The sequence below is a fragment of the Capricornis sumatraensis genome, chromosome 5 (genome assembly GCF_032405125.1).
Source record: "Capricornis sumatraensis isolate serow.1 chromosome 5, serow.2, whole genome shotgun sequence".
In the NCBI taxonomy this organism is placed as follows: Eukaryota; Metazoa; Chordata; class Mammalia; order Artiodactyla; family Bovidae; genus Capricornis; species Capricornis sumatraensis.
In genome coordinates, this window is record NC_091073.1 from 37,280,673 (window position 1) to 37,509,242 (window position 228,570).

Genomic DNA, 228,570 nt, shown 5'->3' on the forward strand with positions numbered 1-228,570 from the left:
CAAAGTCACTCCAAACCCACTGACATCTCACAACTCATTACTGGACACTTTACTGCACTCCAGAGAGAAGAAATCCAGCTCCACCCACCAGAACACTGACACAAGCTTCTCTAACCAGGAAGCCTTGACAAGCCACCCATCCAAACCCATCCACAGTGAGGAACCTCCACAATAAAGAGGAGCCACAAACTGCCAGAATACAGAAAGGCCACCCCAAACACAGCAATATAAACAAGATGAAAAGGCAAAGAAATACTCAGCAGGTAAAGGAACAAGATAAATGCCCACCAAACCAAACAAAAGAGGAAGAGATAGGGAATCTACCTGATAAAGAATTCAGAATGATAGTGAAAATGATCCAAAATCTTGAAAACAAAGTGGAGTCACAGATAAACAGCCTGGAGACAAGGATTGAGAAGATGCAAGAAAGGTTTAATAAGGACCTAGAAGAAATAAAAAAGAGTCAGTATTCAATAAATAATTCAATAAATGAGATAAAAAACACTCTGCAGGGAACCAACAATAGAATAACGGAGGCAGAAGATAGGATAAGTGAGGCAGAAGATAGGATGGTAGAAATAAATGAAACAGAACGGAAAAAAGAAAAAAAAGAATTAAACGAGGAGAACCTCAGAGACCTCTGGGACAATTTTAAATGCCCCAACTTTCGAATCATAGGAGTCCCAGAAGAAGAAGACAAAAACAAAGACCATGAGAAAATACTTGAGGAGATAACAGTTGAGAACTTCCTAAAACGAGGAAGGAAATAATCACCCAAGTCCAAGAAACCCAGAGAGTCCCAAATAGGATAAACCCAAGGCAAAACACCCAAGACACATATTAATCAAATTAACAAAGATCAAACACAAAGAACATTAAAAGGAGCAAGGGAAAAACAACAAATAACACACAAGGGGATCCCCATAAGGATAACAGCTGATCTTTCAATAGAAACTCTTGGCAGGACATAAAGTGATGAAAGAAAAAAACCTACAGCCTGGATTACTGTACCCAGCAAGGGTCTCATTCAAATATGAAGGAGAAATCAAAAGCTTTACAAGGAAGCAAAAGCTGAGAGAATTCAGCACCACCAAACCAGCTCTCCAACAAATGCTAAAGGATCTTCTCTAGACCGGAAACACAAAAAGGGTGTGTAAACTCGAACCCCAAAAAACAAAGTAAATGGCAACAGGATCATACTTATCAGTAATTAACTTACATGGAAATGAGTTCAATGCTCCAACCAAAAAACAAAGACTGGCTGAATGGATACAAAAACAAGACCCCTATACATGTTGTCTACAAGAGACCCACCTCGAAACAAGGGACACATACAGACTGAAAGTGAAGAGCTGGAAAAAGATATTCCATGCAAATAGAGACCAAAAGAAAGCAGGAGAAGCAATACTCATATCAGATAAAATAGACTTTAAAACAAAGGCTGTGAAAAGAGACAAAGAAGGACACTACATAATGATCAAAGGATCAATCCAAGAAGAAGATATAACAATTATAAATATATATGCACCCAACATAGGAGCACCACAATATGTAAGACAAATGCTAACAAGTATGAAAGGAAAAATTAACAATAACACAATAATAGTGGGAGACTTTAATACCCCACTCACACCTATGGATAGATCAACTAAACAGGAAATTAACAGAGAAATACAAACTTTAAATGATACAATAGACCAGTTAGACCTAATTGATATCTATAGGACATTTCACCACAAAACAATGAATTTCACCTTTTTCTCAACTGCACATGGAACCTTCTCCAGGATAGATCACATCCTGGGCCATAAATTTAGCCTTGGTAAATTAAAAAAACTGAAATCATTCCAAGCATCTTTTCAGACCACAATGAGTAAGATGAGAAAAACTATTAAAAATTCCAACATATGGAGGCTGAACAACACGCTGCTGAATAACCAACAAATCACAGAAGAAATCATAATATGCATAGAAGCAAATTAAAATGAAAACACAAACAAACCAAAACCTATGGGACACTGTAAAAGCAGTGCTAAGGGGAAGGTTCATAGCAATACAGGCTTACCTCAAGAAAAAAGAAAAAAGTCAAATAAATAACCTAACTCTGCACCTAAAGCACTAGAAAAGGAAGAAATGGAGAACCCCAGGGTTAGTAGAAGGAAAGAAATCTTAACAATTAGGGCAGAAATAAATGCAAAAGAAAGAAAAGAGACCATAGCAAAAATCAACAAAGCCAAAAGCTGGTTCTTTGAGAAGATAAATAAAATTGACAAACCATTAGCCGGACTCATCAAGAAACAAGGGGAGAAAAATCAAATCAACAAAATTAGAAATGGGAAATACAAAGGATCATAAGAGACTACTATAACCAACTATTGTTGTTGTTTAGTCGCTTCAGTCGTGTCTGACTCTTTGCGAGCCCATGAACAGTAGCCCATCAGGCTTCTCTGTCCATTGGATCTTCAGGCAAGAATGCTGGAGTGGGTTGCCATTTCTTTCTCCAGGGGATCTTCCTGTCCCAGGGATCGAACCCGTGTCTCCTGCATTAGCAGGCAGATTCTTCACCACTGAGCCACCTGGGAAGCCCTCAGCAACTATACGCAAATAAAATGGACAACTTGGAAGAAATAGATAAATTCTTAGAAAAGTACAACTTTCCAAAACAGAACTGGGAAGAAATAGAAAATCTTAACAGACCCAACACAAGCACGGAAATTGAAACTGTAATCAGAAATCTTCCAGCAAACAAAAGCCCAGGTCCAGACGGCTTCACAGCTGAATTCTACCAAAAATTTAGAGAAGAGCTAACACCTATCCTACTCAAACTCTTCCAGAAAATTGCAGAGGAAGGGAAACTTCCAAACTCATTCTATGAGGCTACCATCACCCTAGTACCAAAACCTGACAAAGATGTCATTAAAAAAGAAAACTACAGGCCAATATCACTGATGAACATAGATGCAAAAATCCTTAACAAAATTCTAGCAATCAGAATCCAACAACACTTTAAAAAGATCATACACCATGACCAAGTGGGCTTTATCCTAGGGATGCACGGATTCTTAAATATCTGCAAATCAATCAGTGTAATACACCATATTAACAAATTGAAAAATAAAAGCCATATGATTATCTCAATAGATGCAGAGAAAGCCTTTGACAAAATTCAACATCCATTTATGATTAAAAAAAACTCTCCAGAAAGCAGGAATAGAAGGAACCCACCTCAACATAATAAAAGCTATATATGACAAACCCACAGCAAACATTATCCTCAATGGTGAAAAATTGAAAGCATTTGCCCTAAAGTCAGGAACAAGACAAGGGTGCCCACTCTCACCACTACTATTCAACATAGTTTTGGAAGTTTTGGCCACAGCAATCAGAGCAGAAAAAGAAATAAAAGGAATCCAGACTGGAAAACAAGAAGTAAAACTCTCACTGTTTGCAGATGACATGATCCTCTACATACAAAACCCTAAAGACGCCACCAGAAAATTACTAGAGCTAATCAATGAATATAGTAAAGTTGCAGGATGTAAAATCAACATACAGAAATCCCTTGCATTCCTATACACTAACAATGAGAAAACAGAGAAATTAAGGAAACATTTCCATTCACCATTGCAACGAAAAGAATAAAATACTTAGGAATATATCTACCTAAAGAAACAAAAGACCTATATGTAGAAAACTATAAGACACTGGTGAAAGAAATCAGTTCAGTTCAGTCGCTCATTCGTGTCCGACTCTTTGAGACCCCATGAATCGCAGCACGTCAGGCCTCCCTGTCCATCACCAACTCCCAGAGTTCACTCAGACTCACGTCCATCGAGTCGGTGATACCATCCAGCCATCTCATCCTCTGTCGTCCCCTTCTCCTTCTGCCCCCAATCCCTCCGAGCATCGGAGTCTTTTCCAATGAGTCAACTCTTCGCATGAGGTGGCCAAAGTACTGGAGTTTCAGCTTTAGCATCGGTCCTTCCAATGAACACCCAGGACTGATCTCCTTTAGGATGGCCTGGTTGGACCTCCTTGCAGTCCAAGGGACTCTCAAGAGTCTTCTCCAATGCCACAGTTCAAAAGCATCAATTCTTCAGCGCTCAGCTTTCTTCACAGTCCAACTCTCACACCCATACATGACCACTGGAAAAACCATAGCCTTGACTAGGCGGACCTTTGTTGGCAAAGTAATGTCTCTGCTTTTTAATTTGCTATCTAGGTTGGTCATAACTTTCCTTCCAAGGAGTAAGTGTCTTTTAATTTCATGGCTGCAATCACCATCTGCAGTGATTTTGGAGTCTGACACTGTTTCCACTGTTTCCCCATCTATTTCCCATGAAGTGATGGGACCAGATGCCATGATCTTAGTTTTCTGAATGTTGAACTTTAAGCCAACTTTTTCACTCTCCTCTTTCACTTTCATCAAGAGGCTTTTTATTTCCTCTTCACTTTCTGCCATAAATCAAAGAGGACACAAATAGATGGAGAAACATACGGTATTCATGGATCAGAAGAATCAATGTAGTGAAAATGAGTATACTACCCAAAGCAATCTACAGATTCAATGCAATCCCTATCAAGCTACCAACGGTATTTTTCACAGAGCTAGAACAAATAATTTCACAATTTGTATGGAAATACAAAAATCCTCGAATAGCCAAAGCAATCTTGAGAAAGACGAATGGAACTGGAGGAATCAACCTGCCTGACTTCAGGCTCTACTACAAAGCCACAGTCATCAAGACAGTATGGTACTGGCACAAAGACAGAAATATAGATCAGTTGAACAAAATAGAAAGCCCAGAGATAAATCCATGCACCTATGGACATCTTATCTTCAACAAAGGAGGCAAGAATATACAATGGAGAAAAGACAATCTCTTTAACAAGTGGTGCTGGGAAAACTGGTCAACCACTTGTAAAAGAATGAAACTAGAACACTTTCTAACACCATTCACAAAAATAAACTCAAAGTGGATTAAAGAGCTAAATGTAAGACCAGAAACTATAAAACTTCTAGAGGAAAACATAGGAAAAACACTCTCTGACATACATCACAGCAGGATCCTCTACGACCCACCTTCCAGAATATTGGAAATAAAGCAAAAATAAACAAATGGGACCTAATTAAACTCAAAAGCTTTTGCACAACAAAGGAAACTATAAGCAAAGTGAAAAGACAGCCTTCAGAATGGAAGTAAATAATGGCAAATGAAGCAATGGACAAAGAACTAATCTCAAAAATATACAAGCAACTCCTGAAGCTCAATACCAGAAAAATAAATGACCCAATCAAATAATGGGCCAAAGAACTAAACAGACATTTCTCCAAAGAAGACATACAGATGGCTAATAAACACATGAAAAGATGCTCAACATCACTCATTATCAGAGAGATGCAAATCAAAACCACAATGAGGTATCATTTCCCGCCAGTCAGAATGGCTACGATCCAAAAGTGTACAAGCAATAAATGCTGGAGAGGGTGTGGAGAAAAGGGAACCCTCTTACACTGTTGGTGGGAATGCAAACTAGTACAGCCACGATGGAGAACAGTGTGGAGATTCCTTTAAAAATTGGAAATAGAACTGCCTTATGACCCAGCTATCCCACTTTTGGGCATAAACACCAAGGAAACCAGAATTGAAAGAGACATATGTACCCAATGTTCATTGCAGCAGTGTTTACAATAGCCAGGACATGGAAGCAACCTAGATGTCCATCAGCAGATGAATGGATAAGAAAGCTGTAGTACATATACACAATGGAGTATTACTCAGCTATTAAAAAGAATACATTTGAATCAGTTCTAATGAGGTGGATGAAACTGGAGCCTATTATACAGAGTGAAGCCAGAAAGAAAAACACCAGTACAGTATATTAATGGATATATATGGAATTTAGAAAGATGGTAACAATAACCCTGTATGTGAGACAGCAAAAGAGACATAGATGTATAGAACAGCCTTTTGGACTCTGTGGGAAAGGGTGAGGGTGGGATGCTTTGGACGAATGGCACTGAAACCTATATATTATCATATGTGAAATGAATCGCCAGTCCAGGTTTGATGCATGAGACCCTGTGCTCGGGGCTGGTGCACTGGGATGACCCAGAGGGATGGGATGGGGAGGGAGGTGGAAGGGGGGTTCAGAATGGGGAACACCTGTACACCCATGGTAGATTCATGTCAATATATGGCAAAACCACTACAATATTGTAATTAGCCTCCAATTAAAATAAATAAATAAATAAATATATATATACGAAATTACAAAAGATAGAAATATTCTGGTCTCAAAATGACAGAATTGGAAATTAAATCTGGGGAATAAACCCTATTTTAACAGCAAAACTTCTTTTAATAAAAGAATATAAAATGAAATATAAAACAAAAACTGTCACTTGGTTATTTCTGAGAATAACCCGAGTACACAGTCTCATTTCCCCAAAATTCCAAAGAGGGTAAAGACAGACTCAAAGGTGGACTTTTATCAAGAGCAACTGGAGTGCAAGAAGATGAAGTTCATATAAGATCACTGGAATATAAAAGGCAGCTCTTTTTTATGCCTGTAACCGTACTTATTATTCACTTTTACTAATATTCATTTTATAAGATAGCCTACCCCTCCCATACACACACTACTTTTACAAGTGTCTGGTGTGTTATGTCTGAATTACAAAGTGTGTACTATAAGACTTAATTGGTTTAGTAAGTCTTCCAGGTTCTGATTGCACAGTTCCCTAAATCTGCATTCTCAGGAGGAAAAACAAAAATGGATACAGGTAGAGAGGGCTAATCAACCAGCCTGTCTATTCCAAATCTGATTAAAGAAAAGCTTCTAAGTAGCCACCAGGAAACCAGAAAATAAGACAAAGAAGTATATTAAGGTTTTCAAATTCCAGATTTCAAGTTATTCAGCACAGAAGCACAGTGACAGGTACTAAGCCATAGTAATTAATAACCCATTGCTAACTTCTATCATGAGTGCCTGGGACTTTGACCTCAAACCTTCCAGGATTAGAGCCCTTGGTGACAGGGTACCCCAGGTTTTGTTTGAACCACACTCCATGTGGCTGGTTTCCTCTGTCTAGGACTGAGACCACCAATGGGAACAGGCCAGGACAGGGGACTCTGCAGGCTCTTTGCACACAACTAGTTTGTGTACAATGCTCATCATTCCCTGAAAACAAGCTAAATTAAATGAGTTCATTTTACCTGTTCATTAACATACTCCCCAAGAAAATATTATACCAGATGAAACCTCTTTTTTAGATCAAGAGAAGGCACAGCACTTTTTCTTTTGTTTTGCTTTATTTTCATTGGAGTGAGATTGGTTTACAACCTTGTGTTGGTTTCTGCTATGCAAAGTGAATCAGCTGTGTGTGTGTGTATATATATAGAATAGTGAACATATTCAAACTCACCATTGCTAAAGTACTGACAGTTGGTTTCTTTTCCTTCTTCTCATCATTTTTACTGAAGAATCTAGCAACAGAATGACATAAAACTTTAAAAACTATGTAAATCTATATGTAATCAACATAGAACTTATATTTAGAAACAACCAGGACAAAGAAACATGTCTACAGTGTCATTAAAAAAACAGCTTATAATATGATCCCATTTATAAAGTTTAAGTACGTTTACATATACCTAGAAATCTATACACGGGGTTATCACTGGGTGTTGAGATTTCTGTTGAGATTTTAAATTATTTTCTTCCTTGTGCCTTTGGTATTTCCTAATTTTCTATGATGAATACACAGAGACACACAAATTTGGAATTATAAAACTAACACTAAAAAAAGAGAGCTTCCTGTCTTTCTTCTACTTAGAACTCACTCATGCTCCCCAGAGTTAATCCCTTTAATTATCATCTCAGTGATTTTAGCAACAGATAGTCTATCCTTCTACCTAGATATTATTCCTTTACCTCAGGGAGAGTAGTGGCAAACATGCATGGCAGAAATTATCCTAAGAAAGAAACATAATTCAATCACTCTCCATGAGCAAATCTAATTCTGAAAAGATGTCTGGAGCCCTAAATGGGCCATGGTGGCAATACACACAACCTAGAAAAAGCACCATCAAAAAGGATGGTTTGTAAACTGAAAAAAAAAAAAAAAAAGCTGTCCTCAGGCAGAGAAAGGTCAATTATTTCGAGCACAGATTCAAAACTCTCTAACTAATGTTCTACTCTAACTGCCATCCAGCATATGAGAGCAACCTCCGCATCTGTATTTTCCTATTTCTAAAAAGAAAGACTATCTCAGGGAAGAAGTACATTCTTTTTACACAGCTTTTCAAGTTCAAAAAGTAAATTTATCTGTGTCTTTGTTCTTTAAGCTAAGCAAGGTCAAAGAGTCAAAGAAACTTCTAAAGAAAAAAAATCCAGAGTCTACTCCATATTTGACTTTGGAGTGAAGTTCCACTACTGAGAAACACACAAAATATACAAACCTAACTCTTCAGATTCGGTTCCACCCTATTCCCAGTAAAGGCACGGTTTCAGTACCCCTGGAATCAGGATGAGAGGAGAAAAATAGCCATACAAAATTGAGTTTTAGCTCTAAGCTTTTTATTTATTTTTTCATTCTCCAAAACTGTGGCTACTCTGAAGAATTTATAATGTTTCAGACGCTGGCTAAGTAAACACGTCCCATACAAGACCTCATTTCATCTTAATCTCTGTGAGGCAGGCACATTTTTATCCTTCCTTTACAGACGAGAAGAGTTAACTCACTTGTCCAAGGTCACACATAATGAAGCCAAGCTTTCCACGGAGAAGTCTAACTCCCAGACACCAGGCTATCTGGTGCAGTGTCAGACTTCTAAGACACTGCCCTGCCAGGAACACTGACTGTCACCCCTCTTAGAAGATTCATTTATCCCCATTTGCTCCAACACAGTGCTGACAAATACGAAGTTGCTTATCAAATTGCATCTTAATAAAGAATCTTTACAAATACAAATATACCAAAGGGTACTATTACCCAAACATTAAACCTATTCCCATTATCAGCAAGTCACATGCTTCTTTATGATTCTGAATTAGAATATACAGTTTAAAAAACAAACTCATAGAAAAAAAGATTAGTGTTTTCTAGAGGGGGGAGACAGGATGAGAGAAAGCTGCTCCAAAGGTACCAACTTTCAGTTATAAAAGAGTGCTAGCGACATAATGTGCCACAAGATGCCTACAGTTAACACTGCTATATGATACAGATGAATCAGCTGTTAAGAAGGTGGATCCTAAAAGTTCTTATCACAATAAGAAATCTTTCTTTTTATCTGTATAAGATGAAGGATATTAGCTAAACTTGTTGTGGTAGTGTATCACAATATTTGTAATTCAAACCATTATGCTATACACTTTAAATTTACAAGGTATTGAGAGAGTCAATTCCTAGGCAGATTGATAAGAAGTTCAGGGTCCCCAAGGAGGAGAAAGGGATGTAGGGCTCTTGAAGGGGAGATAGGGGTCTGTAATTCTCAAGGAGGAGAAAATGACAAACTTTTTTTTCCCTCTACATTCCTTAGTTTAGTCAATTACACAACTCAGTTTAAACTTGAAATGGCAACCCACTCCAGTGTTCTTGCCTGGAGAATCCCAGGGACAGAGGAGCCAGGTGGGCTTCCGTCTATGGGGTCGCACAGAGTCGGACACGACTGACACGACTTAGCAGCAGCAGGGATTATACCGGAGAAGGCAATGGCACCCCACTCCAGTACTCTTGTCTGGAAAATCCCATGGACGGAGGAGCCTGGAAGGCTGCAGTCCATGGGGTCGCTAAGAGTCGGACTCGACTGAACGACTTCACTTTCACTTTTCACTTTCATGCATTGGAGAAGGAAATGGCAACCCACTCCAGTGTTCTTGCCTGGAGAATCCCAGGGACGGTGGAGCCCAATGGGCTGCTGTCTATGGGGTGCACAGAGTCCGACATGACTGAAGCGATTTAGCAGCAGCAGCAGGGATTATACAACAATAATGTATCTGGCTGGAGGACTGTTTCTCCTTCTGGAAAACCTGACTAATCCTGATTTCTTAGAATGTATTATGGGAGTGGGTCTGGTAGGATCTACTGTTAAATTCTAATCTTGTTATCCTAAAATGTAAATTGTGGGAGTGGGTCTGGTAAAATTTTCACAAACTTGAGACATTCTTTTGATTCATTGTAATAACTAATTAAAAGGTATATAACTCCATTGCTAACACTAGCAAGGGGGTGCTCTTTCTGCCCCCTTCTGTTGTCTATGTCAGAAGCTTTCTCTCTTTCATATTTTAATACAACTTTGTTACACAAAAGCTCTGAGCATCTGGCCCCGGACTGAATTCTCCTCCAGAGGCCAAGAATCCCAGCATCTTTTCGTGGTTCAGCAACAACCTTTCAGTATCATAGGTCAATTATAACTCAATAAAACTGGAAAAATATATAGCTTTATAAAAAACAGATTCACATCAATAATGGTGAGCACAGTTTAATAAGAGTTTCTTAACTAAAAAAAAAATTTCTAGTTTGAAAAAAAATTTGTAGCCCAATCAACAATAAAATGAAGGTATGTGCAAGCTCAAAAGAAATACTGTTTTCAAAATATGGGCTCTTAAAGAAGAATAAATAAGTAAATATCCCACAAATATTTACTGAACACCTTTTTCAAAAAGGTTCAAGAGGGAGGGGACATATGTATACCTATGGGTGAATCATGGTGATGTTTGGCAGAAACCAACACAATACTGTAAAGTAATTATCCTTCAATTAAATTTTTAAAAACTGAGGTATAACTGATAAACACTGTATTACTTTCAGGTGTACAAGAGAATGATTTGATATTTGTATATATTGGGAAATCATCATGAGTCTAGTTAACATTTGTCATTGTACACAGTCACAGAATTTTCTTCCTTTTGATGAGAACTTTCACGCTTTACTCTTAGCAACTTTCAAATATGCAATACAGTGTTAACTGGAGTCACACTGCTGTACATTACACCTCCATGACTTATTCTATAACTGGCACTTTGGACATTTTGACTCCCTTCATTCGTTTTGTCCCCCTTTCCTCCACCTCTGGAAACCACCAATATGTCAAACAAATTTCTTTCCTTCCACAAAGCCTTATTTCAATGTCCCTAAGTGTTTGCATCAAAAAATACATATTTAAAGTACCAAGTTTAAAAACTTAAAAACAAAAAGGGATGTATCTACCTTCCACTCTATATAACCTATTTTATGAGAATTTATTATGAAAACCTTCAAACAAAAAAAAGAATACTAATAATGACTACCCATTAAAAATTCACCTAGATTCAACAGCTGTGAACATTTTGACCATATTTTCTTTAATGCATAAGGAAGTTTATAACTGTTAATCATCAAACTATTTGAAAATAAGCTGCAAAGATCATGGCACTTCACATTTTTCCCTACCATCATCAAATACAATAAAATTAACAGCAATTTTTATATCAATCCACATTCAAAATTTCCAAGAATGGTTTCTATAGGTTTTTCCTTTTTAGAACTCTGATGTAATTAAGGCTCATGTATTATATGTGGTGGTTTTGTTTCTTTGTTGTTGTTTAATCAGTAAGCTGTGTCTGACTCTTTTGCCACCCCATGGACTGTAGCCTGCCAGGCTCCTCTGTCCAAGGGATTTCCTAGGCAAGAATACTGGAGTGGGCAGGCTGCCACTTCCTTCTCCACTTGTCTCTTTACTCTCTTTCAAATCTAGAAATTCTTCTTCTCACCTACCTCTCACCAAACGTTGACTTTTTATAGGAACAAAAACGGATGTCTTATAGAATATCCCACATCTTGGATATGTCTGTTTCAAACTTTGTCCAAATTGTGCAGGAAGAATGAAATACAGATTTGAGAATGCACTGTAAAAAAAGAATGCAAACTATCTCATTAATAATCCTCATTACATGTAGAAATGATAATAGGTTGAATATACTTGGATCCTTAAAATGTATTTCCAACATTAATTTCACCTGTTTCTTTTTACTTTTTAAAAGTTGCTATTAGAAAATTAATAATTACAAATGTGGTTCACATTATATTTCTATTGGACAGCATTAGTCTGAAAGCTTGATAAGTTAGATTCACTAAATGATTTTGCAAACATACTTCCTAGGTGGTGTCATGTCACTAACGCAGTCTATTCCACCAGGAGCCAGGCCAGGTATGATCACTTGGATAAGGTGGAGAACTGCGGTATCTTTCCACTGGAAAAATCACATTTTCCTTTTTCCAGTTAAGAATTGTGGCTAATTCATAGATTCAAACTTTCTCTGAATGGTTTAGGATCCATTAACAACCCTTGCCCGAACCAATTACAACAATGCAGGTTTCAACATTTTTCTGTGAAGAAGGTTCTCCCTCTCTCCCCCTTAGTTTTCCTCCTCCTCTCAGAATTTTATTAAAAATTAATTTATTCAGTATTTCACAATCAAGTACAGTCATTATTCTTGTTGATGCTCAAACTGTCCCAGATTTGGGCTAGTGAAAGCCCCTTCAAGCCAGCTCCTGTGTCCTTTTTTGATAATCGTCCTCCACCTCTTGTTTTCAGGTACCACAAGATACTTCAAGCTCAGGCTCATCTGGCATTAACCCTTTCTCTATGGGGTGCAGATTCCTTTTTTGTAAGGAAGGATACTGAGAAACCAAGATTGACATTGAGTGTGCTCTTTGCCACTCACTATCCATTTCAATGGACAGAAACTAACCTATTAAAAAAAATCATGAAATCACATTCAAATTCAACATTGTTTTTAAAAAGTCTACTTAATGTCCACACTTGTATTTCTTTTCTCTTACACTGAAAAGCTTGGTTTCTAATAATATTAATATTTTTACTAATTTTACCATTTATTACTAACAAAGAGCTTACTGAATGAAATTTAAAATTTCCTGTACAGATACTGCACTGTGATCAAAGTTTACTAAAGATAATTATTTTTCCTATGTGATTACAGAACCAATTCTATATACAGTCAGGATAACTTTACACCATTCTAATAATTCTTTGGTAGTACATTCGTCTCACAATTACTTCTACCAGAGTCAGATACTCATTGCCTTAAAAAGAAAAAAGAATACTTAAAAGTAGTCGTGGCCTTCTGCCTCAACTGCTGCGTGCCACAAACATGCAATGTTTATGTGACTGTTTTACCAGAAGGAACAGACTGGACCACAAAGCAGAGGACAAGCAGCGCACGGTTCAGGCTCACGCACGATCAACATCACACGTAAAGCAGAAGGTTATAAAACACAGGAAAGGAAATGAGCCTTGGTCTGTGTGGGACCAGAAAGCTGAGGAACAAGCTCACCGTGCAAATGCTGGGCTCAACTCAAACAAGCGAACCTCCGCAATTGCCTGCATTTAAGATAAAAACAAAACAAAACAAAACCCATCACCACCACCATCATCAGCTCATTTATTTAAGAGTTGGAGGCCAGAAACAAATCTCCCAAGTTTCTCAAGCCATGTAAAGTATGAAAGTGAAACAAACTACCTTTTTTGTCCCTTTTCAAGAAGTTCTTCCCCCCTGCTCTTCCATTGCGGCCGTCAAGATCCATCGCGACCTGAGGAGCAACCCCAGCCAATCAGTCAAAGGTAAGATCCTCAGAAGGCTAAGGTGAAACTGAACTTTACTACAGCGCGCCGGGCAGAAGGGCGGAGCGCTCGCTCTGATGCTTCAGCGGCTCGTGGCCGCGAGTGTCGCCGCAGGGACATGCCTCAGCGCCAGGCATCCACGCGAGTACAGGGGCAGGGCGCTGGCCCGGCCCAAACTCTGCCCGCCTCCAGCGCGGCTTCTGCCTCCCGGTTTCCCACGCTATCCATCTGCCCGCGGGCTCAGAGCCCGGCTGCCCGCACAGCGCTGGCTCTGTGGGATCGGGGCAGCAGACTCCAGGACGCATAACTAGCGCAAAAAGACCCAAAAAACAAAAAACCAAACACTAGAGACTGGGGTGCCTCAAGAGCTCCCCGACTGAGAATAAGTCTCACCCTTTTTGGTCTCCTTGGACTTGCCAATTGGAATCTCCCCTGCCCTCTCCTCCGAAACCCAACTTAGGAAATTAGCCCACCCATCCTCCCCCCCCAACCTTCTCCGTCTAGTCCCCAGCTTCTCGCGCCCTACCTCGGGCTTTCCCTCGGAATGTTCACTAAGGCGTGAATCTTGGAAGTAGATTTCATACTCCCGCGGAAAGGCGCGGCGGATGCGAAGAGCGGTCTCGGCTCCTCTGAGCCTTGAAGAGAGCCGCTGGTCCAACATGCCCTGGCTTCCCCTGGGAGCTGGGAGTACGAGCGGAGAACTTGCGCAAAGCCCACGCCCGGTGCTCTGCGCTCGGCCAATCAGCCGCAGGCTCGGGACAGCTCCCGGCCGGTTCTATTGAATCTTGATTGCGCAAAGTTACGAAACAGGTTTGAATTATGGGAGGAATGTCCACGCTTCTGTTGCCCCTCAGCAAAAGGGCGAGCAGGGGAACGCTTATCAGCTGAATCACCGAGAACTTTTATGTTTATAGAGCCCTTGTCTGTACAAGTCCACGAAATTATGAGTATATAGATACTCCAATACTTTGGCCACTTGATGCGAAGAGTTGACTCATTGGAAAAGACTCTGATGCTGGGAGGGATTGGGGACAGGAGAAGAAGTGGACGACAGAGGATGAGATGGCTGGATGGCATCGCCAACTCGATCGACATGAGTTTGAGTAAACTCCGGGAGTTGGTGATGGACAGGGAGGCCTGGCGTGCTGCGATTCATGGGGTCGCAAAGAGTCGGACACGACTGAGTGACTGAACTGAACTGAACTGAGATATAAATGTCACTATACAATTCGCTTCTTGTGACTCGAGTAGATAAGGGAAATTTTCTTTGATATCGCATCCAATATATTCTAATAAAACAATCTCCAGCCTTGCCCATTCTGTAGTTAAAATTCCCTTCCGCTCTTATATTTTTTCATTAGAGTATCCACCGTTTCGTACTTGTTTTAAGTCATATATTTTTTTCTTTATAACAACAAATTAAAGATATGGTGAAAAGATAAAATTCCCTTCCAAGGAGCATTATTTAAAAGGTCAGGTGAAATTTTTCTGCAAGTGCTTTTTTCAGTATGTTAGACAGTTTCTAAGGTGTATATGTTTATCCTTTATTTGAAGGGACATACAAATAAATGGTCTTCCCTGGTGGCTCAGATGGGAAAGAACCTACCTGCAATGCGGGAGATGGGATTCGAACCCTGGATGGGGAAGATCCCCTGGAGAAGAGAATGGCAACCCACTCCAGTATTCTTGCCTAGAGAATTCCATGGACAGAGGAGCCTGGTTGACTGCACCCCATGGGTTGCAGAGTCAGACATGACTGAGCGACTAACACTTTCTGTTTCAAGACATATATGGGAAGATTTTTTCTTGAACATATAAATCGAAATGGACATTTCAAGGTAGAAATGTATGTAAAAGAGTGTAATATTCTTGGGTTTTAGCCATCAGATGAATGCCCTGTTTTTCTCAAGGCATTTTGAAACTTATATTTTTATTTGGCTTCTAAAAGTATCGTGCATTTTAACATGTTGCTTTAGTTGTAATTTAGTGCCGCGTCTACTGTTACCATTTGCAGGTTTTTCTGGTCCTCTCTTTTCCTCAAATTGATGAAAAGTAAGTGCAATTGTGAAGACAATTCAAATTCATAAAGCAGCGTTAACTCACATCAGAGCTTTTCATGCTTGTCAACCCAGGGGAAATGGATGTTTTTGTAACCTTTTGTCTGCTCTCTCTGACTTAGAGGAGTTACCTCTCAGCTCACTGCAAAAGTTTAAAAGAAGAAAATCTTTTTAGTTTTTACAGCATAGTGTATTTTCTGTACTTTAAGTAACATATTTCAAAGCCATAATTTTCTATCTTTTATTCCAGATTTTCTTTGCCTTGATTTTTTTTTTTTTCACTTAACTATACAATCAGGTTTCTTTCCTTACAAACTGTTAATTAGCCTCTCTAACAGACCACTCATATTCTCTGTGTTCTAATTGGAAATGTGTGGGTACAGCATCAGCCCAACCATTTAAAGGCTTAACACCAACCCTTTGTTCCACCTGGGGCAAATGTATAAGGCTTTCCCCTTTCTCCCATGTGTTTTTCATCTGATTCATGCTTCTGCTCTTTTTTTCCACTTTTGTTTTACCCTGTCCCTCATTTAGTTAAGAGGAGAGCGAAAAAGTTGGCTTAAATCTCAACATTCAGAAAACGAAGATCATGGCATCTGGTCCCATCATTTCATGGGAAATAGATGGGGAAACAGTAGAAACAGTGTCAGACTTTATTTTTTTGGGCTCCAAAATCACTGCAGATGGTGACTGCAGCCATGAAATTAAAAGACGCTTACTCCTTGGAAGAAAAGTTATGACCAACCTAGATAGTATATTCAAAAGCAGAGACTACTTTTCCGACTAAGGTCCGTCTAGTCAAGGCTATGGTTTTTCCTGTGGTCATGTATGGATGTGAGAGTTGGACTGTGAAGAAGGCTGAGCACTGAAGAATTGATGCTTTTGAACTGTGGTGTTGGAGAAGACTCTTGAGAGTCCCTTGGACTGCTAGGAGATCCAACTAATCCATTCTTAAGATCAGCCCTGGGATTTCTTTGGAAGGAATGATGCTAAAGCTGAAGCTCCAGTACTTTGGCCACCTCATGCGAAGAGTTGACTCATTGGAAAAGACTCTGATGCTGAGAGGGATTGGGGGCAGGAGGAGAAGGGGACGACAGAGGATGAGATGGCTGGATGGCATCATGGACTTGATGGACGTGAGTCTGAGTGAACTCCGGGAGGTGGTGACGGACAGGAAGGCCTGACGTGCTGCGATTCATGGGGTCTCAAAGAGTCGGACATGACTGAGCGACTGAACTGAACTGATCTTATCATATATTCAATATTTTACATATCCTTGAAAAATGCCCTATATCCTCCCTAAAACAATGCAGGATTTTTTTTTAATTCAAGTATAGTTGATGGTCAATGTTGTGTTAGTTTCAGGTATGCAGCAAAGTAATTCAGTTTTATATATATATATTTTTTCTTTTTTAGATTCTTTTTCATTATGGATTATTACAAGATATAGAACATAGTTTCCTGTGCTATACAGTAATTTCTCATTATTTATTTTATATATAGTACTGTGTATATGTGATTCCCAAACTCCTAATTATCTCCCGCTCCTTTTCCTCTTTGGAACTAAAAGTTTGTTTTCTATGTCTACAACTCTATTTCTGTTTTGTAAATAAGTTCCCTTTTATCAGTTTTTTAGATTCCACATAATATTGATGTCATATGATATTTGTCTTTCTCCCTCTGACTTAGTATGATCATCTCTAGGTCCATCCATGCTGCTGCAAATGGCATTATTTCATTCTTTTTTATGGCTGAGTAATAGGATTTTTTTAAAGTAGAACATACATTATGTTGACTGCACTATTTCTACAGGCTTGAGCTTCAAGTGATAATCTCTATCTAGGAGTACATTGTTCAAGGATCAGAATAGCCCACAGAATTTTCAATAAAGTTCTTATACATATATATATATATTAGTTGTTTTGCTCCACTGGCATGAAGATATGGATATAAAATACAATGGACCTAAAATAATGGATGATTCTAGCTACTCCCAAGCCATAACCATTGGTTTTAAAGACTCTGACTCCTGTCTCACATTACTGTCAGCCACTCCTGGTAATATGGAACAGCTGGACTAGGCACTTCCACTATGAGCCTCATTAACTTCCGGTGAAACCCTTTGGAAAGCAACCCCTTTGCAAGTCTTGACTCATACAACTTCATTCAAGCAGACATTTTTCCTTTTTAACGTGTGCTTCCCCATAATCTGTACATTCCTGTCTTCCACTGGCATGTAGTCCTTTCACAGGCTTTAATGTACTTTCCCAACATTCAAGATTAGAGTCCCTGCCACAGTTTATTACATACCTGCAGGAATAATAATACATGCTGCTGCTGCTGCTAAGTCACTTCAGTCATGTCCGACTCTGTGCGACCCCAGCGACGGCAGCCCACCAGGCTCCCCCGTCACTGGGATTCTCCAGGCAAGAGTACTGGAGTGGGTTGCCATTTCCTTCTCCAATGCATGAAAGTGAAAAGTGAAAGTGAAAGTGAAGTCACTCAGTCGTGTCCGACTCTTAGCGACCCCATGGACTGCAGCCTACCAGGCTCCTCCGTCCATGAGATTTTCCAGGCAAGAGTACTGGAGTGGGGTGCCATTAATAATACATACCTATGGGAATAATAATAACTAGCATTGACTAAGCACTGGCTGTGTGCCAGGAATTATCCCAAGTATTTGAAAGAGATTAAATCATTTAATCCTCACAATTACCCTCTGACATGTGTACTTTTATTGTTACTCCCATTTTACAGTCATAGAAACTGAGGTTTGACATCACGTGCCCAAAGTCACACAACTGGTACACAGCTGACCCAGGACTTGAAAGCAATCCAGCTCCCAGCCCTCATAACTACACTCTTAACCACTTGCCTACAAGGGTACGCTATTATAGTACACTGTCCTACACTGCCTTTTCAAGCCCCATGAAACATTTTCATCTCATGACTCTATCTTAGAAATCACGCAGTGGCTCCTTACCACCAGCTGTATTGTATCTGAGAGTTTCCACTTGACTTTTAAGGGCTGTAACACATAATGTCTCTCTGACTGTCTTCATCCACCTCACTTCCTTACACTCTCTCCCTCAACCCCAACACATACATGAATGTTCACTCCATTTTGGCCCAACTCACCTCTCAGATGATTTGCTTTTTTTCCCCTCTGTGCCTTTCTACATGTAAATCTTTAATTTAGCCAGCAATTTTCTTTTATGGTACCAAATTCCACAAACAACTTGAACTTAGATTCAACTATTGCATGCATGCTAAGTTGCTTCAGTCTCACGTTACTCTTAAGCGACCAAATGGACTGTTGCCTGCCAGACTCCTCAGTCCATGGGATTTCTCAGGCAAGAATACTGGAGTGGGTTGCCATGCAACCACAGGGGATCTTCACAACCCGATAGAACCTACATCTTGAGTCTCCTGCATTGGCAGGTGGGTTCTTTACCACTAGTACCAGCTGGGAAGCCCTTTCGCTGTATAAGTTTGAACAATTCGTAATTTACTTAACTTTTCAATCCTTGAGTTGTCCCTTTGGTAAAAGGAGATAATAATGGTACCTTATAAAGTTATTGCAAGATTAAGTGATTTGTGTATTGAAAAAGCTTGTACAGTGCCTGAAACATATTAAGCACTCAGTAATTGTTATATATTAGTAATAAAACCCCCTTCTCAGTCTACTTTTGCCCTTCCTTGCTATTCTTCACCACTCATGTATGTAGCTACAGGTATGTATTCTCTGTTACTTTCAACAAGCTTTCCAGATGACTCAGTGGTAAAAACCTGCCTGCCAATGCAGGAGACACGGGTTTGATCCCTGGGTTGAGAAGATCCCTTGGAGAAGGAAATGGTAACCCACTCTAGTACTGTTGCCTGAGAAATCCCATGGACAGAGGAGCCTAGTGGGCTACATTTCCCGGGGTCACAAAAGAGTAGGACACGACCCAGCCACTAAACAATAACAAGACTTTCAAGTCATAGAGGAGCTAAATGATAGTAATAGACGGTATAAACATTAAATTCTGCCTTCAGGGAGATTGCAGGTTCCTTTATTCATAGAAGTTCTTCTGGCCCAAATAGACTGGGATTGTGTGTTTTATTATTTGGTTGTGTTGCAATTCATAGAGTGCTGAAAAGTACAGTTCATGTAGTACTGTACTCTGTGGTAGAGATACCATAAATGCCGTTGTCAGGAGAGTTTCTCTATTTTCTTTGAAACTGTTTGCCATTTAAAATAACATTAACCTCTTCTGAAACACACCTTTCTACCCAATGTCAAGCAAAATTAGTGTGTGAAGCTCTACCAAAAACTCTTTTTATTGAGATATATTTAATATACACTATAGTATTAGTTTTGGGCTCCCCTGGTGACTCAAACGATAAAGAATCTGCTGGCAATGTGGTAGACCTAGGTTCGATCCCTGGGTTGGGAAGATCCCCTGGAGGAAGAAATGGCAACCACTCCAATATTCTTGCTTGAGAAATCCCATGGACAGAGGAATCTGATGGGCTACAGTCCATGGGGTCACAAAGAGTCAGACACGACTGAGCAACTAAGCAGCAATGTTCATTCTAGGTGTACAACATAATGATTCAATATTTGTGTATACTGTGAAATAATCACCACAATAAGTCTAGTTAACATCCGTCACTATGTCTAGTTATGGAGTTTATTTTCCTTGTAATAAGCACCTTTAGATTTCACTCTCTTAGCAACTTTCAAATATGTTATTCAGTATTGTTAACTTCATGCTGTCTGTACATTACATCTTCTTGACATTTATTTTATAACTGAAAAGTTGCACCTTTGACTCTCTTCAGCCATTTGTCCCACTCCCACTTCCCACCTCTGGCTACCACCAGTCTATTCTCTGGATCTATGAGCTTGTTTTGTTTTTGTTTTTAAGATTCCACATATAAGTGAGATCAGATTGTATTTATCTTTCTCTGTCTGACTCAGTTCACTTAGCATAACACCCTCAATAACACCCTTAGCATAACATCCATCTATGTTGTTGAAAATAGTAAGAGACATTCTTTTTATGGCTAAACAATATTCATTTTATGTATACATGCCACATTTTCTTTATTCATCTGTCAGTGGACACTTCTGTTGTTTCCATGTCTTTGCTATTTTAAATAATGTTTCAATGAACATGAGCAAGCGTATGTCTTTTGGTATTTTTGTTTTCTTCAGGTGAATACCCAGAAATGGAATTGCTGAACCATATAGTGGTTCTGTTTTTAATTTTTTGAGGAAGCCTCCATACTATTTTCCATAATGATAGTACCAATTTACATTCCAGCAAGTAGTGCACAATAGTTCCCTTTTCTCCATATCCTCACCTATATGTTCAGACGACTCAATCTTAAATGCAAAGCGTATTTGCCATGTAAGTCCCATAAGTGATGAGTTTCACTCAGTGCATTGAAAAATTAAGATATTAGATGTGGAACTACCAGCATTTTAGCTACTTTGATTTAGTGGGCTTTATCTTACAGCCTATTAAACTATTCACAAATGAATCTTAATTCCAATTCCTTGCATTTTAATTTCTGTAAATGTGTTGTTAATAAATGTTTTTATTTCTTTAATGTGGAATTTTCAGAAGTTTTAAAATTCTGCCATTAATAGAAAATCCATTACATGTGTTTTTATCAACCAACAAGCACTGACTAAAAATGAATTCTGAGGAATGTCCAGGCTCTCTGGCTATGTATTTAGATGGCTATTTATATCCTAGCTCCCTCAACCCTTCATTTCCTTTTCAAGCCACTATTATAATTTATTTTTTATGCTCTCACCTACTTTCCTTCTTCTCTTAAGAAGAGAAATTTTTATTCTTCAGGAGGTTCTTCTTCCTATGACTCTTTTATGGTAAATCCTGGAAGGAGACTGTGCCAGTCAGGAAAAGACTGCAGTTTTAAGTAGGATGACCCCATGTGACTGAGACAGGATGGAGGAAGGTTATCATGATGCAGTTAAGATCTTGGGAATCCTAGATTCTGTCGAGGTCACTTGAGGTCTGAGATAGGATGGAGGTGAGGAAGGTTATCAGCGATGGAGTTAAGATCTTGGGAATCTGAGATCCTGTCTGGGTCACATGAGGTCATCCTACTCAAATCTGAATAATGATGCTTTTAAAATTATTTCTGTAAAATGGTTTCTGCTGTAGGGTAATTCTCACGCTCCAGTGTTTCCTTCTAGATTCATGGATGTTTACACTTGTGTGAGAATTTAGAGGTCAATGTATGCAGTTCTTTTATTACACCAAGTCTCTGAAATGCTAAGTCACTTGACTGAAGGCCGTATATCAGCAAGGGTCGAGTTAACAACATAGATTTTCTGACACTGAGTTTGCTGTTCTTTCTATCATGTTGAGAGGGACCCTAATGGTGAAGATTTCAGATTGGCTACTGTAGGGTGCGCGTTAGGGGCACAGGTGCGATCAGACTCTCTAGCTGTTTTACTTCACCTTTGTGGCAAGTTTCTCTCACTTGATTTTGTTTTTGCCCTTGATCAGTTACATTACTGACTAGGGTTCTCAGCCTCCTTAATCAATCAAAATTGATGAGAGGCCAGTCAAGAAATTTAGACAAGGTGTTATTACTGGGGCTCATGCTGCAGCAAAGAGGAGGGAAAACAAATAACAGGTTCCCTTGCTTGCTCGATTGCTCCCCGAGGTGGGGCAAGTTGGTTCCTTATATGGGGTGACAGTAGGGGTGTCAGGAAGGTCTCCTGGAGAAGGAAATGTCAATCCACTCCAGTATTTGTTGCCTGGGAAATTCCATGGACAGAGGAGCCTCGTGGGGTGGGCTATTGTCTATTGGGTCGCAGAGAGTCAGACAGGACTTAAAGGACTTGTTGTTGTGACTAAACAACAACAAGGGGTGGGTCCAGGGCTCAGGCTGGAGGGGTGGCTTAGGTAGTTTGCCCACTTCTTTGGTGATATTGTGTGCAGAGGGCTTGCACAGTACCTTGGTTTTGCCTCCCACTCTTCAAAAGTGGCAGTTAGGTTTTGGTCTCTTCATATCATGTTGTCCATAATTTGCCCCAATCGCACATGCACATGATTATTTTTAGTTTCTTATACTTTGTTTTCATTTTGTTACTCGAGGGGATATTTGTCCAGATGCAAGCACTGCAGCAAATGGTCCCAGTTGTAGGTCTTAGCCTGCCTCATTGAGACTTGCCTGTTTTAATAACCATTTTTCAGGACCCAGGAGAAGGGCTATAGTTCAAGGGTACACTCTACCTTAGTAGTGTCTGAAGTCCAATTATCTGGGATTCTAAAGCTGGCCAACTGAGACCTGGGGTTTATTTTGTTGCACATACTTGAAAATGCATGAAAGAAATATATTGCTCATTAAAAGTTGCATTTTTGTTGTAGCTCAAAATTAAATTATGTATTAAAATACCTTTAATGATATTAACATTTCTCATATTATTAGAAAATGAGGACATACTGCTAACCCCAGTAGTGTAAAAGAAATTGCGAAATTTGTCATTTATCGCGTGACCTTTTCTTGAGACACTGATGAATTCTGCTTCTTATCTTTTAGTTGGTTTCCCTTGTGTTAGTCCTTCCCAGTGAGGAATTCTGTAGTTCAACTGAATTTTTGACTACATTGTCTCTGTTACTTGACATAACCTGTCATGTCCTTGTAGCTATTGTGTTGCTTCTAATCACTGTTGTATTGCATGTTATTTTCCAGGAACTGGAAATTTAGTTTGCAATTAACAGTCTGCCCTCACTTCTAATTTTATTCCTTTTATTTTGCTGATTATTATGCATTACAGTCAAATAGTCCTCCCACAAGCCAAGTGTATTGGGGCTTCCTAGGTGGTGCTAGTGGTAAAGAACCTGCCTATCAGTTCAGGAGATGCTAAGGGATGTGGATTTGACCCCTAGGTCAGGAAGATCCCCTGGAGGAGGGCATGGCAACCCACTCCAGTATTTTTGCCTGGAGAATGCCATGGACAGAGGATTCTGGAGGGCTACAGTCCATGGGGTCACAAAGAGTTGGACACAACTAAAGCGACTATAAGCCAATTATATTATCTTATTACCATTTTATCACATGACAAAGATGAACCTTCTTGCTATTCTACAGTCTAGTTTTTCTCACTCTGTTATCTTTGTTACTCTAAATGCAGTAAATTCCAAAAATCATGTTTTAAAATTGCCACCTGGGTGGCTCAAAACATCTCATATTGAGTATTGGACTTGTTTTTGCTTTCTTTCTTTTTATTACTTATTTATTTATTAATCTGACTGTGCTGGCTCTTAGTTATGGCATGTGGGATCTTTAGCTGGGCGTGTGAACTCTTAGTTGCCATATGTGGGATCTAGTACCCTGACCAGGGTTCGAACCTGGGCCCTCTGCATTGGGAGTGTGGAGTCTTAGCCACTGGACCACCAGGGAAGTCCCCAACCTCTGAACTTCTGATCCTGTCACCAGATTGGCTTCTCGTTCACTTGCATATCTGAGTCAGCAGCATCATTTACTTCATATCAGAAACCTGGGGAAAGGGGCAGTCAACCTCGGCACCTGCTTCTCCCCTACTTTCTGTGTCAGACTTGAATCCATTTTCTCCTCAACAGTGATAATAGCCTTGTAATCCCTGGAGAAGGGAAGGTCAACCCACTCCAGTATCCTTGCCTGGAGGATCTCATGGACAGAGGGTCAGACATGACTGAAGCGACTTAGCACACGCAATTTTGTCAAACCATAATAACTACTATCCTCTCTTACCTGAGTTACTATCAGAGGTTCCTACCTGGCTTCTCCATATCCATTCTAGAATGCTTATAATGCACTCTCCACAGCAGGGAAAGTAACTTGTAAAAATGCACATATGGCCATGTCACACACCCATGTAAAGACTTGCAATGCCTTTCCGTTGCTCTCAGGTTCAATTCCCCATTCATCTCTGTAGCTACAGGCTGCTTCTCTCTTTGCTCCTTCGTGATCCAGGTGCGCTGGCTCTGTCAGCTCCTTGGAGCTTTACTGTGCACGGTGTTCCTCTTGCCCACCCTCCTGGAGTGATCTTTCTCTACCCCTCTACCCTCTCCTACCCCTTACAACTGGCCAACATGTATTTACGTAGAAACACACACACACACCAGCAGGTGGCTAATTGATTCATTCTTCTGCTTCAAACATCAGTTCCTCAGAGAAATATTCCCTGTTCTTCTGGGTTAGATTTTGTCATCTTGATAGCAGTTCACAGAGTATATTGCACTTCTCCTTCCTATTAAACATTACAATTGCAATTTTTGCTCATTACAAAATGTGTTTTTCCCATTGAGATATAAACTCTGGAAAGGCAGCCCATTTCTGCTTTGTTCTTCTGTTTCCCAACAAAGGAAGGATAGTGAACATGGTAAATATTTAGTGAATAAAGGAATGGCTAAATTAATACTGTTGTTCATCCCCTGGCTTTTTCTCTCTTTATACTGGGCCTTCCTCATTTTGAATCATCATTCCACATTTGTAGAACAAATTTGAAAGATCTTAGCTGATTAACATCTCTACATTCATTTAACATTCTTAGAAGGATTCCTTTTAAGATGAGGAAACTAAGCTCAGTGAAGCTGAAAGATTCCCATCTTTCTGAGACCATGAAGAAAAAGACATGTGTGCTAGTGTGCTCAGTCGTGTCTGACTCTTTGCGACCCCATGAAATGTAACCCACCAAGCTTCCCTGTCCATGGGATTTCCCAGGCAAGAGTACTGGAGTGGGCTGCCATTTCCTCCTCCAAGGGATCTTTCCGACCCAGGGATCAAACTCGAGTCTCTTGTGTCTCCTACATTGCAGACAGACTTTTTCCCAACCAAGTCATCAGAGAAGACTTTATGAAGAGAATAGGGCATTAACATATTTTTTAAAATGCTTAGGGCATGTCTGAAATTCTTTAAACTATGTATCAAAATCAATAGATTTGATTTTCAGTTTTGTGTACATATTGCAAATAAAAATCAGGACATGTTATATTCATTTACCTATAAATAAATAAAATAATTATTCACAAAAGAATAATTTTTTATTTACAGATTTTTGTATATAAAAAATGTTATAAAACAGGAATTCCCTGATGGTCCAGTGCTTATGACTCAGCACTTTCACTGTTGTGGCCTGAGTTCATTCCCTGGTTGGGGAATTAAGATCCCACGAGCCATGTGGTGTGGCCAAAAAAAAAAGAAGTTTAGTTACGCATAAAGCAAAGCACCTTTACTGAAGAGAAAGACGGAAATTTCTGGAGACTGTTAAATGTTCGAGATTTGTGACTAGCATTGGAAAGAATTTTCTGCTCTTTGTCACTACATGCTTTACCCTGGTAATCTGGTGCCACAAGAAATACATTATTTACAAAATTTTTTATAGCAGTGCTCCAGATGGTTCTATCAGACCTAAGAATCCCATAACAACAAAACTTAACAAATATTTATTGAGTGATTGCACTGAACACTCTAGGTGTAAAGAGAAATGAGTTAACCCTTGCCCTCAATACAGTTCCTACTGTATCAGAGAAAAGAAGGTAAAAATAATGACTAATATTTATTAAGCTGTAAATCAGATGTTTTAACCAGAGAAGGCGATGGCACCCCACTCCAGTACTCTTGCCTGGAAAATCCCATGGACTGAGGAGCCTGGTTGGCTGCAGTCCATGGGGTCGCTAGGAGTCAGACATGACTGAGCGACTTCACTTTCACTTTTCACTTTCATGCATTGGGGAAGGAAATGGCAACCTACTTCAGTGTTCTTGCCTGGAGAATCTCAGGGACAGGGGACTGCCATCTATGGGGTTGCACAGAGTCGGACATGACTGAAGTGACTTAACAGTAGCAGCAGAGGTTTTTACACAAAGCTGACACAATTAGGGCTATCATTATATTTATTTTAAAGAAAACTAAAACTCAGTGATATTTAAAAAAGCTGTAAAATAACACCCAGTCAGTGACCAATAAATTTGCATTCAAGACCCCATACAGCAATTTGAACTTTGGAACCCACATCTTTAACCACTTCTCTATGTTTCCTCAGGTTCAAAATGACAGAGTGTTTAGAAAGAAGAACTGAGATCTTTTCTCAGGCCTCTATTGTGCTACTGAAGGACATCCTTTTTTTTTTTTAAGAGCCTATATATCCACATTTGACATTCCCCCCCCGCCAAAAAAAAAATCACATAGATGAATGCTAAATGCAGCTCTATTAGAGAGGATGGATATTTGAGGTGCATGTTTTGTTGTTGAAATACTTAAAATAGTCTCCATCCATGTGCCAAGGAAACCAATTCAAACTTTTGAAAATGTAAAACCAACCTGCATCAACAATTGTTATATATTTTCAACTGTTTCTTAGAAGTAAATTCAGGCTTGTTAAAACTACTGAGCTGGAGTATGTTTGAACGATTTAATAGGCAGTTTTCAGAGCTAGTTTCTGAATGAGATAGCTCTCAGAGTAGCCTTGAGACATGGGGAGATTGGTAATTAAATCCAGAAAGGTGTTGTCATGGGCTCTCTGGGTGGAATGTGTGAGAAGAGTTTTTTAGTATTCATAACTGCTATTTGCTTGGGCGTGACAGCAGGAAGCCTAGTTTACGTGTCTGGATGGTATAATTCCATGTGTTCCTTGATTTTTCCTCTTCCATTATGGTTTAAAGGATATTGAATACAGTTCCCTATGCTAGACAGTAGAACCTTGTTGTTTACCTGTTTTTTTTTCCATTGGAGGATAATTGCTTTATAATGTTGTATTGGTTTCTGCCAAAAATAACGTGAATCAGCCAGAAGTATACATCTGTCCCCTCCCTCCTAAGCCTCCCTCCAATGACCCCCCCTCTCCTATCCCACCCCTCTATGTTGTCAGAGCACCAGGTCTGAGCTCCATGCGTCATACAGTAACTTCCCACTAGCTATATGTTTTAATATGGTAATGTATATGTTCCAAAGCTACTCTCTGTTCATCCCACCCTCTCCTTCCCTTGCTGTGCCCACAAATCTGTTCTCTGTCTGCGTCTCTATTCCTGCCCTGCAAATGGGTTCATCAGTACCATTTCCCTTGCTGTTGTCATTTAGTTGCTAAGTCATGGCCGACTTTTTGTGACTCCATGGACTATATAGCCTGCCAGGTTCATCTGTCCATGGAATTTCACAGGCAAGAAGACTGGAATGGGGTGCTATTTCCATCTCCAGGGGATCCTCCTAACCCAGGGATTGAACCCATATCTTCTGCATTGGCAGGTGGATTCTTTATCACTGAGCCACCTGGGAAGCCCACCATTTTTCTAGATTCCATATGTACGTGTTAATGTATGATATTTGTTTTCCTCTTTCTGACTTACTTCACTCTGTGTGACAGGTTTTAGGTTCATCTACCTCGCTAGAACTGACTCAAATGCTCCTTTTTATGGCTGAGTAATATTCCATTTGTGTATGTACCACAACTTCCTTGTCTATTCATCTGTTGATGGACATCTAGGTTGGTCACATGTCCTCGCTATTGTAAATAGTGCTGCAATGAACACTGGGGTCTTTTTCAATGATTATTTTCTCAGGGCATATCCCCAGTAGTGGGACTGCTGGGGCATGTGGTAGTTTTATTCCTAGTTTTTTAAAGAATCTCCATACCACTCTCCATAATGGCTGTATGAATTTACATTCCCACCAACAGTGCAAGAGGGTTCCCTTTTCTTCACCCCTCTCCAGCATTTATTATTTGTAATTTTTTTGATGATGGCCATTCTGACCGGTATGAGTATAGTAGTTTGTATCTGTTAATCCCATTTCAGAATTTCAGAATTTATGTAGTTATTTCCTTTAAAGGAAGCAAAGGAAGTATCTGAGGAAATGGGGATAATTGGAAGAATGAATAAAATTATGGAATGGGAAAGCATGGCTGCATAATATTAAGATCTTTTCTTTTTTTTTCCCCCCTCAACATTCACACATTCCTTAAGCCCACAATTTTCACTTATAAATTGGTGGAAGACAATGTTTTTACATAACACAGTGAAGATTATTACTGTCCTAAGCACATTGTATAGTAAGAAGGAAAATTCCAGCCAAAAGTATAGATCTTTTCTCAAGATATGTGTACACACAGACACACACACACACACACACACACACACACACACACACTCATGTATGTGAGCTTCCCAGGTGGCACTAGTGGTACAGAACCCTCCTGCCAATGTGGGAGATGTAAAAGATGTGGGTTTGATCCCTGGGTCAGGAAGATAACCTGAGGGAGGGCATAGCAATCCATTCCAGTATTCTTGCCTGGAGAATCCCGTTGACAAGAGGACCCTGGTGGGCTACAGTCCATATGGTCACAAGGAGTTGGACACAACTGAAGGAACTTAACACACGCACACACACACACATATATATGACTTCTCTGAGAGCTCAGTGATAAAGAATCTGCCTGCCAATGCAGGAGATGTGGGTTAAATCTCTGGTCTGGGAAGATCCCCTGGACAAGGAAATGGCAATCCACTCCAGTATTCTCCAGAATCCCATGAACAGAGGAGCCTGGCGTGCTACGGTTCATGGGGTTGCAAAGAGTCAGGCACAACTCAGCAACTGAACAATAACAACGTATACTCCTGAAAACTGGTCTTAGAAAAATAATTCTAAATACTAAAAGCTTTATGACAGATTGATTATTACAATATTGTTTGAAATACAAATGATACACTGGAAAATAATTATCCAACAGTATAGGAACAAAAGTAAAATTGATTTGTGACTACTTTCATATGTAAGAGGACAGTGGAGTAACATAGCAAGAGTTTATCATGTAAATAAGTAAAAACACAGGATACAAGATTGTTTTTACCATACAATTACAATTGTATAATACTGCTTGCACATAATGAAAAGCCCTGAATATTTGGGTGAAGAAAATGTGAATTATTATTTCCAGAATTTACAAATATATATGTTCTTTTATTGTATAAGTAGCATGATGTATTTCTGTAAGTGTGACACTTTTTTGTCTTACAAACTTTATTGAAGACAAAACTTGTGCTTTTAGTTTTTGACTTCTATAGAGTTTTATCAGATTACAAGGAATTGTCATTTAGAATGAAGAATTTATATGATAATGTCATTTTCTGTTTAAATATTTGATTGTATGCTATGTGCAAGGCATTGTGCAATGTGGCACAGCTTCTGTGGCAGATAACAAGGAATAAAAATTTGTCCTTGGTGTGAAGAAATTCACGATAAGTGAAGAAATTCACGGTAATTTAATAAATATAGTCTTGCCATACAATAACATTTTTATAGTTAAATTTAGCACAGATTGTTATATTATGGACACTGCCGATAATGAATTTGTCTGATAAAGAAAGATAGATGTTCTGTTCAATATGGAACTGGTTAATTCTGTGTTGATAAAAAAATCAGTGTGAAAGTCAAATATAAAACTCTTGCCAAACCATGTAATAGAATTTTGGAGAAACTGGCTGAATCTAGATTTGATGTTCTGGTACCTACTCTAGGAAGAACCATTAAAAATAATAGCTTACACTTGTTGAACAATTGCTATACACCACACCCTGTTTTAAGAGCTTCTCTTGTTTTCCATTTAATCTTCCCCCAAATCCTATGAAAAAAGTGCTGTCATCATCATCCCATGTTTAGAAGTCAGAGAATAGAAGTATTTAGAAATTATGTAATTTTCACAAGTCACATAGTATTAATACATTAAGGACCATGCCGAGAGCTATCACATAACTTGAGGGTAAAGTCAAATTGTCTGAGGAAGGTTCCGTGGGCCATATTCACTGTATTCTTCAATCAAAAGGTAACAAAAAACATGGCACAGATGAGACTGAGCACTTTCAGGGTGGTATAGTCAAGGACTACAGGTGGACAGTAAGCACATGAAAAGATGCTCAGCATTGCCGTTATTAGAGAAATGTGAATCAAAACTATAATAAAGTAGCATCGATCAGTATGACCATCATCAAAAAGTCTACAAATAGTAAATGCTGGAGAAGGCATGGAGGAAAGGGAACCCTGCTACCTACATAGTTTGATGTGAACATAAATTGGTGCAGCCATTATGGAAAATAGTATGGAGGTTCCTTCAAAAACTATAACTAGAGCTACCTTGTGATCCAGCAATCCCACTTCTGGGCATATACCTGGAAAAGATGAAAGCTCTGATTCAAAAAAATATGTGAACGCCAATGTTCATAACAGGACTGTTTACAATAGCCACATGTAGGCAACCTAAATATCCATCAACAGGTGAATTGATGAAGAATATGTGGTGTGCGTGTGTGTATATATATATATGTATATATATATATATTATATATATGGCATATTAGTCATAAGAAAGAATGAAATAATGCCATTTGTGGCAACATGGATGGACCTAGAAATTATTGCACTAAGTGAAGTGTCAAAGACAAATATGATATTGCTTATATATGAAATCTAAAAAATAGTATAAATGACCTAATTTATAAAGCAGAAACAGACTCAGATATGGAAAAAAAAAAAACTTGCAATTACCAAATGGGAAGGCAGGGTAGAGGATAAATTGGGAGTATGGGATTGACAGATACACACTAACAGATATACACTATGTATAACGTAGATAAACAAGGATTTACTGTATAGCACAGGGAACTATATTCAGTATCTTGTAAGAAGCTATAATAAGAAAGAATATAAAAACAAAATCACTTTGCTCTACACCTGAAACTAACATAATGTTGTAAATCAACTATACTTCAATTAAAAAGAAAGAAAACCAAAACATATTGTGAGAGAAATGAGTGATGTAATGGTTAATTTTGTATGTCCACTTGACTGACTGTAGGGTTCCCAGAGTAAACATTATTTCTGGGTCTGCCTGTGCAGTCTTTTGGATGGGATTAGCATTTGAATTGGTAGATTCAGCCAAGTAGATTGCCATCCCCAATGTGGGTGGACACCATCCAATCCATTGAGGGCTTGAACAAAACAAAAGATGGACAAAGGAGGAAGTCACTTCTTGTTTTTCCTGCCTCAGAGATGAGCAGGGACTTCTCATCTCACCTTCTCCTGTCCTCGGACTGAGATTTACATTATTGTCTCCCCTGGTTCTCAGGCCTTTGGATGCAGAATGAATCATGTCACTTGCTTTCCTGGGTCTCCAGCTTGCATAGATTGTGAGACTTCTCAACCTTTGTGTTTATGTGAGTGTGTTCCTCATAATTAATTTCTACACACACACACACACACACACACACACACTATCATTTCTGATTCTCCCAAGAATCCTGCCTAATACAGGAAGGAGGTATATGGGTGGCAAAGCAGAGCAGAGGAGAAGCCCATGGGAACAGGATATGGGCTGATTTGGGTTATATGTTCTATTTAATCCATTCCATCAGTTACAGTTCTGCTTGACGCTGCAAACAGGGAATCAAAAAATTAGATTATCTAGCTCTTCTGGCCTGGGGTTCTGTTAAATGGATTTAGACACTGGTCTGATGGCTAAATTTCACTTAAGTGGGGAGGGAGCTTGGCCATAACCAGGACAATCCTGCATTCAGGCATTTGCCTTAAAAATTATTTATCCATTCCCAAGAGTGTGGGAAATTCCCAAGAGTTCCCACACTCTTGTCTATTCTCTATTTTTCCTTTTAGATAGAAAATTATAACAACACAATCAACCAAAATTAAATGAGGACTGTATGTCAAGTAGGGATTCCTATATATCATAAAGGAGAGCGTTTGTAACAACAATCTCATTTACTGTGTTGATGGTTAGAAAACACTGAAGATAGACAAGGTGTAGTTTTCTCATATGAAGCAAAGCCACAGCAACATAATCCACCCCCGCCCCCCCGCCACCCCTCCCCCCCCCGCCCCCGCAAATGAAATGTTTTTGTTTTTCTTCTACAAACTACAAGTTGTTTCAGGACATGAAAGTACACAGTACTGGCACCTATTATCAGGAACCTACTAAAGCATGAAAGAAAGAACTAGAGTTTTCAATCAGAAAGTGTATGAAACCCTAAGTCTTTAGGGAAACTAATGAAACATTGCTGCTAGTGCTAAGTCGCTTCAGTCGTGTCCCACTCTGTGCGACCCCAAAGACCGCAGCCCACCAGGCTCCCCCGTCCCTGGATTTTCCAGGCAAGAACACTGGAGTGGGTTGCCATTTCCTTCTCCAGTGCATGAAAGTGAAAAGTGAAAGTCAAGTCGCTCAGTCATATCTGACTCTTAGCAACCCCATGGACTGCAGCCTACCAGGCTCCTCTGCCCATGGGGTTTTCCAGGTAAGAGTACTGGAGTGGGGTTAAGTGCTACCAAATCATAATGTGGCAGCACTTCTTACTTGCTGTTTCAACTGTTCTACACAAGGCAGCCAGGGTGTCTTTTCAAAATACAAATCTGCTCTGGTCAGCCTTTTGCTACATACAGTTCCAAGGGCTTCTCATGATTCTTAGGATAAAGATCAAAATGCTTCCTGAGGTCAAGTAGTTTGTGTAAAGCAAATGTTGTCTTCCTTTCTGGTCTTCTGTCCAAAAATACTCTCTACTTCCCTTTATTCTAAGAGCTCCAGCCACGCTGACCTCAGGGAGAATGCATTTCCTCCAGCCCTGGGACATTTGTATATGCTCTTCCTTCAGCCTACGTTCCTTCTCTCATCTTAAGCTCCTTTAACTAGTTAATTCCTAATTCTTCCTTTATGTGTGTTCATGCTAAGTGGCTTCAGTTGTGTCCAAACTCTTTGCAACCCCATGGACTGCAACCTGCCAGGCTTCTCTGTCCATGGGATTCTCCAGGCAAGAATACTGGAGTGGGTTGCCATGCCATCCTCCAGGGGATCTTCCTGACCCAGGGATCAAGACTGTGTCTCCCGCAGCTCCTGCACTGCAGGCAGATTCTTTATCACTGAGTCGCTGGGGAAGCCCAATTCTTCCTTCACACCTCAGCTCAATCATTACTTCCTTCCCTGACATCCCTATAGGGACACAGTGTTGTTCAACTCCAGAGGCGCTGCTCACATTATATTCTACGGTAATAGTACTTTCTGGAGTCCTGTTCCTGCAACCAAATACAGTTGAGCATCCTTAGAGAAAGAGGATCAGACATGGCTTTCTTGACATAAGAGAAGCCATTTTGGGCCTAAATTATTTTGTGATCTAAGCCTGGTCACAATGCTTGGCCTTGAACTGTTCTCAGTAATTAATGATCTTAAGAAAAAAAAAGAATATAGAAACAGGGCTTCCCTGATGGCTCAGTGGTAAAGAATCTGCCTGCTAATGCAAGAGGCACAGGTTTGATCCCTGATCCGGGAAGATCCCACATGCCATGGACCAACTAAGCCCGTGTGCCATGACTGTTGAGCGTGTGCTCTAGTTCTAGCCCGTGAGCTGCAACCACTGAGCCCGTGTGCTGTGACTACTGAAGCCTGTGAGCCTAGCGCCCGTGCTCAGCAGCAAGAAAAGCCACCACAATGAGAAGCCCATGCACTGCAGTTAGAGAGTAGCCCCCTCTTGCTGCAACTGTTAGGAGAAGCATACTGACTGAAACCGCCCACCCTGGACAGGCACCATAGTAGCTATTTGCATGAGTTGTTTCATGACAGGAAGTCCTAGTAAGAAACATGGAACTAATAAGCCACCATCAATCAGAAGAGTTCGGGAAAGATCGAAAGGAGACACCATGTTTCTGACCACCTCCTGGAATCCTCTCTGGCATCCATCTTGGCTGAGACAATGCGTGTGCCACCAGGAAGGACTGAGTCAGAATGATTGGCCAAAGACAACCCAGAAACTAATCCCATTACCGTAAAACCCAAGACTGTGAGCATGTGGCAGAGCAGTTCTCCTGGGTTCCCTACCCTACTGCTCTCCACCCAGGTGCTTCTTCCCAATAAAGTCTCTTGCTTTGTCTTCATTTCCAAGTGTTAGACAAGAGCCCACTCTTGGGCTCTGGAAGGGGTCGTTCTTCCTGCAACAAATGGCAACTCTGGTGGGCTTCTTCACTGTGACTGACATCCTAATCACTTGGGGTACTCAGGGACCAGTTTGCCTGCCGATGGAATAGACCCAGCAGCCACAATCAGGACCCTTTAGTCCCTGGTCTCCTCCAAACACAGACAACTGGCCACAGTGCCCTGACTGGGTAAGGAACCAGAGACTTTATGGACCTCTCTCCTCTTCCCTCTTTCTTTTCCCTCTTTAACCCTTCTTATCTTACCCTTTTTTTTCTAGTCCCCCAGTCCTGGGCACAAGAGTCTAGTTGAAGGGCTTCAGCCTGAGCTGAGAGTTGGAGGAATATCACCTCAGCTTGGCCAAGAATTTGAATTCTGTTTCTGTTTTTGTCTGTTTTCTGATTTGGACTCGGTTAGGTTCTGGTCTGGTCTGTTTCTGGTAGGGCCAAGTTCCAGTCCTCCCTTCCTTGGAGGCCCAGGGTAAAGTCCCGTAATGCCTGGAAATCTGCAGATGGCAAGAGAAGTCTGTAAGGCCACCTTTTTCCCCCCTCTCTCCCGCCTCCTTACCCCTCTTCTTTCAACCTGGTCTCTTTTCTCCCCTTTGAAATCTTTGAAGACCTGAGATATTTTCATTTATTCTGTTAGTACTTGGATCTGAACTTCTGCGTCTTGGTAGGTGGCTTTCTGAAAGACTGTAATCTTTTATTTAAGGGAGTGTCTGATTAGGACGTCTGGGTCTATGTATGTGTTTCATGCTCTGTGATTTGTGTTGTGATTTGTGATGGCCATTTTGCTTTGTGTGGTCACCATTTTGTTTAGACCTCAGAGAAAGTTGGTTTAGGTAAAAGTCTTAAAATTCAGTTTCAAAACTGGTTCTTTTTGCATATATAGTTAGTAAAAGCAAACTTGATCAAACGACTTTTTAGAATTCTGATGCTGTGCTTTGAAACCACGGCTCTCAGGAACACTTATCTAGACCATCTCTAACTCCTGAGATGGAGGGAAAAGCAGGAAGATGCCTTAAAAGTTTTTATTTATTCCAACTTTTCTTTATAAACTAGTGAGTTTTATATTGTAATATCTGATTAATGACTAAGTTTAGGAAATGAAGCTAGATCTCATGTTGTATCTGTCTGTATATGTCTATGTCTCAGTATGTGTCTTTGTCTCTAGATAATACTGTTGAAATTAATTTGTAAATGAGCTCTATTTAATTGGCTTAAGAAAAAGTAAGTGCTTACAAAGGAAACAATTCCAGATTAAGCTAAAAAAATTTCAGGTTAACTTGAACTGGGAAATATTCAGTATTAAATTAGTATCTGGTAATATAGACATGCCTTTAGAACCATCAATAAGTATAATACTTCTGTTGTACCTAGGATTACTAGAGGTCAAATGAGACTGTATTCTATCTGTTACAAATCTGTCAACAAGAAAAGGAATTCAATGGGAAAAAAGTTTTAAGGGAAGTGTTTTCAGTAAAAGAAGGTGTAAGAAATGAAAAAGTACTGAAATGAGTGAGTTATGCATGATCAGGATTTTCTAAAATTAGATTATAATTAATTGGATAAATAGACTTTGTTAGAAATGACTCAGCCATAGGAAAACTGGTTAGAACCAACTAGGTCCAAGATGGTAAAATCAACTTTCATTAGACTTTGAGCTTTGGTATGTACACCCATTATAAAATATCAACAAGTTAAGTGATACACCCACTAGTATTGGCTAAATCTAACTAAGTGTTCTTGACCCTTTTGATTTTTTGGGAAAAATTTCCTAAATAAAATTCTATTAAAGTTCTTTTGACTTCAGCTAACTTTGGGATGTTACAAAGGGCCCCTGAAACATCTGAAAGAAAGATACTAAGCTAAGTAGGTTCATTTGGTATATAAAATTACCTGGGAAATATTATATTATCAATGAGTAATACATCATTTTAGGTTATATTTTATGGTAAATGTTACTAATATAGATATCCTAGAAATTACATGGAGTTCCTGAAATTCTGATATGTCCTGGCATTCTAATGGGAAAACTGATGACTTCACAAAGGTTAACAAAAGGGCTGAATAAACTAGTGAATATGCTTATAACTTCTATGGTTTCTATCTGAAAAAATTACTAGTTTGAATGTGTTTTCCAGAAGTATGGAAAACCTTCCCCTCAAACTAATTATGACAGTAGTATGGTAAAATTATACTGTATAGACAAATTGGAATAATTATCTTTTCTCTCTATCTGACCTCTCCCAAAATTGGAAACTCTTAGGTTTCCAATAACTTCGTCAGATAATTTAGGAAGATTATCTCATTAACAGATACAGAAATCTCAAGGAATTTTTGAGACCTTGAAAAGGGAGGAAATTCACCTAGATTTATTAGGCAAAATCTATGATAAGCATTTTGCATGATTTTCTTAGCTGTGAAATGTTTTATTTTAAAAGTTCAGTCTGGAGAATGGATAAGGAAGTTGTGGTACATATACATAATGGAACATTACTAAGATATAAAAAAGAATGCATTTAAGTCAGTTCTAATGAGGTGGATGAAACCGGAGCCTATTACACAGGGTGAAGTAAATCAGAAAGAGAAACACCAACACAGTATATTAATGCATACATATGGAGTTTAGAAAGACGGTAACGATGACCCTATACACAAGACAGCAAAAGAAACATAGATGTAAAGAACAGACTTTTGGACTATGGGAGAAGGCGAGGGTGGGATGATTTGACACAATAGCTTTGAAACATGTATATTACCATATGTAAAATTGATGTCCAGTGTAAGTTCAATGCGTGAAGTAGGGCACTCAAAGCCGATGCTCTGGGACAACCAAGAGGGATGGGATGGGGAAGGAGGTAGTAGGAGGATTCAGGATGGGGGGATAAATGTACACCTATGGCTGATTTATGTTGAATAAACTGTGGAAAATTCTGAAAGAGGTGGGAATACCAGACCTCTTGAGAAACCTATATGCAGGTCAGGAAGCAACAGTTAGAACTGGACATGGAACAACAGACTGGTTTCAAATAGGAAAAGGAGTACATCAAGGCTGTATATTGTCACTCTCCTATTTAACTTATATGCAGAGTACATCATGAGAAACCCCGGACTGGAAGAAGCACAAGCTGGAATCAAGATTGCTGGGAGAAATATCAATAACCTCACATATGCAGATGACACCACCCTTATGGCAGAAAGTGAAGAGGAACTAAAGAGCCTCCTGATAAAAGTGAAAGAGGAGAGTGAAAAAGTTGTCTTAAAGTTCAACATTCAGAAAACGAAGATCATGGCATCTGGTCCCATCACTTCATGGGAAATAGATGGGGAAACAGTGGAAACAGTGTCGGACTTTATTTTTTGGGGCTCAAAAATCACTGCAGATGGTGATTGCAGTCATGAAATTAAAAGACACTTACTCCTTGGAAGGAAAGTTATGACCACCCTAGATAGCATATTCAAAAGCAGAGACATTACTTTTCCATCAAAGGTCCATCTAGTCAAGGCTATGGTTTTTCCAGTGGTCATGTATGGATGTGAGAGTTGGACTGTGAAGAAAGCTGAGTGCCAAAGAATTGATGCTTTTGAACTGTGGTGTTGGAGAAGACTCTTGAGAGTCCCTTGGACTGCAGGGAGGTCCAATCAGTCCATCCTAAAGGAGATCAGTCCTGGATGTTCATTGGAAAGACTGATGTTAAAGCTGAAACTCCAATACTTTGGCTACCTCATTAGAAGAGTTGACTCATTGGAAAAGATTCTGATGCTGGGAGGGATTGAGGGCAGGAGGAAAAGGGGACGACAAAGGATGAAATGGCTGGATGGCATCACCAACTCGATGGACATGAGTTTAAGTAAACTCCGGGAGTTGGTGATGGACAGGGATGCCTGGTGTGCTGTGATTCATGGGTTGGCAAAAAGTCGGACACGACTGAGCGACTGAACTGAACTGAACTGATGTCCAAAACCAGCACAATATTGTAAAGTAATTAGCCTCCAAGTAAAATAAATGAATTTTAAAAAAAATTCTGTTTGAGACTCTATAAAAGTTTCAGCAAAGGGAAAAGTCTGTGATCAATTATGGTTATATAAATCATCAGGCCAAGTTTATTGAGACCAGACCTATTTCATAAACAAAATAGTCTTAATTTGGTTATATTTGGTAAAAATGAGGGTGATTTTAGGGAGAAAATGATGTTTCAATGAACACTAAATTCCAGTTTGTTAATGAAGGTCTGTATTTACTAAGACTCATTTCCTGGATAGTTCTTTGCTGTTAGGGTGTAGTAATGTAGAATTTAATTAGATTATTAGAAGACACCCTGAGATCGTTTCTGAAGCTTATTTCAGTAATCTATCTTTGAACGAAGATCGGGTGCCTCACGACCTGCAACCAGAACTGGAAAAAGACATAAGGGACTGTCTGCAACATGGATGGAAGAATCTTTTTATCAGGTACTCTTAGCTAGCTTATGCACAGTGAAATTCAAGGGGAAATTGCTCTTAGATTAATTCCCACTTCCAAAGGCCCCTTCACTGGACTAGTCTATAGAGAGGACTGCTGACCTGAATTTACCTTAAAACGGCGCTCAGAGGAAACTGCACTATACCAGGACAGGAGGCAATGGCACCCCACTCCAGTACTTGTGCCTGGAAAATCCCATGGATGGAGGAGCCTGGAAGGCTGCAGTCCATGGGGTTGCTGAGGGTCAGACACGACTGAGCGACTTCACTTTCACTTTTCACTTTCATGCATTGGAGAAGGAAATGGCAACCCACTCCAGTGTTCTTGCCTGGAGAATCCCAGGGATGGGGGAGCCTGGTCAGCTGCCGTCCATGGGGTTGCACAGAGTTGGACACGACTGAAGCAACTTAGCAGGACAAGAGGAAGATGACATCAGAAGTAGACAACTTGCCCAAGATGCTGGACCTGATTCATATGATCATTTATAATGCTTTCTTAACTTCTTGGACCTATTATAGACATGATCCTATGCTAGTTTTATTTTTTATTTTTTATTTTTTTCCTATGCTAGTTTTAGAAATCAATCCAGTTGTTGGGTTTGTGGCCAATTACCTGTCTCAAGCTCTGGGTTACCTTGGTGAATTTCTCTACTCCAAGGCTCTAACTGGTTGGATGTGAACAAATTTACTTTAAAAGGAAAATTATAGTCATGTTCAGGTCACTGTTGATATTACTAGATGGAATCACCTCACCTGACCAATTAATAATGCCTGCTCTGACTCTGGCCATAGATTTAAATTTTTTTTCAGGGTCACTCAAATTCAATCAGAATAATGAGCTAAGTCTCAACCAAATCCTCTAGTCTATTAAAAGGAAATCTCCCACAAGTATGGGATGGATTTATATAGATAACACCAGGCTATAATAATTTATGGAGAAGGCAATGGCAACCCACTCCAGTACTCTTGCCTGGAAAATCCCATGGACGGAGGAGCCTGGTAGGCTGCAGTCCATGGGGTCGCTAAGAGTTGGGCACGACTGAGTGACTTCACTTTCACTTTTCACTTTCCTGCATTGGAGAAGGAAATGGCAACCCACTCCATTATTCTTGCCTGGAGGAGCCTAGTGGGCTGCCGTCTATGGGGTCGCACAGAGTCGGACACAACTGAAGCGACTTAGCAGCAGCAGCAGCATGATAATTTAAGTTTAAAATATCTTCTACATGGTCATGAAATGCCCCCCATAACAGTCAAGTTTATCTCAAGCTTACTGAGATAAGCTTCAGAAACAAACTTAGGGTGTCTTCTAATAATCTAATTAAATTCTACATTACTATACCCTAACAGCAAAGAACTATCCAGGAAATGAGTCTTAGTAAATACAGACCTTCATTAACAAACTGGGTTTAGTGTTCATTGAAACATCATTTTCTTCTCATGAGGGGACTCTGCCAACTAGAAACTGGCACTTGCCACTTACCTCTACAAAGATTAAATCATGACCACTGCAGCTGTTGACCTTCAACACCCCTAGAAGGAGTACAGGGTGGAGATCAGGAGCGAGGCACTCTGTGCTTTGGGGAAAACTGGCAGAACAGGCCTTCAGAGAGTTAGATATTTTCAGGAGGAGATTTTATGAGTCCCAACTCTTGCATCTTCTCATACCTAGAGAAAAACTAACATCATTATTAACAGTGACATCTACTTTGGCTATTAAGAAGATTATTACAATTAAAAGTAAAAAAAAAAGATTGAATAGCTATGGTTCAGACATCCAAGGAAATCACTAGGTGACACTATGGGTATAATTTCAGACTAGTCCTTGAGCTTTCTGAGTTGGGTCAGACTTGGATACCACTGAGGTGCGGTGAGGTGAAGTCGCTCAGTCATGTCCGACTCTTTGTGACCCCATAGATTGTAGCCTACCAGGCTCCTCCATCCATGGGATTTTCCAGGCAAGAGTACTGGTGTGGGTTGCCATTTCCTTCTCCAGAGGATCTTCCCAACCCAGGGATCAAACCCAGGTCTCCCACGTTGTAGGCAGACGCTTTACCATCTCAGCCACCAGGGAAGCCTAAACATTGTCTAAAAACAATGTCTGCAGGCAGCTAGTAACTGCAAACTTTTGATAAAACTAAACAACTGGCTACCAGGCTACAAGTCTCCTCAAAGTGCCAGGTCCAGATTGGGTTTCAGGCCTATTCTTCTGAAAAGAAATGAGATTTATTTTGTCTATTAAAATTCCAGTTATCACTCCTCCAACTACTTCTAACTGGGTCTGTTACATCAAAATGACAGACCAAGGGATTTAGATTTTAATCATACAAGACTCAGATCTAGGACTTGGAACTCAGAAATGCTTCCAGTTCAGTGTCTATTCTCCAAACTGAGGCGGCCCTATGCCCTATTTTGACAGGCATCAACTATCAGAGCCATAGTTGCCCAGTTCCCTGAATTAAAATTGAGTGGGAGTCTGGGGTCTTGGGGTCTTTCTGTGCCTCCTGCTTCCTGTTTGTAGGATATAGGCTTTATTCAGCCTCCTTGAACTTCCCCGAGTTTCAAAGGGCAGAGTCAAATAGTTGATAATAGGGGAAGTGAGGGAATGGTGGTTTGGTGAGTGGTAAAGAATCTGCCCAAGTAAGCAGAAGACTCAGGTTCATTACTGGGTCAGGAAGATCCCTGGAGAAGGAGATGGCGACCCACTTCAATATTCTTGCCTGAAGAATCCCATGGACAGAGCAGTCTGGCAGGCTACAGTTTATGGGGTCGCATAGCGTTGGACGCGACTTGGTGACTACATAGCAGCAGCAGGGAAGGCAGAAACAAAGGCGGAACACTCCAGAAACAATAGTACAGCAATAAAGCAGGGTCCTGGTTCCTCCTCAAAGGACATTAACAATACCTTTGAGTTTTTCTGCAGGAACTAAGGCCTCCACTCAAGTGGAGGATGATGACTTCATGCTAAGCATAAGATTCTTAGAACTTCACCCTGTTACTTTACCACCAACCAATCAGAAGAAAGTCTGCATAGAGTGGAGAATAATGAAGACCCCCTCCCCAGATGATTCTCTTTTAAAAAAACTTTTATTGTTGAGCTGGATCTTCAGTGTTGGTTTTTGGACACAAGTCTACCTTCTCTCCAGGTTGCCAGGGTATAAAGCAAATTTCTTTTCTAACCAAGATTTGTCTCCTCAGTATTGGCTTTTGAGTGGTAAGCAGCCAAACCTGAGTTTCTTAACAATATGATTAATTTGACCCTGATAATTCAAGGATGCAATCATTATTATCATGGTCTTTTTGATATATTTTAAACATGTATATGCAAAATTCAACTATGGGCACAGTCAAGTGATACTAAATGTATTTTAATTCTCTTGACTTAAAGAATCTCTCTAGGAGAATTCTCTTGAAAATTGTTTTAAGCTTAAGAAGTCTCATTTAGTCTATCTGCAGAAAGAATTAAAGCAATATATATATATATATATATATATATATATATATATATATATATATATATATATATATCTTTGACATCATAGCTTAAAATCCTTTTTGGAAGTTTGTGAGTAACCCATTTCTCACTGATATTTAACTTTTGCCAAATATCCCCAAGATGATTATTTTGAAAAGCTTTACATTTGTATAAGTTGACTAAGATAACTTACAGAAAATCGCTTTGGCAGTCACCCAGTTATAGCTACAATGTCGTAGCCACGTGTTCCGGGAAACAAACTCACTCAGAAGGACAATGCAGATAGTGGAGTGCAGTTTATTACACTGGCGGGCCCAAGGCAGAATCTCCTCTTAGCCAAGGACCCTGATCAGTTTTAGTGGAAATTTTATATGCCCTGAGTGTACATCCTCAAACCCACCTCCCCAGATTCCTTGAAACTAGTCTGGACAAGGTAAAAGAGAGATACGATCAAAGTTTACCGATGACTCATGTGTCATAAGCCTAGATGGTTAAACAGTGGACATTTATCAATAGGCCTATGGTCATACCCCAATAAGCACAATGGGATTTAGAACTTTGCTCCGTTACAGAGATAATTAGCATATTCTTTTAGGCAACGGAAAGTCTAGGTACAAGTTCTGAGGCTCATTTATCCGGGGGTCTGGTTTTCCATTGGTATGCCGTCTCTATAGACACCGGGCACAATGTTCAGAGTCTACTGGGAGGGTGACCATGCGTATAGCCTAATGTTCACAGCTGGCCTAAGATGGAGTCCAGCTCTGTCTGTTTCCTCCTTCATTCCCCCCTCCTGATGCTCTTGTCAGGTGAGTGTATTCTTGGTTCTGTCTCATCTCAACAAAAATTTGAAGCAATGGTTAGAGCCCTCGGAGTATCATAGCTCTCAGACAGACTGTGTTATAGCTCTTGGGTCTCAAACAGACCATGTTATAGCTCTTAGACAGATCAATGTTACAGCTCAATTTTATTTAGAAAATAGCAGGAAAATACATCCTCGAGGCGTGAGGACATGCCAACCCAAAGACACGAAGGGAAGAGAGGGGAACCCTGGCCCTTTGGCTCCTCTTTTTATGTGTTTTTTCCCTTGCCCCCCTGGGCCTGCCCTGTGTGAATTGGGCTAGCCAGGAGTGCTGTTTGTTCTACCCAAGGGCCTCACTTCGGTCCTCTGACCTTCCTTTGTTCTATTTTCACGGGCTTTTCCCTTCCTTGTCTTTTAGCCACCGCCATTCTGGACTCCTGTTTCCTGTTCTAACTACCTAACACTTTTAACTCATATTATGAGCATCATTCATAGGGATATATTGCACCCTGGCTCTCTGACTGCCAATTTGGGAGAATGACATCAACCTTCGGGTTACAAAGTTCATAATACATTGTAAAATGCAGGGTCCACAAAGCAGAACTATCAAGGCAACTGTGCCAATGGTAAATACAGTTTTCCACCAATAGCCCTTCACCCAAGATAGGACTCCTTCTGAGTAAGTTTGTTTCCCCGAATGTGCAGCTACAATAAAAATGAATTCTTGATGTTAGAGAGATTTGTGTGTTACTTTACTAACTTCATTATTAATCTTCATGCTTCTGAGCTAGTATCTTACTTTCTATAGTATGTTTTTGTATACTTTACAATAGATTTAATTATCTGATAAAGCAAGTCTTCCCTTGTTACTCTTGCTTTACCTGGTGATCTAGGCTATATTTGCATGTTTATATGACTTACAGATGAAATTTAGAATAATTTTGCCAAGACCCCCAAATATAAACCTACTTACTTCATCATGGACAATTTAATCATTCTAATAACCAATGTAAATAATAATAATCATAATAATTATATCTAATGCTCGTTGCATACTTACCAAGTGTCTGTCAATATTATAAGTGCTATAGCAGTAAACTCAAGTGATATAATTGTTTACTTGAAATCTAAGAAAATTGACTGAAAATATATTAATAACAATGTGTGTGTGTGTGCTAAGTCATTTCAGTCGTGTCCGACTCTTTGCGACTGCATGTACTGTAGCCCTCTAGGCTCCTCTGTCCATGGGATACTCTAGGCAAGAATACTGGAGTAGGTTGCCATGCCCTCCTTCAGGAGATCTTCCTGACCCAGGGATCAGACCCACATCTCTTATGTCTCCTGCTTTGGCAAGCGGCTTCTTTACCACTACCACCACCTGGGAAGCCCGTTAATAACAATAAGCACACTCAAAAAGATAACTGTGCAAAAGGAAGTATATTTCCTACAAAAAATTATAACCATTAATAGTTAGACATGTAATGAAAGTAAAAAGCCTAGTCATACTATCACTGGAACTTTATAACAAAAACTCCACTGAGTGAAATAAAAGAATATTCAAGGAATTGAAGACATATACCTTGGTCTTAGAACATTGCAAATATTGCAGAGATGTTTATATTTTTAACTTAATCTATTAATGCAGTGCATTTTCAGCAGAATCCCCATAGTTTCTTTGGGGGAAGAATGTGTCAAAATTATTCTAATGTGAAGAATAGACACTGTAAAGTTACTTAAGAACTTTCTGAAAGAGTTTAATTAGGAAATAAGCCCTACTTCCCTGGTGGCTCAGAAGGTAAAGAACCCACCTGCAATGTGGGAGACCTGGGTTTGATCCCTGGGTCAGGAAGATGCCCTGGAGAAGGAAATGGCAACCCACACCAGTATTCTTGCCTAGAGAATTCCATGGACAGAGGAGCCTGGCAGGCTATAGTTCATGGGGTCGCAAAGGGAGACACAACTGAGTGACTAACACACAAGCCCTACTGGATAGTTAAAAAAAAAATTAGAAGGCTTCATTCAATGGTTATCAGACTTTGGTACCAGTAGCTTACAAATGATAAATCACTGGATCAGAATAGAAAATCCAGCAATAGACTCAAATATATGTAAATATTTAGAGCCTAATAAAGGTAGCATTTCATGTCCATGGGAAGGAATGCATTACTTAATACCAATGTTAAAGCATCAGTCACTTGGAAAAGTTAGGCTTTTTCATCAATTGTTTCTTACAGCAAGATAAGATCTATAAGTATCAAATATACAAATGCAAAAAACAAAAAGGAAAAACATATTACAAAATGTTAATCATTTTTATAATCTAAGCATAAATAAGTTTTTCTAAGCATAAGAACAGAAAAAACATAAAAATAAAAACATAAATTTGACTGCATAAAAACACAAAACTTTTGGAAGGCAGAAAATGTTATAAACAAACACAAATAGTGACAGGTAGTGAAAATACATATTGACTGTGTATAGCATGAGACCATCTGGATAAAATTAAGTACATATATCTTTATTTTGTGTCTGGAGAGATACCTTGAAAAAAGTTGCTGTGAAACATTTATGTGCATTGTCTCTGTGGATTTATTATCATGAGCACATACATTTATTGCAAATGTAAAATTACTATTAAAATTATTCAGTTCAGTTCAATGGCTAAGTCATGTTCAACTCTTTGTGCCTCTATGGACTGAAGCATGCCAGGCTTCCCTGTCCATCACCAACTCCTGGAGTTTACTCAAACTCATGTCCATTGAGTCGGTGATGCCATACAACCGTCTCATCCTGTCGTCCCCTTCTCCTCCCTCCTTCAGTCTTTCCTAGCATCAGGGTCTTTTCAAATGAATCAGTTCTCCACATCAGGTGGCCAAAGTATTGGAGTTTCAGCTTCAACATCAGTCCTTCCAATGAATATTCAGGACTGATTTCCTTTAGGATGGACTGGTTGCATCTTCTTGGTGTCCAAGGGACTCTCAAGAGACTTCTGCAACACTAAAGTTCAAAAGCATCAATTCTTCGGTGCTCAGCTTTCTTTAAAGTCCAACTCTCACATCCATACATGATCCCTGGAAAAACCATAGCTTTGACTAGATGTAACTTTATTGGCAAAATAATGTCTCTGCTTTTTAATATGCTGTCTAGGTTGGTCATACGGAGAAGGCAATGGCACCCCACTCCAGTACTCTTGCCTGGAAAATCCCATGGACGGAGGAGCCTGGTAGGCTGCAGTCCATGGGGTCGCTGAGGGTTGGATGTGACTGAATGACTTCACTTTCACTTTTCATTTTCATGCATTGGAGAAGGAAATGGCGACCCACTCCAGTACTCTTGCCTGGAGAATCCGTGACGGGGGAGCCTGGTTGGCTGCCGTCTATGGGGTCACACAGAGTTGGACACAACTGAAGTGACTTAGCAGCTTAGCAGCTGGTTGTTCATAGCTCTTCTTCCAAGGAGTAAATGTCTTTTAATTTCATGGCTGCAGTCACCATTTGCAGTGATTTTGGAGCTCCCCAAAATAAAGTCTCTCACTGTTTCCAGTGTTTCTCCATCTACTTGCCATGAAGTGATAGGACCAGATGCCATGATCTTAGTTTTCTGAATGTTGAGTTTTAAGCCAACTTTTTCACTTTCCTCTTTTGCTTTCATCAAGAGGCTCTTTAGCTCCTCTTCAATATCTGCCACAAGGATGGTATCATCTGAGTATCTGAGGTTATTGATACTTCTCCCAGAAATCTTGATTTCAGCTTGTGCTTCATCCAGCCCAGCATTTCTCATGATGGGGAACAACAGGCCGGTTCCAAATAGGAAAAGGAGTACTATAAATACCCTGCTTATTTAACTTATATGCAGAGTACATCATGAGAAACGCTGGGCTGGAAGAAGCACGAGCTGGAATCAAGATTGGCAGGAGAAATATCAATAACCTCAGATATGCAGATGACACCACCTTTATGGCAGAAAGTGAAGAGGAACTAAAAAGCCTCTTGATGAAAGTGAAAGAGGAGAGAGAAAAGTTGGCTTAAAGTTCAACATTCAGGAAACGAAAATCATGGCATCTAGTCCCATCACTTCATGGGAAATAGATGGGGAAACAGTGGAAACAGTGTCAGACTTTATTTTTTGGGGCTCCAAAATCACTGCAGATGGTGATTGCAGCCATGAAATTAAAAGACACTTACTCCTTGGAAGGAAATTTATGCCCAACCTAGATAACATATTAAAAAGCAGAGACATTACTTTTCCAACAAAGGTCCATCTAGTCAAGGCTATGGTTTTTCTGGTGGTCATGTATAGATGTGAGAACTGGACTGTGAAGAAAGCTGAGCGCTGAAGAATTGATGCTTTTGAACTGTGGTGTTGGAGAAGATTCTTGAGAGTCCCTTGGACTGCAAGGAGGTCCAACCAGGCCATCCTAAAGGAGATCAGTCCTGGGTGTTCACTGGAAGAACTGATGCTAAAGCTGAAACTTCAATACTTTGGCCACGTCATGCGAAGAATTGACTCTTTGGAAAAGACCCTGATGCTGGGAGGGATTGGGGGCAGGAGGAGAAGGGGACGACAGAGGATGAAATGGCTGGATGGCATCATCGACTCGATGGACATGAGTTTGAATAAACTCCAGGAGTTGGTGATGGACAGGGAGGCCTGGCGTGCTGCGATTCATGGGGTCGCAAAGAGTCGGACACGACTGAGTGACTGAACTTAACTGAACTCTGCATAGAAATTAAATAAGCAGGGTGACAATATACAGCCTTTACATACTCCATTCCCTATTTGGATCCAGTCTTTTGTTCCATGTCCAGTTCTAACTGTTGCTTCTTGACCTGCATACAGGAGGCAGGTCAGGTTGTCTGGTATTCCCATCTTTTGAAGAATTTTCCACAGTTTGTTGTGATCCACACAGTCAAAGCTTTGGTATAATCAATAAAGCAGAAGTAGATGTTGGCAAATTTAACATTTCAAATTGGTAGGGAAAAGATTAATCATTTAATAAGTAAACTTAGACAAATAGCTAACCATTTGGAAAAATAAACATATATCCTAATTTCACACATTCATACATTCCACATAGATGAACTTTTTATTAAAAAATGTTTTATGATATTAAAAACAATGTGCTAGATGTTAAATGTAATGAAAGTGATATCTGTCTTCCTGGAGCCACAGCACCTATAAATTTTTACAGAAATAAGTTTTTAAATAAAAAAAATAGATGGACTGTTTTTTATATAAAAGAGAAAACACAACATTTCTGAATATTCTTGGGAGTGGCAAAGACCTTTCTAAAACGACCCAGGGAAAGACCAATAAGGGAAAATAATGATGAATATAATTTGAATAAAACATACTCAACATCTCTTTATGCCATAACTCTATAGGCACTATAAACAGGGCAAGAACAAGTAAAAAAATAACCAGTCCTTTGATCTTTCTTTTCTACCCCAGCCCATCATTTCTCTCTTTTCATCTTTCCCTCTGTGTCCGGTGTAAAATGCGTTAAGCATCTCTTTAGAATCATACTCTTAATATCCCAAATTTCCTTGTATTTCTGTCTTTCCTCCTACGCTCTCATAAAAATCTCATTCCTGAATAAAATCAACATTTCCCTTATTACTTCCATGCCAGCAGCCTAATCATCTGGGCTGAATGTTGTGTTCCTCAAGACTCATACACTGAGGCCCTACCCTCCCAGTGTGACAGTATTTGGAGACAGAGCCTCTAGGAAGTTATTAGGGTTGGATGAGGTCATGAGGATGGGCCCTAATGGTGGATTAGTGCCCTTCTCTGGAGAAGGAAATGGCAACCCACTCCAGTATTCTTGCCTGGAAAATCCCATGGATGGAAGAGACTGATAGGCCACAGTCCACGGGGTCGCAATGGACACGACTGAGGGACTTCACTTTCACTTTAGAGAAATGAAGTGCAGTGAAGAGAAGTCGCTCAGTTGTGTCCGACTCTTTGCGATCCCATGGACTGTAGTCCACCAGGCTCCTCGGTCCATGGGATTTTCCAGGTATGAATACTGGAGTGGGTTGCCATTTCCTTCTCCAGGGGACCTTCCCGACACAGAGATCGAACCCGGGTCTCCCGCATTGTAGGCAGACGCTTTATGGTCCAAGCTACGAGGGAAGCCAGAAGACACCAGCAAAGAATTTGCTCTCCCTCTCATTCGCTACCCCGCCTTCAGGACACAATGAGGTCTTGTGAGCACACAGGGAGATGGCGCCATCTACAGCCAAAAAGAGTTTTCACCAGGCACCAAACTGACTGGTACTTTGACCTTGGACTTCTCAGCCTCTGTAACTTTGAGAAAATAGATCTGCATCATTTAAGCCTTCCAGACTATGGTGTTTGTTATGGCAGCCTCAGATGATTACGACACTAACAATATCAAGGAAAATCACGCAATAGGATAGATCGGGCTCACTATAAATTCATCATCATGAACCTTAAAAGAAAATATATTAGTCATTCAGTTGTGCCCGGTTTTGCATCCCCATGGACTATGTAGCCCGCCAAGCTCCTCTATCCATGGAATTCTCCAGGCAAGAATAGTGGAGTGGGTTGCCATTCCCTTCTCCAGGGGATTTTCTCAACCCAGGAATCCAATTGGGTCTCCTGCACTGCTGGAGATTCATTACCATCTGAGGCACCAGGGAAGCCCTCATCAATCTTAAATTGGTCCCCAGACCTTGACGAGGAGTCCTAAATTTCATTAGTCAACTTATTTCACCATTCGGTGTAAGATGGACTGTTTGAATTTTTCAACAAGTGGCTTTGTCTTCTATTTTGAAGTTAAAACAGAAGTTACCAGATAGGGACTTCCTCATCTTTCTAATAATAAAAGCTTGAAATTATTTATGTTCGCACCTGGGCTCCCACATTTCTCTATGGTTACAACTGAGAATTAGTATCTTTAGCCAAAGCTCAATCCATCTACCTATGCGTTGAATCCCATTGCTTTTCCAAATTCTCACTTCTCATCATTTTTTCTTTCTTGCATTACTAACACTTCCTTACCAGTGGATTCATTCCATCAGCTTTAAAATGTGCTCACGTCATTTCCATGAAAACAAACAACACAACAGTAGAGATAGAATACCAACATCCCTTTACTCAACATTTCCATAGGTCACTCCCCTCTTTTCTCCCCCTTTATAATAACCTTTAAAAAGAATTGTGTGATTCTCAGTTCCCACTCTTTTAGTCTCCCACTTGGCTTCCACCTTCGTTATTCTACTGAAACAGTGCTTATGGATCTACAGAAAAATTGTGTATAAAAGGAAATTGCCTGGAAAATCCCATGGACAGAGGAGCCTGGTAGGCTGCAGTCCATGGGGTCGCTAAGAGTCAGAAACGACTGAGCGAGTTCCCTATCACTTTTCACTTTCATGCATTGGAAAGGGAAATGGAAACCCACTCCAGTGTTCTTGCCTGGAGAATCCCAGGGATGGGGGAGCCTGGTGGGCTGCCGTCTATGGGGTCACACAGAGTCAGACAAGACTGAAGTGACTTAGCAGCAGCAGCAGCAGCAGCAGCTTTTTGTCCATGATGTGAATTTCAAATATGTTTTCTCAGTCTGTTACTTTTCCTTTGTGTTTATGATGAAACTTGCTTCATAGATTAAAAAATGTTGTGTCTTCAGTTTTATCAATCTTTTCTGTATGTGCTGGGCTTGGATATACATAGAAAGTCGACTTCTTTGAGATTATAAATGATTTGGTAATCTCTCTGGCTTATAATATTTTAGATTTGAGGACATTTTATGTCTTACAATTGGAATTTTGTCTTTCTAAATTTTTTTTTGTCTTTTTTTGATGGGGAAAACAAGGAGCTTGGGGAAACGATGAGTGAGTATAATCTACCCACTGAATTCTATGGCGTCCTTGTAGGTTAAATTCGGCATTTACTGTTCTCATTATTTTTACTGTGTCTTTTTACATCTCTGAATAACCTTTGTGCCAATTCTTGGATCAATAAAGAATTGCAGTAGGTGCCAAAATAGTTCAAAACATAATGTGAAAACTCATGTGCTTCTATAGCAGTATTGTACTTTGCACAGGAATATAATTTATTCATTATTTCCCAGGTTAGTGATCTGAAGAAAGAATGAGACCCACAACATATAGTTCAAGGTAATTAAGAAAAAAGCTTTATCAAATAAGGCCCCCATGTGGCAGTTTAATGACACTCTGTGCATAGGAAAGAAGGTTTAAGTGAAATCTTGTGCAGCAAGTGCTGTCAACTGAATCCCAGTAAAGATAGCTTTTGGAAAATAACATTATTACCTAATCATGTAAGATGGACTTTTACTAAGTCTTCAGTCATAACTGTAAATTCGTAGTACAAGTAACATGAAAATGTACTCGAAAGGCTAGGAAGCCAGTTTTAAGAATAACGACATCTCACTTTTCTCTATTTGACGTAACCATTCAGTTTTGTCTTCCTGATAAGGGTTTCAGACATGTGTGTTCTCTCCCTCCGGCAGGACAAACCAGCATGGAATTTTCTTGATAACTGCTAACTTCCCATTCTTTTCTCTATGAAGTTTTCATCTGTATTTAAATAACAATTTTGATTTGAGTAGGATAAACTTCCTTACAAACCTCTATGTCATTCATTACAGAGCAGACAAGAAATGTTTGGCAACCAGTGCACTGCCCTGGAAAAACCTCCTACTTTTATGTGAAAGATCATGTTTAAAGTCTACATTGTTTATTATAATTTTAATATCTGAATATTTACTGTAATAAATTAGTTGTGACAGTTTTTTTCTACATGGTCTTTTCATTCTATTAATACTGTGATTCGGCTGAGAGGATGAAAGGGCTCAGTCTTTGCCCTGATGATCTCAAATAGAGATTTCAAATTTTTTACAACCTTGGAAATTAGTAATTGACAGCTTTAACATACAAAGCTCTGTTTTAAAAGCATTCAACATACAGTAACAGAACCTCCTGTAGTATTTTGTATAATATACAAGAAGTACAGAGATACCTACACTATATCTATGTATCTATTCTATAATATTCTTTGCCAGAAATGTCAACACCAGAGCTGAAAGTTTAATGGATTTTGGAGCCACCAAAACTGTAAAATTAGAGTAAAATAATGTCAAATGCGACCTCAAGTTACATTTAACCAACATTTATTGAAAACCAGTTTTCTGCACAGCACCGAGCTAGGTTTCACAGGGACACTGTGAGTAGGGACTTCACTCTAAAATCTGGGCATACTGATGCAAAGAGAGATGGATGGCCAACTTAGATGAGCGCCTGAGAACTCAGGGTCAAAGCCAGGACCTCCCTGTTGGTAAGGTCACGGGTGGAGAACCTCTGGAAAGTGGGCGCTATGTTCCCAACGGTCGCGCTGTGGATAGCACTCCTTGCCTCATCTCACGGAGCAGCCCAGCCGAGCCGAGGCCGATCTGCCCGGAGGCTCGCCGCCCCCACGCTCCTAATTCCGGGGTCCCTGCCCAGGACTGGAGAAGGGCGAAACGTGCAGTGTCCACTTGCGGGGCACTTCTTCTGTGGGCGGTCACTCCGGGCTGCAGGCCATGCTGAGGGCTAGGACAGGAGCGAAGTGGCGTCAAAATCTCAAGAGCAGACGCCCCAGGAGGAATGTTCTGCGGGCAATTTCCCTCGCTGGGCTATTTGTAGTTGTCTATCAGGCCAGGGGAGGGCGTTAGCGCGCGCGCACGCACACACGCACACAGACACAGACACACATACACACACACACACCACCGCGCACACACAGACACCCCACCACCACCACCAAAACCCCCGCGCGCACACGTGCACACCACCACCACCAAAATCCGCTCCCTTCCTGGAAGTCAGGCCCTGGGTCAGGTGCCGGAGCGGGAGCTAGTGCAGGCTCGGCGTTGTAGCTACGGATGCCACTAAGCTGGGGCGTCGGATTCCGGCAATAGGGTCAGCCGTTAGAGCTAGCGATCCCAGCCATTAGCTGGGCTCCGGGAAAGGGTCGGCAGTGTTCCCGGGGCACTCATGAGCACCGCATCCCACAAACCCCAGGCCAGCTGCGGCGCTGCTCCCGTGTGCAGACTGACTGCAGCACCAGGGTGGCGAGCGCGAGCTCGGCCTCTTGACAGCTGCCCACGCGCCGGGGCGGGCTCTAGCGGGTAGCTTTAAAGGTCCGCGGGGCAGCCCCGCCCCTCGCGCGCGGCGATTGGCTCCAGCTGGGGCGGCATTGGCTCGATAGGTGCAGAGAGGGCGGGGCTGCGCGCGCGAGGTCCGTGGCTCCCTGTGGCTCCGCTGCTGGGGCGCGAGTGGCGCCTGAGTGCGGGTGGTTGGGCGTGCGGGGCCAGCGGGCACGCGCGTGCGCGGCGCCGAGATCCCTGGGGAAGTAGGGGAGCGGCCGACGCCGAACCGCACGCACAGATCGGCGGCTGGCGGCGCGCGCGAGAGCGGGGGTGGTGCGTTCGTGTGTGCGCGTGAGTGTGTGTATGTGTGTAGAGCTCTGGTGCGGTGCGCCAGCCGCCAGTGCCCGGGTGCGAGTCCCCCATCGTTTTCCACACCCTCCCTCCGTCCCTGTTCCTTCCCTGTCACCCTCCCGCGTCCCCACGGCCGCAAGCGGAGCAAAAGCCCAGGGAAGCAGGTGGAGGGGAGGGGGGTGGCGGGCGGTGTCGCACGAGACAAAGGGGCCCGGGGGTCAGCCCGCCATGGCCTCCCGGAGCCTGGGGGGCCTAGGAGGGGGCCGCGGCGGGGGCGGCGGCGTCAAGAAGAGCCTGAGCGCCCGCAACGCCGCCGTGGAGAGGAGGAACCTGATCACGGTGTGCAGGTACGGCGCGGCCCGCCGCTCGGGGACAGAGGAGGGGGCCGCCGGCGCCGCGGGCTGGGGAGAGCGCTAGCCGCTGGGGGTCCCGGAGACAGCCGGCTGGAGCCCGGGCCGCCGCCGCCGCGCCGGGCGTGTCCCCGGCCAGAGCGTCCTGAGTGTGGCGGGTCTGGGCGCCGCCAAGGCCCCGGACTTTCCGTCAGTTTCAGTGCTGGGAGCCGCTGAGGGTAGGGCTTGGGGCGGGGCTGGGGGAGGATTTGTTTTCAATGTACAATCTAGCGTCTGAGTGAAAGACGAGGGCAGGCAGGAAGAGCTACTTCCTTTCAGTGCGCGTTAAGCCGTCCGGCAGCTTTTCGTCAAGTAATTGTTGCTCTAATTGTTGACTGTGTTGCCTCAAAATCGGAGTGCGTTTTGTTTTCTGTTTTTGATTGTTTGCACATGTATCGTCGTTTCGTGCCACAGATGGTGAGTGCCTGCTACATGCTGGCCGCGTGTGTGTGATTCCTTGTCCTCTGCGCTCGAAATTGCAGTGTTACTGATATTTCTGCAGCTGATACCAAGAGTGGGACTGTGGAGGATACCTAGTCGGTGATTTATTTCAAGTTTTGCCTTTCTTTGTTTTGTAACTATAATCGTAGTATTCCCTTACTTAAAAAAATGTATTTAGAAATTACTTTCAACCAGCCTTGTATTCAGAAATGACTGACTTTTAGCATGCTGACATTTTGTTTAAGTCTTGTTTCTGGGTATTAAATCCATGGTAGTCCTAAACATTCATTTCTTAGGAACGTCATTGAGCCATCAAGTTGTTGTAAAAGTACTTTGTTCCATGAAACGCTTCCTCAGACATCAAAAATCCTGTAAGAATAAGAGAATGAGGAGACCTTTCCCTCCTTTACAATTTACATTTTTTTTTCTTTTCCTTATGTAAAGATATGTCTAGCATCTTAAGCAGAATATAGATATTTATACTCGGACTTATATTCAGTAACTTTGGGCAGTTTTTTTTTTTTTTTTAATTGCTTTTGACTTAAGAGCTGTTCACCCCTCTGGTAGGAAGACTTGCCTCACTGACTTTTATGGCACTTGGAGTTATAACAAAATATTAGTACGGAATCTTTTGAATTGACATTTGTGCTGTTTAGGATGCAACCTTTTGAGGAAGATAGATTGTATGAAATTTTTTTTTACATCTAGGCAGTGTTTTTAAGTTAGGTAAATAGAACAGTAAGCAAGGCTAACTTTCTTACAAACAGTTTTTGTCTGGGAGAGTTTTGTTACCTACTCGTGGCAGCTGAAGTGATTTTGAGTGTTTGTAGGATGATGTTAATTACCCATATATTTCAACCTGGAACATCAAACACCTGGGCTGACATAAATTGCTCTCAATCATTGTGGTAGTCTTCAGAACGGTGGGTGTTGAAGATTTGGGGTAAAACACTGCAAGAGGTTTTATACTCAACCAATTTTTAAAGACAATAAAAACCGAGGAATAAAAAATCAGTGGAGGATACTGTTTTGTGTTTCCATTTTTGTCATGGTAGCAGAGGCAGTTCAGGAAAAGAAAGGGACATATCTAATCCTTGTTTAAGTTACATGTTTAAGAAATTTCAGTCACTGATTTGTGTGGACAGTTGTCTAGGTTAGCAGAATTTTTGTTGTGTTTGTCTAGTTATTCTTTTCTACTCTGGAATGTGCATACATGCTGACTTTAGTTACAGTTTATGATAAATTTAGTATTGTAGCTAAAATAAATTTCATTATTGTAGCTATAATAAATTTCAGTTTCTGGCTTAGATTTCAACTTGTATATTTATTTATGTGGATAATGTTACTAATACTGTTCTTCATGTCCAAATAGTTGGTGCATATCAATTATCCTTTTCTAATAATGAAACCTATTTGATAGATTTTGTCTAAAGGCTTTTAGTTTTTGGGGAAAAGTCATTGTAGGCCATTTGGGTGTTTTAAGTATCCGCACCTTGAATTCTGCAAAAAAAAACAAGCCAGTATTTGTGAATTTCTGTTGCTTTTCTCTCTTTCAGAATTACAGGAACTGGGGTATCTCACCCACATCTATTAATTTATTTTAAAATTTTTATGTAGCAGATCAGACATGATTTCGTATTTAAGTTGGGGAGAAGCTGGTTTAGTGAAAATATAATTGAGTTCTAAGTTTACTTTGTCATTAATTAATTGTGTCCTTTAACAAGTCTGTTTTTCAATTTTCTCATTTGTAAAATAATTTTGGACAGAGTCATTGGTAATTTTCGCTGAGAGCCCTAAAACTAGTAAAAAAAAAAAAAGCTAGAACTCTTTCAGGCAGAATGGGTTGGTTCATACTTAGTTATGAATTTCTCCATACATGAGCAGGGTAATAGTAGATATATGCTGAATGGTAGCTAGATGAGGGGAGAAGGCAATGGCACCCGACTCCAGTACTCTTGCCTGAAAAATCCATGGACAGAGGAGCCTGGTAGGCTGCAGTCCATGGGGTCGCTAAGAGTCGGGCATGACTGAGTTGGGCATCACTTTCACTTTTCACTTTCATGGATTGGAGAAGGAAATGGCAACCCACTCCAGTGTTCGTGCCTGGAGAATCCCAGGGATGGGGGAACCCTGTGGGCTGCCGTCTATGGGGTTGCACAGAGTCAGACACGACTGAAGTGACTTAGTAGCAGCAGCAGCAGCTAGATGAGGTATGTGCTTTTTTTTCTGTAAACAAGAACATTTTGATTTGTGCCATCTATATTGTGATACCTTGATTTTGTACTGGTATTCTGGAAAAATGGAAAGAAAGCCAAACCAAAGCAAGACAAACTCCCCCCACCCCTGACTAGCATTCTGGTATATGTGTTAGTTGAGGTTGGGAAGATATTTTAACCTGTTTAAGTTCTTTGCAGGTTAATCAGTACAGGTGATATGCATCAATACTTATACAGTAATGCTTTTCATTACCCCTTAAACAGTTTAGGCATACTCTCAGTTTAGGTTAACAGCCTTATTGCATAACTACACAATTCTTTTGGTTTAGAAACACCTCATATTAAGAATAATGTTACAGTTCGAACTTTGGAAATGAGTTATTTGGTTAGGTAGGATAGTCAGGAATTGAATTTTGGTTCATTGTGATTGTGTGTGTAATTATTTCATTAGTTTTTTCATGAACACATATATTGTACACTGAAAACAGTACTTATCTCAGCAAATAAGTAGTCTTTAATCCTTTTTTTTTTACAGATTGTGATAGAAAATAGATCATTCAGTGACTCTAAATGTTTCACATTCAACTCTAAAATATTCATAAACTGACTTATTTCTATGTACAAATTAGTATTTTCTCTGCATATTCTCTACCATTTATAAAAATTGTTAAAATCCTTGAGGATTTTTTAACCTGCATTTTTCATCCCAGAAAATCAGGTACTAGTTACTTTTTTAAGCTTCATAAGTTATAGAAAAACTTGCATATTCTTTTGATTTTAGTTCTGGTGAGAAGGAGAATTAAAATATAAGTTCTCTTTCCGTGGGTCAATAATAGTTTATGAAAAATTATTAAGATATACATTTAAATATAGATGCATAAATATTTTAAAATAACATTTGGCAAACTTCTAAACCAGTACATTAAGAGAAACTTCCCACATAAAGCCGTAACTTCCCTGTCTTGTGTATGGAAAAGACTAATGAAAGATTGAAGGAGATAGTGTGATGAAATAAGCATAGTAAAGACAAATGATGATTTTCAAAATTAAAGTACTTTCAATAACGTGTACATAGTTCTCAGTTTTCTATAGATCAAGATACTACTTCATAACTTGAATGTTAATTCAGATAACATCATTTGAATAGCACCTCATTTTCTCAATGTGTTTGGGAAATAAGATGTTCCTATTTTTCTTGTAACTTGTGTTTGAGTTAAAATTCTCCAGTCAGCTGCAGCAATTTTTGTGGAGTACAGTCTTCTGTTTAACTGAAGCTTACAATCTTAAGTGCACAGATTTATATAATAATAAAGAATACTATTTTAAGCATTGTGGATAAACTGCTTTTTAAAAAGCATTATACATTTCCCTACCTTATTTAAAAGGACTCTGCATAGAATCCTTAAAAGTGACTTTACTCTGGATCTGTTTCTGTGAATATACCCTGTGCAGTGGTTGCCCTTGGAGACTCCTGAGGTACACAGAGCTGTTTGCTACATGGCCCCATGGTGTGTTTGGTGTTCTTGGTCTGCTTTTGCATTTGCTGGCCCTTCCTGCCAAGTTAGCAGTTATTTCCTGCACCCCTGCCTGTTTCTACCAGCTCTTTCCTCTGTGCCTCCCATCCTGACATGCTCATTATAGTTGGTTGTGAACTAGGAAAGCAGATAAGTAAATTTATCCAGTGTGTTTTTTTAAAAAAAAGCACTGAGACACCTAAGTTCAGTGAGTGAGCTTTAGCATTCTGAACCTCTTAACGTCTGGTGCTGAATAATCAGGGGAAAGAAAGATATATTCCTGTACTTGAACAAGGTGGTTAAAATGCAGATATGTGAAATGTTACCGAATATCATTGTTGATATAATCATCTAAATAAGTGCAGTGACTTACTTTCCTTGTTACTATTTGCTCGAGAATGCTTTAGCAAACTGTTCATACCTTGCCTATTGTGATTATATTTTTGGCTGAAGCTGTTTTAATCAGTGCTATACATAGTAGACTCTGTGGATCAAAATAAACTGTGGAAAATTCTGAAAGAGATGGGAATACCAGACACCTGACCTGCCTCTTGAGAAACCTGTATGCAGGTCAGGAAGCAACAGTTAGAACTGGACATGGAACAACAGACTGGTTCCAAATAGGAAAAGGCTGTATATTGTCACCCTGCTTATTTAACTTATATGCAGAGTACATCATGAGAAATGCTGGACTGGAGGAAGCACAGGCTGGAATCAAGATTGCCGGGAGAAATATCAATCACCTCAGATATGCAGATGACACCACCCTTATGGCAGAAAGTGAAGAGGAACTAAAAAACCTCTTGATGAAAGTGCAAGTGGAGAGTGAAAAAATTGGCTTAAAGCTAAACATTCAGAAAACGAAGATCATGGCATCTGGTCCCATCACTTCATGGCAAATAGATGGGGAAACAGTGGAAACAGTGTCAGACTTTACTTTTTGGGCTCCAAAATCACTGCAGATGGTGACTGCAGCCATGAAATTAAAAGATGCTTATTCCTTGGAAGGAAAGTTATGACCACCCTAGATAGCATATTCAAAAGCAGAGACATTACTTTTCCATCAAAGGTCCATCTAGTCAAGGCTATGGTTTTTCCAGTGATCATGTATGGATGTGAGAGCTGGACTGTGAAGAAAGCTGAGCGCTGAAGAATTGATGCTTTTGAACTGTGGTATTGGAGAAGACTCTTGAGAGTCCCTTGGACTGCAAGGAGGTCCAATCAGTCCATCCTAAAGGAGATCAGCCCTGGGATTTCTTTGGAAGGAATGATGCTAAAGCTGAAACTCCAATACTTTGGCGACCTCATGCGAAGACTTGACTCTTTGGAAAAGACCCTGATGCTGGGAGGGATTGGGGGCAGGAGGAGAAGGGGATGACAGAGGATGAAATGGCTGGATGGCATCACTGACTTGATGGACAAGTTTGGGTAAACTCTGGGAGTTTGTGATGGACAGGGATGCCTGGCGTGCTGCGATTCACGGGGTCGCAAATAGTTGGACATGACTGAGCGACTGAACTGAGCTGATACTTAGTAGAACTTTGGGTTGGGACTTTGATCAATGTTACTTGTTACTGTATGGCTTTGGAGAAGATTCACTTTCATTTCTAAAGAGTCTTAGAGCCCTATTCATAGGTGATCCCAGTGGAGGTAGGATGATCATCTTACTAGTCAGAGGTCGGCTTCTCAGCATTCACAGAATATCCTTATCCCTTCCCCTAGCTTAACTGGCTTCATATTCAACTGGAAACGGAGAATTGCTGTCCGCTACACATTTATTAGAGGGTATTGTGTTAACCTCTCTGCTGATTGATAAATGTCAGAACTTGGTTGAGATGCGATATTTAGGGGGAAACATGTGAAGCTTATCCACTATTGTATTAGTGTTAGAGGTTTATAAACTATATCCCTGGGTCCGTCCAGAGAGCAGCTGAGTGTGTAGGTTGCATCGCTTTGCCCTGTCCTGTCTCCAGTTGCTTTTGCCCCTGTCTTGCTTTGGTAAGATTCCAGCAGCCTACATTGAGTGTCAGCAGAGGAAGCCTTCACAGAGGATCTTCTTGAAATTGTTGTCAAGAACATTGTTTATTATGTCAAAAAATGTCTTCTTTTTGTGAAGATTTCTATGAGAAATATCTTTTTTATTTTTTTAGTGCCAAGAGTTGTATCTTTAGGCAGTTGATTTACTTATATCTACTGGGCATAAATGTGTAGGTGGCAACTTCTCTTTTTCTCATACAGCTATTAGAAATCTTAGTGTTAAATCGGGAGAAGGAAATGGCAGCCCACTCCAGTATTCTTACCTGGAGAATCCTGTGGACAGAGGAGCCTCGAGGGCTGCTGCCCATACGGTTGCACAGAGTCGGATACGACTGAAGCGACTTAGCAGCAGCAGCAGCATGCATTGGAGAAGGAAATGGCAGCCCACTCCAGTATTCTTGCCTGGAGAATCCCAGGGACAGAGGAGCCTGGTGGGCTGCTGTCTATGGGTTCACACAGAGTTGGACATGACTGAAGCATCTTAGCAGCAGCAACAGCAGTGTTAAATCTGTGGCCAATCTCTAAAACATATGTAGAATACCATACTGATGTATTTAGCCTTGTTTGTAGCTACACTTTGCTTCCATTTTTTAAGTATAGATTTTTATTGATTTATCATATGCTTATAGAAAAGTACACACAGCATAGGTGTACAGTGATTTTTTTGCAAAGAGAACAGAGCTTTCTATCCAGTACCCAGTTCAATAAAAAAGCGCATTACCCGAAGGAGACAAGATCATTGTTTCAGAAAGGTACCTGCACTTGCATGATGATCGCAGCATTGCTTGGAATAGGCAAGACATGGAAAGAAACTAAGTGCCCATCAGATGGTGAATGCATAAAGAAAATATGATGTGTATACACAATTGAAAATTATCCAGCCATAAAAAAGAGGGAATCGTGCCATTTGCCACAACATGGATATACCTTGGGGGCATTATGCTAAGTGAAGTAAGTCAGGGAAAGACAAGTACTATGTGATCCCACTTATATGTGGAATCTTAAAGAAACCATACCCACGAATACAGAGAACAGGTTGGTGGGAGGTTAGCAAAAAGGTGAAGGTGACAAAAGGTGCAAACTTCCAGTTTGAAGATAATTGAGTTCTGGGAATCCAATATTACTAACAAAAGGGAACACTACCCAAAGTCCCAGAAATCTCTTCCTTCCCCTCTTTCTGTTACTACATACTCCTAGGTTTCAGCACCATTAGTTTTGCCTCTTTGAATTTGATACAGCATTGAACATTAAATTACAGCTATGTGCAACAAAAAGGATGAATCTCACAAACATAACGTTGAGCAAAATAAACTAAATAGGAAAAGGTATGTATTATTCCATTCATTTCAAATTCACAATGAGGCAACACTCAACAAATCCAGTCTGTGAGGTGAATATACCACAGTGTATCCATTCTGCTTAAATAGGACACTTGCCTTGTTTTCACTCTTTGACCATTACTAATTGAATGTTCATGAATATGTATTTTGGTGAATATATGTGCCAACTTCGGTCAGATATATACCTAGGAGTGGAGTTCCTGGGTGATATGGTGTGTAGATGCTTGGCTTCAGTGGATACAACAGTTTTCCAAAGGCATTGTACCAGGCTGCATAGTAGTGAGCAGTGCACAGTTGACTCTTTAACAATGGAGTAGTAGGGTTATGGACGCTGACTCTGAACATGGCCTAAAATCTGTATGTAACTTCACAGTGGGCTGTATCAGCAGTTCTACATTCTCAGATTCTACCAACCGCTGACTGTGTAGTATTGTATTCAGTGAAAAAAGCCTACATTAAGTGGACCCATGCAGTTCAAACTCATGTTGCTCAAGAGTCTACTGTATGAGAATTCCAATTTCTCTATTCCTCACTAACCCTTGAAATTTTTCTGTCTTCACTTTAGCAATTCTGGTGTGTTTGATGGGATGTCCCATGGGGATTTATGTAATTTGTATTTCCCTGATCTCTGTTGAAGTTAAGCACCTTTCCATAAGTCTGTTGGCCATCTGGAGAGTCTCTTTTGTGACATGCCAGTTCAGGTGGTTTATCATTTGCAATGTCTGATGTTTTGTTTGTGTAATTCTTTGTACATTCTATGTGGATCTTTGCTGGTCTATGTGATGTAAGTATCTTTCCCCATTTGGTGGCTTGATTTTTCATTCTCTTCATGTTGTGATAAATAGAAACTCATAATTGTGAAGTAGTCCATCATAAATTTCCTTCTTGGTTCATGCTTATTGTGGCCTGCTTAAGAAATTGGTCTAGTACTCCAAGGTAATGAAAATATTCTTCTGTTTTCTTCTAAAAGATTTAGTTTTGTCTTTTACATTTATATCAACAGTCCATCTGTACTTTATTTTTTGTTTATGCTGTGAAGTATAGGAGTCAAGATTAAATATTTTCCTTAGGAAACTCAGTTTGACGTGTGCTAAATAGCTTCAGTCCTGTCCGACTCTTTGCTACCCTGTGGACAGAAGCGCTTCAGGCCCCTCTGTCCGTGGGATTCTCCAGGCAAGAATACTGGAGTGGGTTGCCATGGCCTCCTCCAGGGGATCTTCCCTAGAACCGTTTATTTAAAGAGACCATGCTTTCCTCACTACACTCAAGTGTCACATCTACCATAAGTCAGGTGACTGAGCAACTGGACAACAGCAAGGTGATGGCATCATTAGTGTGTGTGCTTCCAGACTCCCTCTTCTGTTCCATTAGTCTCTTTGTCCTTGAGCTAATACCATATTGGTTTAATAACTATTTCTTGGTGTTTGGAAATAAAAGTTCTCCAGCTTTGTGTTCAAGACTGTCTTGGCTATTCTTGGGCTTTGCAAACTAGATATTGTTATGCTCCGAGCCCGTATCTCTGAACCGACCGAGAGAGAGAGCAAGTCCACCACGGTACTGCAAGGGCAAGAAGGGAGTTTATCTCTAGTGCGCTAGGGCCCAAGTCTCATCCCACACAAGGGAATCCGACAAGAGCCCCGAACAAAGGAGTATGGCGGCTTATATACAGGCAGTTCTTTGTCTCAGTTACAGGAGTAGCTGGGGTTACATGATTGGCCAGGCAGGATGAGCGCATATCCTGTCTCTTTCTGGTAAACATGACTCAGGTCCTAGAGACCGTCGTTTGGTCCCTAACGGATATTAGGATCAACTTGTCAATTTCCATTTAAAAAATCTGCTGGAATTTTTTTTAAGATTGCATTTAATCTATACATCATGTGGCATCTTGACAAGACTTAAATGCAATCCGTGAGTAAAAAATCTCCATCCTTTCGTGTATTTGTAATTATTCTGAAATTTTTCTCGAAAATGTTTCATAGCTTTGAATATATAGATTTTATCTTTTTAGGTTTGTTCGTCCATATTTAATATCTATTATAATAATTTTAAAACTTTTTTCTTTTTTGTTGAAATATAGACATTAAATTGACTTTTAAAAATATTGTTCTTGTAATTAGCAATTTTACCAGCTGTGCTTATTAATTCTAATAGATTTTCTGCAGTTTTGTGTGTGTGTGTTTAGCATTCTGAAAACATTGTCATTTTTTCTACCTATTTTACTTCTTCCTTTTTTAAACTTTATGGCCTTTCTTTTTTGTCTTAAACTGCACTGAGTAGGACCACAGTGTTATAGAAAGCATTAACAGTTTTACCACTAAGTATGATGTTTGCAGTAGGTTTTTCTTAGTTCTTTTTTACTAAAAAATTGCTGAGAATTTTTATTGTAAGTGGATGCTGAATGAGTTTGAGCAAACTCTGGGAGATAGTGAAGGATAGGGAAGCTGGTGAGCTACAATTCATGGGGTCGCAGAGTCAGACACGACTTAGCAAATGAACAACAACAAATGTTATCAAATACGTTTTCTTTCAAGAACAACATATAATTTCTCTCCTTTTTTCTCTTTATGTAGTTAATCACATTGATTGACTTTTTGATGCTAACCCTGGAATAAACAAACTGGGTTGTGCTGTATTATCTTTTTTATGTATCTTTACATTAAGTGATGGAGAAGGCAATGGCTCCCCACTCCAGTACTCTTGCCTGGAAAATCCTATGGATGGAGGAGCCTGGTGGGCTGCAGTCCATGGGGTCGCTAAGAGTCGGATACGACTGAGCGACTTCACTTTCACTTTTCACTTTCATGCATTGGAGAAGGAAAGGGTAACCCACTCCAGGGTTCTTGCCTGGAGAACCCCAGGGATGGGGGAGCCTGGTGGGCTGCTGTCTGTGGGGTCGCACAGAGTCGGACATGACTGAAGTGACTTAGTAGTAGTAGTACATTAAGTGAGGTGATATTTTATTTGGTATTTTTGCACATTCATGAAAGTGGTCTGTGATTGTTCTTTGTTATAGTGTCCTTGTCTAGATTTGTCATTAAGATTATCTGACTTTACAAGTTGGGAAATGTTCTTTTATTCTGTTTTGTAGAAGAATTGTGTACAGTTAATATTATTTCTTTCTTAAACTTTTGGAAGAATTCACCAGGGAAGAAATCTGAGCCACAAATTGTCTTTGTGGGAAGTCTTTTAGTAATAGACTCAATTTATTTAATAGATACTGAACAATTCAGATTTCCTGTTTATTCTTTTATCAGTTTCAGCGAGTTTTTCAAGGAATATACCCATTCATGTATGTTACCAAATTTAAAGCTTCTCTCAATATCCTCTGAATATCTTTTTATCATTTAAAAGTCTGGTCATTTCCCATTTTTCTCTCCTGATTTTGGTAATTTCTGTTTTTCCCATTGTTTTCTTGCTGGGAGTATATAAAGTTTATTAATACCTTCAGAGAACCAGCCTTTAGCTTTGTTAATTTCCTCTCTGTATATTTCTTCATTTGTTGCTTTCTTTTTATCATATTTAGTATTTCCTTCCTTCCGTTTTTTTTAAGTTCCTGTTCTTTTTCTAATTCTTGAGATGGAAGTTTAGATCATTGTTTTTCAGCCTTTCTTCTTTCCAGTCTTTGCATTTTCAGACCACAGATTGCCTTGTTTGACATTGCTTTGGGATAGCAAACAAGGGGGCTTCCCTGGTGGCTCAGACAGTAAAGAATCTGCCTGCAATGCAGGAGGCCCCAGGTTTGATCTCTGGGTTGAGAAGATCCCCTGGAGAAGGGAATGGCAATCCACTCCAGTAGTCTTGCCTGGAGAATTCTATGATCAGAGGACCCAGGTGGGCTACAGTCCATGGGGTCGCAGAGTCAGACACAGATTTAAAATTTGTATCTTCATTATTAATTAGTTTAAAATGTTTTCTACTTTCTGTTGGGGTTTCTTCTTTGACTCATTGTTTATTTTAAAAGGTACTGTTTAGCTTTCAGACAGTTGAAGATTTTCTATTTTTAGTTATTGATTTCTAACAGTTTCACTGTGCAGAGAGTATTCAAAAAGATTTTAAAGTTTTGAATTTTTATCTACGCTCGCTTTACAATGCAACATTTGATCAATTTTAGTAACTCTTTGATATGCATTTGAAAAGAAGATAAACAGTCCTCTGTATTCACCAGTTCCACATCCAGCAGTGGGGAGGGCCAACTCTAAGGAACTTGAGCATCTGTGGATTTTGGTTTCTTTAGGGTTCCTGGAAGCAATTCCCTGCAGATATCAAGGGAGGACTGTATTCTCTCATTGTTGATTGCATGTTTTATAGATGCCATTGTGTTCCTAATTTCACTGTCCTCCTAGTTTTCTGTGTGCTCAGCCTGATGCTGAGAGAGGTGTGTTAGATCTGTCAGATCTGAGTGTAGATTTGTCTATTCCTCTGTTTAGCTCTCTCATTGATTTGCTAAAATGTTTTGTTGTTTGATTACCAGGTGGGTACGGATTGAGAATTGTGATCTCTTCCTAGTGATTTCATTCCTTTTTAATCATGAAATGGCCTTCTTTATCTCTAATAGTGTTCCTACCTTAAAGTCTAGTTTTCCTGCTATTAGCATAGTTAAAATAGCTTTCTTTTAGTTAATGTTTATATGATATACTTTTTATTCTTAACTTTCAGTATTTCTGGGTCCTTAAAAGTGTCTCTTTGTAGGCAGGATAGAATTTAATTTTACATTTTATCTAGTTTTTTATTTAGAGAATTTAGCCCATTTATATTTAATGTTATTACCTTTGGGTTTATGACTCCTATTTTGCTATTTATGTTCACTTTTTCTCTTTTCTCATCTTACGTATCATTATTTTTTGTTATTTCATTTATTCCTTATAGTTTTATCCATATGAACTTGTTGGTTATATATTCTTTTTCATTTTCTATATAGTTTACCCTTGAATAGTATGAGGCTTAGGGGTGCTTACCTTCCCCAAGTCAGAAATCCACGTTTAACAGTCATGTGTATGCAGTTAGCCCTCCAGACTGTGACTGCATTTACAGATTCAACCAACCGTAATAATATACCACTGTAGTATAAATGGGAAATAAATGGTCCATGTATAAGTGGACTTAATGCACTTCAAACTTGTGTTGTTCAAGGGTCAACTCTTTATATTTTGATTTCTATCCTTTTGACCCTCGATTTATTACAGTAAATCAAAATTTAAGTTTTACTGCTTCTCCAGTAATGTTAGAACCATTTATCCCCCCTTATCCCAAAATACTTTCTAATAAATATGGTGCTCATTATGCTGTAATCTAATTATCTTTTTGTCTTCTATTGGAATGTGCATTTCTCAAGTCCAAGTCATAATTTATTGAGCATCTATTTTATTCCCAGCATCTAGTACATAGTAGGGATGTTTGTCAAATGAGGTTATTATGTCCAACTAGTGAAGAATAGTAGCAGTGGATAGTTCTAAAACAAGATTGAAGGTAAACTAAAGAACCATTCTCACTCACTTCTTAAAAAAAAGTCACCCTTATGAATAATCTCTAATGAGGGGGTTTTAAACATCAGATAGCTTTAGATTCACAGATACAGAAAGCAAACCAGTGGTTACCAGTGGGGGGATGACTGGGGGAGGGGTAGTGTAAGGGTAGGAGATTAGGAGGTACATGCTTTAAAAATTTTTTTAAAATACATTTTATACTAGGTATAAAGTAAGCTACAGGGATATATTATACAGTATGAGGAATATAGCAAATATTTTCTGGTAATTATCAGTGGATATAACCTTTAAAAACTGTGAAAAAAATAAGCATTGAAATTAAAACATCTAATAGCTTCAGTAGTAGAACTGTCTATCTAGATTACTAGATAGCTTGTCATTGTTATTGTTTAGTTGCAAAATAGTGTCCCAATCTTTTTGTGACCCTGTGGGCTGTAGCCTTCCAGGCACCTCTCTCCACAGAATTTCCTAGGCAAGGATACTGGAGTGAGTTGCCATTGCCTTCTCCAGGGGATCTTCCCAATCCAGGGATCAAACCCTGTCTCCTGTGTTGGCAGGCAGATTCTTTACCACTGAGCCACCTGGGAAGCCTCGATAGCTTACTTATGTTAAAATACATTACTTGAGTATTTTCATTTGTCTTTGGACAAAGAAGAATTGAATTCCAAAGTGATATGTGATACAGGTGTCCAGTGAAAGTATTCTTTATTAAGCTGACTTTAATAGGAAATTATTTCATATAAGAAATCAAATGAATTAATTTAAGATGGGAAATTTTTTTTGTTTGAATACTTTCTAATTTTAAACAAGTTGTAAAAAAATTGTTTTGTCGTACACATACTAATGAAACGAACAAAGACTAAACACAAAGAATATTAAAAGCAGCAAGGGAGAAGCAACAAGTAACATACAAAGGAAACTCCATATGCTTAACAGCTGATTTTTCAGCAGAAACTCTGCAGGTCAGAAGGGAATGGCAGAATATATTTAAAGTACTGGAAGGGAAAACCCAACAACCAAGATTACTGTACCTGGCAAGGATCTCATTCAAAACTGATGGAGAAATAAAAAGCTTTTCAGACAAGCAAAAGTTAAGAGAATTCAGTACCACCAAACCAGCTTTACAACAAATGTTAAAGGGACTTATATAGTCAAGAAATATAACAGAAGAAAAAAGATCTATAAAATCAACCCCAAACAATTGAGAAAATTGCATTAGGAACATATATATCAATAATTACTTTAAATGTAAATAGATTAAATGCTCCAACCAAAAGAAACAGATTAGCTGAATGGATAGAAAAGCAAGACCCCGTATATATGCTGTCTACAAGAAACCCACTTCAGACCTAAAGACACATATGGACTGAAAGTGAGAGGATGGAAAACTATATTCCATGCAAATGGGAAGCAAAGTATTTTTTACTTTCAAAAGAAAGTTCTGTTTTTTTTTTTTTTTTTTTTACTGGAGTATCAATCCTCATATCAGACAAAGTGGACCTTAAACTAAAGAAGTTTACAAGAGATAAGGAAGGACACTACATATTGGCCAAGGAATCAATCCAAGAGAAAGACATAACAATTGTAAATATCTATGCATCCAACATAGGAGCACCTCAATACATAAGACAAACACTAACAGACATAAAAGGAGAAATTGACAATAACACAATAATAGTAGACTTTGACACCCCACTCACACCAATGGACAGATCATCAAAACAGAAAATTAATAAGGAAACACGAGTCTTAAATGATATATTACATGAAATGGATTTCATTGATATGTTCAGGACATTCCATCCAAATGCAGAAAAATACCCCTTCTTCTCATATGCACATGGAACATTCTCCAGGATTGACCACATCTTGGGTCACAAATCAAACCTCAGTAAATTTAAGAAAATAAAAATCATATCAAGCATATTCTCCAACCACGGTGCTATGTGACTGGATATCATTTGCAAGAAAAAATCGAAAAAATACAAACACAAGGAGATTGAACAACACGTTTCTAAATAACCAACAGGTTTCTGAAGAAATCAAAAGGGAAGTCAGAAAATTTCTAGAAACAAATGACAATGAAAACATGACAACTCAAAACCTATGGGATGCAGCAAAAGCAGTCCTAAGAGGTAAATTTATAGCAATGCAATCCTACCTCAAGAAACAAGGGAAACGCCAAATAGACAACCTAACTTTACACCTAAAGCAACCAGAAAAAGAACAAAAACCCCTCAAAATCAGTAGAAGGACACATCAAGATCTGAGCAGAAATAAATGAAAAATGAAAGAAACAATAGTAAAGATTAATAAAACTAAAAGCTGGTTCTTTCAGAAGATGAACAAAATTGACAAACCTTTAGCCAGACTCATCAAGAAAAAGAGAAGAATCAAATCAACAAAATTAGAAATGAAAAAGGAGAGGTTACAACAGACAGTGCAGAAGTACAGAGGATTATAAGAGACTATTATGAACAACCATATGGCAATAAAATGGATAACCTGGAAGAAATGGGCAGATCTTAGAAAAGTTCAGTCTTCTAAGACTGAACCAGGAAGAAATAGAAATTATGAACAACCCAATTACAAGTGCTGAAATTGAAACTGTGATCAAAAATCTCCCCCAAAACAAAAGCCTAGAATATAAAAGCAGCTCATGCAACTCAATACCAGAAAAGCAAACAACCCAATCAAAAAGTGGGAAAAGGGCCTAAGCAGACATTTCTCCAAAGAAGACATACAGATGGCTAACAAACACATGAAAAGATGCTCAACATCGCTCATTATTAGAGAAATACAAATCAAAACCACAATGAGATACCACCTCATGCTGCTCAGAATGGCCATCGTCAAAAAGTCTACAAACAGTAAATACTGGAGAGAGTGTGGAGAAAAGGGAATACTGTTGCGCTGTTGGTGGGAATGTAAATTGATACAGCCACTCTGAAAGATGCTATGGAGATTCCTTAAAAAAACTAAGATTAAAACCACCATATGACCCAGCAATCCCACTCCTAGGCATATACTTGAGGAAACCAAAATTGAAAAAGACACATGTATCCCATTCATTGCAGCACTGTTTACAATGGCTAGAACATGGAAGCCACCTAGATGTTCATCGACAGATGAATGGATACAGAAGTTGTGGTACATATACACAATGGAATATTACTCAGCCATAAAAAGGAATGCATTTGAGTCAGTTCTGATGAGGTGGATGAACCTAGAACCTATTATAGAGAGTAAAGTGAGTCAAAAAGAGATAAATATTGTATTTTAATGCATATACACGGAATCTAGAAAAATGGTACTGAGGAATTAATTTACAGGGCTGCAGTGGAGAAACAGACATAGAGAATAGACTTATGGACATGGGGAGAGGGGAAGAGGGGGTGAGAGGTATGGAAAGAGTAACATGGAAACTTACATTACCAAATGTAAAATAGATAGCCAACAGGAATTTGCTGTATGGCTCAGGAAGCTCAAAAAGGGGCTCTTTATCAACCTAGAGGGGTGGGAGGGAGCTTCTACAGGGAGGGTATATATGTATACCTATGGCTGATTCATGTTGAGGTTTGACAGAAAACAAGATTCTATAAAGCAGTTATCCTTCAATAACAATAAAATTTAAAGATGTTAAAAAAAGTTGTCTTGTCCTTTTGTTGAAATATAGTGCTTCAGGTTATTTTTCATGTGGTGCTGTCTGCTGTTGTCAGTCTGCTTATGCAGCAATACAAGATATTAATATGCTATCTCAGTTTTAGGTGTTTAGATTAACAATTCTGTTTTACAAGCAATTTTGATAGTACACATGGGGAAAATATTTTAAAATATACCTCTCTCTCTCTGTCTCTCATTTTTTTTACACTAAGCAAAATTTATAAAGAAAAAAATAGTAAACTCTGTCAAAAGAGACTTTTGAGTTAGAGGGTGTATATTTCAGAGAAGAGGGTTGGAATTTTTTTCTCCTGTGTTTCAATAAAACTTTATAGAAACAGACACCTGGCTGGTTTTTGCCTGTGGATGATAGTCTGAGACTCCTGCTAAATGGGTATGTGAGAAGTTTTCTTCTACTTATAAAGGATATTTAAATTTTAGGAAAGATAAAAGGGGGAAAACACATGATTGTTAGAAATTCTTAACTCTCATAAGACTTTAAAAGAAAATAAGGCAAATTGCTGATTGAGAAAGATTTGGGAGGGGTTTCTGGTATAAAATAAAAGAAGTAGGCTTTCCCATGAACAGATACCTGGATACGGTGCCCATTATCATCCACAGTCACTGTTTTACATTTGGGGTGGAGTGTATCATATCTCTTGGCAGCCATCTCCTTGCAGATTATAGGTAATAGATACAGCAATGGCAAAGGATAGTTACCCCACCCTTTGGTAAAGACTACTTGCAATAATAATATATTATAAGGAATCCTGTAAATTTGGTGTGATAGTAGTGGAAAGAATTCTCTTACAATTCGGATACTTCTGTGACTTTTTAAAATATCACTCATAAATGATTATAGCTATTCTGCACCCCTTTTGGTTTTGAAATGTAATGATTCTATATGCTTTTATATACTTTGTTTATTTCAGGTATAATTCCATATAAAGGAATATAAAAATACAGATAAGAAAATCTGATTTTGTGAAATTGATATTTTTCTGATACATGTTTGACAAATAGTTAAGATTATATAAGCTTGTTTTAAAGAGATGGAAATATATTTCTTTCCTACTTGATTCTTCTCTGTGTATGTGAATACATCTTTGTATCTTACTAATACAGGGCCTTTAAATATTAAAGATGAATTTCTACTTTTAAATAGTTTCTTTTCTAATAAAGAGTGAGATGTTTCATGAAGTCATTTTGGGGGGACCTGCAACGAGATTCTTTTTTTTTTATTGAATATAGTTGATTTATAATATCCTGTTAGTTTCAGATATATGGATGTAGATATTCCTTTTCAGATTCTTTTCCCTTATAGATTATTGCAAAATATTGAGTATAGTTCCCTGTGCTGTATGTAGGTCCTGTTGGTAATCTGTTTTATATACAGTAGTATGTATCTATTAATCCCGAACTCTTAATTTATCACTTCCCCATCTTTCCCCTTTAGTAACTTGTTTGTTTTCTATGTCTGAGTCTCTTTCTATTTTGCAAATAAGTTCATTTGTATCATTCTTTTAAAAATTTCACGTATGAATGGTATCATGTGATACTTGTCTTTCTGTCTGGCTTACTTCACTGAGTATGATAATCTCTAGATCCATCCATATTACTGCGGATAGCATTATTTCATTCTTTTCTATGGCTGAGTAATATTCCATTGTATATATGTACCACATTTTCTTTATCCATTCATCTGTTGATGGACATTTACTTACTTCCACATCTTGGCTATTGTAAATAGTGCTGCTGTGAACATTAGGATGCATGTATCTTTTCAAATTATGTTTTCTGAGGGTATATGCTCAGGGGTGGGATTGCTGGATCATATAGTAACTCTGTTTTTAGTTTTTTCAGGAAAAGCTCTTTTATTTTTGACTTTGTTGTCACATTTTTTGCCTTTAATTATTTGTTGTTACTGTTAGTTTAGAACCTTGTTTACTGTGGAAGGAATTCATTTAAATGGGTGTAGTGAAGATTGTTTTTAAAATGTGGTTTTGGTAAACATCTTTCTTGATATGTTTCCAAAGGGGAAAAGGTAGTTCCTGCTTTCTTAAATTTGATGGTTTTAGTCACAATCATTTTTTAAATTTCTGAACTAACAAAATTTTCTTTGAACATTGGAGGTAGGAAAGAGAATCTTTTAAGACAGACACATTTCAAAAAACAGCATTTAATTAAAAGACCCTTTTATGTAAATTTTTTTACTTTTTAGTTCTTATGTGAAAGCTGTTACTTAGACTTGATTTGGTATTTTTAGGCATTCATCAAATTGTCATTTCATTATTTTAAAATCAGTACTCTTTGGGAAATAGATGACTAATATTAATGTCATCATTATCAGGAAATAGCTCAGCATCTGTGTGATATTTTTTAGATGTACTGAAATTCTTTTTACAGGTTTGGTTTTTATAACATGTCTTAGTTACTGGATTATGGAGGAAAAGATTCTCGCTATTCTGGCATAATGGAGCTAGCCACATAATTCTACAGAAGTAAATGCTGAATGGGAAGTCTTGGCTAGCTAGAAGTAAAAGCATGGACTCTAAAGAACTAATTTGCCTTCTGAAGTTTTGATTTGTGTTGACAGGAGGAGAGCAGGCTATAAATGATGAAGCAATGCTGGGAAACAGTAATTTCTTCATTATTAACCTTGTTATAATAGAAATTATTTGAAATGCATTCTCAGCCTTAAAATATCTTCGTGCTTGAAAATAACAGAAAATGTGTCTAATGATATGCTTTAGGGTGTTTACACTTTGCTTTGGTTTTAGTTTTTAGTTGCATATTGACTTACAGGTAATTTGATGCTCCGAGATTCACCATTTTAGATTTTTGTCATGCATATAAATGTCTTCTATAGGCGATAATCTACTACAACAACATGATAGATTCATATTTTATTGACTATTGATTGATCTGTACAGGGCTCTTGATGCTACAAAAATATATATGTTACTCTCCATGACTTCTCCTTCCTACCACTTTTACAAAGAACATTTGTTAGGTAATTTTATTCATGGAGGACAGTAGTGGCTGAAATCTTACAAGGCTGTTACAGGTGGAAATTGAGTTGTAGCTCTTTTTGGTGAAATAAGCACTCTGTTATCTTTAAATATCATTTGCAGTTCATTTCACCTGTGTGCTTACTATCTTAAATGCTATATATTTTTTAAATTGAGGTAGATTACTGCTACCTTGAATGTGATTACAGAGTTAGATATTCCATTCTGTTCTATTAAAGATTAGAGAGAAACATTCAGAAATTTCCTTCTTTTTAGGTCAAAGATGGAGGTAGAGACTATATGGCTTTTGTTTATTCATTTTAGGGACACTTAGCATTTCTTTCTCTTATGAAATAAGAACATTAAACTTTTTTGTTACTGTTAAAACTTTGGTGAAGATTGACGGCACTTTTCTAGTGTATTGTCAGTGAAAAGGGCAGAGTAAACAAAAGTGGATTTCAGGTCCCTGCCATAATTTGATTTTGGTTTACTTTGTTTTTATTTCTATTGATACTCATGCATTACACGTAGTGTCCATCTAACTTGTCTATTAGATACAAGAGACAAACTTCCATCAATTACTTCATAGTTATTTGTTTTTTGTCTGTGTCTTTTACATAGTGGCTCCTCCATGGAGCTCTAGTTGCTGTAAATAGTACTGTGCTGCTGCTGCTGCTACTGCTGCTAAGTAGTTTCAGTCGTGTCCGACTCTGTGCAACCCCATAGACAGCAGCCCACCAGGCTCCGCCGTCCCAGGGATTCTCCAGGCAAGAACACTGGAGTGGGTTGCCATTTCCTTCTCCAATGCAGGAAAGTGAAAAGTGAAAGTGAGTTGCTTAGCCATGTCCAACTCTTTGAGACCCCATGGGCTGCAGCCTACCAGGCTCCTCCGTCCATGGGATTCTCCAGGCAAGAGTACTGGAGTGGGTTGCCATTGCCTTCTCCGCTGAATATTAATCTGTCTCAGCCTTTTTTGGTTAGAGTTATTTGTCTGAACCAAAGAAGACTGAAAATTGAGTGACTAGTTTCTCAAGGATGTGTAATTACTACCATTCTAGTTGCGTTGTTATTTCATTCCATGCAAAGAATATCGTGGGCTAGTGGTTCTCCAAGTGTGCTCCTGAACTCATACCCTTTCAGAGGTCTGAAACATCAGTAACATTTTCTTAACATGTCTGGGATATTACATGCTTTTTAGTTCCTGTTTTTAAACAAGTGTAAGTTGCCGGGAGCCAGTGTGAGATATCCCGCCCGTGACAAGGTCATGAGGAAGGAAGCTGACATACGGAAGGCGTGCCCAATTCCTAAGCATGTACCCCAACAAAAATCTGCTGGCTTTTGTGCTCTGCTTTTCCACTCTTCTGACATTTTCTGGAAAAAGTCAATTTAGGGCTTTAGTCTTCTGCATTTGAAAGAGTGTTTCAATCCAAAAAACCCCTCTGATGGCTTTCTAGCCTGCCTTCGGGACTTGTACAGCTGCGCATGTGATTGTTTGAGGCCTCCTGACCGCAGGAGGCACAGGAAGCCTAAAACATCCTAGGAATGTAGGGGCTTCCGAAGAGTCAAAATCTTTAGAATAGGACTGGTTAAAAGTTTCATTTGTTGAGTCAATGCTTGCTGCCAAATTTTCATATCCTTTATTTTTAGATATAGTTGGTATATAGAAAAACAAGTAGTAGACCTGGTATTAGCAACATTAGATCTTTGAGTTGTGTACCTTCTTTGTTATAACCCACTGCACCTTTGTTCTATAGAGATGTAACTTTAGCGCTTTAAGGAGATGTAGATTAAAGAAAAACACTTCAGGGGAAACAAAATTAACATTCATTAAGGAAGAGCCAAAAAGTGTTAACAAGCCTCTTGGCCAGAAGATAATGGAAATCACCTGAGACCTTTTGTATACAAAATGATATACAGAGTCTGGGTTGCGAACGCTACATAATTTTGTGTTACCCATTGATCTCCATGTTTTATCAAAAGTATAAAAGGCCTTCTGAACAATAAAGGATGGGACCAGCTTCTCGGACCAGTTTCTCAAACTAGTCTCTCGGCCTGGTTTCTGGGGAATCTGGCTCCCCCCCGTGTCTCTCTCTCTCTCATTTTCTCTCCCTTTCGCTCTCTCTGCTCTTTACTTTAATTTCAGGCTGAATTTCCATCTGGGGCGCGGAGGCTCGCCAGGTCTACTTATTTGCCCTGGCTGTAAAGACCCACGCGAAAGGGAGCTTAAGGCGAGGCACCCTTAGATATTCAAGCGGGCGCCGGTGGCCCAACGTAGATGGTGGAAATTCCTTGTCTGGAATTTTATTGGTCTTCCGCGTAAACCAAGCTATTCAGCCCTCTTACTCCACTTAATCTTCCTACTACACTATAGTTTCTTAATCTAATCTTATATTAATAAATAAACAAGTCTTTCCATGCCAACGCCGTCCACCCTTCGAATTCCCTGGATCCACCGGGGCTGGACCCCGGCAGTAAGTGGAGTTTTCCAGAAACTACATGGTGTATGATATTAGAATAGCTTGAATGCAGAAACAGATGTGAGATGTCTAGTTATTAAGTACAACACTAAAGATATTTGCAAAGATTTAAATAATACTGTTACCACTTTTAGTTTTGAAAAAAATAGTTTTAATAAAAATATTTATGCTAACATGTAATGGATTTATTTGGTTTGAAGACTGTAAGGCAGTCTTCACTTTGCATGGTTCCTGTTTGCACTGATTTTGGTTACTAGAATTTAATTTAATAATACCAATCCCTATAACAGCAACTCCCTGGTGGCTCAGGCAGTAAAGAAAGAAAGTGAAAGTGAAAGTCACTCAGTTGTGTCCAACTCTTTGCGACTCCATGGACTATGCAGTCCGTGGAATTCTCCAGGCCAGGATACTGGAGTGGGTATCTGTTCCCTTCTCCAGGGGATCTTCCCAATCCAGGGATCAAATCCAGGTCTCCCTGTATTCCATTGCAGATGGATTCTTTACCAGCTGAGCACAAGAGAAGCCTGCCTGCAATGCAGGAGACCTGGATTCAATCCATGGGTTGGGAAGATCCCCTGCAGAAGGGAATGGATACCCACTCCAGTGTTATTGCTTGGGAAATCCCATGGAAAAGGAGCCTGGCGGGTTACAGTCCATGGGGTCATAAAGAGTCAGACATGATTAAGTGGCTAACACTTTGACTTCTATATTAATTGTGAGTAGTTGCATAAAATAAAATTTTGCTGGTAGCTCTTTAGTTCACAGATCATTGTGTAAATAACAAATGCACATCATGGTTAGTGACCAGTCACATCATTGCTTCAGAGTCTGTCTAGAATTGGTCACTATGCATCTGTTACTCGTTCATACACAGAAATCAAAACCTGCAGGTATGTTGTTTTTTTGTCTCCTTTTTGTAAACCCACATGCCATTGTGTGGAAATGCACAATTAAGAGTAAATTGGCCAACAATGATGACACTGGGGCAAAGAAACAGAAAGTGATAATGCTGGAAGTAAAACTTGAATGGAAATTAAATGGAACCATAGAAGAAACAGTTGATCATTGGAATGTTGATTGAAAGTGATACTGTTAGTTGCTCAGTTGTGTCCAACTCTTGGTGATCCTATGGACTATAGCCCATCAGGTTCCTCTGTCCATGGGATTCTCCAGGCAAAAGTACTGGAGTGGGTTGCCAATCCGTTCTCTAGGGGATCTTCCTGACCCAAGGATTGAACCTCGGTCTCCTGCATTGCAGGCAGATTCTTTACCATCTGAGCCACCAGGGAAGCCCAAACTGTTGCCATTCAAGGGAATTTAGATAATCAGCCAGAGGAAATTATTGAAGGAAACATTGATATAAATGAACAACGTGGTTATGACAAAAAGATGTAATAATACTAGTATAGGGCCTCTCAGAGATTCTCACCGCTTTGAAAATTCACAGGGTAAAATGTTGGAACTGATTCAAACTTAGAAAAGCATATGACAGTTTTCCCAGGCTTAGACAACATCAGTTCAGTTCAGTCACTCAGTCGTGTTCGACTGCGACCCCATGAATTGCAGCACGCCAGGCCTCCCTGTCCACCACCAGTTCCCAGAGTTTACCCAAACTCATGTCCATCGAGTCGGTGATGCCATCCAGCCATCTCATCCTCTGTCGTCTCCTTCCCCTCCTGCCCCCAATCCCTCCCAGCATCAGGGTCTTTTCCAATGAGTCAGCTCTTCGCATCAGGTGGCCAAAGTATTGGAGTTTCAGCTTCAGCATCAGTTCTTCCAATGAACACCCAGGACTGATCTCCTTTAGGATAGACTGGTTGGATCTCCTTGTAGTCCAAGGGACTCTCAAGAGTCTTCTCCAACACCACAGTTCAAAAGCATCAGTTCTTCGGTGCTCAGCTTTCTTCACACTCACTAATATTTCAAGTTATACAATGAGAAGAAAGTAAACACTTTTCAAACTATTCTAGATAAGTTTGTTCGTTTGTTTTTTTACAAAGAAGACACTTTAATTCTCAGTATTGCTCATGTTTTAAATTACAGTGTACTAAATAATGTTTGACTTATTTCTTCCATTTCCCTGTGCATTATAGCTAGCAGAGAGTTTTTAATGTTTTGACAAAAATTTGTGAAGGGCAGAGAATAACTGTAATTCTATTAATTATTGTGATCACACTGCATGATTTCAGTTTGCACAGTCATTTTCATGTGCAAAGGGAGGACTGCCTGTATTTAACTCATATAAACAGATATCTTTATATTTTCCTTTATACTTACGTGTTGTATTTTTTGTCCTGGTTGAATGAGCATTGCCAGTAAGCCTAAAAACTAAGGAACAATTTGTACTCCTTTATCTCCCGTGTGTGTGTGTGCTCAGTTGCTTCAGTTGTGTCTGACTCTGCAAGCCTATGGACTGTAGCCTGCCAGGCTCCTCTGTCCATGGTATTCTGCAGGCAAGAATACTGGAGTGGGTTGCCGTGCCCTCGTCCAGGGGCTCTTCGGGACCCAGGGGTCAAACCTGCACCTCTTATGTCTCCTGCATTGGCAGGCAGGTTCTTTACCACTTGCGCCACCTGGGATGTCCATAGTTTACCTTTCTAATTATTTAACAGTTCTCATCATTACTCCTTTTCCTACGCTACTGCTTGTCTTTACTTAGACATTCACCCTTCATAGGGTGTGACTGTAAAGGGATAGTATGCTTATTAAGGGATCAGTTCAGTTCAGTTGCTTATTAGTATCCTACTCTTTGCGACCCCATGGACTGCAGGATGCCAGCTTCCCTGTTCTTTGCCATCTCCCAGAGCTTGCTCAAACTCATGTCCTTCGAGTTGGTGATGCCATCCAACCATCTCGTTCCCTGTCGTCCCCTTCTCCTCCTGCCTTTAGCCTTTCCCAGCATCGGGGTCTTTCCCAATGATACAGGGATAGCGTGAGCGAAGTGCTAGGGACAACAGAACTGCTCCAGATCCTGATTTTGATTTTGGTTCCAGGAAGGTATACATGTTAGAAATCAAGAACTTTCTTTTTTGTCTTACTGTGACATTGGCCTTTTTTGCCATTCCCTCAAAATAGGTGTTACAAATATAACAACAGGTACTTACAGAGTATATCTTTCAAGTCATTGTCCTATGTGCTAAGGAAGATATAAACACACAAAAGATATGCTTCTGCCCTAAAGGAATTTGTATTCTAATAAGATAGAAATAGACAACACAAGTAATAGCAGTAAGATAAGTTGTAAACATCTCTTAAAGGAGATACAAACAAGATGCTACTTTGAGCTTAGGAATATGTACAGGATAATTCTTCATTGAGAACTTGGCATTTAAGCTGAGTCTTGGGAAATGCATTGGTATTTGGCAGTCAGAGACAAAGGACATTCTGAAGAGAAGGAAAAATATAGTGTACTTTAGAGAGTTATAAGTTTTCCTGTTGTAGTTCATAAAAACTTGGGATCTATACTTCATGAAGGGCTTCCCTGGTGGCTCAGAGGTTAAAGCGTCTGCCTGGAATGCAGGAGACCCGGGTTTGATCCCTGGGTTGGGAAGATCCCCTGGAGAAGGAAATGGCAACCCAATCCAGTACTCTTTCCTGGAGAATCCCATGGAGGGAGGAGCCTGGTGGGCTACAGTCCATGGGGTCGCAAAGAGTCGGACACGACTGAGCAAATTCACTTCATACTTCATGAACACTCAAATCCTATCTTAATCAATTTTGTTCTCCAAAACTCTTAAGAGCATTTTGATTTGATGCTTAAACTCTTATAAGTTGTATTATGGCTCTGAACTTAATAATTTAGGTCATTTTGTTTATTCTGATTTTAATGGATCTGAGGACAGTGGACTAAGTTTCTAAGTCTTAATGCAGTCAACAGATAGTAAATATATAAGTCAAAAAGGCTGATATTTCTGTAAATTTTCTGTGTTCAGAGTGAATTTGGGTAAATGGAGTTTTCAGAGCATATAATCTTTTAAAACATTTCTGTAATATTTCTCTAGATTGCTTTCCTCCCATTTTTTCTACTTGGTGAATGAATAACGTTTACTTAAAAGCAATAATAATTTTTTTTTCCATAGATTTTCTGTGAAGACCCTAATTGATCGGTCCTGCTTTGAGACAATTGATGATTCTTCTCCTGAATTTAACAACTTTGCAGCCATTTTGGAACAGATTCTAAGTCACCGACTGAAAGGTAATCATGCTAATGTATCATTTACTCTTCCAACAGTTCTGTTGTTAACAAGCTTGAGATTTTAGAAATTATACTGTTTAGTGTGATTTAGACTGCAGCATCTTGAGAAACAAAAAACTGATTTTAGAACACCTAATCTTTTGGCTATGTCCCTGGTAAAGAATCTGTTCTTGAATTTATACCCATTTCCAGGATGCATTAAAAATGTTGAATATTAATTGCCACATACAAGAAGCAGATTCACTTTCTATATATAATTAAAATAAAAGCTTATATTAAAAGGTAATTCATCCTCGAAGATTACTAGTTGGTATTTTAATCAGTTTACAGAGGAGCACCAGGCATTGTTTGCTTAATCTTTTCTGCATTAAATTCAGAATCTTTGGAAATTTTTTAGCAGTAAATAGATTAAAAAAGAGCTATATAAAAGACATGCTGGACTTAAAAAAATCCATAAGTGTATTTATGTCAGAAATATATATATATATAAATCTCTTAAATTAAAAAAAATTTTTTTATTTTACTTTACAATACTGTATTGGTTTTGCCATACATTGATATGAATCTACCACAGGTGTACATGAGTTCCCAATCCTGAACCCCCCTCCCACCTCTCTCCCCATATCATCTCTCTGGGTCATCCCAGTGCACCAGCCCCAAGCATCCTGTATCCTGTATCAAACATAGACTGGTGATTTGTTTCTTACATGATAGTATACATGTTTCAATGCCGTTCTCCCAAATCATCCCACGCTCTCCCTCTCCCACAGATTCCAAAAGTCTGTTCTATACATCTGAGTCTCTTTTGCTGTCTCGCATACAGGGTTATCATTACCATCTTTCTAAATTCCATATATATGTGTTAGTATACTGTATTGGTGTTTATCCTGCTGGCTTACTTCACTCTGTATAATCGGCTTCAGTTTCATCCACCTCACTAGAACTGATTCAAATGTATTCTTTTTAATAGCTGAGTAATACTCCATTGTGTATATGTACCACAGCTTTCTTATCCATTCATCTGCTGATGGACATCGAGGTTGTTTCCATGTCCTGGCTATTATAAACAGTGCTGTGGTGAACATTGGGGTACATGTGTCTCTTTCAGTTCTGGTTTCCTCAGTGTGTATGCCCAGCAGTGGGATTGCTGGGTCATAAGGCAGTTCTATTTGCAGTTTTTTAAGGAATCGCCACACTGTTCTCCATAGTGGCTGTACCAGTTTGCATTCCCACCAACAGTGTAAGAGGGTTCCCTTTTCTCCACACCCTCTCCAGCATTTATTGCTTGTAGACTTTTGGATCGCAGCCATTCTGACTGGTCTGAAATGGTATCTCATTGTGGTCTTGATTTGCATTTCTCTGATAATGAGTGATGTTGAGCATCTTTTCATGTGTTTGTTAGCCATGTGTATGTCTTCTTTGGAGAAATGTTTATTTAGTTCTTTGGCCCATTTTTTTGATTAGGTCATTTATTTTTCTGGAATTGAGCTGCATAAGTTGCTTGTATATTTTTGAGATTAGTTGTTTGTCAGTTGCTTCATTTGCTATTATTTTCTCCCATTCCTAAGGCTGTCTTTTCACTTTGCTTATAGTTTCCTTTGTTGTGCAGAAGCTTTTAAGTTTAATTAGGTCCCATTTGTTTATTTTTGCTTTTATTTCCAGTATTCTGGGAGCTGGGACATAGAGGATCCTGCTGTGATTTATGTTGGAGAGTGTGTTGCCTATGTTCTCCTCTGGGAATTTTATAGTTTCTGGTCTTATGTTTAGATCTTTAATCCATTTTGAGTTTATTTTTGTGTATGGTGTTAGAAAGTGTTCTAGTTTCATTCTTTTACAAGTGGTTGACCAGTTTTCCCAGCACCACTTGTTAAAGAAATTGTCTTTTCTCCATTGTATATTCTTGCCTCATTTGTCAAAGATAAGATGTCCATAGGTGTGTGGATTTATCTCTGGGCTTTCTGTTTTGTTCCATTGATCTATATTTCTGTCTTTGTGTCAGTACCATACTGTCTTGATGACTGTGGCTTTGTAGTAGAGCCTGAAGTCAGACAGGTTGATTCCTCCAGTTCCATTCTTCTTTCTCAAGATTGCTTTGGCTATTCGAGGTTTTTTGTATTTCCATACAAATTGTGAAATTATTTGTTCTAGCTCTGTGAAAAGTACTGCTGGTAGCTTGATAGGGATGGCATTGAATCTGTAGATTGCTTTGGGTAGTATACTCATTTTCACTATATTGATTCTTCTGATCCATGAACATGGTATATTTCTCCATCTATTAGTGTCCTCTTTGATTTCTTTCACCAGTGTTTTCTAGTTTTCTATATATAGGTCTTTAGTTTCTTTAGGTAGATATATTCCTAAGTATTTTATTCTTTTCGTTGCAATGGTGAATGGAATTGTTTCCTTAATTTCACTTTCTGTTTTCTCATTGTTAGTGTATAGGAATGCAAGGGATTTCTGTGTGTTGATTTTATATCCTGCAACTTTACTATATTCATTGATTAGCTCTAGTAATTTTCTGGTGGAGTCTTTAGGGTTTTCTATGTAGAGGATCATGTCATCTGCAAACAGTGAGAGTTTTACTTCTTTTCCAATTTGGATTCCTTTTATTTCTTTTTCTGCTCTGAATGCTGTGGCCAAAACTTCCAAAACTGTGTTGAATATTAGTGGTGAGAGTGGGCACCCTTGTCTTGTTCCTGACTTTAGGGGAAATGCTTTCAATTTTTCACCATTGAGGATAATGTTTTCTGTGGGTTTGTTATATATGGCTTTTATTATGTTGAGGTATGTTCCTTCTATTCCTGGTTTCTGGAGAGTTTTTATCATAAATGGATGTTGAATTTTGTCAAAGGCTTTCTCTGCATCTATTGAGATAATCATATGGCTTTTATTTTCAATTTGTTAATGTGGTGAATTACATTGATTGATTTGCGAATGTTGAAGAATCCTTGCATCCCTGGGATAAAGCCCACTTGGTCATGGTGTATGATCTTTTTAAAGTGTTGTTGGATTCTGATTGCTAGAATTTTGTTAAGGATTTTTGCATCTGTGTTCATCAGTGATATTGGCCTGTAATTTTCTTTTTTTGTGTCATCTTTGTCAGGTTTTGGTATTAGGGTGATGGTGGCCTCATAGAATGAGTTTGGAAGTTTCCCTTCCTCTGCAATTTTCTGGAAGAGTTTGAGTAGGATAGGTGTTAGCTCTTCTCGAAATTTTTGGTAGAATTCAGCTGTGAAGCCGTCTGGTCCTGGGGTTTTGTTTGCTGAAAGATTTCTGATTACAGTTTCAATTTCTGTGCTTGTGATGGGTCTGTTAAGATTTTCTATTTCTTCCTGGTTCAGTTTTGAAAAGTTGTACTTTTCTAAGAATTTGTCCATTTCTTCCAAGTTTTCCATTTTATTGTCATATAATTGCTGATAGTAGTCTCTTATGATCCTTTGTATTTCTGTGTTGTCTGTTGTGATCTCTCCATTTTCATTTCTAATTTTATTGATTTGATTTTTCTCCCTTTGTTTCTTGATGAGTCTGGCTAATGGTTTGTCAAATCTCTTAAAATTTAAGAGAAAAAATGAAAACTGTTCCTTCAGACATATGATACTTTTAAATTAAAAATATACATCTGTAAAATATAGCTGATAACATCAAGAAATAGTATGTAGTATATAAATTTTAGTAGTAATAAATGATAACTTTATCACATTAATTCAGTTGACAAGTTTCACTAAAGGAAATTTGATCATTAGATGTTTTCATTTAAGTGTTTATTATCTTTACGATCTTAATGGTATAATAATTTCAAATAAGTAATGTTTTGGTGATATAATTTATGAGCATCTCAAATTTAATCTGAAAGTTAATTCTGTTTTTTGCTTTTTATTGCTGAAAGCATCAAGTTTTACTATAATTGTTTAAATCAGTTGATCAGTCCTGTAGGCTTATAATAAACAGTTGAATTTAATTAAATTTTAAATGGGTAACAAAATCTGAATTCATTCAGCCTTTTGCATCTTAAAAAGGGATCTGTAAAAATCACTGGTGCTTTTCTGTTAAAGTTCATTGTTCTGTATATTTAAAGGGTTATTTATTTTTCTTAGTTTTGATATTCAATATTTTCTAAATTTTCCATGTTACCCTTTATGAGAAAATAAGTTTTTATGAAAACAAAGTGTCTGAAAACATTTTGAAATATTTTCATAGTTACTATATTGTGTTGTTATCATTTTTAAAATTTTATGTCAATTTACAAATAATATTTTAAAACATATGAAGTACAGTGGTGTTTGAAGTATCTTAATGTTCCACAAAGGTTTTATCGTAAGACCTCAATTCCCTTGATTTGGTATACCATTTAGCATGTAATTTGTTCACAAAATACATAAACTACAAAGAAAACAAACCACGTTGATCTTGCCATGCTGAGTGACGGGGTAGACTCACTACCATATAAGTGGCACATCTCCCTGCCATCTTCTGAATCATGCCTCAGCAAAACACACGTCGTAGACCTTAGACTGACTTTTTCACCATAAATGTTATTTCTATAGAAGCCAGTGGACTGCTGTGTTGAGAACACAATCTCTAGTTATTTTATGGATAAGACTTCCACTAGAATGACAGTAAGAATGATGATTCTGAAATCTGTGAATGTTTTAAGCTTGGTAAGATTAATAATTCAAAACATGCTTTTAAAAATGTTCCTGTGGATCAACTATGGTGGTCACTGTTGTTAGTATGGATATGAATCATGAAATGATCTGTAACTTTCATGATGAGGTAGTTTATTAAAGATTCAGGTGTCTAGAAAGATTCATATAGTATTGCCCATTTTTTGCTATTCTGATATGTAACAAATTGCCTTTAATTTTTGCAAAAGTTATATAATTATTTTGATAATATAGTGTGTTCACTTAGAATTTAGTTAATGTGACAACTAATTTTTTCTATTCTTTCCTTGATAGAAGTACAAGTTTAAAATGTATAATTTCCTGGGTTTACAAGGCTTACTTGTCTAAAGCTACTTTTTATTATTTTAATAAAAAGGCATTTAATTTATCAGTCTTTTTCAGAGGAAAAACAAAAACTCACTCCAGGCCCACTATAGGCTCTACTAACACAGGTAGAAAAGAGAGCTTCACTCATTCTAACAGCCCCATTATTAAAAAAAACAAGACTTTTAAAATTACTATATTAATGTTGTCTGCAGTAATGCTGTAATAAGGTGATGATCTTACTTTTCTGGAATATAGCTGAGAACTAAGAATTGATCACAGAATGGAAAGTTCAAAGAGGCCTTAGTTCATGTCTTCAGTCATTTTTTAACTTTTGCTCTAAAGCATAATCCTTTTCTCCAGCTAACTTCCACCTCCCCCAATAAAAGCCACTGCAGATGCTGGATATGTAAGTGGAAGGTCTTGTTGAAGCTGGGTGGGAATATCAGGCAGTTTTCCAGCTCAGCAGCAATCACACCCCGCCTCCACAGTACCACTTCAGGCAGCACCATTAATCATAGCTTTAAAATCACTAGTCTGTCTCCTACTGAAGCAATCCACCAAGCAATATTTCCAGCTGGTGGACGTACGGTCTTCATTTGAATACTTCTGATATCAAGGAACAAAGGATGGTACAGCAGGCCATTATTTTTTAGGCAGTTCAGATTGTTAGAAAATTCTGATATATAATATAAGAAGTCAACTTAGGTGACCGTGCTTTTCTGCCTCTTTTTAAAATTGTGAGCCTAATACATATTAAAAGTGGCTATTACATAATCCTTTTTCCTTAGTTCCCCTTTTCTTTCTTCAGGTGAAGTATCTCTAGTTCTTTCAGTCTTCTGGAACCACTGTAGTCTCATTCTTCGGGTTTATCAGTGGTTTACTGGATCTTAAAATCTGGTACTCAGAGCTGAGTAAAGTGCTTCAGATAGGCTAACTTCTGTGTTGGTTGGGGTTTGAGATTACAGTGACTTTCCTATTCCCACATCACACTTTTGTTTATGTTTAAGTAAAGGCCAAGCAAAATCCCAAAGCTTCTAAAAGCTTAACTGTTGCTTGTCTTATGTTTTAGATTCTCTAAATCAGTTGCCTAACTCTAGGTCAAGAAAGTATTATTTTCCTAACCATCCTCTTCATTTATTAAAAAAAAATTATTTATTTGGCTGTACCAGGTCTTAGCTGCCATATGGAAGTGTGAAAGTGTTAGTTGCTTAGTCATGCCTGACTCTTTGTGACCCGCCAGGGTCCTCTGTCCGTGGGATTCTCCAGGCAAGAATATTGGAGTGGGTTGCCATGCCGTCCTCTAGGGGATCTTCCCTACCCAGGGATTGAACCCAGGTCTCTGGCATTGCAGGCAGATTCTTTACCGTCTGAGTCACCAGGGAAGCCATTTGCCTTTTGTGAGATCTTTCAGTTGTGGCATGTGGGATTTTAGTTGTGGCATGGAAACTCTGAGTTGCAGCATGTGATACCTAGTTCCTTGACCAGGGGTGGACCCTGGCTTCCCTGCATTGGGAGTCTTAGCCCATGGACCACCAGGAAAGTCCCCCTTATCATTCATTCTAGAGATAGATGAAGTCTACTCCATTTTAGCCAAATACTACAGAAAAACTGGCATTACCCCAATCCAGACCTGAAGAGGCTGAATGGAGAACTTAGAATTCCATCCTCATGAGAACAGAGTATCTCAGCAGCACCACAGTGTGGTATCAGAGAAAACCAAGCAGAGAGCTGGCAGTTCTTCCCTCTTTGCTGGTTGTGAGCCTTGTCTTCTCACCTGTTCCCATACTGTGTTTATAGAGAGCCTGGATTTTGATCCCCACCCAGCAGCGATGAGGTGTATTAGAGAGTTATGTCTTTGACCATCACTCAGCAGTGATGAGGCTGCTCCCAGTGCATTGTCAGCCAGCCTATACTCCCATCTCCACCCAAGGGTAATGAGGACTCCTCCCTGAAATGTCAGTGAAGGTCCCCAGGAAGCTTGGACCTCTCCGTCTACGTGTCAGTAATGAAGTGTGGTGACTTCCACCCCATGACCTTCCCCTGCTGGAGCAGTGTCACCGAAAGCCAGTTAAAACAGAAGTTTAAATAAGATCCATAGTCTCATAACGCAGTCTGAACATATCCAGGTTTCATTTGAAGATGGCTTTTCGTACCAAGAACCAGGAAGATGTGTAACAAAAGGCAATAGATGTCAACACTTAGATGGTAAAAGGTGTTAGAATTACTGATACAGATCACAAATCAGTTATGATAAAAATGCTTCACTGAGCAATTACAAACATTCTTGAAACAAGTGAAAAAATAGAAAAACACTGCAAAGAAACAGAAGATAAAAAGAAGAAACAAGTGGAAATTTTGATACAGAAAAGTACAAAACCAAAATGAAAAGTTCTAAGGTTAGGCTCAATAGGAAAGTGGAGGGGGAAGAGGAAAGAATCAGTGAACTGGAAGACAAAGCAATCAAAACTTCCTAATTGAATAAAAGAGACTCAAAATAATCTAAAATTAGAAGAGACTTAAACAGAAAGCCTCAGGGACCTGTGGGATCATAACAAAAGGTCTAAAATTCTTGCCATCAGAGTCCTTGAAGGAGAGAAAGAGGATCAAACTGAAAATGTACTCAAAGAAATAATGACTGAAAATTTCTGAAATTTGGCAAAGGATGTAAACATAGACTCAAGAAAGTTTCCTTTTATTTTTTAGTTTTCTGTTTGTTTCCTCTGCTTTTGGTTTCTTTGTCTTTTTCCTATTTCCTGTGAATTGTTTCAAAACTTTTTAGAATTCCATCTTTACTTATTGATAGTGTTTTTGAGTGTATCTCTGTGTGTGTGTGTGTGTATATATAGTAGTGATTGCTCTAGGTATTTATATACATAACTTGTCACGGTCTGTTGGTATCATCATTTTCCAATCTGAAACTTAAAAATTTTACGTTTCTTCATGAACATTACTCTTCCCTATTTATAAATTATTTTAGCTATTTCCTGTACATACATTTAGAACCACATTAGACAGGGTTACAATTTTTCTTTCCACCATCAAATGTAATTGAGAAAATTCAAGAGGAGAAAGCAAGTCTGTTTTTCAGGTTACAAAGGAACTTAACTGCTGTGTCGTTTCTTGAGTTCCAAGGTCCTTTTTTTAAATTCTCCACCTTCAGAAGCTTCTACGCTTTGTTTTCTATACAGCGTTTAGGGTTGTATTTAGCAGGAGAGAGCATCTACTTTGTCTTTTCTGGAACCAGTAGTCTTTAATTTTTTAATGTGAATAATTGCATCAGTAGTTTTTCTAATGGTTATTCATCCATATATCCTTGGGAACAATCTAAGTTGGACCTCGTGTATTATTTTAATATGCTTCATAAGATTTAGGGTTTTTTTTTTCTTTTTGGCTCTGCTGATTCTCGGTTGCTGTGCAGGCTTTTCTCCAGGTGTGGCAAGCAGGAGCTATTACTTGGTTGTGGTGCATGGGCTTCTCGTTGCAGTGGCTTCTCGTGTTGGGCTCCAGGGTGCAGGCTTCAGTAGCTGTGGCACATGGGCTCAGTAGCTGTGGCTCCTGGCCTCTGGAGCATAAGCTCAGTAGTTGTGGCACACAGGCTTAGTTGCTCTGCGGCATGTGGAATCTTCGCAGACCAGGGATTGAACCTGTGTCTCCTGCATTGGCAGGCAGATTCTTTACCACTGAGCCACCAGGGAGGCCCGAATGGTAAGTTTTGATTCTGAGTTTATGGGCAAAATTTATCATTTTTCTGTTTGGTACTTGGTACTTTTTTTTGTTGTTATCAAGTTTATATACACCTCGTTAAATAAATGAAGGTGTTTTATCTTTTATTGTTCTTTGTAAGAATTTCCCATAATCTTGAAAAAATCTGTTAGGGAGAATTTGCCAGTAAAAACTCTAGGTCAGGTGGGGCAGGGACAAGACAGTGTGCATATGCAAATGCAGTTTAATGGCTAATTTACTCGCTTAATGCTTATCAGTCTATTTAGGTTGTTGATTTATATACTCTTTTCTACAGTTGTCAGTTTCCTCTATATCCTCTTAATTATTTAACCTCTAGCTAGTTGCCATTTTTCCTTTCATTGTGACACACTTAAAATAGATGAATTCAACTGAATGGTTTAAAAAAAGTCAAAGCTCACAGAAGAGATCTAAAGATAAGTCACATGTTCATCCTTACGGCATTGTTAAAAGCGAAGATTCTGCTTTTTAAAAAAACCTACTCCCTGTCTTCTTTGTTTACCAGCCATCCGCCTTGTCTGAAGGATATGGTATACAGTTGTTCCTAGATATCCTTGGAGGATTGGTTCTGAGGACCTCCTGGATACCAAAATCTGCAGATGACCAAGTCCCTTGTATAAAATGGCATAGTATTTACATATAACCTACATACACCCTCCTGTGTAGTTTGAATTGTCTGTAGATTACTTAAAATGCCTAATACAGTGTAAATGCTATATAGGTAGTTGTCAGCACCTGGTAAATTCAAGTTTTGCTTTTTGGAAGTTTCTGGAATTAAATTTTTTTTTTCCTCATCCATGGTTGGTTGAATCCGTGGATACAGAGGGCCACCTGCATTTAATTCAGGTTGCTGTTAAAGAATAAGCAAAAGCTCTGTTAGTGACTACCTGGTATTATTTTCTACACAGATGTCCTCTTTATACCACTGATATTGATCATTAGTTTTTTTCTCTTGTTTTCATGAGCATTATTGCCAGAAGTTTGTTAATTTTATTAGTCTTTCAAATAGACTAATAAATAACTTTGTTTTTGGCTTAGTTGATTTTTAACCTTCTCTCCATGTAGCTTCTTTGGCTACATTTAGAAGTTTGGATATGTTTTCTTTTCACTAATATTCATTTTCAAGTAATTTTTACTTTTTATTATTTCTTCTTTAGCATCTGTGTTATTTGGAAGTTTATTTTTAATGTTTCTGAAAATAGCTTTTGCATTTCACTTTTATTTTTGAAATTTATAAGATTTGCTTAATGGCTCAGTGTATGATTAGTTTCAATAAATGTTCTATTATTAGTTTCAATAAATGTTCTATATTGAGAAGAATTTGTATTCTCCAATTCTTGATTATGTTTTTCAAATACTTGAGTCACATTTTTGTCAGTTTGATCTATTAATAATAGAAGTTTTAAAGTATTATTCTGATGAATTTCTTAAGTTATTCTTATAGATATGTCTATTTTTGCTTTCTGTATTTTGAGTCTATTTTGATGCATTCAGTTTTAAGGTTTTTATGGAGGTTTTTCTTATTCTCTGTTTATTTTTCATTTTTGGCCCCTTAAGGGTTTCTGTGAGTTTTTTTCCCATGTGTTTGCCATTTGAAAGTGTATTTATTATATTTTATCTAGTATTTCTACTTTTGTGTTGGGAGGAGAGAAGATTTTCCTTAATTCCTGCTTTCCATTCCAAGGATAAATTTTTGCTGTCTCGAGAGTTCCAAACTTTTGTCTTCTTTTCTTCTTTGAAAGTTATCGTCATCCTTTGTTGTTGATTTGAGTGAGCAGTTAAACTTAATGGTCAAAGTGTGTGATGTTTTGATGTAAACAAGTCTGGCACCAATAGTAAGTATTCACTAGTTCCTTTTAGATAGTTTCTATTGTCATGTAATTAAAAAATACCCAGATCTCTAGGAGAGTCAAAAATGGCAAGACTTCCTCTGTTGGCAGGGATCAAGAAAAAACTTCTGAAAGAGATTTCATTTGAGATGTCTAGGTCAAGATGCAGGCATTTGAATATCAGGAATAAATCATAGGTAGCTTGGAGAGAGGAAATGAGTTATGTCCAGGAAATGCTGAGGAGTTCCTTTTGCTTTGCTCAGATAAATTCTGTATGTAGAAGGGCAAAATAAGGGTAGAAAGGTAAGTTGGGATTACTTTTTGAACCGCTTTGAATTATATGAAGTTTAAAGTTGGACAAAATAGTGTAAGAAGTTATTCAAAGTGTTTCGGAAGAATATATCAAAATCAAAACATTAATCTGGAAACAATATCTAGACACTTTGGGAGTTAGGAGAGCTTAGCGGTAGGGAGTCAGAAATGTTTGTTAAGATAAGTCTGATTGAAAGGTAATGAGAGTCTGAACTGGATGGCAGAGGGAACTGAAATGAAAACACAGAGGTATTGTGCAAGCAGAATCTATGGGACTCAAGAATTCACTGGTGGTCCAGTGATTAGGACATCGTGCTTTAACTGCCACCATCCTGGGTTTAATCCCTGGTTGGGGAACTAAGATCCCACAAGCCATGTGTCATGGTAGGAAAAAAAAGGTATACATACCTGTAGAACTGGACCGTTGCTTATGTGTAGTAAAGAGATTGGAGAACTGGAAAGATGGTTTTGAATAAAAGATGAATAAGAATCAGTGGTGCCAGGGAACTCAGCTCAGTACTCTGTAATGACCTATACAGGAAAAGAATCTAAAAGAGTGTGGCTATGTGTATAACTGATTAACTTTGCTATACAAACAGAAACTAACACAACATTGTAAATCAACTATATGCCAATAAAACTTATTAAAAATGAAAAATACTCAGATGTGTGTATACATATATATGGATATTATATCACATATAATATATAATCACTGTTATTTAATAAATTCATATTTAGGTAATACAGTATATCATATATTATGTATATATTTTTAAGTCTAGATCCCCCTTTTTCCGAGTTTCCCCGTTTTTTACACATAAATGCATCCGTTTGTATCCTGTAGCCCTGGCTTTTAAATACTTTTTTGTTCCTGTAGTTACAAAGTTTATTTTCTATTTGACAGTGAAGTCCGTTCCTGGGTATTACTCATTGAAACGATTAAGGGCATTATTTCATTCTTTTTTATGACTGAGCAAGATTTCATTGTATATGTACCACGTCGTCTTTATCCATTCCTCTGTCAGTGGATATTAGGTTGCTTCTGTGTCTTGGCCATTGTAAACAGTGCTGCAGTGAACACTGGGGTGCATATATCTTCTGGAAGTATGGTTTTCTCCAGATTTGTGGGAAAAAGTGGTATTGCTGGATCATATGGTAGTTCTATATTTAATTCTTTTAAGGAACCTCCATAGTGTTCTCCATAATAGTTGTACCAGTTTATGTTCCTGCCAACAGCGCAGGAGGGTTCCTTTTTCTCCACACCCTCTCCAGCATTATTATTTGTATACTTTTTGTTGTTGGCCATTCTGACTGGTATGAGGTTATCATTGTACTTTTGATTTGCATTTCTCTAATAATTAGTGATGTTGAGGATCTTTTCCTGTGCTTTTGGCCATCTGTATGTCCTCTTTGGAGAAATGTCTCTAGATCTTCCTCCTATTTTTCGGTTGAGTTGTTTATTTTTTTATATTGAGCTGCATGAGCTGTTTGTGTATTTTGGAGATTAATCCCTTGTTGGCCTCTTTGTTTGCAAATATTTTCTCCCATTTTGTGAAAATTGTTTTCATTTTGTTTATGCTTTCTTCTGTTGTGCAAAAACTGTTAAGTTTAAATGGGTCCCATTTGTTAATTTTTGTTTTTATTGCTTTAGGAGGTGGATCCAAGAAAGATATTGTTGCAGTTTATGTTATAGTGTTCTGCCTGTTTTCCTCTAAGAGTTTTATAGTGTCTGGATCTTATATTTAGGTATTTGACCCATTTTGAGTTTATTTTTATGTATGATGTTAAAGAATGTTCTAGTTTTATTCTTTTACATGGTGCCCAGTTTACCCAGTACCAGTTATTAGAGATTGTCTTTTCTCCATGATTTTATTCTTGACTCTTTTGTCTTATTAGTTGACCATGGTGCATAGGTTTATCTCTGCACTTTCTGTTGGGTTCTATTAATCTATCTATCTGTTTTTGTGCCAGTCCCATTCTGTTTTGATGACCAAATACTTTGTAGTATAGTCTGAAGTCAGGGAGCTTGATTCCTCCAGCTCTAATTTTCTTTCTCAAGATTGTTTTGGCTATTGAGGGTCTTTTGTATTTCCATACAAATTGAAAACCTTTTTTGTTCTAGTTCTGTGAAAAAATACAACTGGTAATTTGATATGAATTGCATTGAATGTCTAGATTGCTTTGGGTAGTATAATTATTTTGACAGTATTTTCATTCTTCCAATCCAAGGACATGGTATATCTTCTGTCTGCTTGTCATCTTTGATTTCTCTCATTAGTGTTTCATAGTTTTATGACTACAGGTCTTTTGCCTCCTTACGTAGGTTTATTCCTAGGTATTTTATTCTTTCAGATGTGACAGTAAATGGGATTGTTGTTCTTTCTGCTCTTTCATTGTTAGTATACAGGAATGTAAGAGATTTTGCTTACTAATTTTGTGCCCTGCAACTTTACCAAATTCACTGATGAGCTCTAGTAGTTTGGTGGTGTCTTTAAGGTTTTCTGTGTGTACTATCACATCATCTATAGACAGTGACAGTTTTACTTCTTCTTTCCCAATTTGGATTCCTTTTATTTCATTTTCTTCCTTGATTGCCATGGCTAGGATATCCAAAATTATGTTGAATAAAAGTGGTGAGAGTAAACATCCCTTGTCTTGTTCCTGATCTTTGAGGAAATGCTTTTATTTTTTCACCATTGAGAATGATGTTACCTGTGTGTTTGTTATATATGACCTTTGTTGAGGTAGATTCCCTCTGTACTCACTCTAGAGAGGTTTTTTTTTTTTTTTAACATAAATGGGTGTTGAGTTTTGCTAAAAGTTTTTTTCTGCATCTATTGAGATGATCATATGGTTTTTATTTTTCAATTTGCTAATGGGGTGTATCACATTGATTGATTTGCATATACTGAAGAATCCTTATTTCCCTAGGATAAACCCCACTTGATCATGGTGTATGATCCTTTTAATGTATTGTTGGATTTGGTTTGCTAGTACTTCGTTGAGGAGTTTTGCATCTATGGTCATTAGTGATAATTAGCCTGTAGTTTTCTTTTTTGTGGTATCTTTGTTGGGGTTTTGGTATCAGGGTGATGATGACCTCTTACAATGAGCTTAGGAGTGTTCTTTTCTCAGCAGTTTTTGGGAGGAGTTTCAGAAGGATATTGCTATTGTTGCTTTATTTGATTTCCATTTGTATGGAATACCTTTTTCTGTCCCCTCACTTTCAGTGTGGATGTGTTCTAGATCTGAAGTGGGTCTCTTGTAGATAGCATATATATGGGTCTGTTTTTGTATCCATTCAGGCAGTCTGTCTTTTGGTTGGAGCATTTAATCCATTTACATTTAAAGTAGTGTTCCTATTGCCATTTTCTTAATTATTTTGCATTTGTTTTTTGAGATCTTTTTTCTCTTCCTCTTTTTCTTGTTTTTTCTTCTGATTAAATCCCATGGACAGAGGCTCCTGGTGGGCTACAGTCCACAGGGTCACAAGAATTGAACATGACTTAGCAACTAAACCACCACCACTTGTAAATTATGTATTGCTTCTCCCTTGTTACCTTTAGTTTTTTTTCTCTGTGTTTAATTTTTTCAGTTTGATTAATATGTCTTGGCATGTTCCTCCTTGCCTTTATACTATATGGGACTCTCTGTACTTTCCTGGACTTGAGTCAGTGTTTCCTTTCTTATATTAGGGAATTTTTCAGCTATAATCCTGAAAAATATTTTTCTCAGGTCCTTTCTCTCTTCTCTTTCTGGGACCCCTATAATGTAAATGTTGGTGTGTTTAATGTCCCAGATATCTCAAAGGTTAAGTTTTACATTGTAATCTTTAATCAGTGACTATAAAAATAATAAGAGATCTAGAAAAAAAATCTAACAGCTAAATAAAAATGGAATGCTGAAAATATTCAAATTACCCAAAAGAAGGCAGGGGGGAAAAAAAGGCCAAGAGAAAGCAGTCAACTGGTAGAACTAACTCCAATTGTATTATTAATTGCATTAAATATAAATGACCTAGACACACCAATTAAAAGAGATCATTTGGGGGAAAAAACTCAACATATAAAATTTAAAAAAACTTTACTATAATAATACAGATAGTTTAAAAGTAAAAGATATTCCATGCAGAAACTAATTGAAGGAAAGTTGGAGTGACTGTATTAATATCAGATAATGTGAATTCCAGAACAATGAAAATTGATGTGATTGAATGTGGATATTTACATAATAAAAAGAGAGTCTGTTTGTCCAGAAGACATAAAAAATCCTAAGATACATACATTTAACATAGCTTCAAAAAGCAAAAGCTGATGGACCTGACCAGAGAATTAAAGATAGAAAAATCTACAGGTAGGGACTTCCCTGCTGGTGCAGTGATTAAGACTCCATACTCCCATTGCAGGGCATGGGTTTGATCCCTGGTCAGGAAAGTAAGGTCTCACATGCCTCACAATGTGGCCAAAAAAGAGAGAGAGAGAGAGAGAAATCTACAGTTGTACTTATCAACTACAGTGTCCCTGTGTGGATGCTCAATTGTTCATTTGTGTTTGACTCTATATGACCCCATGGACTGTAGCCTGCCAGGCTCCTCTGTCTGTGGAATTCTACAGGCAAGAATACTGGGTTGGGTTGCATTTCCTACTCCAGGGGATCTTCCCGACCCAGGGGCTGAAACTTCATCTCTTGAGTCTCCTGCTTTGGCAGGTGGATTCCTTACCAACGGTACCATCTGGGAAGCCCCATCAACTACAGCACTCTGCAATAACCAGTAGGTCAGATAGACAGAATATCAATAATATAGAAGATCTGAACAGCATAACATAACAGCGGTAATGTAAAACAGCATAAAAATATTACAGCACATAAAGAATAAAAAATAAAACAGCATGTAGAAATATTATAACAGCAATAATATAGAAGATCTGAACCAACTGACTAAATTGACATTTATAAAACACTCCACCCAACAGCAGTAGGTTGTATGTTCTTTTCAAGGGCAAATGGAACATTCAAAAAGATCTTATTCTGAGCCATAACACAAACCTTAACAAATTTAAAAGAATTAAAATCATACAAAGTATGTTCTCTGACTCTAACAAAGTTAAACTAGAAATTAAGAACAGAAGCATCTGAAAAATCATCAACTATTTTTGAATTTTAAAAAAATCATATGTAATTCATATTTCAAAGAGGAAGTCTCAGGGAAAGTTAGAAAGTATTTTGAACTGAATGAAAAATTAAATGCATCATACCATTTATGGAATGAAGTTAAAGCAGTGTTAGGCATTAAATAAGGAAGCTTGTATTAGAAAAGAAGAAAGGTTTAAAGCCAACAATTCAAGATTCCACCTGAAGGAACTAAAAAAACAAGAGAAAATTAAACCCAAAGCAAATGGAAAGATCAAAACAATAAAGATAAAGGCAGAAATTAATGAAATTAAAAATCTAAAAACAATAAATAAAACCAATCACATGAAAGGCTAGTTGTTTTAAAACATTAATACATTTTAATTTTATTAACTCTTGGTCCAGAGTGAGCAAGAAAAAGAGAAGACATAAACTACCAATATCAGGAGTGAAAGTGGGCATATCATTATAGATCCTACATTCAAAGGATAAGCAAATACTATGAACCACTCTTAAAATAAATTTGACAGCATGGATGAAATGGATCAATTTCTTCAAAGTCTTGTTAAATCCTAACAAGACTTAATAGAGAAATGGATAACTTGCCTAGTCCTGCATCTATTAAAGAGATTAAATAAGTGGTTGAAAACCTTCCAACAAATGAAACAAATGGTCTCTTTTATAAGGGCCCTAACCCCATTCATGAGGGCTTATGATGTGATAACCTCCCCAAAGCCCCACTTTCAAACACCATCACACTGGGGATTAGGTTTCATTGTTGGAGAGACAGAAACATTCAGTGTGTAGCCGGGATCTACAGAAGTCTACAGCAGGGTAGTGCTGCTTAGCCTTAGGATTAGTGACATTTTGGACCTTATAATTTCTCTAAAACTCAGTATTGTTAAGATGTCAGTTCTCTCTACATTGACTATAGATCCAGTGTCCTCTCAAAATGTTAGCAGGCTTTTTGGGTAGATAATTAAACTGACTCTGTAAATGACTAGACTAGGTAACTAAAATAGGCAAAAAAGTTTCACAAGGGAAGAACAAAGTTGGACGCTCAGTCTCTGATTTTGAAAACTTTCAGGAAATAGTGATAAAGGGTGTGTTATTGGTAATTACAATTTCAATTAAATATTAAAGTAAAATAAATATTAGGACTTCCCTGTAGCTCAAACGGTAAAGAAACTGCCTGCCATTCAGGAGACCTGGATTCAATCCCTGGATCAGGAAGATCCTCTGGAGAACGGAATGGCAGTCCACTCCAGTATTCTTGCTTGGAGAATCCCATAGACAGAGAAGCCTGGAGGGCTACAGTTCATGGGGTGGCAAAGAGTTGGACAGGACTGAGCGACTAACACTTACTTATACTTACTGGTAAAAGCTTTTTTTTTTTTTTTAAGATTAAACCACTGATTTGCAACTTTTATTAACAGAAATTTCATCTATATCTATAAAAACCAAGATAATTGATAACTTGATTTCAACTCAAGTTTTGACAGCAGCTGAAGTTTTACATTAAAAAAATAACTGCAAAATGTCAACTAAAAAAAACAGACAAAATGCTGGGACATGAGTCTGTACTTAAATTCTACCAACTTCAACAAATAGAGAATGGGTGCATATCAGTTCACGTCAGTCCTGTGGTCTGAAACACACTTCCCACTGGACATGGGTTACTCCCTCTTCTGGGTGGGGCGTGGGTGGCTTCTACTGGGAGTTAGTATATAGTCTGTTCTTGATGAAGACAACACTAGACAGATGCAGCCTAATGCCTGGACAGTGCTGAATGTGACAAAACCAGCACGACATGTTAAGGTATTTCTCCTTCTCTTGAACTGTCAGGTCAACAATAAAGCGATGAAGCCCATAATACAACAGGATATCTGCTAATGTGAAGTTATATCCTGTAGGGTAGACTTTATCTTCAAGGTATGAATTAAGATCCTTCAGGACAGTGTGGATGTCATCTTTACTGGAATGTCCATCCACTCGAGTTACCCTGTATTCTAACCACTGCGGAACCACGGCTCTTTCCTCTGCCGTGCTCCCCAGCAAGTATTCCTTGTTGGCCTGCTTGACTAGGTGAGCTGCTATGGTAGTCAGTCCCGTTAGACTTGGACCACTGTTTGTCTGAAGAACTGGAATCTGGCGCTCGCCCTGAGCGCTGTAGTTGTTCCCTTTACTCAGCCCCAGAGACTTCTCCAGCAGCGTCAGCTCCGCAGCTGCCGTCATTTTCCCTAAAAGCTTTTATATATACATAAATACATAAGTTGCTATGTCGTGTCCGACTCTGCGATTCCATGAACTGGCTCCTCTGTGCATCGGATTTCCCAAGGCAAGAATTCTGGAGTGGGTTGCTATTCCCTTCTCAGGGGATCGTCCCAACCTAGCGATTGAACCTGGGTCTCGGGCTTGGCAGACAGATTGTTGCCTCTGAGCCACCTGGGAAGTAGAATGGAGTAGAATCCAGAAATAGAGGCACAAAGATGTGGTTGATTGGTTTTTTACTAAGATGAAAAGGCATTCACTGGTGAATTGATCATCTTTTTGAACAAATGGTGCTAGAACAATGGGATTCAGCTCAGTTCAGTCACTCAGTTGCGTCTGACTCTTTGCCACCCCATGGACTGCAGCACACCAGGCTTCCCTGTCCATCACCAACTCCAGGGTTTCTGGCTCTAGGTGAGTGATCACACCATCGTGGTTATCTGGGTTATGAAGACCTTTTTTGTATAGCTGTTTTGTGTATTCTTGACACCTTTTCTTAATATCTTCTGCTTCTGTTAGGTCCATATCATTTCTGTCCTTTATTGTTCCCATGTTTACATGAAATTTTCCCTTGGTATCTCTGATTTTCTTGAGATCTCTAGTCTTTCCCATTCTGTTGTTTTGCTCTGTTTCTTTGCATTGATCACTGAGGAAGGCTTTCTTATCTCTCCTTGCCATTCTTCAGAACTCTGCATTCAAATGAGTATATCTTTCCTTTTCTCCTTTGCCTTTCACTTCTCTTCTTTTCTCAGCTATTTGTAAGGCCTCCTCAGACCACCATTTTGCTTTTTTGCATTTCTTTTTCTTGGAGGTGGTCTTGATCACTGCCTCCTGTACAGTGTCACAAACCTCCATCCATAGTTCTATGTACAAAAAATGAACTTTGAGTTCTGCCTCACACCACATACAAGAATTAATTCAAAATGGATCATAGACTAAATGTAAAAACATAAAAACCATTAAAAACATAAAACATCTTGTTTAATTAGGCAAACAGATTTTAGGTAAAACAACCAAAGTGTAATCTGTGAAGCAAAAATGACATGTAGACCTCAGCAAAATCACTAACTTTTGTCCTCCAAAAGACATTTTTAAGAGAATAACACAAACTGTAGGCTGGGAGAAAATAGTTGCTAATCACATATTTGAGAAAGGGCTTATATCCAAAATATGCTAAGAACTATGAAAATTAATAATATTAAAACATCTAACCCAATTTAATAATGGGCAAAAGATTTGAACAGACCCTTCACCAATGAAAATACGCAAAAGGCATGTAACACACATGAAAACATGTTCAGTATCATTAGTTACTTGGGAAGTACAATTAAAACCACAGGCACTGCTGGACTCTATACCCATTTCTAGTAGGGATGTGGGGAAGTTGAAATATTGATGTGTTACTGGTGGGAATGCAAAATGGTTTCCCAAAAGCTAATTCTTTACTCAAGAGAAATGAAAACTTATCTTTACACAAGGATCTGTTTATAACAGCTGTATTCATAATCACTAAAAACTAGAAACAGCTCAAATCTCCCTCATGTGATGACTAGATAAACCAACACAATCCATACAAACTGAGAAAAAAAGGGAAAAAACATCTTCTCTGTACACAACAACCTTTATGAATGTCAGATGTATTATGCTAAGTGAGAGAAGTGAGACTCTGAAGGTCAGATACTGTATGCTTCCAATTGTATGACATTCTAGAAAAGACCAGACTGTCATGTCAGAGAAGAGGTTCAGTGATTATCAGGGATTAGTGACTAGAGATGTTGATGTTCATACTGTCAGCATGAAGGAGTTTTTTTGGGTCATAGAACTGTTATGTATCTTGTGATCATGGTTACATGATTGCTTGCATTTAAAAAATGCACAGAACTCAGCTTGCCAGGTGGTGCTAGTGGTAAAGAATGCACCTGCCAATGCAGGAGGTGCAAGAGATGCAGGTTCGATCCTGGAGTAGGAATTGGCACCCCACCCAGTATTCTTGCCTAGAAAATTCCATGGGCAAAGGAGCCTGGCAGGCTACAGTCCATGAGGTCACAAGCAGTCGGACACAGCCGAGAGACTGGGCACTCTGAATACCAACAGCAAACTTATTGTACATCAAAATATATATTTATAACTTCCTCTAGTTCTGTCAGTTCCCATTAAAACATTTTAAAATGGCACAGATCCCACTCTTTCATTGTAATACTTAAAATTAACATTCCTTGATTCTTGGTTACCTTAGGAAATTGAGTAAGTTTCCTAACATAGTAGAAAGAAACCCCAAGGAAGATAGCCATCACCCCTTCACATTTTTCGTGGCTAAATATAACTCTTTATTGTTCCTCTGCTTTGGCAACAAGTCATAGTGTGAGTTCCCTGTACTTTTCCTGGAGCGCATGCTTTAAACTTGACATTGCACATATGCCTTCCTCTTTTTTCTTTTTTCCCCTAATCTTGACACACACACACACACACACACACACATGCACACCCTATTTATACCATTCATTCTTTTATTTAACAATCCATCTAGATCCTCTGCTACCTTATGGGGTACAAGGATTAATAAGACATGCTTTCACATGAAGTCAGTTCTGGAGGGCGAAGGGAAGGTACATTAACAAACAGTGATGTAGATTAGTATGGTTGAGTCATAGTAGAAGTATTAACGAGCGTGATGTAGCACAAAAGAGTGAATAATCCTTTCTGCCTTTTTGGGTCAGAGAGGGATCCATACAAGAAAAACATAAAACTGCCTCAAATAAAAATTTAAATTTCACTTAAAAAATGTCATCTGTGACTTTGAGTGTAGTAGTGTATTGTAGACCGGACAGTTTAAGAAAAATATGAAATTTAGCAGTAAAGTGGTCAGAAACAATATTGAAAAAACATCTTGCAAACTTCAACTAGGTGATATGGAGGTGGGATATAGTGGTGAATTTTGTAAAGTTTATATGAAAAATAGCTGATTAAAATGAAAAAGCTCTGAGTATCATAGAGGACTAAACCCTATCAATTAGTAATATACTACTAATTAAAGAAAATAGGAACAAATATAATGAGATACTATTGATATATCAAATGGCCAAATATAATAAGATACTATTGATGTATCAAATTTCCTATGAATTAATCTGCTAATTAAACTTCCTAACTTTGGGCTTGGTGACTCAGATTTTGCCTCAGTTCTCAACATTGTTCTCTAGTTACACTATGCACAGAGAACCCTCTTTCTGCTCTTAAATTGCTGTGCTCTAGCCTTATTGTTCTTCTCCTTTTTCTTGAGTAACCAGACACTGCTGTCATAGAACACCATTGCACATCTCCATCTGAATGGTTAATTCCCCATCTGTTTCAAAACTGTTCATTGAAGTGTAAACCCTTCCAACATATTTTAAATTAGAACTCACCTCATCTCCTTTCACCTGAAGCATTCCTGACCTCTTTGCCCTGTCCTGCTTATTTTCTAAAGTCTTAACTTCTGACATATGTGATTTACTCATTATGATTATGATTATATTTTTTTTGCTTAAAAATTTTTAATACATTTATTTTAATTGGAGGCTAATTACTTTACAATATTGTAGTGATTTTGCCATACATTGACATGAATCTGCCACGGGTGTACATGTGTTCCCCATACTGAACCCCCCTCCTGAGAAAGTATGTTATACAAAACTGTATTTCAGGTTATTAGGTGTTTTATGATTAAAGGGATTCTGAAAGAGAAAGCAAAGCTATGATAAAAGTATTAGAATAGAGTCAAACAAAACTGGCTGTTAGCTTTGACTCCACCCATTATAAATTCTGTGACCTTGGGCAAATTACTAAACCCCTCTGATTAATTAAAAGTAAGGGATTTTTTTTTAAACCTTTTTGTTCCTGTTGTTTTTTTAAAATATAAATTTATTTATTTTAATTGGAGGCTAATTACTTTACAACATTGTATTGGTTTTGCCATACATCAACATGAATCTGCCATGAGTGTACATGTGTTCCCCGTCCTGAACACCCCTCCCTCCTCCCTCCCCATACCATCCCTGTGGGTCATCCCAGTGCATCAGCCCCAAGCATCCTGTATCATGCAACGAACCTGGACTGGCGATTTGTTTCACATATGATATTATACCTGTTTCAATGCCATTTTCCCAATCATCTCACCCTCGCCCTCTCCCACAGAGTCCAAAAGACTGTTCTATGCATCTGTGTCTCTTTTGCTGTCTCGCATACAGGGTTCTCGTTACCATCTTTCTAAATTCCATATATATGCGTTAATATACTGTATTGGTGTTTTTCCTGCTTGCTTACTTAACTCTGTATAATCAGCTTCAGTTTCATCCACCTCATTAGAACTGATTCGAATGTATTCTTTTTAATGGCTGAGTAATACTCCATTGTGTATATGTACCACAGCTTTCTTATCCATTCATCTGCTGATGGACATCTAGGTTGCTTCCATGTCCTGGCTATTATAAACAGTGCTGTGGTGAACATTGGGGTACACGTGTCTCTTTCCATTCTGGTTTCCTTGGTGTGTATGCACAGCAGTGGGATTGTTGGGTCGTATGGCAGTTCTATTTCCAGTTTTTTAAGGAATCTCCACACTGTTCTCCATAGTGGCTGTACTAGTTTGCATTCCCCCCAACAATGTAAGAGGGTTCCCTTTTCTCCACACCCTCTCCAGCATTTATTGCTTGTAGGCTTTTGGATTGCAGTCATTCTGACTGGCGTGAAATGGTACCTCAAGTGGTTTTGATTTGCATTTCTCTGATAATGAGTGATGTTGAGAATCTTTTCATGTGTTTGTTAGCCATGTGTATGTCTTCTTTGGAGAAATGTCTATTTAGTTCTTTGGCCCGTTTTTTGAATGGGTCATTTATTTTTCTGGAATTGAGCTGCATAAGTTGCTTGTATATTTTTGAGATTAATTCTTTGTCCATTGCTTCGTTTGCTATTATTTACTCCCATTCTGAAGGACTGTCTTTTCACCTTGCTTATAGTTTCCTTTGTTGTGCAGAAGCTTTTAAGTTTAATTAGGTCCCATTTGTTTATTTTTGCTTTTATTTCCAGTATTCTGGGAGGTGGATCATAGAGGATCCTGCGGTAATTTATGTTGGAGAGTGTGTTGCCTATGTTCTCCTCTAGGAATTTTATAGTTTCTGGTCTTACATTTAGATCTTTAATCCATTTTGAGTTTATTTTTGTGTATGGTGTTAGAAAGTGTTCTAGTTTCATTCTTTTACAAGTGGTTGACCAGTTTTCCCAGCACCACTTGTTAAAGAAATTGTCTTTTCTCCATTGTATATTCTTGCTTCCTTTGTGGAAGATAAAGTGTCCATAGGTGCGTGGATTTATCTCAGGGCTATTTTTGTTCCATTGATCTATATTTCTGTCTTTGTGTCAGTACCATTCTGTCTTGATGACTGTGGCTTTGTAGTAGAGCCTGAAGTCAGGCAGGTTGATTCCTCCAGTTCCATTCTTCTTTCTTAAGATTGCTTTGGCTATTTGAGGTTTTTTGTATTTCCATACAAATTGTGAAATTATTTGTTCTAGCTCTGTGAAAAATAATGCTGGTAGCTTGATAGGGATTGCAATGAATCTATAGATTGCTTTGGGTAGCATACTCATTTTCACTGAATTGATTCTTCCGATCTATGAACATGGTATATTTCTCCATCTATTAGTGTCCTCTTTGATTTCTTTCACCAGTGTTTTCTAGTTTTCTATATATAGGTCTTTAGTTTCTTTAGGCAGATATATTCCTGAGTATTTTATTCTTTTCATTGCAATGGTGAATGAAATTGTTTCCTTAATTTCACTTTCTGTTTTCTCAGTGTTAGTGTATAGGAATGCAAGGGATTTCTGTGTGTTGATTTTATATCCTGCAACTTTACTATATTCATTGATTAGCTCTAGTAATTTTCTGGTGGAGTCTTGAGGGTTTTCTATGTAGAGGATCATGTCATCTGCAAACAGTGAGAGTTTTACTTCTTCTTTTCCAATCTGGATTCATTTCTTTTTCTGCTCTGAATGTTGTGGCCAAAACTTCCAAAACTATGTTGAATATTAGTGGTGAGAGTGGGCACCCTTGTCTTGTTCCTGACTTTAGGGGAAATGCTTTCAGTTTTTCACTATTGAGGATAATGTTTTCTGTGGGTTTGTCATATATGGCTTTTATTATGTTGAGGTATGTTCCTTCTATTCCTGGTTTCTGGAGAGTTTTTATCATAAATGGATGTTGAATTTTGTCAAAGGCTTTCTCTACATGTATTGAGATAATCATATGGCTTTTATTTTTCAATTTGTTAATGTGTTGTATTACATCGGTTGATTTGTGGATATTGAAGAATCCTTGCATCCCTGGGATAAAGCCCACTTGGTCATGGTGTATGATCTTTTTAATGTGTTGTTGGATTCTGATTGCTAGAATTTTGTTAAAGGTTTTTACATTTATGGTCATCTGTGATATTGGCCTGTAGTTTTCTTTTTTTGTGTCATCTTTGTCAGGTTTTGGTATTAGGGTGATGGTGGCCTCATAGAGTGAGTTTGAAAGTTTCCCTTCCTCTGCAATTTTCTGGAAGAGTTTGAGTAGGATAGGTGTTAGCTCGTCTCTAAATTTTTGGTAGAATTCAGCTGTGAAGGCATCTGGACCTGGGCTTTTGTTTGCTGGAAGATTTCTGATTACAGTTTCAATTTCCATGCTTGTGATTGTCTGTTATGATTTTTTATTTCTTCCTGGTTCAGTTTTGAAAAGTTGTACTTTTCTAAGAATTTGTCCATTTCTTCCATGCTGTCCATTTTATTGGCATATAATTGCTGATAGTAGTCTCTTATGATCCTTTGTATTTCTGTGTTGTCTGTTGTGATCTCTCCATTTTCATTTCTAATTTTATTGATTTGATTTTTCTCCCTTTGTTTCTTGATGAGTCTGGCTAATGGTTTGTCAATTTTATTTATCATCTCAAAGAATCAGCTTTTGGCTTTGTTGATTTTTGCTATTGTCTCTTTTGTGTCTTTTGTGTTTATTTCTGCCCTTTTACGATTTCTTTCCTTCTACTAACCCTGCGGTTCTCCATTTCTTCCTTTTCTGGTTGCTTTAGGTGTAGAGTTAGGTTATTTATTTGACTTTTTTCTTGTTTCTTGAGGTATGCCTGTATTGCTATGAACCTTCCCCTTAGCACTGCTTTTAGAGTGTCCCACAGGTTTGGGGTTGTTGTGTTTTCATTTTCATTGTTTCTATGCATATTTTGATTTCTTTTTTGATTTCTTCTGTGATTTGTTGGTTATTCAGCAGCGTGTTGTTCAGCCTCCATATGTTCAAATTTTTAGTAGTTTTTCTCTTGTAATTGAGATCTAATCTTAATGCACTGTGGTCAGAAAAGATGCTTGGCATGATTTCAGTTTTTTTGAATTTACTAAGGCTAGATTTATGGCCCAGAATGTGATCTATCCTGGAGAAGGTTCCGTGTGTCCTTGAGAAAAAGGTGAAATTCATTGTTTTGGGGTGAAATGTCCTATAGATATCAACTAGGTCTAACTGGTCTATTTTATCATTTAAAGTTTGTGTTTCCTTGTTAATTTTCTGTTTAGTTGATCTATCCATAGGTGTGGGTGGAGTATTAAAGTCTCCCACTGTTGTTGTGTTACTGTTAATTTCCCCTTTCATACTTGTTAGCATTTATCTTTCATATTGCCGTGCTCCTATGTTGGGTGCATATATATTTATAATTGTTTTATCTTCTTGGATTGATCCTTTGATCATTATGTAGTGTCCTTCTTTGTCTCTTTTCACAGCCTTTGTTTTAAAGTCTATTTTATCTGATATGAGTATAGCTACTCCTGCTTTCTTTTGGTCTCTATTTGTGTGGAATATCTTTTTCCAGCCCTTCACTTTCAGTCTGTATGTGTCCCTTGTTTTAAGATGGGTCTCTTGTAGACAACATATATAGGGGTCTTGTTTTTGTATTCATTCATCAGTCTTTGTCTTTTAGTTGGGGCATTCAACCCATTTATGTTTAAGGTAATTATTGATAAGTATGATCCTGTTGCCATTTACTATGTTGTTTGGGGTTCGAGTTTATGCTCCCTTTCTGTGTTTCCTGTCTAGAGAAGATCCTTTAGCATCTGTTGGAGAGCTGGTTTGGTGGTTTTGAATTCTCTCAGCTTTTGCTTGTCTGTAAAGCTTTTGATTTCTCCTTCATATTTGAATGAGATTCTTGCTGGGTACAGTAATCTGGGCTGTAGGTTATTTTCTTTCATCACTTTAAGTATGTTTTGCCATTTCTTCCTGGCCTGAAGAGTTTCTATTGAAAAATCAGCTGTTATCCTTATGGGAATCCCCTTGTGTGTTATTTGTTGTTCCCTTGCTGCTTTTAATATTTGTTCTTTGTGTTTGATCTTTGTTAATTTGATTAATTTGTGTCTTGGGGTATTTCACCTTCGGTTTATCCTGTTTGGGACTCTCTGGGTTTCTTGGACTTGGCCGATTATTTTCTTCCCCATTTAGGGAAGTTTTCAACTGTTATCTCCTCAAGTATTTTGTCATTGTCTTTCTTTTTGTCTTCTTCTTCTGGGACTCCTATGATTCGAATGTTGGGGCCTTTCATATTGTCCTCGAGGTCTCTTGAGATTGTCCTCATTTCTTTTAATTTGTTTTTCTTTTTCCTCTCTGATTCATTTATTTCTACCATTCTATCTTCTACTTCACTAATCCTATCTTCTGCCTCCGTTATTCTACTATTTGTTCCCTCCAGAGTGTTTTTGATCTCATTTATTGCATTATTCATTATATATTGACTCTCTTTTATTTCTTCTAGGTCCTTGTTAAACCCTTGCATCTTCTCAATCCTTGTCTCCAGGCTATTTATCTGTAATTCCATTTTGTTTTCCAGATTTTGGATAATTTTCACTATCATTATTCGGAATTCTTTATCAGGTAGATTCCCTATCTCTTCCTCTTTTGTTTGGTTTGTTGGGCATTTTTCCTGTTCCTTTACCTGCTGGGTATTCCTCTGTCTCTTCATCTTGTTTATATTGCTGTGTTTGGGGTGGCCTTTCTGTATTCTGGCAGTTTGTGGAGTTCTCTTTATTGTGGAGCTTCCTCACTGTGGGTGGGGTTGTATCAGTGGCTTGTCAAGGTTTCTTGGTTAGGGAAGCTTGTGTCAGTGTTCTGGTGGGTGCAGCTGAATTTCTTCTCTCTGGAGTGCAATGAAGTGTCCAGTTACGAGTTATGAGTTATGAGATGAGTTTTGAGTTATGAGATGTCAGTGGGTTTGGAGTGACTTTGGGCAGCCTGTATATTGGAGCTCAGGGCTGTGTTCCTGTGTTGCTGGAGAATTTGTGTGGTATGTCTTGCTCTGGAACTTGTTGGCCCTTGGATGGTGCTTGGTTCAGTGTAGGTATGGAGGCGTTTGATGAGCTCCTATTGATTAATGTTCCCTGGATTCAGGAGTTCTCTGGTGTTCTCAGGATTTGGACTTAAGCCTCCTGCTTCTGGTTTTCTGTCTTATTTTTACAGTAGCCTCAAGATTTCTCCATCTATACAGCATTGTTCATAAAACATCTAGATTAAAGATGAAACGTTTCTCCACAGTGAGGGATACCCACAGAGGTTCACAGAGTTACATGGAGAAGAGAAGAGGGAGGAGGGAGATAGAGGTGACCAGGATGAGATGAAGTGGAATCAAAAGAAGAGAGAGCAAGCTAGCCAGTAATCACTTCCTTATGTATGCTCCTAGCCTGGACTGCTCAGAGATGCTGACGGAGTTATACAGAGAAGAGAAGAGGGAGAGAGGAGACAGAGGTGGCCAGGAGGATAAGCGGGGGAATCAAAAGGAGAGAGACAGATCCAGCCAGTAATCAGTTCCCTACGTGTTCTTTACCATCTGGAACACACAAAGAGATTCACAGAGTTGGGTAGAGAAGAGAAGGGGGAGGGAGGAGATAGAGGTGACCTGGTGGAGAACAAGGGGAGTCCAAAGGGGGAGAGAACAGTCAAGCTAGTAATCTTGCTCCCAAATAAAAATGGGTACTGAAGATTGGGGTCTTAAAGGTACAAAGTTGATAAGAAATGCCAAAATGCAAAGATTAAAAATCTAGAATAGAGGTTGGATTTTCAAAAATATAATATTAAAGAAAAAGGAAAAAAATCACAAAAGTTATAAAAAATATATATATGAAGTTTGCTTTAAAAAATAGGGTCCCACTTTTTTTTTTCTTTTGCAAAGTAGTAGTAGGTTATAATGGAGAAGGCAATGGCACGTCATTCCAGTACTCTTGCCTGGAAAATCCCATGGACGGAGGAGCCTGGTAGGCTGCAGTCTGTGGGGTTGCTAAGAGTCGGACATGACTGAGCGACTTCACTTTCACCTTTCACTTTCATGCTTTGGAGAAGGAAATGGCAACCCGCTCCAGTGTTCTTGCCTGGAGAATCCCAGGGATGGTGGAGCCTGATGGGGTGCTGTCTGTGGGGTCACACAGAGTCTGACACAACTGAAGCGACTTAGCAGCAGCAGCAATGGCAGCAGAGGACTTAAAAATAAAAAAATAAAAAAAGAATGATAGTAAAAATAATAAAAATATATCTAGGACTTTCTCTGGTGGTGTTGTGGGTAGTGTGGGGTCAGTTCATTTTTGGATAGTTCCTTGGTCTGGCTTATATTTCTCAGGATCTATAGGCCCCTTCCTATGTAGTCAGTACTAACTACAGGGTTTTAATCTATTGCACTGTCACTTCCAAGGCGGTTCCCTCTGTTTTAGCTTCTTCTGTTTGCTGGTATCTTCAGTGTCTAATTTCCGCTGTGGCCCAAGGGGGCGGTGGTGGACACTTTTTTAGGGCTACTTGTTCAGTTGCGCTGTGGGGAGGGAGGGACGCTGCAAACAAATAACACTGGCGTGTGCTCGCAGTGTCTCCGCCACACTGGGTTTGCCCCCGCTCACGGCGTGTGTGCTTTTCCTGTCTACACTGCTTAGGCTCCAGGTTGCTCTGCTGGGAACTGTCTGAGGCCGGCCCTGGGTTGTATGGACTTCCCAGGTCTAAGTTGCTCAGATTCAGGTACTCGGGTAGTCTTCAGAGGTGCATACTTGGTTGGGCCTGCGTTTTGTGCCCTTCCCAGGTCCGAACAGCTCAGGTGACCAGGCGTTTGGCAAGCACGGTCGCTGCGACTTACCGCCTAGCCTGTCTCTGCTGCTCGGTTTTCTGGGTGTACAACTGGCATACCTTCTCAAGTGGACGTTGACCGTCCAGAATCCCAAGAAGTCTTGGTTAGCAACGAAGCCTTCTTGCAGTTTGGTAGATAATGCCTCTCTGGGGCTGTGATTGCCCCCTTTTGGCTCTGGCTGCCCTTGTCTGCCTGTCACCGGAGGGTGATGGGCCGGTCTGCAGCTGGCTAGCTCTGCTCGGTCGTTTGTTCTGTAAGCGGGCCTGGGGGTGTCTTAGGTTAAGGCTTTTCATGTGGTAGTTATCTCACCGTAGTTATCCCACAGTAGTTAACCCTTGGGTTTGCTATCCCAAGTTAGTTCCCTCAGATTGCCCTCGGGGCATTCAGGCCCAGTCCTTACCCTAAGCAGTGCAGCCCGCGCCTCCCTGCCCAGCCCCCGCTTGCTAGTGGTGGATGCAGGCGTCTGCGCTGCTTCTCTGCTGGGGGAGTTACCGTTGGGCACGTAATCTGTGGGTTTAATTATTTATTTATTTTTCTTCCTGGTTATGTTGCCCTCTGTGGTTCCAAGGCTTGCCACATACTCAGCAGTGAGAGTGTTTCCTGGTGTTCGGAAACTTCTGTAAGACTGCCTTCCCAGGGCGGAGCTCCATCCCTATCTCTTTGTCTGTCTTTTTATCTTTTTTATTTTTTCCTACCTCCTCTCAAAGACAATGGGCTGCTTTTCTGGGTGCCTCTGCTGGCATTCAGAAGTTGTTTTGTGGAATTTTCTCAGCGTTCAAATTTTCTTTTGATGAATTTGTGGGGGAGAAAGTCGTTTCCCCGTCCTGTTCATCCGCCATCTTCATGATTATTGTTTATTGTATTCCTTTACCTCTGCTAAAGTATAAGCTTCGTTAGGCTAAAGATCTTTGTTTCATTCATTGACATCACCTATATTTCTGAAACAGTGCTTGGGATATGGTAGGCACATAGTGAATATTTGTTGAAAAACAAAACTCTTGAGAAATTTCCACTTGATCCCCTAAGTACTAATTTCTGGGCTGTTTTTTGGTTTTGTTTTTTTCTGTGATAGCACCTGGATTCAGACTCTTAAAATAAGGTAGAATGTCTGTGACTTGACATTTTAGAATTTCTGCTATCCAGTTGAACTGTTATGATACCTAAGCATTGTTCAGGAACACTGGCTTGAACCTCAAAGCTCTTCCTGACTTAAATAATAAATAGTTACCTCCCCATGAGGCCACCTTTTGAAGTGTGGTGTAAGCACGATTAGAAACAGTGGTAAAGATAAACCTCTCCATTTGGCTCTTGAATTTTCTTTGTTCATTTTTGATAGTTTTCCAACTTTTGAGTCTTTGTACAAAAAATGAGACTTGAATTGTTTCTGCAGTAACATTTGAACACAACTCACCCAAATAAAACTCACCTACTCAGGCCAGAAAAACATGATGTAAGAAAAGAAAGTGGCGCTGAAGGTTGCCAAAGTTTGGCTTTTAGACAATGAACAAGGCCACTCTGTTCTTGGAATGTACTTCCATGATATACTTGGAAATGCAGGAAACCTTCAGCAGATTTTGTATCTCAGAAAATCATAACATTCAAACATTCTTGAAACATCCAGGGTTATATGTAGATGGTTATTTTCATTCAGTGTCTTGAGTTGTATATTTTAGTTGCTAAGTTGTATCCTGCTCTTGGAAATCCATGCACTATAATCTGCCAGGCTCCTCTGTCCATGGGATTTCCCAGGCAAGAATACTGGAGTGGGTTGCCATTTCCTTCTCCAGAGGATCCTCCTGACCCGGGGTTTGAACCTGCATTGACAGGCAGATTCTTTACCACTGGGCCATGGGGGGAGACCCTTAAATTGTATAGGAAATAAAATTAACCTCTATGTAGGATAGTAAATTTAAAGTTCAAGTAGTAAATAAGCAGCTATGTAGAGTCTGAAAACAGAGAACTTCAATTTGTAAGTATGGTTTAAAAAATGTGACTGGAAACATTGAAGTGTCACTCAAGTTTCCTTTTCTTCATATATCTTTTTTGATTAAAAACATATTCCTATACTTTTATGTATTCCTAAGCTTATAGCCCTTATCATTTCTTGTTTTTCTGATGCCTTTTGAAAAACCTCTTTCTTCATTTTAAGATTTTATCCCATAAAGGCCATGTGGACTATTTGACTTTGTATATATTCTTGTTAATGTTATACTGTGTTTTTAAAAAAAGGAAAGAAAGGAAGAAAATGATAAAGCTCTAGCACGATTCCTTAGTTTAACTCCTTTCTGTATATGTATACTTCCATCTTCTTGGACTATCTGTTGTTCTCTGTCTTCCCTTTTACTCCTACTTCATGTAAAAATGACGAGAGGTTCACATATAAAACCTTAGAAGTATTAATAAAACCTTCCAGAAATCCCAGATATAATTGCAGCTAGCAACTTTCTGTTTATCTATCATATCTGAATATGTATACATAGACAATATTTGTATTTTCTTTGTTATGACCTGTGTTTTGCCGTTAGTCATACTATATTTTTCCACATCATTTTGTTTTATGAGCATTTAAAGACTTGAGATTAAATTCCTATAACATAAAGTTCACTATTTTAACCAACGTAAAGTGTGCAATATACTGGATTTTAGTATATGCACAGTGTTGTGCGACTATCACTGCTGTCAGTTCCAGGACATTTTCATTATATTATAAAAGAACCTTTGTATCCACTGAGCAGTCACTTCCTTTACTCTCCCCAACCCCCACACCCCATTTCCTAGAAACCACTAATATACTTTTGGTCCTTATGGATTTACTTCTGCACATTTCATGTAAATGAAGTCATAAAATGTGTGGCTTTTATGTTTGGCTTCTTTAATTTAGCATGTTTTCAAGGCTAATCCTTCTTGTACAGCTACCAGAACTTCATTCCTTTTAGTGGCTGAATAATGTTCCATTCTATAAATACACCACATTTTGTGTATTTATTATTCATTTAATGGACATTTAGATTGTTTTCATTTTTTTTCTACAGCAACAGTCCTATTATAATAGTACTGTTATGAAAAGTCATGTACAGGTTTTTGAGCATCTGTCTTCTCTTGTTTGTATTGCCATTTCATTTTAAACATATATATAATATTCAGTTGTATAAATGAACCATAATTAATGTCATATTTACTTATCAAAATTTTTTACCAAATTTCTCTTTCATAAACATGCTGTCATATATCACTGAAAAAAAGTTCACAGTTTTCTAATTCTTGAAAATTGTTTTCTATTAATGATAGTAGCTAATGCATTCTTAGAATTGTAATTACTGAAATTAAAGGGTATGCACATTATGATATATATGTATTATGTTTAATGTATGTTGCTATATTATCTATCATCTCTCAGGTTGTACCAACAATAGTATATATGGTTATTTTCTCATATGCTCATTATACTATTATATTACTATTTTTAATTTGGTAAGGGGTACATATTTTTGGTCTTCTATTAATATGAAATATATACAACATTTTGTTATTTTAATTTGTTTTTATTTACAAATGAGGTTGAATGTATGTGAGATTGAATGTATGTTCATGTTTACTCATCTCTTTTCCTAACTTCCAGATTATGACTTTATTTGTTTTGTGGAATAAATTTTTTAAATTAGTCTAGAATAAAGAATTAATTATGTACATTATGTGGAACTCATTATTTTATAGCCCATTTTGATCAATGACTTTTTTCTCCCTTGATACTAGTCTTCTTATATAATTATTATTGGTAGTTTATTATTTTATTCTTATGTTTCACTTGAAAGTTTATTTCTGTTTTGAAACATCTGAAATATTTTTCTTGTCTTAGTTTCATACTGTATATAGTTTTGAATGTTTAAAATTCTGAAACACACAATGGCCACATAGTTGGTGATTTGCTCCTGTTTGAAGCTATGTGATTGTCATACTACTCTTAATTAGTGTTATTTGTTTTCAGTGTTTTTAGGTGAAGAGCAAGAACGATATCTCAAGTTTTTATATTTATTTGGAGATAGGACCAAAACAGTTTTTATATTTTAGAACCAAACCATAATTTTCAAGGAATTTTTAACTTTCACATTTAAGCATTTTCTTATTTACGGAAGGAGAGGTTTATTAATGGTTTTAAACCTGGTTACCCCTGGAAAGTTTTTCAAGTTCATTTTTTGTGAACTTCTCTTCAAAAGTCCTTCAAATGAAAGAATTACAATTTAGAGTTGGGTTCTGAGAAGGGAGTACAACATGGGAGAAAGCATTATGAAAAGACTTATTAAATAATAGCTACTATCGATAGAATTGCCTAGGATATTTTGTGTGTGTGTGTTTTTAATATAGGATAGAGTTTAAAAAGTTTGTGATTGTAATAGGTAGTCCAGTTCTTGGAGTTAGCAGAAAATGATGGTTTCTGATGGTAATTCATGTTTGTGTTTGTTTACCTGTGTCTGTAGTCCTTTGAGTCTCTGCCAGAAAAATAATAGGACATTCCCAGTTGGATCTTATGATTTTTGCAAGTTATCATAGAGCTACTTACAGTACTTGTAATTATCAAATCATATTTGGTTTATTTTCAGTAATGGAAAGTTTTTTCTTGGTAAAATTTTTTTACATAACTTCAACAGTCTAGATCATTTAATGCTCAAATATCGCTCATTTAAAGGAAGTAAATATTTCTCATATTGTAGAAAAGGGAAAATATTGCACAGTGGACTTTCATTCATTTTTGGAGAGCATCATAATTTCAGTTCCTACATTTTTCTGATTTTCTAATTTCCATGAGTTGTTCTTGCATATGATCTAATATTTTTATTTGGTTAAAATTCTTCCTATATTTTTTTTCTTTAAAGTCACTATGAGTTATCAAATGTAAAGTATTTGCATAATTTTGGTGCTCATTTTTTAAAAATTGTTGAATCAAATAACCAAATACTATTTCAGTGTACCTACATTTACCTGTAAATGGCATTTTAAAGCAAATTTTTAAGAACAAAAAGTTTTTATCTTGAACAAAAGTTTTAAGATAAGTTATATATAACATTTTAATTTTAGAAGCTACTAAAAAGTGGAAAATGGCTACCTAGAAAAGGTACTGTTTCACTGTTAGCTGAATTACAGTGCATATTGCAGTTGTAAATATTGCATCACTGAGTGATTTTCTCTTACATGGTTAATGATTCAAAATTTCAAGCAATACAAACTTGAACATTATTAGTTTTAATGACAGAATAGAGTATGTTCTATCTGGTATTCCCAGTTTAAAAAGAAAACTTGTGAAAATTCTGACTTACTGTCTGATCATGGATTATCAGTCTTGTTATTTGCCTTATAAATGGCAATCAATTTACAAATCTATGTAGGGATCTTTTCAGGAATCCATCTTTAATTACATAAAAGTAAAATCTTCTACTTGTAGCCTTATTAGAAAAGTATACACGCACAAAGAGAAAATAAGACTAAATACAGCAGAGGCAAAAGGGTCACGTTTTACATAGTTGTTAGCATTTGTCAGACTTTATCAATCATGATAATGTAGCTCAGTCATCAAAGGAATCAATAAATAGAAAGCTAAAGTTGTAACAAGGGCTAACATGAAAAAAGGGAAGAATAAATGTATTTATGGATTAGTATTACATTCAGTCTTATCACCAAGGCTGATTGATTTGTTTAAAGCAGTAGTCTTTTCTGTATGGTGGCCATTTTCCACATTAATATAAAGACTATAAAGTTGATTTAGTTACAGTTATTTGTATTTGAAAAGTATCTACTTTCCAAGTCAGAAAATACTATATCTTCAGTATAATTAAGCATTCTGTTATTGTGTATCCATTTCTGAGTAGATTCTTCTTTTGAATAAAATTTTAGAAACTAGTACCTAGTATCACCATATATTATATAACTACAATGGTCCATTTGAATGACTTTTGTTCTTGAACAAAACATTTTCAGTTTGTTTGGTTTAAATATTTGGTCTTGTCTCATCTGTCCTAACATTATATTTAATGTTAAATGTATAACATTATATATATGTAATAAATTTGAATATATACTATTACATATTAGTTACATATGAAATGTGTAACATAAATTACATGTGAAATATGTAAATAAGTTTTATGTATTTGCATATTAATATACCTATATTCTTGTTCAGGTATATCATGTATGTATTATATCTTTTATATATTATAAATAATTTAAATAAAATATATAAATAAATATTATCATATACTTTAAAACAAAAAGTTTTAATTTTAATTGAAAATGAGAATGTTTTCTACTAAGAAGCCACTCCTTGAGCCACTTAGAAATAATGTAAGCTTTGCCATTCATATATACATATATATATATATTTTGGCACCATCTAAGCTAAGGATTTATATTTTATATGAAAAAATTTACCCCATTCACACTCTGTGTTTACTGCGCCATTATTTTTCCCATATATGAGACTGTAGTAAGAACTCACGTTCAACCAGGAAAGCCAGTCGGCTGATTCTCTCATCTGTCAGATCTCGTCTACAGCCGAAGGAGTAGAGGAGCATGAGGATGCAGGGAACGGATGTGCAGGGTCTAGGTGGGCGCTCTCTGGGCCTCACCTTTCCATCTGCAGAACGAGATGGGTGCTGAACTGTGACTACAGATAACTGGAATCTGGTGGATTGTCTTTTGGTCTGGATACTTCTGGTTGCTTGTAACTGACCTCAAGTGAGATATTAAATTATGATCAAAGCAATTAATGCCTGCAAATAAGTGGAAATGTTTTAGTTGTTAAAATTGTCAGATGGTGTTCCACAGCCAGAATCAAAATATTACGCATAACCAGGTCATAAAGGCTAACATGTTAATAGCTGAAAAAAACCCTAAAGTATAAATTGAGCTTCATAATAGATTCAGTAGTTGTTTCCTATTTTGTACTGGGGATTGATTACACCGTGACATAAATCTGAAGATGATGAATCTTACTCGAGACTTTCTTTTTTAAGTAAAATTATTTTAAGCACAGTTTCCCTGAAAATTGTTTTTACTTTGATAACTTTTTGATTATGTAAATGACTACAGATAAGATACACTACTTTCAAGGCAGAGCTAGTAAACGTGGTTTAAACATTAAAAATTGGTGTTCTTAACATTTTCAATGAAAAGCATTCTGTTCTGATTTACATTTGATACAGAGAGATTTTCATTTTGTTTGTTGTAGAAAGAGCATTCAATTTTAATATGGGCTTCAACTCGGGTAACTTTTGGTTCTAGATCCTTCTGGATATGTTTCCAATTTAATATTTGTTTGCAATGATGCAAATGGATGTAGGAGGATAGAGCTGAATAGTAGAAACATAGACGTAGCCAATAGCACAACTATATATATCTCCTTCCTTTTACTTTTTTATGCATTACTGACCGTGTTTGGTTGCTTGCTTCTGTTTAGTTTCATAAAAGGTCTAAGTATTTGGCAAGGTGTGGGACCATGTCCTGTTGGAATTTCAGTGTTTGCTTATGAAAGAAGATACCATCTGTGGGGAGTATGACTTCAGAAATTTGACTTTGGAGTGTTCCTGTGTAATTCTACTGGGAATTGCCAAAAAACATAGGCAAGAATTTATAGTACTTTTCCAGATGGTGATTGTTAAACAATAATTGGAAGCTGTAGGAAAAACAGTGTTTTTGCATAAAGTAGGCATTTAGTCAATATTGGTTAAACTAAGGATTATTTTACAAAATAATTAAGTGCTGTTCTCATGATTCAGAAAAAATTATGGCAAACTTTATCTCTTTTTAAACCAATAAAAGAGAGAACTTCTCCTTAAAATGAATTTTATAACTTTTTGAAAAGTTTAACAGTAAAAAGAACATTTATTTTTAAAGTTAACTTTCTGAGTCATATAGTTCAATAAGTGAGCAACTTTCCTAGCCATTTGTATACATTCTGAGGTGCAAGGCTAGCAAATTCAGCAGGCTTCTTGTTCATTTTGCATTCTTTCATTATCAGCTTGTTATGTTTGGGGAGTAGCAATGGAGATGAAAATAAACAGGGAACAGTAGCTTCTCTCTTTTGTAACTTACACACCGCAGCCTCTCCAACAGGATAGGCTACAAGAGACCAGTTTGATTTCCATGCTGAGTAGAGCCCCTGTTCATCTTAATTGAGTTCATCTTATATAATAAATGTGAGTGGTGTTACTGCATCAAGATTATTTGTAGCTATCTTATTGGAGCTGTTCAGTTTGCTTTTGTAAACTTCATGTCAGGTTTCTCAAATATCTCTGTGTTGTTGTTTATTTTTTTTAAAGAGAGTTCCCAAAGTTGCCGGTGGCTGTCTCATCTGCAAATACCTCTCCAAGGTACTCTATGCTGGTGATGTCTCCCGCCACTGAGCTGCGCGGGAGCATGGAATTGACTTACTGGGGAGGGCTGTATCAGTTAAGTGATCTTTCTTAGTACATTGCATGGGTTTTGCAAAGCTTTCTACTTTCGTTAATCTAGAGGGCAGAACTATGCTTACGCTGAGTTTTAAATTAAAAGCTTTTTGTTAACCCACACAATATAATACTCCATTTACTCTCTTACATGACCGCCTCTGTATTTCTGTTAAGTTTCCTAGTTTTAAGCACAATTTTATTAATCATGTGTATCTGTGTTATTTATATTTTACTATAACTCACTAATATAAGACTTACTGGTTATTTTCTCAGTTTGTAAGTGCTGTGTAGTAATATTTGAATTACATGCAAACTGGGGCTCAGGGAAGCTATGAATTTTCCAGAGTTACTCAGTAAAACATACATGGGTGCTATCAACAGTCACTACTGGTCTTAAACCACTAGTGGGATTATATTCCTTAGTTTCCTTTCTTCAAGGTAAAATATATGCCTTAACTCACTTATTTAAAACTTTTTTTATTGTGTTCCTGCTGTATACAAAGCACTTCTAGGCCTCATGCTAATGACCTGGCCTTTTATTATATTTTTCATTTAGAAAGAAGTACATAGTTGTTATTTTTAAAGATCACTTATAGTAAGACAGGTAGAAATAGAAAAACAGTATTTTCTCGTTTCCTCAATCCTGATCCCCACAATCACTTTAAACAATTTAGGTCCCTTATGCATAACCTTAGTCACTGCTGAAACATTACACTCGATTTCTTCAGGCCTGTGCTTTGATATGTGACTCTGTGTGGATGTCAGCCTTCATGCTCTTAATTCAGTCTACCAGTGTTCTAAGCCTTATATCAAAAATGCTGGCAGAAGAAGAAAGCAAAACCTTTGTACTCTGCTTTGAAAGATGGTAAAATTACTAGGATAAAAAAGCCTATAAGTCAAATTCAGTTTTCAGATTTCTGGTGAACCAGATTATCTTCATTTTCTTTGTTGTTCTGGGAGATTAAGAATTGGCTAATTTTTATGGTATAAACTGTGGTATAGTTTAGAAGTTTGTGATAAATTCCTTACCAATGAACAAGACATTGTCAGTACCAAAGGATAATGCTTACATTTTATAGATTGGTAACTGTGACTCATCAGAGAAGGCAATGGCACCCCACTCCAGTACTCTTGCCTGGAAAATCCCATGGACGGAGGAGCCTGGTAGGCTGCAGTCCATGGGGTCGCTAGGAGTCGGACACGACTGAGCGACTTCACTTTCACTTTTCACTTTCACGCGTTGGAGAAGGAAATGGCAACCCACTCCAGTATTCTTGTCTGGAGAATCCCAGGAACGGGGGAGCCTGGTGGGCTGCCGTCTCTGGGGTCGCACAGTCGAACACGACTGAAGTGACTTAGCAGCAGCAGCAGCAACTGTGACTCAGTTGCTGAATGATTTATTTGAGGCATCTTACAAGTAACATAGAGCTAGCAGTATAAGTACAGTTGAGTATCTCATCTAGACTCAGACTTACTCACATCAGCTGAAAGTGTAATTAAAGTTAGTTTAAGTGTTTATATTTGTTCTTTTTTTTAATAGAACATTAACATGAAACTTTATCTGGAAAATTAATCAAGGTCACGATTGTACTTTCAGCACTGGATGGTCTAGTAAATGTGAACTTCAGCTAATAGTAGTGCCTTTTTTTAAAGGACAAGAACCTGATCTTTTGCATAAATGGGAATTTTCTCTGTTTAGAAAATTTTAAACTAATTTTCATAAATTAGCAGGAAGAAATGTAAGATTCCTGCTTCCCTGGCAACTCAGTGGTAAAGAATCCGCCTGCAGTGTAAGAGACAGAGGAGACATGGGTTCAATCGCTGAGTTCGGAAGATCCCCCCAGTAGGAGGAAATGGCAACTCACTCCAGTGTTCTTGCCAGAAAAATCCCATGGACAAAGGAAGTCTGTGGTGGGCGACAGTCCATAGGGTCACAAAGACTCGAACACGACTGAAGCAACTGAACACGCACACACACACTATAAAATCTACAGTGCAAAGTTAAAAAATCTAAATATATTGGCAACAATATAAATCCACAAGTAATTAGTTTCCTTTAAGTATCTGAAACTTTTGCAGTGATATTTTTGTTGTTCAGTTGCTCAGTCATGTCCGACTCTTTGCGACCCCATGGACTCTAGCATGCCAGGCTTCACTGTCCTTCACTGTCTCCCAAAGGTTGCTCAAACTCATGTCCATTGAGTTGGGGATGCCATCCAACCATCTCATCTTCTGTTGTTCCCTTCTCCTCCTTCCTTCAGTCTTTCCAGCATCAGGGTCTTTCCCGATTAGTCAGCTCTTCACATCAGGTGGCCAGTGAATATCCGGGTTGGCCAATGAATTGGCTCTTCGCATCAAGTAGCCAATGAATATCAGCTTCAGTGTCAGTTCTTCCAATGAATATTCAGGCTTGATTTCCTTTAGGATTGAGTGGTTTGATGTCCTGCTGTCCAAGGGACTCTCAAGAGTCTTCTCCAGCACCACAGTTTGAACGCATCACTTCTTTAGCATGCAGCCTTCTTTATGGTCCAGCTCTCACATCCATACATGACTACTGGAAAACTATACCTTTGACTATGTGGACCTTTGTTGGCAAAGTGATGTCTCTGCTTTTTAAACACTGTTTAGTTTTGTCATAGCTTTTCTTCCAAGCAGCAGTGATATTAGAGTGGCTTTTTAAAATTTGATGGCTCTGTCTTTTATCGCTTGTCTAGATAAATGACAGGTCCCAGGTAACAGTCTTGGATGTTGTCATCCAGGTGATGTATTGTGGCACTAACAAAACTTCAGCTTGTGAGACCAGCTCTTTACATAACTAAGCAGAATACAAAGAGTGGAGAAAGAAAGTCATCTAACAGATTCATTATATATTACCAAAAGATGATGTGTCGTCATCCACTACTAAATAGAGATCCACTTTGGAAATTTCAGTTTTTAGAAGGTCTCAGCTGGCCATAAAATAACATAAGAGCAAAACACAAATATTCTGCATGATGTGAATATCTACATTATTCAAGTTAGGTAATGTAAAAGAGCAATTTAAAATAATGTTAGACCTTAGAGATCGCAGGCCATTTTAAGGTGCTTGAAAATAGGCAGTTTAGTGGGAAAGACATCATGTAGCTGGTTAGTAGCAGATCACCTTTCAGTCTAGCAAACTGTCACCTCTTATTTCTGTGCCTGAAATGAATTAGAGTCAGGTCAATGGGTTGGAAATAAGTATTGAAAAGTTTGTTTAACTTTGGAAAAAGTCAACTTCTAAAAATACATATAAAATTGAAATTACTTTATACATCTATACTTGTTGGCAACATTAAAAAGAGAATTCAATTAGTGATAGCATGTTTCTTCTGAATAAAATGTCTTCAAAATATAGGCTAGTTGGTTCCTTGCTATGTGATTTGCTTTTGTAGTTATTTTTAAAGGAAATGAGACTATCTTTGGAGTGATTATTTATTACATCAGCAATTATTTTTAAAGGCATGGTCATCTTGTAAGTTTGTTTTTGAATTTTCCTGTTGAATATAGGTTTTACAGACTAATAACCCCAAGTACATCTTTTGCTAACAGTTAATCTGTATTTAAGTACAAGTGATGTTCAAGTAATAATAATTCAAATAACCAATTGAACACTTCTGTTATTCTTTTTTACCTCAAGCATTTAAATAGATGCAGAAATTACTTTCTTAAAATCCTAGGATATATGGACAATTTACATGAGAGTTCATTTGGAGTTTCTAACAAACAACCCCACCTTCTCTTAATCAATGCATATCCTTCTGAATGTGAAAAATTCAGGGTCTTGATTTAACAAATTAATTTTGAAACAATGCACATGAAAGAGTAAGGCAGGCAGAATCAAGCCAGTCATGCTCTCATCTAATTTCTTGATAGGTGGAAGTGTTGTGAAGATACTATTGCTGGTATACTTTGTTGTTGTTCAGTCACTCAGTTGTGTCCAACTCTTCACAACCCCATGGACTGCAGCACGCCAGGCTTCCCTGTCCTTCACCATCTCCTGGAGCTTTGCTCAAACTCATGTCTATTGAGTTGGTGATGCCATCCAGCCGTCTCATCTTCTGTCATCCCCTTCTCCTCCTGCCTTCAGTCTTTCCCAGCATCAGGGTCTTTTCTAAAGAGTCAGCTCTTTACATCAGGTGGCCAGAGTATTGGAGCTTCAGCCTCGGCGTAAGGCCCTGCGACATGGTGACGTGTCAGGCTGTTAGTTGTTTAGCTTCTCAGTTTCCTTAGTTTCTTATCTAGGAAATCTCATCATTGTCTCTTGGGTGAAAGTCCTGTAGAGAGCATATCATACACATAATAGGAGTCCCAAGGATTTAGCCTCCATTCCTTCTCCGTATAACCTAAGCCTAGATATTTAGTTTTTCCGTATATTTGTTTCCTCTCCCCGAAAAGGGGACCGTGTTTTTTAAAATTAATTTTTACTGGAGTGTATTTGCTTCACAATATTGTGTTTCTACTGTGCAACAAAGAGAATCAGCTCTACACATACATATATCCCCTCGTTTGGGGATTTCCTTCCGATTTAGGTGACCCCAGAGCACTGAGTAGAGTTTCCAGAGCTATATAGTAAGTTTTCATCACTTATCTATTTCATACATGTTACCAGTAGTGTATAGATGTCAATCCCAATCTCCCAATTCATCCCACCCCACTTCTTACCCCCTGGTGTCCATATGTTTGTTCTCTGTGTCTCTGTTTCTGTTTTGCAAATAAGATCATCTATACCATTTTTCTAGATTCCACATATATGCATTCAGTGAGTTCAGTCACTCAGTTATGTCTGACTCTTTGCGACCCCATGAATCGCAGCACGCCAGGCCTGCCTGTCCATCACCAACTCCCGGAGTTCACTCAGATTCATGTCCATCGAGTCAGTGGTGCCATCCAGCCATCTCATCCTCTGTCGTCCCCTTCTCCTCCTGCCCCCAATCCCTCCCAACATCAGAGTCTTTTCCAATGAGTCAACTCTTCACATGAGGTGGCCAAAGTACTGGAGTTTCAGCTTTAGCATCATTCCTTCCAAAGAAATCCCAGGGCTGATCTCCTTCAGAATGGACTGGTTGGATCTCCTTGCAGTCCAAGAGACTCTCAAGAGTCTTCTCCAACACCACAGTTCAAAAGCATCAATTCTTTGGTGTTCAGCCTTCTTGACAGTCCAGCTCTCACATCCATACATGACCACAGGAAAAACCATAGCCTTGACTAGATGGACCTTAGTTGGCAAAGTAATGTCTCTGCTTTTGAATATGCTGTCTAGGTTGGTCATAACTTTTCTTCTAAGGAGTAAGCGTCTTTTAATTTCATTAATATATGATATTTTTCTCTTTGTAACTTACCTTACTTGATATGATAGCCTCTAGGTCCATACATGTCTCTACAAATGATCCAGTTTCATCCCTTTTTATGGTTGAGTAATATTCCATTCTATATATGTACCATGGCTTCTTTATCCATTCCCCTATTGCTGGACATTTAGGTTGCTTCAATGTCCTGCCTATTGTAAGTAGTGCTCCAGGGAACATTGGGGTGCATGTGTTGTTTTGAATTATGGTTCTCTCTGGAAATATGCCCAGTAGTGGGATTACTGAGTCACCCTACCCATCAGTAGGGGACTTTGTTACATTTTTTAAATTTTCAACAGCTCTACTTTGAAATTTCTCATAAATTATTTTCCTCAGCCACATCAAACTTACGAGAAGGTTTAAAATAAAGTTACCAGAGAAACCTTGTGATTCTCCCTTCAAGACTGCTTCCTGTGTATGGTACTCCATTTATTGAAAGAAGTGTGGTTGCTAGTGCTCATTTTTAAATTGTGGGATGATCTCAATTAATAGAAGCTAAAGAAATTAACCAAGACTAGATTTTAGGGAGGTCAATTTAGCATGGTTGATATGGGAAAAGGTTGGATTAGGGAGTAAATTTTAAAGATTTTTCTAGATTCTATACAAATAATGGGAAAAACTTCACTGTGCATTTCATTGCTATTTTGTAATGCAAGGGGAGCTTGGATCTCTTAACTCATTCTATGATAATAATTATAAAAGTAATAATGATTATTAACATCTGTATTAGGCTATGTAGTAATTGATGCACATACATTATCTCTTCACAACAGTGTTATCATGTAGATACTACCATTATTATCAGTTTATAGAAGAAACTCAGGTTGGTAAAGTGAAAAGTCATTTGCTTAAGATTGCATGTCTAGAAAGTGATCTGTTCTGATCCTCTTGACTCAAAAGCCTTTATTCTTAGCATTAGACATCCTCTCTTCTCCAAATGGCTAACAAATTGATAACATGAAAATTGCCCTAAAAACAGACTATACTGACATCATGTTCTGGGAACTATTTTTAACTAAAGAGGAGAAGGAGCAAAGAAAAGTGATGGGGAGAGACTGAAGGAAAGAAGGAAGATTATAAATACTCCTATAGATTTCTGTCTTTTGGCAGTAAGATTTCATTACTGAAGAGACGTTAGAGTTATATAATGATGTTTGAGTAGGGGTGTGTCAATGCTTTTGTATTTTTATAAAACTAAATATTTTTGTCCAGAATATTTGATGTTTGTAATATAGCAAGCAGACATCTTGATACCAGATTGTCACTGAGCTGTTACTGTAAAAAGATCCTAATTAGATTTTTAAGATTCAAATTTTTATATGAGTTACAGTTAAGGTCTGGTTAGTGTGGATTAACCAGTCGATTTGTTTTAATATTTATTAGATGCCTGCTGTGAGACAAGCATTGTGTCAAGTGCTGGAGATAGAATTAAAGACAAATAAGATACAGTCTCTGCCTTAGTGACCTTACCATCTAATGTGTGATACAATGAAGTAAGCAGGTAACTATACGTGTAAGCTCAGGGTATTAGGCCAGCTTGTAGGGAGGAGTGACTTGCTGTAGAGATCACATGCAGCTTACAAAAAGAGGAGGCCTTTGAAATGTCCTGCATGATAAATAGGGATTACCTATCGTGACATGTGAGCTTTCCCTTGGTTGATTAACTATATAATTAGAAATACCAGAAGGATCTTTTTAACAATACCAATGCCTAGGCCCACCCCCAAAGATTCTGATGATTTAGTTTGGGTGGAGCCCAGACATAAGTACCTTTTAAAAGAAGCTTAGTTATTCTTAGGTGTTGCTGTGGTTGGACACCACTCAAGATATTTCAGACATTGTTCCTAAAATGCTGCTTGTGGACAAGAACACTGTTATACTTCTTGATGATGTTTAAAGAGAACATGTTACTGGGGAAAAGAAAATTGAGATAAATAAATGTTACTTCAAAATAAAGAAGCAGAGGTTTTAAAAAGCTACTCTTTCTTAAGATTGAACAGCTTCCCTAGGTAAGAATAATTATTTCAGAAAACTGAAGATATACTAATATGTCTCTCATATCCTATTTAAAAATATTAAGAGTAAAAAATTGTTCCCATGGACTTATTACCCAAAGTCCTGCATTGAAATATTAATACACACAAAAGAACATTTGTTCTTGAATACAGACGAAGTTATCCAGATCTGGAAGATTAGAATGGTAAGTGCCCAAGGACTTGTCATGGGTTGTTGACTAGGAGTGAGCAGGTGAATGACAGATGAAGGTTTGGGTAGAATGATAGTGAATGGGTGGTAATAATTAGTCAATGTACCTTCCCGAAGTTGTTAGGTACTTATGGGCTACACATTGTTTCATTTCTTCAAAGTATTCCTCTGAAGAGGAGAAAAAGTGTTGCCTTTTAAATTTTTTTCTGTTTTTCCAAGAAGAGAAAGGTTTAGGAGGTAACATTTTGTTTTTCTTTTTTATTATCGTTCTTATTTTATAGTACTTTAATGTGCCAAGTCCTATGCTCAGGACTGCTCAGGCATTACTTGGGCATTGTTGTATTTGATTCAGAGAATACTCATACTCTGAATACTCAGGCATTACTCAATACTCATTACTCATATACTCAATACTCATTACTCAGGCATTACTCAGGACTAGTCAGGCATTACTCAGGTATTGTTGTATTTGATTCAGAGAATACTCATTAAGTGGTTACTCCAATTAGTCCCCTTTTAGTGTCAGGAAAAGTGGTGTTCAGAAAGGTTAATTAACTTGGCTGGGGTCACACAGCCAGGAAACAGCAAAGGTGTGATTTAAATGAATGCTTAACTGGAAGCACAAGGAAGGATAACTGTGTGCTCTCTGAAAGACTGTGTTAGAATAATAGGATATTAACATGCAGACTATTGTGTTTAGTGTCTAGGCCCTTTTTGCTTCATTTACTCTGATTGTATTGTTGAGAAAACTACGATCCAGATCCATTAAATAGATGGTCCAAAATCACACAAGTAGGTAAAGTTAGAAAGGGACCAGACTTAAGGCTTTTTGACCCCAAGATCAGTGTCCTTTCCACAATCTCACACTCGACTGCCCTTTATTTTGTTGTTCTTGCATTTTGAGTTACTAGTCTGGTTTTCTTTTTATTTTGTGTTACAATTTGTCTCCTGAAGGTCAAGTAACCTGGTTTGGTTATGGAAGTCCTCGTAGCTTCTGGGACTATATCAGAGTGGCTTGCCGGAAAGTTTCACAGAACTGTATCTGCAGCATTGAAAATATGGAACATGTCAGTTCCTCCAGAGCTAAGGTAAGACATCAGTAGTAATGTGCAGGGTGTGTGTGTGTGCTCTCAGCCGAAGCATTTTAACCCAAATAGAGAATTCAAGCTCTTTGCTATATGCAATTTCTTTTCTTTGTTGAAATTAAGCACTTGACAAAATTTAACATCTTTCAGAGGCTTAATTTTTTCTACTAGCTATTTTAGAGTGCTCTTAAATCTTCACTGTTGCCTTATAAGTAGCAAGAAGGCATGAAGCTAGTCACTGTGAGTTTCTTTTTTGAGAAGCACGGTGAAATCTTTCCCAGTCTGTGAAGTTTCAGCAGCTCTTTGTGTCCTGCACTGGCAGTCCACATGTCAGACTGTGTTCACATAATTCTAGACTGTGATTTGCCTGTTGAACCAGGTTGATATTCACATTACTGATGCAGAAGCAGTGGTAGGTAAAATTGCTGATGCCTTGGCGTAAATTAAAACAGTGACATCAAACTATTCTAGTGGTCATTGAGTTCTTCCTTGTCATGCACTCAGTCTTAAAAAAAAAAGGCAGTTTCACGTAATGTCTATAATGGTAAACATCATTAGTTTAATTATATCTCAACCTTTGAAAGCGTTTCTTTTTAGTGTTTTGAGTGACACGATGGGAAGCATGCATAAAGCGTTTCTGCAGCATACTGAAATATGGTGGTCGTCTCAAGGAAAAGTACTCATGCAACCGTTTGAATTGTTAGCTGAACTAGATGCTTTTGTTGTGTAATAGTATTTTTGCTTGAAAGAAAAACATTGAAACTATAGCTTTTTTGACTTAGGCATTTGTAGACAGTCCTTGAATAAAGATGAATGAAGTAAGTCTGTTCCGACAAGAAAAAGAGCTTGACAATATTTGTTGCCAACATTAAAATGAAAGCTTTCAGGTATAAATTAGAATTTGGGAAAACTAGTTAAAGTGTATTCACAAGCTTTATAGCTTCCTAGGACTTGAAACACTTAATTCTGATAATGTTAATATTAACAAAAATGTATTTATCTTGTTTAATGGAATGTGTAATATTTTTAAGTTAGTGTGTTAGTCATGTCTGACTCTTTGTGACGCCATGGGTTGGGGCCCACCAAGCTCCTTTGTCCATGGGATTTTCCAGGCAGGAATACTGGAGTGGGTTGCCATTCCCTTCTCTAGGGATCTTCCTGACCCAGGGATCAAACCCGGGTCTCCTGTATTGCAGGCAAACTCTTTACTGTCTGAGCCAATAGGGAATACATTGAAGTCAATAAATGTCTTCATTTCTAAGTCAACTATGACTAGTTTTTTTGTAAAAAAGTTTTTCTCATAGATGTTTAAATCTTTTTTGTTTCTTTTTAAATTTAGCAGATTTCATTTTTGTCACAATTGTTATCTTAGTGGTCCTTTGGCCTCCATTTTCTTGAACTATTAAATTTATTCATTTATTTACTTTCTAATTGTCTGATTGAATACAGGTTTTAAAAATGTGCAATTTGAATTCTCTTTTGCATCTTAACTGAGTTTGTATCTTGGCTTCTGTAGGTTAAGATGAAAAGACTTGTTCAGTCACTCAGTCATGTCCGGCTGTTTGTGACCCCATGGACTACAGCATGCCAGGCTTCCCTGTCCTTCACTGTCTCCCAGAGTTTGCTCAGACACATATCCGTTGAAGCAATGATGCCATCCACCCATTTCATTCTTTGTCACCCCCTTCTCCTCCTGCCCTCAGTTTTTCCCAGCATCAGGGTCTTTTCCGGTGAGCTGGCTCTTCACATCATATGGCCAAAATATTGGAGCTTCAGCTTCAGCATCAGTTCTTCCAGTGAATATTTGGGCTTGATTTCTTTTTGGAGTGACTGGTTTGATCTCCTTGCTGTCCAAGGGACTCTCAAGAGCCTTCTCTAGCATCAGGGTTCAAAAGCATCAATTCTTAAGCGCACATCCTTCTTTATGATTGAACTCTCACATCTATACATGACTATTAGAAAAACCATAGCTTTGATTATATAGACCTTTGTCGACAAAGTGATGTGTCTGCTTTTTAAAACACTGCCTAGGTTTGTCATAGCTTTTCTTTCAAGGAGCAAGTGTCTTTAATTTCATGGGGGCAGTCACTGTCCACAGTAATTCAGGAGCCCAAGAAAATAAAGTCTGTCACTGTTTCCATTTTTTCCCATCTATTTGCCATGAAGTGATGGGACCAGATGCCATGAGATTAGTTTTTTGAAAATGTTACATTTTAAGCCAGCTTTTTTGCTCTCCTCTTTCACCTTCATTAAGAGACTCTTTAGTTCCTCTTTGCTTTCTGCCATTAGGGTGGTGTCATCTACATATCTGAAGTTACGGATATTTCCCTGGCAGTCTTGATTCCAACCTGTGATTCATCTAGCCTGGCATTTCACATAATGTACTCTGCATATAATTTAAACAAGCAGGGTACAATATACAGCCTGCAAGTACTCCTTTCCCAATTTGGAACCAGCCTGTTGTTCCATGTCTGTTTCTAGCTGTTGCTTTTTCCTGCATACAGGTTTCTCAGGAGGCAGGTCAGGTGGTCTGGTATTCCCATCTCTTTCAGAATTTTCCACAGTTGTTATGATCCACACAGTCAAAGGCTTTAGCATAGTCAATGAAGCAGATGTTTTTCTGGAATTCTCTTGCTTTTTCTGTGATTCAGTGGATGTTGGCAATTTGATCTCTGGTTCCTCTGCCTTTTCTAAGTCCAGTGTATATAACTGAAAGTTCTCGGTTTATGTAATGTTGTAGCCTAGTTTGAAGGATTTGAGCATTACCTTGCTAACATGTGAAATGAGCACAACTGTATGGTAGTTTGAACATTCTTTGGCATTGCCCTTCTTAGGGATTGGAATGAAAACTGACGTTTTCCAGTCTGGTAGTCAGTACTGAGTTTTCCAAATTTTCTTCTGTATTGAGTACAGCACATTCACAGCATCATCTTTTAGGAATTGAAATATCTCAGCTGGAATTCCATCACCTCCTCTAGCTTTGTTTGTAGTAATACTTCCTAAGGCCCACCTGACTTCACATTCCAAGATGTCTGGCTCTAGCTGAGTGATCACACCATCGTGGTTATCTGGGTCATGAAGATCTTTTTTGTATAGTTCTTCTGTGTATTCTTGCCACCTCTTAATATCTTCTGCTAGGTCCATCCTATTTCTGTCCTTTATCGAGGCCATCTTTGCATGAAATGTTCCCTTGGTATCTCTGATTTTCCTAAAGAGATCTCTAATTTTCCCCATTCTGTTGTTTTCGCCTGTTTCTTCGCAGTGTTCACTTAGGAAGGCTTTCTTATCTCTCCTTGCTATTGTTTAGAGGTGGGTGTATCTTTCCCTTTCTCCTTTGCCTTTAGCTTCTCTTCATTTCTCAGCTATTTATAAGCCCTCTCAGATGACCATTTTACCTTGTTGCATTTCTTTTTCTTGGGGATGGTTTTTGTCACCACCTCCTGTACAATGCTAGGAACCTCCATCCATAGTTGTTCAGGCACTGTTTATTAGATCTAATCCCTTGAATCTGTGTGTCACTTCCACTGTATAATCATAAGGGGTTGTATTCATAGAAGGTACCCCAGTGATACAGAAACTTTATTTTCTTATTTTCAAATTAAAAGCAGGAAAGATTAACATGACAAGTGTATTCTAAACTCCTTCAATATAGGGGAGAATATATTTCTATAACTAGCATATACCAAAGTATAAAAGGTAATTGAGAAGGTAAGAAGCACTAGAAATGTAGCACTCTTGACCTGGGTGGACCAAAGAATCCCAAACTCCAGCTGACCAGCTCTCTTAATAAGCCTTGGGAGTAGGCCCTACACAGCAAGATGCTGCCCAGCAGAGACAGATTAATATTTATTCTGTAAAAAACTGGTATTGAGTATCAAAACACCACAGAATAATTACGTTCTAAATCCTGTTTTTATATCTTTGTTTTGCTCAGGCCTCAAACAGAGTCCATTCCCCAGGCAAGGATACTGGAGTGTGTTGGCATTTCCTTTTCCAGGGGATTTTCCCAACCCTGGGATCAAACTCAGGTCTGCCTCATTGCAGGCAGACTCTACCTACTGTCTTAGCCACCAGAGAAGCCTCCATTTATTAATACTTGTGGGGGAAAAAGGATCTACTACTTGTCTGGAAAAGTCTGCAGGCAAAGATTACACCTGTCTTTATTTATTGTAGTGCAAAGAGCAAAGTAGTTAATCTACTCAGTGAATCACATCTGCCAAGTGTCAGGATTGAAGGATTAAACAGATATCTCAGCTGGCAGGTTTACTCAGCCTTTGAACTGCAGTTCGGAGTGACTGCTAGTATATATAGCACTCTTATCCAGCCTTGATACTTGGGAAAAAGTATCAGAACCTGAGCACCAAACTTACGTTTTAAACAGTGTGTAACTCAGTAGGCTTGGGACCAAACTACGATCTTCATTTTTGACTCCTATTTAAGAAACCAGATCATTCTGATTATGCTTTTAGGGCTATGTGAACATTTTAAATAGTGGAAGGCAGGATGCCCTGTGGCGCAATGATTGATTCAGTCCAGAGACATTCTCTAAATTGATTGATTGAATCAGGATTGCCTGTGTCTTTGTATCACTGTACAGCTGAGATTCACATTGTAGAAACTTGCTGCCACAAGAGATGTGAACTTAGTCACCGTAATCTGAGACCTGTAAAATGTAGACATTCCCTTTCTTTGCTTAGTCTGTGACTAGTTGAGCTCGTTTTCCAGGGCCTATTCGTAGCCTGTCAATGAAATAGAATATTTGAATTGAAGACTGTGACTGTAATCTTTATATCTCAGCCATATTTGCAGCTCTTCTTTCTGCAGTACACAAGGGATCTTCCCTGGCAGTCCAGTGGTTACCACTCTGTTTCCACTGCAGAGGGCATGGGTTTGATCCCTGGTCAGGGAACGAAGATCCCACAGGCCCACCAGTGTAGCCAAAAATAAAAAGTATGCAGGAATAAAAATATGCAGAAATTAGGGACATAGGATTTCTGTACATCAGCTTATTTCATATCAGGCTAGAATTAGCTTTCTGAGAAAAATAACTTCATATCAACAGGTACCTATTTTGCTTGCTTCTGAACTTATCCATCTTCCCTATTTGCCAATGTGGGCCAATTACTTGTAAGCAGGATATTAATACATGACCTTTGACAGAAAGTCCACTGTATTGGATCCTTAGTTACTATTGTTGTTCATGTTGCAGATATTTCCATTGGATTTTCTTAGCATCCCAGCTGATTTCAAGTTCAAGATAGCCTTCTTCCCCTTTAGTCAGTCTCTGGCCTGAAAGTATGAACTCTCTACTGTCATTGAGTTCTTCCTTCTTCCTGGATGTCTTGTGTGAATTTTCTTTTTCTTTGGTTTTAAGAGCTTTTAAAAGTCTTATTTAAGGATGTGTTAGGCTTTCCTAATTTATGGTTGCTTACCCTATGTATTCCTTCTATTCAGTATAAATGTAACATATTATAACTTCTGAATATACTAATCACATCAACGACTCGTATATCCATGCATCTCTCCAGCTGATAAATTTTTATTGAGCACCTATACTGTGACAGAACTGTGAGTGTAGCCCTTAATACATTCTGATGATTTATGTCCCTAATTCTGCCTAGTTTTTCCTGGTCTTGTCTTCTTCTTACTTTTTCCTTGTTCAGAAGCTTACCTTGTCGTGCTTTGTCCTAGATGGTGGTTAGCCAGATTTTCTACTGAAAGAGGCAGAGGCAGAGAGAGAGGGTGTTAATCACAGATACACCAGAGTTACCAAATACTGGAACTTTACAGTAAGATACAGTATTGCAAAGAGGCCACTTTTATGTTCATTTTCTCTTACTGATTCATAATCTACCTCCTCTTTTAACTACCACTCCACTTTTCCTATCGCTAGTTCTTTACTGTGATGGCCCCAAACCTGGAAGTGAAACAAATTGAAGGGGCCCTGTAAACACTCCAGGCTTTTGAGACCCCAGAAAGGCTGTTCCTTGGGAGTTAGGGAAATTCAGATGAAAACCAGCACCCCAAAAACCTAAAAGTGGTGCCCTTAAGTGGTACAAAGTGGTTTTCAAATACACTTCTCTACCATAAGAAAAGTAAATCTACTCTAGAGAAAAGTAGCATTAGAGTTGCTGCAAATTTTCTTCCACAATGTCTAATATTTAATAAAAAATCACCAAGCATATCAGGAAACAAGGTTAAATGAACAAAACTAAGAAATGTAAAAAATTGAAACAGACCTATGGGAGATGCAGATAATGGACTATTAAGTAATTATAATATGAAGAAGATATAAATAAAGATTAATACTAGAGAACTGGAGTTTATAAGAAAATCAAAATAGGAAACTACAAAATATTCAGTCTTAAGGAGCTTTACAATAATCGATCGTTTGCTAAGTTGTATTGCACATCAGTGAATTTCAGAGGATTGAAATATAAACAAATATAATGTTTTCTAACCACAGTAGAATCCATAACAAAGAGTTAACTAGGCTTATATAAGTTGAAGTTGAGAAGAATTTCTAAATAACTCACGAATGAAAGAAGAAATTGCACATGAAATGAAAACATACTTAGTAATGATAATGAAAATATATAAAAATTGTACTTAAAGGAGAATAGATAAGTTTAAGTAGGCTTTTATGTATTTTAAGAAAAAGGCAGAAAATTGGTTATCAAAGCTTTCATCTCAAGAAACTTTTTAAAAAAGTAATAAACCCAAAGTAGGAGGAAAGAAGTAATGAAGAATAAATGTTCAAATAAACTGAAACAATTGTACACTATAAGAAAATCAACAAAACCAGATGTTGGTGTTTTAAAAAGATTAACATAACTGATAAGTTTCTAGCAAGGCTACTAGAAGGAAAAAAAGAGAGGTTATAAATTACCCATATCTGTAATGAAGAAGTGTAAACCCCACAGACTGTACAAACATTAAAAATCCCAAGAGAAGGTATGAATAACTTCACACCTGTAAATTAAAAAATTTAAATGAAATGGGCAAATTCTTTGAAAAATGCCACTTACAAAAACTAATACAGAAAGGAAGAAAACTAAGTATTCTGATGTCTGCTAAAGAAATTGACTCTCTGGTTTAAACTTGTCCCCTTACAGCCCATTTTTAAATGGACTTATCTTTTTCTTAGAGATGTAAGAATTCTTTGCATTTTACAGACGAGAGTCTTTTGTCAGTTACATATAATGCAGATACTTTTGTCCACTCTGTGATTCGTCTTTTTATTCTCTTACATAGTTGTAGTCCACCCCCTGAAATAGGGAAGGTAGGGGGTATGGATCGTAATTCTATTAGGTTGGTCAGTTTGGTGGTGAGATGAGTCCCCTGCCTTCTCGTTGTGTCTGTTTTGTTTCCTCATATAGTAAGGTAGGGACAGTATTGTAACTGACACAGTTCTCAGGAGGGTTAAATATCTTAATGTGTCTAATACAGAGGCAAGCTTTTATTAATTACATTCTTCAGGAGTGTTGACTATTTTATTAATTTTTTTTCCAAAAACCTTTAGTGGCAAACAGGCTAATATTTGTGTCTCCCAAACAATAACAACAACCTACAGTGGTTCACCATTACCTAACTGATGCAGTCTAAAATCTTACACCTGCTTTTCAGCTTTTCCCTGTTGATGATTCCAACAAGCTTTAAATATTCTGTTGCTTTTGTTGAAAGAAAAGAAACCGTTAAAAATCAGCACCAAATATTACAACAGTGTAACAGAATTGCACAACGTCCAAAGACAGGAAACTAGGTGTAGCCCAGCTTTGTATGGCTTGAAATGGATAAATCAGGAAGCAAGGCTTTCCCCCTCATTTCTTATCTAACAATAGCACACTTTCTCTCCAGGGCAACTTTCCCTGCTTCTGTGTGAGGATGTAGCTTTTTGATTCAAGCCACTACTGCTAGTCTGTCTTTTCGATGAAATTTTAAGAAACTTGAGACTGAGGGCTGTTGTGTGCCTCTTCCCTTCCTCTGTTCCAATCAGCTACAACTAACTGTAGGTTCCCCTAGGCTTACTCAGCAAAAGCAGTTGACTGAGCACAAGGGCAAGCTAAGGGGTTTTGAGGTTGGTGGGCAGATTGACTGGCGTGCTAAGCCACGCCCATGTCATTCCTTTATTTCCAAACAGTACAGCAGTTTCTAGCCTGCCAGGTTTTGCCACTGTCTGGATTAACTTGTTTTCAATCCTTCCTTTCCAACAGTTTGAGGAAATCACTAGAACTGTAGATATTTCTGTAAGTGTAGGCATTTCAGTGCTTTTTTTCTATACTGGTAGTTGGTAGTTGACCATCATATTGGTTAGTTTCACTTTATTCTTAGGTACTATTACAGTGGTTTGATTTTTTATATAGTCAGTCTTCATAGATTTTTCTGGAGAGGTGTGAAAGGGTTGAGTGAAAAATGAACATAATAGGATTATAAAATTCTCACTAATGAGTATTCTTTCATTCTAAACAAAAGGTTCAGAATAAATGTTTTGGCTTATGAAGAAAACTTTACTGACTAGTCCCAACTACTGAATGCTGTTACCCCTTTTCAAAAGTAAGATTATTCATATTTTGTTAGACTTGTGTATTTCTGTCATTTTATTCTAGGATATGCTTCTGGGATATTTTTTGTTGTGTTTTTGCTTTTTCTGGTTTACATTTCTGGTAATATCTTTTAGAATGCTCTGGAGGCACCAAATTCAGTGACTCATGATTTGGATAAATGATAAATAATGAAATTTGGTTCACTATTTGTTGTGTAAACTTCCTTCTGGAAAGACTAAACAAGTGGTGTGAGGATTTTTTTATTAATGAGAATGGACTCTTTCCTCTTATTTTATAAGGGGACTCATTTCAATTAGTGTGTTGATTTGGACACTGAAGTAAAGAGATGAGTCTTGTGATTTCCTTATATAATTCACAAGGAGTCTCTAACCCAAGTAACTCAATTTTGATGGTTCTGTCCCTTCAGAAGCTAGAAAATTAATCAGACATGCTCTACCCTACACCTTTAGAGAAACAGAGTATATACTATATATAATTAAAATTTATCTCATCTTATCAAATACACATTTTGAGTGAGTTATTCTTTGCATGTTAAAATGCTTATACTTTTGATGACATAGTGAACACAAAATTTTTTAATTTCTAATTTTTTCTTTATGTTTGATTCTTTCTTCTTCCTTTTAGGGTAGAGCCTGGATCAGAGTAGCACTCATGGAAAAACATTTGTCTGAATACATCTCTACAGCTCTGAGAGACTTCAAAACAACCAGGTTTAAAAGTCCTTTTAATTTTCAAACATATATTAAGAGAGTCACCTGAAGACTTAGAAGTAAAAATAGAATAAAGACTTATTTGTTTTTCAAGTCCTCACCTATTTTATTTCCCCTTTTTATATGTTTCAGATAAGTCCACTGTCCTCTCAGGGAAATAGTTTTTCAACTAAACATACTTCCACCTTGGTTTACCTTTTCAGGCCTCATTATGCCTGGAATATCTTTTTTCTGAAAAGTTTTGATTCTTACTTTTTCAGCACTTGAAGTTTCATTCTCACCACAGACTTTTCCTATTGGTTTCTTCCTCTTTCCATACCACAACATTTATTTTATTCACTTCTTTATTTCTTATATAATTAATGATTGCTCAGTTGTGTTTTTGGGGCAGTCTATACCAATGTTCTCCTTAGTCTGTATAGATTTATGAGATGGTACATTGTGCAAAACAGGATTTTTATTAACTTTTTATGACGATTCTTCCTGGAGAAGGGAAGGGCTACTCATTCCAGTATTCTGGCCTGGAGAATTTCATGGACTGTAAAGTCCATGGGGTTGCAATGAGTCAGACACGACTGATTGACTTTCACTTTATGATGATAGAGAAAAGGTTCATATAAGGACAACAGTCATGCCCACTCAGCTCTGCCCTGCTAATCTATATTTAAGGCTTTTGTTAAAGCAATCACTTTTTTTCCATTTCAAAAGTATTTGTAAATGAAAATATTAAATAATTTCATTATCCTACATATGTTTTGTTCAGTATAGTAGCCACTAACCACATGCCACTGAGTAAATTAAAATAGAAATTAAATTACTGAATCAGTTCTTTAGTTGCTTTATCACACTTTAGGTGTTCTCTGGCCCTTTGTGGTTCATGGCTACCAAATTGGACAGCACGAATGCAAAACAGTGCTTCATGGCAAAAGGTTCTATCAGGCAGCACTGACTTCGACACTTAAATTACCATACATATTTCTACCTTGTTAATCATGTTTCTGAAGGAAGAGAGTGACTGTAGGCCAGTTTTGACAGAAAATTAGGCATGTATATACAGAAATCATATATCTAAAATCTTAATTTGCACATCTTGATGGCATGTTTGACATTTTGGATTTTGAGAAAATCTGGGTCTTTAATGTGACACATTGCTTTAGCTGACTAGCTGGTACAGATGACAGTATCTTTGCTTAGGTGTTGCCTACATCCGTTGGGTCATCAAAAAAGCAAGAGAATTCCAGAAAAACATCTATTTCTGCTTTATTGACTGTGCCAAAGCTTTTGACTGTGAGGATCACAATAAACTGTGGAAAATTCTGAAAGAGATGGGAATACCAGACCACCTTGCCTGCCTCTTGAGAAATCTGTATGCAGGTCAAGAGGCAACAGTTAAAACTGGACATGGAACAACAGACTGGTTCCAAATTGGGAAAGGAGTCCGTCAAGACTGTATATTGTCACCCTGCTTATTTAACTTATATGTAGAGTACTTCATGAAAAATGCTGGGCTGGAGGAAGCACAAGCTGGAATCAAGGTTGCTGGGAGAAATATCAATAACCTCAGATATGCAGATGACACCACAATTAAGAAAGAAAGTGGAGAAGAACTAAATAGCTTTTTGATGAAAGTGAAAGAGGAGAGTGAAAAAGTTGGCTTAAAGCTCAACATTCAGAAAACTAAGATCATGGCATCTGGTCCCATCACTTCATGGCAAATAGATGAGAAAACAGTGGAAATACACATTGTTGTCATCTCCTTTCCTCAGAGTCACTCTTCATCCTTGTCTGGCCTCTGCCTTTACCACTCCACCAAAGATGATTTTTAAAAGAAAACCAATAATGCACAAGCTACCCAAATGTAATGAACGTCTCTCTGTTCCCATTGTACTCCACAGCCCAGCTGAAAGAGTTGAAACCTTCTTCTTTCTTGAAAAACCTCTTTGTTTTTTTACCTACATAACACTCCTGGCTTTTCTGTCTCCCTCAATACTCGCTCTTTCTCAGGCTTCTTTTGCTGTTCACAGCTTCTTCGTGTCAGTATTCTCTGCGCTCAGTCTTCTGTTGTCTGCTGTTCTTTCTCTCCTCACAACTGCACCTGTCTCTGGAGATTTTTTAAAAAATTTATTTTGAATTGAAGGCTAATTGCTTCACAATATTGTGTGGGTTTCTGCAATACATCAGTACAAATCAGTCATAGGTATACATAATGTCCCCTCTCTCCTGAACCTCCCTTCCACCTCCCATCCCATCCCACCTTCTAGGTTGTCACAGACCCCACTTTAAGTTCCCTGAGTCATTCAGCAAATTCCCACTATCTATTTTACATAAAGTGTATATGTTTCCATACTACTCTGTCCATTCATCCCACCCACTCTTTCCCTCGACCCCACGTCCATAAGTCTGTTTTCTGCGTCTGCATTTCCATTCAGTTCAGTTCAGTTGCTCAGTCATGTCCAACTGTTTGCAACCCCATGAATTGCAGCACACCAGGCCTCCCTGTCCATCACCAACTCCTGGAGTTTACCCAAACCCATGTCCATCAAGTCGGTGATGCCATCCAGCCATCTCATCTTCTTTCATTCCCTTCTCCTCCTGCCCCCAATCCCTCCTGGCATCAGGGTCTTTTCCAATGAGTCAATTCTTCGCATGAGGTGGCCAAAGTATTGGAGTTTCAGCTTCAGCATCAGTCTTTCCAATGAACACCCAGTACTGATCTCCTTTAGGATGGACTGGTTGGATCTCCTTGCAGTCCAAGGGACTCTCAAGAGTCTTCTCCAACACCACAGTTCAAAAGCATCGATTATTCGGCGCTCAGTTTTCTTCACAGTCCAACTCTGACATCCATACGTGACCACTGGAAAAACCATAGCCTTGACTAGATAGACCTTTGTTGGCAAAGTAATGTCTTCTGCTATGAAGACCTACAAGACCTTTTAGAACTAACGCCCAAAAAAGATGTCCTTTTCATTATAGGGGGCTGGAATGCAAAAGTAGGAAGTCAGGAAACACCTGGAGTAACAGGAAAATTTGGCCTTGAAGTATGGAATGAAGCAGGGCAAAGAGTAATAGAGTTTGCCAAGAGAATGCACTGGTCATAGCAAACACCCTCTTCCAACAACACAAGAGAAGACTCTATACATGGACATCATAAGATGGTCAACCACAAAATCAGAGTGATTATATTCTTTGCATACAAAGATAGAGAAGCTCTATGCAGTCAGCAAAAATAAGACCAGGAGCTGACTGTGGCTCAGATCATGAACTGCTTATTGCCAAATTCAGATTTAAATTGAAGAAAGTAGTGAAAACCACTAGACCATTCAGGTATGACCTCAATCAAATCCCTTATAATTATACAGTGGAAGTGAGAAATGGATTTAAGGGACTAGATCTGATAGAGTGCCTGCTGAACTATGGATGGAGGTTTGTGACATTATATAGGAGACAGAAATCAAGACCATCCCCATGAAAAAGAAATGCAAAAAGCAAAATGGCTGTCTGAGGAGGCCTTACAAATAGCTGTGAAAAGAAGAGAAAAGGAAAGATATAAGCATCTGAATGCAGAGTTCCAAAGAATAGCAAGGAGAGATAAGAAAGCCTTCCTCAGTGATCAGTGCAAAGAAATAGAGGAAAACAACAAAATGAGAAAGACTAGAGATCTCTTCAAGAAAATTAGAGATACCAAGGGAACATTTCATACATCTCCATTGCTGCTACTGCTACTGCTGCTGCTAAGTTGCTTCAGTCGTGTCTGACTCTAAGTGACCCCATAGATGGCAGCCCACCAGGATCCCCTGTCCCTGAGATTCTCCAGGCAAGAACACTGGAGTGGGTTGCCGTTTCCTTCTCCAATGCATGCAAGTGAAAAGTGAAAGTGAAGTTGCTCAGTCGTGTCTGACTCTTAGCGACCCGATGGACTACAGCCTCCGTCCATGGGCTTTTCCAGGCAAGAGTACTGGAGTGGGGTGCCACTGCCTTCTCCATTTTTGCTGCCCTGCAAATAGGTTCATCAGTACCATCCTTCCAGATTCCATATATATGTGGTAATATATGGTATTTGTTTTCTCTTTCTGACTTACTTGACTCTGTTTAATAGGCTCTAGGTTCATCCACCTCATTAGAACTGACTCAAATGCATTCCTTTTTATGACCGAGTAATATTCCATTGTATATATGTACCACAGCTTCTTTATCTGTTCATCTGTTGATGGACATCTAGGTTGCTTGCATGTACCAACTTTTATAAATAGTGCTGCATTGAACATTGGAATACATGTGTCTTTTCTAGTTATGGTTTCTTCAGGGTATATGCCCAGTAGTAGAATTGTTGGGTCATATGGTAGTTTTATTCCTAGTTTTTTTAAGGAATCTCCATACTTCTTCCATAGTGGTTGTATCAATTTATATTCCCACCAACAATGCAAGAGGGTTTTTTCCTTTTCTCCACCTCCTCTCCAGCATTTGCTGTTTGTAGACTTTTTTTTTTTTTAAATGATGGCCATTCTGACCAGTGTGATGTGATATCTCATTGTATCTCTGGAGTTTTAAATACCACCTGGGTGGTCATGACACCACATTTAAATCTCTAGCTAGTTCAGATTTCTTGATTCTTCTCCCGTCTAACCCTGTTCACCCCATTCTTGAAAGTCGTTTCATTGCCTTACCTAAATGGCCGATGAAGTCAAAATCTAAATTCATATTTGATTCCTTTTTCTCCTTCATTCATTACAGCCATTACATTAGCAGGTCTTTTTCCTATTTCCAGAATCTGCTTCGAATCTACCCGTTTCCTTTTATCATTATGGCTGCAGTAGTAATGCGCACCTCTCTCATCTCTTGCCTACATCCTCCCCTGTTAGCCTCCCGCCTGAGATTCCAGTTTCCCCCCTGCCAGTGACCACCCAGCATCCAGCCAGTCTTCTTAAAAAGTATTGTAAAAGGGATCCTGTCAATTCCTACTTTAAACATTGAAATGCTTTCTCATTACTTTAGCCAGCAGGCTCTGCAAACACATTTCCTGGAGTCAGATCCTGGTTTCACCGCTTTCTAGCTGTGGAATCGTGGGTAAATTTCTTACTCCCTCTGTGGCATAAAAATTGTTGGTGAAGTTAAGCAAGATAATTCATGTAAAGCACTTTTAACTATGCCTGGCGCTCAGTACATGTTCACAATTATTAATGTTATATGGCCTCCAAAGCCCTGTTTTCAGACTTCTTTGGGCCTAAGGTCCCAGAATAAACACTTACTCGAGAATATCTTTCCTAATGCCCTTCTTCAAAGTTGGATTCATCTTTACTTTTTCTCCACCTCGACAACCTAGTTCCTCATTTTATACTGCTTGCCATCTCTGATTGTCTCTTTCTTCTGTTTATTGCCTGTCCTCTCCCCTAGATTGTAAGTTTCATAAAGAGGGGTCATGTTTACCTTCTTTATCATTTTATCTCTCATACGTAACACAGTTCTTGCTACTTGATGTATTTGTTGATAAAATAGAGAATCTTACATTCTTAGCAAGACTGTTTGGAGATTGACTTTTTTGGCTATCTTTTCTTTCTGATTCAGCTTGTTGTTGAATAGAATAGGTCTAAAACACATTTCTTTGTAATGCTGTAATTTGTTTTGTATGTCATGAGGGAGAATCTTATCTACTTCAAGCTTCTTAAATAAAGACTAAACTGAGGAAGAGAACAAGATATTGATAATGGAATTTCTTTGGCTTATAAAATAAGCTTTCTCATATTTGAGTATTACACTTTTAGTGTATAGAATAACTTATGACTCTCAAAATAAATTTTGAAGCATGATATTGTTCAGTATCAACATCATCTATTCTGGTGGTTCACTTCCCATCCAAAGGATATTTGTTACTGAAATACCTGAAAGGTTTTAAAATAGTCCTTCAGAATAAGCACTAAAGATGGCATTGTAGATGTATTTCAGTTGGAATTAAATTATATGTGTTGAGAAAAAGATTATTATTCTTATTTGAGTGTTATTTTAAGTACCTTTCTAGTGTCTAGTATTTTTCTAGTCAATATACAAATAATTGGAAAGAGTACACCTGATAGAAAGTGGGGACTTTTCTTACAGATCACAGTAATATCAAATAGTTGCTGACAATTTTCCTTTGTTTCTAAAACACAAAACTTGAAAGATACAGTCGAACATGTAACTCTTTAAATAGAAGTTTTAAACTTATTTTTCATGTTGCTACTTTCAATATTTATAATCCATTTTTGCAAGCCAATATGCTGTTTTGGTTTAGATCCTTCTCATAAAAATATTTTCCTTAGAACAAAAAATATTTTCAACAAAAGGGAATTTTTTTTAGTGTATACCTTACTATTATTAGTCATCTTAGCCTTTACTCTTGGCTCATTGGTTACATAACCTTGGTTATATAAGCAAGCTTTATTAATGTTCCAATTTTTCTGTGAGGTAAAATGAAGAGATTGAAAGTTTACAGTCTTTAGAAGTCTTTGAAAATATTGATAACAAAAATCAAATTTTCAGTGAGAATTATTGATATATTGGCTTGATTAAGGGAATAAAACAATTTTTTGTAATAGCTTCTGCCTCTTTAATACACATGGATGACTTTGTATCTTTGATTAAATGATAGTATATCAAATGTCAAGTGACATAAAATAGCATATTATAAATGAAACTAAATGTTGATAGATTTCTTTAAGTGCATTTATTTATTTTCTTAATCAGATCTAATAGTGAAAAGTTCAACATACAATGGGCAGTTCTCTTAACTAGCCTTTCCTCTTCTGTTTGTCCTCCCCTCCCGTCTGCTATAGTAAAGGCGTATTAAATCAGGTCTATGTAATATTATATTTCAGATATGGTTTTAAGTGGAATTAATTGATTTCACATTTAGTGTATTATATGACAGTGACAGTGAAAGTCACTCAGTCATGTCCGACTCTTTGCAACCCTGTGGTCTGTAGTCCATGGAATTCTCCAGGTCAGAATACTGGAGTGGGTAGCCTTTCCCTTCTCCAGCAGATGATCCTGCCCCGGGAATCAAATCGGGGTCTCCTGCCTTGGAGGTGGATTCTTTACCAACTGAGCTATCAGGGAACCCCCTAGGTTAGCTTAAAAAATCAATCATAAAACAAAGGCCAGAAAAACTCAGTAAAACAAAATGATATACAAAACATAGGGTATATAAATTACCTTTAAGCTTGCTTAAAAATGGCTCTAAAACCATTTAATCTTTGTTTCAGGTATTTTTCATTAGTTCCTAGTATAATATTAACATTGGAAAGCAAGCAAAAATAGTTTTGATGTGACTCTTGGAATGTACTTTTAAACATGATGAGCTCAAGGTGGCAAATAAAATAGACCTATTCTCATATAGGGAAGTACTGGGAATTATGGGTGATTGCTGATGTCAAATGCCAGAATAAATGCATGTGTCCCGTAGGAAGTGGTGGTCTAGAACCATTGGAATCATAGTTCTTCAAGGAGTTGATCAAATATTCTGTCAACAGCCAATTTAGCCATTGAGGCAGTGACAAAATCTCAGATGTTTCAGTTCAGTTCAGTTCAGTCGCTCAGTCGTGTCTGACTCTTTGCGACCCCATGAATTGCAGCACGCCAGGCCTCCCTGTCCATCACCAACTCCCGGAGTTCACTCAGACTCACATCCATCGAGTCCGTGATGCCATCCAGCCATCTCATCCTCTGTCATCCCCTTCTCCTCCTGCCCCCAATCCCTCCCAACATCAGTCTTTTCCAATGAGTCAACTCTTCACATGAGGTGGCCAAAGTACTGGAGTTTCAGCTTTAGCATCATTCCTTCCAAAGAAATCCCAGGGCTGATCTCCTTTAGAATGTACTGGTTGGATCTCCTTGCAGTCCAGGGGACTCTCAAGAGTCTTCTCCAACGCCACAGTTCAAAAGCATCCATTCTTCGGTGCTCAGCCTTCTTCACAGTCCAACTCTCACATCCATACATGACCACAGGAAAAACCATAGCCTTGACTAGACGGACCTTAGTCGGCACAGTAATGTCTCTGCTTTTGAATATGCTGTCTAGGTTGGTCATAACTTTTCTTCCAAGGAGTAAGCATCTTTTAATTTCATGGCTGCAATCACCATCTGCAGTGATTTTGGAGCCCCCCAAAATAAAGTCTAACACTGTTTCCACTGTTTCCCCATCTATTTCCCATGAAGTGATGGGACCAGATGTCATGATCTTCGTTTTCTGAATGTTGAGCTTTAAGCCAACTTTTTCGCTCTCCTCTTTCACTTTCATCAAGAGGCTTTTTAGCTCCTCTTCACTCTCTGCCATAAGGGTGGTGTCATCTGCATATGTGAGGTTATTGATATTTCTCCCGGCAATCTTGATTCCAGCTTGTGTTTCTTCCAGTCCAGTGTTTCTCATGATGTACTCTGCATAGAAGTTAAATAAGCAGGGTGACAAGGTTAGCATAAATTACTATTAATCACATCCTCCTAGTTCTTAGTTTGGTTAATAACACTTGGAATTACAGAAAAAAAATGTATGTTTGTGTTTGTTCTGTGTATATTAATAGAAAATAATGTACATAGTTTTGAAAGGAGACCAGTTTAAATGACTGTTTACCACCTTTCAGTTTACATATATATTGCTTCAGTCTTGGAAAAATGCTAGACACTGTAGGCCTACTAAAGGAGTCACTTTGAAGATTCTTTTTAAGAGAGATATAAACACTTAGAATGACTTTTTTCCTTGTTACAATTTCAGCTTTTTTTTATTCTGCTAAGTATGTGCAAGAGATTTAAGTGATCTCGGTATGTTCTTGTTTTGACAAATTAAATAAATTTTAGTTCTTTCTACTCTAGCTTGGGCTTTAACTGATTCCTGTAGCTGAAGCTTCAGTCTGTTTTTAATACATATTCACCCATTTCATTTTTTAGGAGATTTTATGAAGATGGAGCAATTGTCTTGGGTGAGGAAGCAAATATGCTTGCTGGCATGCTCCTTGGACTCAATGCTATTGATTTCAGGTACTTCATCTAACTGTATGTATTCTGATTTAAAATTATTCTACCTCATAATAGTTTCTGCTTATGATTCTTTTCTTTCAGTTTTCTAAGTAAAGCATGCAGTTGGATATTGATTTGATTTTTGTTTTTCCCTTTATAATGAGATCAGTTTTATAAATAGGTTTGCTCTAAAAAAAGAGGCTGTCTTAAACTTAAGGAATTAACTGACGAAACTTATTTGCTTTCTGGCTTGGGAAAAAGAAAGCTTGGACCACATCCCCACCGACCAGAAAAATCATATATTCTGGTAGCACTGAAGGAAGGTTTTAGATCGTATCTCTTAGTATTTTTCCATTACGGTTTTAAAATGAAAAAGAAATGTACTAATATTGATTCATAGCCAGAAAGATTTTCATTTTCTCATGTGGTGAGATAAAGAGGATCTTGACAGGCTGTCTTAGATGCCTTATGTTTCTTATTTTGTTTCTGGAGTATTAAAAATTTTGTTAATATTTGCTTTTATTATCAACAAGGTGAGTTGATTCCAAACTAAGATTGTATGTACTGAAAATGGACATTCTAAGTTCTCCGTAGGTTGTTGGGAGCATCCTTCTGCATTTCATTTATTGATCTAAGATTTTACATTGTACTAAAAGTAAAAGGTTTGTCTATAATAAGAATTCAAACCTGAGAATTAACGATTATATTTTCATTGAAATATATCACTTAAAAATTCACTGTTAACAAATAAGCATAAAACTTAAAAATCTGCTTTTAGGTCTTGAACTAAAAAATAATGCCCTCGAAAAAGAGACTGTCTTAAACTTAAGAAATTAACTGAGGAAGGGTTAATTCAGTCAATTCCTTAAGTTCCTCAGTTTCGCTCATGTTACTTTTTTCTAGTAAGTCACTTCTTTTTCAAAATACTTTTCTCTTTATAACTTTCCTCTATTTGAAATTTGATAAAGTGGGATTAGGTTAACTAACTTAATTGTTTGGGATGCAAGTGGTGAATACAGCATGAAGGCTGTCTTCATGATTTCTCTAAGGGTGTTAACTTTTTACCGTATGCTGCTGGCTCTGTCTAAATCCTTTACAATTATTTTTTGGTTGAAAACAAAACTCGGATAATAATATAAACTCTCGGTTTCTTGTAGCCCATTGATATTGTGGAGAAAGCAAATATCTTACTGACACGTTAGTAATGTTTTGAAAATGAAGGAAATCCCGTATGTGGCCACTTTGATTTTCTCCTTATTCAAGTCTGGAAAAATACATCCTGTACCCTTGATATTAATATATTAGAGTATGTTAGCAGGAAAACTTCCCAGAGGAACCAAAAGGTAGTAGTTCATATATGAAGATTTTTCTAATCAGTCAGACTTTCTTAGGAAATATTCAGTGTCACCTGAGAATTTCTATGTAAATGAGAACAACAACTCTTCATATGAAAATACTCCAGTGACGTCTTTGAAGTCTAATAAAGACAAAGATAAAATGAACTATATAAATAGTATTCGTACGGACTTCTCAGTAAACTTTACTTTTGCATGATGTGTGTATGTAATAGTGTTATTTATTTTTGTAAGCCCTTAATATTGAAGGTAGAATTGTCTTTATTGAGGTGATTATAACAAGCCACATTTAAATTACAAATAAAAAATTCATCTTTTTATCATTAATGAAACAAATGTTTCTATCAAGAGATTGTTTATAACACTGCGATTTAAATTTTTATGTATTAATATATTTATTGTCTGTTGTCTTAGCTTCTGCCTAAAGGGAGAAAGATTGGATGGCAACCTTCCTGCTGTAATAGACTATATACCATATTTGAGGTTTACCCAAAGGTATTTGATATTTTGTAATCTTAATTTATAGTTGAATGTCTTATATATTCATCTGATTAAAATTACCTTTTATAGAACATTTATTTTCGTACCAGAAATCATTCAAAAATATAAATTCCAGTTGTATTTTTAGTACATATATATATAGTTTTTATATAATTATAAAATGGCATAAATAGTTTTTAAAAACAGCATCTATTTTTACTTTTGTAGTTAATATAATAACCTTAATAGCTCTATACTAGTCCATTGAGATTTCAAAAACTGTAATTCATTACTTAGATTGGTTTTCATGTTATCTCCATTAAAATTAAAATAATAATGAACATTTGTGTGCAAATAATTTTATTTTGTTTCTTTTGTGAATTTATAGAGTTATTTAGGTAAGTGCAATGAAAAATTTTGTGACTCTTAAAGTCTGTTCTTAGAGTTGTATCAATTTATCCTACTACCAATATTGTGTGAGAGTTAGAGGTTTCCCACAATCTCATCAGTATTAAAAATTAATCAGATGAAATCTAAAACTTTTCTTAAGATCTGCTTTCATAATTTATTTCCTGAATAATTATATACTTCTGAAATATTATGATCAGGTAAAAACTGTAAGGGAGAGAGAGTAATATATGTCTGTAAGTAATAGATGTATGTGTATACATACACAGAAGATGCATTTATTGAGTGCTAAGGCAGGAAAGGCAGAGGAACCAGAGACCAAATTGCCAGCATCTGCTGGATATTTGAAAAAACAAGAGAGTTCCAGAAAAACATTTATTTCTGCTTTATTGACTATGCCAAAGCCTTTGACTGTATGGATCACAATAAACTGTGGAAAATTCTTCAAGAGATGGGAATACCAGACCATCTGACCTGCCTCTTGAGAAACCTGTATGCAGGTCAGGAAGCAACAGTTAGAACTGGACACGGAACAACAGACTGGTTCCAAATAGGAAAGGAGTACGTCAAGGCTGTATATTGTCACCCTGCGTATTTAACTTCTATGCAGAGTACATCATGAAAAATGCTGGGCTGGATGAAGCATTAAGCTGGAATCAAGATTGTTGGGAGAAATATAATAAGCTTAGATATGCAGAAGACACCACCCTTATAGCAGAAAATGAAGAAGAACTAAGGAGCCTCTTGTTGAAAGTGAAAGAGGAGAGCGAAAAAGTTGGCTTAAAGCTCAACATTCAGAAAACAGATCATGGCCTCCAGTCCCATCACTTCATGGCAAATAGATGAAGAAACAGTGGAAACAGTGTCAGACTTTGTTTTTTTGGGCTCCAAAATCACTGCAGATGGTGACTGCAGCCATGAAATTAAAAGACTCTTACTCCTTGGAAGAAAAGTTATGACCAACCTACACAGCATATTAAAAAGCAGAGTCGTTACTTTGCCAACAAAGGTCCATCTGGTCAAGGCAATGTTTTTCCAGTAGTCATGTATGGATGTGAGAGTTGGACTATAAAGAAAGCTGCTGCTGCTGCTGCTAAGTCGCTTAAGTTGTGTCTGACTCTGTGCAACCCCATCGACAGCAGCCCACTAGGCTCCCCCATCCCTGGGGTTCTCCAGGCAAGAATACTGGAGTGGGTTGCCATTTCCTTCTCCAATAAAGACAGCTGAGTGCCGAAGAATTAATGCTTTTGAACTGTGGTGTTGGAGAAGATTATTGAGAGTCCCTCAGACTGCAAGGAGATGCAACCAGTCCATCCTAAAGGAGACCAGTCCTGAATATTCATTGGAAGGACTGATGCTGAAGCTGAAACTCCAATACTTTGGCCACCTGATGCGAAGAGCTGACTCATTGGAAAAGACCCTGATGCTGGGAAAGATTGAAGGCAAGAGGAGAAGGGGATGACAGAGGATGAGATGGTTGGATGGCATCACTGACTCAATGGACACAAGTTTGAGTAATCGCCGGGAGTTGGTGATGGACAGGGAGGCCTAGCATGCTGCAGTCATGGGGTCGCAGAGTCAGACATGACTGAGCAATTGAACTGAACTGAAGGCAGGAAAAAATCTTTCCTAGGTTTCTTCCTAGATGTCAAGAGTATAGGAACTCTGTAAACTTCTGTAAAGGTATGCAGTCCCTGTATCCAAAATAATCACTGTCTAGTAAGAGAAGTCACTATGATTTCAGAGCTAGGAGTGTGAAGATTTTTTAGGTGATGAAGGAGAAGGAGGAATAGAGTATTGTGGCACAAAGATTTCTAACTTAAGTTAGGATCCCTTGGGAAACGGATAATTCTGTTACATTAGATCTAGAAAAGAAACACCAAGATGCAGGCATGAAATTATCACCTTTTGGGGATTTACTGGATTATAGGACACTTTGTGGAGATTACTAACAGTTCAAAATAATACTAGTAAATATGAGTAATACTATTTATTGGATGTTTATCAGTGCTTAAGTGCTTTATTTAAGCTCTTAAGTAAAGTGCTTTACTTTATGTGTTAAGTGCTTTACTTCTGTTAACTCATTAATCTCCTCAAAAGTCAGTGAGGTTGGCACCACTGTCCTTATTTTTAAGGGAAGAACTGAAACACAGAGAGGTTAAGTAGCTTGTCCACAGACACAGCAGATTTGTGCAGAGTGGGCCACAGATCTGAAATTAGAGAGCAAAATGACTGTTTGGAGACAGGAGTTTGGTCATCAGTGTGCAGATAGAAAGGCAGTTTTTAGTGATCTCGGAAATTTAAATTAAAGTATGAAGATAATCATAAATGTAAATGTTCCTTTCTTCTTAAATAAGAGAAGGTAGTGATTATTACAGTGCTTTAAAAAAGATGAAGTCATGGAACCTTCTCACCTGGTACCCTCAGAATGAATTTAATGATGTGTATTCTGTGTCTCCAGCTGCTTAGTCACCATTTGTCCAGTTTTTTTTTTTTTGCAATTTCCTCTTTCTATGCAGTAATCCAAATACATATTTATTCCTTTGTAGTCATTATATAACAGAGGACTCCTGCCATCTTGTTATATAAAGGATACAGGAACAAGAAGAGAAATAATCAATTCAACCTAGTCATAACCCAGCTAGCATTACTGACCATGGAGGTTTTCTTTTTAGAAAGATTTAAACTATCCTAATAGTCATAAAGAACCAATATTTTAAAAATTGAATGACTTTCACCCAAATGTACCTGTATTAGACACAGTTTTAAAAATTCTATTTGATGCCTAATTATAAGAGTCTCAGTTCAGTTTAGTCGCTCAGTCATGTTCGACTCTTTCTGACCCCATGGACTGCAGCAACCAAGGCTTCCTTGTCCATCACCAACTCCCAGTGTTTACTCAAACTCATGTCCATTGAGTCAGTGATGCCATCCAAGCATCTCATCCTCTGTTGTCCCCTTCTCCTCTTGCCTTCAATCTTTCCTAGCATCAAGGTCTTTTCAAATGAGTCAGTTCTTCACATCAGTGGCCAAAGGATTGGAGTTTCAGCTTCAACATCAGTCCTTCCATTGAATATTCAGGACTGATTTCCTTTAGGATGGACAGGTTGGATCTCCTTGCAGTCCAAGGGACTCTCAAGAGTCTTCTCCAACACCACAGTTCAAAAGCATTAATTCTTCGGCACTCAGCTTTCTTTATAGTCCAACTCTCATATCCATACGTGACTACTGGAAAAACCATAGCCTTGACTAGATGGACCTTTGTTGGCAAAATATCTCTGCTTTTTAATATGCTGTCTAGGCTGGTGGTAACTTTTCTTCCTAGGAGTAAGTGTCTTTTTATTTCATGGCTGCAGTCACCATCAGCTGTGATTTTGGAGCCCCCCAAAATACAGTCTGCCACTGTTTCCACTGTTTCTTCATCTATTTGCCATGAAGTGATGGGACTGGAGGCCATGATCTGTTTTCTGAATGTTGAGCTTTAAGCCAACTTTTTCACTCTCCTCTTTCACTTTCATCAAGAGGCTCTTTAGTTTTTCTTTGCTTTCTGCCATAAGGTTGGTGTCATCTGCATATCTGAGCTTATTGATATTTCTCCCGACAATCTTGATTCCAGCTTAATGCTTCATCCAGCCCAGCATTTCTCATGATGTACTCTGCATAGAAGTTAAATACGCAGGGTGACAATATACAGCCTTGACGTACTCCTTTTCCTGTTTGGAAGCAGTCTGTTGTTCTGTGTCCAGTTCTAACTGTTGCTTCTTGACATGCATGCAGATTTCTCAAGAGGCAGGTCAGGTGGTCTGGTATTCCCATCCCTTTAAGAACTTCCCACAGTTTGTTGTGATCCACACAGTCAAAGTCTTTGGCATAGTCAGTAAAGCAGAAGTAGATATTTTCTGGAACCCTCCTGCTTTTTTGATGATCCAGTGGATTGGCAATTTGGTCTCTGGTTCCTCTGCCTTTTCTAAATTCAGCTTGAACATCTGGAAGTTCACAGTTCACATATTGCTGAAGCCTGGCTTGGAGAATTTTGAGCATTAATTACTTTCCTAGCCTGTGAGATGAGTGCAATTGTGTAGTAGTTTGAGCATTCTTTGGCATTGCCTTTCTTTGGGTTGGAATGAAAACTGACCTTTTCCAGCCTCAGCCACTGCTGAGTTTTCCAAATTTGCTGGCATATTGAGTGCAGCACTTTCACAGCATCATCTTTTAGGATTAGAAATAGCTCAACTGGTATTCCATCACCTCCACTAGCTTTGTTTGTAGTGATGCTTCCTAAGGCCCACTTGACTTCACATTCCAGGATGACTGGCTCTAGGTGAGTGATTACACCATTGTGATTATCTGGGTCATGAAGATCTTTTTTGTACAGTTCTTCTCTGTATTCTTGCCACCTCTTCTTAATGTCTTCTGCTTCTATTAGATCCATACCATTTCTGTCCTTTATTATACCTATCTTTGCATGAAATGTTCCCTTGATATCTCTAATTTTCTTGAAGAGATCTCTAGTCTTTCCCATTCTATTGTTTTCCTTTGTTTCTTTGCATTGTTTACTTAGGAAGGCTTTCTTATCTCTGCTTGCTATTCTTTGGAACTCTGCCTTAAAATGGGTATATCTTTCCTTTTCTCCTTTGCCTTTCACTTCTCTTCTTTTCTCAGCTATTTGTAAGGCCTCCTCAGACAACCATTTTGCCTTTTTGCTTTTCTTTTTCTTGAGGATGGTCTTGATCACTGCCTCCTGTACATGTCACAAACCTCTGTCCATAGTTCCTCAGGCACTCTGTCTATCAAATCTAATCCCCTGAATCTATTTCTCAATTCTACTGTATAATTGTAAGGCATTTGATTTAGGTCATACCTGAATGATCTAGTGGTTTGCCCTACTTTCTTCAATTTAAGTCTGAATTTGGCAATAAGGAGTTCATGATCTGAGCCACAGTTAGCTCCTGGTCTTGTTTTTGCTGACTGTATAGAGCTTCTCCATCTTTGGCTGCAAAGAAGATAATCAGTCTGATTTCGGCAAAGAATATAATCAGTCTGATTTCAGTATTGACCATTTGGTGATGTCCATGTGTAGAGTCTTCTCTTGAACTGTTGGAAGAGGGTGTTTGCTATGATCAGTGTGTTCTCTTGGCAAAACTCTATTAGCTTTTGCCCTGCTTCATTCTGTACTCCAAGGCCAAATTTGCCTGTTACCCCAGGGATCTTTGGCTTCCTACTTTTGCATTCCAGTCCCCTGTAATGAAAAGAACATCTTTTTTGGGTGTTAGTTCTGAAAGGTCTTGTAGGTCTTCATAGAACCATTCAATTTCAGCTTCTTCAGCTTTTCTGGTTGGGGCATAGACTTGGATTATTGTGATATTGAATGGTTTGCCTTGGAAACGAACAGAGATCATTCTGTTTTTGAGATTGCATTTCAGACTCTTTTGTTGTCTGTGATAGCTACTCCATTTCTTCTAAGGAATTCTTGCCACAATAGTAGATATAATGGTCATCTGAGTTAAATACAGCCATTTCAGTCCATTTTAGTTCTCTGATTCCTAAAATGTTGATGTTCACTCTTGCTATCTCCTGTTTGACCACTTCCAATTTCCCTTGATTCATGGACCTAACATTCCAGGTTCTGGTATAAGAGTCTATTCCTCCCCATATTACTGTTTTTAATTTATTTGTAAAGTAGGTGTTTATTATAGAATAATTAGAAAATACAGAAAGGTAGAAAGTAGAAGAAAGCTTAAGTCACTCACAATCTTATATTTACAGCGCAGCCACTAGCATTGTTAACATTTTGACAGATCACTTTCAGCCTTTTCTGTGCATAGAAATATTTTTTCTTCGATTAAAATGGAATCATGATATACATGTATCTGTTTCCCTTAATACTATATAATGAACACTTTTTCATGTTCTTAGCCATCATTCTATAGCATCGTTTCCTAACAGGAATAGAATTTCATTCTTTATATAGTGTGTTAACTCAGTTATTGTTCGACTTTTGAAGTGTGTTCAGTTCCCTGTCTTGTACAGTATTGCAGTTAATGGCCTTGCAGTACATCTTTTTATGCAGAACCATTATTATTTCTTTAGGTTAAAACCTTGAAGTAGAATTTCTTGGATAAATAGTATATATGTTATTAAAACTTTTGAAGCTTGCTGGCAAACTGCCCACCAGAGAGGCCGTACCAGTTTAGATCCTATCAGTAATATGTGACAGAGCCTACCTTTGTAATTTACAATTAAGTCTTAAAGGTGTGGCTAATGCTCTAAATAAAAAATATCCTGTTGTTGTTTTTGGTTTGCATTTATTTGATTGCTGGTGAAGTTGAACTTCAAAAATATTAGTTATTCTTTTAAAATAGAGTTTTATGCTTCTGAAGCTAAATATGTGAAATAAGTTAATAGAAAACATCCTAAAATATATTTCATATTGAAAATTGGTTTAATTAAGTTTTAAATTGTGTATCAGTGATAAGATATGAAATTTTATGAGTTACTGCTTGATATAACTTTAAAGATCTTTTCTTAAATGGATTTTAAGCCAAAAAAGTCTAGCAGTAGCTGATGATTGTTGGTCTTTTATAATGCCTTAAGTTTTTCACTTTTAAATATAGCATGTTTATAGTTAAGTATTTATATTTAGAATGATAATTTCCTAAAGAGGCAAATTTCTACAGACAGAATTGCTGAGTTTAAAAGATTGTAAATGATCAAGTATGCTGTTAAATTGCTTTTCTTATATAATTTAGCTGTGGCTTTTCATATATAGTTGGCTGTCCATATCTGCAGGGTCCACATCTGTGAATTAACCAACTGTGGATCAAATGTATACAGGATTTGGCCATGTAAGCGACTTGCACTTCCATGGACTCTGCTCTCTCAGGGGCTCCTGGAAACAGTCGTTCCTGGATACTGAGGGACCTCTTGACCCTGTCTTTTCCCCTCTTAGAAGGGATAAGCTAAGCATTTTTCTACCAAAGGCCAGTCTTTTGGCCTGTGTACTGCACCCCATCATCTCTCTTCTGTTCGGTCTTAGCTCTGGTAGTTGTCCTTTTCCATTAACTTTCCTTTTTCTAGATCTTCCTGCACGTCATAACGTATAAGCATGTGGTTATTTTTCCCTTCTTAAAAAAGGGAACCAAGAAATTTTCCCAACCCCTCATGTAACACTTCTAAGCTATTCTTTAGTACCCTTTCTTTTATGACAGAACTGTGCCTCCTTTCTTTTTTTTTTTTGCCTCCTTTCTCTCTTGATGGCTCAGATGGTAAAGAATCTGCCTGCAATGCAGGAGACCCAGGTTCGATCCCTGGGTTGGAAAGATCCCATGGAAAAGGGAATGGCAACCTACTCCAGTATTCTTGGCTGCAGAGTCCCACAGACAGAGAAGCCTGGAGGGCCATAGTCCATGGGGTGCAAAGAGTCAGACATGACTGAGTGACTAATACTTCTAATACTTCTCTTGAACTAGTCAAATGAGCTTTTAATACCTACCACTGAAACTACTCTTTTCATAGTCAGCAGGAATGTCTCCTTGCCAAAGCCAGAGGTCAGTTTGCTCACCTTACTTGACCTTTGAGCAGTGCTGGATACACACAACTCTTCCTCTTAGCACTTTGCTACTTTTCCTCCTGTTTGCTCCTTCTTACTCTCTCTCACTGCTTTCTTCACTTCCCCAGCCTCTAAATGTTGGACTGTTTCCGAGCTCAGTTCTGAATTGTCTTCTCTGTCTACACTAAGTAATTGCATCCAGTTTCACGGCTTTAAACACTATACTGCTCTTTCCCATATGTATGCTTCTACCTAGAACACTACTCTGAACTCTGGACTCATACACACAGCTGCCAGCTTGACATCTCCACCTGGATGTGTAATAAGCACCTCAGATGAAGCATGTACAATAAAGAACTCCTAATCCCACCACCGCCACCTCTGGAAAAAAACTCACTTCTTCCTTTAGTCTTTGCCATTCCTAGAATGGTAGTTCTAGCATGCCAGTTGCTTATGCTCAAAACCTTTGGGGTCAGTGTTGAATTCTCTCTTCCATAATCCATCGGTAATTTTTGCACCACCACTGTCACCTCCTAAACTTAAATATGGAGATTTGCAAGAGTCTTCAAACTCCACCTTTGACTCCTGTCATTTTTTTCTCCATAGAACAGCCAGAGTGATCCTTTAGGAATATGTCAAATAATTTCATTCATCTGTTCAAAACTTTCCAGTAGTTGCTTTCCTTCTGACTCAAAGTGAAAGACAAAATTCCCAAGTTTACCCGGCCTCCGGTTCCTCCGTGACCTCATGTCCTGTTCCCTGCCTTCTTACTGTGCTTCAGTGACACTGGCCACCTTGTTACTCCTTCAGCACACCCAGCCCGCATATGCATCTTTCTGTTTTCTCTACTAGGAACGCAATCACTCTCAAGGTATTTGCATGGCTACTTCCCTCATCTTCTTTAAGACTCTGCTTAGTACCATCATAGTCAGGAAGCCTGCATGGAACATTCTCCCTAAAAGAGTGATACCAGTTCCCCTGACTGAGGTGACCTCAAGCAACTATTTTTCATCTCTTATTCTCATTTTCTTCCTTTGTTGATGAACTTATTAGATAGTGCAGCAATACTTCATGGGGTTATCATGAGGACTAATGAGGTACATGAAGTGTTCGTACAGTTCCTTGGATCCCTGTCAGTCAGTCAGTTCAGTTCAGTCGCTCAGTCGTGTCTGACTCTTTGCAACCCCATGAATTGCAGCATGCCAGGCCTCCCTGTCTACCACCAACTCCCAGAGTTTACCCAAACTCATGTCCATCGAGTCAGTGGAGCCATCCAGCCATCTCATCCTCTGTCATCCCTTTCTCCTCCTGCCCCCAATCCCTCCCAGCATTAGTGTCTTTTCTAGTGAGTCAACTCTTCCCATCAGGTGGCCAAAGTATTGGAGTTTCAGCTTCAACATCAGTCTTTCCAGTGAACACCCAGGACTGATCTCCTTTAGGATGGACTGGTTGGATCTCCTTGCAGGCCAAGGGGCTCTCAAGAGTCTTCTGCAACACCACAGTTCAAAAGCATCAATTCTTTGGCCCTCAGCTTTCTTCAGAGTCCAACTCTCACATCCATACATGACCACAGGAAAAACCATAGACTTGACTAGATGGACCTTAGTCGGCAAAGTAATGTCTCTGCTTTTTAATATGCTATCTAGGGTGGTTATAACTTTCCTTCCAGGGAGTAAGCATCTTTTAATTTCATGGCTTCTGTCACCATCTGCAGTGATTTTGGAGCCCCCCAAAAATAAAGTCTGACACTGTTTCCACTGTTTCCCCATCTATTTCCCATGAAGTGATGGGACCAGTTTCCATGATCTTCATTGTCTGAATGTTGAGCTTTAAGCCAGCTTTTTCACTCTCCTCTTTCACTTTCATCAAGAGGGTTTTTAGTTCCTCTTCACTCTCTGCCATAAGGGTGGTGTCATCTGCATATCTGAGGTTATTGATATTTCTCCTGGCAATCTTGATTCCAGCTTGTGCTTCTTCTTCCAGCCCAGTGTTTCTCATGACGTACTGTGCATAGAAGTTAAATAAGCAGGGTGACAATATACAGCCTTGACGTACTCCTTTCCTATTTGGAACCAGTCTGTTGTTCCATGTCCAGTTCTAACTGTTGCTTCCTGACCTGCATACAGATTTCTCAAGAGGCAGGTCAGATGGTCTGGTATTCCCTTCTCTTTCAGAATTTTCCACAGTGGATCCATATAGTTAGTATTTATTTTCCTCCTTGTCCTCACAAGGAACTTCCTTATTATCAGTTCTTCCTTTCTACTCTTGGGTGGTTTTAGATATATATTATTTATGTTGTTATTATATAGTATTTTGTTTTACCTTCTTTGGGTTTGTGATGGTCTTTTCTTACCTTTTTATAAAATAAGGTCTATTGAGATATCATTGACAGGTAATTTTAAGTTATTTAAAGTGTACATCATGATGATTTGATACCATATTCTGATAATATATGGCTTCTCAGATAGCTCAGTGGTAAAGAATCCACCTGCCATCCCTGGGATTGGGAAGATCCCCTGGAGAAGGAAATGGCAACCCAGTCCAATATTCTTGCCTGGAAGCCCCATGGAAGAGGAGCCTGGCAGGCTATAGTCCATGGGATCACAAAAAGTCGGACACAACTGAGTACATTCTTCCTACCTCTGATAATGTACACCTTGTGGAAGGATTTTCCCCATCTCATTAACTAACATATCTGTCATCTCACATATTTAACCTTTTATGTGTGTGGGAGAACATTTAAGTTCTACTTTTGTAACCAATTTCAGTTATTCAGTAGTGTTATCAACTATTATCACTATGTTTAACATTAGATCCTCAGACTTTATTAATCTTACAGCTGAAAGTTTGTAGCCTTTTGCCAACCTCTCCCTAGTCTTCACTACCCTCTGGGAACCGCTTTTCTACTCACTATTTTTGTAAGTTTTACTTTTAAGATTTCACATGTAAGTGATAACCTTCAATATTTGTCTTTGACTTATCTCACTTAGTATAACGCCCTCAAGATTCTTCATGTTGTTGCCAGTGGCAGGATTTCCTAACCTCTTGTGCCTGAACAGGATTCCATTGTATGCATGTACACACCACATCTTCTCTATCCATTCATCTGTTGATGGACACTTAGATCCCATCCATATATTGATTACTTACGCTGCAGTAAAGAAGAGTACGGATATCTCTTCAAGATTCTGTTTTTATTTCCTTTTGATACATACCTAGAGGTGGGATTGCTGGACCATACAGTAGTTCTATTTTCAATTGTTTTTGAGGAACCTTCCTACTGTTTTCCAAAAACTCCAATTGATTTTCCATAATCAGTTGACACAGGTTCCCTTTTCTCCACATCCACATCCTTGTCCTCACTTATCTTTTTGATTATAGCCATTCTTTTTTTTTTAAGATGGCCATTCTTGACAGATAGCACTAGTGGTAAAGAACCTGCCTGCCAATTTAGGAGACTTAAGAGGTGCAGGTTTGATCCCTAGATGGGGAAGATCCTCTGGAGGAGGAAATGGCAACCCACTCCAGTATTCTTGCCTGGAGAATCCCATGGACAGAGGAACCTGGCCGGCTACAGTCCATGGGGTCCCAAAGAGCTGGACATGATTGAAGTGACTTAGCATGCATGCATGCATGCGTTCTGATAGATGTTAAGTGATATCTCGTGATTTTGATTTTCATTTTCCTGATGATAAGTGATGTTGAGTACCTTTTCATGTGCCTGTTGACTGTCTTTCTATGTCTTTTTTGGAAAAATATTCACTCCATTCCTTTTCTATTTTTCAGTCACATTGGTTTTTTTTTTTTTTTTGCAGTTGAGTTCTCTTGGATATTAACTCCTTATCAGATATATAATTTGCAAATATTTCCTCCCTTTCAGGAGGTTGCCTTTTCATTCTGTCACTGGCTGCAAAAGACTTTTAGTCTGATGTAGGCCCACTTCTTAGTTTTTGCTTTTGCTTTTTTTTTTTGACTGTGTGTGTGTCTGTCAAATCCAAAAATCATTGTCAATATTGATGTAAAAAAACCCTCTGTGACACAAAACCCACTCTGTTTTCTTCTAGAATTTTTACAATTTTGGATCTTGTATTCAAATCTTTAATCAATTCAGAATTGATTTTTGCATATGGTATAAGATACACATATGGTATACAATACAAGATATACGATATGCATATGGTATAAGATATAAGGTCTCGTTTCATTCTTTGTGTGTGGCTGACTAGTTTTCTCAGCACCATTTGTTGGAAAAACTATCTTTCCCCATTGTATGTTCTTAACTCCTTTGTCATAAATATATACATGGGTTTATTTCTGGGCTCTCTGTTCTATTAATCTATGTATCTGTATTTATGCCAGTATTGTACTGTTTTGATTACTGTAGATTTGTAATATATTTTGAAAGCAGGAAGTGTGATGCCTCCAGTTTTGTTCTTCTTCCTCTAAACTACTTCAGCTATTGGGTTTATGTTATGGTTCCATACAAATTTTAAAATTGTTCATTTTATTTCTGTGATAAATGCATTGAAATTTTTGTAGCGATCACATTAGATATGTAGATTGATTTAGGTAGTATGGACATTTTAACAATATTAAGTCTTTCAATTTGTGAACACAAAATTATCTTTCCATTTAAGTGTCTTCTGCAGTTTTTCATCAACATCTTATAGTGTTTAGTGTACAGGTCATCCACCTTCATAGTTAAATTTTTTGTAGATATTTTATTCTTTTTTGATTCAACTGAAAATGACATTGTTCTCTTAATTTCTCTTTCTGATAGTTGATCAGTATTATATGGAAATGCAACTGATTTTTGTATACTGGTATTTATCTTTCAACTTTACTGAATTTGTTTATTAGTTCTAACAGTTTTTTGGGTAGTCTTTAGGATTTTGATATATAATATCATGTGATATGTGAATAGTGACAGTTGTATTTCTTCTTTTTTTACTTGGATGCCTTTTATTTCCTTTTCTTGCCTAATTGCTCTCTCATTAGGACTTCCAATGTTGAATATAAGTGATGAGAGTGGGCAGTCTTGTTTTATTCCTAATCTTAGAAGAAAAGCTTTCAGCTTTTTAGCATTGAATATGGTGTTAGTTGTGGGCTCAATGTAAATAACCGGTATTATGTTGAAGTATATTTCCTATGCCCAGTTTGTTGAGAGCTTTTATGATCTTTTCTTTCTCAAAACTTAAATTTACTTCTTTTCTTATGAGTAAATAAGGCTTATACATCCCTTGAAGTACTATTTCAGCTGCATCCTAAAAGTTTGATGTTATTTTTTATTTTTGTTGTTTAAAGTACAGTTTCCATTATAATTATTTGACCAAAGGTTATTTGGCATATAATTTTTAATTTTCAGATATTTTCAGTGCCTTTGTTTGGGTTATGATTAGTGAATGAGGTCTACATAATATTATAGTTATTATAATAGTTCCTTGAAATTTATTGAGAAATAATCTAGAATCAGTGGTATTCCAGTGAGTGGGTCCAATATTCATTAGATTATGCTTGTTAATGGTATTTTATGTCCTTTCTCACTTATCCTTGTTTCATCTTTTTAATTATTTAAATGTATTAAGTTCTTCACTATGATATTTGATTTGTCAGTTTTTCCTTGAGGTCCTTTGATTTTTACTGCATATTTTAAAAACTAACTTGTCAGATGCATACAGGTTTAGAATTCTTCATTCATCCTGATGTAATATGTAGTAATTTAAAAAAATTCCTTGAAGTTTACTTAGTCATTATTAATGGCGTCTAACCAGTTTTGTTTAGATTAATATTTTTCTAGTGTCTTTTTAAAAAAACTATATTTAGTCTGACATACCTTCCATTTAGTATGTGAGAAATTGGTTTGACAGCTGTAGTTATATGTCATTAGTTGTAAGTTGTACCCTGATTTCAGGTGTGTTAATATGTGAAAAAATGTACAGTAAGAACTGATAAAATAGAGTTCACTTAATGTTTCATGCCTTTATGTTCTTAAAGTATACACACACACACATTTTAAAAATAGTTCTTGAGTTTAAAAACTTGAGTCTAATGGGCTTTATGTTTTAACTGAGGTGCTTAGGGTATTTACTGATATTTTTGGGTTGATATCCACTCTATTGCTTTCTTAGGGCTTCCCAGGTGGCTCTAGTGGTAAAGAACCCACCTGCCAATGCAAGAGATATAAGAGATGCAGGTTGGATCCCTGGGTCAGGAAGATCTCCTGCAAGAGGGCACAGCAACCCACCAGTATTCATGCCTAGAGAATCCCATGGACAGAGGAGCCTGGCAGGCTACAGTCCATGGTGTTGAGGTCCTTTAATGGACCAGAACCTGGTTGTCTGGAGTCAACGATAAGAAAGTAAAGGAGAGAGAAAGAGGCTAATATTCCTTGGTTTACGCAGAAAACCAATAAAGCCCCTGGTACGGGGCTTGCACTGCTCACGAAGGCACCAGGCGCCCTGTCGAGGGGGTGAAGGCACAGAGTGCCTTCTTGAGAGGGTCTTAGAAGCCCGGGCAGGAGAGTGAGCCCAGTGGGCCTCTGCACTCCAGAGAATCAGCCTGAGAGAGAGAGAGAGAGAGAGAGACATGGGGACCCAAGCTCTGATGGAGCAAAGGTGTTTTATTCAACATCGTGTGAGTATATATACTGTCTTACAAGGTAGCTATTTTCAGCAAAGATAAAATCAAAGTCCAGACTTACAAATTATCAAGGAAAACATAAGGCGATCCATATCAAAGAGAGGGTTGTAAATAATCACTTTTACCATATGGTTCATAAAAAGGAAGATGGTTGTAAATAGTTACTTGTCACCGTATGGAAAAACTAAGGAAGGAAATGCATGCATTCCTAAACCCCTGGGAGTAGTTTGCTACTCCACTTAATTCCTGAATATTCAGGAATTAATAAGGGACAGAGGATTCATGACAGATCCAAAATAGCACACAGGAAGCCTCCTGTTAAATGCTTCCTGACACCATGGGCTTGCAGAGTTGTACACGACTAAAGTGACTTAGCACAGCACACAACACATTCTTACTTTCTGTTTGTCCTACGTTCTTTTCTACCTTTTCTGTCTTCTTCTTTTTTTTTGCGGGGATGGAGGGGGATGCGGGGGGCGTTTCTTCCGCCATTTTATTCCTTACTCATTTTTAATTTGTAGACTCTTCTTTTACTAGGCTTCTTTTATAGGCTTTTTTTTTTTTAACTGGTGGTACTTTTACTAGTTTTACTATGCATATCTAAACCTTAACAAAGGCTAAATTTAATATCTTTACCACTTATCCAGATAAATGAGGACCTTGTACTGTTTTAACTCTATAATCATCTCATTCTTGACATAGGCTGTTCTGTCCAGAATTGTGTTTGTTGTTGGTTTATTTAAAACTCCATAAAACTAGGCATTATTGTTAGTGTTCTATATTCAATGTTTAGGTTTACCCACAAGTTCACTATTTTCTTTGCTTAGTGCTTCTTAACTCAGTTTCCCTTTTCCTAAATTACAATCATTAGGAAGTTTCTTTAAGTGAGAATTTGTTGGTAAATCCCTTAAATTTTAGTTTTCTCGAAATATGCTTATATTGCCCTCCTCCTGGAAGGATAATTATGCTATACTTGCCTGTTTCAGCAGTTTTTTTCCTTACCATTTTGACAATCTTTAATACTGTAATTTCTTTGTATCTACCTTAAATGTTACTAATTCTCTTAAGTTTATCTGCTTTTTAGCTAATTCATTTAATTTTTAATGTCAAATACCATCGTTTAAGAGCTCTGCTTGTCTTTTTTTCAAAACTGGAACTTTATTATCAGCTTCCCAGAGCCGCACATGTGACAGGCAGACTTCATTTGGCATGTTTGGTCATTGGTTTGTTTCTGAGATCATTAGCTAAGAACGTCACCTGGGTTGAACTTTTATGTAGCAGTCTCTAATTTAAGTCTGCAGTGTGCTTTGACCTGACTCAGGAACCCAACAGATGCAGATGCTGATTGTGGAGGATAAAGAAATAGAATATCTTTCTTTGATCCTTGTATTTTCTACTATTATATCTATATTAACTTACAAAATTATAATTTCCGAGTTCCTTTGGTTCATATTTTCTAGGTGTGTTTTCATCTTTTTAATTTTAATTTTTCTGTTCAGTTCAGTCACTCAGTCATGTCCCAACTCTTTGCAACCCCATGAATTGCAGCACGCTAGGCCTCCCTGTCCATCACCAACTCTCAGAGTTCACTCAAAACTCATGTCCATCGAGTCGATGATGCCATCCAGCCATCTCATCCTCTGTCGTCCCCTTCTCCTCCTGCCCCCAATCCCTCCCAGCATCAGGGTCTTTTCCAGTGAGTCAACTCTTCACATGAGGTGGCCAAAATATTGGAGTTTCAGCTTCAACATCAGTCCTTCCAATGAACACCCAGGACTGATCTCCTTTAGAATGGACTGGTTGGACCTCCTTGCAGTCCAAGGGACTCTCAAGAGTCTTCTCCAACACCACAGTTCAAGAGCATCAATTCTTCGGTGCTCAGCCTTCTTCACAGTCCAACTCTCACATCCATATATGACTACTGGAAAAACCATTGCCTTGACTAGACAAACCTTTGTTGGCAAAGTAATATCTCTGCTTTTCAATATGCTATCTAGGTTGGTCATAACTTTCCTTCCAAGGAGTAAGTGTCTTTTAATTTCATGGCTGGCTGGCTCAGAGGTTAAAGCATCTGCCCACAATGTGGGAGACCTGGGTTCTATCCCTGGGTAGGGAAGATCCCTGGAGAAGGAAATGGCAACCCACTCCAGTATTCTTGCCTAGAGAATCTTATGGACAGAGGAGCCTGGTGGGCTACAGTCCATGGGGTTGCAAAGAGTCGGACATGACTGAGTGAATAGTCTTGTCTAATCTCCACCTGCAGTGATTTTGGAGCCCCCCAAAGTAAAGTCTGACACTGTTTCCATTGTTTCCCCATCTATTTCCCATGAAGTGATGGGACCGGATGCCATGATCATTTTCTGAATGTTGAGCTTTAAGCCAACTTTTTCACTCTCCTCTTTTACTTTCATCAAGAGGCTTTTTAGTTCCTCTTCACTTTCTGCCATAAGGGTGGTGTCATCTGCATATCTGAGGTTATTGATATTTCTCCCGGCAATCTTGATTCCAGCTTGTGCTTCTTCCACCCCAGCGTTTCTCACTTTTCTGTATTCATGTGTATTTTATAGATAGCTTACTGTTGGCACTTACTTGCCTTAATCAAACCAGAACATCTGAATTGGCTGTTGAGTTTAACCTATTTAAGATTTTTATAATTTCTTTTGTATTAGTGCTTATTCTGCCATCTAATTTTTTGTTTTCAACTTACTGTATTTTCTTATTTTGTTCCTCTGTTTGACAGATTAGAGTTTTTTTTGTATACCTTGAGGGTTATAGAGACTTTTTTTTTTTTTGCTGTTTCTTAAATGTTATTATCATTGCTGGTGTTTTAAAATTTATTTTCCCTGTTCCTTTTAAAGTGTATTTTTCTTTGAAACTAGACAATCCTCTTAGCACACCTTTCTCTCTATTATTTAGGTTCTGTCCTACTTTTTCCCCACCTTGTTCTGTGTTTTCTACCATACTGATATCATAAGGAATTTTACATATGGATTGTAATGGATTTTTTCTCTGCTTCGCCTGTGTCTCTCCTTCTTCCCCCCACTAGAAAGTGTTTAGGTATAACTGGTTTTCTGAACCTCTTGTTTTTAGTCAAAGCCGAGCTGATCATGAGCACTGCGCTGATATTATACCCCCACTGGCAGCACACTGGTGATGTGCTGTCTGCCTTACAATGGAGATTGAACAGTTAGTGAAAACAACCAGTGAGAAAACTCTTCTCAGCACATGTGGAGTTTCTGGCTCTCTTCTTTAGAAGTTTTTTTCCCCTCTCTTTGGGACATTCTCATAGTTTTCCTGTTTTAATGCCTTAGATCTGTAAACCTCACTTGAACTTCTGTAGCATCTGTGGGCCTGGTGATAATATCATTATTATTGTATAGTTAGTGCTGAACATTTTGGAGCTTACTTACCAGCAACTTGCAAATGCTGAAGTATTTCTATAAAACCAACGTGGAACATACTGTGAACTTTATTTCTTTAAAAAATGTTGATCTTCTCAGTTCTGATAGTATCAGCAGTGACGAGGAAGAACTGAGGACTCTGGGAAGCAGTGACAGTGAGAGCAGCACTCCAGAGAAGGCCGGGCCTCCAGTCATCATGGATGAGAACAGTTGGTTCAACAAGTGTAAGAGAGTCAAACAGAAGTATCAGCTCACCCTGGAACAGAAGGTGTGTCTCAGTCATCAGAAGTCATTTCATTTCGGCTCGAGTTACTGCCTTTAGACCGTCACTACCAAAAGATCTTTTAGCTAAAGAGAAGTATTTACCTACTGCTACTTCCTTTCTTTTCTTGGATTGTCCTCCTCTTAATTAAAAATCAGGCCCAATTTTAGGAGAGGCTTTTGTTTGCTAAACTTCTAATTTTACATTTTAATATAACACTGACCCATTTACCCTCCTGTATGCCGTTTCATTTATATGTTTGAAGTATTAATTTCTAGGATTAATTTTATAAAAGATTATTTGGTTTATGAAAATGTAGTAATAGTGATTGCTTAAGAAATTCCATATATGTGTCTCTCTCTCCTTTTTTTAAAATCAGGTATTTTAGCAGTGTTTGTGTGTTAAGCACTATAGTAGGCAAAGGGGAGTACATAGCAGACTGGGGTACAAACTAGCATCTTGAGTTATAACATACTCTTAATTTTCATGTATTGTTTATTTTCCTTTCTTCCCTTCCTTTCAAATTACTGTTATTCATAGATGAGCTACTTAGGAAAAGCCTAGTGGAATTATATCAATAGAAATATTAGAACAATAAAAAATACACTGAGGAAAATGGTTACAAAGGAAATTTACAAATATGCAGAGATTTCCTGTAGACAAACAACTACTAGTTAAGATATACAAAGAAAGCTTTAATAACTTGTGAAAGAATAATTCCGGTACCAGATACCAGCAAGAAGTCAGACTAAGATAACTAAAAGCCTTTACACTGTAAAAATCTGAAAATGCCAAGTAGAATAAAATTTTGAAAAAGTTTCATACAGAACTTCTCTCTCAAAGAATAAGAGCTCACTAAGGACATTGTACAGGAGGCAGTGATCAAGACCACCCGCCCCCCCCCAAAAAAAAATGCAAAACAGCAAAATGGTTGTCCAAGGAGGCCTTAGAAATAGCTGAGAAAAGAAAAGACGTAAAAGGCAAAAGAGAAAAGGAAAGATATACCCATTTGAATGCAGAGTTCCAAAGAATAGCAAGGAGAGATAAGAAAGCCTTCCTCAGTGATCAGTGCAAAGAAATAGAGGAAAACAATAGAATGGGAAAGACTAGAGATCTCTTCAAGAAAATTAAGAGATACCAAGGGAACATTTCATGCAAAGATGGTCTCAATAAAGGACAGAAATGGTAGGGACCTAACAGAAGCAGAAAATATTAAGAAGAGGTGGCAAGAATACGCAGAAGAACTATACAAAAAAGGTCTTCATGACCCAGATAACCACAATGGTGTGATCATTCACCTAGAGCCAAACATCCTGGAATGTGAAGTCAAGTGGGTCTTAGGAAGCATCACTACAACAAAACTCATGGAGGTGATGGAATTCCAGTTGAGCTATTTCAAATCCTAAAAGATGATGCTGTGACAGTGCTGCACTCAATATGCCAGCAAATGTGGAAAACTCAGCAGTGGCCACAGGACTGGAAAAGGTCAGTTTTCATTCCAGTCCTGAAGAAAGGCAATGCCAAAGAATGCTCAAACTACAGCACAGTTGTACTCATTTCATACACTAGCAAAGTAATGCTCAAAATTCTCCAAGCCAGGCTTCAACAGTATGTGAACTTTGAACTTGCAGATGTTCAAGCTGGATTTAGAAAAGGCAGAGGAACCAGAGATCAAATTGCCAACATCTGCTGGATCATGGAAAATGCAAGAGAGTTCCAGAAAAGCATCTACTTCTGCTTTATTGACTATGCCAAAGCCTTTGACTGTGTGGATCACAACCAACTTTGGAAAATTCTGAAAAGGATGGGAATACCAGACCACTTGACCTGCTTCTTGAGAAATCTTCATGCAGGTCAAGAAGCAACAGTTAGAACTGGACATGGAACAACAGAATGGTTCCACACTGAGAAAGGAGTACATCAAGGCTGTATATTGTCACCCTGCTTATTTAACTTATATGCACAGTACATCATGAGAAACACTGGGCTGGAAGAAGAAGCACAAGCTGGAATCAAGATTGCCAGGAGAAATATCAGTAACTTCAGATATGCATATGACACCACCCTTATGGCAGAAAGTGAAGAAGAACTAAAGAGCCTCTTAATGAAAGTGAAAGAGGAGAGTGAAAAAGTTGACTTAAAGCTCAACATTCAGGAAACTAAGATCATGGCATCCGGTTCCATGACTTCATGGGAAATAGATGGGGAAAAAATGCAGACAGTGGGGCATTATTTTTGGGGGGCTCCAGAATCACTGCAGATGGTGACTGCAGCCATGAAGTTAAAAGGCGCTTACTCCTTGGAAGGAAAGTTATGACCAACCTAGATAGCATATTAAAAAGCAGTGACATTACTTTGCCAACAAAGATCTGTCTAGTCAAAGCTATGATTTTTCCAGTAGTCACGTATGGATGCGAGAGTTGGACTATAAAGAAAGCTTTATGCCAAAGAATCGATGCTTTTGAACTGTGGCATTGGAGAAGACTCTTGAGAGTGTCCCTTGGACTGCAAGGAGATCCAGCCAGTCCCTCCTAAAGGAAATCAGTCCTGAATATTCACTGGAAGGACTGATGCTGAAGGTGAAGCTCCAATACTTTGGGCACCTGATAGAAAGAATTTACTTATTTGAAAAGACCCTGATACTGGGAAAGGTTGAAGGCAGGAGGAGAAGGGGACGTCAGAGGACAGGATGGTTGCATGGCATCACAGGCTCAATGGACATGAGTTTGAATAAGCTCCAGGAGTTGGTTCTGGACAGGGAAGCCTGGTGTGCTGCAGTCCATGGGGTCACAAAGACTCGGACACAACTGAGCAACTGAATTGAACTGAAGGACTGTATAAAGAAGGACGGGCCTAAAAACAAGTGGGGGTGAATTGAGTTAAAGCCATTGCAAACTCTTGTGGTGGTGGTGAGGGGCCATTCCCTTAACCTAGGTACCTGTGTTTTAATACCAACAGGGCACAGCAAATCTAGGCCCACTCTCACTCAAGTTGGAAACTGAACCTCGAAGACAGGAATGAGATGCACAGTGGCAGAGTAAGCACAGAAATTGGTAAACCTTGACTACATGAGATAGCAGCAGCAGTATTAATGCCAGTATGGGGTGGCAGTGGTGTTCTGGAATATGCTTAAGAACTGGTTTTGCAGGGAAAAGTTGATAAGCTCTGATTTGCTTTCATTTGCTGATTTCTCTGGGATAAATACTCCCATCATGGCCAACTTAAAACTACCTGTTTGATGTTACTGAATGCAAGATAAGGGAAAGATGCACAGTAGCACACAATTATATAGTTTTTCTCCCAGAGAAATACAGTGACTGTGACTTGAAGAGCACAAATACCAATAGTATACTATTGTACAATACTTGGGAAGTGATGGATTTTGAGTAGTTAATTTCTACTCAACTACTACTATTTGAGTAGTAGTTATTTTAAGTAGTAGTTATTTTGAGTAGTTGTTTTTTAATACAGTTTACTTGATCCTTGTTTTTCAATACAATTTACTTAACTAAGTATATAATTTAATTGTTAATAATAGCAGTGTTTTAACGACTGAATTACAAAATATTGGCAGCTTAACATTTAGGTCTGGCTTCAGTCTTCCCTGGAAAGTAAAATGGAACTAAACACTATTTAATAGTATCAGAAAGGGTGAGAAAAAGTGATTGAAGTTAAAGCCTCTTAGGATCTATGTATTATAAGTAGTGTAGTGTAAAAGGAGTGTACACACCCTTTTTAAGGTGGATGCCTGTTTCCAATATTGCAGTTATAGGAATAGAATGTTTAGCTTTTAAACTGATAATAAGAAAGAGAAGAAATAAAGAAAATGTGATTATTACAATAGAAAAGAGCAAATGAAAAAAAATGAAGATAGTATTTTAAAAAAACCACATAAAATAACAGAAATCTCAATACAACCAAGAGTCAGCATTGCCATAAAAGGGAAAGGTATAAGCTTGACAATTAAGACAAACTCTTGAGAATGCCTGGTGGTCCAGTGGTTAAGCCTCTGTGCTCTCCCTGCCCAAGGCCCTGGTTCAACCACTGGTCAGGCAACTAGGATCCCACAAGCTAAAATGGAGAAGCCCAAAAAAATAATAGTTTTAAAAAATAATTAAAAAAGGACAAACTCTTATATTTATTTTTTGTTTTTATTTTTTTAATTGAATTTATTTATTTTAATTGGAGGCTAATTACTTTACAATATTGTAGTGGTTTTTGCCTTAAATTTATTTTTTAAGTCATAAGTTTTACTGACATGCTGTCTGTCTGTAATAGGCATGCATAATAGTGACTCAAAAAAACATTGAAACTAGGAGGATAAAATAGAGTAGGCAAATATTAACCAAAATAATTCTATATCGGTATAATTCACACTAGACATTAAGGCAAAAAGTATTATTAAGACTAAAGAAAGACATTGCCTTTTTAAAAGAGAAGAATTTACCAGCAATCTATAACAGTACTAAACTTACATGCATTTAAAAATTCAGCCATGAAAAATATGAAATAGAAAAATATGAAAATAGAAATTAATAGAATATCTAGGAGAAATGAATAAATCAATAATAATAGTAGAAAATTTTAACATCCCAATAATTACAGATAAAACAGACAAAAAATTGTTAAGGATGTAATGAATTTGAGCAATGCAACTAGTAAGCTTGAGGCGAATTATGGTAGGGACTTCTCTGCCGGCTCAGTGGTAAAGAATCCACTGCCGGTCAATGATGCATTGCTTACAGTTTTTACTAGTGGACTGCCAGTGCAGAAGATCTGGATTCGATCCCTGATCCAGGAATATTGCGCATGCCTCAGAGCAACTGAGTCCATGTACCTCAGCTATTAAGTCTGTGCTCTGAAGCCTGGGGGTAACTGCTGAATCCCGTGCACCCTAAAGCCCATGCTCCACCACAAGAGAAGCCATTACACCTTCTTGTGAGAACCCGTGCACCACAGCTGGAGAGTACCCCCCACATTCTGCATCTAGAGGAGAGCCCACGCAGCAGTGAAGACTCAGCCCAGCCCAAAATAAAATTATTTTTTAAAAATACGGTAAATACTAACAATTAGAATACACATTCTTTCAAAGCATACATGGGACAACTATTCCATTTTTTATGGGCTATACTAGGTCACAAAGCAAATACAAAAAATGATACAATAGTGACCACAATACAATAAAATTAGATTCAATAGAAAAAGGTTACCACCACCTAAAGTACACCAATGGAGATTTTAAAAAATAAAGTCTTCTAAATTATGGATCAAAAAGAAATGAGAAAATACTTAAAAATGAACAGGAATGAAAATAATGGACACTGATAGTACTAAGTTGCAACTTGCACAGTACTTGGAGAATTACTTATCCTAGAAAAGAATGAAAATTAAAGAGCTAAGCATCCAAGAAGTAAACAAAAACAACAAACCAGTTCAAAATAATAAAAATAAGAGCAGGTATTGATGAAATAAACAGAGGTACATAATCAGTTAAACCAAAAGCTGAGTATCTGTACAAACTAATTAAATAGAATCAACCATAATTGAATTTAAGAGTTGCGGCACAGATAGACGATTTTAAGAATTAAAAGAGAATAGATAGTAAAACTATAAATGCCAGGGAGACCCCTCCCATAATTATTAATAATTTTATCAATACTTCTCAAAACTTGCAGACCTATAATCATTGAAGAAATTAAACAAGTAGTTTAAAATCTGTTCCCTCCTTCCCCTCAAATCACCAGGCCTGTTTGGTTTCTGAGGTAGATGCTACCAAACATTCAGGAGGCAGTAATTCCCGTTTTCTACTGGCTGCTCTTGAGAAGAGGAAAAGAAGGAATAGTTTCCAGGTGATTTTATGAATTCAGTATAACTTTGATACTAATATAAAGTCACATGAAGTCAAATGGGATATGATTAGTGTTAAAACCTGTGGTATGAACAGTTCAGCATTATCTAGTAGGTGCGCAGATATCTAAGGCCTATGACCCAGCAACTCTACTCCTAGTCGTGTCTCCGAGAAACTCTCAGATGTCTGTACCAGGTATCATGTAACTGACTGTTCACAGTAATGTTTATATTAAGAGATATGGAAAGTAATCTAAGTGGCCATTGATAGGAGAGTGAGTAAACAAGCTGCAGTATTCATACAACAGAATACTGTGCACTGTTGAGAGTAAAGGCAGCAACTGTAGTGAGACTCATCACTAGATGAAAAAGCAGGTTGCCAAAGAATAGGATAAAACTCAGCCAAACTAAACAGTATATTGTTTAAGAAGACACACATTTGTGGTGATGCTGGAGGAAAAGCAAGGGGGTGATAAACACAAATCTCAGGATGTTGTCATCTCTGCAGAGAACAGGGGATGGGATCAGAAAGACATCATGTGACTCTGAAAGTACTGGCAGTGAATCCAGGTGCTGGGAATTTGTGTTGTTTAATTAATGATGTTTACAAATAATCATGCATAGCTTAAACTAAGCTGTGTACACATATAACAGTTTTATCTGTAAAAATTAAATTTATTTTTAATTTTTGAGATTTTATTATGGAGAAAACCAATATTTGAGAATTGACAGGAAAAAAATCTGAAAAAGTGACAGGAACAGTACTAGTTGCTATTAATATGTATTATGAAGCCAGAATAGCTAAAGTAGTTTTCTAATGTTAAGCACGTGAAAAGGATAAGAAATGGAATAGAAGAATACTTTAAGAAAAAACAAAAGAGTCTAATGAATATCCTAAGAAGAAAGCACATTGTATCTAAAAATTATAGAATGCCATGAGAAGGGAACAGCAGAAAACATGAAAAAAATTTTTTGGAAATTAAAAATAAGATTTCCTAAGTTCAGGAATTTAGTATAAGGATTTGGAGAATAAATTAAATGAACACTCCTAGAAAGTAGGGCAAAAGGACAAAGAACCAATAAATGAGTTAAAAGATAAGAGAGAATCTGTCTTTAGGTATCTGCTAATAATTATACATTACATACAGGGTACCAGGTATTAATAGTATTCTAAACACTTTACCTTTCATTTAATCTTCGCAGCTAGATACCCTTTTTGTTCCCACATTTTTAGATGATGAAACAAAGACCCAGAGAGATTAAATAATTTACCCAAGGACACTTAGTTTATAAGTAGTAGAACTGGAGTATGACATGAGACAGTCCCTTACACTGTGGGACTAACCTAGACATTATACTGCTTTCCTGTAATATGCTAATGCTAAAATGTTAATAACTGTTTTTGAAAAATAATCACTGAGAGGCAGATTTTAAATTAATCATTCTATAATTAAGTCTGTTTTGAAGCCTGAAGGCATTTAGAGTGTTTATCACTGTTGCAGAGCTTAGAAATTATAATATTTTAACTCAGGTATATGTTAAATTATAAACATACTTGATTGAACTTTCAGGTCAGTTCAGTTGCTTAGTCATGTCTGACTCTTTGTGACCCGATGAATTGCAGCACGCCAGGCCTCCCTGTCCATCACCAACTCCCAGAGTTCACCCAAACTCATGTCCATCGAGTCAGTGATGCCATCCAGCCATCTCATCTCATCCAGCCATCTCACTGAACTTTAGAGAACTTTAAATAATGGAGAACATATGTTAAATTTTTAATTCAGTTAAAATGGTTTTACTTACCATTTCTTCAGTGATACTTTGAAATAATTTCATTACAACATAGCTAAGAATAACATTTAATCTACTCAGCATTTATCTTCAAGATACATATTAGAATTTTGCACTTGTTATTTCCAGGGTTATCTTGAAGAACTCTTACAACTTCGAGAGAACCAGCTGTCTGAATCTGTTGCTCAGAATAAAATACTACTACAGAGGATTGAAGATTCTGACCTGGCTCATAAACTGGAGAAGGAACAATTAGAATATATAATTGTGGAGCTTCAAGATCAGCTGTAAGTGAGTCCTTTTGGAAAAATTTCGGCAGTATGTAAAGTTAAGAAATATGTCATGTTTGGTGTAAGATCAAGTTCCAAGAAATCTGATTGCCTGCTATTTAGTTCTTTTTCACTTAGTCTTTTTAAAAAGTTTCCTTTTTTCTTGTAAAACTAATCCATGTTCACTGTAGAAACATTCCAAAATATGGGAAGAAGATAAAAGCACCTTCGGTTGTGTTACCCAGAGTTAACTGTGATAATGTGGTGTGTGTTATTCCAAATGCGTACGCCTAATTTTGAGGTTTTAGTGATTGCAGAAAGATGGCATATAAGATCATCCATTCAAAGTACACTGTGCTATTGAACGTACAGTGCCACTAGATGAACTTTTTGTTACCAGGTTGTGCCAGAATGTCACTGAGTACAGTTTAGTAGAGCTGACATTTTTTTCATGGCAAGAGTTTTTTGTTGTTGAACACTATGTATTGATCTACAATCTGGCACAGCTCCTTATAGTAGTGTTTAAAGGACTAGTTTAAAGCACTTTCACCAGCCATACCATTTTGTCAAACAATTTTATCAATTAGTTGTTTATAGTGAAAACCTCCTCATGTTAATATTTACTTAATGTTAAGGATGGTTTTAAATTTTTTTCTTTTTTAAAATTAATTAATTAATTTTGATTGGAGGCTAATTACAATACTGTGGTGGTTTTTGCCATACGTTGACATGAATCAGCCACGGGTGTACCTGTGTCCTCCCGTCCCAAACCCCCCTCCCACCTCCCTCCCCATCCCATCCTCTGGGTGGTCCCAGTGCACCAGCTTTGAGGGCCCTGTTTCATGCATCGAACTTGGACTGGTCATCTAGTTCACATGGTAATATACTTGCTTCAATTCTGTTCTCTTAAATCACCCCACCCTCGCCCTCTCCCACAGAGTCCAAAAGTCTATTCTTTATATCCGTGTCTCTTTTGTTGTCTCATATACAGGGTCGTTGTTACCATCTTTCTAAATTCCATATATATATGTTAGTATACTGTATTGGTGTTTTCTTTCTGACTTACTTCACTCTGTATAATCGGCTCCAGTTTCATCCATCTCATTAGAACTGATTCAAATGTATTCTTTTTAATGGCTGAGTAATACTCCGTTGTGTATATGTACCACAGCTTTCTTATCCATTCATCTGCTGATGGACATCTAGGTTGTTTCCATGTCCTGGCTATTGTAAACAGTGCTGTGATGAACATTGGGGTACACGTGTTTCTTTCAGTTCTGGTTTCCTCAGTGTGTATGCATAGCAGTGGAAATAATTTCAAACTTTCAGAAAGGTTGCAGAGATAGTAAAAAATAATTTCTATATGCTCTTTCCTAGATTCATCAATTTTCAGCATTTTCCACATGTCATAATTCTTTCCTCCTTATATATATGGATATGTTATTTTTTGAACTACCTGAAAGGTTGCATACCACATAGTATTTCAGTGTGTTTCTCCTAAGAACAATAGCATTATCCTAAACACTCACAGTTGAGCTCTCATTTTAAGAAATTTAAATTAATAGAATACTTCCATTGTACCTATATCTCATATTTCACTTTCATCAGTTGTCCAAGTAATGTTTCATATTGCTTTCGTTTTTTTGGTACCGAATCTAATCCAGGATCACATTCTGCACTGACTCTCAGTACCTTCAGTTACTTTTGATGTTAGCGTTTCAGTGGTTAACTCAATTGAGATTGGTATTTCTGAAAACACAAGCTAGAAATTTTATAGACTATCCCTCAGTTTGAGTTTGTTTACTTTTTCTTGTAATTAGAATGAGCTTATCCATTTGGGGCTGGAATAGTAAGCAAGCAGTATGTTCTTGGGCTGTCACATCCAGAGGTCCATGAAGTCTGTTGGCCTTTTATTAGTGATGTTACTTTTAATCATTTGGTTAAGATGTTTTTCTCTTCTGTATAGTTACTGCTGTTACTTCTGTAACTAACACATAATTTGCATGGAGATACTTTGCGACTAAGAAAATTAAATGATTTTTTTAAGTAAAAAAGTTTTATGAAGAAACATAAAAATTTAGTGTTTCTAGGAATTTGTGTCTTCATAAGAATTACATTCACTTATTGTTTCTTAAGATTTTTAAAAAATATTTTAAAGAGAATGTGTCCTATGGTGTCTCTCTCACTGAGGAGCACATTAATACTACTAATCCTGTAGTGTCCCTCACTACTATAAGCAGAGAGAAAAATATTATGAAGCAAACAATAGAGATTTCTGGTTATTTCTTTACAATTAAAAGATTAAGAAAGTAATTTTTCTTTTGCAAATAATGCTAGTAGTTTGTCTAAATGCTTTTAACCTAAAAATAATTATGTAGTTGGTTTTTATTTATATTTCCATTTGAAGAATTAAATTTGAATGCATCACATTTATTTTACTTCTGATAATTTAAAGGAAAGTCTCAAACTTTTTAGTTTAAAAAAGAATTTGTGAGTTCGGTTTTATCTTATTGCTATGATAGAAGTGTCCTTGATCTTTCTGGCTTTGCAAAGAAACCTTACAATTGTTTTTAATCTCTTTAAGTTACTAATCTCAATACTAATAAATTACTAATTGATTAGTTACTAATAAATTAAAGTTTTATCTCTTTAAGTTACTAGATTAATCTAGTTAATCTCTTTAAGTTACTAGAGCAAAAAATAAAAAGTTAAAGTCACTGATGAGAATTAGGTTATTGAATTTAGAGATTGGAGATTTATTTTCACATAACATGGTTGCAGTCTCTGGATTTGTTGTAAATTGGTGCCTTACAAGATCCCTTTATACAGAAAGCATTACAGAGCACTTAGTAGAAGAGTAAGGTGTCTTCTAGAATGTTTACGATTTGCTATGTTATCAGAGTCACATTTAAGGTACAGATAATCTCTGGCATTTTTGAAACTGTAGGGAGAGAGTGTACATTTTTTCCTCCCTATGTCACTGAGATTTTTTTCCAACAGGAAGGTTTGCAGTCAAAGATATAACATATAAAGACAAAGGTTAGAAGAGGAGCATTGAATGGAATGTGAAGTGTGCCACGTTTGCTTCTACATTATGTTGATTATCTTTTCCTGGGTGATTTAGATAATTTGCCACTTAACTTTTTATATATTTCTCAAAGGTTAGGTGTGTTTTTTCATTACTGTTAAAATATGCTTTAATAATGTCTTTAAACACTTGTGAAATCTGAACATTGTGTACTTTGGGCAGTAGATGATCTCATAGAGGAGCGTTCCACAGCTTCATCGCAGATCAGGACTGTGCTCAGATACTGGCTCTGTCCTTGCCTATTATGAGCTCAATCTCAGTTGGATTATTTTCTTGGAGCCTCCGTTGCCTTATTTGTAACATGGAGATAATATTTGTGTTGTGGGTTATTATAAATATTAAGTCATATCATGTTTAATACTGTTAGGACAAAGAAGGTAATCAAGATTATTAGTCTGTTTTGACTTGTAGAAACCTTAAGATTTCCTTAATATATTCACTCAGATGAATATTGAGTTTAAAATGTTTTACCTTAACATGCCTAAATGGTACAGCTCAGACAGTGAGTCTGGACTTGATTGTATTATCCCTGAGTATCAAGGAATTCACTTTTGAGATCAAGTTTCTAAATGGTGTGCTATGCTATACTAAGTCACTTCAGTCTTGTCCGACTCTTTGCGACCCTGTGGGCTGTAGCCTATTCAACTCCTCTGTTCAAGGCGATTCTGTAGGCAGAAATACTGGAGTGGGTTGCCATGCCCTTCTCCAGGGGATCTTCTCTACCCAGGGATTGAACCTGTGTCTCTAAAGTCTCCTGCATTGGCAGGCAGGCTCAATGGTAGTTGGATGAATATTTATGATAATATTATAGATCTGTGGTAGGCATTCAGAGATGTTCTGTCTGCTGTACAAGTGATTCTTTGTGAAACACTCATTGCAGCCCTTGAGAACAGTCTCAGAACAGGATACAAGAGCTAAGCACCTTGTCATGATTATTATCGATAAAATGCATAATGATTTTTTTCTAGTTGATGAAATTTTTCTATTCGTGATTTGAAAAATAGGAATAGTAAAATGTTTTAGAGGACTCCCTAGAGAAGGGAGTGAAGAGCCTAGACTAGCAGAGTGAAGAATCATTCATTGCTAAAACTAGGCCACTGTTCCGGTTCAACAGCCAGTTTGGTGTAGTTCATGGTGAGTAGTAATTGTGTGATCTGTTGGCCTGAAAACCAGAAGTCACTGATGCTGTGGCACCCTGGCTCACAGCTTTTAGGATGACTGGTGTGGATTCTAACAGAGTGCAATGATGTCATCATAGCCCAGTTAAAAATGGGAAAACATGGCAGTTCCTGGTCATATATATTTTTGGCAGGTAACAGCTATTAAAATATCAAATTACAATTAGGCTGACATATATTACACACAGAAGAACTGTACAAAAAAGATCTTCACGACCCAGATAATATGATGGTGTGATCACTCACCTAGAGCCAGACATCCTGGAATGTGAAGTCAAATGGGCCTTAGGAAACATCACTACAAATGAAACTAGTGGGGGTGGTGGAATTCCAGTTGAGCTATTTCAAACCCTGAAAGATGATGCTGTGAAAGTGCCGCACTCAGTATGCCAGCAAATTTGGAAAACTCAGCAGTGGCCACAGGACTGAAAAGGTCAGTTTTCATTCCAGTCCCGAAGCAAGGCAATGACAAAGAATGCTCCAACTACCGCATGGTTACACTCATCTCACACACTAGTAAGGTAACGCTCAAAATTCTCCAAGCCAGGTTTCAGCAATACATGAACCTTGAAATTCCAGATGTTCAAGCTGGTTTTAGAAAAGGCAGAGGAACCAGAGATCAAATTGCCAACATCCGATGGATCATCGGAAAAGCAAAAGAGTTCCAGAAAAACATCTATTTCTGCTTTATTGACTATGCCAAAACCTTTGACTGTGTGGATCACAACGAACTGTGAAAAATTCTTCAAGAGATGGGAATACCAGACCACCTGACCCACCTCTTGAGAAACCTGTATGCAGGTCAGGAAGCAACAGACTGGTTCCAACTAGGAAAAGGAGTACGTCAAGACTGTATGTTGTCCCCCTGCTTATTTAACTTACATGAAGAGTACATCATGAGAAATGCTGGGCTGGAGGAAGCACAAGCTGGAATCAAGATTGCTGGGAGAAATATCAATAACCTCAGATATGCAGATGATACCAACCTTATGGCAGAAAGTGAAGAAGAACTAAATAAAGTCTTGATGAAAGTGAAAGAGAAGAGTGAAAAAGTTGGCTTAAAGGTCAACATTTAGAAAACTAAGATCATGGCATCCGGTCCCATCACTTCATGGCAAATAGATGGGGAAACAGTGGAAACAGTGGCTGACTTTATTTTTTGGGCTCCAAGATCACTGTAGATGGTGATTGCAGCCATGAAATTAAAAGACACTTACTCCTTGGAAGGAACATTATGACCAACCTAGAGAGCATATTGAAAAGCAGAGACATTACTTTGTCAACAAAGGTCCGTCTAGTCAAGGCTATGGTTTTTCCAGTGGTCATGTGTGGATGTGAGAGTGGGACTATAAAGAAAGCTGAACACCAAAGAATTGATGCTTTTAAACTGTGGTGTTAGAGAAGACTCTTGAGAGTCCCTTGGACTGCAAGGAGATCCATCCAGTCTATCCTAAAGGAAATCAGTCCTGGGTATTCATTGGAAGGACTGATGCTGAACCTGAAATGCCAATACTTTGGCCACCTGATATAAAGAACTAACTCATTTGAAAAGACCCTGATGCTGGGAAAGACTGAGGGCAGAAGGAAAAGGGGACAACAGAGGATGAGATGGTTGGATGGCATCACCAGCTCAATGGACATACGTTTGGGTGGACTCCAGGAGTTGGTGATGGACAGGAAGGCCTGGCGTGCTGTGGTTCTTGAGGTCACAAAGAGTCGGACATGACTGAGCAACTGAACTGAACTGATATTACATACTCTATTATCCATATAAGAATAGGAAAGTCAGGAAAATGCATACAGAGGAGAAAAAGGCCAGGTACCAGATTGTTAGATAAAACCATTTCTACAGGAATTTCTTCATAGAACCATTCAAATTCAGCTTCTTCAGCGTTACTGGTTGGGGCATTTAGGACTCTCTTGTTGACTGTGATGGCTACTCTATTTCTTCTAAGGGATTCTTGCCCATGGTAGTAGATATAATGGTCATCTGAATTAAATTCACCCATTCCAGTCCATTTTAGTTCACTGATTCCTAACATGTCTATGGTCACTCTTGCCATCTCCTGTTTGACCACTTCCAATTTGCCTTGATTCATGGACCTAACATTCCAGGTTCCTATGCAGTATTGCTCTTTATAGCACTGGACTTTGCTTCCATCACCAGTCACATCCACAACTGGGTGTTGTTTTTGCTTTGGCTCTGTCTCTTCATTTTTTCCTGGAGTTATTTCTCCACTGATCTTCCAGTAGCATATTGGGCACCTACCAACCTGGGGAGTTCATCTTTCAGTGTCGTATCTTTTTGCCTTTTCATACTGTTCATGGAGTTCTCAAGGCAAGAATACTGAGGTGATTTGCCATTCCCTTCTCCAGTGGACCACGTTTTGTCAGAACTCTGCAACGTGTCCCATCCATCTTGGGTGGCCCCACATGGCATGGCTCATAGTTTCATTGACTTACACAAGGCTCTGGTCCATGTGATCAAATTGGTTAGTTTTCTGTGATTGTGGTTTTCAGTCTGTCTGTCCTCTGATGGAGATGGGTAAGAGGCTTATGGAAGCTTCCTGATGGGATAGACTGACTGAGGGGGAAACTGGGTCTTGTTCTGATTTACTGGCCATGCTCAGTAAATCTTTAATCCAATTTTCTGTTGATGGATTGGAGCTGTGTTCCCTCCCTGCTATTTACCTTTGGGCTTCCCTGGTGGCTCAGAGGGTAAAGCGTCTGCCTGCAATGCGGGAGAGCTGGGTTCGATCCCTGGGTTGGGAACCTGGAGAAGGAAAAGGCAACCCACTTCAGTACTCTTGCCTGGAAAATCCCATGGTCAGAGAAGCCTGGTAGGCTACAAGAGTTGGACACGACTGAGCAACTTCACTTTCACTTTCAAACTATGGTGGAGGTAATGAAAATAATGGCGACCTACTTCAAGACATCCCATGCATGTACTGCTACACTCACTGCCTCCAACCCTGCAGCAGGCCACCACCAACCCACGCCTCTGCTGGAGACCCCGGACACTCCCAGCCAGTCTGGGTCGGTCTCTTGTGGGGTCACTGCTCCTTTCTCCTGGGTCCTGGTGCACACAGGGTTCTGTTGTGCCCTCCAAGATTCTATTTCCCAGTCCTGTGTAAGTTCTGGCAGCTCTATGGTGGGGTGAATGTCAGCCTCCTCCAAGAGGGTTTATGCCATACCCAAGTCTGCTGCACCCAGAGCCCCTGTCCCTGCAGCAGTCCACTGCTGACCCGTACCTCTACAGGAGACGCTCAGACACAGTTCTGTCTCAGTCTCTGTGGGGTCCATGGGTCCTGGTGTGCACAAGGTTTGTTTGAGCCTTCTGAGTGTCTCTGGTGGAAATGGGGTTTGATTCTAAATGCAAATTTGCCCCTCCTACCATCTTGCTGGGGCTTCTCCTTTGCCCTTGGACATGGGGTCTCTCCTCACAGCAGCTCCAGCGCCTACCATCTTGCTGGGGTTTCTCTGACCTTGGACATGGGGTATCTACTCATGGATGCTCCAGCAAAGTACAGCCACTGCTCCTGACCTAATATCCAAAAAAGATGTCCTTTTCATTATAGGGGACTGCAATGCAAAAGTAGGAAGTCAGGAAACACCTGGAGTAACAGGCAAATTTGGCCTTGGAGAACAGAATGAAGCAGGGCAAAGAGTTTTGCCAAGAGAACGCACTGGTCATAGCAAATACCCTCTTCCAACAACAGAAGAGAAGACTCTACACATGGACATCACCAGATGGTCAACACCAAAATCAGAGTGATTATATTCTTTGCAGCCAAAGATGGAGAAGCTCTATACAGTCAAGAAAAAGAAGACTGGGAGCTGACTGTGGCTCAGATCATGAACTCCTTATTGCCAAATTCAGACTTAAATGGAAGAAAGTAGGGAAAACCACTAGACCATTCAGGTACAACCTAAATCAAATCCCTTAAGATTGCTCAGTGAAAGTGAGAAATAGATTCAAGGGATTAGATCTGATAGACAGAGTGCCTGATGAACTATGGACGGAGGTTTGTTACATTGTACAGGAGACAGGGACCAAGACCATCCCCAAGAAAAAGAAACACAAAAAAAGCGAAATGGCTGTCTGAGGAGGCCTTACAAATAGCTGTGAATAGAAGAGAAGTGAAAAGGATAGGAGAAAAGGAAAAATAAATCTATCTGAATGCAGAGTTCCAAAGAATAGCAAGGAGAGATAAGAAAGCCTTCCTCAGCGATCAGTGCAAAGAAATAGAGGAAAACAACAGAATGGGAAAGACTAGAGATCTCTTCAAGAAAATTAGAAATACCAAGGGAACATTTCATGCAAAGTTGTGCTCGATAGAGGACAGAAATGGTAGCGACCTAACAGAAGCAGAAGATATTCAGAAGAGGTGGCAAGAATACACAGAAGAACTGTACAAAAAATATCTTCATGACCAAGATAATCACAATGGTGTGATCACTCACCTAGAGCCAGACATCCTGGAATGTGAAGTGAAGTGGGCCTTAGAAAGCATCACTACGAACAAAGCTAGTGGAGGTGATGGAATTCCAGTTGAACTATTTCAAATCCTGAAAGATGATGCTGTGAAAGTGCCGCACTCAATATGCCAGCAAATGTGGAAAACTCAGCAGTGGCCACAGGACTGGAAAAGGTTAGTTTTCATTCCAGTCCCAAAGAAAGGCAATGCCAAAGAATGCTCAAACTACTGCACAATTGCACTCACCTCACATGCTAGTAAAGGAATGCTCAAAATTCTTCAAGCTAGGCTTCAGCAGTACATGAACTGTGAACTTCCAGATGTTCCAGCTGGTTTTAGAAAAGGCAGAAGAACCAGAGATCAAATTGCCAACATCTGCTGGATCATCAAAAAAGCAGAAGAGTTCCAGAAAAAACATTTATTTCTGCTTTATTGACTATGCCAAAGCCTTTGACTGTGTGGATCACCACAAACTGTGGAAAATTCTGAAAGAGATGGGAATACCAGACCAGCTGACCTGCCTCTTGAGAAATCTGTATGCAGGTCAGGAAGCAACAGTTAGAACTGGACATGGCGCAACAGACTGGTGCCAAATCAGGAAAGGAGTACGTAAAAGCTGAGTATTGTTACCATGCTTATTTAACGTATATGCAGAGTACATCATGAGAAATGCTAGGCTGGAGGAAGCACAAGGTGGAATCAAGATTGCTGGGAGAAATATCAATATTTCTCAGACATGCAGACATGCCACCTTTATGGCAGAAAGCGAAGAACTAAAGATCCTCTTGATGAAAGTGAAAGAGGAGAGTGAAAAAGTTGGCTTAAAGCTCAACATTCAGAAAACGAAGATCATGGCATCTGGTCCCATCACTTCATGACAAATAGAAGGGGAAACAATGGAAAAAGTGTAAGACTTTATTTTGGGGGGCTCCAAAATCACTGCAGATGGTGATTGCAGCCATGAAATTAAAAGATGCTTTCTCCTTGGAAGAAAAGTTATGACCAACCTAGACAGAATATTAAAAAGCAGAGACATTACTTTGCCAACAAATGTCCATCTAGTCAAAGCTATGGTTTTTCCAGTGGTCATTTATGGATGTGAGAGTTGGACTATAAAGAAAGATGAGTGCCATAGAATTGATGATTTTGAACTGTGGTTGTTGGAGAATACTCTTGAGATTCCCTTGGACTGCAAGGAGATCCACCTAGTCCATCCTAAAGAAGATCAGTCCTGAATATTCATTGAAAGGACTGATGTTGAAGCTGAAATTCCAATACTTTGGCTGCCTGATGGAAAGAACTGACTCATTGGAAAAGACCCTGTTGCTGGAAAAGACTGAAGGCGGGAGGAGAAGGGGATGACAGAGGGCGAGATGGATGGATGGCATCACTGACTCAATGGACATGAGTTTAAGGAAACTCTGGGAGTTGATGATGGACAGGGAGGCCTGTGGTGCTGCACTCCATGGGGTCCCAAAGAGTCAGACATGACTGAGTGACTGAACTGAACTGAACTGAATATAGGCAAATACTTCAGGCCACCGATAGAGGGCGCTCTCTAACTGAACATAATACATTCTCACTCTGCTCTCCTCTAGCTCAGTTGAGCTAGGACTTGGAGATGATTGACCTACAGGTCAAGGCAGCTTTCAGTCCATTCTGAAGGAGATCAGCCCTGGGATTTCTTTGGAAGGAATGATGCTAAAGCTGAAACTCCAGTACTTTGGCCACCTCACGTGAAGAGTTGACTCATTGGAAAAGACTCTGATGCTGGGAGGGATTGGGGGCAGGAGGAGAAGGGGACGACAGAGGATAAGATGGCTGGATGGCATCACTGACTTGATGGACGTGAGTCTGAGTGAACTCCGGGAGTTGGTGATGGACAGGGAGGCCTGGCATGCTGCGATTCATGGGGTCGCAAAGAGTTGGACACGACTGAGCAACTGAACTGAACTGAACTGAAGGCAGCTTTGTGTGGTTTTTTCCTTGCCTTCATGGCAAACCTCATCCTCAGGAGCCTTGACCATCTTCCATCAAGTAGCTCTTACTTGTTTGTCATTGTTAAAGCTGTTGTCATTGTAAAGTTATTGTAACATTTCTTTAATTAATAGGAATTTAACAAATATTTTACACTAGGTTTGAAGTTTAGTTAGGATTGTCACAGTCTTTCTAGTGGTCTAGTTAGCAGGTTGAATAGGCTTTGAGTTGTCATCCCATAGCTCTGTTCTCCCCATAAGTGAGTGAAAGTTGCTCAGTCATACCTGACTCTTTGTGACCCCATGGACTGTAGACTCTGTCCATGGGGATTCTCCAGGCAAGAATACTGGAGTGGGTAGCCATTCCCTTCTCCAGGGAATCTTCCTGACCCAGGGATTGAACACAAGTCTCCTGCATTGCATGCAGATTCTTTACCATCTGAGCCACGAGTGAAGCCCTTTCCCCATCAGGCTAGTTATTTTTGTCGTGTGGTTGAAGAACACTGTTTTGTTTTGTTTCTGGATTACAACAGAAATGCATATATTCAATGTCCTTCTATCAGTTAAATTTACTTTTCTTTTTGATGCTCAGATTGTCCAATCTTAACTAATGGAAATGCCTTTATGTTAATTCCTGTGTACTTCTGACAAGATACATTTGTCATTGCTAACTTTCTTGCTTTCTGGTACAAGATACCACAGGCTGATCTTGGATAGTTCTGGTGCTGGAATCAGTCATTCCTCTAAGGATCCAGAGTTTATCTTATATTTTACGATGAAAGGGAAAAGGAGGCATTTGAGGGAATTCCCTGGCGGTTCCAGTAGTTAAGACGGCAAAGACCAACAAGGAAACAATTACTATAAAAAAAGGGGTTAGGGACTTTGCTGGTGGTCCACTGGTTAAGATGCCATGTTTCCACTGCAGGGGGCCTGGTTTTGAACCTAACACAGCCAGAAAAATAAATAAGGAGGCATTTGAGGGTTTTTTTGAGGTTCTAAATTACTCATTAATATTTCTTTTCAAAGGATGTTCTTAAGTAAAGGTCAAAAGTTCAACTAGGATAAATAAGATACAAGGATGTAATGTACAGCACAGGGAATATAGCCAGTACTTTAAAATAATTATAGATGGAGTATAATTCAAAAAATAGTGAATAGTTATTCACTGTGCTGTATAACTGAAACTAATAGAGTATTGGAAATCAATTGTATTTCAATTTCTTTAAAACATGTAAACATTGAAAAGTATTTAAGAGACCTTTTTAGATTTGGGATTAACTTTTTGGGCAAGAATACTTCATAGGTAGATAATAATTTTTGAATACCTGGCTCCTTACTAGGCTTTTTCTTTGAGTGTTTTATTTGAGGGGAAATAACTGTAAAGTGATGCAAAGAATCACTACAAAAATTTACAAAAATCGGTAGATAATTTATAATTTTTGAATAACTGAAGAGTGATCTTTATCCCATGTCTGTGTCTAAATTTAACAAAAAGCAAAACACATGACTATAAAGAAAATTTTATATTGAAATAATGAAGAAGTTAGGATTTTCAAAATGCTATGTAAATTTTCCAATTCTGGTAAACTTTAATGAATAAAGAGTAAATTCTTATTACTTCTTTTGGTACAAAATTGCTTTTGTAACTTCTCTGGCATTTATATCCATTCATTTGACCAATGCTGAGAATGCCATGAAGATCCAGGCTCTGTTCTAGTAGTTAGTGATTCTGGAGTGAATAAAACAGAGTTCCTGCCCTCACAGAGTTTACCTTAGGCAGTCGGCAGTCACCGACACCAACAGTAACAAACAGTGCCTGAGTGACTGTCCTGTTCCTCTTCCCAAGTAGCTACGAGAGGCTGTGAAACTGTTCAGTTTGGTACTCTAACCCACGTGGCCAGGACTGAAACCTGGCCAAAACCCACTCTTCCAACTGAGGTCAGACACCTGGTTTCAGGACCTAATGAAGCTCTGGTTCTTGATGTTTTCTTGCAGAAGGAGTTCAGTGAAAGACAGAGGGATAGGTAAAAAGTGGGTTTATTTAGAGACAAACACTCTCCGCAGAGCACGGGCCATCTCAGAAGGTAAGAGCAGCCTCGTAATACTGCTGTGGTTAGATTTTATGGGCTGAGTAATTTCATAGGCTAAGTGGGAGGATTATTCCAACTATTGGGGGGAAGGGCAGAGATTTCTAGGAACTGGGCCACCACTCACTTTTTGGTCTTTGATGATTGGCCTTGGAACTGTCATGGTGCCTGAAGGTGAATCATTTAGCTTGATGATGCGTTACAATGAACGTATATTGAGGCTTAAGGTCTAGTGGAAGTTGACCCATCTGCCTTCTTGGACCTGTTTGGTTCTGATCAGTTTATGTCGTGTCCTCAGGCTGTGTCATTATTTTAAAAGTTATGCGCTACCCACTTCCTTCCTGTTTCAGCTATAAGGAGGTAGCTCTTATCCTGTGTTCCTAGGAGAGGAAAAGAGGAGAAGTGTATCCACACCTCATTTTTGGTGGCTTTCCCTGTCTGGAACTTCAGTCTCTCGACCCTAGTCATTCTGCTCATTTGAGTAAAGTTCTGAATTATTATACTTGTGCTGCGCATGTGTGTGTGCTCAGTTGCTTCATTTGGTCCAATACTGGAGTGGGTTGCCATGTCCCCCTCCAGGGGATCTTCCTGACCCAGGGGTCGAACCTGCGTCTCTTGCATTGGAGGCGGGTTCTTTACCACTGAGCCACCAGGGAAGCCCCTTGCTCATGCTAGATTAGATCCTTTATCTTCATGAAGATTATAGCCTAAGATTTTCTCAGTGTGCCCTGTCACAAATAGCGCTGGACTATATCCCGAGAATTATAGTACATCAGGAAATAAATAGTCCATAGAAGATAGCAAAGGTGTGCAGCAGGGGTTTTGGGCATTTGCTGGACTTGCCATCAGAACTCGCCTTGTAAACATCGGCTTCAAATGTGTTAGCTTATCAACATTAAAAATTGCCTCATATCATGGACCTCTGGGGTTACTTAAGAATACTTGGAGCCACAGGTGTTAAATGGTAAGTTCCAAGTGTTATATGCCTTATGTATAACTAGAGGCTGAAAGTAAAACTTCATCATGAACATCAGCACAGCATCTGAGGTGAGTGGGGGAAGGAGCAAAATGAGGGAGAAAGGATAACCCTGAAGTATGGAGACACAGAACAAGGAATCAAATAAATGAACAGAATAATAGCTTTGAATTGACTGAGCACTGCTATCAAAATATAGAGTATGGGATTCTACATCTTTTAAAAGAGCTTGTAAGTAACAGTAGACTTGAGCCTAATCTCTGAAAGGAAGGAAAGAGACCAAACTGGAAATTTTCTTTTTGTCTTTCATTTAGAATAATGAGTGTAATATTGAGGGTACCAAAAAAAAATGTGTGATTTCATTTTTGACACCAGGGTACTCTGGCTGAAACCCTTGCTTTAAATGCCATTTGCAGCTAAAGACAAAAGAAGGTGATTTGTTGGGAGCAGTGGTTTAGAAATGCTAAGAGGAGGGATGAAATTTACATTCCAATAAGAAGGAAAACATTTGGTAAATGACGTTTGCTTGACCATGCAGAAATAGTGGGACATGGTCAACCCTGATCTCCCCCTCACATACCTGGCCCATGTTCTTTTTAGGTATCTTCAGTGATAGCTCTATTCCTTGGTTGTTGTTGTTCAGTCGCTAAGTTGTGTCTGACTCTTTGCAGACCCTTGAAGTATATGTAGCACACCAGTCTCCGTTGTCCTCAAATATCTCCCAGAGTTTGCTGAAACTCATGTCCATTGAGTCACTGACGCCATCCAACCATCTCATCCTCTGTTGCCCCCTTCTCCTCCTGCCCTCGATCTTTCCCAGCATCAGGGCCTCTTCCAATGAGTTGTCTCTTTGCATCAGGTGGTTGAAGTGTTGGAGCTTCAGCTTCAGCGTCAGTCCTTCCATTGAATAGTCAGGGTCTATCTCCTTTGGGATGGACTGGTCTTCTCATTGTCCAGGGACTCTCGAGAGTCTTCTCCAGCACCACAGTTCATGGGCATCAGTGCTTTGGCTCTCAGTCTTCTTTATGGGCCGAATCTCACATGACTACTGGAAAAACCATACCTTTGACTATACAGATTTTGTCAGCAAAGTGGTGTCTTTGCCTAACTTTCCTTCCAGGGAGCAAGTGTCTTTTAATTTCATGGCTGCAGTCACCATCTGCAGTGATTTTGAAGTCCAAGAAAATAAAACCTGTCACTGTTTCCATTTTTTGCCCTCCTATTTGCCATGAAGTGTTGGGACTGGATGCCGTGATCTTAGTTTTTTTAATGTTGAGTTTCAAGCCAGTTTTTTCCTTCTTCTCTTTCACCCTCATAAAGAGACTCTTTAGTTTCTCTTCTCTTCATGCCATTAGAGTGGTGTTATCTGCATATCTGAGGTTGTGAAAAATTTCTTCTGGCAATTTTTTTTAATGTTGAGATATATTTAAAAATCTTTATAATTGAATGATAATTGCTTTACAATATTGAGTTGGCTTCTGCCATATATCAACATGAATCAACCATAGGTATACATATGTCCCCTCCGTCTTGAACCTCCCTCCCACTTCCAATCCCATCCTGCTGCCAGCAATCTTGATTCCAGTGTGTGATTCATCCAGCCCAGCATTTCGCATGATATACTCTGCATAGAAGTTAAATAAACAGGGTGACAATATACAGACTTATCTTACTGCCTTCCCAATTTTGAGCCAGTCCATTGTTTCATGTCTGTTTCTAACTGTTGCTTCTTGACCCGCATACAGGTTTCTTGAGAGACAGGTAAGGTGGTCTGGTACCCCCATCTCTTTCAGAATTTTCCACAGTTTGTTGTGATCCACACAGTCAAAGGCTTTTGTGTAGTCAATGAAGCAGAAGTAGATATTTTTCTGGAATTCCCTTGATTTCTCTATGATCCAGTGCATGCTGGCAATTTGATCTCTGGTTCCTCTAACTTTTCTAAACCCAGCTTTTACATCTGGAAGTTCTTGGTTCATGTGCTGGTAAAGCCCAGCTTGAAGGATTTTGAGTATAACCTGAATATCACGTGAAATGAGTGTAGTTATATGGTAGTTTGAACAATCTTTGGCATTGCCCTTCTTTGGGATTGAAATGACAAATGAAATTTTCAAGTCCTGTGACTACTCAGTTTTCCAAATCTGATGCCATACTGCATGCAGCACTTTAACACTTAATCTCTTCTGCTTCTATTAGGTTCTTACGATTTCTGTCATTTAACAAGCCCATCCATGCATGAACTGTTCCCTTGGTATCTCTAATTTCCTTGAAGAGATCTCTAGTCTTTCCCATTCTGTTGTTTTCCTCTATTTCTTTGCATTGTTCTTTTAAGAAGCCCTTCTTATCTCTCCTTGCTATTCTCTGGAACTCTGCATCTTTCCCTTTCTCCTTTGCTTTTTGCTTCTCTTCTTTCCTCAGCTATTTGTAAAGCCTCCTCAGAGAACCACTTTTCCTTCTAGCATTTCTTTCTCTTTGGGATGGTTTTAGTCACTGCCTTCTGTACAGTGTTATTAACCTCTGTCCATAATTCGTCTGGCACTCTGTCTACCAGGTCTAGTCCCTTGAATCTATTAATTACCTCTACTGTATAATCATAAAGGATTTGATTTAGGTCATACCTGAATGACCAAGTGGTTTTTCCCTACTTTCTTCAATTTAAGCCTGAATTTTGCTATAAGGAGCTGATGATCTGAGCCACAGTCAGCGCCAGGTCTTGTTTTTTTGCTGACTGTATAGAGCTTCTCCATCTTTGGCTGCAAAGAACATAATTAATCTGATTTCTGTATTAACCACCTGGTGATGTCCATGTGATGGTAATGATCATAGTGGAGAGTTCTGACAAAACATGGTCCATCAGAGGAGGGAATGGCAAGCCACTTCAGTATTCTTGCCAATAGACCCCCATGAACTATATAAATAGGCAAAAAAATATGACACAGAAAGAAGAGACTGGCTCAAGTTGAAAGGTGTCCAGTATGCTACTGAGGAAGGAAGGAGAAATAGCTCCAAAAAGAATGAAGAGGCTGAGCCAAAGCAGAAACAATGCCCAGTTCTAGATGTGTCTGGTGGTGAGAGTAAAATCCAGTGCTCTAAAGAACAATATAGCATAGGAACCTGGAATGTTAGGTCCATGAATCAAGGTAAATTGGATGTGGTCAAGCAGGAGATGGCAAGATTGAACGTCAACTTCTTAGGAATCAGTGAACCAAAATGGATAGGAAAGGGAAAATTTAATTCAGATGACCATTATATCTACTATAACTTTCAGTGGTAAAGAATCTGCCTGCAATGCACGAGGTGCAGGAGACACAGGTTTGACCCCTGGGTCAGGGAGATCCCCTGGAGAAGAAAATGGCAACCCACTCCAGTATTCTTGCCTGAAAAATCCCATAGACAGAGGAACCTGTTGGGCTATAGTCCATGGGGTCACAAAGAGTCAGACACAACCGAAGCAATTAAGCATTCATGCATTATATCTACTACTGTGGGCAAGAGTCCCTTAGAAGAAATGGAGTAGCCCTCATAGTCAACAAGAGAGTCTGAAATGCAGTACTTGGGTGCAATCTCAAAAATGACAGGCTGATCTTGGTTGGTTTCCAAGGCAAACTATTCAACATCACAGTAATCCAAGTCTGTGCCCTAACCACTATTGCCAAGGAACCTGAAGTTGACCAATTTTATGAAGACCTACAATACCTTCTAGAACTAACACTAAAAAAAAAAATAGATATGCTTTTCATCATAGGAATTGGAACGTAAAAGTAGGAAGTCAAAAGATACATGGAGTAACAAGCAAGTTTGGCTTTGGAGTACAAAATGAAGCAGGGCAAAAGCTAACAAAGTTTTGCCAAGAGAATGCACTGGTCATAGCAAACACCCTCTTCCGGTAACACTAGGGATGACTTTACAAATTGACATCACCAGATGGTCAATACTGAAATCAGAGTGATGATTACATTCTTTGCAGCCGAAGATGGAGAAGCTCTATACAGTCAGCAAAAACAAGGCCTGGAGCTGACTGTGGCTCAGATCATCAGCTCCTTACAGCAAAATTCAGGCTTAAAATAAAAAAGGTCGGGAAAACCACTAGTCCATTCAGATATAACCTAAATCAAATGCCTTATGATTATACAGTAGAGGTGATGAATAGGTTCAAGAGATTAGATCTGGTAGACAGTACCTGAATAACTATGGACAGAGGTTCATGACATGGTACAGTAGGCAGTGACTAAAACCATCCCAAAGAAAAAGAAATACAAGAAGGAAAAGTGGTTGTCGGAGGAGGGTTTACAAATAGTCGAGGAAAGAAGAGAAACGAAAAGCAAGGGAGAAAGGGAAAAATAGACCCAACTGAATACAGAGTTCCAGAGAATAGCAAGGAGAGATAAGAAGGACTTCTTTAATGAATAATGCAAAGAAATAGAGGAAAACAATAGAATGGGAAAGACTAGAGATCTCTTCAAGAAAATTGGAGATACCAAAGAAACATTTCATGCAAGGATGGGCATGATAAAGGACAAAAACAGTAAAGACTCACCAGAAGCAGAAGAGATTAAGAAGAAGTGGCAGGAATACACAGAACTATACAGAAAAGGTCTTGAGGACCCGGATAACCATGATGGTGTGATGACTCGCCTAAAACCACACATCCTGGAATGTGAAGTCAGGTGGAACTTAGGCTCTGCAAAAGCCTCGGACTGTGTGGATTGCAACAAACTGTGGAAAATTTTTAAAGAAACGGGAACACCAGACTGCCTAACCTGCATCCTGAGAAACCTGTATGCAGGTCAAGAAGTAAGCATTAGAACCTTATATGGAACAACTGACTGGTTCAAAATTGGGAAAGGAATACAGCAAGGCTGTGTATTGTCACTCTGTTTATTTAACTTCTATGCAGAGTACATCATGTGAAATGCTGGGCTGGATGAGGTATAAGCTGGAATCAAGATTGCTGGGAGAAATATTAACAACTTCAGATATGCAGATGATGCCACTCTAATGGCCAAATGCAAAGAGGAACTAAAGAGCCTCTTGATGAAGGTAAAGGAGAGTGGAAAAGCTGGCTTAAAACTCAGCACTAAAAAGCCAAGATCATGGCACCTGGTTCCATCACTTCATGGCAAATAGGAATCAAAAACATGGAAGCAGTGGCAAGCTTTCTCTTTGGCTCCCAAATCACTTGGGATGGTGACTGCAACCATGAAATAGAAGACACTTGCTTCTTGGAAAGAAGGCTTTGACAAACCTAAACAGCTTATTAAAAAACAAAGTCAGCACTTTGCTGACATAGGTCTGTATAGTCAAAGTTCTGGTTTTTCTAGTAGTCATGTGCAGATGTTCGAGTGGACCATAAAGAAGGCTGAGTGCTGAAGAATTGATGCTTTCAAACTGTGGTGTTGGAGAAGACTCTTAGCCCTTTTGCACAGCAAGAAGATGAAACTGGTCAATCCTAAGGGAAATCAACCCTGAATATTCATTGAAAGGACTGATGCTGAAGCTCCAATACTTTGGCCGTGTAATGGGAAGAGCCGACTTATTGGAAAAGACCCTGATGCTGGGAAAGATTGAAGGTGAAGAAGAGACAGCAGAGGATGAGATCTTTGGATAACATCACTAATTCAATGGACATGAACTTGGGTGAGCTTCGGGAGATGGTGAGGGACAGGGAAGCCTTGGCAGTGCTGTAGTCCACGGGGTCACAAAGAGTCGGGCATGAATTAGTGACTGAACAACAGCAATGTCCATGTGTAGTGTTGTCTTTTGTATTGTTGGAAGAGGATGTTTACTATGACCAGTGTGTTCTCTTGGAAAAACTCCGTTAGCCTTTGCCTTACTTCATTTTGTACTCCGACAGCAAGCTTACCTGTTATTCCAGCTATCTCTTGACTTCCTATTTTTGCATTCCAATCCCTGTGATGAAAAGGATGTATTTTTTTTGGTGTTAGTTCTAGAAGGTATTGTAGGTCTTCATAGAACTGGTCAATTTCAGATTCTTTGGCATCAGTGGTTGGGATATAGACTTGGATTACATATTCTTTGTATGTATTTTCAGTAATAGCTCTATTCCTGAAACAGAATCTAAATTCTTTAGGTAGCTAATAGGAATGTAAAAAGACAGACTTTTGAGCTGTCTTTTCCTCCCTGAAAACAATCAGCCTAAATTAATTCTCATGCCAAAGAGGCACATTTTTAGGGTGGCAGATATTGCTGCCTTATAGAATTAATATCCAGAATATTTAAGGACCTTATACAACTCAGTAGCAAAAATAACTTTTTTTTTAAATAGGTGAAGGACTTGAATAGACATTTCTCCAAAGAAGGCATAGGAATTACCTAGCAGGTATGTGTGGAAAGGTGTTCAACTTCACTAACCATCCAGGAAAAAATTAAAAGTAGAACTACTGTATGGTTCCTTAGTCCCACTTCTGAGTATTTACCCAAAGGGAGGGAAATTAGTATTGTTATCAAACCCAAGTTCATGTGCCTCATGCACAGTGAGACCAAACAAACTGAACAGTCAGACTTGGGAGCAAGGAAAGGTTTGTTGATCAAAAGGGTGCTGACCAAGAAGATGGGAGACAAAGGTTTGTCTCAGATGCATCTTACTGGCTGGCCAGGGCATAGTGGTCTTAAAAGCAACAGTTGGGATGAGGGTTGCAGGGGCCATGACCTTCTTCTCATTGGTTAGTGGTAATGTAACAGGATGGTATTTCAGGAATCTTAATCATCAACTTTTCAGCCAGTCTGAGGTCCAGTGCTTGTACCTGGTATGTCATCCCCATCCCCCACTTGGGTGGGGGTCTTAGTTCCTACAGAACAACTCAAAAATATGTGTCAGGTTGTTAGGTATATCCCTTGAGGAGGAATTAAGACTCTGTTATCACTGAGCTATTTTTTTTTAGTGTTTTATCTTTAATTGGAAGATAATTACTTTACAATATTGTGTTGGTTTCTGCCATACAGCAACATTCTTGAACCTCCCTCCCACCTCCCACCTCATCTCATCCCTCTAGGTTGTCAAGGAGCACCAGATTTGGCCCTGCATCATACAGCATATTCCCACTGGCTATCTGTTTTACATATGGTAACATACATGTTTCCATGTTACTCTCAATCGGTCCACCGTCTCCTTCCCCCACTGTGTCCATAAGTCTTTTCTCTGTGGCTGTGTCTCCACTTGTGCCCTGAAAGTAGGCTTATCAGTACCACCTTTCTAGATTCCCTATATATATGTGAATATAAGAAGTTTGTTTTTTTCTTTCTGACTTATCTGTTTGATAGGCTCTTGGTTCATCCACCTCGCTAGAACTGACTCAAATGCATTTCTTTTTATGGCTTAGTATTCCGTTGTATATATGTACCACAGCTTCTTTACCTATTCATCTGCTGGTGGGTATCTAGGTTCTTCCATGTCCTAACTATTATAAATAGTGTTGCACTGAACACTGGGGTATGTTTTTTTTTCAATTACTGTTTTCTCAAAGTATATGCCCAATAGTAGGATTGTTGGGTCATATGGTAGTTTTATTCCTAGTTTTTCAAGGAATATCCATACTGTTATACTGGAGAAGGAAATGGCAACCCACTCCAGTATTCTTGCCTGGAGAATCCCATGGACAGAGGAACCCAGCAGGCTACAGTCCAGAGGGGTTACAAAGAGTTGGACACAACTGAGTGACTGAACAACAACAACAATATTCTGTTATATATAGTGGCTGTATGAATTTACATTCCCACCAACAGTCCAAGGGGGTTTCCTTTTCTCCACACCCTCTCCAGCATTTATTATTTGTAGATTTTTTGATGATAGCCATTCTGACTGGTATGATGTAATACCTCATTGTAGTTTTGATTTTCATTTCTCTAATAATGAGCAATGTTGAGCATTTTTCTATGTGACTGTTGGCCATCTGTATGTCTTCTTTGGAGAAATGTCTGTTTAGGTCTTCTGCCCACTTTTTGATTAGGTTGTTTGTTTTTCTGGTATTGAGCTGCATGAGCTACTTGTATATTTTGGAGATTAATCTTTTGTCAGTTGTTTTATTTGATGTTATTTTCTCCCATTCTGAGGGTAGTCTTCACCTTTTTTATAGTTTCCTTTGCTGTGCAAAAACTTTTTATTAGTTAGGTCCCACTTGTTTATTTTTACTTCCATTACTCTAGAAAGTGACTCATAGAGGATCTTGATGTAATTTTTGTCAAAAAGCGTTCTGCCTGTGTTTTCCTCTAAGAATTTTATAGTTTCTGGTCTTAGCATTTGATCTTCAATCCATTTTGAGTGTATATTTGTGTGTGGTATTAGGAAGTGTTCTGATTTCATTCTTTTCCATGTAGCTGTCAGTTTTCACAGCGCCACTTATGGAAGAGACTGTCTTTTCTCCATTGTATGTTCTTGCCCCCCTTTGTCAAGGACAAGGTGCCCATGGGGTGTAATTTTATCTCTGGGCGTTCCATCTTGTTCCATTGGTCTATATTTCTGCTTTTGTGCCAGTACTATATTATCTTGGTGACTGTAGCTTTGTAGTATAGTCTGAAGTCAGGAGGTTGATTCCTCCAGCTCCATTCTTTTCCTTCAAAATTGCTTTGCCTTTTTGGGGTCTTTTGTGTTTCCATACAAGTTGTGAAATTTTTTTGTTTTAGTTTTGTGAAAAATGCCATTGGTAATTTGATAGAGATTGCATTGAATCTGTGGATTGCTTCTGGTAGGATTGTCATTTTCACAGCGTCCATTTCTCCCAATCCAGGAACATGATATATCTCCCCAATTGTTTGTGTCATCTTTGATTTCTGTTGTCAGTCTGCTATAATTTTCTGTTTATGTGAGCTGTTGTTTCTTGACTGCTTTCCCTTTGTGTCTGCATTCCCTTATTTCCCTAAATTCAAAACTGCTTGAATCTCTTCTTTGGAACTCAGGGAAGGCCTAGGAAATTAAAGCCTTTCTCTTGAAGCAATAGCACACTGTCATGTTAATTTCAGCGTTAGTAATAGTAACCAAGAGATAGAGGTAATTTCAGTGTCCATGTGTCCATGGATGAATGGATAAAGAATATGTGATATATAAAGACACTGTGTCTATATACAAACATATACAATGGATGATAATGCAGCCTTAAAAATGAAGGAAATCCTATCATTCATGACAACATGGATGACATTATGCTAAGTGAAATAAACTAGATGCAGAAAGACAAAAACTGTATGATCCCACTTACATGTGAACTCCAAAGAAGTCAAATTCATAGAAATGGAATGAAATGGTTGTTATCAGAGCCTGGAGAGGCAGGGATTTAGGGAGATAAAGTTCAGGAGTACAGAGTTTCTATTACATAAGATGAACAAATTCTGGAGATCTAATTTATGACAAAGTGACTGTAGTTAACATTATTGTATACTTGAAATTTTCTAACAGGGTAGATCTTAAGTGTTCTCATCACACAAAAGAGAAGTTAACTATGTTAGGTGTTGAATGTGTTAATTAGTTTGAGTGTGATTATTATTTCACATTGTACATCAAATCATCAAGTTGTTTACTTTAAATATACAATTTTAAATTATCAATTATGCTTCAGTAAAGCTGAGGAGGATAAGACTGAATTGTGTGCGTGTGGCCAAATTCCTAAATAATTCCTACTGAGAATCTAAAGAGAAATTAGTTATCCACCAATTCAGAGGTAAATACTACAGGAAAGCTGTTAAAAATTAGCTGGAATACATATATTATTTCTACTTTCTTAGTAAATTAAACAATTTTCTCTTAGTGCATCTTTCTGTAGAATTATTAACCTTAAATGTTAGCAGCAGGCCGAGCTCCTTCAGATGGTTGGGAAATAGGAATGTCTCTTTACTGGTACGTTTTGGTCAGGACCTCACTGCTAGAACAAATAAACTGCTTGTCTATCACCCTAAGAGAACTCTGGTCAAGATTTGGAATTCAGAGATGGGGTTCTCAGCCTAACCAGTTCACTTGCCTGCCCCCTAGTGTACGGGGGTGGTAAGAGCAAGGGTCCCCATACCAGGATCCTCCAGGAAGCTTTCCTTTCCACAGCCGCAGGGCAAGCGCTAGGATTTCCTCTGTCCACATTCCTCACAGATGGTGGGAACCAGGTGTGGCATGGATGAAAAATGAGGCCTGTTCAATACACTGAAATCTCTTATATCCTGTTCCAGAGGACAGGCAGGTTCCCACAGAAAAAGACAATATCTGATTCATCAATGGGCAAAAATTACCCACGGGCAAATAGTGTGTAAAAAGTTCTGTGAAAATTCAGTCCCTTTTTCCATTCTACGTGGTGTAAAAGCTTTCACTTTCCACAACATATTCTGAAGTGGAGGTGGTGCACTTACTTTTCATTAACTGAGTTTTGCCAGTGTCCTTTTCTCAGATGCCTATGTGCCTTTCTTGTATTCTGCTGTGAATATTTCCTGTGGGCCAGTTATGACTTTGAGATTCTGTTCTCCAGTGAAAACCACTGGAAACCCTAAAGAGTATGTGAAAGAGAAAAATGTAGTAATAGAGCCCAAAATAAAGATAGTTTATTTTAATAGATTCTCTGGCCAGTAACCACCATTTCTGCTTTACACAATTTTTCTGTCAGTCTTAGAAGTTTTCTAATCCCTCTTTACTGTTTTTGTAAAAACTAATGTTAAAGTACCCGAGAACCTTTTTAAAATGTTCCTTTAAAGTACTTTTTAAAATGTACCTTTTTAAAATGTTTCATTCCTTCTCTAGTGAAATGAAATAGTTGAACCTTGCCTAAGGTAGTATCTTAATGGGAGACATTCTCACTGAACTCTGCCTATTTCATTTCTAGCATTCCAATTTTAGGAGAAAGTCTATTGTTTACATCAGATAATGTTTCTTTATGGACATAGTGGAACAAATGTTTTAAATGCACACAGATAAAATCAGATCTCTGTAAAATGAGAATATTTGTTTGTAGCTTGTAGAGACATTTAAAAGTGGGATCACTCCATTAGAATCGTGGTTGATAGCCAGTGGTGTTGTGCAGGTTGGCCTTCTCTAGTGCAGGATTGTCATGCTAGCTAGTACACTGATGACTGTCTGCCACCCACAACAGGACTGTGGTCTACGAAAGTTAGTGGAAAGCACATTTTACTTCCTGCCTCTGAGCTGATTGTACAGAACCTTGGGACACTAAAGTCCTGGACTCCTGCTTGAGAATGCAGGTTGCCTAGGTGATATTTTAAGGTATTTTAGAGGTAGAATTAGAGCTTTGCAAAAAGAATTATGCTTTTAATTGAACTAACAGTTCAAATGTTGAATTAGTTTTGTGAAATTGAAATATTGGCAGAAAGCTAGTTCTTTTCTAAGTTGTATTAATGAGTAATAGCTTTACAAAATATGAAAATAAAACCATGAGTTGTTACAGTGGCTTCATTCTGTAGAAAATTTCCTGTAGAGTATATGGTTCAATGCAGTTATCATTGAGGAAATTATTTTCATGAAGATTTACTGGTGGTCATTTCTATCAAGAACAGTTACAGGAACCTCATAGTTTTTATTTTATATTTTTCTATATTTTATTTTTATTTAATTCTTTTGTTTACTATTACTTCAACATTGTGAATTTTGAAGCTAGATAATCATACAGATGGAATCTCCACTCTCTTTTATGTTTTTATTGGCATCTGATCACCTGTAACTTTTAAGATATCACCATTATTTTTAGTTAAGATGTCAAGTGCAGCTTGGGTCCCTTAGTCCGTTATAATATCTCTGGGGAAAAGATAGGAAGCCTGAATTTCACAGGTGGCAATTTGTTACAGCAGGTAGAGAAAGAATGAGAAACACATACTGCACGAGACAGAGCAGTCTTAGCCCAACCAGTCTTCCTGTAGTTCTGTCCCCAGTCTGTTAACATTCCGTTTTTAAAAGGTGCATTTGGGGGCCTAAACTGATACCGTTAGGTTCCTCTGCCATTGCAGAACAGTGAAGACAAAAGCACTCACCATCTTAATATTCACAGGACTGTGCTAAAGAATAATGATTTAAGATCGAGACAAGAGTTAACTGCCCACCTCACCAACCAGTGGCCTTCCCCAGGAGCTCTGGATGTCAATGCTGTTGCCTTGGATACGTTGCTTTACCGAAAACACAATAAACAGTGGTATGAGTAAGTGTAACACTTCTTTTTTTTTCCCCAACTAATTACAAACTTAGTTGTACTGAAACATATGACTGTCCACTTTGGTTTCTAATACTTTTCTGAATTCATTATTAGCTCAGAGCAAAAGTAGGATTTAAGACTATTTTGGCTTGGTAAGGTTATATTAAGGCAGTGAATGTGGTAATGTTACAAAGCCAAGGCACCCTGAAGAAGTAAAGACATTGAGAAACGCTTATGTAGTATTACATTAGCTACCTACTCCTCCTCTACTGAATCTTCAGCCAGTCCTTCAGTTACATCAGTGAGCTTGTATTTAATGAGCCATCTATATTTGAATTCTAGCTGTGGTGTTTGTTTTTACGTTAGAACTAATTTTCATGTTTGAACACAAAATTCCATGTCATAAAAGGATAGAAAGAAATTTACTTGTTCTTGGTGGGTCTGAAAGAGTTCTGTTCATTTTTCAATAAATCTAATTTTGGGGGGATATTGAAGATAATCACTCCACCCATGGCCACAAGATCCTTTTCCTTTTTCTTTGTCCCAGGATTCAGGACTGTTTCACTTAGAAACTGTTTCCCCTGTTGAGAGCTGCACAATCTTAGGCTCTCTTTCTTTAGGTAGTCTTCATTTCAGAACTTGGAAATTGTGTTACCTTCTTTTGGCTTTTAGTCACTTTCCCATCATGGTAATTGTTTTCAGTGTCTTTATTGTCATATCTTCAGCTGACTTTTCTGATAGTTTTCCCTGCTCCCCCTCCATCTCCTTCGGTTCTCTCTCCCCTTACCTTTGTCCCTCCTTCTTCTGTTTCCCTGTCTCCTCCCTTTCTTCTCTCTCCTTTTTTTTTTATCCCCCTCTCTCTTTTTTTTTTCTGTTTTTTTTTTTTTTTAAGAGCCCTTTTAAAAATTTCACTGGTAGTGCATGCATACTCAGTCGTGCCCAACTCTTTGCAACCCCATGGACTGTAGCCTTCCAAGCTCCTCTGTCCATGGGGTTTAACCAGGCAAGACTACTGAAGTGGGTTGTCATTTCCTCTTCCAGGGGTTCTTCCCAACCCAGGGATTGAACCCACGTATCCTACGTCTCCTGCATTGGCAGGCAGGTTCTTTACCACTGCACCTCCTGGGAAGCCCTTCACTGGTAGAGCAATATACTTCTTTTTGTGCTTCGGAGGCCACCTTTCACTAGGTAATTAGTGGCCTGGCATTTCTACAAGGAATGTCTTAGCACAGACCTAATTTCTGCCTGGTTTCCTCTGTGATTTTTCTCATTTCAGAGATAGAACTCAAAATAAATTTTTACCTTTTGTTGTTTAAAAAAGATTGCTGGAGGCTTTTATGTTTACTTGCCTGTTAGTTTCATTGATTGTTAGAGATAAAAAGGGAGCCAGTTATTTACAAAATGAATCAGTAGCACTCTTCATCATCTCCTGCACCACACTGAGTATGAGTCAAGGTGTTGACTGGGTCTTTCATGAATTGGAACCTAGTTCCCCTTATATCCTATGTAAGGTATAAATAACTACAATATATCTTATTATGCTAGGATATAATTTTATCTTTCTTTGACACATTTAATGTATGCAAAAATATTTATTTGTATTTCTGATTTATAATTGAAAACTTAATTTTTTTCTTTTTTTAAATATAAATTTAAAATATAAAATATAAAATTGGAGGTTAATTACTTTTACAATATTGTATTGGTTTTGCCATACATCAACATGAATCCGCCACGGGTATACACGTGTTCCCCATCCTGAATCCCCTTCCCACCTCCCTCCCCATACCATCCCTCTGGGTCATCCCAGTGCACCAGTCCCAAGCATCCTGTATCATGCATCAAACCTGGACTGGCTATAGCAATACTTGGTATACTTATCTATAACATAAGATGCTCCTGCTTTTATAACTGCAAAAATAATGCTACATCTTGACAAAAGCCTAGTAACTGTGCTTTTTATTGCAATATCATGTTGTCACTTTACATAGTGGATGGTAAAATATTTTAGCAGAAAGACATGTACATACCACTGCCTACCCATAGAGCTGCCCACTGGGGAACCAGTGAGAACATCCAAGTGGAAGATTTATTTCTGGGTTACCTCTGCATGTAGTAATAGTGGCTGTCTTCTACAAAATATTGTAATAGCAACAAGAGTAACTGCAGTCTCAGAAAAGAATGCAGCGAAACTGCCTGTTTAGAATGGATCCAGATTTTGTCCCTCTTGACTTGGTTTCTCCATTAGGTTAAGAAAGGATACCCTTTCCTTCCTGGCATCATCAGTCTTTAATCTCGCCAGACCTCTGATGTTGGCACTGCTTTTCTGTGACCCTATTGCCAAACTGATATCCCTGAACAAAAGTACGCACTTGGGGCAGTGCTGAGATCCCCGTACCTAGAGTTTAAAGTCAGGATTTGAACGTATTTCTGTTGCTTCCTTGCTGTTTAACACTAAGCATGACTCCTTGCTTTTTGTTTCTGCACATGTAATACTGGGGTGGGGGTAATGCTTATTTAAATGGAATTGTAAGAGTCATCTGAGGCAGTAAATTGCCTGGCACCTAATCCCTTTCTGATAAGTCTGTATTTATTTATAGTCTATATAATCTTTTTCTGTTTGGACTCTGATATAGCCTTATATCTTTCATGTTTGGACAGTACCATTCACCGGATATCCTGCTATTTCTTAGAGAACTCTTAAAGCCCTATCTAAATTTAAAATGACCAACAAATTCCCAGTTGTTTGAAATTAATAATATCAACTTTTTCATGTAGAAATGGATTTTCAGAACAGAGTAGTACTGTATATAAATCATGTTTGAGACACATCATAGCTTTTCATCAAGATACAGTTTGGGCTCTCCTCAAATTTATAATACAGGCCAAAGCTATAGAACTGAGCCAATCACCAATTTCCTCTTCATTTTATCAGTGTCTTAAATAAGTCCAACAAACATTTGTGAGAAACTGCAAATTGCAAAGGAGGTAGCCAGAGCCTCCTTAACAAGGAATATTAGCTCTCTTAATAATTTGGAGAAAGAAACTGACCCTGTAATGAGTCATTGAAATTTCATGCTAAGGATATGGAAGGTCTGTAGTTAATTTCTCCAGAGGCTCTGTAAATGTATTTGCCCACTTGGGTTTTAGAAGAAAGAGAGTGTGTTGTTTGATGTAATGAATTTTGTGGTAAAATGACCCGTTGGGTAACTTGGCTGTGATCACCTTGTCATGGAAGGACCCCTTTCACAAGAGATCTTAAATTTATTTCCATTTACTACACTGTTTATAAAGCTTTAAACATATCATTTCAAATTTATTTCTAGATTATTTAGACTGTCAAGGTTAGTTATGTGGGATTTTATTATATCTCTTCTTTTATTTCAAACATAGGCATATCATTTTAAAAAAATTTAAGGCATTACAGGCATTTAAGGCATTACTGTAAAAGCTCAACAGTAAATAAATATATAAGGCACACTCCCTAACACGCACACCGAGCAACTGATTCTTTTTTCTTTCCACTAAGTTCTGTTTTAATATATATCTTTATATGCAAAGTCTAGGTCACATGAGCTTGTTAAATATCTGGTATATCATCTTGTTAGATTACCTGTTACATAACTTTGTTAGATTATTCCCATCCCAGATCAGATCCATCGTCACCATATATATATTTTCTACTTATACTTTTTTTTAGTTTTCTAAATTTATCATTGTCTTCCAATTTAGCTGCCATTCACAAAATTATTAAGAATTATGAGGTTTTTATGTCCTTTATGATCTACTACTTAGGCCTGTTTTTCTTAATGATATCCAGTGCATTAGATATAGTCACTTCATGTGTATTCCAGGTTCTCCTTCTCATGTGTGTCTAAAGCACTGAGGTTGTAGAAATCTTTTATAAATTACATTTTGTATTGACCTGACTCACATATTGTCCTCTTTTAAGCTCCCTTGCATCCTTCCATTTTTAGTAAATTAAAAGTTTATAGATGTTCTGCTGTAACAAATGCTTACTTTGTTCCTTAAACATACTTCTGTGGAAATCAAACCAAGAATAAAAAGAATGGATTCCATGCACAGTGATGTGCCTCTGTGTATAGATTGTGTGCATATATTTGTTTCTATTTTCTACATGTGGATAGTTTATTCTTCTGTTTATCACACTCTCTGTTGTCCAGTGACTACCAGATAATGTAACTTATTATTGACCTCAAGATGTCTAATGGGCAAATAGGTAATGTAGATTAGCCACAACATTGTGTCTGCATTGATATGAAGTATAAGATTGTAGAAAAATTTACTTATAATTGAATTGACTTATCACTCAGTTTCCTTTGATTTGCCTTTATTTTGGTACCCAGTTCTATATATAGGAGTTTGAATTTGAGTGGTTTTTAAATGTTGCTATAGTAAGAAATTGAATGCTGTGAATTTTGTTATGTCTTAAGTGCTCACAACAGTTCCTACAATTTTAAATTATATTTAACAATGTAATGGCATAGAGTAAACTGTGAACTTTTATATAGTCAACGCATGACTCTTACTATATGGGTTCCTATTTTGATTAAGCTCTTGCCATTTAAAAAATTCAACTCTGAGAAATAGGAACAGACTGTTACCTGGTTTGGTGTATCTGGTGATGGTGGTGATTTAGTCGCTAAGTCATGTCCGACTCTTGCGACCCCATGGACTGTACCCTGCCAGGGTACCTCTGTCCATAGGATTCTCCAGGCAAGAATACTAGATAGGGTTACTATTTCCATCTCCAGAGGATCTTCTCAACCCAGCGATTGAACCTGGGTCTTCTGCCTTGCAGGCAGATTCTTTACCAACTTCGCTACAAAAGAAAGAAAGAAAGTGAAGTCTCTCAGTTGTGTCCGACTCCGTGATCCCATGGACTGTAGCCTACCAGGGTCCTCTGTCCATGGAATTTTCCAGGCAAGAATACTGGAATGGGTTGCCATTTCCTTCTTTAGGGATCTTCCCAACCCAGGGATCGAACCTGGGTTGCGAGCAGACAGTTTACCATCTGAGGCCACTAGGGAAGCCTGACTTAGCTGTGGGATACCCTTAAATCTTACAGTGTGGTTTTAGTGAGTATAGGATTCCAATATAAGACTTTTAAAGACACAACTCCAATAGATAGTTTACTCCATGACAACAAAATGTTTGTCAGATGGAGTTGCCAGTTACATTGCAAATATGATAAAAAAAAAAAAAGTGGTAACCAAAGCCATTCTTTGTCATTACTGAAAGCAGCCAAACTAGATTCCTGTCAGATGCTGGGAAATAGGTTCATGCAAGGAAGATATTGTATAGTACTAATAAGATATTCATGATGTCTTATTCATATTCATAGCTTATTCATAATATCTTATGAATAAGGTGCTTAGTTTTGGCTTGGAATTTTTATTTTTGCTTCAAAATATCATTGTCTACCACATTCTATTTTTATTTCCATTGGCATTTGGTGAAGTACATAAAGCCTGTAAGCTCAAGGATTATCCCCTTAAGGGTAGAGAGGTCCTGAAGTCACTTTGGATGTAGAAGTGCGATTCTCTGAAAGGTACTTCAGCAGGTCACACAGGAAGCACACCCCTCATAGGATGTCTTCCTGCACTTTCCTCCCTCAGTGGGTGACCCAGTCTTGGAGAGCCTGTAAATGTGTGCCACCAAGTTCTCAGTCCTTAGTCACAGAGACTTTTTAATTCTGGGTATTTTGTTGTTTGTAAATATTTCCATTCATACATTTTTAGTTGAATAATATCAATATGAACAAGTTTTCTATAGTGAAATAGCAGCATCAGAAACATCCTAAGCCCTTCAATTTATTTATTTATTTTTTATTTATTTATATATTTAATTTTTTTTAACCCTTCATTTTAAAAGGCAAGTCTTCTACCAGTTAGACACAGAAAAATAACTTGGAAAAGAAACTTATTTATACCTTCCTTTATTAAATTCTTCAATTCCTGCTTCCTGCTATAGCTAAAGAAATAAAATTTTACTGGAAATCAAGGGAAATTGTCAGTGCTTTGATTAAATACAGTATAGTTTCCATGATCTGTCTTAGCAAACTGAGCTGCTGTTTAAGAAGGGCTTCTAATAGGAAGCCGAGTCTTTTCTCTTTACACTAGAGAGGAGATAGTGTAGTAATTATTGGGAGAGAGTTAGAGCCAGGCTACCAAGTGCAACGGAGAAGGCAATGGCACCCCACTCCAGTACTCTTGCCTGGAAAATCCCATGGACAGAGGAACCTGGTAGGCTGCAGTCCATGGGGTCACTAAGAGTCGGACACGACTGAACGACTTCACTTTCACCTTTCACTTTCATGCATTGGAGAAGGAAATGGCAACCCAGTCCAGTGTTCTTGCCTGGAGAATCCCAGGGATGGGGGAGCCTGGTGGGCCGCCATCTATGGGGTTGCACAGAGTCAGACACGACTGAAGTGACTTAGCAACCAGGTGCAAATCTCATCTCCTGTGTCCCAGTCCTCTTCTGTAAAGTGGGGATGATAATAATTCCAACCTCTTCGGGTAGCCATGAGCATTAAGGAACTTAATATATATGAACATGTAGAACAGTGCCTAGCATTTGATAAGTACTATATAAATATATATAAATATAAATATTGGGTATCATTTTTTAATTATTTATTTTACTTCACAATATCGTATTGGTTTTGCCATACATTGACTTGAATCCGCCATGAGTGTACATGTGTTCCCCATCCTGAACCCCACTCCCATGTCCCTCCCCATCCCATCCCTCTGGGTCATCCCAGTGCACCAGCCCCAAGCACCCTGTCTCATGCATCAAACCTGGACTGGCGATTAGTTTCACATATGATATTTTACATGTTTCAGTGCCATTTTCCCATAGCATCCCGCCCTTGCCCTCTCCCACAGAGTCCAAAAGGCTGTTCAATACATCTGCGTCTCTTTTGTTGTCTTGCATACAGATTTATCGTTACCTTCTTTCTAAATTCCATATATATGTGTTAGTATACTGTATTGGTGTTTTTCTTTCTGGGTATTATTTTTTGTTACATGTTATGTATGTGTGTTATCTGTTATAATTATCTCTGAAGTTTCCTACAGAGACTATCTTGCTATTTAAAATTATGAGTAAGAACTTTTATACTCTCAACATTTGAAGTCATCACTGTTGTAAAGTGAGAAAGTGCTCACATTGTAAGCTAGGAAGCTATTCTGTCACCTCACCTTCACCTCATTTCTTAAAGGAAAAAACAAATAGGTGCCAGTTATATCCCCTGTATACTTAATACACACACACCAGCTAAATCTGTGAGCCTCCTCTTGTGTGTATGAATAGAGAAGTGAAGTCGCTCAGTTGTGTCTGACTCTTTGCGACCCCGTGGACTGTAGCCCACCAGGCTCCTCTGTCCATGGGATTCTCCAGGCAAGAATACTGGAGTGGGTTGCCAATTCAAGAGCTATGTAATAGGTCACTTGGATTATATATATTTTCTACAATATTATTATAACACTTCTAGGAAATTAGATAGGGTTTGACTACCTTTGGAAATAAGTGTTGAACCTGAAAAATGTGTTCCTCTTCCTGGATCATTTATATTTAGAAATAATACTGAGCTTTGTCACATACCTGAAATGTCAGTAATACCATAGCCACATATATCTCTTTGAGTTGGTTTTATGTTGACAAAACAAATATGAGGAAGATTTGAACATTTACATTCATTAACTTTTCATTCATAACTGAATTTTCATTTGTTATAATTTATTTCTAGTGAATTTGTTTAATAGAAAATGGGCTCATTCCTATTGATGTTTGGCAGAAACCAACACAATACTGTAAAGCAATTATCCTTCAATTAAAAATAAATAAATTAAAAAGAAAATGGGCTCACAGTTGTCAATAGATGATGGAATGAGGTTAATTATCTTGAAGGTGTATTAACACAAACAGGTATTTTACAACCCACCATTTTAAAAATTTCTCAGTGACAGGAATTGATAACAGTAATTTGTTATTTTTATGTAAAAATCATCTGTAATAGTCCCAAGGTATTGTGCTTAGGAGACACAATCCTCATAACAAAAGTTATGTCAGTTTCAGTTTCATTTGTGTATTGAGAGACTTGAGATTTTCTGCACAATTGATAATGACCAGTCAATATCAATGCACAATTGATAATGACAATTGATAATGACCAGAAGTGCCTATTTCTTTACTAACTTGATCATCAAAAGGAACTGAATTTGTTTGACAGGTTGTTTCTCTTTTCCTGTTTTAGTGGATTTAACAACCTCCAAAGAGGGCGGAGGGAAAGATACAACTGTTTCTATTGCCATCATGATACAGATGAAGTTTAGGGGGCAGATGGGGAGAAATGAGCCTGAGATTCAGTAAATTGGAGAAAACCATTAAAGAATATCTCTAGAAGTTTTTTTTTTTTTTAATTGTGGGAATAAGTTAAAGTAGTCTTTCACCTTTGTCTTACAGAAAAAGTTATCAGAGCCTTGACCAGTTATCAGCTGAGGTTAGCCTTTCTCAGACTTCACTGGATCCAGGTCAGTCACAAGAAGGAGATGGAAAACAAGACACATTAAATTTAATCAGTGAAGGTAAGAAAAAAAATTTATTCAAAAATTATGTTTTCCTGCACTGTACGTATTTTAATTGCTAAAGAATAATAGTGACATTTCTGTGAAGCATGCTAGGAATTAAGCTGCCATTATGATTAAAAAGGGTCAACTCTTGTTTTTATCTCATGTGTTTGTAGCTAAACTTCTCAAAAGGTATTCTGTAGCTGTTAACCTTTATTTCTTCACTTCCTGTGTTCTTTTTTACCCATTCCAATTTGGCTTTTCCCCCCAGTTTGGCTTTCTTTTTTTTCCAAATTGGCTTTTGAGTCTCTGCTACTTACCAAAATGCATTTTATGAAGGTAATCAACTGCTGCCATATTGTTGACATCAGTCCTCTGTTTTTACCCTGTTAAACTTCTCAGCAGTTTTTGATCCAGCTGATGATTACTCATTCTTGAGTTCCTTTTGGTACTTCATTTTCTGAATATGCTGAAAAACGTGGGGAATAAACATAGAAGAGTCTTCTTTCCTGTTACTGCTTTCAGCTGTGTTCTAACCACCCCTCTTTCCATTGAGTTGCATCTTCCTGAACAACATGTTGATCCAGTTTCATAACTTTTGAGGCCACTTTCAATCGTATGATCACATTTCAGTTTCTGAGACACAGTCTGCTTGCTTTTAAACTTCAGTAGAATAGCTGTTTAGAAATTCTTACCTTTCCCACACCCACCCCCCAGGTATAGGCTAGGTGTGTGACTCTAACTCTTTGGATTAGGTAGCTGGTGCTGGAATAATCTGACGCTCACATATTTTTCCTCTGCTTGTCTCAGTTCCACGCTTGGTGATGGGTGAGGTCTAGGGAAAGACAGACCCTGCCTTACTTCAAAGGAACTGTTTTCTTCTGTGCCTCCTCTCTTCTCTTGTCTTTGTTGCAGTAAATGACACCCCCACAGGCGTTATCCTAGACACTGCTGTTTGCCCTCTAACTGCAAGTCAGCTTGTCAGCAAGTTCTGTCTGCTTCCCATGCAGTGCATGCTGCAGGTATTGATTCATCCTCTCCATTACTACTGCTTACCTGAATCAGGCCTCTTGGATGGACTGCTTTCCTCTCTCATTCCTGCCTCCTCTCAATCCATTCTCCATTTAGTGACCAGTAATCATTAAAAAACATAAATCAGAATCTATTTGCCACCCACCTTGAAATTCTGTAACTGCTCTCAGTACTACTCAGAGTCAAAGCCAAACTGCTTTTCGTGGCTTCCTTGTGATCTGGTCCTTACCAGCTTCTGCCTCATATCGGTCCATTCTTTGGTTTGTTCTCCACACCATAGCAAACTGACCTCCAGACTGTCCCTCCAGGCTGGTTTCTGCCTCAGCTATCTTTACACTTCCTTTGCCCACTGCCCTGAAGCTCCTTTCTTAAAATCTTCCCATGGCAACTTCTTCATCAGGTCTCTGGACAAATATCAGCTCTTTAAAGTAGTTTTCATTGGCTGCTGTACCTTAACTCACCACCTGTCTCCAGCTCCACCCCATCCTGGTCACTTTACAGTACGTATTGCTATACATTATGATTCTTATCTGTAACTCCCCACTAAGATGTAAGCTTAGAAGGGTAGTTTCCTGGTGGCTCAGACAGTAAAGAATCCGCCTGCAATGTGGGAGCCCTGGGTTCGATCCCTGGGTTGGGAAGATCCCTTGGAGAAGGGTATGGTAACCCACTCCAGTATTCTTGCCTGAAGAATTCCATGGACAGAGGAGCTTGGCGGGCTACAGTCCATGGGGTCAAAAAAGTCGGACATGACTGGGTGACAAATGCTTTCACCACCCATGAGGGTGGGGTATCTTATCCATATTTTCACGAGGATATTGTTAGAGTCTGATGAATTATAGATAGTCATTAAATATTAATTGATAGAATAAGTATATATAATAAATAAGTGTCATAGACTGTGAAGAACAAATTACTGGTAGTATAAAGTAAAAATTCAGTTAACCAGAAGTCTCAGGCAATGGGAAAATTATGATAAAATGAATTTCCTGCTGCTTTTAAGATAGTTGTTGACATGTTATTGAAGGGCCTTAGTCTGTTTTACTAGTTTAATAAACAGTGTATATTAAATACAAATGGATCTTTCTTTGATGATATTGACAATAAAGGTAGCATATTAGAGTGTCTTAGTGGCACTAATGTCGATGGAAAAGAGTAAACTGTCACTTTTTAGAGTATGTATATGTTTAAAAAACCTAGTGAATACTATGGATTTCTTTATGATGATTTTTCATATAAAAATACATTTGTTCAAACTTTTAATCTAGTTTCTAATTTTAGGCATTTTAATATCAATAAGATATTAATAATGAATATTTTTATACTGTTAAAACAAATGTGAGACTTCCCTAGTGGTCCAGTGATTAAGACTCTGCTCCTCCACTGCTGGGAGTGTGGAGCTCGATCCCTGGTCAGGGAACTAAGATCCTGCATGCTGTGTGGTGTGGCCAAAATAATAATAAAGTAAAATTTGTTAAGAAAAAAAAAAAGAAAATGAGTGGAGGAGGAGGGAGTGGGTGGCACATACAGAATTTTTAGGGCCATGAAATGGCTCCAATGATACTAAAATGGTAGAAACATGTCATTATACATTGTGCAGCCCATAGGATGGTCAGTGTTAGGAGTGAACCCTAATAGAAACTGTGACCTCTGGGTGGTGATTGTGTGTTTGTGTAGGTTCCTCCATTGTAATAAGTGTGCACTCTAGTGGGGGAGACTAATAGTGGGAGCCTGTGCATGTGTAGGGGTAGGAGGTATATGAACAATCCCTGTACCTTCACGCTCAGTTTCTTTATGAACCTAATTACCCTAAAGAATACTGTATTGGTTTTAATAATTCAGGTACTGCTTTGAAAAGATAAACAAAACTGATAAACCTTCAGCTAGACTCATCAAGGAAAAAAAGATGAGACCCAAATCCATAAAATCAGAAATGGAAAAGGAGAAGTTACAGCTGACACCACAGAAATGCAAAGGATCATAATAGATTACAAAAGCTAGTAAAATGGATGAGCAAGAAAAAAAGTGGACAGATTCCTCAATATACAATCTCCCAAGGCAGAACCAGGAAGAAATAGAAAATACGAACTGATGCATTACCAGTAATAAAATTGAATCAATAATTTAAAAACATCCAGCAAACCAAAGTCCAGGACCACATGGCTTCACAGGTGAATTCTACCCACATTTAGAGAAGAGTCACCACCTCTCCTTCTGAAACTATTCCAAAAAACTGCAGAGGAAGGGACACTTCTGAACTTATTCTATGAGATCAGCATCATCCAGATACCACAACCAGACAAAGGTATCACACAGAAAAGAAAATGACAGGCCAGTATCCCTGATGGATGTACATATATTACAGGTAGTACTCTGATCAAAATGCAAAAGAATCATAGAATTTGATAATTTTTTTCTTTAAAGGGGCCTTTCACCTGGGGGTAAATAAACCATCTATTGAACAACTCTTGGGTGAAAGAGAAATATAAGTTGAAATTATGAATTTCTAAAAAATGCCAATGAAGACTCAGCATAGCAGACTGTGAGATTTACTTGTCTATGACCAACCTAGACAACATATTAAAAAGCAGAGACATTACTTTTCCAACAAGATCCGTCTAGTCAGGCTATGGTTTTTCCAGTGGTCATGTATGGATGTGAAAGTTGGATTATAAAGAAAGCTGAGTGCCGAAGAATTGATGCTTTTGAACTGTGGTAGTGGAGAAGACTCTTGAGAGTCCCTTGGACTGCAAGGAGATCCAACCAGTCCATCCTAAAGGAGATCAGTCCTGAGTGTTCATTGGAAGGACTGATGTTGAAGCTGAAACTCCAGTACTTTGGCCACCTGATGCAAAGAGCTAACTCATTTGAAAAGACCCTGATGCTGGGAAAGATTGAGGGCAGAAGGAGAAGGGGACAACAGAGGATGAGATGGTTGGATGGCATCACTGACTCAATGGACACGAGTGTGCGTAATCGCTGGCAGTTGGTGATGGACAGGGTGGCCTGGTATGCTGCGGTTCATGGGGTTGCAAAGAGTCGAACATGACTGAGCAACTGAACTGAAAAAGGAAAGAAAATAAATGAGTTTTCCCAGCCCCTAAAACTAGAAAAAGAAGCAAAAAGTAAATAAAAAAGCACAAAGAATAAAATAATAAAGATAAAATCACAAGTTAATGAGACAGAGAATAGAAAAGATATTTACTTAATAAATCAAGAAACCTTATTTTTTAATTAAAAGAGACCCAGATAATTCAATCATAAAGGAAAGAAAGCAAATAAAAATTAAGGGAATAAGTACAACCTGATAAATACAGTATGAAAAATTAAAAAGTGATAGGTCAGTTCCACTTACAGATAATGATATAAAAGTTTTAAATAATGTACTAGTGAACAGTATCTATCACCACATAAAGAACGATACACCATGAACAGGAACAGAAGATTGATTCAGTATTAGGAAATCTATTAATATGACGTACTATATTAATAAATCTGAGGAAAGACTTATCATCCACAGATGCCAGGAAACCCTGGGCAGAATTCAACACTTGTGTGATAAACATTCAAGACAGAAGACCTAAGTAATACTTACCTTACATGAATATGTATATATATGTGTATATCTGTCCTAAAACTAGCATCTTAATGGGGAAATGCTGAGATACCCATTGTTTCTACCACTATTTAACATTATACTGGAGGTTTAGCCAGTGCATTTAAAGAAGAAACTTCTAGGGACATGAGAATTGGATTTTAGAGTTTATAGCATGAACCTGGGAAGCACAGATAAATAACACTAATTTAGACAATTAAAAAAAAAGTCTTGGAGCTTCTCTGTGGTTAAGAATCTACCTTCAGGGGACACGGGTTCGATCCCTAGTCCAGGAAGATCCCACACACCACAGAGTAACTAAGCCCGTGTGCCACATACTGAGCCCACATGCTGCAGGCTCCTGAAGCCTGCATTCCTTGAGCCTGGGCTCTGTAACAAAGAGTAGCCCCCTGCTCGCTGCAACTAGAGAAAACCTGTGTGCAGCAACAAAGGCCCAGCACAGCCAGAAACAAACAAAATTCAAAAATGAAATAAACTGCAAAGTTTAAAAAATAAAAGTCTTCTAAAGTAACAGGATATAAAATTATACAGAAATCAGTAGCCTTTGCATGTGGTACAAATAACCAGTGACTTTGTTAGTATGGAAAAAGAAAAACTATTTAAACAGCAGAGAAGATAAAATATTTAGGCATTGTATATTTCTTGTTAAATTTTTTCCTATCTCAGGAGAGCTATAACCATTTTTAATAAATACAAAAGCAGACTCAGTAAATGGAAAGAAATACTTTCGAGTTTTCTCCAGGTTAGTGTAAAGTTGACACAATCCTGCATATGCTTTTATTTTCTAATCCAGTAAATTTACCCTGGAGACACACTTAAGTAGCACAAAACTATGTATGCCCAAGGTTATTCTGTCCACTTAATATTTGTTTACATTCTGTACTTTTCCCTGAATGCTTATCACTTTGAAGAATTTCTGTAGCTACCCCCTTTTTAAAATTTAACTTTTTATTTTGAAGTAATGGTATAGATTCACATGCAGCTTAATCAGTAATACAGAGATCTCCATATACTCTTCACTCAGTTTGCCTCCTGGGCAACATCTTACAAAACTGTACAATATCACATCTATGAAATTGACAGCATAATCCACTGATTTCACTCAGACTTACAGGTACTCAGTCATGTGTGTTTTTAGTTTATGACATTTTACGTGTGTCGGTCCCTGTATACATACCACCATTCAGACATGGACAGTTCCTTCACCACAGGGATCCCTTATGCTGCCCTTTATAACCATACCCACCTCCCTTCCAGCCACGCCTTACCTCTGCCCCTTCCCTAACCCACAGCAAGCACTAATCTGTTCTGTGTTACTGTAATATGTCATGAAATTATGAAGAATGTTGTATAATAACATCATGAAGAGTATTAAGATAGTACATGGACTCTTCAGGTTGTATTTTTTCACTCAGCATAATTCCCCTGAGATCTGTCCCAGTTGTTACATGTCTATTTTTTTTATTGCTTTCTTTATTTTTATTTTTGCTTTTTTTATTGCTAAGAATATTCCATGGTATGGATGTGCTGTATCATTTTTGTTTTGTTTTGAAACCAGTCATTGAGGGATGTTTAGGTTGGTTTACACTCGAGGACTGTAAAGCTGCTACCATTGACTGAATGTTTGTGTTCCCCTAGATTCATCTGTCGAAACCAAATGTCTGGTATGAGAATATTAGAACGTGGGTGTTGGGAGATGATTAGATATGAGGATGGAGGCTTCATGAATGGGATTAGTGCCCTTAAAGAGAGGCCCCCAGAGAGCTCCTTTCCCCCTTTAGTCTTGTTAGGACAGAGTGAGAAGACTACTGTATAGAAACCAGGAGACGGACCATAACCAGACACCGAATTTGCAGTGACCTTGAGCTTGGATTTCCCAGTTTCCAGAACTGTGAAAAACAGATTTCTGTGGTTTATAAGCCACCCAGTTTATGGTATTTCTGGTATAGCAGCTGACATGGACTAAGCTGCTATGAACCTTCACTTATAGGTGTTTGTGTGAACCTAAGTCTTACTCTCTCTGGGATGAATAGCTAGGAGTGCAGCTGCTAGGTTGTATGGTGGTTGCATGTTTAGGTTTTTAAGAATCTGCCCAACTATTTTTCAGAGTGACTGTTCTGTTTTGTATTCCCACCAGCAATGTATGAGCAATCCAATTTGTCCACATCCTTACCATCTTTCAGTGTTGTCACAGTTTTTTATTTTAGCCATTGTTATAGCTATGCAGCTTCCCTGGTGGCTCAGAGGTTAAAGCGTCTGCCTGGAATGCAGGAGACCAAGGTTCGATCCCTGGGTCGGGAAGATCCCCTGGAGAAGGAAATGGCAACCCACTCCAGTACTCTTGCCTGGAGAATCCCATGGACAGAGAAGGCTGGTAGGCTACAGTCCATGGGGTCACAAGGAGTCGGACATGACTGAGTGACTTCACTTTCACTATCTCACCATGGGTTTAATCTGCATTTCCCTGATGGGCTTCCCAGGTGGCTCAGTGGTAAAAAATCTGCCTCCCAGTGAAGAAAGACTCAGGAGATATGGGTTCGATTCCTGGGTCAAGAAGATCCCCTAGAGGAGGAAATGGCAACCCACTACAGTATTCTTGCCTGGGAAATTATGTGGACAGAGGAGCCTCTTGGGCTAAAGTCCATGGGGTCACAAAGAGTCGGATACAACTGAGCCACTCAGCATGCATGATGGCAAGTGACGTTCATTTTTGTGAACTTATTTGCCAGCAGTATCCTCCAGTGAAATATCTCTTCCTGTCTTAGTCTGTTTTCAACTTGAATTCCTTTGTTTTTTAAACTGTTGAATTTTAAGAGTTCAATAGGTAATTCTAAAATTGATACATGTTAGAAAACACTCAAACTTGATGGGTAGCTATGCATTTTTCATGCTCTCTCAACATAGATTACTCTTTCGAAAAATACTGACTCTTCAGGAAAAAAATGTATTGGAAGTTCACCGTTTCTTTTCCTGGCTGTTTCTTACATTGCATCACAGTAAAAATGAAAAAAATTTAATTTAAAGACTTTCGTGACATCATCCCAATTTTATAATGTTCTTTGTACCTACTTTTCTTGTTGAATGTAAGCTGGATGGTAAGTTCATTAAAATTTCTTTTTGTGCTTTGCTGCATTGATTAAATTTTTATAATGAATATGTCATTTTTTCAAACATAATAGATATTTTTCCCTTCTGAAAACAAATACTGGAAATTAAATACATCAAATGTATTGTTTGAAGTGGTTAATTTAGTGATAGAACTGTAAATGACCATTACTTTTACATATTTTTCACATTTTTAGTTAAAAGTATTAACATCTCTATGTGACAAGTCTTAAGAAATAGAGATTTGTTACTTATTACTTGGAGAAAAGAAATATGTGCTTGTATTCTAAAATTTTATTCAAACAGAAGAATCTTTTATGCCTTTGTATAGGTCCCTACATTCCTCAAGGATTTATTTTAATGAATGATATAGTAAAGAGGTATAAAACAAAAGGAAATTCTACATTCCTACTGATTATTTAAATTTTAAAAAAATTTTATAAGTTAAAATGTACCACAGTTGTTGATAGGAAGATTGAAAAGTTGTCTTTTTTTAGGAAGCATGTATTAAGCCTTTCATATGTGACTGCTATTATGCTAACAGCTACATATTTCATCAAGTCTAACCAAAAAAAATAAAAACCCCCGAAAAAAAGAGAATGCCAACAATTAAACTAGAACACATTTGTCCATATCTCTCAGCACTTTTATTTTAGAAGTTCTTTTAGACTTAAAAAAAAAAACCTGTTTCATTATAATTCTTATAAAATCTATCATTTTATAAAATAAAATTTTTAAACTCACCATATTAAAGCGTACAGTTCAATGGTGTTTAGCATATTCAGCATGTGTAACCATCACCACTGTCTAATTTCAGAACATGGCCATCACCTAGTAAAGAAGCCCTGTTGTACCTACTAGGGTTCAGTCCCAATTCCTCCTTCCCCCTCCTCCTGGTGACTGCTAATCTATCTTCTCTTTGAATTTTTCTGTTCTGAACATTTCATAAAATGAAATCATACAAAGTGTAGCTTCTTTTGGGCCTGTTTTTTTTTGACTTAGCATGTTTTCACAGTTCTTCCACGCCACAGCATCCATCAGTTGCTTCATTTCCTTTTATGCTCAAATAACCTTCCGTTGTGCGGCTGCACCGCAGTGTGTGCATTCGCTGTTGGAACGTTTGGGTTGTTTCCACTTTGGGGCTTTGATGAATGCTGCTGCCATGAACATTCATGTACAAGGTTTTGAGTGAACTTATATTTTTCTCTTGGGTATATATCCAAGAACAGAATTGGCTGGATCATATGTTTAACCATTTGAGGAACTGCCAAACTTGTGGTTTTTTTTTTTTTTTTGAACAGACAGTTGCATTTTGCAGTCCCACCAGCAGGGAGGATTTCATTTTCTCCTCACCCACACCAACACTATTTATTGTCTGGCTTCCTTGGTGGCTCAGAGGTTAAAGCGTCTGCCTCCAATGCGGGAGACCCGGTTTCGATCCCTGGGTTGGGAAGATCCCCTGGAGAAGGAAATGGCAACCCACTCCAGTATTCTTGCCTGGAGAATCCCATGGACAGAGAAGGCTGGTAGGTTACAGTCCATGGGGTCGCAAAGAGTCGGACACGACTGAGTGACTTCACCTTTTAAAATAGCCATCTAGTAGGTATGAAGTGGAATTTCATGGTTTTGACATGGACTGTGCTGATGCATAATAATGTTGAACATCTTTTCATGTGCTTATTGGCCATTTGTATATCACCTTCAGAGAAATGTCTAGTCAGATCCTTTGACCATTTGAAAATTGCATCGTCTTTTTATTGTTGAGTTGTGATAGTTCTTTATGTTTATTTTGGATTGTAGACCTGTAGCAGATAATACAAATTGCAGGTATTTTCTCCCTTTCTGAAGTGTGTGTTTTCACTTTCTTGCTAATATTCTTTAACTTACAAAGTTGTCGATTTTGACAAAATACAGTTTATCTAGTTTTTCTTTGGGTTGCTTGTGTTTTTGTTGGTGTCACATCTAAGAAAATGCTGCCTAATCCAAGGTATATGTATTAAGTATAGCTATATGTATTAAGTATAGCTATATGTATTAAGTATAGGTATACTGGAGTAACAGGCAAATTTGGCCTTGGATACGGAATGAAGCAGGGCAAAGGCTAATAGAGTTTTCCCGAGAGAACACACTGGTCATAGCAAACACCCTCTTCCAACAGCACAAGAGAAGACTCTACACATGGACATCACCAGATGGTCAACACCAAAATCAGATTGATTATATTCTTTGCAGCCAAAGATGGAGAAGCTCTATACAGTCAGCAAAAACAAGACCGGGAGCTGACTGTGGCTCAGATCATGAACTCCTTCTTGCCAAATTCAGACTGAAATTGAAGAAAGTAGGGAAAACCGCTAGACCATTCAGGTATGACCTAAATCAAATCCCTTATGATTATATGGTGGAAGTGAGAAATAGATTTAAGGGACTAGATCTGATAGATAGAGTGCCTGATGAACTATGGACGGAGGTTCGTGACATTGTACAGGAAACAGGGATCAAGACCATCCCCATGGAAAAGAAATGCAAAAAAGCAAAATGGCTGTCTGGGGAGGCCTTACAAATAGCTGTGAAAAGAAGAGAAGTGAAAAGCAAAGGAGAAAAAGAAAGATATAAGCATCTGAATGCAGAGTTCCAAAGAATAGCAAGGAGAGATAAGAAAGCCTTCTTCAGCGATCAATGCAAAGGAAGAGAGGAAAACAACAGAATGGGAAAGACTAGAGATCTCTTCAAGAAAATTAGAGATACCAAGGGAACATTTCATGCAAAGATGGGCTCAATAAAGGACAGAAATGGTATGGACCTAACAGAAGCAGAAGATATTAAGAAGAGGTGGCAAGAATACATAGAACTGTACAAAAAAGATCTTCATGACCAAGATAATCATGATGGTGTGATCACTCACCTAGAGCCAGACATCCTGGAATGTGAAGTCACGTGGGCCTTAGAAAGCATCCCTATGAACAAAGCTAGTGGAAGTGATGGAATTCCAGTGGAGCTATTTCAAATCCTGAAAGATGATGCTGTGAAAGTGCTGCACTCAATATGCCAGCAAATGTGGAAACTCAGCAGTGGCCACAAGACTGGAAAAGGTCAGTTTTCATTCCAGTCCCAAAGAAAGGCAATGCCAAAGAATGCTCAAACTACCGCACAATTGCACTCATCTCACACGCTAGTAAAGTAATGCTCAAAATTCTCCAAGCCAGGCTTCAGCAATATGTGAACCGTGAACTTCCAGATGTTCAAGCTGGTTTTAGAGAAGGCAGAGGAACCAGAGATCAAATTGCCAACATCCGCTGGATCATGGAAAAAGCAAGAGAGTTCCAGAAAAACATCTATTTCTGCTTTATTGACTATGCCAAAACCTTTGACTGTGTGGATCATGATAAACTGTGGAATATTCTTCAAGAGGTGGGAATACCAGACCACCTGACCTGCCTCTTGAGAAACCTATATGCACGTCAGGAAGCAACAGTTAGAACTGGATATGGGACAACTGACTGGTTCCAAATAGAAAAAGGAGTACGTCAAGGCTGTATATTGTCACCCTGCTTATTTAACTTCTATGCAGAGTACATCATGAGAAACGCTGGGCTGGAAGAAGCACAAGGTGGAATCAAGATTGCTGGGAGAAATATCAGTAACCTCAGATATGCAGATGATATCACCCTTATGGCAGAAAGTGAAGAGGAACTCAAAAGCCTCTTGATGAAAGTCAAAGAGGAGAGTGAAAAAGTTGGCTTAAAGCTCAACATTCAGAAAATGAAGATCATGGCATCTGATCCCATCACTTCATGGCAAATAGATGGGGAAACAGTGGAAACAGTGTCAGACTTTATTTTTGGGGGCTCCAAAATCGCTGCAGATGGTGATTGCAGCCATGAAGTTAAAAGACACTTACTCCTTGGAAAGAAAGTTATGACCAACCTAAATAGCTTATTCAAAAGCAGAGACATTACTTTTCCAACAAATGTCCATCTCATCAAGGCTATGGTTTTTCCAGTAGTCCTGTATGGATGTGAGAGTTGGACTGTGAAGAAAGCTGAGTGCCAAAGAATTGATGCTTTTGAACTGTGGTGTTGGAGAAGACTCTTGAGAGTCCCTTGAACTGTAAGGAGATCCAACCAGTCCATTCTAAAGGAGATCAATCCTGGGTGTTCCTTGGAAGGACAGGTGCCAAAGCTGAAACTCCAGTACTTTGGCCACCTCATGCGAAGAGTTGACTTATTGGTAAAGACCCTGATGCTGGAAGGGATTGGGGGCAGGAGGAGAAGGGGACGACAAAGGATGAGATGGCTGGATGGCATCATCGACTCGATGAACATGAGTTTGCATGAACTCCGGGAGTTGGTGATGGACAGGGAGGCCTGGCGTGCTGCAGTTCATGGGGTTGCAGAGTCGGACACGACTGAGAGACTGAACTGAACTGAACTGAACTATGTATCCAAGGTATATGTATTTTTGTATATGGTGTGAACTAAGGTTCTAGTTTTATTCTTTTTGTATGTAGTCAGTTGTTCCTGGACCATTTTTTGAAAAGACTCTTCTTTCCCTCACTGAATGGTCCTAGAACTCTTGTTGAAATCCATTACCCATACATGTGTGTGTTCATTTCTGGAGTCTCAGTTCTGTTCTGATGGTCTGTGTGTCTATTATGGTGCCACATCATCCTTAGTCCATATCACACTGCCTTAAATTACTGTAGCTTTGCAGTAAGCTTGAAATCAGGACATGTGAGTCCTACAACTTTGTTCTTTTTCAAGATTGTTTCAGTTTGGGATCCTTTGCATTTCCTATTACTTTATTTCAAATATAGTTTGTATTCACTTATTTATTGTTGACCCTACTGGGTCTTGATTGCTGCGTGCAGGCTTTGTCTAGTTTGGGTGAGTGGGGGTACTGTCAAGTTGCAGGGCTCGGGCTTCTCGTTGCAGTGGCTTCTCTTGTTGTGGACCTCTAGGGCACTCAGGCTGCAGTAGTTGTGTTTCCCAAGCTCCAGAGCTCAGGCTCAGTAGTTGTGGCACATATGCTCATTCGTTTTGTGAGATCTTCCTGAAGCAGGGGTCGAACCCATGTCTCCAGAGTTGGCAGGCAGATTCTTTACCACTGGACCACCAGGGAAGCCCCCATATGAATTTTAGAATCAACTTGTCATTTCTAAAAAAAGGCAATTAGAATTTTGATGGGGATTACATTGAGTTTTTAGATTTGGGAAACATTGCCATCTTAACAATATTATCCTCCAGTCCATCAAAATAAGGGATGTTTTTCCATTTATTTTAACCTCAGCTTTCTTACAGCACTATTTTGTAGTTGTCAGTGTACACACCTTCATACTTTTGCTTTATTCCTAAGTATTTTACTCTTTTAGATGCTACTGTAACTGGAAATGTTTCTTAATTTTCTGATTGTTTATTGCTTTTTTTTTTTTTTTTGATCCAGTCAAGGATGACACAGAGCATTTAGTTTTCAATCTCTTTGGTGTCCTTTCATCTAGCAGAGCACCGTGCCCCTCCCCCCAACTTTTTCTCTCATTTGAAATTTATGTATTTCATGCACCCAGCCAACTGTTTTGTTAAATCCCTGACAATTTAGATTTCTCTAGTCATTCATTCTTAGTATATTCTGGTTACATATATTTGGGAAGAATCAGTCAGTTCAGTTCAGTAGCTCAGTCGTCTCTGACTCTTTGCGACCCAATGGACTGCAGCATGCCAGGCCTCCCCGTCCATCACCAGCTCCGAGTTTACTTGTGTCCTTTGAGTCAGTGATGCCATCCAACGGTTTCATCCTCTGTCGTCTCCTTCTCCTTCTGCCCTCAATCTTTCCCAGCATCAGGGTCTTTTCAAATGAGTCAGCTCTTTGCATCAGGTGGCCAAAGTATTGGAGTTTCAGCTTCAACATCAGTCCTTCCAATGAACACCCAGGACTGATTTCCTTTAGGATGGACTGATTGGATCTCTTTGCTGTCCAAGGGACTCTCAAGAGTCTTCTCCAACACCACAGTTCAAAAGCATCAATTCTTCGGTGCTCAGCTTTCTTTATAGTCCAACTCTCACATCTATACATGACCACTGGAAAAACCATAGCTTTGACTAGACAGACCTTTGTTTGCAAAGTGATGTCTCTGCTTTTTAATATGCTGTCTAAGTTGGTCATAACTTTTCTTCCAAGGAGTAAGCATCTTTTAATTTCATTGGGAAGAATACAGTATAAATAATGCATCTTTTTTAGTATATTCATTAGGAGGTCGGAGAAGGCAATGGCACCCCACTCCAGTACTCTTGCCTGGAAAATCCCATGGGCAGAGGAGCCTGGTAGGCTGCAGTCCATGGGGTCGCTAGGAGTCGGACATGACTGAGCGACTTCACTTTCACTTTTCACTTTCATGCATTGGAGAAGGAAATGGCAACCCACTCCAGTGTTCTTGCCTGGAGAATCCCAGGGATGGGGGAGCCTGGTGGGCTGCCGTCTCTGAGGTCACACAGAGTCGGACACGACTGAAGCGACTTAGCAGCAGCAGCATTAGGAGGTCACTGACCTTTTTGCACACTGAGAGACCCTTTAAAAGACGCTTCCTTTCGACATCCTGGTAGTCTGTCACAGCTTCCTTGCTTTGTAGAAAACAAGATGTTCTGAGTTTCTTTGGTACATTTCATGCCCATACTCAGGATTAGCTGTTTCTCCAAGAAGTCCTGTTTCCTTACACTAGAAAATGATACTGGAGAACATAATCTGGGCCATAGAGGTCCCTGTTATGACTGGACTGGTCACTGTTTCTAGCCTCTTCACTAGTGAGTTAAGAAGTTTCTAAAAGAAAAATATACCTTAAATTTATTTTACTTTGTAATTCATACATAAAAGGTTTCCATTACTTGATTTTGTATTTTTATATCTTCATGTTATATTTTTAGTCTTTGCAATTACTGTGTTATAATCTGTATGTTGTAAAAATATGTGTAATCTAAGTATATACTCTCAAAGAATTGAAAATAGGGCTCAAACAGATACTTGGATGCCAGTGTTCACAGCAGAATTATTTTCAGTAGTTGATAGGTGGAAACAACCCAGATGTCCATACAGATGCGTGGAGTAGCAAAATGTCATATGTACACACCATGGAATGTTATTGAGCCATGGAAAAGGAATACATACCACATGCATGGGCCTTGAAAAATAATATTACGTTAAGTGAAATAAGCCAGACACAAAAGGGCAAATGCTGTATGATTCCACTTTTAAGAATGAATCTAGGACAGGCAAATTCACAGGAAGTAGATTAGAGGTTTCCAGAGACTGAGGGGAATGGGAGAAAGGAAAGTTTACTGTTTAAAGAGGTAGGGAGTTTTTGTTTGGCATGATGAACATTTTTTGAAATAGTGGTTGGTGATGGTTGCACATAGTGTGAATGTAATTAATACCACTGAATTGGACCTTTGTGTGTGTGTAATTAGCAGTAAATATCTTTGCAATATTATAGGTCAGTGATGAACTAGGAATTTGGGAGAAACCATTCAAGCATTTGAGTTCTTAGAGCATTTAGCAAGAACTCTAAATGGCCTGAAATAGGTCTCTAAGCTTAGACCTTAAAAGGAACATATGTATCTTTTGATGATAACAAATGTTATCATCAAAATAAAGTGAAGTCGCTCAGTCATGTCCGACTCTTTGTGACCCCATGGACTGTAGCCTACCACGCTCCTCCATCCATGGGATTTTCCAGGCAAGAGTACTGGAGCGGGGTGCCATTTCCTTCTCCAGAGGATCTTCCCAACCCAGGGATTGAACCTAGGTCTCCTGCATTGTAGGCAGATGCTTTACCATCTGAGCCACCAGGGAATTCCTTCATCAAAATATGATAACATTTAAAACCCGAATGTAACAATTATTCTTCCATATGTTTTCCTAACAGTATTGTATCTTCCTATATTTTATTAGCAAAACCATGTAGTGAACATAGTCATCTTTTGGTGTCTGTTCTCATTTTACAAAGGAAGGAGCAGGCTCAGAGAAGATGCCTTTCCCCCGGTCACACGGCTGTAAAGAACACAGGCATTCATTCTTTCATGTCCCAGCACAGTTGTTACATTATATAATTACGTAATGTTGGTCTCCTGTGTGCTAGCACTGGGAATATGACGACGACTACAACAAACTCCATGTCCTTTCTCAGGCTGTGATTTTTTAATAAAGGAGAGTGCCCCACAATGATCATATAGCATGACAGTGAAGGCACTGCAGAGGGGCTGTTTGAAACAGTGTATGATATTCAGAAACCTCTGACATCTGGGTCAGTTTACATTTCTGTAACCACGTGAGTAAAGCCTAAGCTTTCCATCTTCTCTGGAAAACTGATTTTCACCTTACTAGCCTTTCACAGCCTTAGGCCAGCCCCTTAGAGCAAGCATGTGCACAGTGGGGGTTGAAACTTGTTCTGCTTGGGAAAGAACGTGTTTTCCCCAGGCATGGACACAGACCTCTGCCACTCCTCCTTCAGGGACCGACTGACTTCTAGCAGGTAACCGTATTCCTGGTGCAGAGTAGATGCCGAATAAGTTTATTCAGTCAGTGGACAGAGGTTCTCAGGGTCAGGCCTCCAACTGAACTGCAGCAGTTCTGCTGCTTCTGCATCGCTTCACCTTTACCCACATGCGCATTTCCTGGTGTTTCTGTCGCCTGGGCACTTGTGTTGCTGCTGTAGTTTTTTGTTATTCTTTACTAATTGGATATGACCATATTCTCCCCCAAAAAGGTAAATTCCATATTTGTTCCAGAATATCTCAAGCTTCCATATCTAGAACCTTAAAAGAAACACAAATAATCCCACTGTAATGTTTCTATAAGGGGTAGCATTGAAACGATTGGAAGATCGAAAGTCAACATACAGATGTTTGATTTTACAGTATGTTTGCACTGTTTTATACAGTATGTATGGTTTAATGGTTTTAGGATCTTACTAGTATCAAGCTTCAAGAGCAATTAAATATTTGTTATCTTATCCTAATTTTCAGGTAAAGAAGATACTCCCTCGTTACTTGGCCTCTGTGGGTCTCTAACATCAGTGGCAAGTTACAAATCTCTAACAAGCCTAAAATCGAATGACTACCTTGCAAGTCCTACAACAGAGATGACAAGTCCAGGTCTGACTCCATCCTGAAAAATTGTATGTAAAAGCCAGAAGTTTTTATGTTGCAAATATTCCACATATGTAAGTTTGACTGCTGGGGAAATCTTTGGAATTTTATATTGTTCTGGGACATGTCTGGAATTCTGTTGCTTATATTAGAGAATTCAGTCCACTCCATGTAAACTTCTGGGTGAAAAAAAAAATGCTGCCATTTTTCATTTAAAAATGATTATATTTGTCACTGAAGTTTAAAAATAGGCTTAAAAAACTTTCAGATATCCTCTAATAATCCATTGCAAATTGTACATATTTATTATTCAGCTGATTTTCATATATTTAAATGTATCATAGTTGCCAGAGACTGAGTTCAAGGTTTTATTCTAGATATTTAAGTATTTTCTTTTGCTCTCTTATTCAATGATTACATTTTCTAAAAATGACTTATTTCATACTTCATGAACTCCTTCCCAGGTTCTGATGTCTAAATGCCTTGTCTTTGAAGTGAGGAGAAAGGTTCTCAGCTGCAGTTTCATAGCAATTTATTCAGTTTGTCTGTAACAGTTACCATTTAGCATCAACCTAACATTCCATTCAGCATTTTATAAATTTTGTAGGATGTGCATTTAGGCAGTTACTAAATTTGTTGGGGCACAAGGAAAGTATTTTACAGTATTTTAGGCCATTTAGGTAAAATGAATAACACTTTGTTTTCCAAAATTTCCTTTAAAGTTTACCAATTTTAAAATTGATCACATTTATGTCCCATAAATTGGAAAAACTGAAAAATGTAGAACAGATGTTGAAAACAGTTTTATCAGGAAAGATATCAAGTTCATTTAAGGATTTGAGAAGCTTTAAGATAAGGATCAGCAGGCTAATCACCACACTTAACAGCATGCCTGACATCCCGGTGCTGTTTTTCTCGTGTGCAAGAATGAATTGTGTCTCACGTGCTTTAACAGCTTCTGTCATTAATCATGCCATAATCTCATTTTAAAACTGACCTTAAAAGTTACTAGTTAAAAATTAGTTTTCTTAAAAAGCTCTGAGATGTCTTTTAAATTTTTGCAAATTTTGAAACAATTGTACATTTGGTCCCCCCAAATTCCACCATATTGAAAGAGGAAATGTATGAAGTATATTTTCTAGAGTAATATGAGGAAAACATGGTCAGTTGTGCCAAAGATCTTTTATACATTGTTTACATGAAGAGGCTACTACAGTACTTATCTGGGACTTTGTATGCTATTTTTTATTTGTTAATAAAACATTACATTCAAACTTAGCAACTTTGACTATTGAAAGAGCATTCCTCCTAAAATATTGAGAGAAAAGCAGCACTTACCACAGTCATTCTTTGTATTCGAAATGTGGGAGTGTGGTGGTTCTCTGCAATACTTGACTCTCATTATTCGGAATTGAAGATAATAAACAGTAACAAGGCTAGTCATATGTTAAGACAGTTCAAACAATGTCATTTCAGAGATAAAGAAGACCTGGAAGCCCTTAAATTATTTAGATGTATCAGAACATACTCAGAGCTTTCTTCCTTTAGCTTAAGTCTTTGGTACTTGTAGTAATGCAAATATTCTTGAGAAATGGTACCATCAATCTAGTATTAATTCTGTATACCTTATTGTGAATGATGTATCTACAGCAATTTGTAATTCAGCATGGGGAATGGAAGGAAGGTTAAAACAAGGTTACTGGAAACCTTGGGAGGAGTGAATGAGAGACAATTAAGGGTGGGAGGAACTTCGAAAATTTTAGGCTAGCCTTAAGCACTGCTGCTGCTGCTTTCCTAACAGTCAGACTTTAAATGCTTTCATTCATGGTCCACTCTCAAATGACATTATCCTTCAATAATTAAAGAAAATCATTGTTACATTTTCCATACATTTTTATAATATAGAAAGGAAATACAGGATTCCATAACTGATCAAAATTTTCAGATTTGTTCTAACGTGTACCGAATCTTGTGCATCTTCACACGCTGCTGAACGCATACTGAAACGTGGCATCTGAGGACAGCGACTCTTCCTCCTTTCTTGGAGCTCTTGGTGTAAAACTGAGCAGCTAATGTGACTTCAGGTTTCTACACAGTTCATTCCACGCTAGTTATAGAGGTAGTCTGTTAATGTTTGCATGAGGTATGTCTCTCTCTTCAGTAGTGTTCATTGTTCACACACTCTGCCCTAAATAGAATGCTGAACTATATGCTACTATTTCCATGCGTATTTTGTTGCCTTGATGTACGATACTTGTTGCATGTATATTAAACATTTTGTACCATGCAGTAGTAGTCTTATTTTTTCTTTGACAAAATGTTATTGATTCAAGGTATACACTGAATTTTTGTTTCAACAAATGTGGTAAGTGTATATTAACACCTCAAATACTAATATGAAACTGATTTTGGAGAAATCTTCATTTTGTTTCAAATTACCTTTTATTTTCTAAAAAATGACATAATATGCTTTAAAATTGACAACATTCACTCAGGTGGTACAGGACAGTAGTGGTTTTGGCTGAGTTGTGATTTATGTAACAACCCTGTTTGTTTTCTGATGTGTAAAATGGACCCACCACCATCCTCTCAGCACCTATGTGATGGCATCAGGATAAAGTCAACATCAAATAAAATTATAAGTTCTGAAATGGTAAGTACCAAATGCAAACTACCATTAAAGGTGACTGACAGGAACCTTAAACATCCAAGTAGACTAAGTTGGTTTTAAGTCCTCTTTATTAGATGTACATACAAGTTTTCAAGTGGTTAAAAATGTTTCTCAGATTTACAACTTATGTAAATTCTTTGTTAAATTTCCCATTGTTGGTTAGTTTCTGGTTTTGATTAACTCATCCACTGGATTACTCTGGAAATGTCGCATGACTCCTTTGAACATCAGGGCTCTTAATTTCTTTTACCTAGTCCACTTTGCTCTTTAGTAAGCAAAGCAACTTCTATTTTGCTTTAGCTTTTTTTCCCCACAGATAGGAGGGGGAAGATAAAATTATACCAATGCCATGGTGGTACCTTTTAAAAACATACTTTAGTATAAACCAAAACTTGTTTTTAAATAGGTCACCTGATCATAAGTCCCATTTTTCATCCTGAGTCATTTTTCTAAAACCAGCTTCACTTTACAACACTTGGTCTTAATATGTGACACATTCTGGTGTTTTCTGTTTTATTCTAGGCTAACCTATGCTATCCTATTTTCTTTCAGTTAAAAAAAAAAATAGGTCTTGAGAGAAAAACAAAACACAACTCTGTAACTTTTCAGAGCTGGGCCCAAAATACTTCCTTGGTTTTCTCTTGCCTTCTTGTTCCTTCTTGGCAGACCAGGCCCCCTGGACTCCTTTTCCCATCTGATCTACCATGGGGCATGTACACTCTGCTCAAGCCACTGGTGCTAAGTACCACTGCCTGATTGAAGACTCCCAGCCTCCAGGTATGTTGCCTTGGACTGCCTGTCCTAAGAACCATTTCCTGACCAGCCTGTGCACCCCAGGCCAGGGGAGAATTCTTCAGCTTTTCCATTACTTCTTTTGTTTATTCCTAACAATCACAGCTGAAACCTTAAGACCAGTGAGAGTAACTGCAGTGTCTTACCTCCAGTGCTTTTTATGCTGCCTACCACATAAAAGGACTCATCTCAGTAAGTGTGGAGTGATGGATTAAAACATAACAGCAGTCATTTACTTTTTTTTTTTAATTTTTATTTTTACTTTATTTTACTTTACAGTACTGTATTGGTTTTGCCATACATTGACATGAATCCACCACAGG

General features: G+C 38.3%; 1 protein-coding gene, 3 non-coding genes and 1 pseudogene across 10 annotated transcripts; 3 read left to right on the top strand and 2 right to left on the bottom strand.

Moving 5' to 3' along the window:
• Window positions 1–54,076: 54,076 nt before the first annotated feature.
• RUNDC3B (RUN domain containing 3B) lies at window positions 54,077–224,807 on the top strand. 7 transcript variants are annotated; one of them, XM_068972884.1, is made up of 12 exons: window positions 54,077–54,195; window positions 80,496–80,611; window positions 118,354–118,404; window positions 127,008–127,141; window positions 136,327–136,412; window positions 145,326–145,415; window positions 147,164–147,244; window positions 165,326–165,494; window positions 173,256–173,413; window positions 199,163–199,309; window positions 207,797–207,918; window positions 224,662–224,807. In XM_068972884.1, the coding sequence occupies exons 1-12, from the start codon at window positions 54,077–54,079 to the stop codon at window positions 224,805–224,807; spliced, it is 1,419 nt and encodes a 472-aa protein (XP_068828985.1). The 7 variants fall into 7 exon arrangements, with proteins under 7 accessions (XP_068828985.1, XP_068828986.1, XP_068828990.1 ...); XM_068972885.1 differs by having other exon boundaries at window positions 207,803–207,918; XM_068972889.1 differs by lacking the exon at window positions 199,163–199,309.
• On the top strand, window positions 79,895–79,966 carry TRNAS-GGA (transfer RNA serine (anticodon GGA)). The gene has a single exon. It is a non-coding gene; the product is annotated as a tRNA-Ser (tRNA).
• Window positions 98,328–98,852, bottom strand: LOC138080454 (eukaryotic translation elongation factor 1 epsilon-1 pseudogene; annotated as a pseudogene).
• On the top strand, window positions 214,778–214,849 carry TRNAS-GGA (transfer RNA serine (anticodon GGA)). The gene has a single exon. It is a non-coding gene; the product is annotated as a tRNA-Ser (tRNA).
• Window positions 223,418–223,489, bottom strand: TRNAC-ACA (transfer RNA cysteine (anticodon ACA)). Its single transcript has one exon. It is a non-coding gene; the product is annotated as a tRNA-Cys (tRNA).
• Window positions 224,808–228,570: the final 3,763 nt, after the last annotated feature.

Coding starts and splice junctions, on each gene's coding strand:
- RUNDC3B (XM_068972884.1), top strand. CDS start 54,077: ATGGCCTCCCGGAGCCTGGGGGGCCTAGGAGGGGGCCGCGGCGGGGGC. Junction 54,196..80,495: donor AACCTGATCACGGTGTGCAG/GTACGGCGCGGC, acceptor TTTTTTCCATAG/ATTTTCTGTGAAGACCCTAA. Junction 199,310..207,796: donor CACAATAAACAGTGGTATGA/GTAAGTGTAACA, acceptor TTTGTCTTACAG/AAAAAGTTATCAGAGCCTTG.